Below are 227,904 nucleotides of genomic sequence, written 5' to 3'. Positions count from 1 at the left end.
CTTTTCAGGCATCTAGAACTCTGAAGCAAACTGCCTTTTAGGCTAGAGAGGAAGAGACTAGATTCATCGAGTGCAAGGCCAGAAGGGACCAGTGTGATCATCTAGTCTGACCTCTAGAGCACAAGCCATGGAACGTTCCAAAATAAGTCCTGGAGCAGAACTTCTAGGGAAAAACCTGTCTCTATTTTAAAACTGCCAGTGATGAAGACTCCACCATGATCCAGGTAAATTGTTCCAGTGGTTAATTACCTTGACTGTTAATTTACACCTTATTTCCAGTCTGAATTTGTCTAGCTTCCGCTTCGAGCCATTAGACTTGTAACTGGGTCTTGGGCAAGTCACTCTGGTCCTCAATCCCCGTCAGTGAAATGGGGATAATAGCACTTCCCCAGCTCTGAGTAGATGACAGAACAAGGAGCAATGGTTTCAAGTTGCAGTGGAGGAAGTCTAGGTTGGATATTAGGAAACACTATTTCACTAGGAGGGTGGTGAAGCACTGGAATGGGTTCCCTGGGGAGGTAGTGGAATCTCCATCCTTAGAGGTTTTTAAGGCCCGGCTTGACAAAGCCCTGGCTGGGATGATTTAGTTGGGTTTGGTCCTGCTTTGAGCAGGGGGTGGGACTAGATGACCTCCTGAGGTCCCTTCCAACCCTGATATTCTCTGATACATGAAAGAATGTGAGTTTCTCAGATACTCTCATGTCTGTACAAGTGCAATAGGCTGCAACTCTTTGCGTCCCCACCCCCAAAGTGAACTTTCTGGGGAGTTTGCAGTATCATTTGGCTGGTACTTTGAACAAAACGTCCTCGCTGGTTTCATTGAATGCTTGTCTGGCTCTCATGAGGGGGGAGGGGTAGCTCAGTGGTTTGAGCATTGGCCTGCTAAACCCAGGGTTATGAGTTCAATCCTTGAAGGGGCCACTTAGGGATCTGGGGCAAAAATCAGTACTTGGTCCTGCTAGTGAAGGCAGGGGGCTGGACTCCATGACCTTTCAAGGTCCCTTCCAGTTCTAGGAGATTGGTATATCTCCAATTTATTATATGATCCCAACAGCTTCATTTTCAGTGTTATTGAGGACATGTCCCTCTGGCATGTCTGAAGAAATGTGACATCCAGATAATGAAGATAGCCACTGAGAACCCTAGCTTTTGCTAGGAAAGATTTGCAAATGTAGCGGTGCCGGTGTATCTTCCAAGCACAGATGCAGCTTATACTATCCATAAAAAAAGTTTATATGAGAATAGCTTATACCTGTTCTCAAGTAAAATAAGCTGTGCTGGCAAAAGCACTTTTATGCTGGTCTGTGTCTACATGAGAACTTTTGCCAGTGTAGAAATGCTGCCTCCCCACACCCCCAACAAAAATAATCACACCCTGAACTGATAGTATAAACACCAGCAAAAATTTCCAGTGTAGACCTGGCCCAAGATTTTAGTTTCTTCTGTTTATTCAAATGGGCAATTAATCACAGAGATAAGCATCGTAACCCATCATTTCTCAGTCTGCATGGCTTCCATGTAGATCTGCAGCATGACTCCTCAGTGTGAAATGTCCTGCTCACAGAATACATGTTTTTCCTGATGCTGTCTTGTATTTAAAGGCAAAACCCTAAATAAATGCAAATCTAGTTTTTGTAGCAACTGTGCCTTGGAACTTGCAATGACATGCATTGAGACTAAACATGACACATTTACAAGGAGTCTGAGTTGCATGGCTGCGAAGGAACTGAATTTCCTGGCTTGCTGTAGTTTAAAATCTCGGAGTGGGGCTCTGGCTTGTGCTGTATGATGGAAGCCTGGCAGTCTGTTCCAGTAGATCTCTGGGTGGCATGGGGAGGTGTGAATGCTTTCTCCAGCAGAGATGCTGGACTCATCTGAGGCTCCTCTAGAACCTAATTTTTAGCTCCTGGAAAGAACAGTAGAACCTGCGTGCATGAAAATGTGTGACTCAAACTGCTCTCTCTCCAGCCTTTAGCAGAGACCTCACCGTGTCCTCTGCAGTGTCTACACACAAACCACCTATAACTCCAAAGAACAGTATGTTTTGTGATGTATATGCCTCTGTGTATGGAACACACTTGCTAGTTGCAGTGCGGGTTGGGGTGTGGGGCTGGGATCTGGCATGGGGATGAGGGGTTTGGGGTGCAGGAGGGGGATCTGGGCTAGGGTTTGGGGCGTGGGGGGGTGCAGGGTCCTGGCAGTGCTTAAGCACATGGGCGGCTCCATGTGCTGCCCTTGCACCTGCATGCGCTGCCCCCGCAGCTCCCATTGGTCACAGTTCCCAGCCGTGGGAGCTGCAGAACCAGCACTCAGGTGGGAGCAATGCACAGAGCCTTCCTGGCCACTCATCCACCTAGGGGCCACAAGGACCTGGAGGCCACACGGAGCCAGGGCAGGCAGGGAGCCTGTCTTAGCCGTGGCCCCCCCCGCTGCGCTGCCGACCGGACTTTTAATGGCCCAGACGGCAGTGCTGACCGGAGCCGCTAGGGTCCCTTTTTGACTGGGCATTTCAATCAAAAACTGGCTGCCTTGGCAACCCGGCTGAGCCCAATGTCTACATTGCAATTTCATAGCCCTGGAGCTGAAGTCAGCTGACCTAGCCCAGCCGCAGGTGCTTCATCGCAATGTAGACATAGCCTCGGGCTTCACCAGGAGCTCTGTAATGAGCTGGAAATCAAAAGGCTTCTGCCAAAAACTGGAGCCATGGATGCATTGCTAAGACGAAGTACAAAAGAACCTGATTTCCTGCTTTGATAGTGTTACTGGCCTGGTGGAGAAGGACAGAAGCAGTAGATGTGATATCTTGATTTTGACACAGCCCCATGTAACTTTCTCAAAGCAGCTATGGAAAGGTGGGTGGGTGGACAACTGTGTGAAAGACCGTACTCCAAGAGTGGTTCTCAACGGCTCATTGCCAAGCTGGGGTGGGTGGAGTTCGGTGTTTTCATTAATGACTTGGACTCAGGAAGTAATTGCCCTGCTATGCTCGGTGCTGGAGCCTGTCCAGTTCCGCGTGCTGCACTTCAGGAAAGATGTGGACAAAGTGGAGAGAGTCCAGAGGAGAGCAACAAAAATGATCAGCGCTTTAGAAAACTTGCCCTACGAAAACTAGGCAGGTTAAGTCTTTAACAAAGACTGAAGGGGATTTAATTGCAGTCTTCAAATATCTTAAGGGCTGTTATAGCGGACCGTGATCAGTTGTTCTCCATGTCCACTGGAGGTAGGACAAGAAGTAATGGGCTTAATCTGCAGCAAGGGAGACCTGAGAACTGCCCTATGCAAGTGCTTCGCCCACGTTCCTCTTCTGGGAACAGAAGGTGGGGCTCCCGCGGCCAGAAATAGTACAACTGTGGGCAGGGATTTCAGCCACTGGGTCTTCTGCCGAAGTCAAGCCTGGTTTCCCTTTTCCCTTTCCAATGAATTGATTGTCAGACATTCGGAATAAATTGACTGATCACTGGGGGAGGAAGGTGTGAGCAAGAGGGGCAGACAGTTTGGATAGTTTGAAAGCTTTCTGGAAGGTCTAATTCACAGCAGCTTCTGCTTCTGGTAAATAGTTTATGCCACCGCTTCTGAAAAATGTTACCCCTTCCTCATCTCTCCTTGCCCCCACATCTAAACTCTCCAGTGCAACTGTCCCTGGGGAAATGCCTGCTTGGCTCCTGGGTTGGCAGAAAGGCCATGCACAAAAGAGAGCTGCGTGAACTCGCATGAAAGGGGGGAGAAGCCACGCTAGGGCCTGTGGTGTTTGCCTGTTTCTCAAGGGCTGCTGAGGCCAGGGCAAGTAATGCCCCACTGGTGAGCACCACGCTGCCCGCTGAGCTGCGGAGGAGAGGCCCCGAATGGTGAGGAGCGAAGGCGGTTGGATGGCGTATACAAGCTGGAGTGGATTTCTGGTGCTGGGCCAGCTTTGTTGTCTGTAATCACTAGTGCGTGGGAGGGGAACAAGGCCCCTCGGGGAATGTGACGTTGGGCTTCCAGGTGACTCCTGTAAGTGCAGCAAAGTGCACAGTCAGTGTCCGCACCAGCACGGGAGCCGCCAATTGGCCTTAGTGCATGCTCTGAAAGGGCCCAGAGGAAGAGCAAACATAGGTGCTGGAACTAGGGGTGCTGGGGGTAAAGCAGCACCCCCTGGCTTCAAGTGATTTCCATCATATACAGGATTTATAGTTTGGGTCAATGGCTCTCAGCACCCCTTGAAGGGGGCTTGAGGGGTGAGAATAAAGGGGAATGGGGTAGGAGGGCTGGCTGTAGGGTGTGGTCCTAGGGGCGGGGCGTTATAGAGAAGGTACAGGAGGGCTGCCCGTGGGGGGCGCTATAGGGAATGGTGCAGGAGTGCTGGCTGTGGGGTGTGGTCCCAGTGGGGGGCACTATAGGGAACGGTGGAGGAGGGCTGGCTGGGGGGCGCTGGAGGGAACGTGATGCAGCAGTTACCAGAGCTGGACCCTGCTGACGTAGGTGCTGGAGGGGGGAGTATGTGCTCTCGCACCCCCTGGCTTGAAGTGGTTTCCGTCACACACAGGGTTTCCAGTGTGGGTTAGTGGCTCTCAGCACCCCCCCCCCATACACATTGCTCCAGTGCCCCGGCTGCTGAGGCCCCCCCAGGGCTGTAGCTGCAGCTGAAGTGGGTCAGTCCCTGGGCTGCCCGAGCCTGGGCCCCAGGAGCGCTGTCGAGGGCGGCTGTTCTGAGCTCAGGTCCCCCACTCCCCTCTCCCGAGTCTGCTGGGGTGACCTCCAGCCAGGCACTGGGCGCTCGCCTTGGCGGAGGAGCCAGCGCCCCTGCCCCGGGGGGTTGAGCAGCGGGGGGCACATGGTTGATAAGGGAGGGCTGCTCCCCGCTGGCCCGAGGTGTTAGAATGCGAAGCAGCCTCGGCTGGAGCCGGGAGCGCCGCGCTCTCTGCCCCTCGCGCCCCGGCCCACGGGACCCGCTTATCTCGGGATACTTGAGGTGAGGAGTTACTGCGTTAGTGCAGCGGCTCGTCAAGGGCAGGCTGCCCCTTCCCGCCAACTGAGGGGTTTCCTGGCGGGGACCCAGCTGCTCCAGGCCAGGGAGCTGCTCTGAGTCCCCAGCTCAGGCTATAACTGGCCTGGGCCAGGCGGTGAGTATATCCTCCTCGCGTTCCCCACCCGTGGGCTCTCCAAGGCGCAGGCTGGGCTCTGGGACACACGGAGGGGCCTGCCTGCAGTTGGGGTGCCAGCTCTGGGGAACCCCCTTGTCTGAAGAGCAGGCGGACTCCGAAAGGGGCTGTGGGGGTCAGACGCTGCTTCCTCTCTTCACCCAGCCTCCATGGGACAGCAGGTCCACCACCCCTGCTGCTGGGGGTGAAATCTGCCTTCCCTTCCACTGCATGGAGCCCGAGCCAGCGGCCCAGGCCCTGCAGCTCTCAGCCCAGTTCCCCCTTCACCCTCAGGCCTGCCAGTCACTCCTGCCACTTGGCCGTGTCTCAGAGCAGGGCCTGCCGCCTGCGCTGCTCCTTCCCTGGGAGAGGGCTGGCACTGCGGCATCTTCCTCAGCGGTGGGGGGAGGCCCTGCCATGGGCAGCTGGGGGAGGGAGGGTGGCCCTGTCCTGGGGAGCTGGGGGGGGTCTGCCATGGAAGAGTTTGGCTGTCGGCAAGGACAAGGTTTTACTTTCCCAGCCTCTCTGCATTGGTCAGGGAGGTCTGAGGAGAACAAGGGTGCTGAGGGACGGGGAGTTTGCAAGGGGGGGGTAGAGAAGCCCCCATGTTCTCCATCCTCAAGCTGGGCTGGGGGTGGTGACAGCAGCTTTCCTGGCCAAAGGCTGGGCACTGCCCTGCAGAGGGGGTGGACAGCACCTGGGGGCTACAATCTCCTGGCTCCCTGCCCAGCCAGGGTAGCCCCCGCCCCAAGGGGGCCATGATCTCCCAGCTCTGCCCTTGCCTCTGCCGGCTTCATGGTCCCAAGGGCCGTGGCTGCCTTGGGGGGCCGATTCCTTGTAAAGAGGCAGGCGCCCCCCTCTCAGTGCAGAGCCAGGGCAGTGAGGCAGCCTGGAGCTGAGGCCCCCTAGCTCCTCTCCACGCCCGCTTGCCTCGTCCTGCGGTACGCAGAGCCGCAGTGAGATCGTGGGCCCTGGGGAGTGGCACCGGGGAGCTGTCTGCCAGGATGTGGCACGGTCTCAGGAAGCTTCCTGTCCAGCTGCAGCTTTGAGAGACCCCAGCCGCAGCGTGGATCCCGGGAGCACCATTGGGTGATGTGGGGCAGGCCCCCTTTGGGTGGGAATGAGCTCTCTGAAGGGTTTCCCTCTGCCCATGAACCTTGCCTCCCTTGTGCCCTCATGAGGGGAGTCATGCTCAGCCCCAGGGATCTAAGGGGACCGGGGGCGTATCTCCACGGGCCTGGGGCTCTGGCTGTGGCGGCCCCTGGGCATGCCCACACCTCGTCTTCGTGGGCACTCTGTGGAGGGCAGGCCTTGGCAATCCAGCTCCGTGTGTTCCAGGAATGGCTGGGGGGGTAGGGTTGAGTTTCTCTCTGGATCACAGCAGGAGCCATGCGCGTGGGGGCTCTGGAAGAGGGTGGCATTGACACCTCAGCCCTGCGCAGCTGCTCCAAAATTGGACCATCTGAACCATGGGAAATTCTGCCATTGGGGAATTGGGTCGTTCCGAACCAGACTGAAAAGCTGAGGTTTCCTGCAGCCCAGCCACTGACCCACTGAATTCACTCCACTCTGCAGCAGCAGCAGGCGTAATGGGGCTTGGGTCTGCTGCAGATTGTCCCTCTTCTGCCCAGCTGCCGCCAGTCACACCAGGGCCGGTATTCGGCTCTTCCCACGCGCTGGCAGGGCCCAGGGAGCTGCGGGCTGCAGCGTGGGTGGGAAGAGGCAGGGCATCCAGCACTTCTAGGAGCATGGGGCTCTGCCCCCCACATGGCAGTGCCCGCTGCCCCAGGCACCGGCAGGGGCTGCTTGCTATCCCCAGCAGCCTGAGGCAGGCAAGTGCACTGGCATCACCTGGAGGTGCCTATATTCCCAGCGGCGCCTCCCCATCCCCTTGGCATTGCCAGGCTCGGGCTGGCACAGGTTGCCCACGGGGGACGGGTGGGAGCAGTGGGGAAACCTGCCCAGCTCAGCACACTCAGCTCCAGACAGGATGTCTTTGGAGAGGCTTTTCTAGCCCTTCTGCTCGGCAATAAGAGCTGCAATCCCAGCCTCTCCCAGCAGGGGACGCTATGGGTCTGGGGCGGGTGACAGCCTGGGCTAGTTCCCCGAGTAACGGTCAGGAACAAGCAGCTCCTGCCCCTGGCAGCCCCGAGGCAGCGCCCCCTGCTGGGCCCGTCCCTGCTCACGTGGCAGCAAGAGGAACCGGTGTCCAGGAGAATGACATGAATCACGGCCCCTGCCCTGCCACAGCTGCCTCCCCCAGGCGCTACCTGCCTCCTTTCCCCTCCCCCATCCCCTACCAGCCTCCTGTGCCTGATCACCCCTCTTCTATAGCCCTCCCCCCACCCCATCATCCCCCACCCGCATCCTACACCCCATCTCCTCCTGCGGCCTCTCCCCCGCACCATCCCCCACCCACGTCCTACACCCCATCGCCTCCTGCGGCCTCTCCCTCCATCATCCCCCACCCGCGTCCCACACCCCATCTCCTCCGCAGCCCGTCCCCATCATCACCCACCCACATCCTACACCCCCTCTCCTCCTGCGGCCTCTCCCCCGCACCATCCCCCACCTGCGTCCCACACCCCATCTCCTCCTGCGGCCTCTCCCCCGCACCATCCCCCACCCGCGTCCCACACCCCATCTCCTCCTGCGGCCTGTCCCTCCATCATCCCCCACCCGCGTCCCACACCCCATCTCCTCCCGCGGCCTGTCCCCCCCATAGGGTGACCAGACAGCAAGTGTGAAAAATCAGGACAGGGGGTGTAGGGTAATAGGAGCCTATATAGGAAAAAGCCCCAACTATCGGGACTGTCCCTATAAAATTGGGACATCTGGTCACCCTACCCCCCCATCATCCCTCACCCGCGTCCCACACCCCATCTCCTCCCACAGCCTGTCCCCCCCATTATCCTCCACCTGCATCCCACACCCCATCTCCTCCTGTGGCCTGTCCCCCCCCCATCATCCTCCACCCATGTCCCACACCCCATCTCCTCCTGCGGCCTGTCTCCCCATCATCCTCCACCCATGTCCCACACCCCATCTCCTCCTGCGGCCTGTCCCCATCATCCCCACCTGCATCCCACACCCCATCTCCTCCTGCGGCCTGTCCCCCCCCCATCATCCTCCACCCATGTCCTACACCCCATCTCCTCCTGCGGCCTGTCCCCCCTAACATTCCCCACCCGCCCTACACCCCATCTCCTCCTGCGGCCTGTCCCCATCATCCCCACCCACGTCCTACACCCCCTCTCCTCCTGCGGCCTGTCCCCCCATCATCCTCCACCCATGTCCCACACCCCATCTCCTCCTGCGGCCTGTCCCCCCTAACATTCCCCACCCGTGTCCTACACCCCAGCTCCTCCTGCGGCCTGTCCCCCCCATCATCCCCCACCCACGTCCGACACCCCATCTCCGCCTGCGGCCTGTCCCCCCATCATCCCCCACCCGCGTCCTACACCCCATCTCCTCCTGCGGCCTGTCCCCCCATCATCCCCCACCTGCATCCCACACCCCATCTCCTCCCGCGGCCTGTTCCCCATCATCCCCACCTGCATCCCACACCCCCTCTCCTCCCGCGGCCTGTCCCCCATCATCCCCACCTGCATCCCACACCCCATCTCCTCCGCTGCCTGTCCCCATAGGGTGACCAGACAGCAAGCGAGACAAATCAGCACAGGGGGTGTAGGGTAATAGGAGCCTAGATAGGAAAAAGCCCCACCTATCGGGACTGTCCCTATAACATTGGGACATCTGGTCACCCTACCCCCCATCATCCCTCACCCGCGTCCCACACCCCATCTCCTCCCACAGCCTGTCCCCCATTATCCTCCACCTGCGTCCCACACCCCATCTCCTCCTGCGGCCTGTCTCCCCATCCTCCCACACCCGTCCCACACCCCATCTCCTCCTGCGGCCTGTCCCCCCATCATCCCCACCCGTGTCCTGCACCCCATCTCCTCCCACAGCCTGTCCCCCATTATCCTCCACCTGCGTCCCACACCCCATCTCCTCCTGCGGCCTGTCTCCCCATCATCCCCCACCCGCGTACAACACCCCCTCTCCTACTGCGGGCTGTCCCCCCCCCATCATCCTCCACCCATGTCCCACACCCCATCTCCTCCTGCGGCCTGTCCCCCCTAACATTCCCCACCCACGTCCGACACCCCATCTCCTCCCACAGCCTGTCCCCCCATCATCCCCACCCGCGTCCTACACCCCATCTCCTCCTGCGGCCTGTCCCCCCATCATCCCCACCCGTGTCCTGCACCCCATCTCCTCCTGCAGCCTGTCCCCCCCATCATCCCCCACCCGCATCCCACACCCCATCTCCTCCTGCGGCCTGTCCCCCTGTGATGTTATTGTTATAATCTGGAACCATATAGAACATGGGTTGCAACCAAGGTCCTGTAGTGGTACCAAATCTTATGTAAAGGGGGTCATATAAGGTGTCTAAGACCAGGTTATGGGTTGCTGGTTATGATTATGCTGTCTGTATGTCTGTATCATTTTGTAGTTGAAGTTATGAGTATTGGCTCTATACTGTCTGTATTTCAAATTTGTGCTGTATTTCTGGGAAACATCCCAGACAAGTTGGTGTTAGCTCTGCCTAGCCTGTTTGATGGCCCATTAAGGACCATCAGCTACACAACTGACCCATGGAGAGAAGGCAGACACGCCTTGTGACTCAGCAAAGTATGCAGGGACTGGCCCATGTGACTCCAGACTCCATTTTGCTGTAATTTTCCACAGTAAGGTCAAAGAAGTTCTTATACCTGGGAAAACTATAAAAGGCTGATGCCTCATCTCCATCTGGTCTTCAATCCTGCTTCTTACCTCTGGAGGGACTTTGCTACAAGCTGAAGCTCTGCACAAAGGACTGATGACCCATCCCAGCGGGGGATGTTCCAGAGACTTGATTTGAACCTGCAGTTTACTCCATCACTGCTACAAGCCTGAACTAAGAACTTTGCCATTATTGTATGGAATTGATTCCATTTAACCAATTCTAGCTCTCATCTCTATTTCCTTTTATGAATAAACCTTTAGATTTTAGACTCTAAAGGATTGGCAACAGCGTGATTTGTGGGTAAGATCTGATTTGTATATTGACCTAGGTCTGGGGCTTGATTCTTTGGGATCGAGAGAACCTTTTTCTTTTATTGGGGTGTTGGTTTTCATAACCATTCATCCCCAGGGCGAGTGCACTGGTGGTGATACTGGGAGACTGGAGTGTCTAAGGGAATTGCTTGTGTGACTTGTGGTTAGCCAGTGGGGTGAGACCGAAGTCCTTTTTGTCTGGCTGGTTTGGTTTGCCTTAGAGGTGGAAAAACCCCAGCCTAGGGCTGTAATTGGTCCTGAATTGGCACTCTCAGCTGGGTCCCGCCAGAACTGCATTGTCACCCCCCCAACCCCTCTCCTCCTGTGCCCCCACAGTGCCCACTTGCCTCCCACACCCCGTCACTCCTGCACCCTCCTCCCCTGTCACTCCACAGACCCCCCTGGCCTGCTGCCCTGGCTCCCTCCTACACATGCCAGCCCCTCCCCCAAGTCCCTCTCTGCTCTAGCAATGCCCCCTCCTCCCCCCGGCTCGCTCACCTGCCTGACTAGCAGCACTGCCTCACTGTGCCCCACTGCCCACAACCACAGGCGCTCACCGCGCCCCATCAGCACCCACCTCACACCTCTCCTGCAGCCATGTGCCTTGCCAGATCCCCCTGCCCCAATGCCCTATGTCCCCTCTCGGCCTCGTCCCTACGTCCCTATCCCCGTCCCTGCGTTCCCAGCTCTGCCCGGTCCCCGTGTCTCCAGCTCTGCCTCGTCCCTACGTCCCTATCCGTTCCCAGCTCTGCCCGGTTCCGTGTCCCCAGCTCCGTCTCTATCCCCATCCCCGGGTCCCCAGCTCTGCCTCGACCCTACGTCCCTATCCCCGTCCCTGCGTTCCCAGCTCTGCCCGGTCCCCGTGTCCCCAGCTCTGCCTCGTCCCTACGTCTCTATCCCCATCCCCGTGTCCCCAGCTCTGCCTCGTCCCTACGTCCCTATCCCCGTCCCTGCGTTCCCAGCTCTGCCCGGTCCCCGTGTCTCCAGCTCTGCCTCGTCCCTACGTCCCTATCCCCGTCCCTGCGTTCCCAGCTCTGCCCGGTTCCCGTGTCCCCAGCTCTGCCTCGTCCCTACGTCTCTATCCCCATCCCCGTGTCCCCAGCTCTGCCTCGACCCTACGTCCCTATCCCCGTCCCTGCGTTCCCAGCTCTGCCTTGACCCTACGTCCCTATCCCCATCCCTGCATTCCCAGCTCTGCCCGGTCCCCGTGTCCCCAGCTCTGCCTCGTCCCTACGTCTCTATCCCCATCCCCGTGTCCCCAGCTCTGCCTCGACCCTACGTCCCTATCCCCGTCCCTGCGTTCCCAGCTCTGCCCGGTCCCCGTGTCACCATCCCCACATCCAGCCCTGCCCCATCTCTATGCCCCCTCATCCCTACATCCCAATCCCCGTGCCCGTGTCCCCATCCCCAGCTCTGCCTTGTCCCCGTCCCTGGCTCTGTGCTGTCCTGGGCACGTTTCCATGTGGGCCCAGCCTGGCGCCTTTGGGAGGCAGCCATGAGGGGCGGAGGCGTCACGGGGCCCAGTGCTGTGCTGAAATCTCCTAAAAAGGCGGCAGAGCCAGAGGGGCGAGCGCAGTGCAGGGGCTGGGGGGCAGGGAACTCGGTCATAGCGGCATTGCCCAAAACAGCCGTGGCCGGAATCCCATTGGAGCAGCCAAGCTGCCTATTAATGAGTTATAAATATGGCTTCGGGCGGATGCCATCAGTGCCCCCGCCCCACAGCACTGTCCTCTGGGGTGACCTTCTCCCTGGCCCAGCACAAACCCCGGCCTCTGGGTGACCTGCCCCCCATACCCCCCAGAGCAGCCCCCTGAGCCGCGCTCTCTGGACGACCTTCCCCCGGTTCTGAACTTTGGATTCTTTCCCCGGAGCCAATATTGACTCTCGCTGCCCAGGGGTCGGGGCTGCTGCTTTCATCTTCCCCAAACAAACAGCCGAGCACAACAGCTGCTGGGAATCCCATCCAGGGAGCCAGCCTGGGCCGCCTCCCGCCGAGCCCCACCTGAGCAGGGCCAGGCTGGCAGCATGCTGGGGGGCCCTGCCTCCCCTCCCCTGAGCCGCGGGAACTTTCCTGAGCAGCAGGGCGGGGAGGGGAGTGCCCCTCTCGCCGCTGAGCCCCCCAGGAAGAGCAGGCCCTGCTGTGGAGCTCTCCCAGGCACCAGCGGGAGGGAATGCCACTTGGCCAGCCAGAGAACTCCTTGGCCCCCCTCTTGTGTTCTCCACCTGGCCTCTCAGGCGTCCCCAGCCAGAGGAGGTGGTGGAAGTGACCCAGCCCCGGCTCCTGTTGTTGGGTGCTGGCCTCTCTGGGAGCCTCCCGGGGGTCGGCGGCAGTTCTTCAACCCAGGGTGAGCCCCGGCCCGGCAGCACCAGCCAGCTGGGTTCGAGCCCCTGCTCCCACTCAGGCAGGGCAGGGGCGTGAAGCCAGGGCTGCCCCCACCATGGGCTCTCACGCGAGAAAGCTCGGGGTTTCGGGTCCCCATGCAGCAGCCCTGGCCTAGGCACCTAATGCCAGGAGACGGGTCACAGCTGAGACTCCAGCCTAGCGACCCAGCTCAAGGGGAGTTAGGTGCCCAGATAGCCTGGAGGGGATGGGGCTTGGCCCCACCCGTTTCCTCTGTGTTGCCCTCCTGGGCTGTGCTGGCTGCTAGCTCCCTTCCCCCACACGCTGTGGGGAGCCTGGGCCACAGGGCATCTCCGCTCCTTGGTGGATTTAAGCCCAAGGGAAGCAGGGTCTCCTCAGGCCCAGCTCCTCGGGGCCCCTGGCACCAGCGCTATCCCCATCCCCCCCCACACACACCCTGCCAGCGCCTCGGGGCCCCTGGCACCAGCGCTATCCCCATCCCCCCCCACACACCCTGCCAGCGCCTCGGGGCCCGTGGCACCAGCGCTATCCCCATCCCCACACCCTGCCAGCGCCTCGGGGCCCTGGCACCAGCGCTATCCCCATCCCCCCACACACCCTGCCAGCGCCTCGGGCCCCTGGCACCAGCGCTATCCCCATCCCCACACACCCTGCCAGCGCCTCGGGGCCCCTGGCACCAGCGCTATCCCCATCCCCACACACCCTGCCAGCGCCTCGGGCCCTGGCACCAGCGCTATCCCCATCCCCACACACACCCTGCCAGCGCCTCGGGGCCCCTGGCACCACCCCTATCCCCATCCCCACACCCTGCCAGCGCCTCGTGGCCCCGGGCACCCGCGCTATCCCCAGCACCGCCCCCCCACACCCTGCCAGCGCCTCGGGCCCCTGGCACCAGCGCTATCCCCATCCCCACACACCCTGCCAGCGCCTCGGGGCCCTGGCACCAGCGCTATCCCCATCCCCCACACACCCTGCCAGCGCCTCGGGGCCCCTGGCACCAGCGCTATCCCCATCCCCCCCACACCCTGCCAGCGCCTCGGGCCCTGGCACCAGCGCTATCCCCATCCCCCACACACCCTGCCAGCGCCTCGGGGCCCCTGGCACCAGCGCTATCCCCATCCCCACACACACCCTGCCAGCGCCTCGGGGCCCCTGGCACCAGCGCTATCCCCATCCCCCCCACACACCCTGCCAGCGCCTCGGGGCCCCTGGCACCAGCGCTATCCCCATCCCCCCACACACACACCCTGCCAGCGCCTCGGGGCCCCTGGCACCAGCGCTATCCCCATCCCCCCACACACCCTGCCAGCGCCTCGGGGCCCTGGCACCAGCGCTATCCCCACCTCCCCACACACACACCCCGCTAGGTCCTCGGAGACCCTGGCACCAGCGCTATCCCCCTCCCCCCACACACCCGGCCAGCGCCTCGGGGCCCTGGCACCAGCGCTATCCCCAGCCCCCCCCACACACACCCTGCCAGCGCCTCGGGGCCCCTGGCACCAGCGCTATCCCCATCCCCCCCACACACCCTGCCAGCGCCTCGGGGCCCTGGCACCAGCGCTATCCCCATCCCCACACACACACCCTGCCAGCGCCTCGGGCCCCTGGCACCAGCGCTATCCCCATCCCCACACACCCTGCCAGCGCCTCGGGGCCCTGGCACCAGCGCTATCCCCATCCCCACACACCCTGCCAGCGCCTCGGGGCCCTGGCACCAGCGCTATCCCCATCCCCACACACCCTGCCAGCGCCTCGGGGCCCTGGCACCAGCGCTATCCCCATCCCCCCACACACACACCCTGCCAGCGCCTCGGGGCCCCTGGCACCAGCGCTATCCCCATCCCCCCCCACACACCCTGCCAGCGCCTCGGGGACCCTGGCACCAGCGCTATCCCCATCCCCCCCCACACACACCCTGCCAGTGCCTCGGGGCCCCTGGCACCAGCGCTATCCCCATCCTGCCAGTGCCTCGGGGCCCCTGGCACCAGCGCTATCCCCATCCCCCCACACACCCTGCCAGCGCCTCGGGCCCCGGGCACCAGCGCTATCCCCATCCCCCCACACACACACCCTGCCAGCGCCTCGGGGCCCCTGGCACCACCCCTATCCCCATCCCCACACACCCTGCCAGCGCCTCGGGGCCCTGGCACCAGCGCTATCCCCATCCCCACACACCCTGCCAGCGCCTCGGGCCCCTGGCACCAGCGCTATCCCCATCCCCACACACACACCCTGCCAGCGCCTCGGGCTCCTGGCACCAGCGCTATCCCCATCCCCACACACCCTGCCAGCGCCTCGGGGCTCCTGGCACCAGCGCTATCCCCATCCCCCCACACACACACCCTGCCAGCTCCTCGGGGCCCCTGGCACCAGCGCTATCCCCATCCCCCCCCACACCCTGCCAGCGCCTCGGGGCCCCTGGCACCAGCGCTATCCCCATCCTGCCAGTGCCTCAGGGCCCCTGGCACCCCTGCCACAATCCAAACCGCCCCCTCCCGGGCTGCAATTCTCCATCTTGTACATGCAAATCCACAAGCTGCCACCAGCCCAGCCACGTCCCCTCCTCCGGCGCAGCACCAGGCTCGCCGCTGAGCCGCAGCCTGCAGGGACTGAGCGTCGCGGCCCGACGGACGTGTGGCTCCTGGGCCAGCGCGATCGGGTGCCAGCTGTATCCAGGGCAGCACACGGACCTCGGCGAGCGCCCCTCCTGCCCCCCCGGCTGGTGGCTGTGCCGCACGGCCTTGCCCTGGGGAGGGGGCGGCAGCAGGGCTGGGAGGCTGACGCCAGCTGGAGGAATTACCTTGGCCATGGCCTTCACATGCTGCTGTCTCTGGGGCTCTGGGTGGGGAGGCGGCTGCCTGGGGAGGAGGAGTGGGCCAGGCGGGGAGCGTTTGGAGCCCTGGGCCCCGCTGGAGTGGGGAGACAGGCAGGAGTGGGGCCTCAATGCACTGAGCACTGCCCACGAGCTGCACACTCCTGCCCCACCCCCAGCTGTGGCCAATACCTGATGCTGCCTCCAGGCTGGGGGAGCAAAGCCCCTAACACCGCTACTGGGGGGCAGGAGGGGGGGCTGTCCTGACCTCGAGGCCACTGGCTCATGCTGTAGCCGGAGTCCCTGGGCCTGCCAGCTCGTGAGCCCCAGGGGGCACCACTCGGAGCATTGCCTTGTGGCACCGCAGAGGGCACAGCCGCGGGAGGCGGGGAAGGAGGCGCTCAGCAGGCAGCGGCCCCAGAACAAAGGGCCGGATGGGGGGCAGAGCCGGACGGCGCGACCCAGCTGGGGGCAGGTTCGGGGCTGGAGCCCAAGGGGCGTGGGTCGGTCTGGCACTCAGAGCAGATCTCCGGTGAGAGCTGGGGCGGGGGCAGCAATCCAGGCCCGACGCTTGGCTGAGCAGGTGCCGTCTGCTGCCACTTCTGCCCACAGCCAGCGGCTGGCCAGAGAGCGCCACGCCCCACTGGTTAGCGCCAGGGGATCCCCCCCGCAGCCAACGGCTGGCCAGAGAGCGCCACGCCCCACTGGTTAGCGCCAGGGGTTCCTCCCGCAGCCAGGAGCTGCTGCTGCTGTAGGGAGCAGGGCCAGAAGGAGCCGCACAGGGGCTGGTGGGGGGAGGGGACGGGCGCACACTTGTGGGGAGAGCACAAATGGGCCATTCATGAGCACAGCAGATGTTTTCTGTAGGAAGGTCGTTAAACCAGGACATTGCTCCTATTGCAGAGCCCACCCACTGCCCGGCCTGGGCACCGGCCCCAGAACCCACCCCCTGCCCGGCCTGGGCACCGGCCCCAGAACCCACCCCCTGCCCGGCCTGGGCACAGACACCAGAACCCACCGGCCACCCAGCCTGGGCACTGGACCCAGAACCCACCCCCTGCTCGGCCTGGGCAACGGCCCCAGAACCCACCCCCTGCCCGGCCTGGGCACAGACACCAGAACCCACCGGCCACCCAGCATGGGCACCAGACCCAGAACCCACCCACCGCCCGGCCTGGGCACCGGCCCCAGAACCCACCGGCCGCCCGGCCTGGGCACCAGCCCCAGAACCCATATTTGGGGCCAGGAAGGAATTTTCCTCCAGGGCAGATTGGCAGAGGCCCTGGCGGTTTTTCGCCTTCCTCTGCAGCATGGGGCACGGGTCACTTGCTGGAGGATTCTCACGATTTGAGGACTTCAGTAACTCAGACATAGGTTAGGGGCTTGTTACAGGAGTGGGTGGGTGAGATTCTGTGGCCTGCGTTGTGCAGGAGGTCAGACTAGATCATTATGGCCCCTTCTGACCTTAAAGTCTATGAGTCTATAACCCACCCCCCGCCTGGCCTGGGCACCGGCCCTGCAGGGTAGGGAAGGCTGGGCCCTGCCCCTCACCTGACAGCCAGTGACCTCCTGCAGTGAGCTGGGTGAGGACGAAAACTGCTGTGGTTCTGACCCAAGGAGCTGGGGGTTGGGGAGTTACCTGGCCTCCTCCGGGACCCTCTGCACAGTGACCTCCCCACTCCTCCTGCCCAGAGCTGGGTGGGACTCAGCTCCACTGCCTGTGCTTCCGCCGTCAGAGTGTGACAACGACCTGCTGGGAGCAGCCTTGGAGACCCCTCCTCACTCCCTTTCATCGCCTGCAGCAACGTCCTGCTGGGGGCAGGGGGCGGGACACACCCACTGCAGCTGCTCCCACCCCGGCTGCAGGGACCCCGTAGGGAAAGGCTACGGCACCTAGCGGAACGGAAACGATTAAATGCCCTGCCCATCAGGATCGCTCCCAGCAGCCTGCTCTCCAGGGCCCCCGGGCTTATTATTACAGCAGCTCCTGGAGGTCCCAGCTGAGATCTGGGACACGTGCTGGGTGCTTGACATGTACAGAGCGAGAGACGGCCCCTGCCCCAAGGACCTCACAGTCTACATAGACCAGACAGGGTGGAAGAGGAAACTGAGGCACGGAGAGGGGCAATAATTTGCCCAAGGCCTCACAGCAGTTGAGTGATAGAGCCAGGAATAGAACTCAGGCTCCCCCCGAGTCCCTAGCCTGCGTTTTAGCCCAGCACGCCCTGTGATATGGATCTGCTAATCGGGACATTTCCCAGGATAGTCCACTTAATTCCGAGTTATGTGACCCTGGAGCCCCTCCCCAAAATGATCCATCCTCCTGCACAGAGTGTTGACCTTCCAGGTACCTGTCACTTGCCCGCCACTCATGGGTGTTTAGCTCTTTATATTGCACTCGCTGAATTTCTCCAGCCCCTCAAGCATGAAGGCTGCTCTGCTCTGTGTTTCTTTCTGTTTTCCAGCATCTATGGCATATAGAGAGGCTGGACCCCAGCTCCCAGTTGCTTGCTGAAGACAACGGCGTATTTCCTTCTGGGAAGACTGGCTGCATGAGTCCAGCCTGGCACTGTTGACGTAATCACAGTCAGTCTTAAACAGGAAACATTTACTAAGGAGAATGGCTACATACCATAGACGCAAACACAGGTTGAGTTCCAGCTCTGTCTCCCTTGTTTACCAGGGATCACAAGCTGTCAGGAATGGCTGAATACTATCCAGCAGGGGAACATATTACAGCCCCAGCTTTGGAGTTTGAACTAACTCAAGGCAACCTCAGGGACTAGCCTGCTCTGCTTGGGGGGTACCAGTCACAGCTGCCTCACAATCCTTGCATGGGGAGCTTCCACAGCGGGCTCAGACGCTGCAGAAACAAGGGCGGCTGGGACTCCTCTGTGCTGGATGTGGGTACTGGAATGACAGGCTCCTGTGCTCTAATTTCTCTACTACCCCGGGCCCAACATGGCTCCACCACCACAGCACAAGGCTCACTGGCTGCCTGTTACAGGCTCAGTAGGTGAACTCTCAGTGCTGCGTCTCTTGGATGAAGGAACCGCAGATGTCTGGTTTCTCTTGGCAGGCTGGTGGTGGAACCGATCCTGCTGAGCTCCCGTCCTGTCTGTCCACCTCACACGACGCTGAGCATCTCCTGGCGGGAGCTCCACCAGGGCGCGCACTGAACTGGCTTTGTCCAGGTGCCCTGCCGATTGTGAGGTGGATTCAGAGCTTCCTAGTGTTTAGGGCCAGAGGGGACCATCCCAGCAGCTAGCCTGGCCTCCTGCGGAGCACGTCCCCCGCAGCTCCCCCCAGAGCAAGCGCAATAATGTGCATTTAGCTGCCATGTCTTCCTGAACCGCCTCCGGCCCAGAACTGCACACACCAGGCCCTGGAGACTCCACCTTTCCCAGGGGTGACTTGCTGCAGTTCCTGAGTGGAATTTGCCTGGGGTTGGTTCTGCTTTTCTCCACTAGGTTTCAGGGATTCATGGATCTCAAGGCTAGAAGGGACCACTGGGATCATCTGGTCCAACCTCCTGCATGACCCAGGCCAGAGCCCTGTCCTGAACTAGAGCAGATCTCTTGTGAGGCTGGCAGAGCCCGCTCGGAGTCCCCACTCTGGGGAGTTGTTACTGGCCCCCACGTCCTCCTGCTTCTCCCCTGCACTCGCTAACACCCCCCAGGCACCCTCGTTGCCTGCTCCTCCCTTAGGTCTGACGTATTATCCTAGTGCTGTGGGGTAATGGGCCCTGAACTCTGCTCAGCAGCTCCTCTGTGCACAGCACACTGCCATGCCCAGCCTACTGCCATGCCCATCCCTGATGCCCTCCAGGCTCAGCTGGAGCTCCCTGCTGCCGCTTGGCTGATGGCTGTTTGTCATGGGAGACAGGCTCATTGGCTCCTACGGCTCCGACCCAGGCCTCGTTGTGACAGGATCCCGCCAAGGTGCAGCCCGTGGGGGTCGCTGTGCCCCCTTAACTCTCCCCAGCGGGGCTGTCTCTCACAACCCCATCCAGGTGCTGTGATCCCTCAGCACAACTGCGTGTGGAGTCCCACACCCAGCTGGGTTGCATGAATGCTCCCAGAGCCACTCATGGATCACACACAGAAAGGCACCAGCCACATCCCCCCAGCTCCCAGCTCTGTACCCAGCAATATCCCATCTTGCACTGCTCAAGCTGGGCAATGCACATTTATTAATTGGTTCCCCACTTCAGCAATGGAAAGTGGACAGACACCAGCCTTTGCAAACCTGAGCAGAGCCTTTGCCCCACACTTCCTACAACCTCACTGGTAAAGAGAAACAAGTAAACAAATGTATTGACTATAAAAGGGAGATTTTAAGTGATCGGCAAAAAGTCAGAGTCAGTTACCAAAAGAAATACAATATAAGCGCAGTCAAAATCCTCAACCCCATTAGTCTGGGCAGCAACTAGCTGAAGTTTTTCTCACCCCACTAGCTATTGCAGTGCTTAATATACAGGTTTGTTCCTTACACCTGGGCCAGTCTCCTCTGTTGGAGCCTTGTCTTCTTCTCAGTGTCTTGGTTGCTTGCAGTAGACATGGGGGCAGGAGAAGGGCCCAGTGTGTGTCCGCTCTGCCTGTTTTATACCCTCAGTCCATGTGCTTGGGGAGCACACGTCCAGGCATGTCTGGGGGGCATTGCTGAGTCTCTCCCAGCAAGGTCGAGCAATTCCCCTGGTGTGGCCTCATGCAGGTGAGTCATCGCATTGTAGCTCCCTTGCTGGACAATGGCTGGTGATGGTTTGTTTGACACATTGCCCGGGCGTTGGTTATTTTCCTTGCTGTTGCCTCTGGGGAGCTAATATCTGGCTGATTCCCCAACTTACAGCATGTTTTAGTGACAACCACACCACACAATTCCCATAACTCCATATGCATTAATGATACACATCTATGGATAGAGAAATGACCATCAGCAGATCTTGACCTTTCCCCTGATACCCTGCAAGGCTGCTTTATACGTAAGATCCCGATGATATGAAAATGAGGACTATGGGGGTTACGGTACAGGCCCCCAAGGTATAGAATGTCACACTCCTTCCCTTCCGCACTGCGGGCCAGGCCCCCGGCTGCTGCAGGGCTGCAATGGAACAGCTGGGGAACCTGCAGTCCACCCGCCACACGCACATTAAACCTCTGCAGCCAGGCTGGCCTTGGGCCAGTCAGCCAGTCTCTGTGCCCCAGTCCCCAGCTGTACACTTCGGTGACAGCCCTGCCATGCCCTGCCTTAGTGTGTGTGGGGGGGTGAGGATAACAACCTTGAAGAGTGTGAGGTGCTCCGGTCCTGTGGTGATGGGGGACATGTGACAGATAGATAGATAGATAGATAGATCGAGGGGGTGGATAGATTGATCGATCGATCGAGGGGGTGGATGGGGATGGATCGATCGATCGATCGATCGAGGGGGTGGATGGGGATGGATAGATCGATCGATCGAGGGGGTGGATGGGGATGGATCGATAGATGGATCGAGGGGGTGGATGGGGATGGACAGCTTGACAGATCTATGGCTGGGTGGGACTGGGGATGGACAGATCTCTCTGGGCTACCCAGGAGCACATTGGTCAGGTTCAGTTCAGGCTGATAACAGCATTTGCTCAGGGGGCGTTTTGAACCCAACTGGATTGTGAGGACGTTGCTGTCCCCTTCTGCCCTTCCCAGCTCTCTGGCTCTGCGGTGCTGTTCCCTGTGACCCAGCGCGGGGGGGTCTGTTCATCCAGAAACTGGTGCCAAGCGGCTGCAAAGGGGCCCTGCTGCCCTCCTCAGGAATTGTCCCAGCACAGAGTCCCCTCCCCATGCAGCACAGAGCCCCCCCTGCCCAGTGCCAAGCTCACCTGCCCAGCACAGAGCTCCCCTGCCCAGCGCAGCCCCACGCTGCCCAGAGCCCCCGCCCCACCCAGCGCAGATCCCCTGCCCAGCACAGGCTCCCTGCCCAGCTCAGAACCCCCTGCCCAGTGCAGAGCCCCCACCCACCCAGCGCAGAACCCCCTGCCCAGCTCAGAGCCCCCCTGCCCAGCGCAGCCCCCCCACGCTGCCCAGCGCAGAGCTCCCACCCAGCGCAGATCCCCTGCCCAGCGCAGGCTCCCCGCTGCCCAGCTCAGAACCCCCTGCCCAGTGCAGAGCCCCCACCCACCCAGCGCAGAACCCTGCCCAGCACAGAGCCCCCTGCCCAGTGCAGCCCCCTGCCCAGCTCAGAGCCCCCTGCCCAGCGCAGGCCCCTGCCCACACCCAGCGCAGATCCCCCTGCCCAGCGCAGATCCCCCCTGCCCAGCGCAGGCCCCCGCTGCCCAGCGCAGAGCTCCCCCTGCCCAGTGCAGATCCCTCCTGCCCAGCTCAGAGCCCCCCCCGCTGCCCAGCGCAGCCCCCCCCGCTGCCCAGCGCACAGCCAGTGCGGGGCTGCCTGCACTGAGGCCTGTGCAGGGAGTGCTCTCGGGGACAAGGGAGGGGGATGACCTGGGCCAGTCCTGCCCCCCAGTGATTCCCCTTGGCCAGAGGCCCCAAGGGGCTGTAGCAGCAGGAGCACAAGTTCGGGCAGCCCCCAAGCTGCCTGCCTGCACCCTGCCCCAGCAGCTGTAGGACTCAGGGGTGGGGGTGGAGCCTGGCCAGGGACGGGGGCAGCACTGGCTCCCCATCCTGTCCCGCTGGGGTCAGCCCTGCTCCTGGGCACCAGCCGCTCGCACCCACCTCCCGGGCCCTGCAGGGCCTGGATTCATTGCCAGGGTGGGTCCGTAGCACCCAGAGACGGGCCGGGGTGGGGGCGGGGTACGGCTGGCCCCACAGGGACGCCTCTGAGTGCTTCCCTGCAGGGTGGGCCCTGACTCGCCTCTTGTCGGCATCGTGGGAGCACGTTTCGGCATGGGCACCAACTTATGGCTAAAGCCCCAGGAATATTCAAAGTCAGGGGCTCTGCTCCACCAATATTTGGAGCCGCGGGGAGCCCAGAGCCCTTTAAATCTCAGCCGGGCCGGGAGTCAGAGGGCTCTGCGCTGCCCGCAGCCGTGGGGAGCCCGGAGCCCTTTAAATCTCAGCCGGGCCGGGAGTCAGAGGGCTCTGCGCTGCCCGCAGCCGTGGGGAGCCCGGAGCCCTTTAAATCTCAGCCGGGCCGGGAGTCAGAGGGCTCTGGGCTGCCCGCAGAGATTCCGAGCCCTGGCTGGGATTTAAAGGGCTCATGGCTCCCCGCGGCCGCCGGCAGCCCAGGGCTGTTTCAATCCCGGCATGCAGCCGCTGTTTGCCCCCTCCCCAGACCTCTGCCCCAACTGCCCCCCAGGACCCCCACCCCCTATCTAACACTGCTGGTGGTCCTTATTCCCTGATACCCCTCTCCTGGGACTCCTGCCCCTAACTGCCCCCCAGGACCCCACCCCCTATCTAAATGCTGCTGCTCCTTGTCCCCTGATTGTTCCCTCCCAAGACCCCTGCTCCAACTGCCCCTTGGGACCCCATCCCCTATCTAAGCCTCCCTTCTCCTTGTCCCCAACTGCCCCTTCCTGAGACCCCCCCAAGCTTTCCCGCAGGACCCCACCCCCTACCTGTCCCCTGACACACCCCTGGGACTCCCATGCCTATCCAACTGCTGACTGTCCCCTGATTGCCCCCTGAACCTCTGACCCATCTAACTCCCCCCTGCTCCCTGTCCCTTGACTGCCCTCCCGGAACTCCCGACCCCGTCTCCAACCCCGCCCCCAGCCTCCTTATCGTGCCACTCAGACCAGCGTGTCTGGCTCCATGCAGCTCCAGACATGCTGCTGCATACATCCTGCCGTGCTCCCCCGCGGAGCCCACAGCCCCACCCCCACCCCCACCCCAGGACCTGCCTTCCAGATTTGAACACCTCAAAATTCAGGAGTGCTCCCGCTCAGTTTGGGCAGCTCTTATTTCATTTCTCCCAAATCAAATATACTGATCCACTGTAACTTGCTGTAGAAAAAGCAGGATAAAATTGAGCAAGAAATGCTTCCCAGTGGTTATCAGGACTGGAATTGCTATTTTCAACAGCCACTGCCTTTTTGTTTGTTTAAGGAAGACAGTGATATTGCATTGGCAAATTCCCCATAGAAAGAAAGAATGGAACAAAAGAATAATAAAGGCAGCTCAACTTTTCCTCATTTATGGAGGACAGTCTTATAATATGCATCCAGATATCCTCCAATCACACCAGCTGAAAATTGTTCCACTTTACTGCAGCTCTGTAACCATATGGGAACCAATCCTGTCAGTGTTTTGTGCACATACAAAATTCCTGCTGAATGACCTGCCCTGGGAGTGTTACCAGTGACCCAGGGCTGGGGAGGCAGGAGGTGTGTGTGTGGGGGGGAGGCACTGGTGTGGGAGAGCCCAGGGCTGGGATGGGGAGGAAAGGGGGAAGCCCAGTGCTGGGGCGGCAGGGGGTGTGGGTCAGTGGGGGGAGAGCCCAGGATGGGGGCAACAGGGGGGTACAGGGGGGAGCCCAGGGCTGGAATGGGGGGCAGACAAAATTTTTTTTGCTTGGGGCAGCAAAAAACCTAGAGCTGACACTGCCGGGTTCCCCCGGCCGCCGGAGCCCCGAGCCCTTTAATTTGACCCTGAGGGCTCCCAGCCACCTCTTCAGCTGGGAGCACCCGGTTGATTAAAATAAGGTATCACCTCCCCACCCCCAACCTTCCTCTCTCTGAGCAGACTGTCTCCAGGGGAAGAAGCTTACACCTTCCTGGGTCTGACCTCGGCGCATTCAGCATGCCCTTCCACACCATGCACTTTCCAAAGTGAGTCCACCCAGGCTGGTCCTGGGGCAACCAGAGGTCCCTGCACCCCAACTCCGCAGTCAGATGTGACTCTCAGCCAGACAGTAAAACAGAAGGTTTATTAGATGACGGGAACACAGTTTAAACAGAGCTTGTTGGTACAGAAAACAGAACCCCTCTGTCAGGTCCATCTTGGGGGGTGGGGAGCCCAGAACCAAGTTCTGGGTCTCTCCCCATTTCCCCAGCCAGCTCCAAACTGACACTCCCTCCTCTGGCCTCTGTGTCTCTTCCGGATAAGGAGGCCACCTGATCTCTTTGTCCCCAACACCTTCAGTTGGCACCTTGCAGGGGAAACTGAGGCACCCACACAGTATTCAGAGAAAATATTAAGAACATTCCCACTTCATCACAACAGGTGCAACAAAATATAATACTGTATATTGAAGCAGGCAAGTGCTGCTTCTGACTTTCCACTTTTAATTGACCCTTGTAATCTTGTGGCGCTGACGCGTTGTAGCTTCATTTTATATCGGCTTACAGGGCGGGAGCGGGGGGGGACACCACCATTTTGGGCCCCACCAAAAATTATACAAACCTGCCGCCTATGCATTTCGGAGGTCGTGGGTGCCGGGCCCGAGGAGCTGCTGTGGGACGCGCAGCGGAGGGGGGACGGGGGCAGCGCGGTGGGAGATGAGGCTGCGTAAGGAGGGAGACGCAGAGCCTTGACTTGGAGCGGGGAGGGGGGAGCCAGTGGGGACACTCGGCGATGGGTGCGGGGCCAGAATGGGGCGCTGTTTCTTGTAATTTTGCACAACTCTGGTGTCTTCTTGTGTGTCCGGCACTGCCAGTCCTTCAGGACACGCTCACGGTCAGGCAGGAGGCAACTCCTTTCAGAACACAAAATCCTATTCAATGAGGAAAAAGCATTCGACTGTAGCTGTTGTGGCTGGGAGTAGCAAGAGCTGAATTCCCACTTCTTTCATCCCAGGAAACGTAGCACGTGGATCGGGTCGAACCAGGAGTGAGGATCAAGAAGAAGAAGTTGAAGTTAAATCATCATTCGTTCATCGTATGATATTCCACTGTTCAAATTTCTCTATTCTGTCCTGATCACGTAGCTGGGAGTGCCTCGCTCTGCTCTTCTGCGGGTGTTTTGTAAGACAGGCAGCTGTAAAAACCAAGTGGCCGTTAAGTAAAATCCAGAGATCACTATTGGGGGGGGAAGGATAGCTCAGTGGTTTGATCTGTAACCCAACACCAGCCAAAATTGATCACTTGAGCAGCACGGCTCTGGCTGCTGGATACCTGGGCAGAGTAGGTGAGTTCATGTAAATACAGTCAGGTCCTGAAGCCTTTTGGGGAGCGCTCCTTCAGCCCTTGCTTACAAATCAGAATCTGAAGTTATTACGTAGGCCGTTACAGCTGAAACAAACGTCCCGGCATTGTCACAAATACCAGCTGTATGAGGAAGCTAGTCTTTGTTCAGACTTTTCAGACCCATTATTGTTTTCTCAGGCACAAGTATTTTCTCACCCACTGTCTGCTTTTAAAGTGTGTGTTAATGTTTCAATTTCAGTTCAAATTTCCAAAGGACGACTAAATTGGCAACACTGCATGTAACTGGGAGGGAGTGTTGGGGAAATTCAGGGGAGGTGTACAACCAGCCCCCGCCCCGGGGGGTCATCTAGGGAAATCCCTGCCCGCTGCTGAGTGACAGGCCCCCCTCCACCTGAGGGGAGGGTCCAATGGGGGGGATTCCATACTGCATGGGGGGTTCTCATCGGTGGCAGATGACAGAACAAGGAGCAATGGTCTTAAGTTGCAGTGAGGGAGGTCTAGGTTGGATATTAGGAAACACTATTTCACTAGGAGGGTGGTGAAGCACTGGAATGGGTTACCTAGGGAGGTGGTGGAATCTCCTTCCTTAGAGGTTTTTAAGGTCAGGCTTGACAAAGCCCTGGCTGGGATGATTTAGTTGGGTTTGGTCCTGCTTTGAGCAGGGGGTTGGACTAGATACCTCCTGAGGTCCCTTCCAACCCTGAGATTCTGTGATTCTAGTCTATGATCCAGGGCCCACAAACACAGGCTCTCAGCGCTCCCAGGGCTGGCCACTCATGTGGGAAGAAGGAGCCCAGCTGGAGTAGCCAGCACCTTCCACTAAGGCCAGCTGCAATGGATGCAAATTAGCTCATTTGGTGATTTGCATAAGGCCCTCTCTGCCACCCAGTGCAGTCAGGTCAGGTCAGGTGAAAGGCTCAGGCCATGGCCAGCATGGCAGGAGCTCTCTGGGGGGTCAAAAATCCAGGGCAGTTGGGCCCTCGCTGGTTCCCTGGAGGTGCCCCAGCCTCTGCACTGGGCTGGCCTGAGAACGGACGCAGACGGTGCCACAGGCAGGGCACACAGCCGCACACACACACACCAGGCCAGCGTACAGCAACATGAAACGGCGTGTCCCTCTCGCCGAGACGCGCTCTCACCGCCCAGGGAGCCGGAGCCGGGGATGGTATTTCTCAACAGCTTCGCACCGCGGGGCAGAAATTGCTAGGAAGGTTCAACTGTGAATAGAAACACGCGCACGCTGAGTCTTCCCCTCCCACCAAGATACATATTCAAGCTAGTGCACCCTGCTAGGCAAGCACACACCTCCCCACCCACACCTGTGCACCCGGAGCTGCACTCACCCTGAGACAGACACACACATGCTCCGGGATATGTGCACACGCACACCCCTACCAGCATATACCCTGACAGACCCACAAACACACACAATCTTACTCTCCCCCCAAGCCAGACACACACCACACCTGCCAAGATACACCCATGCAGTTGACACAAAACCGCACAGCTACACACCCACATACAGATGCACACCAACCCGTGCAGCACTGGGTGCGTGCACACACACACACACACACGCACACCCCGAGCTGGGCTCTAAACCTTGCTGAGTAGCTGCCTCCTCTCTCCCGCACCTTCAAAGCAGAGCCCCGAGCACAGCAGTGGCGCTGGGCCGGATTCATGTTGCAAGTGAAGAGCTCCCGGGAGCGCGGCTCCCCGCTTGGGCCGGAACGCGCCAGCTCCCGGCGGAGGGGGAGGCAGATGTTTTAGCACGTCGCTCTCTCAACTTCTCCTGAAGACAGGGAGCCCCCAAGGGGGTGGGGGGCGGATTAAAGGCTCTCACAACATCAATCACGTCACATTGAAGCGAGTGCGCAAAGCAGCCTCCACGCTCAGATCTGCGGGGCCGGGGCTGCGGTGTCAGGCGAGCAGCAGAGACGCTTAACTCTTTGACTGCTGCAGCTGCCAAAGCAGCTTCCATGGGGGCTTGACCACCCACGAGAATCAGGCCTCCGCCAAGCATCAGCCTCGAACCCCCACAGCCCACACAGACGACCCTGAGCAGCACCCAACATAACCGCTGTCCCCATGCGGAGCCAGCAAAAGCAGCAGCATTGCATGGCTCCGTGCCCCGCTAGGGTCCCTCTGGGGGGCTCGGGGCACAGGCCCTGGTCCTGCAGGGGTGTGGGGGACCCGATCCCTCATGCTGATGGAGGCTGAGCATGGATCCCAGCACTCTGGGTGTTGGGCATGAGCCCCACTGCTACTGGAGCCCGTCCCTCTAGTCAGGCATGGATCATGGGGCTCTGGGGGACTGGAGAGGCCAGGGGCTGTTCACTTCAAAGCCCCCCGTGCAAACCCACTCCCGCGAGCGGCCCCTTGCACGCAGAGAGGTGCTAGCTGCTGGAGTCCCAGTGAGCAGCCTTGTCTGAGGCTCTCATGTCTGGTCTCCTCAAAGATGGGCCCTCGCCCTGGCTCGCTCAGCAGGCTGGCTTTCCCCAGTGCTCAGTGAGAGGCAGAGATCGCAGCCCCTCGGCCAGCGTCAGCCCGGCTACGGCCCACGGGGCCCGAGGCAGTAACTAGCATCGCTGGAGGGGGCGGGCGGAGTGGGCCGGAAGAGGGTCTGGCCTTGCTGCGCTGATCTGTGTTCTGAGGGGAACTCGCAGTCCTGGAGCATGGGGCTGCACTTCCTAGCAAAGGCTACGAACCACCAGCTGGGATGCGGCCCTGGGCTGGTGCAGGCAGGGGGCTGCTTTATCTGACACCCTCCTTGGGGTGGTTTTCCTGCTTGCCCTGACTGCAGCCTGCTGAGCATGTCAGTGACACGCGTGTCACTCCCCAGGGGGAGGCTCCCCATGTTAATCTGCCAGCGGGACCCGTTTCAGTAACCACGTAGCTCGAGCAAGGCGCCTGCACGGCCAGGCCCGACTCCCCTGAGCACGGCCCCCGGCTGCCCTCGGCACTTCTGCCCCTACCCCCAGCGGGATCTGGTTCTGGTGTGGCAGCGTGAAATCAGGTCAGTTTCAAACACTGAGGGAAAAGGAGTTTTATTTACTGCTCCCCCAAAGCCCCCACCCACTGCCTGGGCTTTAACAACAGCATTGGCCTGTTATCAGAGCAACTTCTCTCTCCTCGCTGCCTCTGTGTGAGACACCCCCCGCAACCAGCAGAGCAGAGCGCTCCCCGTCTGACCTGCGCCAGCCCGCGGAATCCCAGCCGGCTGCAGCGTTCAGACACAGGTGTGATTTGCACATTCATCGCGTCCAGCTCCGTTCCTGCATGGCCGCCGGGACCGTGGTGTCTGCCACCGAGAACCTTGCTGAGGATGTGTCTGTACCACAGCACTGCACCAATTTGCCCTTAAATTGGTTTTTGACCCAGCTTAAGTAAATCGGTGCCAACCCGAGCGGACACTCGCCTTTCGGTTGAAGAGTGGCATGTTTGGGGTTCGCTTCAATAGACTCGGGCTAAACGCACCTAACTTGCTCTTAAACCAAACTAAGGGCGTCCGCACGGGGGTGGCACTGGTTTAACGAAAGTGGTTTAAATTCACACTGTGTGTTAAACTGGTGTGGTGGCTTCCTCCTCTCCCCAAGGGCTCCCCCCAGCAGCCGTGCAGGAGAGCAAAGTGCTGAGTGTGGTGAGGGGGAGTCTGCTTCACTGCGCCCATGTGGCTCTGCAGGAACTTCCAAGGACTCACCTTGCCTTTACGTGGGAGCAGCTTATGGCCCTTCTAGGTGCGTTGAAAGATGTGGCAAAAAGCTCATCCATCCAGACCCCTCCACGGCTCGCCGAATCTACTAGCACCTTCTGGCGAGCATTCCCCAGCTCAGGGAGACACAGCCCCATGGGGAGCTGGTGGGTGTGGACGAAGGCTGCAGGATCATCTTAGCAGCAGCCGGGTGGAGATCTCTCTGTGACAGAAGCACTGAGTCCCCCACTCCTGCTCAGGACCCCAGCCCTCACGTGTGACAGACTGCAGGGATGGGGCACTCGGACCTGGCTGTGGGCTCCTGCAGGTCAGCGACGAGCGAGGTCCACGGCTGCAGAGAGATGGAGAAGGCGAGGCACGTGCCTATCTGCCCACCCATCGAACCCCCCGCCCATGGCTACCGTGCACGCAGCATCGCGATACCCAAGCATGTACCTGGATCTGACAGGCCTCATTGCAAACTGACTCTCCCAGACATGCAGGTCTGGGATAAACTGATGAAGGCAACCAACTTGGCTGAATGGCTAGGGAGTTGCCACAGCACCTCTCTATTAAGGCAATAAAATTCCTCAGCAGCTCAGCAAACAGCCTGCCTAGCAGCTGGCATTGGCTGTGTGCCTCTTCCTGGAGCGGGCAGAGTGAAGACTGCCCAGGATGCCGCAGCAACCCTGCTCCTTGGGGAGACACACGCTTGCCAGGTGTTGCTGGAGGTGCCTGGGGAGTTGGTCTTGCTGGAGTTTAACTGGGACTAGCCAGATGGGGAACGCCCGGTGCTTTCCAGCCCCTGCGCTCTGATCCTGCTCCGTGTGGGAGGGCTGAGGATTGTGCCTTTGAAATCCAGTGGCAGCAGCTCAGATTCCCAAGTGGAGAACCCAGCTGCAGAGGACAGGGGGAGGTGCCCCGCGAGGGTGATGCAGCAGGAGCACCTGGAAAGCGTGGGCAGCCTCCAGGCCTCCTTCCAAGCTGGTGGCAGGGGAGGGCCGGAGGGGCTCTGTTGTCAGCTAATGCAGCACATTTAGAAGATACCAGAGACAGCCCTGCCCTGGCGCGGCCTGCAGCTCCCAGCAGGGCACCATCGCCTCTCTGCCGACAGGCTGGTGGGAGTGGGATCCTGGCGGGATCCAGATCTGTTCGAAGCCCCAGGTGCTCCAGGGCATCCCAGGCTGCTATTGCTCAGCCCTGCGGGGCTGAAAGCCCCTGGCGCTCAGAAGATGGACTTTGACCACTAGGGGACATAACTTAGCCCATGCCCCAGCTCATGGTATTCTTCACCTGTCCCCCACCTGGCGATTCTGCAGGTGTCCTCTCCCTGGCCCACCCCTTTCCGACACGCAGACTGCGTCATTCCTCATATTCCCCACGCCCCTCCATCATCCCATCCCCTCCATCATCCCATCCCCACCATCATCCCCCATCCTCCCATCCCCCTCCATCCTTCCATCCCCCCATCATCCCCCATCCTCCCATCTCCCTCCAGCATGCCCCACGCCCCTCCATCATCCCATCCCCTCCATCATCCCCCATCCTCCTCCATCATCCTCATCCCCCATCCTCCCATCCCCCTCCCTCGTCCCCATCATCCCCCATCCTCCCATCCCCCTCCAGCATGCCCCACGCCCCTCCAGCATCCCCCATCCTCCTCCATCATCCCATCCCCACCATCAGCCCCCATCCTCCCATCCCCTCCATCCTTCCATCCCCAATCCTTCCATCTCCCTCCAGCATGCCCCCTCCATCATCCCATCCTCCATCATCCCCCAACCTCCTCCATCAACCCATCCCCACCATCAACCCCATCCTCCCATCCCCTCCATCCTTCCATCCCCATCATCCCCATCCTCCCATCCCCTCCAGCATGCCCCACGCCCTCCATCATCCCATCCTCCATCATCCCCATCCTCCCATCCCCTCCATCCTTCCATCCCCATCATCCCCATCCTCCCATCCCCTCCAGCATGCCCCACGCCCCTCCATCATCCCCCATCCTCCTCCATCATCCCATCCCCACCATCATCCCCATCCTCCTCCATCCTTACATCCCCATCATCCCCATCATCCCACCCCATCATCCCCATCCTCCCATCCCCTCCAGCATGCCTCACGCCCCTCCATCATCCCCATTGTCCCCATCCCCGCCATCGTCCCCATCCTCCCATCCCCTCCATCATCCCACCCCATCATCCGCCATCCTCCCATCCCCTCCATCATCCCATCCCCACCATCATCCCCATCCCCTCCATCCTTCCATCCCCCATCATCCCCATCCTCCCATCCCCCCATCGTCCCCATCCTCCCATCCCCTCCAGCATGCCTCACGCCCCTCCATCATCCCCATCCCCCATCGCCCCATCCTCCATCCCCATCATCCCACCCCCATCATCCGCCATCCTCCCAACCCCCTCCATCATCCCCCACGCTTCCCACGCCCGCACTCCCTTGTGGGAAGGAATGAGATTCTGCAGGGCTGAGGCAGGAACCCCTTGGCCAAGCCAGACAGCCGGGCACTGGCCCCAACAGAGCGCCTGCTGGGCATGCCAGAAGCACGCCACTGCCCCGAGTCAGCAGGCCCTGCAGACCAGCCTGTGCCCCAGCTCAGGGCTACCAGGGCACAGGGGGTGAAAGGCCCATCTTGGGCTCAGCACTCGTGCAGCGGGTCCCATTTGTCAGGGTTGGGATGGCCAGGAGAGGCAGCCACACAATGGCAGGGGGGGGGTCGAGACTAGTAGCGGGCCCTTCTCCTTTGTGCCAGGAGCCCTCCCTTTGCCCGCGTGGCCTGCTGCAGGCAACCTGCCAGGTCCCCGCAGGAGGAGGCCACCTGCCCCATGGAACAGGAACCGGCCTGTCTGCAGCCTCCCAGCATGGGTCCGGCCTGCAGAAGCTACATGGGCTGAGCTGCAGCGCTGCAGGTGAGGCTCCGCAGTGAACCCAGCACCCAGTACAGCCACCTCCCCATCGCCGTCTCTCACCTGGGGACCTGCACCACCAACCCTGAGCCCTCCTGCCTTATCCCTCCTCCGCCAGTTCAGAGCAGGAGAAACCTTCCCCTTTCCAGGGCCCCAAAGCGAGGGCCGGGCCCCAGGGGCGCTGCCAGCGCAGGAGGCAGGGCGGCTCCGGCATCTTTTAGCCCCCCTATGTGCAGCTCCATTCAGCCCTAGATTAGGCTGGCTGCTCAGGGCACTGCCCCACAGGCCCCCAGCAGCTCCTGCCTGTGGGGCTCCCAGGGAGGGGCCAAAGTGAATCCCCCTCTGGGGTGCAGCTATCCCAGCCTGTGCCAGGGGGTGGGTCGGAGCTACTGTTCAATGCCGCGGGGGTGCCCGGGGTGGTCAGGGAGGGCCCCTGGCAGTGCTGGCACCGAGCAGAGGACACCCCCCATTGATGGGCTAGGGCCTGTGCAGTGCAGTGAACCAGAGCTGGGAGATAAACACTGGCATGGCTGCTTGTTCCCGTGCTCCTGGGCCTTCACCACCTGCGGGTACATTAGCACCAGCTGCCCAGGGAGCCCTTCCCCCCTCCAGGGGAGCCTGCCCCAGGCCGGCCCTGCCAGTGAGGGCGTGGGTAGCGCCTCGCCCATGGCAGGACCCCCCGCTGGCCTGCAGCTGCTCTGGGTAGCAGGGCAGGGAGGAGCCCAGTGCAGCGGGGGCTGGAGGGGAAGCTCTCCAGGTGAGCCTGGGGGAGATCGCAGGAGCTGGTGGATGTTCAGGGGCCGACTCCAGGCCAGCTTCCTCCCCCCCGAGTGAGGCAGAGTGGGACACCCACAGAGCTGGTTCTCCACTGCCAGAGCTCCTGGCGTCCTGCCCCATGCCCCCTGGGGGGGGGGGCAGAGATGGCAGGTGGAAATGCCAACTGGTTGCACTGACCTGTGCACGGAGACCCCAAAGCTAGGGGCTGCAGGCACAGAATCTGCTCCAGGTCCTTTTCCTCCTCAGGGCAGCAGCTGGCAGGAGCGCCTGGGAGCATGGCCCTCCTGCCCCCACCCCAGGGCCGGTCTGAGCCAGCCCCGCAGGCCCTAAGGCAGGTTCCGGTAGCTGGGGCTCCCCACTCATGCCCTGAAACAGGCCCCACCTCCGCACGTAGCTCCCTGCCCCTGGGTGCATCCCGCAGGCCTTGCTACCCCCTACCCCTGCCCAGGGCTGTGCGACTCCCTGCTGACAGCACCTGCCCTCCCTGCCCCAAACACTGCACCACGAGGCCCTGCTCCGGGCCCGGCCGGCCGCCCTGCAGCCTCGAGAACAGGGCTGTGACCCAGGAGCCTCGGGCCTCTTTCCCAAGGGCACTGCTCTGCGGCAGGAGCCGCAGGACCAGTTCCTCCCGCAGCCTCCCTGCCCCCCGCGGCACGTGTCCTGCCCCCGCAGCCGAGCAGCCTCTGGGCAATGGCACAGGAGGGTGAGGAGCGGAGCCCGGGCCCTTTCTGGCTCCTTTATAAAGGGACCTGGGAGCTTTGTTCTAAATCACAGGCGCCTGCCCTCCTCCGCCAGCCAGGTGGGTCTGGTCCTGCTGGAGGGCTGCCTGCAGTGCCTCCCCCCCCGTGGGCTTTCGACTCTAGGCCCAAGAGCTCCCCCCCACACACCCACCTGCCCACATTTTAACACACTTGGCTCTCTGCAGGGAAACTGCTCGCTGGGACAAACCCTCGCAGCTTCTTCTCTACGCCAGGCAGAGTCTCCTGGCGGGTTTAACTCTGGCGCTCGCCGGAGCACGGGGCGCCGCTGAGCCCTGAGACCGCGCCAACCTGGGCCCAGGGTAGGAATAACGGCACCTTTTGTGCCCTGTGGCCCCGTCTGAGAGCAACCCAAATTCCTTCCTGGAACAAACGTGATGGCCTCAGCGTAGGGCCCGATCCTGCTCCTGCACGGAGAGTCCTGCACACCGGGGCAGAGGATCCAGCCCTTTAACGAGCGCGTCCCCGCTAGCGAGCGACCTAGTGCCAGGACTGCGGTTCAGCCCCAGGCCCAGCCCCACACTAACACACACAGGCAGGCCCAGTGACCCATAGCGTCAGGACACAGTCAGCCAGCACAGCCGCACACACCAAGACACAGCAATGCGTGCGCGTGCACCCACGGGGACAGTCCCGTGCACCCAGCTACGTACACATGCGTGTGCAAACCGCACGCCAGAGGCACACAGGTGCACCCGGAGCTACGTGGTGTTTGGGCAGCAAATTCCTCACTTGCGGCGAGAAGCCGGCTCCCCTCCCCGCGCCCCATGGCTCGCTCCCCCCCTCCCCCTTCCCCTTCCCCCAGGAAGCTCATTCCACCAGCTGAGCGCCGAGTGTCTCTCCGGACAATGGGGAAGCCGAGATGGGACTGTAACCAGATCAGAGGATAAATTAAGCCGCACAAGTTTCCATTCTCCGCACCTCAAAGCCAAGCTGAGCCCCTCCCCCCTCGGCCTGGAGCCCACCTCTCCACTCAGACCCCAACATTCCCCATTCGGGCTAGGGACACCCCTCCATCCTCCCCATCCAGTCAGCCCCCAAATGCCCATGTCCCCTTTCTCCCTCCCCCTCACACAACCCTCACCCCTTTTCCAGGCACTGAATACCCCACCTCCCCGGTCCAGCCCCAGAGCTTCCCCAGGGAGCTAAATCCCCCTTCCCATGCTGGCCCGGGGTGTGTGCTCAGGACTTTCCTGGGGGAGAAGCAGACAGTGATGTGTTTCCCCTCCACTGTCGAAGGCCTGGGGCTCCCCCCGCACGGTTATTCGCCTGGCATTGAGCTCTGGCGGCGTGAGGTACCAGCACAAATCACCTACGGGGAGCCGAGTGGAAAACATTATTCATGAGCCTGACATTCGGCATGAAAACCGGTCTCCTGCGGCGGGAGGGGGGCGGGCGGAGCAGGGTGCCAAAACTAGCACCGGGGAGCCATGCAGCTACCCCGGCCAAGGGGAGGGGGAAGGGAGCCTCCCCGGGGGGCAGGGGGGTGAGTAACCCAGGCCAGCTCCAACAGCGCAGCAAAACAAACAGTCCTGGAGTCAGACTGGCCCCATGTCCCCCCCCACACGCACACACGCCTCCCAAATCGACCCGTTTACAAAACAGCCGCCCACTGCTCATTGGCTGGCAGCTGCAGCATCTCCCCGGGGAGCACATGCTCCAGAACCCAGCGAGGAGTCGCAGGGCCAGGCTGCTGCAGGGGCTGCTGCCGAGGGAGCTGCCATGGGCCCTGCCTTTCGCCCAGGGGAGCTGGCCGGGCAGTAGCCATGGCAAAGCAGAGGACCGGAGTGGGGGGAGCTGTGGCCTGAATGATCCCTGGCCTCCAGGCTGTCCATGCAGGAGGGAGCCTGGGGTTCTCCTCTGAGCAAACAGCACAGACAGCTGGTGTGTAAGCCCCAGGGCCAGCCTCCGAGGGGAGCTGTGCTAGGACACTGGGGGCTAGGGCTGGCCGGGGCTGGGAGGGCAGGGCAAAGGGGGCAAGGACTGAGCTGTGTGGGGAGCCCCGAACTAGACTATGGGGCGGGTGGGCTGCAGGTCAGAGCATCAGTGGAGCTGTGGGGGGCTCAGGTGTGGGACAGAAGGGGAGCCCCCACTCCCCCCACTCAGCAGCACCACTGTCCCCTCTGGCAGAAGCGACGCTCCCCTCTGCAGCTCACCACCCCACGCCACTCGTCCAGGGGACAGAGCTGAGGGCAGCCCGGCCCCTCGTCCTGACCCCCACGCCCCTGGAGTCCCTCTGCTAACTACCAGCCCCACTGCTAGCGCTCGGCTAGCACAGCCTGATCCCTTCCCCAGCCCGGTTCCATTCAGGTCGGGGGGGTCACCCCCCCAGCCCTCAGCCCCCCCAAACAGCGCGAGGCTCAGTTGAAGTAACACATCAGGGTTTATTGTTTCCATTCCTTGCAGCTAATGATTAAAAAAAGTTCTAAAATAAATTACAGAATTAAATAACCTCAGGTTGGATTATTCCCTCCCCCCCCAAACCAAGGGTTAAACCAGTCACTGGGTTTGGCAATAGCAACAAAACAAAACAAAACACTCTAGGAAAAGCAGCTACCGGTTTAGCAGGTATCCCGGGCCAAGGAGCTCCCTCCGGGTCCCTCGGCTCTAGTACCCACATGCCAGGGTGCATTCGCCCCCTCCCAACTCAACCTCCTCTTCCCCCCACTCCGCCGGTCAGCTGGGCGCGAGCTCCGTGCTGTTGGCCAGCCCTGGCCCCCCAAACAGCTGGGCTCGCACTCAGCAGGCCCATTCCCTTCCCTCCTAGCCCCTTACCCGTGAGAGATTCTCTGTGCTGCGTCCGCAGTCAAAGGGAGACCCCCTGCTAGACGTGGGTGGGATGGTCCAGGTAAGGGTCTGGTTTGGTCATGTGTAACATGACCATAGGGGCTTTGTAGTGGCAATGCGCCCCCGTGCAAGTGACCCCGCTGCAAGGCTTTCCCCTAGTCCTCATGCCCAGTTTTCTGTTGCACAGGCTCTGCCAGGTCTGCAGCGTCTTGGAGCTCCACACCCACACGCCACTGGTGATGCCCACCACCAGCGACATGAAAATCTTTAGCATAAAGACAGCCACGGTGGGTACCGAGGCTTCCAAGGAGCAGTGGGTGCTGCGCCTGCCGGGGAAGGCCATGCAGCCGTGCTCCAACGCCCTGAGGTTCCAGTAATCCATATTGAGCCGCTCGTAGAAGTAGCAGACAATGACGCATGTGGCCGGGACCGTGTAGAGGATGGAGAAGACCCCGATCTTCACCATCAGCTTCTCCAGCTTCTCTGTGTTGGTGCCTCCCGTCTTCATGATCTTCCGGATGTGGAAGAGGGCGACGAAGCCCGTGAGGATGAAGGAGGTGCCGATCACCAGGTAGCAGGACAGCGGGATGAGCACGAACCCCGTCAAGGCACCGACGTCCATGCTTCCCACGTAACAGAGCCCGGTGAGCTCATCTCCTGCCACCTTCCGCATGGTGAGGATGACGATGGTTTTCATGGCTGGGATGCCCCACGCAGCCATGTGGAAGTAGCTGCTGTGGGCTTCGATGGCCTCGTGTCCCCATTTCTTCCCAGCTGCCAGGAACCAAGTCAAGGTCAGGACGACCCACCAGAGCGAACTGGCCATGCCGAAGTAGTAGAGGATGAGGAAGACAATGGTGCAGCCGGTGCTTTCTAGCCCTTCCTGGATGATGTACAGCTCCCCGTTCTCCCGGTCGCAGGCTATGTTCTCGGCCCCGGCCACCGAGCGAATGATGAAGGCCACCGAGTAGACGTTGTAGCACATGGAGAGGAAGATGATGGGTCTCTCCGGGTACTGGAACCGGTGCGGGTCCAGCAGGAAGGTGAGCACCGTAAAGGCCGTGGAGACGAAACACAGTGTTGACCAAACTGCCATCCATATGAAGGCAAAATCTTTGTCCTCCCGGGACCAGTACACATCCACCCCAGGGGAGCACTTGGGGGCACAGGAGAGGCTCTTCTCCACATACTGGAACTTCTCGGGGTTTTCACATGACCCCAAGCTGTTCGGCCCCCTGCCCTCTCCAGCCCCGGAGGGCCTGGGGCGCGGCGCCACCGGGAGCATGCCCTGCCCCTTCGGCGCGTCCCCGGGGGTGGCGTTCTCGGGCGCCTCCATGCACAGGGCATTGGGATCGTTCTTGGTGGGCAGCTTGCCGCAGTCCAGGGACTCTGGCCAACCAAAGTTGAACTGCTCCATGATAGGGGCGCACTTGTGCCGGGCCTGCTCACACATGGGCTTGCAGGCCGGGATGCTGGTGCTCACCTGGTCCGTGCACATGGGGGCGTAGAGGGAGCAGAGGAAGAAGCGCAGGTGGACGTGGCAGCCGTACTCCACCAGGGGGGCAAACTCGTGCAGCTTGATGGCCGCCTCCCGCTGGTTCTCGTGCCCCATGTAGTTGGGCATGCGCGTCATGTTGTAGCCGATGCCCTGGCACATGGGGATCTCGATGGGCTGGCACCTGGCCTCGCGGCCCCGCTCCATGTCGTACGAGCCGATCTCCAAGCTGCAGGCCAGCCCCAGCTGGCACAGGAAGGACAGGAGGGTTTTCAGGCGCAGGGCTGCCATGGCCGGCTCCGGGCACGTCCCCGGCCCCCCGCTGCCGCCAGGGCTGGGCGCTGCCAGGGCGCTACAGAACCGCCCGCATCTTGCGCCGGGCATGGAGGGCACCGGCCAGGCCCCCCCCCGGGCGCGCCGCCTCGCCTAGCCCCGGGCCGGGCCGCGCCCCCCGGCCAGCCCCATGGCAGGGGCCGGCTCGCTCGCCGCTCCGCAGCCCGGCTCCCTCCCGCGGCACCGAGCCCCGGCCGGCGCCGAGGGGCGGCTCAGAGCGGCGCCCAGGGGCAGGGACCCCCGCGGGGCGCCCGGCCGCGCCGGGGCTCCATGCGCCGGGCACAGGCGGACGCGCCGGTCCGGGATCTCGGAGCCGCCGCCGCTGCCGCTGCCGCTCCTGCTCCGCAGCCGCTGAGCCGCCGCCAGCCCCCGGAGCCGGCTACACCCCCGGGGGGGCGGGCCCGGCCGCCGGGACCTCCCCCAGGGCGGGGGCGGCGTTAAAGGCGCAGGGGCTGCGGCGCTGCCCGCCCGGGGTTCGGGGCTCCGCGCCCCGGCTGCGCCTCTGCGCTCCGGCGGGGGCGCGGCTGGGGACGGAGCGAGAGCCCGATCGGCGGGGGCAGCGCCAGAGACACCCCCCGGCCACGCCTTACACTGTACCCCGGCCCCCTTTCCTGGCCCCTTACACCCACTCCTGCACCCCTTACACCCCCGTGCCCCTTACATCCTGCACCCCTTAAACTTCTCCTGTCCCCTGCACCCCTTACACCCACCCCTGTCCCCCTTACATCCTGCACCCCCTTACACCCCACCTGCCCCCTGCACCCCCTTACATCCACCCCTGGCCCCCCTTACATCCTGAACCCCCCTTACACCCCTCCTGTCCCCTGCACCCCTTACATCCACCCCTGGCCCCCTTACATCCTGAACCCCTTACACCCCTCCTGCCCCTGCACCCCTTACATCCACCCCTGGCCCCCTTACATCCTGAACCCCCTTACACCTCCTGTCCCCTGCACCCCTTACACCCACCCCTGTCCCCTTACATCCTGAACCCCTTACACCCCTCCTGTCCCCTGCACCCTTACACCCCGTGCCCCCTTACATCCTGCACCCCCTTACACCCTCCTGCCCCTGCACCCCCTTACACCCCGTGCCCCCTTACATCCTGCACCCCCTTACACCCCTCCTGTCCCCTGCACCCCTTACACCCACCCCTGTCCCCCTTACATCCTGCACCCCTTACACCCCTCCTGTCCCCTGCACCCCTTACACACACCCCTGGCCCCCTTACATCCTGAACCCCCTTACACCCCTCCTGTCCCCTGCACCCCTTACATCTTACACCCACCCCTGCCCCCTTACATCCTGCACCCCTTACACCCTCCTGTTCCCTGCACCCTTAAATGCCCTTAGCCCCCTTACACCCACCCCTTGGCCCCCTCACATCCTGGCCCCCTTACACCCCTCCTGCCCCCTTAAACTCCCTTGGACCCCTTACATCCTGCACCCCTACCCCCTTAAACCCTCTGCACCCCCTTATACCTACCCCTGCCCCCATAACCTCCTTGGCCCCCTTACACCCACCCCTGCAGCCCCCTTATACCCCTCCTGCCCCTGCCCCCACTTAAACCCTCTTGGGCCTGCCTTACACCCACCCCCGGACCCGCTTATATCTTGCACCCCCCTTATGCCCCTCCTGGCACCCCCGCCCGTACACACACACCCTGCACACCCTGAGAAACACACAGACACACACCCTTACACAAGTCTGAGCCACATACTCTTACCCGTACTCATACAGCCCAGCATTCAGAGAGGGAGACCCTTACACGCACAAACACACACTTTCTGAGACACACACAGACCCATTCACTTACACACTCACATACAACTACATCTAGTGACACGCACACTCATTTACACACAGATGCCCACACACATTTCCACACTTGTTTGCACACAGACACACACATGGAGACTCCCACCCACTCACAGATAAGTGGACACACATGTATACGCAAACACGCACACATCCCCTTTCCTCTCACTGAAGGCATTAATGATGTTTCAATAAATCCCAGGGAATTCTGTACCAGGTAACAGCTGAGGGCTACTGGTGGGTGAAAGGGACCCACCTCTGAACCCCATCCCCAGCCATGGTGCTAGCAGTGATCTCCGGGCTGAGATGATGGAAAATCCTATGCTAAAAAAGCAGGCCCTGTCCCCTGGTAAACAGGGCGGGGTGGGGGCAGGGGAGATGTTTAATTCATTAGGGAATGTTTGTAAAGTGCTTTGAAGATGAAACGCGCCCGAGAAGCGCACAGGATGATTATGTATGTGGCACACGCGGCCAAGAGAGACGGAGGTGCTGGGATTTCATCCTCCAGAGCGTGCAATAAACAGAATATTTAACAGGCAGGCTGTCGTTAAAAGTGCCCCGTTCTCCTCCCCGCAAGTGTTCCTGCGCTTCCCCCCAGGGCTGCTGGGACTGATGGAAATGGGGGAACAGTCCTGCGCACCCAACCACAGCTCTGTGTTCCCAGTGCCTCTGAGAGACCTGGGGGGTGGGGGGGGAGAGAGACACTGGGTGCTGGGAACGTCCAGCCACTGCCCCAGCCCCAGCCGGGCCGTGGGCCAGACTCCCTGTGGGGAGGAACTTTTGATCTGTTCAATCTGTGTTGCCAGTTGGGCGCAAGGCGCTGGGCTGACAGCCAGGGACCAAACTCCCCTTTATGGGTACAGCAGCAGGGCTCTCCCCTGTGCATGGGCAAAGGTTGGCCCTGCTGGAAGGCAGGAGGTCAGTCGTCCCCCCCCCAAGTGCTGGCCCTGCAGGGCCTGGGCACAAGCTGGCAGCCCCAGACACTGACAGGCTCTAGATTCAGCTAGACACCGTCATGGGTTGCTCTTTGCAGGGCAGCCAGTCTCCCCCTGAGGATTGTATTTAGCACAAGGGAAGAGATCATAGAATCTCAGGGCTGGAAGGGACCTCAGGAGGGATCTAGTCCAACCCCCTGCTCAAAGCAGGACCAATCCCCAGATTTTTACCCCAGTTCCCCACATGGCCCCCACAAGGATTGAACTCACAACCCTGGGTTTAGCAGGCCAATGCTCAAACCACTGAGCTATCCCTCCCTCCGTGGAGTCCAGTAGGCACTTGGCTATTGCTAATCGATTTTATGTACCAGGTGCTCAGATACTACTGGGCTGGGCGGCCAGAGAAAACAGAGAGGGAGAGAAGGTATTTGGTGAGGCTTTAATTGCCATTCGTTATTGCTAATTCTTTGGGTGAGCGGGAGAGGATGCTTTATAAATGACGTTATTTTTGGACAGTTGGAATGATCAGGTGTATTGGACACAAATCTGGGAGCTGGGAATGCCTGGCTTCTCAGCCCAGTCTCGCCGTGTTCCTGGCGTGCACGCTTAGCTTAAAGCATTTAAACCAACCCACCGATTTCAAGGGGGCAACGCAGATACTTAGAGCTGAACCGACGCTTTGCTGGGCCGGGGCCGTTAGCTGTCACTAGCTGAGCACCTAAAGACTCACAGGGGGAGCCGTGTGAGTCTGGATCTGTAAAAAGCAGCAGAGAGTCCTGTGGCGCCTTATAGACTAACAGACGTTTTGGAGCATGAGCTTTCATGGGTGAATCCCCACTTCGTCAGACGCATGAAGCTCCATCATTTGGAGCCACTCTTGTTAACGAAGGTTTTAGCCTCGCCAGGTCTCGGTTTCCCCATCTGTAACTTGGGGATAATGCGCCTCTGGCTCAGGTGGCAGGGAGCGTGTTCGTACAGCCCTTCACAGATGCAAAGTGCCTTCGCTGAATTCTGTACCAGGGCTGAGCCCTGGTACCTCTAGGCTTGGCAGTTCATAGCCCCGGCAACTTTCATTACACATTAAGCACTGGAAAGTGCTACATCAGCATTGGCACTAATTAGTATTATTAGCGCCTCTTGATCAAAGCTGAGAACTGGAAAATTCACTTATCTCAGCAGCAAAAGCCAGCGGGTGTTAAGTGACTCTCCAAAACATGTGCAGGCCACCCCCAAGCAGCCCAGCACAGAGCCCCATTGTGCGTGCGAAGGCAGCTCCTCTTTCCTTTCCCTTCACTTCTTCCCTTGTCCCCCGAGGGAGAAGAGATTTTGATGACAGGGCAGCTGACAGTGTAATTAAAGAGCGTACTTTCCACGCAGGTAGCGTGTTTGTGAACCAAGCGGGAGAGCGGCAGAGAAAGCAGCAGTGGGAGCTGGCAGGAGAGCTGGTGAATTTCCAGGGGGGTGAGGTTAACAAAAACTGCTCCTGTCTTTCCAGAGAGGTGCCCCCTGCTCAGGGCACGGCCCACTCTGGGCTGTCCCCAGGAGGGGGCGGGCTCCGGTCCTGCAGAGGAAGGCAGCTGGAGAGATGCCCCAAGCCCATGAGGGCAGAGGAGCAGACGGATGGACGGGGAAGGGTCATTTCTGTGTCCAGACTTTTAGCAGAGCCTTGACCTAGCTGCTAATTCTGCAGGCGCCGCCCTGTGCCTGCAATGAATTGCTGGGGAAACTGGCGGGACACAGACACCTCCCTGCCCCTTTGTATCCACAGACCAGGTTAGGGGGCGGGGCAGCTAGGTGGCAGCAGCTGCTCCCCATGGGTCTCATAGGCCAGGGCAGCCTGCCCTGCCCATGTTGCATCCCGAGGCCCTGCCCTCTCTCAGCTCCAGCCAGGGTGGCCCAGAGCAGCGCTGAGGCCGTGCGGGGGGCAGGGCTCCTCTGGCAGGGGCGGGCTAGCACTCAGGGCTCCAGCGGGCAGAGGGGACGAGGCCCTGGGTGGAAGGGGCGGGGGGCAGGCTAACCTCCCCGAAGTGGGGGTTCACCCATCACCCAAACTGCTGCCCCAGAATGTGGTAATCACGGGAAGCTGGGCTCACAAAGGCAAGGGTGGGAGAGGGCTCCCCAAACATCAGCTGCACGTTTGGCACAAACCCTCGTTCGCACATACGGCCTCGTTAGCACAGGTGGAGAAGCCCGCCTGTGCATGTGCAAAGAGGCAAGTGCACCTTGGCCCACTGCAAGCCCAGCAGTGCTAGTACGGGACACAGGGCCTGACAAATGCACCCACCCCCCTTCCGGTTTCCCAGCCCCGTTGCATTGCAAAGGTGCAAAATCTCTTCTCCTCGCTGAGGGCTGTAAAGACGGGTGCGGACACAGAGGGCCTGTCTCTGCTGCCTGGCTCCCTTGGCACCACCATCCAGTAGCAGCGCCCCCGGGGCACGGAGCTTCCGCAGCAGGAACAAGTTGGAGCAAGGCTTGGAAACGAGCGTTTATCTCCAACGAGGAGCACGAGGCCGCAAGACAGAGACAGCTGCAGCCGGCTCCAGTGGCAGAGGGAAACAACCCGGCTCAGCCCCCTGGCTCCTCCGGAGCAGGCTGGGGGCTTGGAGGAGGGTGCGACAGCTGTCTGTGCGGGGGGCTGCCGATCGGGCTGGGATGGGGTTTATGGCCAGGGCTGAGTGTCTCCCTTGGCATCCACCCGCTCGCTGACATCGCCAAGCGGCTGGCATCAAAGGGAGCGAACCCTGCTGGCTTTCCTCTGCCTCGCAGGCAGGGGCATGAGATGCCACCTGCCGCCCAGGCCCCACACCATGCCCACTGCCAAAGCACGGAGACGAAGCAGCCCCCTCCCTTGGCAGATTGTCCAGCAGGGCAGGGACCCTCACGGGCTCTGGTTATGGCACCAACACAAGGGGAAAGGGACATGTCCCTGCTGTTCCCACTTCAGGGCTACTGGTTGGCCCAGATGCTCCTGTGCCAGGTACCTCCCTGGCCTGGTATTAGGAGCTCACATGTGATCTGATCTCTAGGTGGGTCTGGTGAGGTCGTCATCAAAGCTGAGCGAAATCTTTCAGCTGACGTTTGGTGGAGGATGCAGATTCGGGGACCCCACAAGGTTTGGTGAATTCACTTGGTTTTGCCAACTTGTTAATTTAAGCAGCAGAGAGTCCTGTGGCACCTTATAGACTAACAGACATTTTGGAGCATGAGCTTTCGTGGGTGAATACCCACTTCTTCGGATGCCCACGTATTCACCCACCAAAGCTCGTGCTCCAAAACGTCTGTTAGTCTATAAGGCGCCACAGGACTCTTTGCTGCTTTTACAGATCCAGACTAACACAGCTCCCCCTCTGATACTTGTTAATTTAAGAAACAAACAAACAAAAAATTCCAAAACATTAAAAAAATTTAGTTTTGGGGAGGTTCAATTTCAAAAGCCCTGTATGTAAAAACACTCAACATTGAACTGAAATGTTTCATTTGAAATGAATTTTTTCCAAATTTTCGATTGGCCACAAAATTCAAAGCATTTAGTTTTTGATTTGATGTAAAACTCCCACCCCCCTCCCCAGGTTTTTGGAACGGCCCATGGACTGAAACATCCATCATTCGCTCGGCTCTAGTTGCCATGTCACCTCCATCCTAAGTCACCTCTAAACACGGAAACAGGAGCTGAGTGTCACGTAAACGGGCATTGTGCAAATTACACTCCTGAATCTTTGTTCCCAACCCACATGGGGAGCAATAACAGGTCCCTCCAGCAGCCTCTGGTGGGTGCTCCCCTCATACCCTTGAACCCCAGTTACATGTCCACGCACACCCCAAACTCCAGGAACACATACAACTGAGAAAGAAGACCACAGTGGTTTAAAAAAAAACTGGCTTAGAGGGGAAGTGAAAGCAACTATTTTTAAAAGCATGTGTAACAGATGGAAGAGCGAGAAAGATGATAGCAATGAATATAAATAAGAAGCTAGGAATAATAGAAAATTGATAAGGGAAGCAAAAGGACACAAGGAGACTTCTATGATCAGCAAAGTTAAGGACAATAAGAAGGTGTCTTTAAAAGTGTATTAGGAACAAAATGAATCCTAACAATGATCTTGGTCTATTGCTAAATGGAAAGGACAGAACAGGCAGCAGCATTCAATAAATATTCTGTTCTGTATTTGGGAAAAAGTCAGATGCTGTATTCATATCATATGATATTGATGAAATACTTTCCATCCCAACAGTAACTAAGGAGGATGTTAAATCAGCAGGTCTGAGTAACTTGCATCCAAGAGCTTTAAAACAGCTGGCCGAGGAGCTCTCTGGACCATTAAGTTTGATTTTCAATAGCTCTTGGAACACTGGGGAAGTTCCAGAGGACTGGAAGAAAATCAGTGTTGTGCCAATACTTTAAAAGGGTGAACGGGATGACCCAGATAATTATGGGCTGTCAGCCTGACAGCGATCCTGGACAGACTAATGGAACCGCTGACACTGGACTTGATCCAGAGAGAATTAGAAGCGGATAATATAATTCATGTCAATCAGCATATATTTATGGAAAATAGAGCTTGTCAAATTGACTCGATAACTTTTCTTGGTGAGATTACTGGTAAAGTTTGGCTGGTAAAAGGAGCAAGTTGATGGAATACCAGAAACGTCTATGAGGTGTTGGGCTTGGTACCACGTGGCATTTTGATTAACGCTGTTGATTACGGTAGTGCCTAAGGACCTACCACGAACGGGCCCATTGAGTGAGACCCGACACAAACACAGAGCAGCAGATGGTCCCTGCCCTGAACAGCTGACAATCAAAATAGACAAGACAGACACAGGGAGGGAGAATCTTCGAATCATAGAACTGCAGGGCTGGAAGGGACCTCGAGATGTTGTCCAGCGCCCTGCGCCGAGGCAGGACCAAGTAAACCTGACAGCTGTTTGTGCAACCTGGCCTTGCAAACCTCCAGTGACAGGGATTCCACAACCTCCCTTGGAAGCCAATTCCTGTATGTAACTGTCCTGATAGAAAGTTTTTCCTAATATGTAACCTACATCTCCCCGGCTGCAGATTAAGCCCATTGCTTCTTGTGCTCCCTTCAGTGGACATGGAGAACAAGTGATGCCCATTTCCTTACAACAGCTGTTAACATATTTGAAGACTTATCAGCACAGCCTTTCCAAAGTGCCGGGGGTGCTCGACCCCGGCTCTCCCCAGGCCCCGCCCCAACTGTACCCCTTCCCCCAAAGCTCCTCCCCCACCCTGCCTCTTCCTGCTCCCGCTCCATCCCTGTCCCACCTCTTCCCACCCAGTTCTGCCCCCTCCCCTGAGTGCATGCTGCAACCCCGCTCCTCCCCACTCCCCCCCCCAGAGCCTCCTGAATGCCGCAAAACAGCTGATTGTGGTGGGCAGGAGGCATGGGGAGGGAGGAGGAGGTGCTGATTGGCAGGGCCCGCTGGTGGGTGGGAGGCACTGGGGGTGTGTGGGGCCCTGGGGGAGCTAACGGGGGGCTGCTGGTGGGTGCTCAGCACCACCATTCTTTTCCCGTGGGTGCTCCAGCCCCAGAACACCCATGGAGTTGGTACCTATGGTTATCAGGTCCCCACTCAGGCTTCTTTTTTCATGACTAAACATTCCAGTTTTTTTAACCTTAGGTCAGATTCTCTAAATGTTTTACAATTATTGTTACTCTATTTGGGACTCTCTCCAATTTGTTCAGATTGTTCTTAATTGTGACGTCCGAAACTGGACCCAGAACTCCAGCGGAGGCCTCACCAGAGCTGAGCAGAGCAGGACAAGTATCTCTTGTGCCTTCCATGCAGCACTCCTGTTCATACACCCCGGAACGAGATTAAACTTTTTTGCAATTGCATCACATTGCTGGCACATGCTCAGTTCATGATCCACTCTAACCCTCGGACCCGTTTCAGCAGCGCTGCTGCCTAGCCAGTTATTCCCCAGTTGGGAGTTGTGCATTTGATTTTTCCTTCCTAAATGTAGCCCTTTGCACTTGTCTTTACTGAATTTCATCTTGCTGATTTCAGACCAATTCTCCTATTTGTCAAAATCATTCTGATTTCTGATCCTGTCCCTCCAAAGTGCTTGCAACCCCTCCCAACATGGGGTCAGCTGCAAATTGTCTTGCAGCCTCTCCAGCCATTATCCACGTGGTTGGTGAGAAGGGACAGAACGCACCAGCAGAGGGCGCAGTGTGATGGCAGCCAATAACACACTGTTTATTTCCACTATTTTTGGGGGGTGGGCTCAGTTAGGAGGTGTTCGGGGACGTGCCTGCCTTGTAGCACCTCCTGCTGGCCGAGTGTGGCTTTGCGGAGTCCTGTGTCAGTTTCCCCTTCTCCCCTTAGGGCTGGCTAATGCCATCCCTGCCTGGGCTGGTGCAATCACACAGCTCAGAGGTGTGTAAAGTACTAAACAGTGAGCCCGTAAGCATTAGTCTTACCGGCTAACCGACCCTACCGGGTAGCCCCCAGCCCCGGGCCGCACCAGCCCCGCTCCCTTTAATTTGTTAACCCTTTAAATCACATACTTTTGATGGTTTAAACAGTTAACTTTCTAAACAGATATTTACATCCCTAAGTCTGAAGCAACCCTCACAGTCCCCAGGCAAAGTCCATCACAACAGCCCCAGCTCAGCTCTGGCATTTTCAGCCGGTGGTGGAGCCGTTCTCCTGGCCCCCTCTGCTCTTCGCCAAGCACCCAGTTCCGGCCCTGCCTGCCTGGAGCTCAGCCTTCTCCTCCCTGGCTCAGAGAGGTCGGCAGGCAACCCCTGGGCTGCTCCCCTGGGCTCCTCAGGGTGTCCTGCTCTCTGCAGCCTCCGCCGCAGCTTCCACCAGCGCTCTGACCTCCCTGGCTGGAGAGAGTCAGTGCGTAGCCCACCTGCCCTGCTGATGTCCCCCCCTTCCTCAGGCCCAGTACCTGCCCTTAAGCCCAGCTGAGCAGCAGGCCATCAGTCACAGGTGCGCTGGACTCCCCCACTCACTCTTAAAGGGCCAGTCACCCTGTGGCATAGGAGCTGAGCTATATGGAAAGAAAAGGGAAGGGAAAGGGGACATTGAGAGGACGGGGGATAAAGGGGGACAGGGCCGGGGAGAAGGGGTAGGGGCAGCCAGTGCGGAGTGAAGAAACTAGAATGATACAAGGTCAGCATGGCCCAGATGAAATGAATGAACGTCTGGCTAACTAACAGGGCTCAAAACGTATAAACGGGGAATCATCACTGAGCAGGAGTGTTTCCAGGGGGGTGCGGCAGGGATCGGTTCTCGGCCCAGTGCTATTCACCATTGATATCAGCGACAAACTCTTCGCTGATACAGTCTGCAGATGACATCAAAATTGGGGGAGGGGTAAACGATGGATTCAGAGCGGTCTGAAGCGGCGCATTTAAATACGGCCAAGTGTAAAGTCACAGGCGTGGGAACAAAGACCGCCGGCCGCATTTACAGGGTGCGGGGCTCTGGCCCGGGAAGCAGGACTCTGAAAAGGACGGGGGGGTCCTGGTGGATAATCGACTGAACATTGGCTCCCAGTGTGACGCCATGATCCTGAGATGCATAAACAGGGGAATCCTGAGTAGCAGCAGAGAGGTGATTTCACCTCTGCTATTTGGCACTGGTGCGACGGCTGCTGGAATCCTGTGTCCAATTCCGGTGCCCACAATTCAAGAAGGATGTTGATAAACTGGAGAGGGCTCAGAAAAGAGCTCTGGGAATGACTAAAGGCTTGGAAAACCCACCTTACAGTGATAGACTCAAGGAGCTCAATCTATTTAGCTTAAGGGGTGAGTTGTGGGACAGACATTACGGACACATGGAATTCCCAAAGGCTGTAGTACCAACTGCACTCAGGCCAGGCCGAGGGATTGTATCCTCGCTCCATGGGGGAGTTACAGGAACTCAGATCACTGGGGTAATGGACACAGGCCAGTCATCAGTCTGGAGCACCTCACCCTGGGAAACTGGCGCACGCTATGTGCCCTATAGCTCAGTGGTTTGAGCACTGGCCTGCTAAACCCAGGGTTATGAGTTCAATCCTTGAGGGGGCCATTTAGGGTTCTGAGGCAAAAATCTGTCTGGGGATTGGTCCTTCTCTGAGCAGGCGGTTGGACTAAAACCTCCCAAGGTGCTTCCAACCTTGATACTCTAGGAGTCTAGTGTAAGAGGCTGTCAAACAAAGAATTAAACACCCTCCTGAAGTGACTGTCCTTGGCAGGACATCACACCTCCCCTTCCCAAGACCTGCCTGACATGAGAGGGACAGACCCTGCAGAATGGTCTGGAGTGGCTTTGAAGCCCTCCATGCAGAAGATGGCTGAGGCCTGCATGTGTCATTCAGATATGTTTCCTCTGCCGTGTTTTTGTTCTTTGCTTCCTGGGCGCTGGCTGGTCCTGCTGCTGCCCCTGCGAGAACAGGACTCAGGTGCTGAACTAAAACCAGATCGGCGGAGGGGAGCACAGTGAATTGCAGCGTAAATCACAGGGCTCCTCCCCAGGAAAGGCCATGTCTGGAGAGCTGAGACCCAAGCAGAGTGTCTACATGGCACAGACAGGGCACATCTACATGGCACAGACAGGATACGTTTATGTCTACACTGCAGTGTAAGCCCGGGCCGAGACTCAGGATCAAGCCCAACCCCTAATTCCATCTACACACAATTCTGTCTGGCTCAGGCCCGGGCTCAGGCCGCAGGACCCCAGAGTGGGTGGCTTTGAGTCCAGGTCTCACTGGGAATGGGGCCTAAACTCCATCATTCTGCAGTATGGATGCAGCTTGAGCCCTGAAAGTCCACCAACACTATCCCACAATGCCCTGGGCTGGCCGGTGTTCTTCGTTCCCTCTATTCCAAGAGTAGCCAATTGGCTCCCAGGAAATGGAGGCCTCCTCCCCATGCTGAAGTACAGCACCTCTGCACTGAACTCGTCCATTTCCTTCTAGCCACCGAGCTGCAGACACAGTGACCCTTCTCCTGCGCTTGCAGTGGCCACCAGCCAGAAGAAACCCTTTGCCAAGCGCGCTGCTTCCTGCTCACAGGAGCATGGCCAGGTATTGGTGAAACTCCAGTGTGAGGCGAGGAATGACCACGCGCTCCAGGAGACAGCGGAGCTGGCAGTGTGGGGGATTCGCCGGGCTGGGGACCAGTGCAGGGAGTAGAGTGAGCAGCGCCAGACAGTACCGGAAAGCCGGGGAGGAGAACCGCACCTCTGGGAACCCACCATCATCCTGCCTCTTTTACGAGGATCTTGACTGGGTGCTGGGTGCTGTGCTGAGCCCGGAGCCACCACCGCTTCACAATGACCTGGTCAGCTGAGGGCGACCTTCTGACCCCCAAATCCAATACCAGACCAGGGGTAGCCAGCAGGCACCGGATCAGCTAGCCAAGTGACCGTGGGGCTGGAACTCGTCCCTGATGAGGCTTTACTGCTGGCGCCCGGGTCCTTACTCGGAGGAGGGTTTTGATGCCGCCATGGAGCAGCCTGCCACAGAACCGGCAGCAGAAACAGCAGAGACCGAACCCGCCTCGGAGCTTGGTAAGTTTCTTTCTCCATGTTTGTTCGGATTACTATAGGAATGGCAGGGATTTCCGGGATACGAACCAATGCAAACGCTATTACAAGCCCGGGGCAGGAGTGTGTATCCACGCCTGGTGGGTTGCATGCAGAATTCGGAATGGAGACTGGGAAGCACAAACAGTGAACCATGCATTTAAAAAATGAAGTTTTACAGGAAATTTGCATATTCTAGCTAAGATGTGCCAGGGTGTTAAAAATAAGACCCTGATGTTGTCTTCTCTGTTAGTAAACCTCCCTGTACCACACCAAGGGGGTACCACGCCCCCTGCAAACAGTGAACTGCCTGGGGATGGAGAGATTGAAATGGGCTCCATTTACAAATATAGGCTAAACGTGGTCCATGGGTGGCAAATCATTAGTCTGAATCACGGCTGGGGGTTGTAAGTGGGTGGGGTGGGGGAGGAAACGGCTGGGGAGTGCTTTGTGAGTCCGGATCAGCGTGCGCGTTTGCAGCCAATCAGAGAAGGCTGCATCGGCAGCTACAGGGAGATGCTACCACAGCATCCTGTCTATTGCCCCGTGGTGCTGAGAGCTGCCCACTTTTCCAGAGCAGGCGCTCCAGATAGGCAGTCCCATTTTGGAGAGGGCCGGATTTTCCAGGGCCTCCTGTGTAGCTGACCAGCCCACTCCACTTGTGGATGTGCTGTTCGGTCACCATAAGTTTGAACACTTCGGTAGCATACATGGCTGGCTTGCCACTGGATTAAACCTCTCTTTGCCAGTCAGGAACCACCAGACCTGCTGTGTCCTCCAAAACATGGACTCCCTGCAATGCTAGAGAAAGCTGACGCAGTACAATACAGCCACACGCGCCCCTCCCCTCAAAACCCAAGGTGGCCGGCAATTTTTAAATGAAATTGTGATTTGTAACTGGCTGTTCTCCGTGCACTGTGATTAACCCGCTTGGGTCCATGGAGCCTCTGGGATCTGAACGTCTCTCTAGCGATATATGTAAGTTCAGTTTTACAGAGTTTCATTTTTTATCCCTGAGATTCCACATGGATTTTTCCTGGGCTCACATTCACTGAGCCCGTAACACTAGGTTTTGTATCTGCTAGCAAACGCCTCTGCTGGCTGTTGTACCTCGGCAGCTGGCTCACGCTCCAGCAGAAGCCTGGGTCTCCGAACCGTCCCAGCCTGTGATGAACTGATGGGGGACTTTCTGAACAGGGCCAAGAGGCAGGTGCAATCCAAACGAGGGAAGGATTCCCGTCCCGTGGCGGCTGCAGAGTGGGAGGACAGAGCAGCCGTGCAGGAGCCGACACAGACACTGGAACGTCGGCTGAGGGAGGACGACAGCGCAGCAGAAAGACCCGTGTGCGCGGCTGCTTTGGCTAACGAGCAGGCTCCTGCAGTCCCACCCCAGACTTTGGACAGTTCCAGGGTTGGGTGGGCCATGTAGCCAGGACTTAGCAGCAGCAGAACAGGGCAAATCTACCCCCTGCGTACTTCCAGCCCCATGCTGACCCCTTCCCCGCAGCATGTGTCTACCCAATCCAGGTCCCTTCCCGCTTCCAGTCCCCCACCCCCTGCAGGCCTCCGTGCCCGGACAGCAGCACTCAGTGGGTGCTAAATGCACAAGAAAGGGGGAGCAGAACACGCCAGGGGGACGCACGGTTTGGGTTTGGTGGGGCCTGTTTGCACTGTCCCATGTTTGATTTACGCCCTTTGTTTTATTACTGGCGGTGGTGTTAGTTTATTACTGCTGTTCGGTGCTGTAATGGCAGCTGGCCTGCCTGACGAGGCTCTAAGCTTGTTCTCTTTGTAATACAAATAAAGGAATTGATCTGATCCCAGACATTTATTGCCAGCCCCCGTCACATCTTATGCTGTGTGTTTTGAGTAATTAAGATAAACACACGGCAATGCACAATGGGCAAGTTGTATCCAAATGCAATTTCTCAATACATCTGTGTACATCAATCCATAATGTAAACGCAGAGAGCCCCACCCAGCCCAGTACGTGGACAGTCTTCTGGCAGAGGCTAGTGCTTGATGCTTCAGAGGGAATGAACAGAACAGGGCAATTATCAAGTGATCCATCCCCTGTCATCCAGTCCCAGTTTCTAACAGTCAGGAGCTTACGGGCACCCAGAGCATGGGGTTGCATCCCTGGCTCATCTTGGCTAGTAGCGATTGATGGACCTATCCTCCATGAATGTATCTATTTCCTTGTTGCACCCAGTTATACTTTTGGTCTTCACAACATCCCCTGGCAATGAGTTCCACAGGTTGACGCTGTGTTGTGTGAAGAATTACTTCCTTGTGTTTGTTTTAAACCTGCTGCCTATTCATTTCATTGGGTGAGCCCTGGTTCGTGTGTGATGTGAAGGGGTAAATAACACTTCCTGATTCACTTTCTCCACATCGCTAATGATTGTACTCTGTCATATCCCCCCTTAGTCAGCAGTCTTTTTAATGTCTCCTCATACAGACGCTGTTCCACACTCCTAATAATTTTTATTGCCCTTCTTTGTACTTTTTCCAATTCCAATATATCTTTTTTGAGATGGGGCAACCAGAACTGCACTCATTATTCCAGCTGTGGGTGTACCATGGATTTATATAGCGGCATAATGATAGTTTTGATTTTATTATCTATCCCTTTCCAAATGATTCCCAACAGTCTGTTTTCTTTTTTGACTGCCGCTGCACATCGAGTGGATGTTTTCAGGGAACTACCCACAGTGACTCCAAGATCTCTCTCTTGAGTGGTAACAGCTAATTTAGATGCCATCGTTTTCTATGTGTGGTTGGGAGGGACAGGCACGGCCTTTCCCAGACCAACACTGACACACATGCAAGGACATATCTGTACACATACAAAGCCACACGGGCACTCACACAAACACACACACACACACACACACACACACTGCCAATACAAGTTTTCTATGCACGCTAGGGAAGGGAAGCTCTCAGGCTTGGGAAGAAGGGGGATATTCTCTCTTGGTGTACATGTGTAGTTACAGGCGCTAACCCAGAGACAGAGTCATCTGCCCCTTTGCTCCTGCCGCTGCGTGTGAGGATAGGTGCTGGGCATGTCACAAGCCTGGGACATGTGGGAACAGCAGGCCCTGATCCCTGTCACACTGAGCGAGGGAGAGACGTTGTCATTACTGAAATCCTCTAAGTGTGGGCTCAAGAGGGGAAACGTCCCAGGGGGATCTGGCCATGTGCCCGGCGTGGTGTGCATAGCAGCGTGTGTACGCTAGTGCACACATGAGCTCGTGTGTGTGCACGGCAGTGTGCATGTGTATTAGTGCGTGGGCGTACTAGTGCATTTATTGTGTGTGAACATGTAGATGATTGTGCAGTATTAGTGAGTGGATGTGTGGGTGAGAACGCATTATGAGTGTGTTTTCGCTGGGGCGTGGATGTGCACAATATAGTGCCGGAGCAGTCCCCTGTACACTACAAATGCCTATTTATTTAGTAGCGACATAACAGACTCTTGTGAAACTGGCAGATCCAGTGCCAGCTCTTGGAAAAGTCTCCCAGGCTCGACAGCCCACTGAGCGATATACAGCTGGCATCAGCCTGGCTCCCCTGTGTGTGAGAGTTGTTATAATGGGCATTAGCCTTATGAGTTTAGTGTTCAGTCTTTATTGAATGCTGGGGAGCTGCTGCCTCATTACACTCACTTACAACATCTGTATCCCACAGTGTAAGGTAATATTTGAGCAGTTATATGCTGAGCCTCTGTAACTGTACGAATCACCCACCCCGATCTCCAACAGAAAGTGTTATGTCCTGCCCAACAGGAAAGGTCCATTACACCAGATGGACTATTGTGGGATGTTAATGAGAACAAAAGATATTGGTTGTTCTGCCCTCTCCCCCCCCCCCCCCCGCCGCCATGAAGATGAGTCATGCAAGTGCATTCCTCCCATCAACTGATTTTGCAGCTCAGAACACATGGTATAAAGGGAATAAAAAACAAACTAACAGAAGGATCTGATTATCTCTTGCTTCTTGGATTCTGAGCAGCAAAGCATAAGCAAGAGATCCCCAGCTGCTTAGCCCGGGTTAGCCCTAAAGTATAGATAGTACTTGCTTATTATAGAAGCTTCTATTCTCTTTTGAAACTTAAGATTGTCAGTAATTTGCGTGTATGTTTACCTGCTTTAAGATGATAAATAACTCTTGTTTCCTGTTCCTATTAATAAATCTGTATATCCAGCTGGCCTCCTCCAGCGCCCTGCTGCAGGTATCCCCCGCTCCTCTGCTGGGCGCTCCCCACTCCCGCAGGGTCCCCCTTCAGAGCAGGCAGACGCGGAAGGAGGGAATCTTCTCTCCGGTGTAAGAGCGAACTCCTCCGAGTGTAGGATACCGCTCCGCGTAGGAATGTGCTACTGGTAGCGCTTATTGATACAGGTAGATTGTAAGAAACTGCTATTGTATTAAACTGCTACCTGCTGTAGCAAATGCCTACAGATAGCAGGTTCTTGCACTATAATGTATGTGAAATTGCTACGTGTAGGAATGTGCTATCTGTAGCAGTTAGTGATATGTACAGATTGTAAGAAACAGCTTTTGTAAAAAGATGCTTCTTTATTTGTACATGCTTGAAAACTGTTATGTTTTAGTCTTCCCTCATAGGTCGTGTTTTCTATGGACCTTAAATTTTCACAAACTTTATAAGTGTACTCTCTATGCCATCTCAATCATTAAGATTTTGAATAGAAACATATCCAGAACTGATCCTCGGAGAACCCCACTTGTTATGCCCATCTTATTTATTGTTATGTCCATCTAGGTTTCCTTTCTGTAGTTTGTTTATGAGAAGGTCATGGGAGACAGTATCAGAAGCCTTACCAAAGGCAAGATATACCACATCTACCACCTGTAGGCTTGTTACACTGTTAAAGAAAGCTACCAAGTTGGTTTTACATGTGAGACTGCTTGAAATACCTTTTTTTTAGCAAAGTAGGACCTGTCCCTGCTGCAGGTAGCACGGTCCTACAGAAAGCATTTTCACACACACAAGTTCCTGAGAGCTGCGAAGGGCCGTACCTGTTAGCCTTGTGGTGTTCTGAACAACAATTATTAGCTATTATGCTAACAGAAAGTGAGATGGATTGGGTACGAGCAGCTTCTCAAGTCTGGGGGAGTGGTGGGTAAGGGGCATCCCTTCGGATCAGCCAGGGGAAGGCAGTGTTGCCAACTCTCCCAAACTGATTGCGAAGAGGAATTGTCTTGACGGTATGGAGAAGCTCCTCTGATCCTGTGATTTTTTTTCCCCCAGGGCTTGGCATCTGGGCAGATGCCTGGCCACTGAGCCCTGCCATCATGTATGGCCATATATTAGACAGAGGGTCCTGAGGCAAGGGAGGGAGGAGTTGGGGAAGTGCTGCTGTTTGGACCCATGCGTAGGAGAAGCCTGGGGGAGGGTGGAAGGGAGTGGTTCTAGTAGGGCTGCGGTAGAGAAGTCCCAGGGCACAGAAACTAGAGATGTGGATCAAATGGGAGGGGAACTGCCATCCATTTATCTTAGCTGTGAGGAGAGGGTAAGTAGAGGCTCCATCTAAGCAGCCAGGGAGAGGTGTGCATTAAGAACTCTTTAACCTGAAGTTCTCTCTTTGCCTCCATCGTCTCTCACACAGGCAGAGGAACAGAGGGAAGTTAAAAAGTCAAGACATGAAAAAAACATGATTTTAAAAAACCCTCATGATTTTGGGAGCCAATCTCATGATTGTTGGAGGGTCTTAGCCATGATTTTTGATCTCTTGAGGTTGGCGATATTAGGGCATATTATGACAATTTTGATCGTCCATTCATACCAACCCAGACATGTCTGTGTGACTCTCTCCCAGTCCCTTCATCACTTATTCTCTTGCCTCGGGAATAAGATTGATCCCTTCATACCAAGTGGGTAACAAAACACAAGTGAGTGGGGAAACTGAGTCACACATACTTGTCATAAAAATAATCCAGAAATTCCTCATGTCCTCCACACTTGTTTATACTTGTCCTTCTTAAGTGTTGTTCTGATGATGCATCTGTTCTTTTAGAGGACAGCTGTACAGTAGGTATAAAGAATATTTTAAAACTATAATGCACATAATTCTCTGTAGAAGACACAGCACCTTTGTATTACTTGCCATCTGCCGCAATGAGAAGTGGATTTGGAGTGAGACAGAAAAGAGCCAGAACCTCTCTGGGAATTCTTTATTTTCATGCATGAAGGGCACCCAACAGAATAAGGACCATGCTTTTGAAACCAGCACCATTTTAAAAGGTTTTTTGTTTTTGCAGGAGCTGAAGTGGATTCTCTGCAGCTTGAGGTCTTCAAACCACAATCTGAGGACTTCAATAACTCAGACATAGGTTAGGGGTTTGTTACAGGAGTGGGTGGGTGAGATTCTGTGGCCTGCGTTGTGCAGGAGGTCAGACTAGATGATCATAATGGTTCCTTCTGACCTTAAAGTCTATGAGTCTATTATAGGATTGGCTACAAGCATTGTCTTTGGTGTGAGATCTAAGATGCAAGTGACCTGGGGTAAGTGACTGATCCTTTGGGACTGGGAGTAACCTGAATATTGACAGAGCCAGAAGTCACCTACTCCAGGACAGGCCCAACTAAAACCTCTCCAGCACATTATCAAGGATTTACAACCTATCCTGAAGGACGATCCCTCACTCTCCCAGATCTTGGGAGACAGGCCAGTCCTCGCTTACAGACAGCCCCCAAACCTGAAGCAAATACTCCGATCCGTCTCGCCACCCAGGGGAGCCTGCCCCAGTGATAGATGGTCCCTTACACCAAGGATCACAGCAATATTCAGGTTTCAGAGGAGCAGCTGGGTTAGTCTGTATCCGCAAAAAGATCAGGAGTCCTTGTGGCACCTTAGTGACTAAAAAATTTATTTGAGCATAAGCTTTCGTGGGCTAAAACCTACTTCATTGGATGCATGCAGTGGAAAATACAGTAGGAAGATACATATACACCGAGAGCGTGAAACGATGGGTGTCACCATACACACTATAACGAGAATGATCAGTTAAGGTGAGCTTCGTGCACAAACTCACAGCCACGCCCTCACACTCAGCTCGCCACGGGGCCTGGGGGGCATGCGCCAGGCAGAGATGAAGAGATGCGCCTGCAGAACTGCCTCTGGCCAGCCCTGCACTAGGACACCCGCGGTCCCTCCTGCACCTGCTCACACCTGCACCCTCGCCCAGGCGCGCACACCCCTATATGTGGGTGCACACATGCGTGCAAACACACTCAGATGCACACCCAGGCCTGCCCTTTCCTCCCCAGAGACCTGCCCCACCCCCACTCCTCACAGGCACTCACTATCATAGGGGAGCACTCCACTGCCAAGCCCTGATGTGTGTGGGGTGGGGGGAGATGGCAGCAGAGAGCAGGGCTGGGGGGAGACAAGCAGGGCCGATGGGGCGGGCGGGGAGCCGGTACAAATTACCGGGGCCCAGCTTCCCCGGCCCTGTTTAGCCGATCTGCCCTTGCTGGGGGGCCCGAACCGGCTCTCATCGGCCCTGAGACAGTGAGGCCTGGTGGGAGGGGAGCCGGCCGGTGGAGGGGATTCCTGGAGAGCTCTTCACACACATGCAGGGCCTGGGCCCATGGCAACCAGCTCCTTGCAGCGAGGGAGAGCCCTAGAGATCGGGGGGGGAGGGGGCGCTGCCTTTCTCAGTCATGCAAATCCGGGGGGAAGGAGCGATGAGCCTTTCCCACTGCGGGGGGCATCTCCATAGTGAGCAGCGGGGAGGCCTGGTCAGCCCGCAGCCCCCACCCGGCCCCTCTTTGTGGTGCTGGCCCTGCCTTTACAATGGGGGAACAATAGCAGCCTCGCCACGAGCGGCTTCTTCCCCCACCGAAGGGGCTGGGGGTGGGCAGGAGCAGGAGCAGGGGAAGGGGGAGCCGGGATGGGGTGGAGCGGGGAGCTGGGGCAGGCGCTGGCAATGGTTGGGTGGTGTGTAGCTCGGAGGAGATTCCCTCTCATTTCCCCTGAACAGGTCTGTTCCCCGCCCCCCGCCCCCCCCCCCCCGGGTCGGCTGATGGCGGCCAGGCACAGACACCAGTTACGGGGCTACCCAAGGGGCCCGCTCTGCCCGGTGTCGGGGCAGCGAAAGGGCTGGGGGCAGCAAGGGGACCCAGCCGTTGGAAGGGCCTGGGCACGCCACGGGGTGTCCCAGGGCAGCGAGGGAAAGCCCTATCCCCAGCCCCGGGGAGCCAGCGCTGATTCGCCTCTGGGCACCTGGGTCCCTGCACCATGGGGGGCCGGGCCTGTCTGTGGGAAGACCTCACCTGGGCACCCCTTGGCAGAACAGGGAGCCCTGCGAGGCGGGAAGGTGGCAGCTCCTGGAGAGCCTTGCAGTGTGGCCAGGCCATGGCAGGGCGGGGCGCAGGCAGGAGCAGTGGGATGAAATCAAAAGGAAAAATGCAGGCTCAGGACCCAGAGGAGAGGCAGCGCGGCCTAGCAGATGGAGCCCTCGAGTTAGACCCAGGAGACTCGGCTCCCGTTCTTAGTGCTGCCAGGACCAGCTGGGGCAAGTCCCGTCCCCTGGCTGGGCGGTGCAGGCTGGCAGCTCACTGGCTGTGGAATCGGCTGCCCCAGGGAGTTACCTGAGCCGAGTATTCGGGGTTTTCCCACCCGACAGAGGATGTGGCAGGGCTCCAGCAACTGGCCCCAGGGCAGGGAGGTGCAGCACATTTACACCTCCAGTCTCTGAGTGAAGACTCTCAGCAATCGACATGCCCACGCCATGCCACCCACTGCTGGAACGCAGCCACCTCTGGGGTGGAATGCAACTACTGTGTGCCAGTGCACAGCAACCCTAGGGAGCAGAAGATGAATGAAAGAGCAGGGTGGGTCCAGGAGGGCAGAATGGAGTGACCGGAGCTGGAATTACACCGGAGCCACAAGGCTACCACCACAGCTCCTGTGCAAGGCGCAGTGAGACTGCGCGCTGTGTCCTGGCCCCTTCCAACCCAGCACCCCCCTTCCAAGCACTGCCCCAGCCCTGCCCTGCTCAGTACAGGATCCAGGAGAAGAGACACCCTCAGGCTCATGGCTGGCAGGCTGGACGCAACCCTCAGAGAAGCCCCTGACAACCCAGGCCTGGTGCCCCCTCCCGCCCCGAGGATATTTCAGAGCCTGGCCTTCCCACACAGCTCAGGAACGCAGGTCTGTGGATGGCCTGTGTGTGGGATTCATGCTCCTCTGGTCCCTTGGTGGCTCATAAAAGCACTAGAAACAACAGCAAAGAGTGGCTGGCACAGTGCGGGCAGGCGCTGCGCCCATGCAGCCAGTTGCAATGCTCCGCCAGCCCATCGCGCGCGCCGGCCGCGGCACGCCCTGCTCCGCCAGCCCATCGCACGCGCCGGCCACAGCCTGCCCTGCTCCGCCAGCCCATCGCGCGCCGGTCACAGCCTGCCCTGCCCCGCCAGCCCATCGCGCGCGCCCGCCCCAGCCTGCCCTGCCCCGCCCGCCCATCGCGGGCGCCAGCCACAGCCTGCCCTGCCCCACCAGCCCATCGCGCGCCGGTCACAGCACACCCTGCTCCGCCAGCCCATCGCGCGCACCAGCCACAGCCTGCCCTGCCCCGCCAGCCCATCGCGCGCACCAGCCACAGCCTGCCCTGCCCCGCCAGCCCATCGCGCGCCCCAGCCCCAGCCTGCCCGGCGCCGCCAGCCCATCGCGCACCAGCCACAGCCTGCCCTGCTCCGCCAGCCCATCGCGCGCACCAGCCACAGCCAGCCACAGCCTGCCCTGCTCCGCCAGCCCATCGCGGGCACCAGCCACAGCCTGCCCTGCTCCGCCAGCCCATCACACGCGCACCAGCCTCAGCCTGCCCTGCTCCGCCAGCCCATCGCGCTCACCAGCCACGGCCTGCCCTGCCCCGCCAGCCCATCGCGCTCACCAGCCACAGCCTGCCCTGCCCCGCCAGCCCATCGCGCTCACCAGCCACGGCCTGCCCTGCTCCGCCAGCCCATCGCGCTCACCAGCCACAGCCTGCCCTGCTCCGCCAGCCCATCGCGCTCACCAGCCACAGCCTGCCCTGCCCCGCCAGCCCATCGCGCGCGCCGGCCACAGCCTGCCCTGCCCCGCCAGCCCATCGCGCTCACCCGCCACAGCCTGCCCTGCTCCGCCAGCCCATCACACGCACCAGCCGCAGCCTGCCCTGCCCCGCCAGCCCATCGCGGGCGCCAGCCGCAGCCTGCCCTGCCCCGCCAGCCCATCGCGCGCCCCAGCCACAGCCTGCCCTGCCCCGCCAGCCCATCGCGGGCGCCAGCCACAGCCTGCCCTGCCCCGCCAGCCCATCGCGCGCGCCAGCCACAGCCTGCCCTGCTCCGCCAGCCCATCGCGCGCGCCGGCCACAGCCTGCCCTGCCCCGCCAGCCCATCGAGCTCACCAGCCACGGCCTGCCCTGCACCGCCAGCCCATCGCGCGCGCCCGCCACAGCGAGCCCGGCACCGCCAGCCCAGCGCGCGCCAGCCACAGCCTGCCCTGCTCCGCTAGCCCATCGCGCGCACCAGCCACAGCCTGCCCTGCCCCGCCAGCCCATCGCGCGCACCAGCCACAGCCTGCCCTGCTCCGCCAGCCCATCGCGCGCACCAGCCACAGCCTGCCCTGCTCCACCAGCCCATCGCGGGTGCCAGCCGCAGCCTGCCCTGCCCCGCCAGCCCATCGCGGGCGCCAGCCGCAGCCTGCCCTGCTCCGCCAGCCCATCGCACGCACCAGCAACAGCCTGCCCTGCCCCGCCAGCCCATCGCGCGCGCCGGCCACAGCCTGCCCTGCTCCGCCAGCCCATCGCGCGCGCCAGCCACAGCCTGCCCTGCCCCGCCAGCCCATCGCGCGCACCAGCCACAGCCTGCCCTGCCCCGCCAGCCCATCGCGCTCACCAGCCACGGCGCACCCTGCCCCGCCAGCCCATCGCGGGCGCCAGCCACAGCCTGCCCTGCTCCGCCAGCCCATCACACGCGCGCCGGCCGCAGCCTGCCCTGCTCCGCCAGCCCATCGCGGGCGCCAGCCACAGCCTGCCCTGCTCCGCCAGCCTTTGGTCCACACCCAGCCGCAATCCCAGCACGGAGCTCCCTGGGCTACACACACACACACAGTGCCCCTCAGTGCCAGCACCAGCCCCCTGCTACCCCAGCCCACGCTGCTCTGCCAAGGCCCATCCCCCCTCCTGGACGGTACCTAGCTATTTGAAATGGGCATCACTGAGACATCTGTCCAGGCAGGTGTCCCCACCTGCTCTGAAACCAGGAGCTGGTTATTGTCTCTTCTCCCCCCCCACCCCAAACTGGCACCTTCTCACCCTGCCATGTGCTAGCAGGGCTGCCCAGAGGGGGGGGCAAGAGGGGCAATTTGCCCCAGGCCCCGAGCCCCACAGGGGCCCCCACCAGAGTTTTTCGGGGCCCCTGGAGCGGGGTCCTTCACTCGCTCCGGGGGGCCCGGAAAACTCTTGCGGGGCCAGGTGCAGGAGCTTCTTCTGCTTCCGGTCTTTGCCGGCGGGGGGTCCTTCCGCTCCGGAACGACCCCCCACTGGCGAATTACCGCCGAAGACGGAGCGGGATCCGCCGCCGAGTTCAGCCCGGTCTTCGGTGGTAATTCGGCGGCGGGGGGCACTTCCCTTCTGGGACCTGCCGCCGAAGTGCCCCGAAGAGCCGCGGCGGGGGCCCCTCTCCGCCGAATTACCACCGAAGACCGGGCTGCACTTCGGCGGTGGGTCCCGCTTCAGCGGTAATTCGGCGGCGGGGGAGGACCCCCGCCCACTTCCTGGATGCCAAATAGGACTACTCTGCTGTTCCCAACTGGCCTGAGTGTTCCCCAGGTGGGGAGGGGCTGCTGGTAATAGAATAATAGATTATTAGGGTTGGAAGGGACCTCAGGAGATCGTCTAGTCCAACCCCCTGATCAAAGCAGGACCAATCCCCAAATCCCTAAATGGCCCCCTCAAGGATTGAACTCACAATCCTGGGTTTAGCAGGCCAATGCTCAAACCACTGAGCTATCCCTCCCCGCAATGTGTGCCCCCCTGGTCTCCCTGTCTAGGGGTGATGGGGGCACACGAGCCATCATGCAGCGTGAAAAGAGCTGGCTCTGTCCTGGGGGCAGGTGAAAGCAGCAGCTGATCAGGATCTCCCAGGTGTCTGAGAGGGACTAGCATGCTGGGCAGCTGCGGAGGGTGGCAGATTGCTGGGCAGCAGCTCCTAGGGCCATAGATTTGGCCTGGCCTGGCTGCCATCGTGATGGAAGCGTGGCTGGGCCAAGCTTCAGTGGTGCTACGAACCAGCTCGTAGCGCCAGCTCGTAACACCACTCGCTCAGATTCGGCCCAGCCACCCCTCCACCGTGGGGTTGGGTGGCTCGTGAGGCCCACACAACACGGGATCCATGCAGTGTTGCAAACTCTTATGATTTTGTCATGCATCTCAGGCTCATGGTTGTTTTCCTTAAAGCCCCAGCTCCTGGAGTCAAGTGGATCTGGGATGATTTCAGCCTTCATTCTTAAAGAAAAAGTAAGTGGCTGTGGAGAAAGCTTCAAGATGTGACCCCAGTGCACCCTAAAGGCTCAAAAGGCAGAAGGCAAATAAAAAGAAGCCCACAGCTGTTCTTTGTACAGAATCTCATGGTTTTTGAACATTTGGGGCTGGCAATACTGGCCATGCTGCATTCCAGGTGCTGGATGGTGAGAATGGCACAAGACACTCAGCCCCCTCCCCAGACCTGCTGCCTGCCTCCCCCACCAGCCCTGGGAGAGACATCCCAGCCCCATTACCTGGGCCCCTGGGGTGACACGTCCCCCCAGAAGCCTAAACCCAGCCCCTAACCCTGCTGTGATCTCTGGTCTAGTGGAGCCTCTGAATGGGGCTTGTCCCCTGCCTGTCCTGGTGCCCGTTCCCTGGGGGGGGGTGGGGGGGAGTGCCTGAGTCGCTGGGCTCTGCTTTGGCTGGATTATCCCCTGGGCCGGCAGCACTTGTGGGACGGGGAGGCAGGACACATTTTCCATGCCCCTCTTTGGCAGTGAACAATAGGGCCTGACCCCAGGGGCTAATCCCTCTGATCTGTGCTACTGATCGCAGGGTCTCCGGCAGCCATGGAAACCGCAGCCTATGCAGGAGGGAGGCTGGGCCCTGGAGAGAGATCCCTGCGCCCCAGCCCTGCTCCCCAGCACCCCCGGACATCCCAGGCGCAGCACAGCCCTTGGGAACGGCCCGCCCGGCCTGCCGATGGGGAGGGTCTCGGTCCCGCTCCGGCTCCTGCCCAGCGTGGAAAGCCAGCCAAACCCTCCGCCCTCCCTAAAGCAAAGCAGACCTAGGTCTGACCGCAGCCAATGCCCCCACTGGGGCTTCTCCTCAAAGCCTGGCCTGATGCTGAGGCCACACATCCCCTGCGGGAGGGCTCATCCCAGGGGGAGGCAGTGCCAGAGACACCCCAGCAAAGGCAAAAGCTGGAACAGGCTGGAGCCTGGTTAGGTGCCCTGGCAGCCCCCAAGCGACACCTCCGGCGATGGGAGAATCCCCACAGCTGGCATCCCACGATTCCTGCAGCGGTTGGGGCAGGAGGTTTATTTCTCACCTGGGAGAGGGGAGAAGGGAATGACTCGAGCTGCTGGAGCCCCAGGGCTCACGTGGGACAGGCTCTGCTGCGATATGAGGCTCTGGGGTGGGGGTGGGGGAGAAGGAACCTCCCTGGGATCTGCCTGACTTTTCCTGTTTAGTCTCCAGCTATAGCTTTGCTTTAACCGAGTGCTTGGCTCTGGAGTCAGGGGATCTGGGCAGAAGCGCAGCTCCTGGAGTCTGGGGATCTGGGCAGAATCGCAGCTCCAGGAGTCAGGGGATCTGGGGCAGAATTGCTGCTCCAGGAGTCAGGGGATCTGGGGCAGAAACGCAGCTCCTGGAGTCAGGGGATCTGGGGCAGAATCGCAGCTCCTGGAGTCAGGGGATCTGGGCAGAATCGCAGCTCCTGGAGTCAGGGGATCTGGGCAGAAGCGCAGCTCCTGGAGTCAGGGGATCTGGGGCAGAAACGCAGCTCTTGGAGTCAGGGGATCTGGGGCAGAATCGCAGCTCTTGGAGTCAGGGGATCTGGGGCAGAAGCACAGCTCCTGGAGTCAGGGGATCTGGGCAGAAGCGCAAATCCTGGAGTCAGGGGATCTGGGCAGAAACGCAGCTCCTGGAGTCAGGGGATCTGGGGCAGAAACGCAGCTCCTGGAGTCAGGGGATCTGGGGCAGAAGCGCAGCTCCTGGAGTCAGGGGATCTGGGCAGAAACGCAGCTTTGGGTTGCTTTTAAGAAGTCAGTTGGTAGCCAGAGTGGTGGAGGAGTAAAGCTTGAAAACTTGGCTCTCAGGCACCCTGAGGATGCTGAAAAAACATGGCCCAGGGACACCCTGACGGCTCCGAAAGCAGAAGGCAAAGGCACAGCCCTGGCATTGATTTTTTTTTAAAAAGTCTCCTGATTTTTAAACCAATCTTGTGATTTTGTGAGGCCTGACTCGCAGCCTGGGAATATCTGAGGTTGGCAAAACCAGCCAAGCACTTTCCTCTGCCCCCCTCCCCGCCACCGCCTCGCACACTGAGATCCGTGTCTGGCAAGCGCGATGTCAGAGCCGGGGGTGGCATTAATCCCAGGGTGCTCAGTGAGGACTCGCAAGCTGGTCCCAAAGACTGCGGTGCCAGCAGGGTCTCTTTTGTAAACATTGGCTGCTCTTGCCTTGGACTGTGCCTCGGTTTCCCCAGCTGCACCACAGCGATTGAGACTTGCCCACCTGGGCCACAGTTGTTGCCGTACGAGGCTGGAGTGCTAGGGAAATGAGCAGAGGGGTGTAGCTGTGTCATATGAGTCCTGGGCACATCAGGGCAGAGCCCTCGGGGGTAGCTAGATCCCCCCCGCATACGGGCAGGGCCCCGGGGGGTAGCTATGTCCCCCCTGCATACGGGCAGGGCCCCGGGGGGTAGCTATGTCCCTCCTCCTGCATGGGGGCAGGGCCCCGGGGGGTAGCTATGTCCCCCCCTGCATACGGGCAGGGCCCCGGGGGGTAGCTATGTCCCTCCTCCTGCATGGGGGCAGGGCCCCAGGGGGTAGCTATGTCCCACCCTGCATAGGGGCAGGGCCCCGGGGGGTAGCTATGTCCCCCCCTGCATGGGGGCAGGGCCCCAGGGGGTAGCTATGTCCCCCCTTGCATGGGGGCAGGGCCCTGGGGGGTAACTATGTCCCCCCCTGCATAGGTGCTGGGCCCCTTGGGGTAGATCTGTCCCCCCCTGCATGGGGGCAGGGCCCCAGGGGGTAGCTATGTCCCCCCCTGCATATGGGCAGGGCCTCTGGGGGTAGCTATGTCCCCCCCCGCATATGGGCAGGGCCTCTGGGAGTAGCTATGTCCCACCCTGCATAGGGGCAGGGCCCCGGGGGTAGCTATGTCCCCCCCTGCATACGGGCAGGGCCCCAAGGGGTAGCTATGTCCCCCCCTGCATGGGGGCAGGGCCTCTGGGGGTAGCTATGTCCCCCCCTGCATGGGGGCAGGGCCCCAGGGGTAGCTATGTCCCCCCCTGCATGGGGGCAGGGCCCCAAGGGGTAGCTATGTCCCCCCCCTGCATGGGGGCAGGGCCCCAGGGGGTAGCTATGTCCCCCCCTGCATGGGGGCAGGGCCCCGGGGGGTAGCTATGTCCCCCCCTGCATGGGGGCAGGGCCCCGGGGGGTAGCTATGTCCCCCCCTGCATACACGCGGGGACCCAGGGGGTAGCTATGTCCCCCCTTGCATGGGGGCAGGGCCCTGGGGGGTAACTATGTCCCCCCCTGCATGGGGGCAGGGCCCCAGGGGGTAGCTATGTCCCCCCCGCATACACGCGGGGACCCAGGGGGTAGCTATGTCCCCCCCTGCATACGGGCAGGGCCCCGGGGGGCAGCTATGTCCCCCCCTGCATGGGGGCAGGGCCCCGGGGGGTAGCTATGTCCCCCCCACATACACGCGGGGACCCAGGGGGTAGCTATGTCCCCCCCTGCATACGGGCAGGGCCCCGGGGGGTAGCTATGTCCCCCCGCATACAGGCAGGGACCCAGGGGGTAGCTATGTCCCCCCCTGCATGGGGGCAGGGCCCTGGGGGGTAGCCATGTCCCCCCCCTGCATACACGCGGGGCCCCGGGGGGTGGCTATGTCCCCCCCCTGCATGGGGGCAGGGCTCTGGGGGGTAGCTATGTCCCCCCCTGCATGGGGGCAGGGCCCCGGGGGTAGCTATGTCCCCCCCTGCATGGGGGCAGGGCCCCGGGGGGTAGCTATGTCCCCCCCTGCATACACACGGGGCCCCGGGGGGTAGCTATGTCCCCCCCCTGCATACGGGCAGGGCCCCGGGGGGTAGCTATGTCCCCCCCCGCATACGGGCAGGGCCCCGGGGGTAGCTATGTCCCCCCCTGCATACGGGCAGGGCCCCGGGGGGTAGCTATGTCCCCCCCCGCATACGGGCAGGGCCCTGGGGGGTAGCTATGTCCCCCCCTGCATGGGGGCAGGGCCCCGGGGGTAGCTATGTCCCCCCCGCATACGGGCAGGGCCCCGGGGGGATCTAGCCCCTCGCCCGCAGTTCACCATGAGTGGGGGGTGTTGAAGCAGCCAGTGAGTGAGCAGTGGGCACGAGGCTCCCGCCTGGGGCATGGGGACACCCTTGTGCCTTTGGTCAGCCTGGCCGGGGAGCAGATGCCCCCGCAGAGGCCGTTTGCAGTGAGGTGCTGGGCAGTAACCCAGATACACCCCCACTCCCGTTTCCCCCGCCAGCCTGCGGCAGAAGCTCAGTGCTGTGGTCAGAGCTGGGGGCGGGGGGAAGGGAAGTGGAGGGCGTCACCTGAGAGCCCCCCAGCTCCTGTCAGCCGGGGGGGGCAGGGGGGGACCTGCTCTGAAAGATGCTTTTGTCCCGGCTGAGCCGCGGCTCCTGTTTCATTGACGTTGGAACCTCCTGCTTGTTTATACAGCCCAGCTCCACAAAGGGAAAATTCAGCAGGAAAAACCCCAAGAGCCTTGCAAAAGTGGGGCAACGTGAGCAGGGCAGCATCTCCTGCCGCACCGCGGGACACGCCCCGTCCCCCCGGCTGGCGCCTGGGCACAGCCACAGCAACAGCCGCGTGGGCCTGACAACACAGAGCCTCACCCGACGCAAAGCCACAAGCTGAGCCACCTTGACAGCCCCCCCCACCCCCGAGCGGGGCTGGGCCTGGGACAGCCGGGAGCTCCCTCTGCAGCCGAGGTACCTGCCCCGCTCCCTAAGCGCCCCCTGCTGGGCGAGGCTGGGACAGCCGGGAGCTCCCCCTGCAGTCACTGTACCTGCCCCGGTCCCCACAGTGCCCCCTGCTGGGCCAGGCTGGGATAGCCGGGAGCTCCCCCGGCAGCCGCTGCACCTGCCCCACTCCCCATAGTGCCCCCTGCTGGGCCAGGCTGGGATAGCCGGGAGCTCCCCCCACAGCCGCTGCACCTGCCCCGCTCCCCATAGTGCCCCCTGCTGGGCCAGGCTGGGATAGCCGGGAGCTCCCCCTGCAGCCGAGGCACCTGCCCCGCTCCCTAAGCGCCCCCTGCTGGGCCAGGCTGGGATAGCCGCTGCACCTGCCCCGCTCCCCATAGTGCCCCCTGCTGGGCCAGGCTGGGATAGCCGGGAGCTCCCCCGGCAGCCGCTGCACCTGCCCCGCTCCCTAAGCGCCCCCTGCTGGGCCAGGCTGGGATAGCCGGGAGCTCCCCCTGCAGCCGAGGCACCTGCCCCGCTCCCTAAGCGCCCCCTGCTGGGCCAGGCTGGGCCTGGGATAGCTGAGAGCTCCCGCCGCAGCTGCTGCACCTGCCCCGCTCCCCACAGTGCCCCCTGCTGGGAGAGGCAAGAGCTGTGTAGCCAGGAGCTCTCCATAGCTGCCGCCCCACAGGACTGGAGCCAAGGCAGCGACTCTCTCCTTGCAGGAAGCTCTAACCCCGCCGGGTGCTGACGGCGCGCAGGGTGCTCCGGCCTGGGCAGGGAAGCGTTAACAGCCCAGCGGAGGGAGGGGGAAACTAAAAAATCAGGCTTTTAATTTAATTTTGCTTTAATATGTAAAACTGTTGCTCTTGGCAGGACATGCCCGGGCCCAGCCAAGAGCAATACGTGGATTTTCAAAGTCAAGGGGCTCTTTTTAGCACCGAGGCTCCGCTGTCAATCACCTCCTTCCCCTGCGGGAGGGTGGCTGACACCTCTGCCTGGCCCTGCTTCACACACCCGCGCCCCCCGGTGCCCAGGGGGCTGCCCGCCGCGTCTCCCAGCCCTCTCGTCACACTCCAAGGGGTAATTTTCTGTGGGCTCATTTAAACTGGCGCGAGAAAACCAGGCGCCACCACCTGCTGGCCACCTCCACGGGCCTCCGCGGGGCTGCGCCCAGCCCTGTGCAGAATGGGCTCTGGCGGCGTCCCTGCTGCCTTCTCCTGGGCCCGAATGAAACTACCGGCTGTCGCCGTGTGCCACCGTTACCAGTACTGCCTTCCCCAGCCAGCCCCCTGGAGCTGGGAGACAACATTCCTCCATAGGCCAGGAATGACCTGCCCTCACGGGAGCATCCCGCAGCGCCAGCCGACCCTGCTCTGCCACGGCATAGCACCCAAGCTGCAGCCTGACACTCAGGGTGGGGGTGGGAGAGAGGCACCACAGGGTGCTGGTTAGTGCATGGGTCAACACCCCCCCCCAGCTCTGACACAGACAGGCTGTGTGCCCTTGGCCAAGTCCTTGCTCCTTCTTTTCCTAGGGGTTCTGGGGATCAGTGAGGTAACTAAGATCCCCCTGCCGGCCGGTCGTGTTGCCCATGTGTGTACAGCACTTTGATTCCCTGTGTAATTACCCATCCTGTGGTTGTGCCCAGTGCCTGCCTCCTCCCCTGGGATGAAGACCAGCTCCCCTCCGGTTGGCGCTGGAGCCACGACTGCCCGCTCTGAGCGGCATAGCAGGGGTGGGTGTCTGTGCTGGAGGGTGCTGTGGCCAAAGCATTGCCCGTTCGGCTCCCTGTCCTGTCGGTGGGGTGTTTGTGAGCAGGGCTGGGAGAGGGAGGTACCAGCAGAGGCCTCTGCCACCCGGGCTATAGCAGTCCTGTAAGGTGTGGGAGGAGATATTTAGGGAGGAAGTTACAGCTCTCTCTGGAGAGCGGCATGACCCACACAAAGCCAGCTCTGTGCATAGTCCTGTGGCCCCTTAGACAGTCACAGAATTCAAACCTAATGCCCGTGTGCCCGCCCGTGCCTTTCCTTCCCAAGCCTCCCTGGGACCATGACATCAGGGCTGTCCTGTCCACGAGCGCCGCCCCACCAACCCCCTTGATACCCACAGCACCAGCCTTGTCATGCTTGGACTCTTTGGTGGAACAGGGTCAGGTCTCCATGGGCAATTCATAGGCCTGAGTCTGTCGGCTGACCTGGCACCACTGGCACAGCACCGTCATGTGGTGAGCTCCGCCATCGGCCATGGACATCAGCGGTTGTGTCTCTTCTACACGCTGTAAGCCAGCCTCTGCCACCTCTCCTGGCATCAGTGTCCAGCCCTCCTGAAACCTCCATCCTGCAGCCTTTCTAAGGGGGCTTTGTTCACTGCCTGCCTGCTGCCCACAGGCCTGAACACAACCACAAAGTGCTGAACAGCAGCAGCCCCGGACTATGCAATGACAGGCGATGCCCCCGGGCTGCTCCCACCAGCAGTTCAGCCTCTGTCTGCGAGGGTAGGTGGGTGAAGTGGCTGCGCAGTGGGAGGGGAGTGGGCGCAGAGCTAGGAAGGCAGATGCTCACACACAAGTAGCTCTCTCAAGCAGATCTTGCAGAGAAAACAAGCACACCAGGTAGCGAAACGAAGCCGATTTATGGCTCTGGAAGCATCCCCAGGCTGGGAATCCAATCTCAACAGCTGGAATAAAGAAATCATAGACGCCATGCCGAAGGAGCCAGACTAAAGCTGTATCTCAGGAGGCTGGAGACTGTGGTGCCTGGCAATCCCTTTGCGCCTCATTTCCTTTCTTCCCGTCAACAGAGCTCACAAACCTGCGCGGGAGCCTTGGAACAGGAGGAGAACGCAGCTGGGGAAGGGCAAGGGTTTGAAAAACACCCAGCCCGATGCTGGAGGGTGGGAAGTGGCCCTCAGCCCAGAGCAGCGTGAGAGGAAGCCGTACTAGACAAGGAGGGCGGGGAGATAGGAAGGACCTGAGCAGGCTGCAGAGGTTTGCAAGGCTGCGGTCGTTTTCTGTCACGATGCTGCGCGCATCACTCCAGGGGCTGTAAAGTGAAGTGAGCTGTCCGGGGGTAAGAGGGAAGGTCCTCTCCTGGCTCAGTAACTGGTTAACAGCCCGGAGACAAAGGGTGGGGAACAGTGGTCAGGTTTGTAGTCTATAGGTATAGGGTCTACATTAGCTGTACCCACTCAGGAACGAGAGCCTGGAGTCACTGTGGGTAGTTCTTTGAAAACAGCCACTCAGTGGGCAGTGGCTGTCAAAAAAGCAAACAGAATGTTGGGAATCATTCGAAAAGGGATAGATAATAAGACAGAAAATATCATAATGTCACTATATAAATCCATGGTACGTCCACCTCTTGAATACTGTGTGCAGTTCTGGTCGTCCCATCTCAAAAACATATACTAGAACTGGAAAAAAGTACAGAGAAGGGCAACAGAAATGATTAGGGGCATGGAACAGGTTCCATATGAGGAGAGATTAAAAAGACTGGGACAGTTCAGCTTAGAAGAGGGACGGCTAAGGGGGAATATGACAGAGGTCTATAAAATCATGACTGCTGTGGAGAAAGTGACCAGGGAAGTGTTATTTACCCCTTCACATCACACAAAAACCCAAGGCAATTAACAGGCAGCAGGTTTAAAACAAACAAAAGCAAGTATTTCGTCACACAACACACAGTCAACCTGTGGAACTCCTTGCCAGGGGATGTTGTGAAGGCCAAAAGTATAACTGGGTTAAAAAAAGAATTAGATCAGTTCCTGGTGGACAGGTTCATCCATGGCTATTGGCCAAGATGATCAGGGATGCAACTCCAGGTGTCCCTAAACCTCCAACTACCAGAAGCTGGGACTGGATGATAGGGATGGATCACTTGAAATGACTGTTCTGTTTGTTCTCTCTAAGCATCTGGCACTGGCCACTGTCAGAGACAGGATACTGGGCTAGATGGACCATTGGTCGGCTCCACTATGGCTGGTCTCATGGTGTCTCCTAGCCCGTAGGTTCAGTGTCTCATCTCGGGGCTTTGCTGCCCGGCTTCAGAGAGCAGAGGGCTGGGTTTGGCACTGGGATGGTTAAGGTTTCTGTGGAGAGGGACAGAGGCTCCTGTCGCACAGTCACTACGGCCCCCAGAGGACATCTCAGCCGGCAGTGATCATGGGAAGCTGTCGGAGCCCCTGGCATCTCACAGTATGGGGGGGAGTTGGGCTGGGGCCTCCGTTCCACCTCCCAGAAATATCAGCCCGTTACAGCTCCAGGCCGGCCCAGTGATGCCCATGCAAGGGGGCCAGACTCCTCCTCCCCCCAGAGTGAAGCCCTGAAGAAGGCAAAGGAACCAATTAAAATTGATCCAGGAAGAGAATTTTCCCATCCTCAAGAATATCACCAGACTAGCTGGAGGGAAAGGACTCCTGGCTCAGGTTTCAAAGGGATCAGCCGGCGTCAGCGCTGGGGCTGGAGCCGGGGCCAGATGGGCTGGGGGGCTGAAGGCTTGAGTCAGTCCCCCGGGGAGGGGAGTTCCCCTGAGCTGAGAAAGGTCAGAGCAGCACGACTGGGCCGTGAACCCAGCGCTCTGCCTGCAGAGCAACCCCTGAGCCACGAGTCCTGCCGGGGGGGCGGCGGCTGCCCCGTCCCCCCGTGTGGCCCAGGCAGGGACTGGGTCCTTTTAGCCTCTTGCTTTTCATGCCCAGCTCCCCCTCCCCCAGCACCTGGTGGTGTCATTCCCGAGCGGCCCCTTCTGGATCCACCACTGGCTGCACAGAGGGGCGATGGCCTGGGCACAGCAGGGTCCCTTGGGGCAATTGGCACGCAGGGCAATTTCCTGCTAGTTTGACTGGCCCCTTACCTGAGGCAGGAGCTGAGGGGAGGGGCAGGCAGGGCAAAGAATGTGGCTTATGCCAAGGGACCCATCTATCCCGTTTCCTCTCAGCGGGGGATGGGATGACTCATGCCAGGGATAGCATTGCCTTTCCTGCCAAGACGGCTATGGCTCACCCCCCCACCCCCAGCCGGCCCCACCGGGACACCTGGCACCCAGCTCACCCCCCCACCCCCAGCCGGCCCCACCGGGACATCAGGCACCCAGCTCACCCCACCCCAGCCAGCCCCACCGGGACACCTGGCACCCAGCTCACCCCACCCCAGCCGGCTCCACCAGGACATCAGGCACACAGCTCACCCCACCCCCAGCCGGTCCCCACCGGGACACCTGGCACCCAGCTCACCCCCCCACCCCCAGCCGGCCCCACCGGGACACCTGGCACCCAGCTCACCCCCCCACCCCCAGCCGGTCGCACCAGGACACCGGGCACACAGCTCATCCCCCAGCCAGCCCCACCAGGACACCGGGCACCCAGCTCATCCCCCAGCCAGTCACACCGGGACACCGGGCACCCAGCTCATCCCCCAGCCTGCCCCACCGGGACACCGGGCACCCAGCTCATCCCCCAGCCTGCCCCACCGGGACACCGGGCACCCAGCTCACCCCCCACCCCCAGAGGGCCCCACCGGGACACCTGGCACCCAGCTCACGCCCAAACCGGCCCATACACACTCACACTGCAGGGGAGGGGCCAGACCGAGTGAATCTGCACTGAGCAGATGGACCAAGGGCAGCAGGACCACAGCAGGGCTCCAAGCCCCATGGATTCAGTGGGGCTCCAGGCCAAGGAGGGCACACGCGGCTCAGCATCAGTCTGTGCTGGGCGCTGGGAGCCGGCACCGGGCAGACTCAGCGCAAGGGAAGCTGGCCTGATGCCATGGCGAAGGCTGAAGGGAGGCGGGTGAGGGGGAGCTGCCAGAAGATTCGAGGGGCGGGCAGGGGCGAGACGGGGAGGGGGCGCTCCACTGACCCATCCTCAACCCCAGGACAGCGGGCAGAGCAAACGGAAAGGCCAAAAGGAACGAAGCGTTTCGCTCCTGAGCCAGGCGCTGAGACGGCAGCACAATTAGCCCAATCCCCAGCGAGAGGGGGAATTAACAGCCACGCTAATTATAAACTGAAGCTGTGGCTATTTTTACGCCAGCAGCCGAGGTTAAGCTCACTGGCATTTCCTCTGCTGGCCTGGCTGCACCGTGTGTCATCCGGCTGGGCCCTCGTGCCCGGAAGGGCTGCGTTTGGATGCCATTCCAGCGTGGCCAGCACACGGTCACTCTGCAGCCAGGGAGGGCAGGGACCGGCTCAGCTTCCCGAGCGGGGGGCCCTGCCGGCAGCACAGTGTGGTAACGAGCTCTGCTTAGGGGGCGTGGAGCTGCCTCCCGCAGGGGATGGGCCCACGGGGATGTTCCTGGAGCCCATCGGGCCCAACCCCCTTCTCTTCGAAGCCAGCGGGCACGTTTCCCCTGGGCCTGACGCTGCCCCCCGTGCCCATGCGGAGCAGCATCCCACCGCCCTGTCAGCCCCCGGGAATCCAGCAGGAGATGGGCCGCCAGTGGGGGGGCCTTTGCCGGGAGCTGGCTCATGCCCTGGATGGAGCCAGTGGGAGCTACGTGCCCACGGCCCGTGGAGGACCTGGACCGCACAGTCTATTTTCACTGCTGCTGCTCCTGTGACTTTCCATGTGCTTGTAGCTCTGGCCTGGGTGAATGCTGGGAAAGGTGGGGGTGAGCCCACAGAGGAAGGGCCCGGCCAGCCCCCTGAGACGAGGGAGCGGCCACAGAGCACGGTACGGAGGGCAACAAATGAAAGACCCGGGCTGGGCATGAGGTCATGGGTCTGAGGGAAGGGAACTGGATAGGGACCCCGAGCACAGAGCCCCGACAGCGCCCACGGGTCCGCTAGGGTGGCCAATTTTCTAATCGCACAAAACCGAACCCCCCTGCCCCGCCCCTGCCCTGAGGCCCCGCCCCTTCTACGAGGTCCCGGATCCCTGCTCGCTCCATTCCCCCTCCCTATGTCGCTCGCTCTCCCTCCCCACTCACTCTCACCAAGCTGGGCAGGGGGTTGGGGGTGCAGGGGGAGGTGAGGGCTCTGGCTGGGGGTGCAGGCTCTGGGGTGGGGTCAGGGATAAGGGGGTTGGGGTGCAGGAGGAGGCTCTGGGCTGGGGCAGGGGGTTGGGTGCAGGGTCTCGGTGGCACTTACCGTGGCTCCCAGGAAGCAGCCGCCAGGTCCCTGCAGCCCCTAGGTGCAGGGGCGGCCAGGGAGGCTCCGCGCACTGCCCTTGCACCTGCAAGTGCCGCCCCTGCAGCTCCCATTGGTTGCAGTTCCCAGCCAATGGGAGCTGTGGAGCCAGCTCTTGGGGCGTGGGCAGCATAGGAAGCCTCCCTGGCCATGCACCTAAGGGGCCGCAAGGACCCGGTGGATGCTTCTAGGATCTGCGTGGAGCTGGGGCAGGCATGGAGCCTGCCTTAGCCATGGGGCCTCGCTGCGCCGCCGACCAGACCCGCCAGGGTCCCTTTTCGACCGGGCGTTCCACTGGAAAACCGGACGCCCGGCAACCCTAGGCTCCAGCAGGAGTCCAGGGAGCCAGCGAACACTGTGCAGAGGAACGCTGCCCGGACGCGAGCAGACGGGGGACTGGGAAAAGGTCCCACAGTGACAGGGACCCCCCCCCGCCAACTCCACGACTCTGTGGGGCCTTGGAGGGGAGCCCTGTGCATCCACCCTGCAGGTGCAGCGTGGGGCCGAGGCAGCGCCATCTCCCTGCCCCACAGGGCTCCGCTGGGGCCGAGGGGGATTCACTCTCCGGGGCTCGGTCCGTTCTGGGCCTCCAGGGAGGAGGCTGGGGGGAGCCAGGTTCTGTGGTGAGGACACCTGCCAGCTGAGAAAGCCTATGACCCCCCCTTCCCACACTTCATTGCAGGCAGGCCCCCAAGCAAACATCAGATGGTGACAGGCCCCCCCCACTCCCACGCCAGGCTGGGACTGGAACCAATAGGGGGACCAGACATCCCAATACAGTATTATCAGGACCATCCCCATATTAGGGCTTTGTCTTATACAGGGCCCTGTGCCCTCACCCCCAAACACACACACCCCCCGTCCCGATCTCTCACACTTCAGAGCCAGTCACCTAAGTGTCCAGGTGTGGCAGACGGGCCTCCCCGCTGCAGCGCCCCCCTGTGGCTGGGCACGGCAGAGCAGCTCCTTCCTCACCTAGCGCCCCTGCTGATGGCTGCCCCAGCCCTGCGGGGGCCACCTCTCCGTCTGTGGCAGCCCATGATGGCTGGGGCGCAAAGCCCCTGCTGGCGTGGGTAGCACAGACAGCGGCAGCTGAGGCCATGCCAGGTACGTACCCACCAGTTCCAGACTCGGCCCTGCCTTCCCCTTTCGACTGTCCGTACGCAGGGTTCCCCTCCCGCCAGGGGCCGTCCCTGTCACCCTCAGCTTCCCAGGTGCCCGTCCTTCTCCCGCACGCTTCCTGCTGGGGCTCAGCTCATGACAGCAAAGTTCTTCCTTGCTCTTATTTCAGAGCGCTGCCCCCCAGGGCTTCCCCCTGGGATCTCCCCTTTGGGGTCCCTCCCTGCAGCGCCTCTCCATTGTCCCCCAAACTTCAGGCCAAATGTCCCTTCGGCTTTACTGTCACCGCCTCTTGGGCTCCACTGCCTCCGGCCCCCTCCCGGCTCAGGGTAACCCACCTCTGGCCTCGGCTTCATTTACCCAGCCTCCCTCCTGGCTCAGACCCTTCTGGTTCTGGCTTCAGGCCTCCCAGGCTCCTCTCAGCTTTTAGCCCAAGAGAGGAAATGTCCAGCTCCCTCCCACCTGGGCCTCCTCCCTGGGCTTCTCCCACTGCCCTGCGCGCCTTCCGCTGTGAAGACCCAGCTCCTCCCCAGCTGGGTTTGATCACTGTTCTCAGGGCGCCCAGGCCTGCGAGTCACCTTGTTACCCCCGGCTTCCAGCAAGCGGGAGTCTTGCCTGTAGGAGCTGGGTGCCAGCTCGCTACCACCACCTCAGCCACTCAAACCCGCTCCTCTGGGCTGGGCCAGCCAGGGCTTTGCCTTGCAGGTTAACAAGAGACGCACCCCAGGCCCCGAGTTCCCCTGTGCTATCCAGCTCCTGACACTGGCTCCTCACAGAAAGCCCAGCTCTCCTGCCCCTCAGGAGCAGTGTGCCCCGTTTTACCCTAAACCGTTGCTCCTGTAATACCCACAGCACTAGGAAGGGATCTAAAGAAGGTGAATTTAAGAAAGAACAGAGATTCCACTAGGAATAAGACAGAGGGTGGGAACAAATGGTTGCAACACAAAACAAAATCACAAAACACGAACGAGGGCCTACGCATGAATAGTTACCGTTCCTATCTACCAAGCAGGTTCTGCCCCCCACCGCACCCACCAAGTTCAGTCTGTTGCAGGGCTGGCTGGCTTCACAGGCACCAGGAGCCAAACTTTTATGAAAAACATCCCTGCTCCCCCAGATGTTTTCTCAGTGATTGAACACAGAGGGCCTCTCCCCACGCGGTGGTATATTGAAATAATCTTTTGCCTCTGTTCATAGACCGGGGGAGTCCCTGCCTGTCTGTTCTACGGTTCCTTTTTCACCTCCACGTGATTTCAGTGTTTTGCAATTGTCTCTGATGGATTTCCATGGACAGTCTTGGGATGGAGCAAGGCTGGACAACTGGGCCTTGCCTTACACCGGCTAACCCTGGAGGGGTGACAACTCCTGCTGGAATGGCCCCTCACCGAGACATCTTCTCCCCTGGTGACTGACTTTTACTCTAAGAGCACAAAGCAGACGGTCACTATAGTTACGTTATGCCTTAATAGGTTACCCGCACATACAGCTCACAGTGATCATGAGTCTTGATAAGTTATTCCCTGCCTGTAGATACCTGACATGATACCCCTTATGGATAAATACCCTGAAAGACATATTTGGTGTCGTGAATTTGTCAAGTCTGAGGTGAGAGTTGTTTGCGAAGAACTGGGGACCCTTTGCCAAGAGGTCTCTGTGTCACAATCACCAGTGCTGCCTTTCACCCTTCAGGTGCCACCCACTGTCCTCATTAGGCCCAGACTCCAGTTAACCCATGATTAACCAGTGATGGGTTTATACATCCTAGCACCTGTACATACCCCACTAGCCATGCTCTGAGTCAGCACGTGCGCCAGAGATGGAATTTCTGTCCTCCACCTAAAGAGAGGGATGGGTCCCACCAAATGACAGATGTTGTCCTTTTGTTGGAGGAGCACACAGGAAGTCCAGGAGTGACTCAATATGGAGAGGGATTTCCCCATCTCTCTCTCTCTGTAGTGCCCATCCCCAGAGTATCTCAGAAGGACCAATGTGATGAAGCCAAGGAATGAATTCCCATCTCCCCAGCAGAGAAGAGCATGCAGATGTTTTTTCCAGGTCTGGGTTGAGGTCATGGCTCATGTCTGGGTGGACAGGACTGAGCTCCAGGTGTCTGCACTGGACACAACCTGCAGAGGTACAGGGCCTCAGATTCAGTGGCTCTGTACAGTGCTGCTGAGAGTTTGTGTTGAGGACTCCTTTTGTGAGTGGGTGGTTTTGGTAATTCTAGCAGCTGTAAGAGCTGGATATTAGAGGAAGGTGAACATGAGCCATTCCCCTGTCCACATCTCTGTGTGCCTGTGGGTCCCCCGGAACTTGGACCCTGAGAATATAGCTTAGGAAACGCTGCACATTGGAAAGTTTTGCTCCTAGGAAAAAGGAAACAAACCCGGAGCAAAGCCTGAACTTTAACCTAAAATCGCCCCACGCGTGTGCTGCTGGCTGCACTTCTCCAGCCACCCGGGCCCTGGCTGGCTTCTCAGGGCTTTCCCTCCTTGGAGAATGTGGTCTTTTCCCCTGCTGGATGACCGCCTTGCATTTTCAGCTGCGCCACCTGAAAGGCCGATTGTGCAGCTTGGCCAGGAAACGGCTCGGCAGGAGCTTTGGTTGTGAGTTGTGTCTTTTCCAGTCCAAATGGAAGAGAATGGGGCCTCTGTGCAGTGCTGCCCACACCAGCCGCAGGGCTCCGAATCCAGGGGAAAAGTGCTCGCAGCCTCCAAGTTGGGAGAGAGAGGGAGTGAAGCTTGGTGCTTGGTGGCCTGAGATGATCGTCATCACCTTCACGAGCGTTACTGGACGGTCCCCTCGCAGCCTGCAGGGGGAAAGGACATAGGATCATAGAAATGTCGGGCTGCAAGGGCCCTCGAGACGTCAGCCAGTCCAGCCCCTGCGCTGAGGCAGGACCAAGTGAACCTAGAGCGTCCCTGACAGGGGTTTGTCCAACCTCCAGTGACGGGGATTCCACGACCTCCCTGGGAAGCCTGTGCCAGAGCTTAACCACCCGGAGAGGTAGAAAGTTTTCCCTAATATTGAACCTAAGTCTCCCTTGCCGCAGATTTAGCCCGTTGCTTCATGTCCTGCTTTCAGTGGACATGGAGAACAACTGATCACCGTCCTCTTCCTAGCAGCCCTTCACATATTTGAAGACTATCAGTCCCCCCTTTTCTCCAGACTAAACACGCCCAGTTTTCTAACCTCTCCTCACACGTCAGGTTTTCTAAACCTTTGAGGATTAGTGTTGCTGTCCTCCGGACTCGCAGTCCTCCTAAAACGCGGGGCCCAGAACCGGACACAACGCTTCACCTGTGCTGGGTACAACAGGCCAATGAGCTCCCATGTCTTACATACAACACTCCTGTTCATACACGCAGCGTGAGCGTAGCCTTTTCCACACCTGGATCACGTTAACTCGTATTCAATTTGTGAGCCACTCTACCCTCCAGCGGTGCTACCAGTCGTTCCCCAGTTTGCAGTTGGGCATTTGACTTTTTCCTCCCCGCTAGAGCACTTTGCACTTGATTGAATTTCATCTTGTGGCTTTCAGACCAGTTCTCCAATTTGTCACAGTCACCCTGAGCTCTACGGCGCATGCCAAGGGGCACGTTGAACAGCTGTGGCATGTCACACTGAGGACACCAGGCATCGCCACGTTCTTTCCTTTGAGTGCTAATTCTGTTTTACAGGGCGGCACAGTCGGGGTCCTGGGGTGGGGCAGAGTGGATCGGTCCATCCAGGCTCCATCTCCTGCCTCTGCCAGATGTTGTGTCTGATGTGGCAGAAGACGGCAAAAGGCCCTGGTAATGCAGCTGGCTGATTGAGCACATGGGGTGAAGATCAGCCCAGGTGCAGGAGCGCCGATTAGCCCCATGTTGGCATGTGCAGCACCAAGTGTTATGATGGTTAGTAGGGGACGGATGGCCCAGTGGCTTGGGCACTAGTCTAGGACTCTGGAGACCTGGGGACAATTCACTGCTCTGTATAGACTCCCCTGCGACCTCAGGCAAGTTACGAAGGGCCTGAGCCTCAATTGTTTTAGGCTCCTAACTTGCACTGGCGTTTGAGGCTCTGGCCCTCGTCACTCTGTGCCTTTACTCCCCACCTGTCCCATGGAGATAACAGCCCTGCCCTCCTCGCAGGGCGGTGAGGTGCTCAGATGTGCCAATCATGGGACCAGATAAGTCCTAGCCCCCGGCTCGCTAAGAATAAGGCAGGGTGGGCATGGTGGATGTAACCCTTACTGGCCATGTGGAATTGGGAAGAATGGCCCCTCCAAGATTCAGGACACCTCGATGGACCGGCTGGCTTCTAAAGGAGGCCTCAGGACACGCAAGCAGCTGTTTGACTGTTTATCAGGGTTCGGAGCAGGGTTTGGAGAACCAAAGGGATTTCCTAACTCCTCGGCTCTCTTGTCACGCGTGTGCCTGGCATGTCACTCCTTCCCGGCACAGGGATCTCCCCTATGGATTTACTAGGGCGACACACTGGGACTCTCTTTCTAGCTGGGGTGGTTGCTTAATCAGGGCCTGGGCATGCTGACAATGGCAGCATCCCGGCTAAGATTTTACACGCGCCAAAGTCAGGAAATTCAGGGTTCTGGCAAAGCAGCCGCGGTGCACAGACTGGGCCAGTGGAGCTGGGCATGCACGGCTTGGGGCGCTGCTCGTTCCTGGAGGGCAGCACGTATCCCTGGGCATGACTCTGCCACCCCGTGCAATGGGAGCTCCTGCGGGCGCTGCTACAGGGAGGCTGGCAGGATCCACCTTCCCGCCGTGGCACGGCGGAGTCCCAGGAGTGAGCCAAGGGGGCGCCCAGGGGACGGGGCTGCTGGAGCCATTTGGTTGCGTCCTGTGCTCAGAGAAATTAGACCCTTAGCACTGCAAGGCTCTGAGCGCAGAGGGGAGCTGGCGGGGGGGCTGGAGAGAACGGGGGGGGGAGGGGCTGGGAGCTGGGAGCCCCTGGAGGGGGCGGGCAGGAGTGCTGGGCATGGTGCTTCCCTCCAGTCCGGCTCCCTTCCCCAGCCAGCCCCACAGTATTGTTAGCTGTGGGAGGCTCAGGGGCCCAGCTGATAACCCTGCGGGGCAGCACCATGACAGACTTGTTACAGCCTCCATGACGGCCTTGGCATGCGCGTCGCCCTGGAGCTGCAGGGGACATGGAGGGAGCCTCCCTAATTCATCAAAGGGCTCCCCCCTGTGTCCCAGGGACCTGCACCCCCAGGGCACTCACACCCCCTGTGTCCCAGGGACCTGCACCCCCCGGGCACTTACACCCCCTGTGTCCCAGGGACCTGCACGCACTCCCTGGCACTCCCCCCCCGCCCGCCCCCCGTGTCCCAGGGTCATCCCCCCTCCAGACACTCACACCCCCTGTGTCCCAGGGACCTGCCCCGGGGAGTGACTCGGGGCTGTGAAATCGCAGGCAGGGTGGGGGCATGTGCAGGGCAGAGCGTGGGCTGAGCCGTGGGGCCTGGCTGCTCCTCACTGGGCCTCACATCCGCCACGAGCCCATTTGGGTTCTTGCAAACAGCAACATCACCCAGCCGGGACCCCAGCCTCTGCCTCCTAGCACCCAACACCCCTGGCTGGAGCCATGTGCTCTGGCCACCGCTCCTGCCCAGGGCTCTGCAAGCAGTAACCAGGCACAGCGGCCTTTGCTCCGCAGCTGGGGTGAACGGCCTAGCCAGAGCATCCCACAGCTGCTGGCAGGATGCAGCCAGCCCTGGGCTAGGAGGAGCCACCAGAGTTTCCAGGACAGCAGCCCAGGTGGTGGCAGAGCTGGCCCGGAAGAGAGGATTCCTGCCTGCTGACAGCACGGTTTGTATATTTACTCTGGGAGCCAGAGAGACCCACCAGCTCTGTCTGTGCCCAGCACCCTCAGCAAAGACTCCAGCAGCGTCCTGTCACACAGCTGCCCTGTCGGCATGTGCACGGCCCAAACTTCCTGGCGCAGGAAAAGATTCTGGCCCTTTTGGTTTCAACCTTCCTCCTGAGCCCCAGGGCCATGCTGTCTGGCTGAGCCAGCCAATAGCATGAATGGCCCTCCCATGCCCCTTGGTGGGGTGTTGACTCTGAACCCTAATGATGCCAGTTTAAGTGGCAGCCTTGTTACTGGTGTAACCCCTTTGGGGTTTAGAGAGCATAGCCCCTTTAAATCTTTTTCCTTGGAGGGGGGGAGCGGGAGAGTGAGAAAAAAGGAGGGACACTCCAGGGGGTGGCTCTGCAGCTCGGAGGGGGAGCGAGGGGCAGCAGCCCGCAGGACCTCGCAAAGGAAGCCACAGGGAACCCGCCTGGAGCCTGGGAAGGACGGGGCAGCCGATCGGGGACCCCCCAGGCCAGGAGCCAGGAGCAGCACTGTGCCAGGGAGGAATCGCCCGAGAAGGACAGGCTGGACCCAGTGTCACTGCTGCCAGAGCTGTGTGGGGCTGTGAGTACTGGGGCCTGGGACTCTGCACTGGGAACACAGAGGGAGGCTGTAGCCAGTTCAGTGGGGAGGGGGTCGCTCTGTGGGGCTTTGCAGAGAGCGGCAGCAGAGGCACCGGAGGGGTTTGCTGGGGAAAGTTCACAGGCGCTAAAGACGACCAGGAGCCCCCAAGACTCACCACCGGACTGGAACTTGGCCCAGGACCCCTGAACTCTGTGTGCAGATCCATTGCTCGGTGTCTGCCCCTCCAGCCTGTGCGCCCACTGGGCCCGTGGGGCCTTGGCTGGGGGGCAGCCCTGTTTTACTGCTCCCCTTATATTTCCCCTTGTTCTATTTCTCCTCTCATCCCTCTGTAAATAAATCTCTCCCTTTGTTATCTCGGTTGTACTTTTCCTGTGTGTGTGGGGTGGGGTTGGAACAGGTGCCCCTAGGGTGGAAGGGACTTTCCCTGCTGCCTTCCTGCACATGTCCTCCCTTGGCCAGAGCTGCCTGCAGAGCAGACTCCATCTTGGCCACGAGGGCGCTAAAGTTACACTGGTTTCAGGAGACCCCTTCAGCTGCTCAGGGATTGTGGCCGGAGTCTGAGTACAGGCATCCCCCGCCGTCCGAGTGTACCAGAGCCAGCCGGCCATGCAGAGTGCCTGGCTCCGGTGTGACAGCCCTGAGGCCACCCCTGGGTGTGGCTGCTGCGCCACTCCTCACCTGGCGCCACTCCTCAACCTGCCCCCCCACCTCCCCTCACACCTCCCCCCAGCCTGCCAGCCCAGCCATCCTCAGGAGCCTAACGAAGGGCTGAAGAAGGTCAGCTCATTAGCGGCGGGTTCCGTGGTGCCAGCCTCCGCCATGCCACAGCCGGGTGACGTCGGGCGCCCCGGCCCCGCAGCCTGGGGGCTGCCTCTCCCCGCCCCCGGCACAGAAGCCCTTTCATTCCCTGCCCTGCTGCCTGTCACCCGCTGTGTTTTGCTTGGACGGAGAAGCTGGACTGGTGCTGAGCTGCCCTCCCCTTCCTGGCCCCCCTCCCTGCTCCTGCTGCTGACACACGCTCCAGCTCTCGCCCCGCCGTGGTGCACCAGGCCCCGTGCGTGCACAGATTGCTCTTTCTTCGCCTGCTCCCCCCCCCCAGCCCCCAGCCTGGCCCAGCTCACGGGCCCAGGGCTGGCAGGCCGGCCTTCTGCTGCACAATGCGCCTCCTTGTTCGCCCCGTCACCGGGCTGGCTTTCGGGGAATGGCAGGGAATCGCCTCCATTTCCTGCTGGAGTTTTATTACATTCTCCATAGAAATAAATAAATACCATAAAGAAAAGCCCAGGCCAGCTCCGAGTCTCTGGGACGGACGCTGGAGCCGAGCCTCCCGCAGCAGCATCGAACCTCGACTCACACCGAGGGGCTCCCAGGCCCAGGCGCCTCCTGGGGACCCCACCATCTTCATGGCAGTGGGGCACTGGGCATGCCAACGCCTGGCCCTGCTGGTGGGTCCTAGACCCCACACACACCCTGCTCCTGAGGGCCGGATCCACCCCCTCGCCCCAGCCTCTGAGCGCAGGAGCCACCCAGATGGGGCGCAGGATTCACACCCCTGCTGGGGTGCAGAATCCATGCAAATCCAGCTCCACATTCATCCACCTATAGCGCATGATCCACCCCAACCCATCCCCTCCTGCCCCAGGGTGCAGGATCCACCTCTGGTCCCAGCCCCAGCCTGAATACAGGATCCTTGCTCATCCCTATCCCTCTGCCCCAGGGTGTAGGAGCCACCCCTACCACATTCACACCCTCTCCGGGGGAAGCAGAATCCACCCCCACCCTCCTGATCCAGACCCATCCCTCACCTCAGGATGCTGGATCCCCCTCTGCCCCACTCACCCAGCTCAGGGTGCAGCAGTCACCCCTTCCCCGCAGCAGGGGATCAGCCCCCGCCCCGGAGTGGGGGGGGGACAGAATACATTCGCCCAGTGTCTTGTTTTAAAAATCAGTTGATTTAATTCACACACAAAAGAAAGCTCCTGAAAAACAGGGTTCATGGCAACAAACGCAGTCTGGTGTGCCAAGCAGCAAAGCCCCCGCGTCCCCCACCGGCCATTTATGGCTGAGATTGCCGGGGGGGGGGGGCGGCAGGCACAGGTGTGACACACAGTGCTGGGCTCAGCTCTGCCTCCCAGGGAACAGCGCCCCCCCCCCGAGTCACTGGTGCCACTCCCTCGGTGGGCCTGGAGACCCCCCGCCCAGCCCTGTGCTCAGTGTGGGACATCTGGATGCCCAGCACAGTGGGCAGGGGCTGCAGGCGAAGTGTTCTGACCAGCCAGTGCCCAGCTTGGCGTGTGTGCCCGGGGCTCTGCGTGCCCTCCCCTGCGGCTCTGCATCCTGGAGCATCTTTCTGCAGGAAGGACTCACCCCAGCCGGGCCAGGAGAGCGAGGGTGGTGCAGAGCAGTTGCTCCGAGAGGGGAGAGCATTGGTGCCGTGGGCACGGAGAGATGCTGGGTCCCCAGAGTCCTCTCCCCTCACCCCGCACTCTGCCAGCTGGGGATGCCCTGGCTCTGGGTACAGCAGGGGCAGCTGGATGGTGTGGCCAAAGCCTGGGGCTGGCACCGCACGGGCCAGCTCTGAGCAGAGACCGTTGGCACTTGACAGGCTGCAGCTCTCAGCAGAGCTGGAGCAGCCACCTAAAAACCACAAAAAAAAATAAAGAAACAAACCCGTTGACTTTCCAGTGAAGCGAACAAGGCAAAGATTTTTGTGTCGTTTGAAGTTTTTTAATGTTTTTAACAATAAAATTGAGTGAAATTCTCCAACAAACCCTCTGTCTGAAAGGCAACGTGGAAATGACTCACCAAACACCAAAACCAACCCTGCCTCTCCGGAAGGGGCGGGGCTTCCTGTCACTCCAAGGGGGTGGGGCCATAGCATGGGGCGGGGCTGCAGAGAGGTCCCATGCCATGGCATGCCTGGGTTGCGCTGCTGGGCCCCTGACACACAGACCGTCTGGGCCGCAAGCCCCTGGAGCTGAGTCCCTGCAGCCAGGGAAGCCAGGGCCAGAAAAGCCCTCCGAGACCTGGTCTGGCTGAGAGGCCCACACGCAACATGCAAACCCTGGCCTGCCTGTGGGGCTGAGACCTGCTGAGTGCCCTGGGTCATTGGCACAGGGTGGCCAGGGTGGAAGAACTCTGCAGTCTGGATTCAGGTGATGGGGCTTCCACCATGTCCCCTGGGAAATGCCCCACAGCCTGGGCGAGCTCCTGCCTGAAGCCCGGACTTCCCTTTGCTCAGCAGCGTCTTGCTGCGTCCTCAGCAGCTGTCAATCATCCTGGTATGGAAACATGAAGCCTTTCCCCACGGCTCCTTGCCTCCTATGTTAACCTAACTAGCACAGACACCACGGTCTTGAAGACGCTCCATGGGGTTATTTACGGGATGCACTGAACAGTGCGCCGAAGCTTCAGGAATATCATCCCTTAACAAGGGCAGCTCAGCCTGGGAGCACGGTGCACAGCTCTGCTTTCCCATCCAGCGGCAGAGATCCCATCCCATCCGAGAGATGAGCTGTGCCATTGCTCTTCCTGACAGGGTGTGCCGTCATTACAGGGGCCCAGCGAAGGATGTACCCGTGACAGCCAACTAAATCAGTCACTACCAACATAGCCAAATTGGGGTGCGGGGTGGATACGTTACCATGGGCTCTTGGGCCCACGGATTCACAAGTGTCACGAATTTTTGGGAGCCTCCAGTAACTGCACAGACACCACGGGTGTCATTGGACATTGAACCTGGGAGCTTCAGCACCAAAAGGACAGGCCTCTCCCGCTTGCGCTGCAGCAGAACTGTAACACTGGGGGACTCGGCAGCTGTTATAGCTGCTGTGACCAGCCACGAGAAGCAGACATGGGCACATGCAAAAGGCCAGTGGGTTACATGCTCCCCCATTAGACAAGCTCGTCCCAAGGGTCTGAGGTCTACAGTAGTTCAAGTGCTACCTGCAATCACTTGTATACAGATGGCACCGTCCTGGCCGAGCTCTGCCACTTGAGCTCCACGCACATGCATTGCCCCCACGGAAGAGCCTGCGGTGATGTCAATCCACCACGAGGCCACATGCCCAGGAAACTAAGTAGTGAGGCTCGGCACTCTCTTGTGAATCTACCCTCAGATACCTGCTCACCCCAGCCTGTTTGCTTTCTCAGCACCTAGCCTGTGGCCAAGCCAATTCACATGTGCTAAAACATGCTTGGGCGCTGGGCTGGCTAGACGGAACTCAGCTGGCCTGCCTGCTGTGACCTGCCATTTTGACAAGATGATCCATGACAGAGTCTCTTTCACAAACACAGGCTGGGGATGGACAGCTGGAGCCTCGGTTTTAAACACTAGAAAGGCAGGCAGGAGCCCAGGGCTATGTTCCACCACCACATTCTAGCCTCTTCCCATTCTAAGCTCAGTCTCTGACCTTTGGGTTTGGGGTCAGACACGCTGGTTCCATCATGGAAAGGTCCCGTGGCATCTCTGCGCAGGTTTTGATCCGTGTGCACTTTGTTGTTGATTTACCCAGCATCAGCACAGGGTCGGTCATTTCTTGTGTTTGTCCACCCACCCTGCATGAAATGCCAACACTGGGTCTTCTATCTCTCCCTTTCATCTTTTCCTCTGTTTCTTCTGCAGCATCTAGTAATGGGCCTGTGAGCTAAAATCTGTCTGGAGGAGCATGTCCTAGAATAAAGTGCTTCAGTTCTTTCTATAAATTGCTTATCTGGTGCTACGCAGAAGGTGACATTGCAACTTCCTTTTCAAGCTGAAGTCGTTGCCTTGGGGTTGTTTTGCTGGCATAAACAGCAGTTAATCTTTGCCATTTTGGGAGTGTGGAGGTCAGGGACAGCTCCTGACTGAAGCTGATGCCAGAGAGGCCTAGAACAAGGACATAAGTGATCACAGCAGCTTTGTTTTGATGGGGACAATGACAAGGAGGGCATGTCAACATGACAAAATCAAGTTTGCTTAATTAATTTGCGTTGGCATTCAGCCACCGCAGTAATTCCATCACTCGTGGGTGCCTACATTTTGCTCCTTGTCTCCGCAGTGCGCGTCCTCACCAGCAGTGCTTGTGTCGATTGTACTGGCAGCGTGGGACATTGTGGGATGGCTTCTGAAAGCCAGTAACAGTCGATATACGCAATGCAGCGTCTACACTACATCAACTACATCAACCTGGACTCTACCCCGCTCATGGAGGTGGAGTTATTAAGTCCACATAGCAGGGCAGTTACATCAGTGGGACAGAAGTTTTAGTGTAGACACTTCCATAGTTAGGTCGATGTGAGCTGCCTTGCATCAATCTAACTCCTAGTATAGACCCCAGATCTGAGAAAATGTCCTTTAAGCTCCTCAGTGTTCTTCTTTCCCACTTCACTAGCCAGCGTTTCAGGCAGCGGCACATTGGATCCTGAAGAATCTGAAGCACTAGATTTTCCACCCCTTTTGAGATGAGCATGAATCTTTTCTGTCTTGCTGTCCAACAGCTCCTGATGTTTGTATTTTCCTTTCCAAGTATTATGGTTTCATTACTTCAGTCCCTCCAGTCACCCGTTTCTTATCACTTTCTGCAAGTTTAGGTGAGTCAGATCAGCTCAGACAATCATGCCTGGTAACCTCTAAACACTGATCCCCGGTTACTGTATTGAGCAGCAGCTTTCACCGTTCCAGAGAGAAATAATCATCCCCCAGGATATCCTTACCCCACTGAAATCAACAGCAAAATTCCCACTGACTCCAGCGGAGCTAGGATTTTATCCTTAGTGAAGACTTAAAAACAAGATGACCGGCCAGTTTTACACCAAACCAAATTATCAGTCTGTCCAGCCACTTCCTAGAAGCTTCTAGATTTTATTAATCCAACTCCCCTTTAACAATTCACCGCTCCACCAACTCCCCTCTCCTCAACACCCAGTCAGCACTGATCCCACTCACAAGCCACACCCCTCTCTCCAGTGGCTCCACCCATTCCTCTAGGCTTCTAGAGAGTTCTATAATGTTCTTGTAGCTTCCTAACGGGCATACCAGGAACCTGTTTTCATTACGCCCTGTTAGCACTGTCGAATGGTTAAAAGCTTTTGTGCATGATGACATTGGCCCTTAATGTTTCCAGCATAAAGAAATTCAAATATGGTAAATTTCATGGAAACACTTCAAAGTGTCACAGCAATTAAAAAAAAAAACCTGGAAAAAAAATCAACCCTCCTTTTCTTTCTTTTTCCCTGGGGAAAATAAAAGTCTTTTGACAGATCTAGGCACCGTCTCTTTAGGGACATCCCCACACACTCTGCAGGCCGTACCAAGCGCTCAAAAGGAGGAAAACTTGGAGTGGAAACCCTCAGGTATGTTAAACCAAAATATTATTTACCGTTCACTTACTAATCCCGTTCTCCTGTAGAAAAAACAATATTTATTTAGCAGAACTCAGCAGTTTTGGGTTCTGCCGATGCTACCTAAATATAGTTCATGAAAAATAAATCGCCTTCTGCAGGCGGGCGGGGGTGGACCCCGCTCCCATTCGTCTCTGCACCCATCCCGCTCTGCAGATTACAGCAGGAGAGAGGCGAGTGTCGCTCCTGAACTGGGGGCAATTGTTATATATCAGCAAGGAAGAACTAGCAGAACCGTAATAAAATAATCATTGTTCTGAATAAAATTAACAGTGGAAGCTCAGATCTTTGGAAGGCGACAGTAATTGCAACCAGACGACCCAGCTGGTGCCAGACGAGCGCTTTTCGCTGCTCTCTCACAATGGCCTTCCAAAAAGCACAGCTCTCCAATGTTTGCAGAGCAAAGGGCTGTGGCCCGTGAACCGTTTCCACTCCCCCCTGGGGGCAGGACGTGGGTCTTTGTTTTGCACTTGCCATGCAGACGCTGAGTGTTTGTTGGCAGCAGGGTGGCCGGACTCTGCCCTTTGGGGACGGGGTGAGCCATTGTTTATTCTGGAACAGAAAGCACAAACCTCAGCAGCTCTGCAGGGATGGGACAGGTGACAGGGACCTGCTGGGAGGGCATGAGCACATGCTTGCTCTGTGTGTGTGTGTGTGTTGGGGTGGGGTTCTCCTGGAGGGTCACTCGGGTAGGACAGCGGGGGGCTGGCTGGGCTGCACAGACGGTGGCAGTTAAGGCGTCTGTGGCATTTCTGTCTTTGAGCCTTTCATTGCTGGGCTGCCCTGCCCGGCGATCTCTGCCAGGTTCCGAGACTCTGATACAACAGCAGCACAACGGGTGCTGATCCATTACCCCTCCCCTCTGGCGCTGAGACACGTGCATTGTACAAGGTGGGGAGGGCGCCTAGCGTACAAGCTGTAAACTGACACAGAGTCCCATGGGGAGGATCCCTTACTGGCTCCCTCCTCTCCTGGGAAGGTCAATCTGGCACTTCCAGACGCTTGGCACAGGGGATTGGCAAGGAAGCCAAGAGGCAACACACTCAGATCTGCTAAGAAAGAAATACTGTTTACACAACGCCCCGTCGGCCTGTGGAACTCACTGCCACAAGATCTCACTGCCACCAGCAGCGCATCAGGAGTCCAAGCCAAGGCCCAGTGCTTTTGTATGGCCATTGAGGCTCTCCAGTGATACATGAAACAGGATACAAATGGAAGGGATGGAAACCCTCCGACTTCAGGACATAAACCAGCCTCTGACTGGGTGATCTGGGAAGAAACTTCCTCCATGGGCAGATTATTCCGCTCTGCATGGGGTTGTTGCACCTTCTTCTGGGTTGGTTCTGGCCACTGTGGACCAGACGGGCCCTGCTCTGATGCAGTCTGGCCAGGCCTAAGTCCCCTTCCCCCCTTCCTTTGGGGCCCTCACTATCTCCCCCCATCTCCCCATGGCTCTTTGCCCTTCTGTTAAACCCCTCCCCAGGCCACACCGCACTGTCACTGAGCAGAGCTGGGCAGTGACGTGAGCAGCCGTCTCCCACAGGGGCTGCAGGAGCTGAGAGCACTGGCCTGGGATCTCTTCGGGGGGGCAGTCTGAGGCACTGTCTGTGCCCTCGTTCAGAGGATGCTGTGATTTGGCCCAAAATACAAACAAAAGGCGCTTCAGCGATTACTATGGTGTATGTTCAAACAGCCGTGGTGTTCCAGTGCAGATGAACTTCCGTCCTTTACCATTCGTATGGAGCTCTTCTTGCTGTGTGGAGAATGGAAGGCCACTTTCATGAAGGATTTTGAGAGTTTGAGATCTGGCTTAGTGCCGAATGGAACTGAAAGCAGAACAGTTCAGAATTCCCCATGAAAGAAAATTCCAACGGATAGTTTGTTTCAGTTTTGACTCTGTAGAGCTTTGTATTGTAATGTATAGGAACACAACATTTAAAAAATTCAAAATGTTCTGAAAATATTGACATTCTGAAATTTGACATTGTCAGAATTTTTTTTTGGTTTTCTTCCAAAATTAAATTCCAAAAAGCAGAGGCTGCTGGGGCAGGACTCTCTGTCGCTGCGGAGAGGCCCCTGCCCGTCAGCAGGCCACGTTCCAGGGCGACTGGGCTCAACGGAGCCTGACTGGCGGGGAGGGGCAGAGTGCTGCTCTCAGGAAGGTTAGCAGCAGCCCACGGGGCAGGTGGCTGGGATGGCGCAGCCACCCTGAGAGGAGCCCAGGCTCCCACGCCGAGGGATAGAGCTTTACCAGCTGCGCATCCCTCTGCCTCACTGCAGCTCCAGCCAGCCACCCGCAGCTTGTCACTGAGAGGAAGTGAGGGCTGGGGGGTCGGAGCAGGGCGCACCGTGCCCGGACTCCTGGGTGCTGCTCCCACCTCTGCCGCTGACTCACTGGGTCAAGGCTCTTCCCCTCCCTGGGGTCTCAGCCCGTAAATGGGGGGTGTAGGGCTCAGTCAATGGCTGCCCAGGTGAAAGGAGACCTAGAAGGGTATCGAGACTAGTGGGGGAACTCCCTGATGTTCATGCATTACCCCAGGGAAGTGCTGGGCCCAGCGAACACCGGTCGCTTCGTGGCCAGGGCCGTGAGTTCCCCGAGCTGGGCCAGAGCCCACCGCCTGCCGGGCACAGGGTGGGCACAGGTTGGGGGATCTGTCCCAGGGACCATAGTGGCAGCTGCAGGAGGAAAGAGACTCCAGGAGGGAACTCAGGCCGAGGGCCTGATGGGAATCGGGGTGACGGTCTCTGACCTGTGCTATGCAGGAGGTCAGACTCGGATCAGAACGGTCCTTCCTGGCCCTAAACTCCAGGGGTGGCACCCTTCAAAAGGGCATGCATTGCCCACACTCCATCCCCATGATGCTGGTAGCTCAGGCCAACCCTAGGATCACCTGTGAGTCTGTCAGGCTCACGGCTGGGGGAACGTTACTAAAATTGTGCAAATGGTGATAAATTACAGTGTTGGGACTTTCCTAACGGCTGGTGGACGGACGGCTGTAATACTCCCACGCTAACTTCTGCAGTTGTCATGTTCAGAGTAATATTTGCACGCAAGTGTTATGTAACTCTCACATGGCTGGGACGGATCCCAGGACAACAAAAGCCATTAATCACAGCTGAGTTTCACCCCCAGCACCAGCTACACCTCTTGGAGGAGAGAGTGGTCACTGGATATCCATTAAAAAGCAACGTATCCAGAGGAAATACCTCGACTCTCAATACAGTAGGTAGAAACCTATTTATGGGACGGGGAGAAGGGGAAACTCCCATCCAGGGATGAGTCACACGGGATGACTTCACCAGCAAACTCCCTCATGGAGTCCGCTCGTCACCTTTTGCATCCAGGGCCGGCTTTAAGCTGATTCCCCTGATTCCCCGGAATTGGGTTCCGCACCTAAGAGGGCCCCACGCCTTAGGCGTCTTTTAATTTTAATTTTTTAAACTCACCTGGCGGCAGCGGGGGGGGGGGCTGTCCGCTCTGGGGCTTTGGCGGCATTTCAGCAGCGGGGGGGTGTCCGCTCTGGGGCTTTGGCAACATTTCGGTGACGGGGTGGGGTGTCCACTCTGGGGCTTTGACGGCCCTGTTTGCATCCATGAGCTCGGAGGCTGGAACAGGCAGAGGGCAGGGTTTTCGGATGAAAGCTGCCTAGTGGGAAACTGGGTTCTTTTCACCCAACTGGACCCCAAGAGGTAAGGACTTTGTTTGCCAGGCAAAGGGCCCCCAGCTGCCTCAACTGAACCTGCCAGACTTGGGTTACTTTGAACAGAAGTTTTGTAAGATAAAAACCTGCACTTGTCTGTGTCTTTAGCATTCTTAGCACTGTGCAAATATCTCCATTTAATTAATAAAGCCTAAATCAGTTTATTACAGTATCAGACTGAGCGTTTGTCACAGACTCGCAGATCGTGCCCACTCTTGGCCCCGTGCGGTCCGTGGGGGGGGTGCCCCTTTCAGTGCGACAGCCCTTCTCGGGGGTCCACACTCTCTCGGGGTCAGGCCCCTCCACCTCCTGGAGCCGCACCGCTCTGAGCCTCCGCACGTCTGTCTCTGCCGTGGGCCCCCTCAGGGAGTCCCTGCGCTCTGGACCCCCCGGGCCTCCTCACTCCCGAAGGGGTTGATGTAACCCTGTTCTCTAGCCCGGAGCGACTCTCAGCCAGCATAAAACAGGAGGGTTTATTGAGAGTTGAACACAGCACAGGAAACTCTCAGGGCCTCAGGCCTGGCCTTTCTCAGCACAGCACATCCCAGTCCCCCTGCATCCAGGTGGGCTCTGCCTGCTCCCCCTCTCCAGCCCAGAGCTCCCTGCTTCCCAGCTGGGCCTCCAATTTCCCTGGCCCCAAGCCCTGCCTCTGTCCATTGTCTTCTCTCCAGGGAAACAGGCTCGTAAACAGGAAGGCCTGGGTCTCCTCTCCTCTCAGCCTCCTTCTGGCCCCTCTGGCTGGAACCGGCTGGTCAGGTCACCTGGGTCCTCTCTTCGCAGCCCATTGTCCTCCCACTGGCCAGAACTGGCTGTGTCTCCTGAGCTGGGTCTCAGGGTCACCAGTTGCTGGGGTCTCCATCCTCCAGGCCATTGGCCGGGGTCCCGAGTTTCTCTCCGGTCCTCTGTAACAACAAACTCCCTCTCCCCTCCCCTCGTTAAACCAGTAACACCCAGGGACACTGAGTCCTACCCTCTGTGCATGCAAAGCACTGGAAAACACAGAAAACCCCAAGAAAACCCCCCACTTCATCACAGCATTGCCTTAGAATCATAGAAGACTAAGGTTGGAAGAGACCTCAGGAAGTCATCTAGTCCAATTCCCTGCTCAAAGCAGGACCAAACCCCAACTAAATCATCCCAGCCAGGGCTTTGTCAAGCCTGACCTTAAAAACCTCTAAGGAAGGAGATTCCACCACCTCCCTAGGGAACCCATTCCAGTGCTTCACCACCCTCCTAGTGAAATAGTGTTTCCTAATATCCAACCTAGACCTCCCCCACTGCAACTTGAGACCATTGCTCCTTGTTCTGTCATCTGCCACCACTGAGAACAGCCGAGCTCCATCCTCTTTGGAACCCCCCTTCAGGTAGTTGAAGGCTGCTATCAAATCTCCCCTCACTCTTCTCTTCTGCAGGCTAAACAAGCCCAATTCCCTCAGCCTCTCCTCATAAGTCATGTTCTCCAGCCACCTAAACATTTTCGTTGCCCTCCATTGGACTCTCTCCAATTTGTCCACATCCCTTCTGTAGTGGGGGACCCAAAACTGGACGCAATACTCCAGGTGTGGCCTCACCAGTGCTGAGTAGAGGGGAATGATCACGTCCCTCAATCTGCTGGCAATGCCCCTACTTATACAACCCAAAATGCCATTAACCTTCTTGGCAACAAGGGCACACTGCTGACTCATATCCAGCTTCTCGTCCACTGTAACCCCCAGGTCCTTTTCTGCAGAACTGCTGCTTAGCCAGTTGGTCCCCAGCCTGTAGCAGTGCATGGGATTCTTCTGTCCTAAGTGCAGGACTCTTTGTTGGATAAAGAAGGGAGATCTAAGGAGGAGCTAACTGTGTCTGGGCCCTTGGGAACAGAGGAACTTGGGTTTTCTGTGATATTACAGTGAAAAGGGCCTAATAGCCCAGGGGTCTGCTTATGTGCTATCAAAAGAGATTGAGTTTCCCAGGGGACTGTTTAAATTCTATACTAAGGCTGGCAAAAGCCTAGGGCGCTCCTAAGCTGTGCAGGTAGCTGGTGTGTCACAGCTGGCACTGGGCTCCCCTCCCTGCTACTGAACACTCTGCCCTGAGGTGGACCTCACTGTCTTGGATGTGACAGCGGCATTACTCTGGGAGTTGGCCCTTGCTTGTTTTACTCTGTTTCTTTCTGGACCCTAAACTGTTTTACCCTACAGGTGCCAAACATGCGCCAACAATGAGAACAGTGAGAACTAGGTCATTGCCCGGGGTATCAAACGGGCAGAGTGACACCCTGTCAGAAGGGAACCATCATTACCTCGGCCAGGACAAGGTCCCTCTAGGGACCTTCTTCAACTGAACAATCGTTCTGTCGATTCTCACGAACAAGCCACAGCCCAGCAATGTTGTTAATAATATTTAACAAACATGTTAAATGGGAAGGGATCTTTGCTGTCATTTGCAAAAATGGCAACCAACTCTCTAAGTATCTCTTTGCCCTCTGTCTATTTTGCCGTGTATATAACTGTGGTAATTTTCCCCTAACACTGATCCCCTGTCTACAACAGAACCTTTCCTCCAGCTGGGAGAATTTTCCCCTCTTCCAATAAGAAGCTCCCAACAGTCTAGCATCAACTACCAGATGAGAGATTCATTTTTCGGTTCTTTGAGTGAGACCATTTCTGCTGGGAAGACACAGGAGGAGCATTTGGTGATAAATATCCAACCACTGGTAATTGTGAGCGGGGTCCTAGTGGGGAGCCAGCTGTGGTCACTCAATTAGGGTGCACTGCACAGAATGGAGTAGACAATCCCCATAAAGCTGGTGGCTGTTCCAATACTTTGATTCACCAAACCAGCACAAACAGCTTCTTTGTTACCTCACTGGTTACTCAGAAATCCAAACAACACAGTTCCCTTCAAGTGATCCAGCCTCAGGCCTCCATCCAGGTACCCACATCAAATATGATGAAAATTTCTGTAAATCTTATTTCATCATATAAAAGAAAAGGTTCTACCAATCCCGAAGGATCGGACACATTTCCTCCCAGGTTAATGAATATTCCAGATCTTACCCAAATACACGCTGCAGCCAATTCTTATTAACTAAACTAAAATTTATTAAAAAGAAAAGAGAACGAGTATGGTTAAAAGATCAATATACATCTAGACATGAGTTCAGTTCTTAAGATTCAGATTCATAGCAGAGCTTTGTAGTTACAAAGAGTTCTTTCAGAAATAGTTCATAGATCATAGTCCAATGTCCATAGCTCATATTCAGGGTGTACCAGCATAACTGGGACCTCAGTCTTGCAACTCAAACTTCCCCTGATGAAGCCTAAGCAGATCTGAAATGACAGAATCAGGACCCAAGGATCTTTTATCCAATTTCATGCCCTTTTTGACAAGTTGGCGTTCAAGGGGTAATTAGCATGACTTTGAAGGATGTCCCTCACTGGTACTTAGCTATAGATTTAACATAAGGCAATTTGCTTGTTCCTCCACCCAGGGGCGGCTCTAGACACCAGCAAAGCAAGTACATGCTTGGGGCAGCCCATTTGCAGGGACGGCAGGGATCCAGCATGGGAGCTGAGAACCAACAGGGGGCCCTGGGAGCTGTAGTTCCTTGGTTAGCTCCCTGCCTATAAAGCCAGCCCTGGAGCAGGGAAAGAACTACAATTCCCAGCGTTCTCTTGGCCACTACCAACTGGAAAGGAAGGGGGAGGGAGTGAGGTAGCTGAGACTTCATGCTGCAGCTTTCTGTGAGTGGAGAGCTGCACTGTGGATGGCAGGGAGACCATATTTTAACATTCAAAAAATAAGACACTCCACAGGGAGGGAGGGAAGCCCCACCCTGCCACCATCCACTCCTTCTGACTGCCCCCCACAGAAACCCCAACCCATCCAACTCCCCCCCCCGCTCCCTGATCACCCCCTCCCAGGACCCCTGCCCCTAACTGCCCCCCAGCACCCCACCCCCTATCTAAGCGCCGCTGGTCCTTGTCCCCGATTGCCCCCTCCCGGGACCCCTGCCCCTGTCTAAGCCTCCCTTCTCCTTGTCCCTAACTGCCCCCTCCTGAGACCCCCCCCCAACTTCCTCCCTAGGACCCCACCCCCATCTGTCCCCTGACAAACCCCTGGGACTCTCATGCCTGTCCAACCGCTGCCTGTCCCCTGACTGCTCCCCCGCACCCTGACCCATCTAACCCCCCTTCTCCCTGCCCCTGACTGTCCCCCTGAACCTCCACCCCATCCAACCCCCCCCCCGCTCCCTGTCCCTTGACTGCCCCCCTGGAACTCCCTACCCCTTCTCCAACCCCCCCAACCCCCTTACGGTGCCACTCAGACCAGCGTGTCTGGCTCCGCGCAGCACCAGACACACTGCTGCACACATCCTGCCGTGCTCCCCCACGGCGCCCACAGCCCCGCCCCCCACGCCAGCACCTGCCTTCCAGATTTGAACACCTCAAAATTCAGGAGTGCTCAAGCTCAGTTTGGGCGGCTGTTACTTCATTTCTCCCAAATCAAATACACGGATCCACTGTAACTTGCTGTAGAAAAAGTAGGATAAAATTGAGCAAGAAATGCTTCCCAGTGGTTATCAGGACTGGAATTGCTATTTTCAACAGCCATTGCCTTTTGTTTGTTTGTTTAAAAGGAAGACAGTGATATTGCATTGGCAAATTCCCCAAAAGAGTGGAACAAAAGAATAATAAAGGCACCTCAACTTTTCCTCATTTATGGAGGACAGTCTTATAATATGCATCCAGATATCCTCCAATCACACCAGCTGAAAATTGTTCCACTTTACTGCAGCTCTGTAATCATATGGGAACCAATCCTGTCAGTGTTTTGTGCACATCCAAAATTCCTGCTGAATGACCTGCCCTGGGAGCGAGTTACCAGTGACCCAGGGCTGGGGAAGAAGGAGAGTGCAGGTGTGTGTGGGGGGAAAAGAGCCCAGGGCTGGGGCGGCAGGAGGTGTGGGGGGGCAATGGTGGAGGAAGGGAGAGCCCAGAGCTGGGGCGGCAGGGGGTGCAAGTGGGGGAGGAGAGCCCAGGGCTGGGGCAGCAGGGGGGGTGTGGCGAGGAGCCCAGGGCTGGGACGGGGGGGGCAGCCAAAAAATTTTTTTGCTTGGGGCGGCAAAAAGCCTAGCGCCGGCCTTGCCTCCACCATTCACAGATTATTTGCTGTACATTTCAAAGAGAGATGAATACCAAGATATCCCGTGTTTACAATTCATTTAAATGCTAGGATGTTCTTTTGACCTCTGAATTCTCAGAATACAGCCTAGACAGGGACTGTTGATTACCTCGATGACCCTACTCATACATATGTAAATACACAAACATTATCCCTCCACATGTCTTTTGAGGGTTATTTATTTTGCAAGATGTTTAACCCTTTCTGGCCATGTGTCACAGTAATAATGGGCTACAAATCGCATCCTAATACTCTTAAATAGTCAGACACATCCACCCTGAAATCACCTTTCCCCCGCACAGTTTCTGCATTATCTGTCCCCTCCCCATACCATCGTTACTGCATGTTCACACTACGCTCCCTCCATCACGCTGAGCGCAGCCACACTTGGTGCTCTAGCATCCACAGCGAGAGCGGTGTCCCGGATGGCAGTGCAGTTAATCATAAAGCTCCTAACTGAACAGGAGTCAGACCTGCCTGACCTGCGGGGTGACATGGATCAGGGTGACATATGATGACTTTTGGCATTCACGGAGCAGCTGCACACAGTGGACTGTCGCTTTTGGGCTCAGGAACCAAGCACTGAGTGGTGGGATTGTATCATTATGCAGGTCTGGGATGATTAGCAGTGGCTCCAGAATTTTCCAAAGAGGAAAATTCTTCCTGGAACTGTGTGCAGAATTCAGCTGAACGCTGGGGCACAAGGAGAGCCGCCCTCTTGGTGGCGAAGCACACGGCGGTTGCAGTGTGGATGCTGGTGACTCCGGACTGCTACCTGTTGGTTGCTAGTCACGCTGGAGTGCGGACGTTGACTGTTGAGGCTGCATTAACGGAAGTGTGCAGAGCCATGAATTGCATCCTGCTGCAAAGGACCGGGACTCTTGGCAGCGTGCGTGAAATAGTGGATGGCTCTGCGGAAATGGGTTTCCCTAACTGCGGAGGGGTGATGGATGGCACACATAGCCCAATTTTGGCCCCAGATCATTTTGCAATGGAACACATCAATAGAAAGGATGTGGCAGGTACTTGTGAATCACCACAGGCATTTCACTGACATAAAGACTGGTTGATCCAGGAAGGTGCGTGATGTACGTATTTTCAGGAACACTGGCCTGTACAGAAAGCTGCAGATGGGGACTTTCTTTCCGGACCAGAATTCCGGTGGGGGCTGTTGAAATGCCTACAGTGATGCTGGGAGACCCAGTATACCCCCCTTATTCTCGTGGCTCATGAAGTTGTACACAGGAAACCTGGATAGCAGTAAGGAGCGCTTCACCAATAGGCTGAGTAGGTGCAGGTTGACAGATTAAAGGCGTGGTGATAATGCCTTTACGACAGACATAGTAGCTGCCACCACTGCGCATGCACAGAATTCATGCCCCCCGCAGATTTCATTGCTTCTAAGCAGAAGAATGACTTTCTGGCACAGAACCAAAGGGAAGCTGCAAGAGCAGTCATGCCCCACTCCCTAGCTATACAGGTACATTGTTTCAGGCACCCGGAGCAGCCGGCGAAGAGGTAAATCACCGCAGGACTGGGGACACCCCAGCCAGTGGCTCCTACCCTGAGCCGCAATCAGCTGCTAGTCCTGGCTTGCCTGGAGGCAGGAGAGGATGGGACTTCCTCTTCCCCTGCAAGGAGTGGCTGGGGCCGTATCAGACCCACCCCCAGAAACTTCCCCCAGCTGCAGGAAGCTCAGCATCCTCCCCTGCTTCTTGCCCCCATCACTCCTCAGCTACAGGGTCAGGGGTTACTGTACTGGGAGCTGCTCTCCCATCCACTCAACCCCCATGCAGCTGGACCTCCCATACCCAGACACCCCTGCCAAACCTCACCCCATATACCCAGAACCCCCCTAGCCCTCCATATTCAAACCCTCCCCCACTGAACCTCAATCCCTGCATCTGGAGCCCCCCTGCACCCAGATCCCCTGCCTCCAGACCCCCACCTCTGCACCCAGACCACCCCCACTGAGCTCCCTACTCTCAAACCCCCACCCTGACAAGCCCCAGCCCCCTGCACTACCCTGAGCCCCCACATCCAGACCCCTCTGCTGAGCTGCAACCACTTTCACCTGGAAGCCCCTGCAGAGACCCATTTCCCCTGCACCTGGAATGCCCACCCCCCCTCCACAAGCCTCTGTGCATCCAGATCCCCCCACACCTAGACTCCCCACTGAGCTGCCTGCACCCCGATTGTCCCACACATAATCCTCCTCACCCCACACCTGGATCTCCCACACTGAGCCCCTCCACACTAGGATCCTGCCTGGTTGAGCCTGCCTGCCCCAGACTTGGTGCGCCTGGCGCAGCGGGGCAGGGCCCCAGGGTGTTTCCAGGGCAGGCTCAGGCCTTGTGCTGTGTCAGGGTTGGATGCAGCCTCACCACGGAGTCCGTGTCCCCGGGGTGGAGAGGCTGTTGGGTGATCTCCCACCTGCATGCAGTGGCCTGTGCTCCCCACTGCCAAGCTGGAGCCGCTGCATTTATTTATTGACAAACAAAACTAGCAGAATTTTGGAATATTGTGTGCAGGATTTGAGTTTGTTTGGGCACAGAATGCCCTCAGGCGTATAGTAGGGAGAGAGCCTGAGATCTAAGCCCTTGTATTAGGCTAGGTCTACACTGAGAGGAGGGCGGAGTTGACCTAAGATACACAACTGCTGCTATGAGAATAGCTTAGCTGAAGTCGGCGTATCTTAGGTCGATTTACCTGGCCATGAGGACGGCAGCGAGTCGACCGCTGCCGCTCCCCTGTCGACTCCGCTTCCGCCTCTCACGCGCGGTGGAGTTCCGAAGTTGACGGCAGAGCGATCAGGGATCGATTTTATTGCGGCTACACGAGACATGATAAATCGATCCCCAATAGATCAATCACTACCCACCAATCCGGTGGGTAGTGTAGAGACACCCTTAGAAGCCTGGTATGAGGCCTGAGCTAAAGTAGTGGGCAAGCTTTGCTTATATAAAGCAAAGTTAGGAAAAGTTAGGCTGAGAGCAAACATCACGCTTTGCCTGCTTGCAAGTTCTCAGAAGCCAGCTGGAACAGGGCTGATATTCCTAAGAAGCGCTAGGCACAGAGCATCCAGACCCACCAGAAGAAGAGTGTATCAAATCATCCCGGTATTAAAGGTTAAAAAAAAACTTTTCCCAAGGATAAACACACACACCCCTCTAAAAAAAAAAAATGACAGGATGATGATGTGTGATGAATCGAACCACCATGTACAAGTCATAATGGGTCCAAGTGATGCAACTAACTGCTGTCAGAGGGCAGAGTGTGTGTGTGTTTGTGTGTAATAGGAAGGATCTATCTGGAGGATCTTTGTCCAGTCAAGGGGAGAATGGAAAGTCCTGCCATTCAGTGAGCTGCGTCCATTGTCACGGGCATCCATGTCTTAGTATCCTTGTAGAGTCTGCCGGGGTTATCACCGTGCTTTGCTGACAGTAACCCTGTCCTGGTGCCTTCATACTCGAAGGTCATTGGGTGGTTCGCTCGAGGTCTGCTTGGTGACTGTCTGCACACAGCAGTACACAGACAGAACACACACATGCAGCCGAACATCTAACAACAGCAGGTTAGACCTGAATGAGGTGACTATTCCCACGGCCATAGCCACCCGTTGTACATTGCATCATCTTTGTGAAGCTAAGGGCGAAAGATTTATTCAGGGGTGGACTGCTGACGCCCTGTGCCCGACAGCTGTGTTTGAGCAGCCTGATTCCACGGCTGCCAGAGGGACACAATGGGGGACAAGTGGAATCAGGGAAGCTTTGGGGCAACACTATGAGAATGAGACCCACTAACGTGTAGTTCTGTGCTACAAACCGCAATGCTTCATTAAATCCAATCTTCCTCGGAAACACTGGTGATGAGTCCTGGTCTAGGATTTCAGTAAGCAAAGGAATAAACTGCCTGTGTATGTCTTACTGCTGCCTGCTGCTATCTCAATTTGCAGAACATAAATAAAATCAAGTATCAGAGGGGGAGCCATGTGAGTCTGGATCTGTAAAAGCAGCAGAGTCCTGTGGCACCTTACAGACATTTCTGGAAATTTCCACTACATGCATTCAACGAAGTGAGTATTCACCCACGAAAGCTCATGCTGCAAAATGTCTGTTAGTCTATACCAGGGGTCGGCAACCTTTCAGCAGTGCTGTGCCGAGTCTTCATTTAGTCACTCTAATTTAAGGTTTCATGTGCCGGTGATACATTTTAATGTTTTTTAGAAGATCTCTCTCTACAAGTCTATATATTATATAACTAACCTAGTGTTGTATTGTAAAACAAACAAGGTTTTCAAAATGTTTAAGAAGCTTCATTTAAAATTAAATTAAAATGTTGATCTTACGCCGCCGGCCCCTCAGCCCACTGCTGGTCTGGGGTTCTGTTCACCTAGGCTGGCAGTGGGCTGAGTGGGGCCTGCGGCCGGGACCCCCGCTGGGAAGGGTCTGGCAGCCAGAACCCCAGACGGGCAGCGGGCTGTGCAGGGCCGGCAGCCAGAACCCCAGACTGGCAGCGGGCTGAAAGGGGCCGGCGACTGGCAGTGGGTTGTGCCGCTCAGCCCACGGCCGCTCAGGGGTTCCATCCGCCAGCTCCTGCCAGCCGGGATCCCGGCCGCCGGACCCGCTCAGCCCGCTGCCGGTCTGGGGTCCCGGCCCTGCCCACATACAGTGGGTACCTACCTTCTCCCTAGTTCTGGCCCATTCTCTTCTGCTCTCTGCACTGAGCTGAGGGTGGGAGTGGACCGAGCACAGGGCTGGGGGTGAAGGGTCTGGCCAGGAGCTAGAATGAGGGAGGGGGCTCAGGGTTGGGGCAGGAGGTTTGGGTGTGGGGACACTTACCTGGGCAGCTCCCATTTGGTGTGAGGGGTGCAGGAGGGAATGTGACTTCCGTTTGGTGCTCAGGGTTGGGTTGGGGTGGGGATGTGCGGGGTGCATGGGATGTGGGGGGGCTGGAGATGTGGGGGGTGCAAGGGTCAGAGCAGAGGGCTAGGCACATGTGAGGGGGGGTGCAGGTATCAGGAGGGCTGGGTATGTGTGAGGGTGCCAGAGTCAGGGCTGGGGTCATGTGAGGGGGTGAAGGAGTCAGCAGAGGGTGAGGTGGTACAGGGCTCAGAGCAGAGGGCTGGGTGTGTGGGGGGGGTGCAGGGCTCAGGGCAGAGGGCTGGGTGTGTGTGTGTGGGGGGGAGAGGGGTCAGGGCTCAGGGCAGAGAGCTGGGTGACTGCCCCCCCAGAACCCTCAACCCTCCTTGCTCCTTGTCCCGACTACCCCCTCCTGGGAGCCCACTCCCTATCTAAGCTTCCCTGCCCCTTGTCCCCTGACTGCCCCCCTAGGACCCTACCCCTTATCTGTCCCCTGACTGCCCCAACCCTTATCCACACCCCCGCACCCAGACAGACCCCCTGGACTCCCATGCCCCCTGACAGGACCCCCAGAACTCTGGACCCATACAACCCCCCCTGCTGCCTGCCTGCCCCAACCCCTCTCTACACCCCTGCCTCCTGACAGCCCCCCCCGAACTCCCAACCCCTCCAGCTCCTTGTCCCTTGACCATCCCCTCCAGAGACCCCCCCAACTGCCTCCCCAGGGCCCTCCTTGCTCCCTGTCCCCTGACCCCTATCCACCTCCCCACCCCTAACAGACCCCAGGGACTCCCATGCCCCATCCAACCCCACTGCTCCCTGACTGCCCCCTCCAGAGACCCCCCCGCCCCTAACCACCCCCCCGGGATCCCACTCCCCCATCCAACCCACCCTGCTCCGTCCCCTGACTGCCCCCACCCCTTATCCAACCCCTCCTCGGACCCGGACCCCTTACCATGAGGTTCCCCGCTGATCTGGAGCCCTGCCACTCTGAGGGGCGGGGCGGGGTGGGGCGGGGCAGCAGGGCTCCGGATGAGCGGGGAGCATCTTTCCCTCCCCATGGATCCAAATGCTGCCCCGTGGGAGCGCACAGCCCTGGCCGCCAGAGCGCTGTACGCGGTGGCATGGCTCATGGGGGAGAGGCCGGCGGCTTGCTGCGCTCCAGCCCTGGAGCACGGACCCTGCAGCTTGCTGCGTCGGCAGGATTTTTAATGGCACACTGGGGTCCCGGCAGGCCCCAGCGTGCCATTAAAAATTGGCACGCGTGCCATAGGTTGCCGACCCCTGGTCTATAAGGTGCCACAGGACTCTGTGCTGCTTTTATAAATAAAATCAGTTATCTTTCATATTCTTTTTTTAATTAAACGAACACACACACGCACACGGTGAGACAAGAAGGGGGCAGGGAAGGGCAGACCGTCAGAGCTGGGCAGAGGTCCAGCTATCATTTTGAAAGCTGCCCGAAGGAGTGGAGTGAATGGGAAGCCGAGAAGTTCCAGAAAGTGTCCGGGAATGTGCGAGTGGAGTTTGGGGAGACCTGGAAACGGTTCTGAATTTGCTGCGGGGGAGGGTGGGCACGCATCTGTTCTGACTGCAGCGTTACAAGGGACTTGAGCATCGCTGTTTGCTGCTCCATTACTTTTATCATTCACTCAGTGGCATCCTTAATGATGTCCTGATTTCCTTTGCTGACACGCCTTTCAATTTCTCTCCACTCCCTGCGTTCCCTTTTTCCTGCCTCAGCGTACTGCAGGACCTCCCGCCCGGAGCATGTCCTCCTTGCTCCATCTTGGCCGTATCTGGCGGAGGCACTCCGCTGGTGTGTAGAGGATTCCCCTGAAGGCCACATCTGCAAAAGCACTAGAAACAATACACAGACACGATTGTTAGTTCACACACAGCATTGAATCACAGTTTAATCCACCTCCTGTAACATACCAAGCACACATCTCGGCGAACACCCCAGGCATGGTGAGTTTAGCCCGAGGGGATGGGGGTGGGAGGGTGTTCTACCTGGGATAAACAGCAATGGTGCTTATGAAATAGTTGTGGTGCTGGTGATCAGGGACAATATTGTAAATTCTCCCACCCTTTTCCACAGGCGGGGGTGTTTGAAGCAGATCTCTCACTCCTGAGGGTAACCAGGGAAGCAAGGCTGCATCTACTGCACGCTTGCGGCTTCTGACCTGGTCCCCATGCTGCTCGCCTGTGTGCCACTCTGGCCCCTGAACAAGTGATTGCAGAGTGGGGTGGGAAAGTTTCATTCAATGCGAGAAGGAACAAAGCAGCTCTGCCAAGGAACCTCTGGCAGAGAATAGCCGGGTACCTCCAGGATCTCTCTGTAGGATTCCCATGAGATCTTGATTCCGCTGTACTGTTCCGCTGCACTGCGGAGCTGCACTTGGAAATGTCCAGCACACACAAACACAGCTAGCCTTGTCCATTTCTATGCCTTCACCCATCATGTAACCAAGCACCAATGACTCACAAAAAACCAACCACTTACCAGGAGTCTCCTCTCCTGCTTCTTGGTCGCTAGAGTAGGAGTGCCGGGACCAGCTAAACCACTCTAGAGTGGAGAACAGTTCTTGATTGACCTGGACCCCGCCACGGGCTCCACAGCATCCTCTAACTCCACCTCCTTGTCCATGACCTCGTCCTCTAGGTTAGGTCCACTTTCCACCACCTCAAGCCCCACGGAAGTGTCCACGGGGCTCTTGGAGGTGGGGTCGCTGCAGAGCATAGCGTCCAACTCCTTATAGGCCTTCAGCGCAGCACCCGAGTGACAGTTTGCCTTCTGGTACGCCTGTCTCAGCTCCTTTATCTTCGCTCGGCACAGCACCGTGTCCCGATTCTACCCCTTTTCACACCAGCCATCAGACATTTGCCCATAGGGATCAAAATTCCTATGGCTGGAGCACAGCGGGGACTGCACAGCCGTCTCTCCCCAAGTACCGAGCAGCTCCGGCAGCTCCGCAGTGCTCCAAGTGGGAGAGCGTTTGCCCCTGGAGCTGCCACGGTCAGCTGGGACGATGTGACGTGAGCTCTCCACCCCGAGCAAACAGGAAGCGGAATTTCAAAAATTCACAGGGCTTGAAAGGGGGAGCGGCGGAAGGTTGTTTACCCGCCCGCAGGGCAGCGGAGTTCGGACTGCTGACCAGAGCGGTCAGGCTGGGCATTGTGGGACACTTCCTGGAGGACATTTACAGCGGCAAAACCAAACGTGGTGTGTACACTGGCACTGGGCTGCTAAAACTTTGGCACAAAAAGCCCCATGTCTCTCATCGAGGTGATTTTATTTTGTCACCAAAACAGGGCAGTTTCGTCGCCAAAAGTGGCACTGCTGTGCGCACACCCCTGCTGTTTTGTTACCAAAAGCTGCCTTTTGCCGACAAAACTCTGTAGTGGAGACAAGGCCTCGGAGTCTCTTCTTTTCCTCTGTACATTCTGCCAGCGCTCTCTCTCGAACTACCACTGCTTGGTCTGCAACGTCTGCCAGAAGAGTTTGAAATGAGAAAGAGCCTGGAAGAGATGTTTGTTTTGACAGTAGCTGTTCGCCCTGGGCAGGAGTTTGCACAATTCCCCCAGAATTCTGCATCTCCGTTGCTTTGCTGCTCTCTTTGTTGTTTAATGTTGTGCGTATCACAGGGAAGTGCTACAGCACATGGGAGCAATGGTTTATAAACTGATGCCTAACAACACTGAGTGATCCACCGATCCTCAGGCAGAATCCCAGCTGCTGCATTTTGTACCAGTTGCTCACAGCAGGGTCCCTCAGCCTTTCACTCACTGAATCACTCATAACCCCGGGTGTGCAGGACATATGTGCTGGCCTCATCCCAGAAGAGCCCCTGGGGTGAAGAAACAGAGCGGGCCAGGGAGGTAGGAATAGAGAGTAGAGGGGTGATAGAAGGGAGAGGCAGAGACAACAGCGACGGTAAAAGGGATGGGTGGAAAAGGGGTAACGAACACCCTAAAGAGAAGAACTTTAGAGTGAAAAGTTAATGGAAATATTTATACGGGGTGAAAAACGTACGTATTCTATATAAACAGAGGTTTTCCCTGACATTCAAACTAAACATTTCTTTCCTTAATTTTGTCCCATCAGTCTTAGGTAAAACCTAAACATCTCACCCCAAATCATGGCATTTTTGGAGGGCAAACTGGCTAGCTACTTCCACTCTGGGTGGTCAGGCTGGATTTCCAAGCCAGGCACGTGGCCAGCCAGTCATACGTCTGCTGCTATGATGCCTGCTTCCTTTTATGCCTGGAGAGCTCTCCCTAGGGTAAGCAACTGACCCTGAGGTGTCAAAGCAAAGTCAGGACATTGGCTCTAGATTATTCTTGTGATTCCCCTCAGAGTTCACATTCTAGCAGTTTCTATTGGGGCGTAGGGATAAACGTCCTGCTCATGAAAGCTGACGGCTGGAGAGCTCTGGAGATGGAGCTGACAGAGCTGGTCCAGTAGCCAGGGCAGTGTTGCCAACTCTCACAATTTTACTGTGAGTCTCGAGATATTTGGTGGGTTTTTAAATCTAAGAGAAAAGCATGACAAGGTGACACAAGGCCACCCGAAAGACCCACAAACCTGATGCAAATAGAAGAACCCAACAGTTATATTTTTAATCTCATGAATTCTTGGGACCCAACTCCTGTCTCTGGAGCTTGTGGGGTTGGGAATACTGCTCACCAGTCTGCTCGGCCGAGGCGGCTGAGTCACCTCTGACCTGGGAGCCTTTGAGAGGCAAGCTGGCAGCTCAACCCGCACGGCCCATTCAATCCTGCAGAGGCTACCAAGAGGGGGCCCAATTAGTGCCAGGATCAGTAGGAACAAGCCTGACACCAAACATCCATGAGAGGTGGCCCGGGCTGGATATGAACCATCAAGATGAAAGGCTCTATACACCATTGTTAATCCTGAGACAGGCCAACCCTCCATAATACCCACTTCTCCCCATCTCCTCCACACACACGTGCAGGAACATCAAAGCCAAACCAGCTCTGTCTTCGGTGCAGCCAGGGCAGGAGGGCTCTGGTCTCCCGGGCAAGCCCACCCCGCAGCACTGGGGGAGCTTCATGAGACAATAGAAGGGCTCCAGAAGGGTGGATTGCTGATTGATGGGGGAGGGGGAACAGGCTATAAGTACACACACCCGGAGGGCTGCTGTATTTAGGTGGAGGTGAATGGGGAGGGGGGTATTTCTATCGCATTCACAGAGGGTCCGTGCATGGCTCACGCCGTTTCCTGGGGATGGGTATAAATAGCACAAAAGGCACGTGCGGCTTATGCCCAAACAGACCTTTCCCCTTTTCCTTCCTTCCTTTCTGGGCCCACAACGCGCACATCTAATATTTCCCATCTCACAGCGGCACAGCTCAGCAAAACAGACCCAGCGATGTGTTAAACTAACACATTGTCGCTGCCTGAGCGTCGGGCGTGTGGAGCAACGGGGGCGGGGGCTCCCCGCTCGGACACCTGCCCCAAGAGCAGAGATCAACCAGCTCCCTCAGGACGGGCTGGAGCCTCTCCCCAGAGCTCTCCGTGTGTCCCGACAAGACCTGGTTGCAGGGCTACTTTACCTCTGGCACCTCTCCGGTCTCTCTGACACTTTGGGGTCAGGCTGCATGCCTTTACTTATCCCGGGGTGGAATTCCACCATCCCCCCACTCCTAGACCAGGCCCCAGGCTCCAGCACCCCATGGATCTCCCGTTCTTACCCTGCAGGCCCGACGGGGATCTGGCACCTGCAATTCTTTCCTTTGGGAGTCTGCACCAGGGGATAAAGTGATCGAACAGCCTTACACCAAACGCTCTCCCTACACTAACCCAGGAACAAATCAACACACCCTTAGAGCCCTGACTGGGGTTATTCTATCTTCTCCCCAAGATCCACAAACCCGGAAATCCTGGACGCCCCATCATCTCGGGCATTGGAACTCTCACTGAAGGACTGTCCGGATATGTGGACTCTCTGCTCAGACCCTACGCTATCAGCCCTCCCAGCTATCTCCGTGACACCACTGATTTCCTGAGAAAACTACAATGCATTGGTGACCTTCCAGAAAACACCATCCTAGCCACCATGGATGTGGAGGCTTTCTTCACAAACATCCCATTCACAGATGGAATACAAGCTGTCAGGAACAGTATCCCTGATGATGCCACAGTACAACTGGTTGCTGAGCTCTGTGCCTTTATCCTCACACACAACTATTTCAAATTTGATGACAATATATACCTCCAGATAAGTGGCACCACTATGGGCATCCGCATGGCCCCACAATATGCCAACATTTTTATGGCTGACCTGGAACAACGCTTCCTCAGCTCTCGTCCACTCACGCCCCTTCTCCACCTATGCTACATTGATGACATCTTCATCATCTGGACCCATGGGAAGGAGAGCCTGGAAGAATTCCACCATGATTTCAATAGCTTCCACCCCACCATCAACCTCAGCCTGGACCAATCGACACGCAAGGCCCACTTCCTAGACACCACAGTGCAAATAAGTGATGGTCACATTACCACCATCCTATACCGAAAACCTACTGACCGCTATGCCTACCTTCATGCCTCCAGCTTCCATCCCAGACACACCACACAATCCATTGTCTACAACCAAGCGCTGAGGTACAACCACATTTGCTCCAACTCCTCAGACAGAGACCAACACCTAGAAAATCTCCACCAAGCATTCTCAAAACTACAGTACCCGCACGAGGAAATAAGGAAACAGATCAACAGAGCCAGACATGTACCCAGAAGCCTCCTACTGCAAGACAAACCCAAGAAAGAAACCAACAGGACTCCACTGGCCATCACATACAGTCCCCAGCTAAAGCCCCTCCAACGCATCATCAGGGATCTACAACCCATCCTGGACAATGATCCCTCACTTTCACAGGCCTTGGGTGGCAGGCCAGTCCTCGCCCACAGACAACCTGCCAACCTGAAGCATATTCTCACCAGTAACTGCACACCACACCATAGTAACTCTAGCTCAGGAACCAACCCATGCAACAAACCTCGATGCCAACTCTGCCCACATATCTACACCAGCAACACCATCACAGGACCTAACCAGATCAGCCACACCATCACCGGTTCATTCACCTGCACGTCCACCAATGTAATATATGCCATCATATGCCAGCAATGCCCCTCTGCTATGTACATCGGCCAAACTGGACAGTCCCTACATAAAAGGATAAATGGACACAAGTCAGATATTAGGAATGGCAATATACAAAAACCTGTAGGAGAACATTTCAACCTCCCTGGGCACACAATAGCAGATCTAAAGGTAGCCATCCTGCAGCAAAAAAACTTCAGGACCAGACTCCAAAGAGAAACTGCTGAGCTTCAGTTCATCTGCAAATCTGACACTATCAGCTCAGGATTAAACAAAGACTGTGAATGGCTTGCCCACTACAGAACCAGTTTCTCCTCCCTTGGTTTTCACACCTCAACTGCTAGAACAGGGCCTTATCCTCCCTGATTGAACTAACCTCGTTATCTCTAGCCTGCTTCTTGCTTGCATATATATACCTGCCCCTGGAAATTTCCACCACTTGTGTCTGACGAAGTGGGTATTCACCCACGAAAGCTCATGCTCCAGTATGTCTGTTAGTCTGTAAGGTGCCACAGGACCCTTTGTTGCTTTTTACCAAATACATTGTTCAATTTCAACAGTAGGAGCAACATGATTAGAGAAAAGGCTTTTAAAACAACAGTCTCTACCCACGTCTATCTTGTCCAGAGCGCTCCCCCACCCCCGTGTCAGCCTAGGGCGGCTGAGCGTCTTCAGACACCCTGGAAGGTGCCCGTGTCAGTCTGAACAGCAGCCCTCTTCTGGAAACGGGCAGTTTTTTGAACAAGCCGAGTTCCTTTCTATTTCTCCAAGTCCCGCCTTTTGGCCCTGCTTGTCCAGAGCCGGTCGGCGGCTCTGCCGGGGACTGAGCCAGCATCTCGGGAGGCAACAGCAACGTTGTCCGGTAACAACCCCCAAGTGTTTACCGGGCAGTGGCTCTTCTTGAGCCATTGTTTCTCTTTCCTGCTCGCCCTGTTGACCTAACCAATATCCACATACTGCAAACAGCCCAATGACCAGGCCAACACTCAGCACCATAAATTATTCCAGAGCCACTCCCATCCACCACACAGCGCACAGACACACGGTGCAGCAGCACTCCCCACGCAGCTCTCCGAACACCTCTTCTCAGGAGGCTGCTTGTTCATTGGCTCTGCATTACTCAACAAGCTGTGCTCTGGCTAAGGGAGCTCTCTGGTTAGTCCTGAAAACACCTGGCTCCCCAGAGACATGGGGCCTGACTTGCAGACGTGCCGGAACCGAACGACACCAGCTGAAGTCCATGGAAGCTGCCAGCGCTCAGTGCTTATTGAGTAAGCAGTGCAGTGTTGCAGCAAGAGATCGGGAGGCTGGACTCCAGGCTTCCGCTCCCTGCCCAACTTGCCACCTGCAAGATGGTCTCATGTACCTGCCCCTGTCCGGGCCTCGTCTGGGCGAGGACAGAAGTGTTGGTTAGGGCGTGTTCGCTGCCACGTTCCCATCACCCCCTGTGGAAAGACAAGGGTGGAGAAGGGCATGTTGTCTTCAACGTCGGCTAAGTTGGCTGTGTGAAGGCCTGGACTCCTCCCTACGGTGACGCTGCAGCTGGCAGAGAGAATCCCAGCTCAGGCAGACACCCCCGTGCTGGCTTTGATTGTGGGCACAGTGGTGCCGGCGGCAGTTCGGGTTGGCCATGAGGGCATGGACCAGGGACCTCTGATGGGCCTGCACTCGGGTCACTGGCCCAAGTCGCCACCCGCGGCCATGCTATTTCTAGCACGCTAGCTCAGTCAAAGCTAGCGTGTGTCCGTCTACGCCAGCTGGAAGTTACGCCTCCCACTGCAGAGGCACCCTAAGGGTTAACGCGACCAGCCGGGCACACACGAACAAGGTCGTGTGAGCCTTGTCTGCATTAGCTAAGATCACGAGCGATTCGAGCAGCCCAGATACCAGGCATGCACCTCGGGGGGCTGGGAAGCACACGGCCACCCTCTGAGCAGAATGCTGGGTAGAAGCCGTTCTGCCCCCAGGCTCCCGTTCACACAGTTATGGTAAAGCCAAAACAGCACAGCAGAGGGGAAAACAACGAGAAGCCAAAGCCAGAGGCCTGAGTAGGGATTTTGGTGCCTAAAGCAGGGATTTTGGGGGTTAGGTCTAAGCATTCAATCAGGCTGGGCCCAAGGAGACTTCTCCTGCCACAGATACCCACATCCAGGGATGCTAATCACCTTGCGTCCCAGGACTGGGCCTGCATGGGTGGTGCCCATGCCTCCTGGGCCCCAGTCCAGTTCCCACCGACTCCAGGAGGGGCAGGACCATAAGGAAGGAGATTCTCCCCCTGCTTTTGACACCCACAACCGAATTCATCCCTGGGGGGGGGCTCCATGGGAGGCAGCAGACAAATCTGGCCCTCTAGTTGCCGAGCCAGGAAGTTCTCGTCGCACTGCCAAGCCCCTCCGCTGCGGTTGCTGCTGAGGACACCTGGCTGGCTGGTCGGCATCAGTCAGCGGCACATCTGTAGCAGCTGGCACTCCCGATGTCAGTGCAGCACGTGCCACTGCAGTGTCAGTGCAGTGCAGTGTCAGTGCAGTGTGCCCTCTTGAGTTCACCATCTAAATAGACAAGACAGGGCATGGGGAACCCAAGACCCGAGGGCGGGGGGTGGGTGACTTGCCCACGGTCACCCAGCAGGTGATGAGCAGAGCGAGGAAGGGAGCACACGTCTCCTGGCTCACAGGCCAGAGTCCTGCTCACTGGCCCATGCTACCCCCAGGGAACCCCGGGAGAGAGAGAAGAAAGAGCTCCCAGCTCCAACCCAATGTCTGCAGGGCGCAGGGACAGAGGCAGACCCTGCACGTGTAGGGAGAGGCCACACTGCTGCCAGTGAGTCCTTCAGGGTAAAATCAGCCTGGCTGGACATTGTGGGTCTAATTCCCCTGGGGCTACAGGACAGAGGTTCCCAGCCCACTGTCTGCAGGCTCAGGTCTCTCTTTCAGGCCTATTCCTCTAGTTCTTGAGCAGCCCACACCACACGTGGCTCCCCAGCCATTCAGCAGGCCCAGATTATACAGCTGCACATCGGGCCCCACAGCAGCCTCGCCCGTCCCTTCCAAGGCTGGGTGGAGCTCTGGGCAAGGCTGGGGAGAAGGTGGGACTTCACACTCACACGTGATTTACTACAAGAAAGGCTCAGGCCAAAGGCCCGGGGGGGGCAACATCCAGCTGCCTTGTGCTACACGCGACGGCTGGGCTGACCATGTTCTCCGTGAGTCTGACAGGCTAGTCGCTATTGCCCTGAGCATCCTCCACAAGCAAAAAGTTTCTTTCTCACTCCCTGCTCCACCCTGCTCTGGCAGCCACATTTTTCACCATCACTGCATCTGCTTCAACCACGGAGGGAAAAGCGACAGCATGGAAAGCCAGCCTATTCCAGGAGCAGCCGTGCCACCTCCTTCCCCAGCCCCTTCCGATTCACAGCTCACAAACCGTCATGTTCCGACTAGGTCCCGGTCATTCCTGATCTCCAGACGCTAGGTGCAATGTGATGGGCATCCTAGTGGCTCCTGGGCGCTCATGAAAGCTGGGTGCCGAGTGCCAACAGATCGAGGGACGTGATCATTCCCCTCTATTCGACATTGGTGAGGCCTCATCTGGAGTACTGTGTCCAGTTTTGGGCCCCACACTACAAGAAGGATGTGGATAAATTGGAGAGAGTCCAGCGGAGGGCAACAAAAATGATTCGGTGGCTGGAGCACATGACTTATGAGGAGAGGCTGAGGGAACTGGGATTGTTTAGTCTGCAGAAAAGAAGAGTGAAGGGGGATTTGATAGCTGCTTTCAACTACCTGAAAGGGGGTTCCAAAGAGGATGGAGCTCGGCTGTTCTCAGTGATGGCAGATGACAGAACAAGGAGCAATGGTCTCAAGTTGCAGTGGGGGAAGTTTAGGTTGGATATTAGGAAACACTATTTCACTAGGAGGGTGGTGAAGCACTGGAATGGGTTCCCTAGGGAGGTGGTGGAATCTCCTTCCTTGGAGGTTTTTAAGGTCAGGCTTGACAAAGCCCTGGCTGGGATGATTTAGTTGGGGTTGGTCCTGCTTTGAGCAGGGGGGTGGGACTAGATGACTTCCTGAGGTCCCTTCCAGCCCTGAGATTCTATGATTCTATGACAGCGCTGGACCAGGAAGGGAGCAATATCTTTGAGCCATCACTCTGTTCCAGTCTCTTGTCATCCTGCTCTGCTGCTGGGATTCTCCCCCTCCCCCCGAGCATGCCCCCACGTGGCAGAGCTGACCCCACGGGCTGGAATGGGTTTTGAGGGAAACACTAACAGCAGCAGGACCTGAGGCGAGTAAGTGACCGTGCTGCCACGTACGGGACCATCACAGCCTTTTGGGGAAATAACGAGGAGCGAAGTCACAAGCATCTGGAAAAGTCCCTGCAATTTGCCCTGATATTACTCCTCACATTCTGCGCTTCTCCACCACTTCCAGCAAGGAAAGAGCCTCTTGGCTCCCACACCAGCCCTGCCACGTGCTGCTTCCCACCAAGCCCTGGGCAGAAACATGGTGTCCAGCCTTAACTGCCTCTGCATTATTGGCTAAAGCGAGCAATTCCCAGAGAACCACCAATCCCTCGCTATGAATGGGGAACCATCTGAACCCTAACCCAGCTGGTTAGCTCTGAGCCACTGAATACTTGGGAAGTTCTCTTCCTCCCTTCCCCCCTCCCACTTACAATCCCACTGCTGGGAATCACCACTGTAACCTCTCTCCTCCCCTTAGACTGACTGAGTCAAACACTCACTCACTCCAGGGCCATGGCAGGGACGTCAGTCTTAAGCTTGGACCTCATTTTCCATTTTAAGCCCAATTCTCAGCCCCCTGCCCCCTCTTCTTCACTGCCTGCTCACAGAAAAGCTCCGTTCTGCCTGAAGCTTTCATGTGTGGTCTCCTGCCAGAGGAGAATTTTTGGGGGAAAAGTTTGAGGTTAATTGGACAAGGCGTTTTTGAGATGTGGGGCTTTGGAAAACACAGATTGATTTCCACTCCTGGAAAAATCCAATCTTTACACACACACAGAAAGTCATGTTTCAAAGGAAAAAAAAATCCAGCTCTGTCTAGAAACTTCAAATGTGTCTTATCCTTCCACAAGACCTAGTGCAGAGGGCTATTTTGAATAAGAGTGGGTAGATAATTGGAGTTATTCCCTATGCAGATGCAAAGCCCAAGGCTACATGAGGTCTCGGTGGATGTTACAGAGCATATTGTTTGGTCTTGAAGAGCTCTCACGCTTCAGAGACAGCCAGAAGAACTGGCCAGGTCAATGAGTCAGATTGCTCGTGTCAGGGAGCTTACAAGCCCCAAAGCTCTTCAGTTCCATGAGTCCTCCCACTAGTTCAAGGAGTTTTCAATCTCTGCTGGCAAATGTGGTGGAACTTGTAAATCATCACTCACCATCACAGCAAATGCCGAAGGGACTGGCTCCTTGCAAATCAAGGGCCACCCAGACGGATCTCTGGCAAGGTGCTTAAGGGGGTCTGATCGTATATTTGGTTTATGACCATTACTGGCAATCTTATCGCTCCACCAAAGCTTTTGGTGCCTACATGATCCCCGGCCACGTGGCAGCACGCCATGGGACACACGCTTCAAATTTAGCTGGTCTTCCATTCCCATCATACGTCACGCCAAGCTGCTGAAACCAAACCAGTGCTGATTGAGGCAGCTGCTGGGTTTGGCTTTGAACATCCTCATTGCTGATCTTGTCCTGCCACGTGATGCAGGTGATGAAGACAAGACTCAAAAACATCAATCCAGTGTTCTTCACCCTTGCCGAGCACCCAGGCTTCACTTCCATACAGCAGAGCTGGTACAACTGTGGTTCTGTAGATCCACAGCTTTGTAGCAAGCTTGACAGCATGACGTCCCCACAAACGCCACCCAAGTAGTGCTGCTATGTGAGCGTTCACATCACGTCCTCCAGCACCATCTGTGATGCTGCCCAATATTTGCCAGCCGCTCGATGTCCTGTCTGGACATTAGTTAACATGAGTCGAGCTGGTTGTAAATCTGCAACTGGAGACTGCTTGATGGTAATGGCGAGGGACTTCGTTTTCTCCAGATTAATAACTAGACTTACGCACACCGCTTCTTGTCTGGCCAAATCGGCCATCAGCTTGTACCTCAGCCCAATAACTATCCATGTGCCACAGACTGCACAGCCCAGGGACCGTTGTATACAACAGTCATTCTGCAGAGAACAACGGAGACGTTGAAAGGTCTGCAGAGAAGTGTCAAGCACGAGGGACTCAGCTGGCAAAGGAGTATTGGAGCATTTAACTTAGGGGTAACTGTGTAGGCAAGGGGAGGCTACTAACCCTCATTAACTTTTCTATTACACAGCCAGCATTTAATAAAATTCCCTCAAGTGTCAGCAGGCAGAATGCTCCCAAGCAGGAGAGTCAGGCTGGAGTGGAGGCTGGAGATAGAGACACCTTGTAAAGGAGGGTCCCACTAGAACTGTGTTCTGCTGGAGCACAAGAAAACAAAATATGTGAAAGGCAGGAAGTTCCAGGCTAGGGCTTCACACCCTTCCTTACCGCTGAGCCCCTGAGCCTGCTCAGACTCCACCTGAGAATAGAAACCCACCTACCAAGCCCAGCCTGCACAGCTACATTTCCAGACTGTGCTACCTCAGACCAGTCACCACAGACCTGACCCGTTTACACCTTCCACACACTGGCTGGAGCCCAGATCCTCTCAAAGGTTCTTCTCATAGTATGGGCCAGATATCACCATATCTTCCTTTACCCTCCACACTGCTCCCAGTGACACCCCGTCCCAGCCCCACCGCACTAGGAGCCAGAGAAGCCAACGAACAGATGAGAAACCCCCTGGATCGACTTCACTCACCCTCCTGATATTACTCTTAGGGTCTGTCTTCGGGCAGGGTTACTCCTCTCCAGTTAGCCTGGTTCGAGTGAGCGCGCCCACACGGCAGAAGCATATCGAGCTGCTGCGTTCAGACGGAGGCTGCACTCACTCACAGGTGGCACTCAGCCGTGTGGGGAAATCCCAGGGTTCTCAGCACTGCAGGAGGCTGAGCTGTTCTGGGAACTCCTGCCAAGTGAACTGTGGGAGAACTCGCCCGTCCGTTCTGGGCACCTGGGGAATTGTGGGAAGGAAGCGGAGAACCGGCAGGACTTGGGTGGCGCCAACCTGCACACACACTACCGAGTGGTCGTGCTAGCAGCTGATGAGTTGCGCTTCACTTGGGTTTTAGCTTATCTCCTCTCTCAGGCCAGCCATTAAACACGCCATTGCACTCACGTGAAGGGTTGTGTGCCCAGCCAGGCCTCAAGTGAGGGGCAGCACTGGAGTTATAACTTGTGTTAACTGTCACGTGGAGTAACCCCTTTGTGGTCTAACTCACACCGCAGCGAAGACAAGCCCTCAAGACGCTATTCTTCAGCCACAGGCCGCACAGGTGCATTTCCAGCCATGCCCCTTTCAACACACGGGGCCAAGTTCAACCCAGTGTAATGCCAAGGACCCCGAGTTTGTGAGCTGCTCTAGTACTTCATATATGCCCATCGGGGGGACAGTAGGCCAGGGTATGAATATGGATCTGCCCAGACTGGCTGGGCAAGTTAACTCCGTTTTCTGAGTTTTAGATGCTAAAGCTCTTTGTAAACCATAACATTCTGAGGAGGTTCTTTCTGTTCCCGGCCTATAAAAAACTAGCTTTAACTCTACCCTTAAAGAGCATTTGGACAAGAGAGGTACACGCAAGAGGGTTTTCGCAGCATGGGGAGGGAGACGACCATGTCATCTGTGCCACAGAAATCGGCATCAGTAGCAAAAGCAAACAGATGTTCACTGAAACAACTGCTAATTTTTACCAATTACGCCTCATTCTTGAATGATCATAATTACATGGGACCGTCCCTAATGCATTTCACGGGATTGTAAAGAATGATCATAGCTGACCACAGGGAAAAGAAACACTTTCACTTGGCTTCTGCATTTTTGAAGCCAGGCACAATGAGGGGGTTTGTATGTTTACATTCCTTTAAAAGAAGAAGAAATATGTGCTTGTAAAATACTACCACTATACGCTGCTCCATGCCTTTCATTTGAGGAGTTCAAAGCACGTATAAAACATTCATTGTATCTCAGCATGGTTATGAAATAGATAATGAAGATTTAGGGGGACGCTTTACCCACTACTGAAATGCAGCCACTTCTCAAATGGAACATGGCAGCTGATTTAACAGCACACAGCAACACTGCACAATACTTGAGGACAGAAAGTGAAGGAAAAGCCCAGCCAAGGTAGTTGTGTCATAAAGGCCCTGGAGGACACCTAGGGTCAATTCCCTGCTCTGCCACAGGCTTTCTGCATGACGGTGGGAGAGTCATTAGGCCCAGATCCTGCAATCAGTGGAAGTTCAGAGCCTGGAGGATCTGGGCAGCAGTCTCTCTGTGCCTCACTCTGTCGGTCTGTAAAATGGGACTACTCTGTCCCTGCCTCACAGGGAGGTTGTGAGGGGACGTTTGTGCAGTGCTCAGAAGGTACAGGGATGAAAACGAGCTAGAACTCAGACTGCAGGGGGACTAGAAGTCGGTCACGGCCTGAGTGTTAAAACCACCCTCACTCAGCTTGTGGAAAGTGCCACGGGAGCTTTAACCGGCATAAACCTTCAGACCCGGTTTTTTATTTGTGTTTAGTTGTTTGTTTATTTAGAGATTCGTTGATCTCCAGCAGCACCATGGCATGCCCAGGTAGTGCTCCGTACAGACTCGGGGAGGAGGCCATATTCTAATGGGGCACCTGGGCGCTCCTGGAAAGCCTGCCATCCAAGTACTGGTCTGGATCAACCCTGCTGAGCTTGCGAGACCTGACAGGATGAGAGCGGAACGAGTCACGGATGCAGGAACAGTCCGATACTTGATACGGGTTAGAGCAAACACCAGTTGCTGCACAGGCCGACTGCACTAGGACCCATTGAGAGCCCGACCTCCCAGGGAAGGGGTTTGAGAACACAAAATAAACAGGCATATCATGCAGGGTGAGGTGGGGCCGGCAGACACGGCCCCCCAGAGGCCGCTCCGGCCCAAGGCAGAGGGAAGAACGCAGGAATTCCAGAGCCGGCTCAGAACAGTGGGTCAGGGCTGGACTCGTCTTAGAGTGGCCAAAACTAGATGCTGCCGCCAAATTCTACAATAACGTGTCCCCAGGAGACATTTCTTCCTAAGGCCGGAGTCAATGCTTGGTTTGGGTCCTGAATCACGAGAGCCGACGTCCTTCACGCATCCAATCCCAGCGGTTGTAACGAAAGCTGTACCTACTAGTCACACTGATTGAGCTCTCGATAGGCACAGGGGCCTTGTACTCACTCCTGTCCGTGTGCAGTAACCATCTTTCAAAGACAAATGTCTTGGAGGCTTTACGGGGGGGGGGGAAGGGGGGGTGTTAGCCCAAAGTACTAAAAAAAAAAAAATAGTTGAATCATTTAATTTCTTAAATCACAGCAGGTGTGAGTTCTACTGATCCAAAGGCATCTTCAATTTGTTCACTCTCATAATTTAAAATAGACCAAGCCATTTTCTTTTTTGAACATTTAAAGGAAGACTAGTTCTGTGTAGCTTCCTCTTCGCTGGATCCTGTGCGGCTGGTGGCAGCCGGCAGCACAATTTTATTTGGGGCCAAGTTCTAAACATCCTTGGAAAGCAAAGCTCTGAATGATTAACTCCGACCCGAGTTCACAGCCCCCTGGTGAGCTGCCCCAGCGTAACCCCTCTGGCAGAAGGCCTGTCAGAGGAGCTGCGCCCCAACAACTGTGTCTCTCAGCCTTTGATTCCTTTTTGCAGCGTCTGCTTTTGTTTGAGAGTCTAGTCTATGAAGGGCTTTGTGAAAAATCTCTCGCCGTGGTATTTCTAATGCACTTCTCACCGGAGCATTGAGAAGCCAATCCCAGATCCTTCTCTAAGGTTACAGTATCCTACTCAATGTACAGTTCACAGTATATTCAATCCTGTTTGTGTCAGACGTGTACAGAGAGACCTTCAAGCTGAGACAAGCTCACGAGCTCTTCCTGGGGGGAGGGAGACTTCTCTCTGGGCTCAACAGCTGGAGCAGCTGCACATGGCCAAGGCCAGATCACCTGCACGCATGAGAAATGGGGTCAGGTCCATGTCCCGTTCACTCCTCAGCCATGTCCATCTACGAGGAAAGTTTCTGAGAAAAGCCGCCTGGAGACCAGTGAAGGATCACTACCTGCTCAGCATTTCGTTCGTTACTGCCACGGGCTGGATTTGAACACTGAGCAGGAAGTGACATCACTCTGACTTCCGGCTGGTGGCCAAACTCCACATCAGACATGTAGCCCCCCTGGTTAGCCACATCCACTGTCTGCACTCCCTGCCCATTCCCAAAGCCAACACAAAACCAGGAACCTCCCTGGGCCACAGAGAACAGGGCTTTCCAGGAAGCCAGGTCTCCCCTCAGTCACACCTTGTGCTGAGCTGTCTTGGCCAGTTTCCACTGGTGGCACATTTTACATTCAACCTGTCCAGACCCAGCCCTGTACTGACATCAGCGTCTCCATGCAAATGGCATGAGTGACATGGCAGTGCCCAGCAGGAAGCTGCTGATAAGCATGATGCAGTCAAGGAGTTCCCACCCCTCCGAAGGTGAACTGCCAGCTGTTGTGTATCATTTACAGCAAACACACAAAGGTTTGCTCAGCGTTAGCCTGCTGCTCTCAGGGCCACGACCAAGAGCCCGGCTCCCTTTCCACGTGGCCTGGTTGAGGAGGCATTTCTGAGGCTGGAGCCTCAAGTTTATCAGACCATGCAAAACGACCTGAATGTGTCAAGCACTGTGACTAACTCAACAAACAAAACCGGCTCAGGATGTGAGAGCTCTCTCCTCCCCCCACTGGCCTGCACTTCAGCAAGAACATGAGATGAAAACAAACCCGTTAACCCCTGGACTAAGCAAGGCCTCCAGCCTGTGTGTGTGCCTGAGACCTCGATGTTTCTCTTGGGCTGCGCAAGACTGGATGCTCTGCAGACAATGAACCACCCGAGGCCCCACAGCACACGTGAAGGGTTCTCCAGCCCTTTTCACCCCCCACCCACGGGCTTTGTGGCTGTCCCAGGGAATGGGTTGGAACTAGCTACTGAGCTGGAAACGCCACCTTGCATAGCCTTGCCGTTGCATTCTTCAAGACAAGAAAGCCCTCGCTGCATCAGTCTCTTTTAAAAGGAGAATGGATTTAAATAAAATACATGTCACGAAGCTCCATCCCCCTCAACCCTGCTGATGCAGGAAATGTCTTTACCACCTAGTCAAGGAATGAGCTGAGTAACCCTGTGAAGTGCACACGGTATTTCCTGAGGTTGAGCCCCAACGATGCGTGATCAAGTCGTGTCAGGAAATGCCAGATTTCAGTCCAATGGACAATGCCGGCAGCCGAAAACCACATGCATCCCTGCTCCAAAGAGAAAAATCCCCCTTAAACCAACATACAACAACAGGGAAAACCGGTGACAGAAAAAAGCAAGTGAACCCCCAAACCGAACTGCACAGATGTCCTCTGAATTTGCCCTCAGAGAACCTCATTCCTCACATACTAAAAAAACCCGCTCCATTGCCATTTGGGAGAAGGCACAAGGGTGCAGCTGATTTTGCAGCCAGTAGCAGTACCAGCACAGTGGAGCAGTGTTCCACCACCCTGGGAAAGAAAGGAATTTCTGTCTAAATCACAGATACCATCAGGTTTCTCACTTCCCTTCCACCCGAAAAGCCCAGCCCTCAGAATACTGCTGCATGAAGAAACTTTTATATATATTTTTGGAAGAGGGACTTTTTTCTGCAAAAGAACCTCTTTCAGCTAATAATGAAGTGAATATTATATTAAGAATGAAAACACAGTCAGTGTAACTTACAGAGAGAGACAGAAAACCTTTTCATAACACCCTGGCCACAAACACAACTGCCAATTAAATCAGCTTCATTCTCCAGCAACTGCCAACACAAACGAGGGGAGAGGGAGAACAGAACATGCAAAAATAGTAGCGCTCAAGGTGCCAGTTCTGGGGTTCACAGCAGTGAGTCAGCTGGCGCCAGCGAGCAGTTTCCGCTCTGCTGAGTTTCAGAAACGGCAGCCGAGAGTAAAAGGCCCGGCTTCTCAATCAGCCTGTGCTACAGCCCGGCCGCCGCGCAGGCGGCCTGAGAAATCCCGGCAGTGACAGAGATTTGACCAGCTCCGAGAAGAGGAAGCAGTGAGAGGCGACTACAACGAATCTGGGAAAGAGACACGTCGCATCAAGGGAGAAGTGACTGAATTCCCCTGTCCCTCCAGCTCTGGATGCAAGTGAGCAGAGAGGGGAGATGCACTGGGATAACCGCCTGAGATACCCACCTCGCTTTCTGAGGGCCCCATGGGGCACTGGGCTGTTACTCCTGGGCTCCTGCTCTAGTGTAAAATTATACTGGAAAACTGCTTTAAAGGCAAAACAAAACACCTTTGGTTCACTTCCTCTCTCTCCAGCAGAGCCCGTGGCCTGGCTCCTGTGACACTGAGCACTCCAGCACTGGCCACGGCCACAGCGGAGGATGTTCACTAGGTATTAAGAGTTCCTACAGTCATACGCGAACAGGCACAGAGCAGCGTTATTTCCATTACGGCCGTGCCGAGAGGTCTCCGCATGCAAGGTGCTGCAGAGACAATTCTACTCCAAATAAACACAACGGATGAAGGGTGGAGGGGAAAAGAACCTCAGAGAGGCCTCGTCACTTGTGCACGGTCATGCAGGACACCAGTGGCAGAGCCAGGACTAGAACTGAGGGCTTCAGATTGCCACACCAGTGCCCTAGCCACTAGCTGACACTGTCTCCCCAGATGGTCAAAGGCTTCATCGAGTGGAGCAACTTAGATTAGAATATTAAACAAATAAAATGGACAATTCAGAGTTCTTAGCTAGGTGTCTGCACCTCCTGACAGTCTCTGCTAGTAGAGATCTAAGCTCAGATTCTGGGTGCTATAGTCAAAGATGAATGGGTGCTGGGGAAACTTTCATGGTTTTCCAGCCCCTACTGAGTATGTTCAAACCAAGCTTAGACCGTCACCCACTTGAGAATTCCGCGTCTTTGACCCGCTGTTTGGAAAGGAATGAGTTCTCACCCTCAGCAACCACGTAGTTACAGTGCTGGTAGTCAACCAACGTGTGTTGGTGCCTAGATCTTCCATGGCCAAGCAGTCACAGGGGTGGTGAGCTAGGAAGAATGCAACCTTCTAAGTATGGAAGGCCGTGGGGTCATTGCCATGCCAAATCTTTTGCTTACAGTGACTCCATCTAGAAGAGAGAGCCTGCTGACCCCACCCCAGAAATGGAAGACAATGTGAGGGATCATGTAGCTAGTACATTAGCTTACCCTGGATGCCAGCTGTTGAAAACCAAGACACCCTTACTCTAGTAATTTCAGTTGTATTTACATTTGCATTATATTTCTTGTGTGGTTACTAGCAAAGAAGCAATTTGCAAGAGCTGGCAATAACCAGGAAATACTGACTCATCCCTCAGGCACATAAGAACCAACGTGTTAGTTTATTTTTTAGAATTAATGTTTCACAGACTGCAGGGTAGAAGTGGGAGCAGACTGTGTCCTGGTCTTTTGGCTAAGTTCAAGTAGCTGCACAGGGAAAATATAGCTGATATTATGTCTCTCTTAATTTAGCAGACAAAGGCATAACCAGATACCAGGGCCAGATGTTGACATTAGAAAAATCCAAACTAGAACTAAGACAACTTTTGACTGGTGAAGGTAACAAACTCTTGGAACAGTATACCAAGGGATGTGGTTAGTTCTACAGCTGGTTGAAGTTTTTCATCAAAAACATTTTCTTTTAATGAAAGACAGCTTTTTGATCAAAATTAAATTTTCATGGAAATCTTTCATTTTGGTCAGAGTTTTCTGGGTTCATGACAAAAAAAAACCAAAAACCTAAAATTCTCAGTAAAATTGTTTGGATTTTGGTAAAAATTTTCATTTTTCTTCATTTTTTGTTTTCTTTTTTGTGGGGAAACTGAAAAGAAATATGGTAAATTTCAGAAGAGAAATTATCCACATTTCCTGCAGGAAATAGCTGGTATTTTTGGGCTAGCTCTAGTTAAATCACATGGAGGTCTTTAAATCCATAGATTAACTGTCTCCCTAGGGATGTGCTCTAGGTAATCCACTGGTAGAGACGGGAGAACAACTCTTTCATTAGTTCCCTGGCAGTTTTTTTTTTGTTTTTGTTTTTTTAACTTTTTTGTTTTGTTTCAGGTGAACTGAAAACTGAAATTTTTCCACTATTTTTGATTAACTGAAAATTCAGACACAAAACAGTTTGGAGTCAAAAAGTGTTTCACTGAGCAGAAAACAGCAATTCACCCCCTAACCCAAAATCCTAGTAGTTAGAGCCCTCCCCTGGCACTTAGAAGACCCAAGTTTAAACCCCACCCCTCTTCCTAACCACCAGGCTCTTTGCTGTTCTGGGACGAGTCTCCAGAAGCTGCTCCCCTTTGTATAAATATTCACTGAGCCACCGAGCGAGAATGAGTCTAGTCTGGTAGTTACGGCAATCACCTGGGTCAGGAGACACTTGGGTTCCAGGTCCTGTTCCGATGAATGTTTAATTGGTACCAAGTGGAACAGCTCCTGCAGGAGAGACGGGGACCCTCACCCCAAAATAAGCAATAGCTAGTGCCCAGAGCACTCAGCTGTGATAGGGAGACCTGGGTTCAAGTCTGTGCTCCAGGTGGGTGCCCTAATCACTGGATGTAAGGGGGAAGGGATACCTCTGCCTCGTCCTCCGATTTGTGAATGGTGCCTAAATCCCCTTGTGAACCTCCCTCCTTCTCCCCCTCCCCCCGCATTAAAAGGATAATTCCTTTCACTGCAGGAATTAGTGTGTGAAATTCTATGGCCTGTGCCAGGCAGCAAACGATCACAGGGGTCCCCTCCTGGACCTAGGCCCAATCCTGAGGCCTGAGATCACTGCTTCACTTTATACACGCTGAGCAGGCCCATTGAACAAGACTATTCACGTGCATAATGCTAAGCATCGGCTTGAGATTTCTGCAGGATCCAGGCCTTAGACTCTGTGAATCACACCATACAAGTTTAGTAGTCGGCAGATTCAACCTTTGCATAAGATGGAGTCAAATACTGACATAAATTCAGTAGGTTTTCATCCCCAGCTTTATAGCACCTGTGTTCATTAACCACAACCGCCGGCATGCTAGCTTCCCTACAGTGACAATGCTGGACGGAGCTGGCTGCTGGGATAAGGTCTGAAAGCTCCTGCTGCTGAAGACATAGGCAGCTATGTAGTGGAACTCCATTATACATGTGCCTTCTTCAAGAATGTCTCTTGTCCTCATGTGGAGTCATGAAATACGCAAGCTCTCTGATTCTGGCAGGGAACGGCCACCAGCTTCTCATCAAGGAAGTGATCAGAACAATTTGTAGAAAAGATTATTAATATTCAGCAATATAAAGTCTGTTATACACTCACCCATAAAAGCTGCTTGTATTTATGAAGAGGAGGGATATATTGCCACCTAGTGTCTAGTCAATAAAATCTACAAGACTCATTTTAACATCTTTGGTATCAACCTGTTTCTTCAAACCTATCAGTGCCTAAAAGAGACATGACCCCCTAATATTTATCATCCTGAAAGAAAATGGCAAATAGAGCTAAAATAGAACTTCCTTGAGAAGCTGGCTGCACAATACATCTGACAAAAGAACAGTTAGGACAAGGAGTAAGATTAAGTCTCAGTCGTTACTGGGCCCTTTAGAAAAATCTGTCAAGTGAAGCAAGATCAGATACACACACAAAACAGAAATGACAATTCACGTTTACAATTTTATCTACATTTGTGTTGGCTTCATAACTCACAACTAAATGACCCAGCTAAGCCTTCCTGGCGTGCGTCGTACAGAGTTCAGTTGTGGTTTCCTGCTATGTGTTATTAATCAAGACCTAACATGAGCCAAGTCCCTAAATCTATTACAAATTAGGACAGTTATTAGCCCAAACTACTGTATACATGCATTTTCCTTCTCCCCAAAGAGAGAGAGTTTTAAGCTCCTCTGATCCTTTAAAAGGAGCAGATATGAACGTCTGAACTGTTCTGCTTAGTTTAACTTTTTCCTAATGAGCTAATATCCACCAAGTCCATACACACTTTCATTTTGGGCCCAGTTTTACGCTGAGTGAGACAGGTACAACTGTCACTGGAGGTCAATGGGAGAATTACATCATGACACGGGGGAGAATTTGACCCTCTGTCTAGCCAAATAGGATTGAGGGACGTACTTTCTCCATAAGCAATGAAGTCTACCATAAGTTAAATCATGCTATAAATTAAATATTTAGTACTGTGCTTACAAGACCCGGACAGATGAAGTCTTTTGGCACCCTAACTTACCAGCGTACTGTCTTTGCTTGCTGATTTTTAAGTCAGTCAATAACAGTTACGTTTGTTGTTCATGTGGAATACAAGAGCCAGAAGGTGCTCGTGAAGATGGAGAAAAACAGGTTGAGAAAGCTCAAGAGGTTTCTTTCTTGGCAAGCAGTCTCTGGAATGTGCATTCACCAGGAGCAATTCTCCTTCACACCCTGCTCATTGCCTTACCATTGATGTGCAACGTCCAGAGGGCATGAGCTGGGACGTACAGGGTGGGAGCAGTACGTTCTGCTAGCCAGTTTCCCCTTCCATGAAACCTTTGTAAGGTTTCTTACTGATTTTGTACTGGCTGTATGTTGTTTATTAGCATGCATTCAAATCTACATTTAACAACTGGTTTTGGTTGCAGCAGCGCTGGTAGCTTGCAGCGGCTGCACAAGCTGCAACCGCTGCAGGTACACACCCACATCTGCAAGCTGGCCTGCTCTGCTGCTGCTGCCTGGCTGGCTTGGGCCCTGTTGGGGTGTGGTGATGCGACAGCGATCCCAAGATGCAGTGCACAGTGTCACACACACCAGCGCTTTTATTGGCCTCCATCTCCAGGAAGGAGATTAAGAAAGCTTTTTTTTTTTTAATTATTTTTTTTGTTGTTTTGTTACTCAGCTCTTTTGCTTTTGTGAACCTCCGAGCCTCGCTTTCCTGCTCAGCTCTTTATGCTGCCCTGTTCTCAAATCATCATCTCAGAACAATCAAATGAGATCCTCCTCTGTGACTGAGTGGAGCTCCTGCCCTGCTGCTGCTGCTTATCTAAAAACAAACAGAGCTCCTGTTTGCTGCTGTCATCTCTGGCTGGCTGTAAAAACAAAAAAGGCAGAGGAGGCAGGGAAACAGCGTCGTGTTGCCTGCCTGCTGTTGTTAATTATTAAGAAAGAAAGATTAAGGGGAAAAAAAAAATGTTTTTTTTTTTAGGAAGCTACACACAAACACACTCCAAAATCCCCCTCTCTCTCTCTCTCCCCCTCCCACTAGACCCCCCCCCCCCCCCCTTGAAAAGAAAAGCAAGGCCACCACTTGAATGCTGCTGCTGCCCATAATGCACCACTCCCAACAGTGCTGCAAATGTGGCCACACACCAGCGCTGGCCCTGCACAGCTGGACGACCAGCGCTGCAAACTACCAGCGCTGCAAACTGTAAGTGTAGCCAAGCCCTCAGTCACTCTGCAAGGCAGAACCATTCCAAAACAATTCAAGGAAATCTACATGAGCTACGTGGGGAGAGCTGATATTTGGGGCAAGGGGAATAGGTAAGGGGTATATTCTGAAGTAATTTGGGATTTAGCATCAGTATGCACGAGAATGTTCATAAAGCATAACATGCTGTATTGCCTAACAAGTGAAGCAGCAAGTTGGCAAGACAAACCAAATCATGTTTTCAAATTCTGATTCCTCACTTTAGCTTCTTTAAAAAAAATCACCCTTGGACAATAAACTGGGACCAGTCCTGCTCAGATTATTTTCCAGAGATCCGTTTATTTTTTCAAAACAAAACCAAATTTTAAACATAATTATTCTAAGAACAAGCTGCGTAAATACAAATTCCCTGGCATCCTACTTTTATTTACATATTTCCTCTGAGCATCCCAAACCTTGGAAGAGGTCGGAGAAGACTGAGAAAAAGTCTGTTTCAAAATAAAGTCAATATCAGTTTCTGTGAATAATCCAGGGTTCCATTAATGAGAGAGCGTAAAGCCCGAGGGGCGGTCTCTCCTTTCCTACAGCAGAGTTTCATCTTATTTTCAAAGACGGAGACTCAAGATTTCACAAACAGGAATTAATATCTGGAAAAACATGTTGTACAAATAAAACTGAGAACAGGTTTGCAGCCTCCTCAATTCTGAGCTCTCCAATGAGACAAGGTTCCGTCCCCCTTCCTCCCAAAGCCCGGATGCCATGTTTGCGGGCTAGAGGTAGCTTCCTTCCAGTTATGGAACCGTTCCTTTCATCTGCAGAGGATTCTAGAACGAAAGCCACAATCAGCAACATTCAAACACTCATCATAAATGTCGTTTGACTAGATTGATTGGCTGTATCTGCTTAAAGCCTGGTTGATTCTCAGACATCAGTCGTGAGTTATGACTGACGTTACTGGCTCTGAAATAATTCTGTATTTATTCACAGCTCAATACACAGGGCACAGTAAGAGTGAAGTTCCCATAATATTCCTTCACCAGCCTCACCGTGGCCTGAAAGGGGATCCCATCTCTAACTGTTATGGACTCCACTCTAGCCTTTATTTACCCTTGCAGTCCACCGAGTAACTTCCCCTTCACTAGCATTTACACCCACCATATACTTGTAGATAGTTCCCACCTTAGTTTGCCAAGACACAAGTGATTCAACTCTATTCAAAAACCGTCAATACTCCCAGACCCATGATCATTTCTGTTCCTCTTTGTTTACTCCCTTCTAAATTGGTCAATAGCTTTTTGGGATCGAGGTGCCCAGAAATGAACGCAGGTACACCTGAATGTCACCCCCTTACTCTGTGACATATTTGTACAAGAAGCCACCACAATGCACTACAAACCCCTACCTAATTTGCTGTCCCCCATCACACCCAGGTCTCTTCAGCATGACGGCTTCTCTGCTTTCTTCTGCTCGCTGAATTTTTGGGTTTAAAGCATTAGCTGGCATTTTTCTAATCCGTTTGTTATTTTTTGTATGTTTTTCCAATCTGAGTCCTTTTGTGATGTTTATTGATCCTCACATCACCTAGGTTTTCACCTTATTCTAGATTAACATGGTTCAGTACTCATCATCATATCCAAACTCTGCACCAGTCATTGGATTCTTCCTTCAGCTCTACATTCTCATTTAACAAGACTCGAAGAACAGCTCTGTGTAGCTCGAACGCTTGTCTCTCTCCAAAAGACGATCCAATAAAGGATTTTACCTCCCCCCACCTTGGCTCTCATTTGTAGTCTTTCAGCTAGTTTTCACTCCAGATGATACTGTTCTTCTCCAAGTCTATTTGAATTATTTTTGTACATTTTGGACAGACGTTAAAAATGTGCCACTTAAATTCAGTTATAATCACATGTACGACGCCACTTTTATTCTCTAGTTTTATAATTCTACCTAAAAAGCCATCAAGTGTGTCAGGCAGGATTTGTTCTTTAGATCAACAAGCAGCATGGGTTACTCATGATTCTATGAAGCCCTGCCCCCCACTTCAATATCCTACTGCTCATGACGCCACAACATACGGAACTGTTTGCAGTTACAAGTGGTAGCGTTGGAAACGTTCAGGAAGATGCACTGAGGACCAAGATGATGTTCTACCCATTTGCCACACGCTGTGTCTCAGATAGAACTAACCCAGATTTAGAAGTACTCAGGCCCTAATCCCATTTAGGGTACATCTACACCAGGGGTAGGCAACCTATGGCACGGGTGCTGAAGGCGGCACGCGAGCTGATTTTCAGTGGCACTCTGACTGCCCAGGTCCTGACCACCAGTCCGGGGGGCTCTGCATTTTAATTTAAATTTTAAATGAAGCTTCTTAAACATTTTAAAAACCTTATTTACTTTACATACAACAATAGCTTAGTTATATATTATAGACATTGAAAGAGACCTTCTAAAAACGTTAACATGTATTACTGGCACGCGAGACCTTAAATTAGAGTGAATAAATGAAACTCAGCACACCACTTCCGAAAGGTTGCCGACCCCTGATCTACACAACAAAAAACCCACATGGCAGTGAGTCTCCAAGCCCCGCTCAACATACTCCCCCTCATTGGGCTTACGGTACTGGGCTAAAAATAGCCGTGTAGGCATTCTGGAGGCCAGCTCTAGCCTGACTCTCCCCCACAGCTGGGTTTCTGAGCTTGGGCTCCAACCCGATCCTGAATGTCTATTTTTAACACTGCAGTGCAAACCTGAGTCAGTCGACCCAGGCTCTGAGACTTGCTGCCGGGGGTGGGGTGGGGGTGTCTCTTTCTGCTGTGTATATGTACCCTTACACTGAAAGTCAGGCTTAAAAGAAAAGCCATTGCCAAGTTCACTAGGAGTTAATCCAAATCTGATCATGTAGTTCATGCAGAGTGAACGGTAATCAAAAAACAAAAGTAACGCAGATGCAATGGCTGTTTTATCTTCTCTTAGTTCATAGCAGCCACGTTTCACGTGTTACAGTTCCAGCAGCTATATCCACTTCAGTCTGTTTATCAAGCCAATTACATAGCTCTTGGGTCACCACCCCACTCTGCAAGCTTTTAAAAATTAACTTCCCAGTATTTATTTATCTGAAACGATATGAAGGAGAACAGGTCACAATTTCCAACTCTAACCAACCAAAACACAAAGCCCAAGAATTGGGAGCAAAACAGATACCTCACAAAAACCACGCGGAGTCCTTGTGGCACCTCAGAGACTAACACATTTATTTGGGCATAAGCTTTCGTGGGCTAAAGCTTATGCTGAAATAAATGTGTTCATCTCTAAGGTGCCACAAGAACTTCTCGTTGTTTTTGCTGATACAGACTAACCCAGCTACCACTCTGAAACCAGATACCTCACAGGCAGACGGAGGGAAAAGGCCAAGTTACAGCAGGAGGCGTCTTTTTTGCAATATTCTATCAGAACACAAAATATTTTGCATTTTTAAACCCTCTTCTGTCAAATGGCCATAAAGCACTTTACAAATGTTTCACTTGTAAGCCAAGTTCCATTTCAAGGTTATGCAAGGCAATCAGGGCCTGCTGTGACGCCAAACGACTTCAGCCGGAGCAGGATGAGGCCATTCGTTAACTCAGACGGTCTGCGCGGTCGCTACCCCCATTTTGCAGGTCAGAAAGTGAAATCCCGGAAAGATCACACAAGCCAGTAGCTGGACTGGGAGTTTCCAGACTTCTATTCTGGCACTTTACATCACTAGCCCACCCTCTCTTCAAACCAGTGTACGTCCCTCACTACTGCTAACATTGTCTAGCTCAGACTGAACCATCAGGGGGGTTGATATGAGATTGATATGCAACGTTTTGAAGCCAAACTTAAAACCACTTGTGGGTTCAGGAAGGTGGTCCAGCTCTCAGCTGCATTGGAAATCCAGCACAGGGTTGATGATATGTCATACCACTGCCAAGGGTTTGTCCTGAAAGGAGGTGGCAAGAACAAGGAATTAGGATGAGAAGGAGAAAAATCTTTATATATCAATCACTCTCTCAACTGCTAATCCACTGGCTCCAAATGCCAGTCAGTCATTTACCGAACCTGCAGCACAAATTCCTATCGGCTATGACAAAGGTACGACAGATGTTTTTAGATAAGGTATTCTGCAGTAGTCCGTACTGTATTAGAGCAAAGCATCTCTTGACCATGCTACTGCTGTTCTATGCCTTCTACGTTATGGACATACATTGCTCTTTTCATAGGTCTCTGATAGGCGTATTCAAAGATAATCACTTGATGTTTCCACTGGCTGTTAGCTGTGGCTTGGGGTGTCTAGCTGGGTGTAAAAACTGCATCTACTGAGGCTTCTTGTGCACCATAAGGGGAAAAAAAGGATCAAACTGAGAATCTTCTGTGATCATGGTTATTTGAAGTAATAAAGTCTTTACATGGAGCTAATTAAAAATATTCAAGCTGAACCCCTGAAGGCATTTCAGGGAGTGTTTGATCAGTTCATCTCTTTCATTTCCACCTAATGGCTCCACAATCCCCAAGGAAGCGGAGGGGGACTCTCTGACCTTGAAGATGAGAAGACCTGGACTGTGTTCAAGGGGCTGCTGCTCCAGCAGGTAGGAGAACTACATGCGCCAGCTAGGCCATCCCTCCAGTGTTTCTCTCCTTCCTTTAAAAGCCGTTTGGCAAGAACTACACAAAAATCAAACACAAACATACGCTTTCAAGCTCAGAGAGAAGTCGGTTATCGCTGGCTAGTTTAACTCACAGGCTTCAGGAAGACAAGAGTCAGCCATGAATTTATAGCTAGAAAAATGACATTTCACAGGTCATTTAAAAATCACAATTGCCTTTATTCTGCATTTAAAACAACAGTTAACAGGTAGCATTTAACTAATACTTTCAATGATCTTAAGCAGCCTGGCCACTGGTGCTGCAGAGTCAGATCAGCAGCAACGCAGCAGGGCTGCTAAGAGAGAACAGAGGTTGCTCCTCTAGCTCTGCTTCCCTAAGGCAGCGGGAAGAGCAGGGCTGAACAGACATCGCTTACACCAGAGCTGGGGCTCTTCCAAAAAATACGCAGGCATGGAACCTGGAAAATAAGCGCTGCACACTTCTTGACAAGGGACCAACCCAATGAGGAGAGTCCCTGCTCTTTAACCCTCATTAAATCAAGGCTCTACACGGGCCGCTCTCAAGGGACTCACTGAAACGCGTCCATCTGCTTGGCATCAAACCCATCCATCCACATGGAAACATCCCATAGTGTCAAAAAGTCCTGGATATCGTTAAATAAAAACCAGGCATGGAATTTGTGACTTCTGCGAATAAGACGCAGCCTTAAACATAAGACGAGCTTGAGCTTTTAAACTGAAGAAAAGCACTTCTCCAGGAGGGTAAGACTAAAGCTACTTTTACAAAGAGAACGAGCCAGCACGTGCTCTCTGTTTGAGGCAGAACGCATCCAATTTCAACAGGGACTTCAGCTGAAAATCTGATGATATAATATAGCCTAGGATTGTTAGGGCAGTGTTTGTACTGGGGATCCCTTTCACATAGCAAGCTTCTGAGTGCGACCCCCCCCCTTTATAAATTAAAAACACTTTTATATATTTAACACCATTATAGATGCTGGATGCAAAGCAGAGTTTGGGGTGCAGGCTGACAGCTCACGACCCCCCATATAATAACCTCTTGACCCCCAAGAGGTCCCGACCCCCAGTTTGAGAACCCGTGTTAGGGTGTGTGTTGGTTTGCCATCCTCTTCCCAGCCTTTTCAAGGCTGACATTCAGGTCAACATGGCACCTTTCATGCTCAAGCTCTAGAGAAGCACTCCATACGGCACAACCAAAGCTTGGTAACTGTATGCGCACCAGTCAAGGAGTTCATGCCCCAGATCGCCAGACCAGCCAGATTTAAAAGGAACACAGCTGGCTTGTCTAAAGTTAGCAGGAGTTTTCTTCGCCGCTTCTCACTCCTTTTGAATTCCACTGTCTAGATACACAAACTGAGGAGCTCAAAGTAGCCACTTTTGGAAAATCAGTAGGCTTGAGAGTAGGAAACAAAGTATCTGGTAGGAACGCGCAATAGCTCAGTCTAAAAATTAGAAGCTGCTTGTCCAATTGCCATGTGGCTTAAGGCTCTTATTGATTACATCTGACTGAGTAATTTAATCGGCTGGGAGTCCTGTTCTAGACACAGAAAAAGCACTCACAGCTGGGGGCCTGGGATGCAAGACGCCTGCAGTTACTGGCCTGAGGTAGTGACGGTTGCCAGGGCTGCAGCTGCTTTACGTTTCAGACCTGTCCTTTAGGATGGACCCTCAGGAAATACACTGCACATGGTTCAAGGCGTGAATTTAGATTTTTGCTACCATTTGCTGTTTGTACACAAAGTTATTTTTTTCTGATCAAGTCTGTTTAAGCTGAAGATTTTCCCCTTGAGAAAGAACTAACAATTTATATGCTCACCGCCCCAAACCCCACTCACTCCAGGAATGTGCAATTCTGGCATGGCTTCCTCATATATATTCCAACACAGTAGGAGCAGGATATTAGAAACGGAAGAAAGCGGTTTAACAAATTTGTCTCTTCCTGGTGAAGTGTCACCATCAATCTAAAAATCACATCAGCTAAAAACACGTACTTTGCTATTACCAGAACGTATCGTATCAGGAAGGGTTAAGGCAGAAGGAAAGGAATGGAACATGGATTTCACATGGTACCTTATGGCCGGACCTGAAATGCCCACTCACCTGCTTGCCATTGGCTCAAGCTCGCATTAAAAATTAAGTTTCTAGTTCTTATGGTTGTAAGGTCAGCTGCCCCCACATAAAACTGAATGCTAACCAGCCCAAGTCTGGCATTCCAGAGTCTGCAGCCAGCAGAGCGAAACTGAAGAGACAAACAACTTTTCCACTACTGCCAAATAATTCTTAGCAGCAGTGCTGCTAGACAGAGCCCCGAGCCCCAAAGGCAGGCTTTGTTCACGGAGTCCCCCCTCACTCCCATCTCCTCCAAAACAGAGGTTGAGATCAGAGCAGGGTAAGAGAGAGCCCTTCACAGCAGCCAAGCAGGAGGGTGGGGAGAAGTGTAGTAGGCAGAGACCCCCCTCCCACCTCCATCAGGAGTGCTGGGTAGGGAGGCCTCATGCTGAGAGACCAAACTCAAAGAGTAGTTATCGACGGCTCTCTGGCCAGCTGGAAGGTCCTATCTAATGGAGTTCTGCAGGGGTCAGTCCCAGGTCTGGTACTATTGAATGCTTTCATTAATGACTTGGACAATGGATGGAGAGTGTGCTGCTAAAATTTGCAGATGACGCCAAGCTGGGTGGGGTTGCAAGCACTCTGGAGGACAGGATCAGAATTCAAAATGACTTTGACAAATTGGAGAATTAGTCTGAAATGAACTAGATGAAATTCAATGAAGACAAGTGCGAAGTACTGCTCTGAGGATGGAAAATCCAAATGCACAGTTATAAAATGGGGAATTAACTGGCTAGGTGGTAGCCCTGCTGAAAAGGATCTGGGGCTTCTAGTGGATCACAAATTGAAGATGAGCCAAAAATGTGATTGATGCATGGGCAAAAAAGGCCAATATTCTGGGGGTGTATAAACAGGAGCGTCACACGTAAGACACAGGAGGTCGCCGTCCTGCGCTCCTTGGCACTGGTGAGGCCTCAGCTGGAGCACTGTGCCCAATTCTGGCCGACGTGCTTTAGGAAAGATGTGAATAAATTCAAGAGCGTCCAGAGGTGAGCAAAAGTGATAAAGGTTTAGAGAACCTGACCTATGAGGGAGGATTTAAAAAACTGGGCATGTCTAGTCTCGAGAAAAGCAGACTGAGGTGGGGACCTGATAATAGTCTTCAAATATGTTAAGGGCTGTTCTAAAGAGGACGGTGATCAATTGTTCTCCATGTCCACTGAAGGTAGGACAAGAAGTAATGGGCTTAAACTGTGGCAAGGGAGACTTAGGTTTGATATTAGCAAAAACTTTCTAACTCTTAAGGGTAGCTGAGCTCTGGAATAGGCTTCCAAGGGAGGTTGTGGAATCCCTATCATGGGAGATTTTAAGAAGAGATTGGACAAACAGCTGTCAGGTCTGGTCTAGGTTCACTTGGTCCTGCCTCAGCAGGAGGGGCTGGACATGAGGACATCTCGAGGTCCCTTCCAAACAGTATAGTTCTATGACTATGTTTCAGGCACCTACTAGCTAGATGTCTGTATTAAAGATGGTAGCCCTGAGCATGGTCCAGGGCCAGTATCCTGATAGAAATCGCAGAACCTCCTCCTTACCACAATCCCTTTTTGGAGGGAGAGAGAGCAAGGAAGATGAAGTGGGCTGGGACCTTTCACCGGGACACTGTATTTGAATTTCTCTGGTGCTACAAGCCCATCGTTTGTACCATTCCATGGGGACAAGACCTGAAGATTACCAACTCATCTCCTTATACAAATATTGATGTGAAGCAGCGTAACACAAACTTGTACCTTTTTTTTTGGCAACAAAAGTTATCACATTCCAATAGAGCAAAACACCAAAATGTACCCAGAGCAGTAATGTTACTGGAGCACACACTAGTGCCTAATGCTCTTATTCACGTCCTTGTTAGACACCATCTCCTCTATGCCTTCTTCCACATGGCCCCCTATGCATGCTCTCTCCCTGAACTGATCCACAAGGCCCCTGCCTCATCCTCGTTCTTCAAGACTCTAGATCACTTATCTAAAAAACACCCCTAATTTGGTGATCTCCTTCCCCTAATTTCGGTCTGTCCATTTGTTGTATACTGAGAGTGCCTCAGGAGACGGACTGACCCGCCTTGAAGATCTGTGAAGTGCCCATTAGAGACACTGCCATCGCTACAGCACTGCTCTGCAAACCAGAGGGAAGGGCTGGGATCTGAAGAGACAGGAGTTGCAAAACAACCCTAATAAATCTTTTTTCCTTCCTCTCCTTATGGAGGCTTTTCCCAGCAGGGGTGATTCCTAGTTAAGTTACGCCTGAAGCCTTCTTGTTATTTATAGCAGCACTCAGCCACTTCACAGAACTTCCTTCTTTATCTGGGAAACCCCCGCGGGTGGGTATTTTGCACCTGCTAAAGGAACATGCACAAATGTGTGTGAACTTGGTAGTGGCTTAGATGTGCAGCTCTGTACCATGAGTCCACATAACACGGGCATGAGGCATCTTTAAAGTCTAAACCTCAGCTACAATCGGGGGTGGGGTGGGGTGGGAGCAGCAAGTCACTGTTTGCTCAAAGCCTGGAGTTATCCCAAGTCAGGAGTTTTGACTGTATTATGCTCATACTTCTCTGTTTATTCGCAAGTCTTTTAGCTCATTAGGTCAGTTTAATTGGCAGCAGCCACTGATTCTAAGCCCAGTTATAGTCATTTCTACCTGGCAACCCCAATCCCATTGCGGCAGCCAAGTCTCGCCAATTAATAGCAGGCCTAGCAATCTGGAGCCATTCCTAAAATCTAGCTGTTTGACCTCAGGAGTCACAGTTTCCTGCTGTAATTTCAGCGGAGCTTGTTGTCATTGGAACAGCTCTAAGTGCTGAGCCTGTTTCTCGCTGGTGTACGACAATTAGAGCGTATATTAGAGGCAAGCTTTCAACTTTGGCCCAGGAGAGTCATCCTTCCGGAATGAAACTATCCTCCCCCCACCCCCCGAGCACGCAGATATTTCTAGGGAGCCTGCTCCACACTTCACAGATCAGCACATGAAACAAGGATTTCGCTAGTTCCCTGTTGGCTCTGCAAGGCTCCGTAGGACAATGCACGGATACAAAATTCCATCCCAGCCTTGTGAAGGAGCAGAAATCTTTCCATACTAACAGTCCAGGCTTCACAATACAGCAGTGAACTCTGGCAACCCAGCATTCCCCCCTGCACACACACACTTTTACCTGCCTCAAGTTTACAGATAATGGCCCCTCACACACCATGCATGTGCACTGATCATATGCACACAATAAATCCCCTCACCTGAAGTATGCAGGTGATGGGGGGGGGTGGCTGTAAAAGAGACAGTTATCTCTTCCGTTACTAGTGTCCTTTGAGATGTGCTGCTCATGTCTATTCCACAGTAGGTGTGCGTGCTCACCTGTGCACCGGTGCTGGATGTTTTTCCCCTAGCAGTACCTGTAAGGGGGAGTGCCCCCTGCAACCCCTGGAGTGGCACCTGCCTTGCGTGGTATAAGGGGAGCAGTGCGCTCCCCCCCACCTTCAGTTCCTTCTTGCCAGACAACTCCGACAGAGGGGAAGGAGGGTGGGATATGGAATAGACATGAGCAACACATCTCGAAGAACACCAGTTACGGAAAAGGTAACTGTCTTTTCTTCTTCAAGTGATTGCTCATGTATTCCACAGTAGTTGATTCCAAGCTACATCTACTGGAGGTGGGTAGGCGTTCACAAGTTCCCAGGATGGAGGACGGCTCTGCCGAAACCGGCGTCATCCCTGGTTTGAGGAATGATCACAGTGTGAGGTGAACGATTGAACTGAAGACCGTGTGTCCTGGATGGGAACATGGGCCACGAAGGCAGCCGAGGCCTGCGCCCGAGTTGAGTGCGCCTTCACAATGGGTGGCGGGGGAACACCCGCCAGTTCATAACAGGAACAGATGCACGAAGTGATCCAATTCGACAGCCTCTGAGTGGAAATCGGCTGGCCCCTCACACGCTCAGCTGAGGCGACAAACAGTAGCAAGCACTTTCTGAACGGCTTAGTCCGCTCGAGGTAGAAAGTCAGAGACCGCCGCACATTGAGTGTGTGGAGACGGCGCTCCTCACTCGACGCGTGGGGCTTGGGGCAGAGGACCAGTAGAAAAATGTCCTGACCCATGTGGTAGGCGGAGACCACCTTCAGGAGGAACACAGGGCGTGGGTGGAGCTGGACCTTGTCCTTATGAAAGGCCCTGTACGGCAGCTCGCAAGTCAGGGCTCTGAGCTCTGTGACTTGCCTGGCTGACGTGACTGCAAACAGGAAGGCCACCTTCCACGAGAGGTGAGACCAGGAGCACGTGGCCAGTGGTTCAAACGGGGGCCCCGTGAGACGCGCCAACACCAGGTTTAGGTCCCACTGTGGGACTGGGGGCCAAGAATACGGAAAAAGACTGTCCAAAGTCTTAAGGAACTGGCCAGTCATAGCATGGGAAAATACCAGGTGCCCTTGCCGATATGGCTGCCAGGTGCACCCTGACCGATGAGGGGGCCAGGCCCTGGGTCCTCAGGTGGAGCAGGTAATCAAGTATAAGCTGGATTAGGACTGTCACCAGGGAGATCCCCTGGTCCACCACCCACCTAGAAAATCGGGACCACTTCGCCAAAGGTAATAAAGGTAAAAATAATGGATATACCATAATCTAGAAGAACTGGGGACCTGAAAAGGTCATCTAGTCCAGCCCCCTGCCTTCACTAGCAGGACCAATTTTTGCCCCAGATCCCTAAGTGGTCCCCTCAAGGATTGAACTCACAACCCTGAGTTTAGCAAGCCAATGCTCAAACCACTGAGCTATCCCTCGCCCTGCCAAATAGGAGCAGCAAGTGGAGGGCCATCTACTTTCGAGGAGAACAGGCCGAACCTGGTCCGAGCATGTCTGTTCCTCTCCACCTAACCACTGAGCAGCCATGCTGTGAGGTGAAGAGCCGCTAGGATGGGGTGTAGGAGGCAGTCCTGGTCATGAGAGAGCAGGTCCAGGTGGAGCAGCAATGCCCACAGTGGAGGGTCCCGTACTAATGTTGCCTGGGCCATGCTGGGGCAATCAGGAGGACCCAGGCCTTGTCCGACCTTATCTTCTCCAGGACCCTGATGATTAGGAGGAATGGGGGAAAAGGCATAGAGAAGCCAGTCTGACCACGACAGGAGAAAGGCATCAGAGATAGCACCCCTCCCTAGCCTCCCCCCCGGAGCAGAACCGGGGGCATCGCCGGTTCTGCCGAGTCGCGAATAGGTCCACCTGGGGAGTTCCCTACCTCTGGGAGAGCCAGTGGGCCACTTCCAGGTGGAGAGACCACTCGTGTTGTGAGGGAAGTCCCTGCTCAAGCGATCCACCCTCTCGTTCTGGGCGCCTGGCAGGTGGAAGGCCTTCAGGTGGATGTCATGGGCTATACAGACGTCCCACAGTCTGAGGGCTTCGCAGCAGAGGATCGGGACCCGGCTTGCCTGTTGATATAGAACATTGAGTCTATGTTGTGCGTGAGGACCCTGACTACCTTGCCCTCTAGGTGCGAGCAGAAGGCCATAGATGCCAGCTGCACAGTCCTGAGCAACTTGACGTTTATATGTAGGGTCAGGTCTTGAGCCGACCACAGACCTTGGGTCTGAAAGTTCCCTACATGGGCCCCCCAACCCAGTTCCAACGCATCGGACACCAGCTCCAATGACGGGGCCCTGTCACTGAATGGGACCCCTTGGAGCATGCTGTTTGGGGCGGACCACAGAATCCAGCACAGTGAGGACCCTGCTCATCTTGTCCATGGCCTGGGAGAACTTCAAGGCCAACCAAAGCTGGCGGGGCATCATCCTGAGTCTGGCGTGACAGCCCACGTACATGCACGCCGACATGTGATCCAAGAGTTCCAGGTAAACCCTGGCTGTCGTCACCAGGAACCTTGTGACTGAGTCTATGAGACCTTTCAGTCTTGAACCTGTCTGGTGGGAGAGAGGCCCTGGCCGATTCTACGTCCAGAAGTGCCCTGATAAACTCTATGTGTTGGACTGGGACTAACATGGACTTGGTGTAGTTTACCAACAGGCCCAAGGAGGTGCATGTGGCAGGAAGAGCACCACGTGATCCCTCACCTGCGACTGGGAGGTGCCCTTGACAAGCCAATCGTCCAGATATCCCCTATCTGGATCCCCTCACCATCTGAGGTAGGCCGCTACCGCCGACATGCATTTTGTAAGCACCCTGGAGACAGTGGACAGAGCAAATGGAAGGACCGTGAATTGGTAACGATTCTGTCCTACCACGAAACAGAGGAAGCGACTGTGCCCCTCCAATATGTGGATGTGGAAGTATGCGTCCTGTAGATCAAGGGCAGCGTACCAGTCCCCGGGATCCAGGGAGACCATGCAGAACTTGAGCTTCACCTCAGGCCTCGGAGGTCCAGGATGGACCTGAGCCTTCCTTTCGCCTTTGGGATAAGGAAACAACAGGAGTAATACCCCTTGCCCATGAATTCCTCGGGCACCATCTCTATTGCTCCTAGCCCTAGGAGCCGCCCCACCTCCTGCTCGAGCAGAGCTTTGTGCGAGGGGTCCCCCAAGAAGAACGGGGGTGGGGGTGGATGGGCAGAGAGGAAGTAAACTGAAGGGTGTAGCCCCAGGAAATGGTATTGAGGACCCATCGGTCTGAGGCTAGCCACGACCATTCTGGGAGGAAAGCACACAAAGGGAAGCTTTATTGGGGGTGGATCCCTGATGAAGACTGGCCGGGTGCCCCCGAGCATCCCGTCAAAAAGGCCTTTTCCCTGCCTGCTTGCCCTTGGAGGACCCAGGCTGCTGCAGGTTGAGACTGCCTCTGAGGGCATCTCTTATAGTCCTGCTGCTTCTTATGGGAGGCCGTGGTGGGAGTCTGCTGTGGCTTGAATTTAGGTTTTGCCAGAGCCGGGACATAGAGGCCCAGAGTCTGGAGGGTCGTGCGGGAGTCTTTCATGCCATGCAACCTCATCTCTGTTTCCTCTGCAAACAGAGCTTTCCCATCAAACGGAAGATCCTGCATGAAAGACTGTGCCTCGCTGGACAGCCCAGAGAGGAGGAGCCAAGATGCCTATCTTGTGGACACTGCAGAGGCCATTGATCGTGTGGCCGTATCTGTGGCATCCGAGGCTGCCTGCAGGGATGCCCTAGCAGCCGCTATCCCTTCCTCCACTAGCGCCTTAAACTCCTTCCTACTGCGCTCGTGGAGGGAGTCCTCAAACTTAGGCACGGAGCCCCACAGATTGAATTTGTACAGGCCCAGGAGAGCCTGATGGTTCACCACTCATAATTGGAAGCTCAAAGATGAATTAATTTTCCTTCCAAAAGAGTCCAGTCTCTGAGAGTCTTTGTTCTTTGGGGTTGGTCTGGCTGACGCTGCCGTTCCCTACGGTTGACCGACTTGTCCACCAAGGAGTTGGGCGCCAGGTGAGTATACAAGTACAGTGGGTACAAAGTACTTATGTTCCGCCTTTTTAGAGATGGAGGCCAACGAGGCCGGTGTTTGCCACAGGGCATTTGAAATCTTAGCCACCCCTTCAAGGAGAGGCAAGGTCACCATACCCAGTGCCGATGGGGACAACAGGTTAAACAGGGAGTCCGAGGGCTCCTCCATCTACTCTGCCTGGAGGTGTAGGCTTGCTGCCACCCTCATTAAGAATTCTTGGTGGGTCCTAGAGTCCTCCTGAGGGACATAGAGGGGTGCGGCCACAATCGCCTCCTCCAGGCAGGGCGAAGAGGCCAGCGCGGTGCTCTGGATGTCAGCCAGCAGCGGAGGGTCCACCACCTGGTTGGACTCTGGGCATGGTGCCACTGGTACCATTCGGCTGGCCATGCCACTGCACCTGCTATGGCACGGGCGGGGCCAGCTGTCCGGGCTGGCGTAAGATCTCCTACTGTCCCTGGACTGGGAGGAGCGGTGGTGCCGGGCTCTATGACAGCCACAGGACTGCGATCTCAACATGGAGGACTGGTACCAACAGTAATAGCTGCTTCGCGAACAGCCTCGACGGGCGGACCTACAATTGCGAGACGCCAGCGATCGACGCCTGAGGCTGCAATGTCTTGGCGGAGATTTGAAGCAGTTGTTTGAGCGGGAACTGCGTCGACGATTGTGCCGTGATCGACTGCGGTACCCTCTCAGAGACGAGGACCGAGGGCGATGCCCGCCGTGGTCCTGTCGATATTCACTCCTTGAGGATGAGCGGTGCTGAAAGTCCCAGCCGGATGGAACCCAGCCAGACAGTCTGGCTGGCGTCAAGGGTGATCCACCTGGATTCTGCCCCAAGTGGCGACTGGCATCGGGAACATTCCCTCGACCAAGAACGGTACTGGGCCAGAGGCAATTGCGGGGATCCCAGTGGTGGCTAGTGTCTGGAGCGCAGGGCCGACACTGGCGGCGCTCCAGGCATTGGCATGGACTTGGACACCCTGGGCTGCCTGGAAGGCTTCAGGCATGGAAGGCATCCAGACACCCGGAGAGGCCTGTGCCGAAGGGGTCAGACTACTCCGCTGTACTTGAGTTGGAGGCCTGGGGCCTGGTGGTAATCAAGGACTGCCCGACATGGGCCTAGCCTCTGTCCCAGATTTCCCTTAGTGCTGCTAAGAAGATGGAGTCGTCCTGGCCTTCTCGGCTTGCCCCATGGACAGGGAACGGTGCCGACTGGTCAATGGTACCAGGGGGTCTCCGTTGGCTCACGCCGCGGTGCCAGGTACCGGTTCCGAGTGGCATGCCGGGGTCGGGGCCAGAGACAACTCCATGATGATGGCCCGGAGCCTAGTGTCCCTTTCTCTTTTGGTCCGAGGATTAAACGACTTGCAAATCTTGCACCTTTCGCGGATATGGGTTTCTCCCAAGCAGCGCAAACAGCCTGCGTGCGAGTTGCTCCTTGGCACAGAACGTCTGCAAGAGCTGCACGACTTAAATCCGGGGTGGGGGGCACGCTCCGGCCCAGGCTCACTGACTAACTAAACTAAACAGCTGACTGACTACAGGTACTAACGTTGAACGAACGAACAGTTCTGGGGACAAGCTTCAGCAAAGCTGGAGCGGAGCAGTTCCGACGCACCTCCACTGGCAGCAAGAAGGAGGTGACGGTGGGGGGGTGCAGCTCCCCTTATACCGCACCAGGCAGCCACCACTCCAGGAGTCGCAGGGGGCACTCCCCCCTACGGGTACTGCTAGGGGAAAAACTTCCGGCACCGGTGCACATGCCAAGCATGCACACCTACTGTGGAATAGACATGAGCAATCACTCGAAAAAGAAGTTCTGATTGTACAACAGTCGTGCCCTGAACTGGGATAAGGCAAACAATTGGAGGCACCTACTTTTAATGGGCAAAGAGTCAGGCCCTGTCTGTCTTTGCCAGAAGTTAACCCACTATGGAAAACAGGCACCCCACTTAACAAGTCGTGCTCTCTTAAATCTTGTTCAGTCTCCTCCCTGTCTCCCAGTGTGGAATTCAAGGTTGTGCTGGGAAGAGGCGGTAGACACGAGCACACATGTTCAGTTTCTCTGCTTTCCCTGCAACCCTCAAAAAATCCTTGAGACGGGCAAATCCCACCACCATTTGCAATTCAAGAAGCAAGTCCCACAAAATCAGTTTTACAGCTTTTATTTTCCACTCCGTACACTTATTTGCGCTTTGCCTGAGCTGCAAGACGCATGTGGGATGAACAAGAATTTTAAAACGCTATTTAAAGAGCCTAGGAGTCTTGGTGTTGACTAACTGAACTGAAGATGGTGCCCAGAATTTGGCTGATCCCAGCTGCTGCTCCTATCAGAATTCTAGAGGTGAGACTGTACTGAATTTTCAGCGCCCATGAGTAGCTGTTGATGAGGTCTGAGCTACCTGCATCACAGGTTACAGCTGCAACACGGTTCAGCCTGTATCTTTTTATGTCCAGAAGTCAGGTACTGAATACTCTGGCCATGCTAAATAAACTTAAATGCTCACTTCTGAAGCATTCTTCACACCTTGGGACACAAGTCTGGATGGGGGAGGGGGGCTGGAAGGAGAGAGAGGAGAGATTTATGCCAACCAGAATCTCCACAAAGAGTCTATTTGGAGCAAGACACTGCTTGTGGCAGCTAAAAGCACGTGGATCAATCTGCAGACTTGATCTGTGGCAACAGCATGTAAACAGGCTTGCTGTTAGAGACCGATATTCCAAAACACTTCCCTGAGGAGTTGGAGATGCCAAGTAGCATGTACTGAGTATTCCAGAGAGGCTGGGTATGCTTAAATCACGTCTAGCTTGACTTGTCACTAGGCAAGGATCAGGCAACAGTCCTGGACCAATGCAGAGTTGTTACAAAAACAAATGGAGGTAAAAAGTCAAATAAGCACTTCAGTAACTGGTCAGTGTTAAATGACTATTGTCAGCGAACATCCACACAGAGGTTCTCCATGTGAATCAGACCGATTGAGAGAAAAATCTAACAAAATGGTAAAACTGTAGGTTTGAGTGCTGAATTTAGCTAGAGATTAGTCCAGTTTCTCACTGGTGATAACAAAATTGACCGTTAGTAACCTAAAAGGCTTTAATTCACCTGTGTGCAGTTCATTAAAGTTGGCTATATGGGAAAGGCTTGAGAGTAATTTTATTAGACTATGTTGTAAGGAGTAACTGTGGTTTCTTTTTAATGCATCAGTTGACTCCAAATGTTCACAGGCAGGAGACCTGAGATAAAATGATGAGACAGGCCCAATTACAGATTGGCTTAACATAAACTTCAGACTGCAACCCCAAATTAAGGCAGATCTTACCTAATTTCTGCATTAGTTCTGGATAACCACAGTTTCCTTTTGATAGTGTTTGAGCTAATTACAGCTGCAAGAGTTTTGGTTTGATCTCTCTGTGGACTTATTTAACCAAAGCTTTCTGGTTTGCTGCCATGGCATGCTGAAGTGGCCTCGTGGTAGAGTGAGCTGATACCCTTCAAGAAGCTTGGCAGCAGCATGTACAATAGATTCTGTTCCAACGTCTCAATGGACTGCGTTCAGTGTAAAGCTGTCGGGCGGAGGGGGTTAGCAGGCAGTCTAGAATGGCAAAGGGATGGTACAAGTCCTAGGAACTTCACAGAACAAGAACTAGAGGATTTATGGGCTCTCATAACTTTCACAGTTTAAGCCTCGATGAATGACAAAGAGCTCCAGTGGCTGTAATAGAAGAAAAGCAGCCACTGCAACCTATTGCACGAGTCTGATTCAATATACACTTACCAATGACTTGGCACCTACTGGTCAACACTCCTTGGGGAAAATGCTCTTCGCATTAACTGACAGAGTCAGACTGGAAACAGGGGTGAAAGTAACTTACAGGACTTACTGGTACTGCCGGAGTCCTGAGGGGGCGTGGCCTCATCTGGAAGAGATGTGGCCTCTCAAGATTTAAAGGCCCTGGGGCACCAGCTGTGATGGGAGACCCAGGGCCTTTAAATCAACCAGGGCTCCCAGCTGAAGAGGTGGCTGGGAGCCCCCCGGGGCTCAGGATCAAATTAAAGGGCCTGGGCTCCGGCTGCCGGGGGGAATCCCGAGCTTTGCGGGGCTGGGGCAGGGATTTAAAGGGCCCAGAGCTCCTGCCCCTGAGGGGAGCCCCGAGCCCTTTAAATCCTGGCCCCAGCCCAGCCGCCAGAGCCGCAGCTGGGATTCAATGGACTCTGGGCTGCCCGCAGCGTGGAAGCTGGTGCGGTCCAGCACGGTGCACTGGCTCTTGCCGGTACACCGTACCAGACCGGCTTACTTTCACCGCTGACTGGAAATAAGGCGTAAAATTAACAGTGAGAGTAATTAGCCATTGGAACAACTTACCAAGGGTCGTAGCGGATTATGCCATCACTGACCATTTTTAAATCAAGTCTGGATGTTTTTAAGAGTTCTGCTCTAGGCATTATGATGGGGCAGTTCTCTGGCCTGTGCTATATAGGGGATCAGACCAGATGATCACACTGGCCCCTCCTGGCCACGGAACCGATGAATCTACTAGTAGTAATTTCTCCCCTTGGGCATTCTCAATTAAAGGTTTACGTCACTCTTCAGCCTCTACTGATCTTTTCAGAATGCTGTTTTAGAGCTGCTCTTTCCCTGACACATTAACGGTGCACCTAATTAACAAACCCCACTGAAACAGGGACCTTTCATTTTTCCAACCCAGAGTCAGGAAGAACTATTTTAAAAAGGAGCACGTAAGCTTACAGCCAAGTGGAAAGGTAACCTTCCCCTACTGCTGCTTCTAGGGCAGAGCCAGTTGAGGAAGGAACACAGTTCTCCTCGCCATTCTATTACTCAGGAAATTACCCATTAATAGCTCGATCACAACAGCAAAAATAATTTTTCCCCCAGCTTCATACTCCTCCTCCAACACCTAGGCTGCAGTCACTCGGGGGAACCAGAGCCAAGGCTGACCACCACTTGCCGTAAGAATGCGGTTCTTGGTATACGTTACAGGAGCTGAACGCACTGCTATAAGTACCAGTGTGTTAACATCCCTTCACGATTTTCTATTGTGGCACTAACATGTTATAGGAGGCAAACGTGTAAGGACAAACAGGAATGGGCCCAAAGTGCAACAGAACAGTTGGACTGACCACTTAAGCGTGCACACTAAAGCTGCCAAAAGCTAATTCTATTTTCTTACCAACCGTCGTTAGGACCCAGGACATGGACTATGAAGTTTTGTAGATTCTGGGAATGTTGGAGGTGGAGGGTCCCTTCCACGGTAACAGTTTTTCACTGCCTGGTATCCAAAGACAGACAGATGGGTTTAGATATCTGGTATCGCTGATGTATACATGGATTAGCGATAGTGAAATCTGTCCAGAAATGACTGACCTCCATCAGATTCTTGATTTAGCCATTTACTTCTGCCAACGAGAATGCTACCAAGTTCTAGCCAGCTTCAATTCTTTGGAATATACTTCAGCAAAGAGGAGTGTTCTGCCACAGGACTTATGAACAAGATTTGAACTCTTTGGGGAAGGGAGCTGTAGGCCAATGGGCCTGTGGTTGAAAAGACTGCCTCCTTTTCTCTAAAATTTATGAATGGCCAATCACAGCATCGCACAGTTGCCATGGTGGTTCCAAAAAAAGGAGAGGCGTGGACCTACTGCTTTAAAGCAGCAGCGTCAAACTCATTCTGCAGCGAGGGCAGGACGGCCATTTTGGTTACAGTCCAGGAGTAAAAACATTCACAAGCAAGAGGCAAGTTTGGCAGACTTGCCTGAGTGCAGAATAAGCCTCTTCAAGTAAAGATAAATTGTAAGTAAATCCAAAATAAATGCACTGATGAAATCCCGCTCTGCCCATGAACTTTCCTCCTATTTATTTCCCTCTAGAATCAGTTCCTCACCCCACCAAATCATCATTTTGGGATTTTGGGGATTTTTCCCTTTCCCCCCTTTGGGCATTCACCCCAAGTGAATTCTCCCCTAACTGCTTTTGTCCCAGCTTTGGGGTGGGGTCGGGAGGAGGATAGGGGAAGGAGAATCCCAGTGTTTCTTTGAGGATTCACTCTCTTCACTTTTTTCTCCTGCCCCTTCCCTCCCCTCTGTTCCCTGGAGGTGGAGGCAACGGGACGGAGCGGAGCTGCTTCCTTGGTCCTGGTGACGCTCAGCAGCAGCTGGAAGTGAGGAGCAGCAGGGAGATGCAGCTTTTGCCCTGAGCTGAAATTGTGGGGAGATGAAGCGCTGTGCAAAGAGTTCTGTGTCTCCTGGTGCCCCTCAGCAGACAGGCAGCTGCAGGCTGGATTCCTCTGAAGTGCAAGGAGGGGCCTGTGGGCTAGGCAGGGTCAGCAGGCTGGATCTGGCCCGTGGGCTGTATGTTTAACAGCCCGGCTTCCAAGAGCTGTGTAAGTGGCTACTGCATGGAACGGGGAACTAAGACAACGCTCTGACTCGTCCTACTGAGGAGACGAGCCACCACACGATACACCAGGTGCAGCTTCTCCCTCGGTCTCTGGTAAAGCAAGTAACAGTAGGGCAGGCTGGAGGTGCTGAAGGCATGGATCACGCTAAGTCAGTTACTCATAAGGAGCAAATGGAATCTCACTAGCAGCAAATGAAGGCAGTATTTCCTGTGACTGTTGTTAGCTGGGTGTCCAGATCAGCAATTAGCCTACAACAACCCCAAGACCTGACATTGTCCTGATTACTGATGGCCACATGCCATGATTAAGGGTTAGATGGTGGCATTTATCAATCAGCTCCCACAAGATGCTTTCCTCTTCCAACTGGCATCAGTTCAGCCTTTCCCAGAGTTCACCAATACTCCGGTTTCTTCAATGCACCAAGAGAACCGGGGTCACTGCTGTCTGGGCTGCTGGAAGTGTAGTCTGCATCATCTCATAATGTACCACCAGTGACTGTATGTAGACACTAAATAATCATGACAGGATTGAACCCTGTAGGTCTCCACATCAAACAGCAATTCAGCAGCTGCTCCTCTCCCTCCCTGTCCAGCAGTGTGGGAAACAAGAAGAAATCCCAAGAAGGTGGCTGTTCACCCCACAGGTGAATCTACTGGCTGAAAAACAGGCATAAGTTAGCCCGGCTGCCAGATGACCTTTGACTGCGCTTAAAGCCAAACCAGACTTTAATAAGAAGATAATAAATAGTCTAGGATAGCAGAGACAGATGAGCAATCTTTTCAGACCACACACTTTGCTACATATGTTTGTCTCGTGGATGCTTGGAAGTACAGCAATATTATTGTTGTTAGGAAAAAGTTACAAAGAACAATGAGACACAGTCTGCTAGGGTTCCATGGTCCAGACAACCACCCTGTGTGTCCAGATGGAAGATCTGACCCTGTTTCTCTGAGAGATGATGGGGAAGTGTGGGGAGTTGAACTACTGGTGCTTTTGCCAAGGCTAGGTGGGCTCCCAGTACCTGTCTTAACCTGCCCTGTGGGGAGCCCTCCAAAATGCTGGACACGGTGTTTTATCTTCCTGGATACTTTACTTCCCAAAGTGCTGAAGTGCACAGAAGAGCCCTTCTTGCTACAGTCCAGTAAAAAGCCACCTGTCCGGAAAAAACAAAAACAAAAAACACCTTTTCCTCTCCACTGTGTAAAAGGAGTGTTGACACCCCACTGCAAATAGATCTTTGAGTTCTCTCTCTCTCCACAAAGGCATACAGAATACAGAATTCTTAAATACGGTGTTTTCACACAGCAAACCTCACTTGGAATCAATCCACCAAGACATTCTTCCTGCCCAGATCAACACCACCAACACGGAAGACATAGTGATGGATGCACCAACAGATGGAAGTTGTTTTCTAACAGTGGCCATTAGAATGAGCAAACTGATGCAACACATAGTAGAACCTGGATCACTCTCCCCTTTGCGTCAGGCAGAAAGGCCCTGAAAGCCAGCCAGACATATTTAAAATTATATGGTAGACCTCAATACTCATGGCCCCATTCTGCCACCCTGGCTTACTTTGGATAACACTTGTGACATATTACGGATGCATGGAATATCCAAGGACTATAGCATCAACTTTATAAATGTTACACGTACCTGCATGGCCGAAGTATTGTATTCTAGCTCGACTGGGGATTTACAGGACTTTCCTGTGGGAAACTAAAATCACTGCAGGGTAATTAACACAAATCCCCAGGCTGGAGAAGCCTTGCAACTTGTGGAAAGTGGCACAGACTGGTTTGACCAGGTTAAAGAGATCCTGGTAAACAAGGAACTGAAAATTGTATGAAGTGTCCACCCTAGCATAAGGGGAGAGATCACTCTCACAGAAGCCGAGCTCTTTACTGTTGTTAAGAACTGGTTTTGTAATGTTTTTTGTTCTAAATAACTACTACTCTGTTTTATGGAGGCTGGCTGGCCCTTGGTTAACCTGTCATTGCTCCGTGAGAACAGGACTGCAGGTGCTGAACTAAAGGGGGATTGCCCCAGCCACCACTTTCCAAAAGGTTCCAACCTCAGCGTCCAAGGCACAAAGGTGGGGATCAGTAACTACAGTACTTGAAGTACTGGCACGTATTTTATCTGTGGGTTGCTCTGAGCTCGTCCTTTGCTACCCGCAGCACTGTGTGTGCCAGGAGCTGGCTTGAACCCTGAGTGGGAAGGGAGGGATTGAGGGGATCAGCAAGAGTCATATGCTACTGAAGCGGCTTCGCCACTGCGCCTCATAATGAAGCTTGTTGGCATAAAGCACTTAGAGAGTCAGACTATAGCATGTCTCAAGGCAAGTGCTAGACAGGGATGATCTCTCAGCACTAGGCAGACGTGCTCCCTAACAGCTTTCACCAGCTAGCAGGGGCACACAGCCAAACTGCGGGTGGGTGGTTTGCAGGGGTCTGTACTCTATGCTATTCAAGGTAACAAACGCAACTTAGCCAGTGATATAAATCTGTTTATAAAAACAAGCCACAGCTAGAGACCAAGGCTGGTACAAACTGGATTGTTAACGTTAAAGGACGAGCTTCAGGTTCAGTCACAGGTCGACAGGAGGACAGTCGGAAAGATTCTCTAAACGGGAGGAGGTGGTTAGGTTGAAATCAAAACACTTTGATTGGTTAATCACAATGGGAAGAGGCTGCCTCCCCTTTCTGGGCACTGTCTATCTGGAGATCAGGGAAAGACCCTGGGAGGCAACAGGACAGGAAGGAGGAAGTGTCACCAAACCATGGCTGCTGCTGCCCCTTCCATCTCCTGGGATCCACCAGGGAACCAGTGGGCTCCCAGTGCCCTGAGCAAAGCAAGCCAGGGAGGGAACCAGATGACATCCCCACCTGTTTGGCAAGATCCCAAACATCTGAAATGTGAACCTAAGGTTCTGCTGTTAAACCCTCCCTATAGGTGAGAAAGGAAAAGGATGTCTCTCTTTTTGCCCTGTCTAACAAGAGCCTGGCTTAACTGGCCAAGACAACTCCACCAGAAAGCAGTACCTCCAACAGCGCAATGTTGGTTGTTTGCCAGATCTCAGAATAGCTAACAGCAGCATGTATTGGGCCTGTTTCTCTCCAGCAGCTAGGTTGTAAGTGAAAATACGCAGAGACAGGAGACAGATAATGTATCTTTTGTTAACCTTTCTTTCTCCCTGTGTTTGTCTCAACAGAAACAGGATTGGACTTCAACAGCAACATTTAAAATAACTTTCTTCCACCTCCAAAAAAAGAACAGATCAAATCATTTAGAGAGACCATCAAGCAGTGACTCCCCCCGCCCCCCGACAGAGATTCTGTACAGCGAAAGTGCACACAGAAAACAGTTAAAATAAATGCCTTAATTCTTTAAGTTTTAAAGCATTTAACTGTTTTCCTTTTTCTGTGTGCTTAGTAAGGGGTTGAGAAGATTTAGGATGATTACAATGGGAATAACGCCAGTGCAGACACAAAATGCCAGACCACACTTCATTGCTTAAATATTATAGAAGCATGCCAGGTTTTTTATCAACATATTTTCCCTTGCTGGGCCTGAGATGCCCCCTAACCACCATAGCAGTGGCATGGACTTGTCAGTCCCACATGTGGAATAAAGCTCAGTTCTCAAAGCAGACGGTGGAATGCTGTTTTCTGCTCCAATATGTTTCTCTCACGACCCAATGGTTATCAGATTCTGTCAGCAAAAGAGGAGAGCTCCTGTGCTTATCAGTAGGCAGTCTGGGTTTATTAGGCATATAAATCAGAACGGTTCCTTTGGTTGGGCTCTAGCAGAGAAGGAGATCTGTAGCATTCACTACCTGCATAGAGAGTCTTCATACTGACACTTCAGCCTCAGCAGAATTGATCACAGAACCACGGTGACCTGTGCAGGCAGTGAAATGGAACAGGGCCATTGATCCTGAGGGGGGATGACCTCCCTGCTGTGCAGTTTTGGAAGCCTATGAGGTCAATCAGGCTTTGTTGACAGGTTTATTTGTTTAGCTGCTAATAGACAGGATTGGGAGTGGGGCTGGAGAAGTTTCTAAATTAAACCTGGAGTTGATTATGGATTAGGATAAGAAGGCGACTGCTACATCTCTACTCACTGCAGACGAGATGCAGTGTGTAACTGTCAGACGTGACTAGTGTGGACGTAAGGCATGACTGCTCCTGGGAAGCTGAGATTATTGGCCAGCTGATTCACCCAGCTTTATAAAGGTGGAGCTGGTTATTCTGAGTGCAGTGGACTCCACTCTCGAGTTTGACTTAAGCTCCTTCAATTCCAGGTGGGAGTTGGTAGTTAGGAGATGTGCCCATCGAGAGTGTTGCCATTTGGGAATGATTCTCCAGCATGTACACTCAGAAGGATTTTGATTTAAGAGTGTGGCTCTCCTGCATGGCCTCAGATGCAAACCTAGAGACATGCCTTATTTACCAGCCTTGCAGTATATCTGAGCTGAGAGCATAGGGCTGGCAGAGTTCTCCAGCCACGTTTTGGAGATATGCAGGTCAGGGTATCTCAGCCAAGATCAGACCATATATGAAGGTTTCTGCTTTTATGACGTTCATATAGTCATTTGACTGATATACCCCTTTACTTCCTGCAGGCCAATCTTTCCGTGGCCTTAGCGCAGAAGCACCTGTGACTGGAAGAAGTTTATGGATTTGCTCACAGGAAAGATTTACTGGTATCAAAAAAGCCCTGTTCCAAGTTCTTAGCGCCAGTTCAAATATTGCAATTGGGATACATGTCCAACTCAAAGAGCAGAATTTCTCACCTACGCCGCAAAAGCCCAATCTCAGGATTCTGAAAGCACATATCATTAATGCCCCACGGCCTAGGGAGAGCCAATCCCAGTATTCTGAAGCCACGTCCCTGCCAACATACTCCTGCATCCTCAGCCACTGTGGTAAGCCATATGGCCACCGTCCCAATGCCATGAAGACTGACCCTCTGAAGCGATTTGCTCTTAAGGCAGGCCACACGCAGCTCTCTCTGGCACTTGCGCTGCTGTGGTGACCAGGCAGGAAGTGGGGGTGGGGGGATTGTAAGGGGAAGAGTGAGTCGCTGAAGGTATTCTTGTTGCCAGTTTCGGGATTTCCTGACCTGCTGCTAGAGACTGCCCACCTGATCAGCCCTCCTGAAGGCATCCCCACTTTGTCTTTAAATACACAACACGAGCAAATTGCCCCATCTTTTCTGTCTCCCACCCCCATCAGGACTGGCGGGTCCTGCTGGCCGGATCCCTGCTAGTCAGATGCCCGCCCGCCTGCCAGTGCGGCGTGGGGAGGGGGGTCCAAGGTGGGTGTGAAAGGCTGGGGGCGGGACGAAGATGGAGCATGCGGGGCCGGCCACTCCCCTGGCTGGTCCATTAGCACAGCCCCCGCTGCATGCCGGCTCTCACCAGCAGGGCCCCACCCCTCGTCTCATCTCCAGCTGGCCCTGGCTGGTGAGTGTGGACAGGCCCCAGGTGGCCGGTTACGTGTCGCCTCTGCTGCCCACCCATCAGCCCTTTGTGTGCTCCCACTCTTGCTGTCCCCTCCCTGCTTTGCCCCCTTCTCCTCCATATCTCCCCCGGCGGGGCACGTCCCACTCCCAGCGTTGTGCGGAGAACCAGCCCCTGGTTGGAGTGCTCAGCTCACCAGCAGCCTGGCTGGGCTGGCGCCCCAGGAAAGCCCAATACCCTCTGGCCTGGGGCATTAGCCGGGAGGAGCCGAGCCCTGCATGTACCAAAGCCCCACCCAGCACTGGCATGGGGCAGCTTCTCAGCTAAGCTTTGGACTGGCTCTGGGGGGGGAGGGAGCGATTTCCAGCCTGTTCATGCCCTGAAGCTGCAGGCTCTACAGCAGCCCCCAGGGCATGGGCTTAGCACCCTCTTTGCCCTCCTCCCCCACTCTGGATCCTGCCCCCAGGGAGCGTGGAGCTGCTCCGCCCCCTAGGCACCCTCCCCTACTGAGCCACCTCTCTGGCCCGGTTCACTGAAGCCTCTGCAGTCGGCTTGTCCCTTTCTGCCCGCGCTGCAGCCAGGGTTATGTCAGTGGCCAGAAGCAGCCTGGAGGTGTTAGCTGCCTTGACACTGTGCGGGCAGGAAGGGACAAGCTGCTTCCAGCCACATGGGAGGAGGAAAAGAGATGAGCTCTGCAAAGACACAGGCCATGTCATCCCTTCCCCCGTCCTCCCCTGTGGCTGGAAGCAGCTCCCGTCCCTCCTGCACAGCGCTGAAAGGCTGCTGCTGGCCACATTCTGGTGTGAACCCTAGCAGAAATCTTGGGGTGGGGGGAATGTGACCCTGCACCTCCCCCCACCCTACCTCATGTGTTGCCTCGGGAAGATGCAGCACCAGGTACCAGGAGAGGTGGGTCTGTCGGGGCCAGTCAGGCAGGGAGGGCTGGGTCGGTCGGTCAGCCCCCGTGTGAGAGGGGTGTACAGGAGTGTCTGTGTGACCTTTCCCTGGGGGGGGAGAGGGGTATATGTGTCACCCCTCCTTATGTGAACCCTAAAGCCCTAAAGAGAAGAAGGGAAATAAAAAGAATCCAACTAGACAATATTTCTTTTTAACAGGGGCTCAGTCAACTTGATGTTAATTTCAACGTTTGTACAGCCTAGTTCTGACTGATGACTGTTGAACTCGCTTGAATACGAGTAATTTTACCAGGTGTCCTGTATTCAGCACAGGGAAATATGGTCACAATACAAAGTGTAGACAACATTTCACAGGTCCAGAAGTTAGTGCTGGACAGTATCTTACTGCCACACTCCACTACAAACACTCCTGTGTTAGGTTCTTCCTCTGCAGCTTTCAGGCAGAGGAGAGAGATTATGTTCAGCAGTTTTGTGGTTGCCAGTGAATACAAGCCCAGGCATGACATGAAGATCTGAAAAGAAACAAACCCGTTTCCACCCACATGCTCCTCTTGACTATTTGTTACCTTTATTTCTGGTTCCACAGGAGAAAAGCTGAGAGGAGCAAACATTCGGCAGCACATTTCCTTCTCCTTATCCATGTAGTCCCTGTAACAGCTACAAAATCGGGCACATTGTTACGGGATGGCTATTTCTACAGCTAAACCAATATAGACACCGATACTGAGGGAAGAACTGCTCTGAACAGGGCTATACCAGGACAAGATCACAGGTGTAAATGGCTCAACACAGACAGACTTGTTACCTTTTCGACTGTACTAAAAACATCATTTTTGATCCTATACAAACACAATTATGTTGCAGAGCTGGAGGTGTCCAAGACCAAGTCTTTTTTGAGCCATAACTACCACCAAGTCAAATACACCAATATGCTCCAGACACAAATCTCACCATAAGAAACCACCTTATTCTGTCAGTTTTGGAAACATAGGTAAAACAGGGAGGATACATCTAGGTGGCGTAGCAGGTTCAAACATTTTCATCTTTGGAGATCCAAGTAGAGTCCACGTGAAAGCAAAAGTCAGCCTAGATGACACTTGTTCACATCGCGAAAGCCATCACAACCCAACAAAATGGGGAACCTACCACAGCTAACAAAAGCTGAGCTCATAAGCACCAAATGCGTTTGGCAGCATTTCTAATGGCTCTGTAACCTCCCAAAAAAACCTCAGTACTAATGTGGACACGAGAACAAATGGATATAAATTGGCAGTCGGGAAGTTTAGGCTTGAAATTAGACGAAGGATTCTAACCATCAGGTGAGTGAAATTCTGGAACAGCCTACCGAGGGAAACAGTGGGGGCGAAGGACCTCTCTGGCTTTAAGATTAAGCTTGATAAGTTTATGGAGGGAATGGTTTGATAGGATAACCTGATTTAGTCAATAGGTCAATAACGTGCCACCACTGGTAATTAGTACCGAGGGTCAATGTTGGGATATTGAAAGTCTTTTTCCTGAGTGTCTGGCTGGAGAGTCTTGCCCGCATGCTCGGGGTTCAGCTGATCGCCATATTTGGGGTCGGGAAGGAATTTTCCTCCAGGGTAGATTGGCAGTGGCCCTGGAGGTTTTTCGCCTTCCTCCGCAGCATGGGGCAGGGGTCGCTTGCTGAAGGATTAACTGCTACTTGAAGTCTTTAAATCAGGATTTGGGGATTTCAACAGCTGAGTCAAGGGAGAGAATTATTTCAGGAGTGGGTGGGTCAGCTTTTGTGGCTTGCATCTTGCGGGAGGTCAGACTAGATTATCATAATGGTCCCTTCTGATCTTAAGTTCTATGATTCTATGAAAAAAAATCATGCTTTGGTGGGATCTTGCCTACATTAGCCCCACTGAGAACAAGCTTGGATTTTCCATCACAATTTGACTTCTGACACACAGCTGTATTATGGTTTTAGCTGTGGTTTTTCAATACTCAGTTAAACAATGAAATCCAGTTATTGAATGAGCTCTATTGATTAAAAGAACTATGTAAGAGCTGGGTATTATTACTAATCAATATACTCTGTTTTTCAAAAAGAACTTACATAGGCAAGTAGAAAGCCTTTTGAGAGCTAGGTATTATTTTAAGAAGTGCTGGAGAACAGAGCTCCACCAAATGATGGATGATTTAGTTTGGGACTGGTCCTGCTTTGAGCAGGGCATTGGAGTAGATACCTCCCGAGGTCTCTTCCAACCCTGACATTCTAGGATTCTAAATACACAAAGTCTCCTTCAGCTGGTATGGATCGTTTTGGATTCATAAAATCATGAGTGATGTGGAGAAAGTGAATAAGGAAAAGTTATTTACTTGTTCCCATAATATAAGAACTTGGGGTCACCGAATGAAATTAATGGGCAGCAGGTTTAAAACAAATAAAAGGACGTTCTTCACACAGCGCACAGTCAACCTGTGGAACTCCTTGCCTGAGGAGGTTGTGAAACCCTGTTATAGTCCTAGCCTTAAAAGAGAACTGGATAAATTCATGGAGGTTAAGTCCATTAATGGCTATTAGCCAGGATAGGTAAGGAATGGTGTCCCTCGCCTCTGTTTGTCAGAGGGTGGAGATGAATGGCAGGAGAGAGATCACTTATACTCCATCTTTTGTAGTTTTTCCCAGATCACATCAAGGAGCCCTAAAGGTGTGACAAAGCTTAACAAAGCTGAACAGATTTAGCCAGTTACCTCACAGTTCAGCCTGAAAACAGTGTTTTCTTCTCTTTTACATTACTAATCTAAAATTTTTTTTTTTAAAGTGCAAAAAAAAAACAAAAAAACACACAACCAAAAAACCAACGATAACGCTAATTTTAACTTCTGACACCAACCCACAGAAGCAGAAACTCCAAGCTGACGTTCCCTTAGCCAGCTCCTCCATTGTGTTCAAGTTCCAGGGTGTATGCTTTAAGCTGCACATGCTGCAGCACCCAAAGACAAAAGGGGGAGAAGACGACAAACCTGAATTCAACCTGGACCTTGTTAGTTGTCTGTGGTTTAGAAATATTTTAAATCTGATGGGTTTTATTTTGCTCAGCTCACACCTAAGAAAAAGATTAGGATTAGCCCATAAAAGTCAAGAGAGCTACACACACCTTGTATTGGTCAAAATGAGACCCTATTTCTATCTATCAAGAGTCTTGACAAAAAACTTAGATGGTCTAAACTGTACATAAGATCTTGCGTGAAGCTACCCAGAATCAATTACTTCTTGGGCATCTTAGTACAGTGCAGGTCAGTCCACAAGCTGCAAGACTGGATCCAATAGGCTACCTACCTAGTCATCCAGAATCATTTTATAATGACTGCTTGTTTAGCTGTGTTTGTAATGCACTTAGTGCCTTGGGATTTAAATATGTAACTGACAGATTACGATGCTGAACATCATATTTCATAATATCTCATCAGCATCCACTGCCCTCTGTAAAGCAGGCTTCTACTTACAACTTGATTACAACTTACAAACAGATGAACAGCACAAAACAGAGGGCTGAGACAGAGCCTTTCACCCACACTGGCAATGCAACTTTCCACAAATGGAGAAAGGAACCGACAAGCACGTGCCTCAATCGGGGGCATCATTTTCCATCCCTTTTCTTCTGCCTTCTCGCTAAGGGCACGGAAATAACGCTCCTCGTCTCTCATACCACCAGGTCCACTTCACTTCCTTTGCTCTGTATTTTCTCTAGTCTAATTCACGGGCAGGGCAAAGAACTAGAGGATTGCAAAAGGGCCAGGCAATACCCACACTGCAAGCACTTCAACCAAGGCAAGACGTTGTCATGCCAGACAGCTGAGGAGTGGAATGTCCTGACACAGGCAGGACAGCGGAGAGGGAAGCTTTCACCTCTTCCGTTACAGGCGTGGCCTGGCGTTTACCAGAATGAAACTGGTCAGTTCCACCCAACAGCTGTTCTGATGCCTATCTAAGGTGGGCTGGTGACCTTCCTGAGCTCTGAGGCCCTCACTGCATAGTTCCCAAAGGTGTCTGCAACATAACTGGCACTAATAGCTCCTTTGTTGGTATTTTTCCAAGATGACAAGAACAGAGTAAGATGGGGACACTAGAGTCAGTCCCATGAAAACGTGACCAAGCACACTGGTAGGGGAGACTGTGCTGCAACTGCTCGTGTTAAACTCTGTTTGCCCCCAGAATAAGTTCATTTCTCCAAGACTGTTGATTTATCATCACCAAGGCAGCATGAAATTCACTTTGCAAAAACACTAATTTGTGGGGAGATTCTGACAGTGCTGTAAGTGGTAAGTATCATCCTCAATAGTGGAAAAGCAGGGGAAGTCAAGCAACACATCTTAAAGGAAACAGGATCTTATCGCAGTGAACTCTAACGTACAATATTTTACTGATGTCAAGATATTTCAGCGCTCCCAGTCTAGCCTGTCATCAACAGCCTGCCCTACCCACTCGAGTGAAGTGTATAGCAGCTGCAATAGAGATATCCCCCCAGAGCAATTGTATGGAAACAGTGGATCTCTGTCATCTACTCACGAGTCACTCTGAAGTACTACATCTGCAAATTAATCAAACTAACCACCACCCTCCCTTTTTTTTTTTAAAAAAAGACTTGTGTTTCCAGAGCTCAACCATTTGCTGATTTAATCTTTACAAAAGCTAGTCTGCTGGCTCTTTCTTTTAACACATTCTAGAGAGAATTTCTAGACAGTTCTTTATCTTGTGGAAGGTACTCAAGTGTGTATTTTTTTGTCCACCTAAGCATTCTCTCCCCCACCTCTCACAATAGCTAAAAGGAGTTCTCTCACCTGGCCAGCTTTTTCAGCTCATTGTTAATATCATGGTTAAAGGGCTGTTCTTTTTGAGCTCTGACAAGGAAATCCCGAGCTTTTCCATATTCTGTCAGAGAGAGACAAGCCTGTCATTGAAAGAAGGACAAGAATTAGAGAATAAATATCTACTCACAGTAGCTCTTCAGGATTACTTTATGGGAATATACGTTTCAAGTTTTGGAAATAAGCAATTCCTAAACAACTGCTTGGATCCATGAAAAAACAGAGCTCTGCAATGTATTTGCAAAGGGCCAGGTTTTTAGACATGAGCATTCAGCATAACTCCCACCAACTATTATGGTAGCTGCGGGCACACCGCACATCTGAAAGCCTAGCCCAGTATTTAACAGATTTTCTGAGTGGCTCATTTTATTCTGTGGCATGTCTTCTCCACAAACTAGCAAGGCTGGGGTTTAGCTTGATGCAACCTCTTAACCCACACACACTCCATGCATCCGAAGTGGGTTTTTTACCCACAAAAGCTCATGCCCAAATAAATCTGTTACTCTTTAAGGTACCACCAGACTCCTTGTTGTTTTTAACCCAACAGAGGAATCTAATTTTGCTCACCTGGCCACACCTGAATAATGCTTTGGCATTTCTCTCGTCAATCTCCAGTGCCTTTTCTCCATATGTCAGAGCTCGGACAGGACGCTCCAGCTTCAGGTAAGTAAATGACAGATTCAGAAACACCAGCAGTTTGGCAGCATCAATCTGGCACTGCTCATCCCCACCAGAAGGCCTGCGACACAGGATCAAGGAGGCCTGGGCAGATGGGGTTAAAAAAAACAACCACACAGAAATAATGCATGGTGCATATGTTTGTGGAAAACTGAGGACTTTATCTGACCACTGATCTAGAGAGAGACATCAACTTAACCACCTTTGAAACATGTTTCAGATAAAAAGCAAAAAAATAGACTGGCATTTGTAGGCTGCATCCTAAACATGACCAGTCAGCTCAGTCATTGGCAGTTGTGGCACAGCACACCTCTTCCGCTCCTTGCTGACTGAGATTAGACCAGGGACCTTGTTTCTGTTTTTGATTTTGAAGTGCCTAGCGCACTGTGAATGCTACACAGGTTGTGCAGTGTTTATTTGGAATTCCTGTTTTTTCTGATATATACACTGCAGAAAGGAAAAATCTCACAAATTTTAGAAGTGTGGGTGGAGGAGGAAACCATCCACAGAAATTTCACTTAAGTACATCCCCGCACAGGCAAAAGTGGCGGTAGAGAAGGTATCCTCAAAACAGGAACAAAATTTCTGTAAGACACAAACACTCATGTCCTAGCTAAAAAGACTAGGAGTGTGGAGTGCATCTTGTGGCATTAGAAACAAAAAGATAAAGCCTCCCAGCAACAGGTGATGGGGTAACATTTCCTTGTTGAGAGACTAAGAGTAAAATTTTCAAAAGCATTTCAGTGATTTAGAGGGATTAGACTTTTAATAAATCTGAGTGCCTAAGTCACTTCTGAAAATTTTATCTCAGCGCTCCCTCATTGCCCAAGGCCATGCTCTAGGGACAGGCTCTCCTCTTTCTGCTGAAAGCTCTGCTGGAAGAGTTCCAGCAATTGAAGGAAATATGTTCAAAGCCATTTCTAGAACTTGAGATGTATTCCAAGTACACCAACCCCTCTGTACATTTCCTTGCCTGCACTAACTGGGACCAGCAAGGTGTAAATGTGGGGGAAGCAGGTTCACATACTAGTACCAACCTGTATTTCCTTTCATTGCTGCTCAGCACACACCTTGGCAGAGCATACAAAGACAGCTGCTTAATACGGTCCTTAAATTATCAACTTCTAACAGAATTTAAAACTGTAGCTTAATTGTGTTTCCCAGGTGTATTATGCTAGAGGGTAATTGTTCTCTAAACTGTTTTCCACTGTGCTCTTCCAGCTAATGCTTAGTTGTCACTTACTATCTTCTACAGACTGCATAACCCTGTCATCCTGGTTTTATTACCCGCTTGTATCTCTCTCTGGCATCCATGAAGCGCTTCTGGCGGAAGAGGTAATTGCCAAACTCCTTCTCTGTGTTTGCCACTTTCAACATCTTCTGTAGTGGGAACGTATCCTGCTGCTCCTGTGTACAGAAGCCAAAATTCAGCTGATTAGTAGACACAAAATAGGAATGCTGAGACAAGTACCTATTGCACTTCCAAGTGGTCAGACAAGGGAGTAACATTCCAAAGTCTAACACATACAGAGTTGGTATAGGAACGGCTGCACAAAGGACACAGGAGGACTGTAGCGACAAAGGCCTATCTTTAGGAGTGGAAGCCATCCTTGTAAAGGTCAGCTCAGGAGCAAAGAAAATATCCTCCCCAACCTAACAAACATTGATAAGAATTTCCTACGTGGGCTGCGAGTTACATCCTTGAGCTGTTCTACTTAAATTCAGTTTCACTAGAGGGAGCTACACTCCAAGGTTCTTGTAGGACTCACTAGAAACAACGAAATCCCACGCTGACTGGCTTCTCCCCGGGGTTACACTCTGAGTTATGGTACGAACAGCCAAACGTTTATTTGAGAACATGCAAAGCACTTTTAAGAACTACAGCTTCGGTTTGTTTTAATGCTTCTCCCAAGAATCTCTTTTCTTTAATTTACACTTTGAAATGTTCTTGACACAGGCTGGGAAGGAGGGAAGTTTCAACTGTGAGGGAAAATCTGGAAGATTTTAGGGCCAAACCTTCAACTAGTTGTAAACAGATGTAGCCCCACTGACTTCACTGGGCTGGAACAGCATTTTTTAAGTCACATTAAGCATCTCTGCTGCTTTATTTTCTTTGCAAGCTACACGGCCTGGAACATGGGGCACTGCAAGGAGTGAGATGTGGACAGCGTGGTGGCAGCATAACTGTGCTGGCCTTTTACAAGTATGTAGGTAGAGGCATGAACAAGGACATCGAGCCCCTTCACACAAATGTACTACAGGTGCTATTAGCTGGAAGCTATTTTGAACAAGAGTATCTGACAATATCCTAATACTGCAGCAACCGGCATACGTAACAGGGAAGACAGTAAAGAACAAAGACTTAAAATTCGGTGTTTATGGCTCAAAGCTACTTGTGTAACTAACTCACAGGAGTCAAATCAAAGAATCTGTCACACTCGGCCGAGTCTAGAAAGTCCAGAAGCTCCATCTCAAACAAGACTGTGGCATTAGGGGGAATCAAAGGAGGACAGCCCAATGCCCCATAGGCATAACTTGGTGTGAAGAGAAATCTTGCCAACTCTCCCTTCTTCATGGTCAGCAGGCCAACCTCCATGCCCTGAAGTGTAATCTCTGGCAAAACAAGAAGTGGAACTTTTAAGAAGTGGGCCTCAAAAACCTTAACCTGAAGGACCAATGTCTCTTAAAACCTGGTTTGCAACCTTTAGCTTTTCCAATTTTCAGCATTTATGACTGCCAATTCTTAACCAGCAATGGCAATTTTATACACATCCAGCAGCACAGCATGCACCATGGATCACAAAAATGAACCACCCGTATTCCGGTAGCCTGGCAGATGCCGGTATTCAGTCTCAATGGTGATAAATGCAAAGTAATGCACATCAGAAAACATAATCCCAACTATACATATAAAATGATGGCATCTAAATTAGCTGTTACCACTCAAGAGAGATCTTGGAGTCATTGTGGATAGTTCTCTGAAAACATCCACTCAATGTGCAGCAGCTGTCAAAAAAAGCTAACAGAATGTTGGGAATCATTAAGAAAGGGGTAGATAAGACAGAAAAATCGCATTTTCTCTATATAAATCAGTGGTACGCCCACATCTTGAATACTACATACAGATGTGGTCACCTCATCTCAAAAAAAGATATATTGGAATTGGAAAAGGTGCAGAAAAGGTCAACAAAAATTATTAGGGGTTTGGGAATGGCTTCCATATGAGGAGCAATTAATAAGACTGAGACTTTTCAGCTTGGAAAAGAGACAACTAAGGGAGGATATGATAGAGGTCTATAAAATCATGACTGGAATGGAGAAAGTAAATAAGGAAGTGTTATTTACTCCTTCTCACAATACAAGAACTAGGGGTCACCAAATGAAATTAACAGGCAGCAGGTTTAACACAAACAAAAGGAAGTATTTCTTCACACAACACAGAGTCAGCCTGTGGAACCCCTTGCCAGAGGATGTTGTGAAGGAAAAGATTCTAACAGGGTTCAAAAAAGAACTAGATAAGTTCATGGAGGATCGGTCCATCAATGGCTATTAGCCAGGATGGGCAAGAATGGTGTTCCCAGCCTTTGTTTGCCAGAAATTGGGAATGGGCGACAGGGGATGGATCACTTGATGATCACCTGTTCTGTTCATTCCCGAAAGCTCTGGGGCACCTGGCATTGGCTGCTGTCAACAGACAGGATATTGGGATAGATGGACCTTGGGTCTGACTCAATATGGCCGTTCTTATGTTCTCTGCCTCCAGCTTTGGAATGTAAGGGGTGTTTAAAATATTGCATAAGCTGCAAGGCTCATGTGTTAAGAAATCAAAGTATCCACTTTGAGCCACAAAATACAGCCAAATTCTACAACTCGCAGGTAGTTTACACTGTCCCTTCTGGATCCATAGCCAGGAGGGGAAAACAGCTCTGGGTCATCCCTGGAAGCAGGAGGCAAAGGCGCAGTGGTAGCTTGTAATCCCAACCCTTAGAACATATGACATTATGAAAGCACACAACCTATACCAGGCTTTAAGGTATTAACACAGCCAGAGCCAGAGCGCTGTAGAAGGGGCAGGGTCCTTACAACCTTGTACCTTCAGTACTAGTTCTTCTGTCTGGATTTACCTTCTCCAAGTTTCATCAGCCGAGGATTCCTCCTGTACCAGTTTGTGTCAAAGGGCTTATCCATGTATTCCAGGTACCCAGAATATTTCACTGCAAGAGTTCCAATACAAAGAGAGAAGGGCAGGAGATGTTAGAAAACTTCAGTTACAAAATATTCAAGAAAACTGTCACTTCTTCGGTGATACAACTGCTAACCACTCACACTCGGTGTAGCTCTTTTGTTCTGCTTTTCCATGGGCTGCCAAACAGCAGAGGGAGCACAGACTACTCACTCCAGGATCTCCCTGCCATCAAATCAGTGCAGCGTCAATGTTACTCAACACTGCCTACAACTTTTTACAACACAACTCTGTCTACCAGTTTGTCATTTTCTATCTAGCAAATGTGTGTGTGAATTTAGTACTGGGAAAAGATGGGCAGATGGAAAGCTCTAGAAACAAAAATCCTTGGTCTATTGGCAGAATAGATACAGCACATACAGCAACAGCTGACACAAAGGAACCAACTCTCAGGGGTGGGCCCCTTACTCAGAGCTCTGCTGAGATTGTCTGCTGGGAACGCTAATACATACCACAAAGACCATCACCACAATTGGCATAGGACTAAAGCCAATCTCATGTCTGGTCTCCCATGTTTAAGAGACACGAACTCAAACTGGAACAAGTGCAGAGAAGGGCTACTGGGATGACCAGAGGAATGGAAAACCTACCTTACAAGAGGAGACTCAAAGAGCTTGGCTTGTTTAGCCTATCCAAACTAAGGCTGAGGAAAGATGTGATCGCTCTCTATAAATACATCAGAGAGATAAATACCAGGGAGAGAGAGGAGTTAAGCACAGCACCAGTGGGGACGCAAGAACAAAGCACAGGACTTGGTGCTGATCGGGGACTTCAACTACTCAGACATCTGCTGGGAAAAAATGCAGCAGTGCACAGATTATTGGAATGCACTGGAGTCAATTTTTTATTTAGGAAGGCGGAGAAAGCTACTAGGGGAGAGGCTGTTCTAGATTTGACTTTGACAAATGTGGGGGAACTGGTTGAGAATTTGAAAGTGGAAGGCAGCTTAAGTGAAAGTAATTATGAAATGATAGAGTTCATGATTCTAAGGAACAGTAGAAGGGAAAACAGCAGAAAATAATGGATTTCAAGAAGGCTGACTAGCAAGCTCAGGAAGTTCATAGGTAAGATCCCATGGGAAGCAAGTCTAAGGAGAAAAGCAGTTGGAGAGAGTTGGCAGTTTTTCAAAGAGATGTTAAGGACACAAGAGCAAACTATCCCACTGCATAGGAAAAATAGAAAGCATGTCAAGAGCCTACCCTGCCTTAACCAGGTGATCTGAAACTCAAAAAAAGAGTCCTGCACCAGCACTGGTAGCTACTTCACTCGTGGAGGTGGGGTTTTTATAGCGCTGGGAGCGCCATGACTACACAGCCACATTAAAGCGCTGCCGTGAAGACATGCCCTTGGTTTAATAAACGTACGGAGTGGATGGTCTGATGGGACTGCCTACAATGGCACACAGCTGATCAGTGACTGCTAGTAGCAAATATCTCCAATGTCCGGTGATGGGACACTAGATGGGTTGGGATCTGAGTTACTCCAGAGAATCTTTCCCAGGTGTCTGGCTGGTGGATCTCGCCCACATGCTCAGGGTCTAACTGATCGCCATATTTGGGGTCTGGAAGGAATTTTCCCATGGGTCAGATTGGCAGAGACCCAGGGAGGATTTTGCCTTCCTCTGCAGCCTGGGGTACAGCTCACTTGCAGGTTTAAACTAGTGCAAATGGTGGGTTCTCTGTAACCTGAAGTCTTTAGTCATGATTTGAGGACTTCAGTGACTCAGACAGAGTTTAGGGGTCTATTACAGGGGCGGGTGCAGGGCCGGTGCAACCATTTAGGCGACCTAGGCGGTCGCCTAGGACACTAGGATTTGGGGGGCACCATTTTCTTTGGCAGCCTAAGCTGACTGGCGCCGCAAGCCTGGGAGGTGGGAGAAGTGAAGCAGCGACAGCGTGCTCGGAGTGCTCATGCGCAGAGCAGGGGTCAGGGGGGAGTGCCTCAGGGCAGAGGGTGGGGGATGGGGAGCTGCCGTGGGGGGCACCTCAGGGCAGAGGGGGGGAGCTGCTACGGAGGGGAGGGCACTTCAGGGCGGAGAGGGGGAGCTGCCGCGGGGGTGGGGAGGCACCTCAGGGCAGGGGCTCGGGGATGGCGCAAGGTGGAAGTTTCGCCTAGGGCACGAAACATCCTTGCACCGCGGTGTCCTGGGCGGGTGGGTGAGGTTCTGTGGCCTGCGATGTGCACAAGGTCAGACCTGATGATCAGGATGGCCCCCTCTGGTTTTCAATCTATGAGTCATGTCACAAAAGGCAAACCACCATCAAACTGAATCAGCTTTCAGCCAATACTGACCTAGGCTCAATCTACTGGTGAAATGCTTCCTGCGTTCTTAAAAATCAACCTCTCTTCATTTCATCTACTGTACACCGCATTTTGATGACAGCACTTGGAACAGAATTTGTTAACTTGTAACTCCCTCTGATTGCCAGCTTCTGGGACAGCAAACAAAGACACTATAAAGGTATGTTAGTGTGTTTACGATGCCAAGAAAGAAAAGCTCTACAAGCCACTGCAACACTAGAAGATACTCTGCAGCCAATAAACATTTCAGCTTTCAGTCAAATTTGAGCCTAAACTCTTCCACAATGTACGTTATAAAGAGCAGTCACCTCATGTTCACAAGTGGTGTACTTCTGGACAGCCACAAATAGTCACCAAAAGTACAGATCCTGCAATGAAAGTGAGACCAACTTGTGCAGATCTCATTATAGGGCTGGGATCATCTGACTGAACATGAACCCAATTGAAACCTACAGCTTTCACAAAAGAGGTGAGACTCCTTTTACAGATTTCCTTAAGCAATACAATCCATATTTTACTGAGACTGATTTTTTTTTTGAAGTAAGCAGCTTAAGAACAGCCTAAACCAGCAATCCTGAACAAGACATTCTTAAATAAAAATCAAGCACATATGGCAGGGCATATTGCTCTCAATAGCAAATTACAGTTAAAGCTCTTTCTTGTAACATCTTTGGCATCTCCTGGGAGTCTGCGATAAAACTGAATTCAGATTGGTATATTGTAAGTGTTCAGAGATACGAAGGGGCCTAGAGAATCCTAGAACAAACCTGATGCATCACCAACTACCTCCATTTATTCACATGTGCGGCAGAGCAGCACAGTCACCGAGGGCTAAGACAAGATTTCTCAACCCCATGGGCTGCAACCCAAACTTGGATCACCAGAACATTTCAAAGAGTCATGTGGCAACTCTTGCGGCTTTGGTCTCCTGGAGCTGCTCAGCTCCCCGCCCTGGGCATTGCGAACTCTGGGGTTGCAGTGCCACTCCGGTTTGATCCATCATAATAGGAGACTAGCCGGGACAAGTTTGAGTGGCGCTACAACCCCATGTACCAGGTTGCAACACCACTCTCACAAACGCGGCCTAGCCAGCCAGGGCCACGCCTGAGTGGCACTGCAACCCTGGAGGTTGCAACGTCCAAAGCAGGGAGTCCCGTGAGACCAGAGCTGCAGGAGCCACCACTGGAGGATGAATGTGGGGTGGGCTCTGGAACCCACCCCCAGGGCTTCCCCTTGGGGCAGGATCCAACACCCCCCACCAGCCTATTTACTGGATTGCGACAGGACAGTAACAATTACAAATGGCTGAGAACCAGTGGTCTACAACAGTGGTTTTCAACCTTTTTTCCATTTGTGGAGCCCTAAAAAATTTCAAATGGAGGTGCAGACCCCTTTGGGAATCTTAGGCACAGCCTGCAGACCTGGGGTCTGTACACCACAGGCTGAAAACCACTGGCCTAGAATACCAGCCACTAAGCAAAAGTCAAAATTGTAAAGTGGATGTGGGCAGAAACATTCACTTAGTATAAAAACAAAAAAACACCCAGACATGCTCTTTGGTAGATAAGCCCAGCAAAAGGCCTCCAACAATGAGAGCGGTTTTACCTAACACAGAAGCATCCTGGGGCACAACTTCTCCTGCGCCGGCACGGATAACCTCCTTTAACACCCCTCTGTCACCAGTAACATCCTGCATGCGTTGGCCCAGCCGCTGGTAAGGAGACTGCGAACGGTGGAAAAAGAACGAGGCCACTTAGCCGTCAGGTTTTAACAAGGCACGTCTACGTTATTAAATGAAGATGTCGCAGCTGTAATTAGAGGGTTTCTGCTCAGAAGCGCTGCGCTGAAATACTGCAGGATAGGCACAATCCTGCCTCAAAGCTGTACTGCGCCAGGCCCATCGCATGCTCCAGACCAGGCGCAGAGGTTACACAGCCGGGAGGCTCTTGCATTTCTCACACCAACAAACTTTATTCGCTGCCTAAAATGTATGGCAACCCCCAGCTAGTGACCGTCTGGCGCGCGGGGCGTGCGATGCCCGGAGCTGAATCTGCAGCATTAAAGACCCTCTTACCCCCCCTCCCCCACGGCCACCCGCCTCCCTGGGGCTGGCGGCGCCCCGGGGGCTCTGCCCCAGCACGGGGCGGCCCCGACAAGCCCGCCAGGCTGCCACACCTGCGCCGCGGTTATTAACGGGCTTGGCCCGGGCCCAGCGCGCACAGCCCGGCCTGGGGCTCGGGGCCGGGAACCGGCGTCACTCCGGATCCCTCCGGCCCCGCCTCACCGCGCCGCCCCCGGCCCGCGCCTGCAGCCCGTTGAGCTGCTCCCGCGGCCACCCGCGACCGCGCCCCGCCATCTCGCGCTGGCTCAGCCCGCCCGGCTCGCGCCAGCCAATCGCGCTCCGAGAACCCTTCCCGGCCCAAGCACGTGCCCGCTCTTCTGAGCCTCAGGCCACCCCGGCTCCCCAGCAGCCAATCAAAGCTCGGCGCATCACCAGTCTCAACCAATCACACAGACGAAGCGTTGAGACGCGCCCGCCCCACCCATGTACCGCCCACCGGTGAAGTGAGGCATGCTGGGACATGTAGTTTCCTTGGCGCCCCTCCACCCCCAGCCAGAGAGGTACCGGCCGAGGGTGCAGGAGTTGCCCTGCCCGGTGCTGCGGGCGTGGGCGGCCCTGGGGTCTCCTGCACCCACCCGTGTCCTGCCCTGCGGGGGAGGCGCCCCAGTGGGGCAGGCGGTGGCGCTGGGGGACGTGGCTGCCAGTGCGTGTTAAGCACCTGCTAATTTTTCCCCTGGGTTCTCTAGCCACAGGGGCCAACTTTCCCATGTGCCGGGTGGTGCTCGACCCCCGTCCTCACTCCGGCCCCTGCTTCCTCCCCGCAGCCTCCTGCAGGCTGGGAAACAACCAAACGCGTCTCAACGTGATGCTGTAGGAAGGGAAAACCTAGCCCTGCCCCGCCAGACTGCAGCAGAGGTGTTGGTGGCGAGCCCTAGCTCTGTTCGGTCTCTATAGCCCCCCACTGTTGTATCCGAGCACTTCACAAACATTAACAAACTCTGTCCTTATAACAGCCCCGTGGAAGGGAAATATCAACCCCATTTTACAGAGACCCAAATGATTCGCTGAAGGTCACACACAAACCTAGCAATTGCAAGACCGGATGAGAACAAAGCAGTCCCCCTCCTCTGACAGTGGCTAGAGCTATCTGCTTCAGAGGATGTTGGAAGAACTACTCAGTATCAGATATGGGATAATCTGACCCACACATTGGGTCTCCTAATCTCTTTTTGTTTGAAATTGGTTTAAAACCTGAGGCATGAGGTTTAATATGCCATCCAAATATTATCATTAACTACCATAAAAGCCCCCCCCCCAAAAAAAAATCCCATGAAAATGTTTAGGTTTTCTAAACTGTTTTCAGTAAAAGTTTCAATTTTTAAATATGTGACCAAAAATTGAAATAAAAAAAAAAGATTTCTGTTTTTGTAGGGAAAAAAAACAGAAAATTTCAACCCAAGTGAAAATGTTTTTTTCATTGAAAAAATGTTTCCATCAACTCTGCCAGTTGGACTGGATCCATGTAAAAGTCCGAAACCAATGGTACTCAACTGTTCCAGACTACTGTATCTCTTTCAGGAGGCTGATTTGTCTTGCGTACCCCAAGTTTCACCTCACTTAAAAACTACTTGCTTACAAAATCAGACATAAAAGTACAAAAGTGTCACAACCATACTAGTACTGAAAAATTGCCGACTTTCTCATTTTTACCATATGATTATGAAATAAATCGTGACCCCCAAGTTGAGAAACACTGATATAAAGCAGTATAAACAAGCCATTGTCTGTATGAAATTTTAGTTTGTACTGACTTCGCTAGTGCTTTTTATGTAGCCTGTTGTAAAACTAGGTGACTCTCTAGAAGAGTTGACTGACATACCCCCGGGAACACCTCTGTGTACCCCCAGAGGTAGGCGTACCCCTGGCTGAAAACCACTGTTCTAAAGGACTTTCTTGGAAGCCATACGCTGACTAAAGTAACCATCTGAATCTCTCTTATCAAGTGTGGAGCTTTCCGTGCCTGGCTATTCAGTCATATGATGTGTGTGTTTACACCTGATTTTCAGTGAGCTCAGGGGGAGTGGAACATGGGGTGTGGTAGGGTGTTAGCATGAGGTAAGCACCGTGGATTGGTATGCGGGAAGATAGCTAGGCTCTTGTTCTTAGTACATGTCTGTGGGCTGTGGTGGGTCCCAGCTTTCTGTACGATTGCGGGCCAGGTTTAAGAAAACAAGGGGGAAAGCTCTCGGTGGGACTTAAAGAAAAGGGAAAGAAGTAGGGGTGACAGGGCGCTCTTGCTTTGCTGCTGTGGAAGCTGTGTCCATCATTCGTCACACTTAGCTGGATTCTGCCTGCCTGAGGGGACTGAACCTCTCTGTCAGTCACAGGCTGAATAAGACCCCTCAAGGTTTGATCTCTTGCCGAGCACCCTGCAGCTCTGAAGGGGTGAGCAGGGGAAGGAAAGAAAGGCTGAGCAGTGGAAGGTGAGTAGTGCTGGCTCTGGGGCTCCCTGAGGGCTGTAAGGTTTATTTAGGGGAGTTTATTTTGAAAACCCTCCCCAATCTATGCAGTGTGGAGCCATCAGGTATTGAACTTGCTTCATCTGAATTGTCTTCTCCAGCCTCTCTCACCATGTCAATAAATCAGCCAAGACTGGTCCTTTTTATCTGTGTTTTCAGTCATTTACTATCTTGTAATTATGTGTTTAGTTTTTGGTTTTGGCTGTGATTATATTTTAATTCTTTGGGCACTGTCTCCAGCACAATCTCTCTGGCCATTTGTCCTGCGCTCTTTGCACTGGGGTTTGAGTCACGTTGCACGTCTGAAAAGCCAGTGCAGGGAAAGGTTTCTGTATATTTCTCCCCATTTCCCCTTTGGTCTGCAGGACTTGTTGTGGGAAGATGAGATCATGGAAATGAGTCTGACAGTCCCACTTAGATCTGAAGGAGGGTGGTGGTCCCCCTGGTTTCTTTAGGCAATGACCTTCCTTAGTGAGCCTGCCCGCAATGAGAATGACTTCACGGTAGTGGCTAGTCCTTTGCAAAGCTCCCATCTCCTTTCCAACATTACCTACAGCTTGGCTGGGTTTGGCTTGAGCCCGCTGCTTTTTGTCTAAGTGCTGAGGTTCTCCAAGCTCTGAGAGATCTGGGAGAGGGGGCTGTTCACATTAGCTAGAAAGCTCCGTGCTTCATGTTGTGTGTGTAGTGCCGGCATTTGAGCCCATGTGATTCACAAGCCCCAGTTCCTGTGCCCAGGAGCACAACAGAGAAAGCTAATTGACATAATCTTCCCTAGCTGCCTCCTACAGGATGGGAGAGAGGATGGATCACTGTGGAGCTTTACAGGGGAGGCGGAGAAGCTGGTGCCCATCACAGCTCTCTGGCTCTGGTCCAAGAGGAATGATTGTAGCTACCTCAGTGCCTTCCCGCAAACGTCAGCTTATGCCCCTAAGGCAGGACATCAGCCTTTCACTGATTGACGCTGAATGACATGGAGAGATCCTGCACTATGAGAATGGATATAGAGCTCGTGTTCATGGCCATTTCTGTTCTTTCTCCTAACCTGAAGCCTGGTTGGGAAGGCCCAGAATACTGGAAGTATCCAGGTGACATTAACCAAGAGCCTTGATGAGCTTCTCACATAGCTTGCTCAGAAGGGAAAGCATCGCTAGTGGGCGGCGCAGGAGACGCTGTCAGCATGGAGTGTTTCCCAAGTTCTGGCTGCTAGGACATGCTTAAAGGTGGTGCTGCCGGTCTCAGCTGGAAGGGGCCCCAGGAGCTCTCCATCCTTTCACTAGACAAGGAGAAGGATCAATCATAGGTGGCGCATGGATTTTCTGCAGTGTTTCTAGGACTTCCAGCTGAGGGATGGTCCAAACTCGGAGGGAGGATATGTTATTGCTCCAATGTCTGTGTCTGGAGAGATCATCCCAGATGTGGGGGAATCTTTTCTGAAAACAGGTCTAACAGATCTGCGCTAGGAACGATTGTGGGGCAGGTCTCTGGCCTGTGCTCTACAGGAGGTCAGACTAGATGATCACAAGGGTCTCTTGTGGCTGTAGAAGCTACGAATCAATGAGTTTTTTCTCAGAGGATTTCTGTGGGTGGTTGTTCTATAGTCCTGTCTCTTGAGCGTCGACTCTTTATTTGATTTATTCCTTCATTCATTTTGATATTTCAATATGCATTAACTCCAGGCCTCCTAACCATGGGCAGCGGGTACCATAGGCTGGGGGAGGCTGAGCCTCCCCAAAGCAGCATCGTGTGGCCCCACCCACACTCCACCCCCAGAAATGCCTGTGAGTTTCTGCTCTTTCGTGGCCCAGGCTGGGGCTGGGCTCGACGGCCTCCTGCCGGGACTTGGGGAGGCTAGGGCTGGTGCCCGCCTGGTGCTCCGTGGCAGGGGGCCCTGCGGCTGTGCTGCCCACTCCACGCTTCAGTGTGGGGGTTGGGGGCCCTGTAGCCGCGCCACCCGCCCGGTGCTGGGGGTTGGGGTCGGGGCAGGGGACGGGGGTGCTGGCCTGGGTTGGGGGGCAGCGGCTGCGGTGGGGCTCTGATGCTCTGGGCTCCAGCGGGGGAGGGGGAGGAAGGAGAGGGGCAGGGCCTGGGGCAGAAAGGGAGGGGGAGGGGCTAGCCTCCCCCTACTGCCGTTCACCCGCCACCCATGCTCCTAACGCATGTTACTCTAGTCCTGCCATGAGCGCAGGGGACTGGACTAGGCGACCTGTCCAGGTCCCTTCCAGTCCTACCCTGCTACGATTCAATGATTCTATGTACAGTATTTGAGACAAGGATTCAACAGAAACATAGAAACGAGCCCAGTGCCAGCGACAACGTGTCCCCGCCGTCAGGGGACACCCCACTCCACTCCCCCTCTCTCCCGGGGAAACCCATCGGCCTTGCAGCCGCTCATCAAAAGTGGGCTCTGGCCAGCCCAGAGGGGAACTAAGCTCGGTCTATGCCCTCTTACCAAGAACAGCCCTATTCTGTGCCAATGGGACAGCCATGGACTGGAGCCGAGCCCAGCTCCCTGCGATCACACCAGCAGCGGGGCAGGGTCTCAAAGGCCAGCAGGGCCCAAGCCATTCCCAGGTTCATAGGCTGACCCAACACCTCGCACCTCACACAGACCCTAGTGGGCACAAGCACCGCTGGAATGTGCGCCCGGTGGAGGGATCTCCCATCCCAGGTGGATGGATAGTTGTGTTTGGAGGTTGATTCAGTGAAACACCCCAGAGGGATGTGCTCCTCCTCAGCTCCTCAGCCAGTGGGTGACAGATTTCCATTAGGAACTGTTCTCATTAACTCCCTGTTTTCCAGCCCAGGCGCTCTTCCTCCAAGCCTGGAGCAAGCCACCGTGCTGGGACAGACGCCTGCTGCAGGATGGCTCGGAAGATGAGTGTCTGTGAGCTGGAGGACCAGTTGCTCTGCCCCATCTGCCTGGAGCTCTTAAAGGAGCCCCTGATGCTGCAGTGCGGGCACTCCTTCTGCAAGTCCTGCGTGGGGTCCCTCGTGTGCAACCTGGACCAGCAGCTCCTGTGCCCCGTGTGCCGCCAGGCTGTGGACTGCGGCACCTTGCTGCCCAACGTCACGCTGGCCTGCGTCATCGAGGCGCTGCGGACCATGGGCAATTCAGATCCCAACCAGGAGTCCTGCCCTGTCCACCACAACCCCCTCAGCCTCTTCTGTGAGCAGGACCAAGAGGTGATCTGTGGGCTGTGCGGCATCATCGGGGCTCACCGTCAGCATAAGATCATGCCTGTCTCTACCGTATACAGCCGGATGAAGGTGAGTGCCTGGGCAGCTAACATGGCACCTGCTGGGGAAAGACACAGGTGATAAAAGCACAACCAATGGAGCATCCCTGATTGGACTTCCAGACCTGCTGAGGGTGTGAGAGAGGGACAAGAGTTCTGGCCCAGCCTGGTAGTTGGCACAGGCTGGTAGCTGAAATAAATCCTGGATCCCGGTGGATCGGGCTTGCTGGGGTTTGTCCCGCAGCCACAGTAACCCACGGGGTCTGTACACTGCCGTCAGGAGGTGTGATTGCAGCACGCGTAGGTGTGATCAAAGCTAGCTCGGATCACAATAGTAACGAAGCTGCTGCAACACAGAGAGTTGCATGGGCTAAGCCCTGCCCATACAGGACCCAGCTGTGCTGCCAGGGTTTCACGGCTATTCTTACTCAGCCTAGCTTTGACCTGGCTAGATCTGAGCTGGCTCGGCTGTGCCTCAATGTGCCACAGTCCCACACGCGCCCTTGGCGCGAGGCCTCAGATCCCAGCATCCGTGTGTCACTGGACCCATCCTGCTTTGAGGCTCAAGTGAGCTTTGACCCAGTAGCATCAGAGCAGAGATTCCAGCCACTGACACTACTGATTGGAAGGATCAATAGGCCGGGGAAAAGCTTCTGCAAACCAACTGCTTAAGTAATGAACCGAATCTCTGTGCAGCCCTGAGCTGGACTAGAACCTACCATCCCCATGACCCAGCTCCCCGGGGCTGCAAGGGTTAATGTTTGCCTGTGGAGGGAGTGCAGGAGGCATGGCAGGCGGGTGCTGGAGGGAGAGGCCGTCTTGGTCCCTGTTTACTCCAGGGTCCTTTCATCTCCAGTGTTCAAACAGCTTTGGGAAAGTGGGCTGATAAGAGCTGAGATAGGCAGCAGGGGAGCTGGGCAGAGCACTCTGCTAGGCTAGGCTGCAGCCGCAAACAATGGAAAAGCCCAGCCTGGGCCCTGCTCCCTCCCGCTCCTGACACCAGATAGGGTGTGGGAGGCAGGAGAAGTGTGTCCTGCCCCGAGTTTGGTCCTTGGGGAGCCGGGGCCCTGTTCAGAAGCCGGGTATGTCTGGGCTGCGACAGAACTCGAACCTCTAGGACCAACTCTCCTCTCTCTTACTCTGGTAGCGGCTCCAGTTCAGGAACCTGAATGTGCTTAACTGCTGTCCTGAACTGGAATACATGCTCCAAGGCTGCTTTTCTGGATCCTGGCTACTCCCCCAGTGACAATGAGGAATAATAATGCCACTGAGGCAGCATCGGTGCAGAGCACAGGGGAGGAGTTACTGCAAAAGAACCCACCCACTGGTGGCATTTGAATCAATGTCACACTGTTCAGTCTGGCTACACCTCCGAATCTTTCTCCACCAGGTCACGCCGAAAGGGCAGTGAGCAGTGGCCACAGATCAGGTTAGAGGAAGGACACGGTGATTCATGCTCTGCTTGTTTTTAACATTATTAATAGTCCGGAACTGGGATTAACACTCACACTAAACAAAGTCACAGACTGTAAATTGCCAGTCAGAGTGAGACAATGGGCCTGCCTCCATTGACACAATCATAAAACTGTAGGACTGGAAGCGGCCTCAGGAGGTCCTCTAGTCCTTCCCCCTGCTCTGAGGCAGGACCAAGTAAACCGAGACGAGCCCTGACAGCTGTTTGCCAGACTTCTCCAAAACCTCCAATGAGGGGGATTCCACAACCTCCTTTGGAAGCCAAGTCCAGCGCTAAGTATCCTGAGAGCTAGGAAGTTTTTCCCAATAGCTAACCTAAGTCTCCCTTGCTGCAGATTAAGCCCATTGCTTCTTGTCCTACCTTCAGTGGACACAGAGAATAATTGATCACTGTCCTCTAGAACAGCACTTAACATGTTTGAGGACTGTTGTCAGGTCCCCTCCCTGTCACTCTGCTTTTCTCAAGACTGAACACACCCAACCTTTTTAACCCTTCCTCGTAGGTCAGGTTTTCTAAATCTCTAATCAGTTTTGTTGCTCTCCTCTGGACTTTGTCCACATCTTTCCTAAAGTGCGGCTCCCACGCCTGGACACAGGACTCCAGCTGAGGACTCAGCGGTGCCGAGCAGAGCAGAACCATTCCCGTCAATGTTTTACGTAGGACATTTTTCTTAATACACCCCAGACTTATTTTAGCCTTTTTCTCAACTGCATCCCATTGGCTTATATTCAATTTGTGGCCCACTCTAACCCCCCATCCTTTTCGGCAGTGCTACCACCTCGCCAGTTATTCCCCGTTAGCGTGCTAGACAGAACACTTGCCACCTAAACCAATGTTAAATGTTCAGGGTTTGTCTTGGCCAGGAAAAAAGGAGCTTTTAAAATTGAGTTGGGTAACATGATTTGAAACACCACTTACCACCAAGTGTAGACACAGGTTATTAATATCTTACTATCATGTTAGCTGGTTGTATTGTAACCTAGAATCTTTTCCTAGTCTAGACAGACTCTGTGTAGATAAGTACTGTCGCATTTCACAGCATGTCAGTTGGTCGTGATTAACTCTGGTGTCCACCCAAAAAACAAAAAAAGGAATTTGCAAAATAGGGAAATGTGATTGTTCAACCACAACCATTGGCTGGGAGACTCGGGAGCAGGTGTCATACCTGAAACTGCTTCTAACTCATTTTTTTAAACTGATGAGGTTTCAAGCTGCTGATATCCTTTTAAAATGTAGCTTTATGTTGTAAATTGTATCCCATATAACATACAGAACATGCTAAATAGCCCAATGAATGTAGCCCTTAGAACCTAAACTTTTGCATTTCCAGACTTATCGAGGGCAGTGGAATCTCCTTCCTTAGAGGTTTTTAAGGTCAGGCTTGACAAAGCCCTGGCTGGGATGATTTAGTTGGGGTTGGTCCTGCTTTGAGCAGGGGGTTGGACTAGATACCTCCTGAGGTCCCTTCCAACCCTGAGATTCTATGATTCTATGATTGTGCAAGCTTAACCTTGCAAGAGTCCTGTACTTTTTGCATTTGCTGTACAACACCAGTTCGCTCACCACTCAAATGCAGCCACCTGTAGGGTGGAATTCAGCAACTGTTTCACAGTGCATAGCAATTTAGATATCAAATGAGCCCACAGGGAGAATCTTAGATGGACAGAACATAATTACCCAGTTCTGAATTTGGCCCAGCTGCTAGAGTTAACAATATCGAGGTAACACAACATTAAAGAGGCCTAGAGGTGAGCTCAGGCAGGATGGAAAAAGAATGATAAATGAATTCCCCACGGAGCCTAGGAGAACGTGGTCTCATCGTGCCCTGTATTCCATGGGGGGAAGCCAGTGATCAAGGGAACATGAAGCATGACCAACCCCAGGAGAGCTGGTTCCCTTCAGGCCAGGCTGGCCTGCACAGATGGGGGGGTGTGGGGCCCAGAGCCAAACCCCTGTCAGGTGACTGCAACCTGGCTTCTCCCTTGGGTACAATAGAGACTCCAGTCTAACAGGACTATGTTCTGCCTTCACAGGAGGAGCTTTCAGTGCTAATAACGGAGGTCCAGCAACACAAGAGGAAGCTGGATGAGCACATCAGCAAGCTGGTTAACAATAAAACCCGGATCACAGTGAGTGCAGGGAGCTGTGAGAGGAGCCCGTGCCTGGGAATCTCCTGGGTGCCACCCCGGGAGCAGCCCCAGTTTGATTACTGCTCCCGATTGGCTAAGGATTGCACCCATCCTATTCGTTGTCTTACCCCGTCTTTCCCACCCCGGCCAGCTTGTTTCTCATCCCCCTGTAATGGCTTGTTTTCGCCTGTAAGCGCCTCAGGGCAGGGACTGTCACTGCTATCTGTAAAAGGCGACAGAGTCCTGTGGCACCTTAAAGACGAACAGACGTATTGGAGCATGAGCTTTCGTGGGTGAATGCCCACGAAACATGCGTCTGAGGAAGTGGGCTACCCCTCGGACACTTCACTGCTATCTGTTTGTACAGCGCCCTGCGCGGTGGCCCCTGACCTGATTGGCCATTAGGCTCTCCAGCCATGTCAGTGTTAAATAATAACAATAATAACCATCAAACCCCAGAGTGCTCCATGCCGGGACCGCTTCCCCCATCCCTCCCAGAGTCCCAGCCTACCAATCCACACCATGCCAGAGCTCCTTGGTCCCATGTCCTCTGCCTGCCGGGCGAGAGGCAAGGGAATAAGTGTCCTGCTTCCCAGGGCTGGGCTAGGGTTGCCTGGGCCTGCCCCAGCCAGGGGGAAGGAGCGGATGACCTCCTGAGATCCCTTCCAGCCCTACGGTTTTACGCTTGCTTTCTGCTGCTAGCAGAGGAGGGGGGTTGTTGTTCTTCCCAACGTGTGGACTAAAAATAGCCCTGCTTTTCAAAGGGGTGGGGGGGCCTCCTCTTGCGGCTCTCAACCTCCTGGCAGGCGTACAGACAGGCTGGGCAGTTCATTGTTCAGAGCTGGTTTGAACCAGTGTCCTTGAAAGTGAGATAACCAGTGTCAAATATCCTGGCCTGAACTAGCTCTCCAACAAGATCAATACTGATAGCTTCCGGGCCTGTTTGCCCTGCCAGGGGAATTCAGCTTCGGGCATTTTTCCACGTGCTAAGCAGTCGGAGTGGCCACAAAACAAGAGCTCCATTTTGTGAAAAAATAAATGGCAGTTTCTGCATTTGGTTTCATTCTGTTTCGGGACAAAACCAAGGCAAGGAACTTTCTGACCCCAGAATAGCCAATAGCCATTCGCCTGGATCTCCCAGGTGCAGGTGAGAGATCTAACCACTGGGCTATTCTGGAGGGCGTGTGCCCTGCTGTAGAAGGTGGGCTGCAGGTGGGCCATGGTCTGCACCAGGCATAACACCCTGGAAGCCGGTGGAATGACGGAGTTGTGCTAAGCAGGGAGCGGGCAAGGCCACCCCATGCCTTGTCCTGGTATTTTCCTCTGGCTCCTAGAACATGCTGTCCCCCTGCAGAATGAGTCGGATGTCTTCAAGTGGGTGATCCGGAAGGAGTTCCAGGAGCTGCACCGATACATTGACGAGGAGAAGGCCAGCTTCCTGGGGAGCATTGAGAGGAAGGCTGGCCACCTCATTGCCTCCATCGAGTCCCAGGTCACGCAGACGTCAGACGCCCTGCACAAGCTGCAGGAGATGGAGAGCTCGCTGGAGAAACTCAACAATGAAACTCAGCTGGATTTCATCCGGGTGAGTCTGTCTGCCAGGGGAACGACCATGGGAACTCTGGAGAGGAGGCTGCCCTATATCCCGCAAGGCAACCGCTAGATGCACCCCATGCACCCTGTGGGGAGAGCAGCCAGCTAGATCTCCCCCAGGAGAGGAGAGAGCCAGGTACCTCCATGCAGCCGCCTTGGAGAGCCAAGAGACGGGCACTGTGCCATGCCTGCCCGGGTGGAGTAGCCTAGACAAACTCTGGTTCTGTTGCACCCTCTCCAGCCTCTCTCCACCTGGCAGTAGATTCCTCCCATCCCTGGGTCCCTCAGCCCCATCCTGGCTGCCAGAGACCCCCTACTCCCAGTCTGTGCGGCTTCTATTGACTCTCCCTGCCCGGGCAGGAAGCGGTGGTGGCAGTGCCAGGGGCAGCTGGAGAGTGGGGGAGAGTGCTGGCCAGGAATCCTTCGCAGCGTTCCCCAGGGCCGAGGCTGTCAGCGCTAACTCTGCCTTTGTGTGTGTTGTGTTTTACAGAACTATGGCTCATTCCCCTCCAGGTGAGCACTTACCTTCCACCCTTGGGACCTTCCTTCGAGCTACTGGGCAGCCAGGATGGTAGAGCCCACGACGGGGAAATGTTTCCTAGGAGTGGTGACGGCGAGGGCTTTTTCATGGGGGTAGCAGGAGGCACTGAGGGGTTGGCCCCAACTCTAGTGGTGAGCAAGGGCTGTGCCCATGCCAGCTGCGGTTTGCACCCCTTCTCCATGCCAGTGGTGCGGCAGCATCTCCAGTGCTGCTGGGAGCAGCCTGGCAGCGAGGCACCAGGCTTTCTGCTCCCAGGGTTTCCACTTTCCTAGAGAGGAGTGACGTGGTGCCCACACCCCCTCCACCTGGCACGGCTTAATCCCCATGGCACCCACTGCCCGGCGTCCAGCTCACAGATGGAGGCTAGTGCAGCCAGGGAGACCTGTGAGTTCTGCCAGTTGTGGGCAATGGGGAGAGAAGCAGGGCCCGTGAATGTTCTCACTAAACCCCACTGCATGGGGGTGTCTTTCCCTCCAGGTCAGAGTTTCTCCCCCAGCACCCAGCTGAAGGGACCTTCAGCGCCATCTCCTTTAAGCCAGGTTTCCACCAAGATGACATCAAGATGACAGTATGGAAACGTCTGCTCCGCAGAGTCCTGCCAGGTACTGCACCGCCCACAGTAAGTCCCCTGCAGCAGTCAAGTGCACACGCTCCCTCTGGCATGCACCGCGCTGTCCGACACACGCGGGGCTGCTCAGGCATGTGCCACGCGAAGCTTGGCATGGGTCACTCTCCTGGCTATGCAAGAGCCTAGCTGGGGTGCTGCCTGTGGACAAGAGCAGCTCCACTGGGTCTGGCCCATTAGGCTGCTCGGGGCTCTCCCAGGGTTCCTTGCCCCTGGCCAGGCCTGCGTCCGTGTTCAGGGCTCTCCTGGTCCTGGTCCAACCCACACAGCTGCTCAGGGTTCACCTGGGCCCAGCCGCTTGGGTCTCCCATCCTGTAGGTCTGATTGCCACGTGTTTCCTCAGCCCCAGAGACCCTGAAGCTGGACCCGGTGACAGGACACCCTCTGCTGGAGCTGACCAAGGACAACACCGTGGTGCAGAGCAGGCTCCTCTACCAGCGCCGGGGCAGCATCCCTGAGCGCTTTGAGGCCAGCAACTGCATCCTCGCCAACAAGGGCTTCTCCTGGGGCAAGCACTACTGGGAGGTGATCGTCGGCACCAAGAGCCACTGGCGCCTGGGCATCATCAAGGGCACAGCCAGCCGCAAGGGCAAGCTGAACAAGTCTCCCGAGCACGGCGTGTGGCTCATCGGCCTGAAGGAAGGCAAGATCTACGAGGCCTTCAACACCCCCCGCACCACGCTGCCGCTCACGGCCCGGCCCCAGCGCATCGGCGTCTACCTGCACTACGAGAAGGGCGAGCTGACCTTCTACAACGCCGACAGCCCCGACGAGCTCGTCCCCATCTACACCTTCCAGGCGGAGTTCCAGGGCAAGCTCTATCCCATCCTAGACATGTGCTGGCACGAGCGGGGCACCAGCGCTCTGCCCATCGTGCTGCCCACGCCCGCCATGATTCAACACACACACGCTCCCGACAGCAGCCTGGACCCACCGGAGCCCACAAAGCTATAGATCCCCACCCAGGGCCCCCCACCCTACCCACTGTTGGGGGATGGTCAGAGCTCTCTGATGCCCAGCTGGGGAGGGCTGATAGCTGGTGTCGGTCTCTGCCAGTCAAGCCTCGGGGTTGGGGAAACAGGATCTTTATCCCTTAAGAGCAGAGATGGGCATGAACCAAATCAGCCCCCCAGCCCCACTCTCGGGGGAACTTGGACCCATCCCCACTGCTGTGTTCGACCTGTCTCTGCCGCCTGTTCTCCACCCAGACTCCTGTGTGGGGCACCATAACGACTGCTGGGGACTGATGACTGCGTCTCAGGCGGAGGATCCTGTCGGAGCAGTAGGCAGAGGGAGACGTAGCCTGCCCCCGTGCACATGGCCCCAGCTGTGCGGAATCAGAGAGGATGAAGACAGAATCCAACCAGCCAAGACACAATCGTCTCAGTCAGTGGTCAGCTGCTCCTTAAACAAACCTGTTCTCCCTCCCCAACCCGACTGTTCCCCTTAACACAATGTACCAAGGCCCACATGCGTATGTCCTTGTATAGCCCCTAGGATCTCCACTACTCAGCCCTGGCGCCCGTTAGCTCATGCTTTCAAATCAAGAGTCCAGAGTTCCTTCCGCCCCAGGTGACCTGGCGTGGGGCATCACTGCACACCGTTTAGCAGCTGGCTGGAATTAAACAGCCACCCAGCATTAGTATGGTTGCTTTTGTGCCCTTGCTAAGGAGGCTTTCCCCAAACATCAGAAATCCACAGTGGGGCAGATCCTCCACACACACCCCTCCCCGTGTCTGCAGGGAGTGAACCCAGTGTGATGGATTAGTTAAGTCTGTACATGTCTAAATCAAACTACAAACACCATTTGATGAATGCCATGTTGAGTGGAAACTGCACTATATCTTCACCGTTGTCTTTTTATCTGCATCTTGGGCTGGGATTCCTGGAAGTGTTAGCACATGGCTAACACAGAGCAACAAGAGTGGTTTACCGGGTGGTTCTCCCATCAAATGGAAGCACCCTAGGACAGCGAGCGGCCTATTCCTAGGGGAACCAGAGCTCCCAGGTGGGCTTGTAATCAAGTAATGTATCAACTGACAGGGACTCGAAGCCACTGAGGAGAGTCACCTGATGGGGGGGCACTGGGACATTACAAAAGGAAGCCTCTCCCATCAGCAATTTCTGAGAGAGGCTATCAGGCCCAGAAGCAGGGGCAGCTCTAGACATTTCGCCGCCCCAAGCAGGGCAGCATGCTGCGGGAGGCGCTCTGCCGGTCGCCGGTCCCGCAGCTCCGGTGGACCTCCCGCAGGCGTGGAGCCGCCTGCCGCCCTCCCGGCGACCAGCAGAGCGCCCCCCACGGCATGCGTCCCCAAGCACGCGCTTGGCATGCTGGGGTCTGGAGCCGCCCCTGCCCAGAAGGCGAGGCTGTACACAGGGTGGCAGGTAGGGGCGTGAAGGAAAGGAGGGTCCTGGGACCCTGAAAGGAATGATCAAAACCCAAAGGGCTCTGTGAGTGGTGTGAACACTGGGGAAAAAAATTCTGCTTGCAGGTTTTTGTTAGTTTCCATAGCTCTGTAGATGCCTAGTGCTTTAGCTGTGAGTAAAAGGTGATTGATTTAGAAATTCCTTTGTGTCCCTTGTGTTCACTGTCATATCGTCCCTGAAGGGGGAAACGGTCATCCACAGGGTCCCCAACTTCAGAGGAACTCGGGGAACATGCAACATCAGTGGGACAAATGGAAGATGCAAGGGCATAGCGAGTGACATAATCAGCAGTGTGCCACTGCTCAGACAGGATGAAATATGTCACAAGTTTGTCATAGAAATCAGGTGGTGGTGATGGGAATATCCCAGCCTAGTCCTCCCTCCACACACAGGCTCTGATTTCTATGGTAACAAGCTTGTCATGTGTTTCAGTCCCAGCCCTAGGCCTGACACGGAATTGCTTTTACAGAACATTCACAAGTGCGTTTACCCCAATCAGTGGGTAAATGACGGGGTGCCACAACGTCCCTGGAGGAAGCTGTCCCATGCTAGACACAGCTCACTGTCAGGAAGCTTTTTGTGATATTAAGCCTCAATTTTCCTTTCCTTCGTTTGGTCCCAACCTTTCTACATGCAGGGCCTTGTGCCACTCTCCATCTTTGGTGTTTGGATTTCAAATCCTCGCAGAGGACGATGCTATTTCTCATTTGCGACGTAGCCAAGCTATAAGCATTTAGTCTCTCTGACACAGTGTGTGCCACCAGCTGAGGCTGAGGGGCGAGGCAGCGACCAGCCTTGAGACTGAGACGTGCAGGTTAGTGGGTTAACTGGGCCCAGCACAGCTGTCAGTTTGTTGGGAGAGCTGAGGGAGAGCCAAAGGGGATTAGTGTTTGGAGAGAAACTAATTAACCCCTCTGTCCTCTTTGCCTCTTCCCTCCTTGCGAAGGTGGCTTTGGAGGTGGGGACCTCTGCCTGCTGTTCCAACAGCCACCGTCACCCCTCAGGTGTTGCGGGGGAACAGCATTAGCCCCCATTTCCGCTGTCTAAATTGAGGCCACTAGTGCGTGTGAAGCATGTTCGCAGCAGGGCTGGTGGAATGAAATCTGACCCCATCCCACACGCTCCTCCCGGTACCTGAGGGCCTGCCCAGCACTGAGGAATACCAACCCCCCCGCCCCCTGGGTACCAAACCCCAACCAGCGCCCCGGGCACCTGGGCCTGCCCAGCACTGAGGAATACCAACCCCCCCGCCCCCTGGGTACCAAACCCCAACCAGCACCCCGGGCACCTGGGCCTGCCCAGCACTGAGGAATACCCCCCCCCGGGTACCAAACCCCAACCAGCACCCCGGGCACCTGGGCCTGCCCAGCACTGAGGGGTCCTGACTGACCCAGCCCTTCCCTCTCAGGCCAGTGACTGCTCCCAAGATCTTACCCCCACCCCAACCCCGAGCATGGGGACGGGGCACTGCCTCCAGGGGGCGCTAATCTCCCTCCCTGCCTGGGAGCTTAGAAAACCCCATTTCCCCCTCCCCGGCTGCAGCCTCCTGCCCCCTTCCCGTGGCTCTGGGCACTGGGTGTGGGGGGGGGCGGGGGGTGACTGCCCCTCACACAGCAACAGCCCCCAGCACAGCTTCCCTCCGCTTTCCCGCCTCCCATTGGAGGAGGCTCCTGTCATTCACTCAGGGAAGCTTGTGGGTTGAAGTGTCCCAACCTGGGACTCATTCCCTCCCATCTCTCCCAGCCCCCACATCAGTGGTTCCCCCCATTCCCTGCTTCCCCCCAGCGCTGACACCTCCCCTGCTGCTCCCCTTCTCCCCTCCCCTCCCTCTTCCATTCCCCGCTTGTGAGCCCCCCCGGGCCCCTGCCCCATTCACACCCCCACTAGCCACCAGCCGCTCCAGCCCAGCCAGCAGCTCCCCCTCCCCCTCCCCTTGGCCCCCCTCCCCGCACTCCCCTCCGGTTCTCCCTGGGCACACACTGCAGGGCTTCCTGCTCACACCTGGTTTCATGGTCACAAGGGTATTTGCAGACACCTTGTTAACTTCACCCCCTTTCTCATGTTTCCCAAGGGAGCGGGGGCTTTGCTCTACTGAATTACATGCTGGGGGGGGAGGTAATTTCCCCTGGTGACCTTCCCCTTCTGCCCCTGCCCCTAGCTGAGGCCAGGCTTCCCCTTCTGCCCTCTGCAGCACAACAGTCCCGCTCCTTCCCCCCAGCGAAACATCAGCCCCCAGCAGCTCCCCAGCCCCCTCGCAGACCCTAGCAGCAGGCCCTCCAGCGCTCTCCTTCTAGCCCAGGAAGTCCCATCCTCTGCACCCTAGTGCCTGCCCCCTCCACCTCTCCTACCCCTTCCCCAGGCAAATCCTGCCTCCCTTCCCACGTCCCTGGGGACTGCCTGGGTTGTAGACCCCACCCCCCTTATCACACTGATGCTTCTGCAGGGAGGGGGGTTTCACTTCGGTCCAGGGGCTGGAACTGCCAACAGCTGAGCCAGAGTAACTGAGCTTCTCACCTCATCATAAGGAGCCTGGAAAAAATGGCCCCAAATCACCACCCAAGAACAGTGCAAATACCGGCAGCGCTGCTCAGAGTTAACGGGTGCAGCGTGAGCCGATCCTTCCCTCAGAGCCCTGCTGATGCCTCGTGCCCCAGCCCTTTGGTGTGGCAAGACCCCTGCACTCTCGCCTTCATGGGGCATCAGTGACCCAGCCTCGCAGGTGCCCTCTTGTGGCTCGTTTAGTTCCCTTATTTCCTGCTTTCCTGGCTCCCAGACTCGTTCCTGACAAACCCAGGCACAGAATAGCCAGGGGATGGATCAACCCAAGATTTCGCTGCTCCTGCAGCTGCTGCCACAGATACACGGGGAGCTGGAAGGCCAGGCCCAGCCAGCTGGATTCGGGTCAGCATTATACTCACAAGCTCTACGGGGAAGAGCTGGGGCACCCCTGCTTCAGTCCCAGGGTGATACAAATGCGATCCCCAAAACAGCTTCATGTGGCAGCGTCAAACTATTGCTGTGATGCCCCGAGTTGAAACGTCCTTGAACCCAGCGCGATGGCGCATGGGGGATGGCATGATGTCATCACATAGTGGGGAGGAAGTGGCATCAAAATTCCACACCAATAAGGCAGCAAGACCAGGTGCCAAAAGGTCACTCCGCCCCGGTGGGATCAACACAGCAATGTGGAGTCAATACCGTAAACAGGGCTCTGAGACCCAGCCGGCACATGCCACCCTGCCTCAGAGCCCGTGAGACTAGAGCCAGGGCAAAGGGGGACAGCATCGCGACAACGGGAGCTCACAGTATCAAGGCTCACAGCCTTGATTCCAAACCTGACCAAGGCGGAGAGCAAGGGAACTGGAAAAGGAACAAGCCCCAATTTAGACCCCAGCCCCAGCCCTGCACACAGGCCTGGAACATGGGTCTGCAGGGCCAGCCTGACTCAGTGGCTCAAGTGCTCGATTGCTTTGGCCTAAATCCCAGATGTAGTAGGCAGAGAGCCTGAGACATAAGCCCTTGTATCAGAGGCCTGGTATGAGGCAGGGCCTGCTCACAGACTCTGGCAAGAACAGGGCTGATACTACAGAAACACACATTCCTAAGAAGTGCTGGTCACAGAGCGCTCACGCAAACACATCCCGACACCCAGTGGGACCAGAACTCCCCATATCAAGGATGGTACAAAACCATTCCCCAAGGTTAACAAGAAGACACTGACCCCTCCTAAAGATCAGGTCAGGATGACAGTACGTAATAAAGATGTTTGATTGAACCAACATGTACAAGGTGATGGATAAGAACTAGTCACATCGGGGGCGGTAAAAACTATGTCAGAGGGGCAGTGCTAATTTATTTGTATTGGGGTATAAAGACGTATCTCAGAGGGAGGATCTTTGTCTCGCCTTAGAGAGGAACAGAAAGTCCCACCGTTCACTGAGCCGGTCCATTGTTACAGGCATACATGTATTACTGGTCCAGTAGACTCTGTGGGATACTAGTACCAGGCTTTGTCAACAATAAACCTGGCTGGATGCCTTCGTCCCTTAACGGACCTTGTGGTTGATTCGCTCGAGGTCTGCCAGGCCAGCTGTCTGCGCAGGGCTGGGGCAACACACAGAGGGAACGCACACACGCAGCCAAACATCTATCACTGGAGAACAGCTTACATCTGTTTGCTTTGCAGTAAATTGTTTTCTCAACAGGTGGAGCATCCGATCCATATTGTTCCCGAGTGCAGGGATTGTGGCACTGCCTGTTCCCCCCTACCCCCTCAGCAGAGTAACTGCATGTAGCTTTATTTTTAACCAGACTTTTGTGTAGCCTTGGATGGCAGGCTGGGGCTCAGGGCACGTCTCGGAGCGCATATATTATCAGTCTGCAGGAAGGTCCTTCCCAGTCCCACCTCCCAAACACCTGCAATAAACTCCCCACAGGGCTGCCGCCCCAGTGCTTGGCTGAACCACCGATTGTGCTGGTAACACATGGTAAGGGGAAAGCACTGTCTGCCAAAGCTCTGAACCTGAGCAGAGCCCAGTCTCATGTGGGGAGTGACTACTCACATCCTACAGCCTCGCTCCATGATCCAGCTGCAATATTCAGGTGTGGTTCCTTTTCCAAGCTGCCGCCTCTGTCTATGATATGTCATGCCTCAGGGTACAGTCTGGACTGTTGAACAGCTGCGGCTCCTTAATTCTCTAGCCTGGGGTGCCTTTTATACTGCTGTGCTGTCAGAATAGCTGTTCCTGTTTACATCTTCCCCGTCACATATTTCATCAGGACACTAATGTTCAGCAGATTATGAGTTTTCAAATGATACCTCACAAGGCTTACTTTGCACAACATTTATTAGTCTTGTAAACGTGGTGACCATAATAGTACAGACCATCACACAGTCCCGTGAGCCCATTACAGAGGCACCATACAATGGCTTTTTAGCTTATTGTTTTTAAAGTTAAAGGTCACCAAAGTCCTGCTGTTGGGGCAAACCAAGGCCAGACTCTCGTGTGCTCTCGGAAGTTTAATGTCTCTGCAGAAGAATAACATGACAGACCGCCCCAGGCTGGGACCTAGACTACAAGGGCTCCCAGGAAGTGACTGCCTAGGAAGGAGCACTGAGGAAAGGGATCTGGGGGTCATAGCAGATCACAAGGTAAATATGAGTCAACTGTGTAACAGTGTCGCAAAAAAACCCAAACCTCATTCTGGGCTGTATTAGCAGGAATGTTGTAAGCAAGACACGAGAAGTAATTCTTCGCTCTACTTGGAGCTGATACAGCCTCAGCTGGAGTATTGTGTCCAGTTCTGGGCACCACATTTCGGGAAAGATTTGGCTGAACTGGAGAAAGTCCAGAGGAGAGCAACAAAAATGATTAAAGTGCTAGTTGTGACGAACTGGGAATGTTCTTAATGTTTGCTCTGAATACTGTGTTGGTGCCTCAGTGTCCCCTATTCAGTTCTTAAGTATCTAGGTGGTGGGATAAGGGTGTGTGATTGCTACAGAGCAAAGGGCCAGTGCACCTAAATGCCTGGCACTCTGCCTCCTAGCAACTGATGGCCTGGGCCCCTCCTCTGCAAAGGTGCCAACTGAAGGTGTTGGAGACAAAGAGGTCAGGTGGCCTCCTGGCCCAGGGAAAGGAACTCAGCAGAGGAGGAGGGGCTGAAGGGGGTTGTTAGTCTGGAGCTGGCTGGGGATGAGGAGTGAAGTGCAGACGTGGGGGTCTGGCTCACTGCCCCCAGAATGGACCCGGCTGAGGGGTTCTGTTCTCTGTACCTACAAGCTCTGTTTTAGCCCATGTTCCTGTCATCAAATAAACCTCTGTTTTACTGGCTGGCTGAGAGTCACGTCTGACTGCGAAGTGGGGGTGCAGGACCCTGTGGCTTCCCCAGGACCCCGCCCGGGCGGACTCGCTGTGGGAAGCGCATGGAGGGGCAGAGGATGCTGAATGCTCCAAGGAGAGACCCAGGAGGTGAAGCCCTGTGAGCTTCTTGCCCTGCAGACAGTCTGCTCCAAGGGAGAGGAGGCTCCCCAAAGTCCCGCCTGGCTTTGTGGGGAGCAGTTCTAGAGCATCACCCGGGGGCTCCGTGACACTAGTAAACATGATCTATGAGGGAAGATTGAAAAATTGGGTTTGTTTAGTCTGGAGAAGAGAAGACTGAGAAGTATCAGAGGGGTAGCCGTGCTAGTCTGGTTCTGTAAAAGCAGCAAAGAATCCTGTGGCACCTTATAGACTAAGAGACTTTTCCGACGAAGTGGGTATTCACCCATGAAAGCTCATGCTGCAAAAGACTGAGAAGGGACATGATAACAGTTTTCAAGTACATAAAAGTTGTTACAAGGAGGAGGGAGAAAAATTGTTCTTGTTAAATTTTGAGGATAGGACAAGAAGCAATGGGCTTAACTTGCGGCAAGGGAAGTTTAGGTTGGACACTAGGAAAAACTTCCTTTCTGGGTAGTTAAGCACTGGAACAAATGGCCAAGGTTGGTTGTGGAATCTCGACACTGGAGATTTTGACAGCAGGTTAGACAAACACCTGTCAGGGATGGTCTAGATAATACTTAGTCCTGCCTTGAGTGCAGGGGACTGGACTAGATGGTCTCTCGAGGTCCGTTCCAGTCCTACCCTTCTGTAGCTGGAAGAAGCAGGCTGCTGCTCTCGCTGTGAGCCAGCCACAGGAACAGACGTGCATGGAGAGCCAGCAGTACGTGCAGCACCTAACACGAGCCTTTTCCAGGTCAAAATGTCCCCTAGGCCCTAAGGGCCATGAAGCTCACTTCTCTCTCCACCACAGCACAGCAAGGCAGTGCTGGGGGCCATTTCGTGAGCCTCTGCTAACCTCTGGTAGCCTGACAGGGTGGGAGTAGCCTGGGAGACGATGTGGGGGAGGGGAGGCTGAGAGAGTCTTTTTAGAGGAGTTTGGGGTTTAAAAGAACAGCCCCACAGGAGCTTTTATCAGGTCAAATAAGCAAACTCTGGAGCCTGGAAGTAGCAGAGAATCCCCCTATGGAATTCCATCCCGCTCCCCCACGCAACCCGGAGCAGCATTTCAGAGGCCCTGGCAGGAGCTGGACTTCACCCAGGGGAGCAGGGAAAGGTAAGGGAGGAGGGAAACTCTCTAGATAAAAAGCCTGGGCCAAATCACAACCGGCTCTCCTGGCACAGGCCAGTCTGTGACTCACCTGGCCGCCCTCTCACCCCATGGGCATTCAATTGTGCCAGGGGGCGTTCCCCATGGTTCCCATATTTATGGCCCCTGCACCGTCAGTGCCCAGTCTGTGAGCTGCCTGTGCTCCCAGCTCCTGCCGACTCAGGGCTGGGACTGACTGGGGCCCTGGACTCAGACGCTGAGATAGCAAAGCCCAGATCACGGCTGGAAAGGCACAGAATATATCCACACATATTTACGCATCAATGTCCAGCGCCCCTGGAGGGAGGGGAACGTGGCTCCAAAGGCCCCGATCGTCTGCTCTGACAGCAGCACCCGTCTCCTTCCAACACCAGCTGCTGGAGACGCTCTCCGACTCTGCAGTGTCGAGGGGCCTTGCCGGGGGTCTCCCCTTCCCCTTGAAGAGCTTCCTCACAAAGAGCAGCCTCCCTTAGCCTCTGGGGGCTGTGTGCTTGGGACCTGTCTCCTGCAGGGCCTCCTGCTGCTTCTGGCTCATGGTGCTGATGGATTCTGCGGCAGCGATCTTGACAGCAGTGCTGGGGTCACCATGCAGCGCTCGGAGAGCTGGGGGGAGGAAGAGAGGCCCCTTTGGGATGAGATCCCTAGCAAGGGCCACACTGGCCAAGTCCTACAATGACCATGGGCCGAGCCCCCAGCACGCGGACCAGGCACTCACAGCCCCAGGTGCATTTCCCTCAGTCCTGGGTTTGTTTGTGCGCGCAAGGGCGGCGCCTGCCCTGCTCACTGGTGTCGCCTGCTGAGGCTGGACCTGCTGTCCCACTGGGAGGGGTGTCTGGCTCCCACTGTCCAGCCCGTGTGCTTCCAGCCACGCTCACCTGCCAGCTGCCCCCTTAACCCACCGGCAGCTCCCCATTCCCTCTGCTGCAACCAAGAGCAGAGCGTGGCCTCGGCAGCAGCAGTTCTCTGTGCCAGCTGGAGGGGCCCTGGTGGGTGGCTCCTGGGGCAGGAGCTGGCTGGGGGCGGCCTGGGGAACTTACACCACAGAAGCTTTCCCAGATCCAGCTGCTGGACATGCTGGGCCTCCATGTTCTCTGCAAGGATCCCTGGAGACACAAGAGGAATATGTTGTCCCAGGGCGCTGCAGGGCAGGGTGGGGTCCTGACACCTTGCACCCAGGCTTTGGCCCAGGGGCCCACGAGAAGGGCTGTTCTCATGAGATTCTGGCCCTGTCTGAACCAGAACCACAACATGGCACCTCCTGGGCCCAAGCCACAGGGGCCGATTCAGAGCCAGGGGTTCAAATCAGACCCTCCCCCAGCATTCAAAAGGGGTCAGAGTAATGGCTCTGTCTTGGGCTCATCTCCCGGCTTTCCCTGGAGTCACGCCACCGCCCTCGTGGGGCTGGCCCCGGAGCTGCAATCTGGCCACGAGGGCAGGCTCACTCCACCCTGTTCCCCATCACTGGGCACCGTCTCACCTGCCAGCTTGGCTGCTGCCAGCCTGATCCCCTCCCAGCAGCTGTGGAGGTGCAGGCTGGTCTCAGTGACGAGACTCTCCAGCAGCGCAGGGGCCTTGTGGGCCTAGGAGGGGCCAGCGACAGAGGCGTGAGTTCCTCCTGACCGGCAGCCATGTCAGCCCCCCCCCCACCCTGGGAGTGAGGGGGAAAGGCGGGGGATGGGGAAATCAGACCAAACCCTGCCTGGGGCTGGGGAGGCTAAATCCTCCCTGAGCTCCCCTGACACAGGTGCCTTGGGCACAGGGATGCGCCCAGAGCCTGCCTCTCAGAGCTGCTCCTGGGGCCATCGGCAAGGGAATGAGGAGGAGGGAGGACGGGCTCAGGGCTACCCCGCTCTGAGGTCTAAGCAGTCACAGAATGGCCCAGCCTCAGCAGCTCTCTCACCAGCTGTTTGCAGACGTGTCCCATCAAGTGTCGGTGCCTCTCCCCGGAGGCGCCTGTCAGGAGCCCACTGTCAAAGGCTCCCTCGAGCCCCGTGAGGCCTAGCAATGGGGCGCACGCCTGGAATGCAGCGCAGCAGGCCTGGAAGCAGAGAGGTGGTGAGTGAGGGCCCCAGCCACTGCCCAGCCGATTCCAGACGGGTGGGTGGGGACCCTGCTGGGACGGGGATCAGGTACACAAGGGGGGGTCTGTCACACAGTGACCCCTGCACAGCCCCTCGTGAGGGGTCACTCACCCCGCCTGAGCATGGAAGGGGCTAAGGAGCTGCCCTGGGCTGGAGAGGCCCAGCCCCCGCACTGGCACATCATGGGTGGAGTAACTGGACTCCCGCGTGTGCACCCCCATGTAGCCTAAAGGGGGTGCCCCACCATGGCCAGATTTGTGACACCCCTCGAATGGGATACACCCAGGTACCCCCAAAGCCCCACCCAGCCCCTGCCAGTGGGTTACACCCTCTCAATGCACCCTCAGTTCTGCTCCCAATGACCCCCAGCTCACTGGGGTTACTCTGAGGGCAGCACGTGGCCCAGGATCGCCCATCGCTTTTCAGCCTCCCTCACTGGCAAAACTGTGCGAGCAGGTTGTGATGGGGCTCAGTCCCTGTCTGCACCCACGTCTCAGGATCAGGCCCGGCGGGTGGGGGGCTCTGCCCTGTCGGTGACTCTGTGCCGGTGGCTCAGGATCAGGCCCGGCGGGGGTGGGGGGCTCTGCCCTGTCGGTGACTCTGTGCCGGTGTCTCAGGATCAGGCCCGGCGGGGGTGGGGGGCTCTGTCCCTGTCGGTGACTCTTTGCCGGTGGCTCAGGATCAGGCCCGGCGGGGGTGGGGGCCTCTGTCCCTGTCGGTGACTCTGTGCCGGTGTCTCAGGATCAGGCCCGGCAGAGGGGGGGGCTCAGGCCCGGCATGGGGGGCTCTGTCCCTGTCAGTGACTGTGCGCCCACGTCTCAGGATCAGGCCCGGCGGGGGCTCTCCCTGCATCTCACCGTGGCTGCCTCGGGGCTCGGGTCCCGCACATGGAGCATCAGAGCGGCCCAGCTGCTCCTCACCTCCCCTGCGAAGCGCTGCCGGTGCGTCCGCCGGGCCGGGCCGAGCCGAGCCAGCCAGAGCCCTGAACAGGCTGAACGCTGCCGCGTGCACGGCACCGTCCTCCTGCCGCAGGGAGCAGAGGCCGGGTCAGTGCAGCCCCAGGGGAGGGCAGCGAGCACCCAGCCCATCTCCCTCCTGCTCCCAGCCCTGTGCCTGGCGAGCTGGAGCCGGCCGGGGGAACCCGGCAGTGGGGGTGCCCCGCGCCCCGGTTCCTGAGCCCCTGCTGCCGGGGTGACTCACGTGTGGGAAGTGAGCCCGGGCCTGCGTGGCCATGGGCTGGGAGAGGCGGCCCACGTCGCTCAGCTGCCCCAGCGTTTTGGTCAGCGCCCGCAGGCTCTCGCCCACCACCTGGGGGCTGCTGGGCTCAGCCAGGGGGTGGCGCAGGGTGTCCAGCAGGAGCTGCCTGTGCGTCTTCACCTGCTGGGACCCAACAAGCAGACACCCCCCGTGCCCCCGGGGCCAGGTGAGTGGAGCGCAGCATGTGATGGGGGGCTAGGTGAGTGGGGGGGCTGGCTGGAGGCGGGTGACTGGAAGATGATATGTGATGGGCAGGGGCTGGCTGGGGGGCTGGGTGAGATGGGGGGTGCAGTCAGGAGGGTCGGCTGGGGGCTGGGTGAGGGAGGGTCGGCTGGGGGGCGGGTGAGTGAAGGGTGATATGTAATGGGGAGGGGTCGGCTGGGGGGCGGGTGAGAGAAGGGTGATATGTAATGGGGAGCGGCTGGCTGGGGGTCTCTGCCCCAGGTGCAGGAGAGGTGGCACCCCCCCACCTGACTGCCTCTAGCATTAGAGCCCAGGGCAAGGGGGGTTGCTGTAAACCAAAAATGCAGCCCCTGGACTCGCTCCCTGCCCCCGCCCGGCCGCGCTGCTCCCCTTGCCCCACCCCCAGCCACACTGCCCTCTGCCCACCTTCTGCGGCACCCCCTGGGCCATGTTCCCCAGCCGGCGGATGGTGTCACTCTCATCGCCGGCCCCTGCCACCAGGTGCTTCAGGACGGGTTTCAGCAGCTTCCTCTGCTGCAGCATGGGGTGACTCATGAGCTGAGGGACAAGGGACCACGATCAGGGCCAGGGACGGGGTCACTCGTCAGGCAGAGCAGAGCCCCAGCTCCCAGCTCTGCCAGGCACCGCAGCGCCTCTCAACGCTCTCATGGGGCGGGGTGACTCTCCCTGGGCTCAGCGCACTGCACACGGGGTGCTTGGGTCTCGCTGTCCCCTTAGCGGCTGGGGAAACTGAGGCAGCAAGCGGGGAAGTGACTCAGTGAGGGGTCAGTGGCAGAGGGGGCACAGGACCCAGCCCAGCCTGGCTGGAGAGCAGATGGGCGTGGCTGGGCTGGCTCTCCAGGGAGTTTCTCCAGAGCCTGCTGCACAGGGCCAGACCCTGCCTCTGCTGCTGCCTGGGCACGGCCAAGGCCTGGCCCGGCCTGATGGGAGGGGCGGAATGCACTGAATGGGCCAGTCCCAGGGCTGGGCTCCTCCTTGCCCACAGTCCGTGGGGCTCTGGCTCAGGGCAGCCATTTTGGCCCATGGCCAGTGCCAGCCTGTGATCTCAAGGTGCTGTCTGGCTGCTCGTCTGCCCAGTGAGGAGGGCGAGCTGGGCAGCCTGGGCTGGACTCTGATCTCCCCAAGGGGGTGTCAAGCGGGGTGGAGCAGGGAAGGGAGAGCAGGGCCTGCCCTGGTGTCGGTTCTGATTCCCAGCACAATGAACAGGGGCTACTTCCAGCCGGAAGGAAGCAGAGGTGCAGCAAGGGACCCTGGGGTGGAAGGGAGCGGGGTTGCTCAGCCTCTGCCCAGCCTCCCAAAATCCTGTCCCCCATGTGAAGGGCAGCGGGCCCTGCTCCCCTGAAAGGAGGGGCAGAACGTGCCCTCCGTGTGCCACTGTTGGCCAGGAAAACGAGGGGTGCAGCAGAAGTGCTGGGGGTGATGGCTCTCAGGGGGCTCTATGTAAAATGGGGGGGAGCCCATCCCACTGCCTGCCCAGCTGCCCCCCCCCATGCCCAGTCCATCACCTGCCTGTCTGGGGCCCGTCTCACCTCGGCGTAGAAGGCCGTGCCAGTGACTCTCCAGTCCTCACATGGGGAGCTCAGGGATGGGGACAGGAGCTGCAGGATCCTATCCAGTGGTGCCTCACCCACCTGCACCAGAGCCCTGGGGGAGGCAAGGACAGTGTACAGAGCAGAGGGGGGGAGTCTGGGCAGTGTCTGGGCGGGCAGAGCTAAGCAACAGCTGCCTGCAGATGCTCTGAGCACCCCGGGGTGGGGGAGGGGGGAGTGGGCCCAGACCAGCTCCTCCGCCCAAGGGCCCCAGAGTCACTGTGGAGGAGGCAGTAAGGTTTGGAATATTTTTCTGTGACTCAGTTTCCCCGCTCACTCTGGATTGCTACCCACTGGTGTGAAGGGGTTCCTCTCCCCCTGGACTGGGTAAACGGCCTGTCGACTGCAGCCTGTCTGGGCTGCTCGGAATGAACTCTCAGGAAAAGTCCCCGTCAGAAAGACACTGCCTGGGAGATGCAGTGGAAGACCCACCATAAGGCCTGGCAGCCAGAGGGAGCAGTGATCACAGCGGGACGGTGCTGGGAGACGGGGGGCTGCCATGCAGCGGACTGGGGTGGGAGAGCTCACTAGCCAGGCAGGGACAGATGGAGTCCAGGAGTCTTGGCACCAGAGAGGGAGCTGCTGGCCAGCACAGACCCCAGAGGAGCTCTGCTTCGCCACGCAGCCCCGTATCCCCGGCCACTAGTCACTGGCTTGCCTGCGTCGCTGCCTCACTTCACAGGGGTGGAGGCCCAGGGTCTAGCACACCACTGGGCACTCTGCAGAGACAGCGGAAGGGCTGGAGGCTGACAGACACCCACTCCAGGCTGTACCCCCCTCCCCACATCGCCCCCACTCCTCACCTCGCCAGCAGGGAGACACCCTCGGGGAAGCTGCGGGGATCCTCCAGGAGGCTGGTGATGCTCAGGATGGCCTGGACCTGGCCGTGACAGAGAGGTTACCCTGACCCACTCCTTGGGACTGCCAGCAGGGGAGAAGCCTCCCCACCACATCTCTCCCTCCTCTCACCCGGCCCCCCAGCCGGCCCCTCCCCACCACATCTCTCCCTCCACTCACCCGGCCCCCCAGCCGGCCCCTCCCCACCACATCTCTCCCTCCACTCACCCAGCCCCCGACCCTGTGCCGGGGGAAGGGGCTGCTGCCTCCCTGCAGCTCTCAATCAGAGCCCCTGGCAGAGAGTCTCAGGGAGTCCTGCTGCCCACAAACCCAGCCCCACCCCAACACCCACGGCCAGCCCAGCTTTACTGTGTCCTTCAGGTCACTGGCGCGGTCTGTCAGGAGCCTGTGAAACCACAGGGCACTGGCCTGGTCACAGGCCTGGCTCACGGCCCCCAGGCTCTCCAGCAGGGTCTGGGTGAAGGGCAGGATCTCCGCCTTGGGCAGGGCCCTGATGACCATCTGCAGAGAGAAGGGCACAGCCCCGGCCTGGGGTCAGCCCGACGCCTCACTGCTCACTCCTCAGCCAGGCAGGGCCCCAGGAAGAGTTTGGCCATGAGCAGGGAGCGGGGTTGTCCCTGGCTGCGCTCCCCTGCAGGCTCCGGGCCCCTCTGGGGAGAATCCCTGCCCCGGAGATCCAGGCAGAGCCACTGGGTGCTGGGAGGGGCGTGGGAAGTCTGCACGGTGCTGGGGCATCCCGCATCCAGGTAGTGGAGTTCCTGGGGCTGCCCATGGGAGATCCACACTGTCACCCAGCGCCCCTGTGGCCCTATGAACCCCTCCTGATTACTGACAAGGAGCCTCCCAGCTGCCAGCTCATTGCCCCAGCCCCTGAGGCCTCCCCCAAGCAGCTCAGCTCAACAGCCCCCTCCCCAGGTGGCCCAGCCCGGTAACGCTTGGAGTCCTTACTTTGGCCAGTTTGACAGACGCGTCCCACACCTCCTCAGGAGCTGCACTCTGCAGCTCCTGACACACGCGCCTCAGTGCCCGCTGCTTATCTTGGCCCCACAGGGTCCAAGGCTGCTCGACAACTGCAGGAATCAACCAGGGGAAGATGCTTAGCCTGGCCTGTGGGCCAGAGCCACTGCCCCCTGGGTGCCATTATTAGTGCACCCAGAGCTGCTGAGACTGAGGGCCCAGCTTACTGGCCCTCTATTCACCCCAAGGCATCTGCAATGCCGTACCCTGAATGGGCCCTCCAGTCACGCCGCGCCTCCCCGGGCCAGGCCCTCCAGTCACGCCGCGCCTCCCCGGGCAGGGCCCTCCAGTCACGCCGCGCCACCCCCGGGCCAGGCCCTCCAGTCACGCCGTGCCTCCCCGGGCCAGGACCTCCAATCACGCCGTGCCACCCCCGGGCCAGGACCTCCAATCACGCCGTGCCACCCCCGGGCCAGGCCCTCCAGTCACGCCGCGCCACCCCCGGGCCAGGCCCTCCAGTCACACCGCGCCACCCCCGGGCAGGGCCCTCCAGTCACGCCGCGCCACCCCTGGGCCAGGACCTCCAGTCACGCCGCACCTCCCTGGGCCAGGCCCTCTACTCACGCCGTGCCACCCCTGGGCCAGGCCCTCCAGTCACGCCGCGCCACCCCCGGGCCAGGCCCTCCAATCACGCCGCGCCACCACGGGCCAAGACCTCCAGTCACGCCATGCCACCCCTGGGCCAGGCCCTCCAATCACGCCGCGCCACCATGGGCCAGGCCTTCTACTACTCCATATTCACCCCTGGGCACTTGTTGCCCCGAGGCCTCCGCACCTTGTATGTCTAGCAGGCACCCAACGGCGTCCCCTGCGCCCTGGCGGATGCTGCCCAGTGAGTCACAGGTGTAGGGGCCCAGCGTCCCAGCCAGAGAGCTGAACTGGCCAGGAGGGAACTGTGTCTGGTTGGGAAAAGAAAGAAAACAAGTGGGCTTGGCCTGGATGCAACCAGCCTCTCGCCTCGCCTCGCCTCGGCCCAGGATCTGGTCCATAGCAGGCAGCGACCTCACTCTGCCGACAGCTGCCTGACTGCCCTGAGAGCAGGCCCTTTCCCCGCAGGGACTGAGGGCCAGGCGGGTGGGGCAGTACTCACGGTGATGGTGACCGTCTGGAGATATGCCTTCAGCAGCTGGGTGCTGACCCGCATGGCGCGTGCATGCTCCCACACCTGCTCTGACACCAGCCATCTCTGCAGGAGCTGCAGGCAGAGCAGGACAATGAGCAAGCCCCCACCAACTGTACCTGGGGGAGCAGGGGCCCAGCGGGGGGAGGGGGGAATGGAACCTGGAGAGGCCTCCGCATGGCACCTCCTGGGCCATGCCCACAGCAGTGCTCGGCTCCCAGCCCCCTGAAGGGGGAGGGGCTGGACGAACAGCCTGTGGCTCCTCTCCGCCCGTGGGGCAGGTCTTCAAAGGGACGGAGCCCAGGGAAGTGGGGCCAGTCCAACCGCCCTCCCCTCTGGGGTGCAGCGCTCCAGGGAGTGTTTCTGCTCAGACAAGGAGGTTCTTCCCCCTCTAGCTTCTGTCTGAAATGAGCCCCATGATGGGCAAAGGCTGAGCCTGACCCTCCCAGGCCCCAGGACACACGCAGCCCAGCAGTGTTGGGCCAAGACGTGAGGAAGTGGGACTGTTCTTAATGTTCCCTCTGAATACTGGGGGGGGGCTCAGTTCCTGGCCGACCCTCTGTCGCCTGGCAACTGATGGCCAGGCCCTTGCTCCCTGGGAGAACAAAGAGGTCAGGTGACCTCCAGGCCTGGGAAAGTTACTCGGCAGAGGAGGAGGGGCTGGAGGGGGTTTCAGTCTGGAGCTGGCTGGGGACTAGGAGTGAAGTGCAGACGTGGGGGTCTGGCTCACTGGGCCCCAGAATGGACCCGGCCGAGGGGTCCTGTTCTCTGTACCTACAAGCTCTGTGTTAGACCATGTTCCTGTCATCGAATAAACCTCTGTTTTACTGGCTGGCTGAGAGTCACGTCTGACTGTGAAGTGGGGGTGCAGGATCCTCTGGCTTCCCCAGGACCCCGCCTGGGCGGACTCGCTGTGGGAAGCGCACGGAGGGGCATATGCTGAATGCTCCAAGGAGGGACCCAGGAGGTGAAGCCGTGTGAGCTTCTTGCCCTGCAGACAGTCTGCTCCAAGGGAGAGGAGGCTCCCCAAAGTCCTGTCTGGCTATGTGGGGAGCAGTCCCAGAGCATCACCCGGGGACTCCGTGACACAAGGCCTCAGGTCAGACCCACCCCTGGAGTGACTCCTGATTGCAGGGGGCTCTGACAGCCCTCCTGATGAGAAATCACTCCTCCTCCTTCCGGGGGATTCCTGAGCCCTGAAACACTAGACTGGACCCCCACACACACACTTCCTGGAGTCTGGGACTTCGCTCTCCCATAGTGCATCTCCAGACCCACAACACTCCCCCTCCACAGCCCCACTCCTCACTCCTGCTCTCCACATCACAGGGCTCATACCCCGGGGTGGGCAGGAGTCTGGGAGGTGGGTCTTGTCCCTGAGGTGACAGGGGCCGTCGAGGAGTCTGGACAGGAGACCTCTCTGCCCAGCCCCCACTCACCCAGAAGGTTCCCTGGAGTCGCTCTGGCATCTCATCCCCCTCCAGTAACGTCTGCATCAGCCCCTCCAGGGTGGCCATGGTGCTGGCATAGAGAGTCTGCAACCCAGAGGGAGGAGTGAGGCCCTGAAGGGGCTGGCAAGAGGCAGAGGGGGCTGGTCCCTAGGCCCAGCCCTGCAGGGAATGATGCCTGTGGGGGTACCCGGTCAGGGGCAGGGTTCATACCTGGATGGGCCCCACGTCCTCAGTGAACTCCTGGGGAGGCAGGGAGAAGACACTATCAAGACACTGCTCCATCAACTCCTGATTCTTCTCGCAGCTCAGTGGCTGCTTCGCTTTACTGGCAGGAGAGAGCATGGTGGGAGGCGTTAGAGGCTCGACATTCCCCTGCCGGTGAGCATGGAGAGACCCAGAGACCTCTCCAGGCCAACCCCTTCCCCTGCTTCCTTCCCTGCCTCCCTCCTCCTCCTGGAGCTCTCCTGGTGCCCCCATCCCTGCCCCCTCTCCCCTTGCTCCCTGGGGTGTGCAGGGGTTGCTCTGCCAGCAGGCAGGTCTCTGTGCCCAGCAGGGCTCTCCTGCGGAGATCAGGAGCAACCTGCAGTGGTCTGAGTCCCAGGGAGCTCAAAGCATCACCAGGGCTGAGCTGACGGGACTGTTTCAGCTCTGGGGGCCATGCCACCCTGGGAACTGACCCCTGGCTCTAGGAAGGCTGGGAGCTCTCCCCACACTAGTGCCACCCTGGGGGTCACACTCCTGCCTCGTACACTGCCCTGCACAGCCCACGTCAGGGCTTGCCCATGCTGGCCCAGGATGGCCAAAGTGCCAGCTGGCGTGGAGGGGGCCAGGGGCAGAGCAATACCCACCTCAGGTGCCCGATGGTCACCATTGCCTTCTGGTGAACTGGGGAGAGCAGGGAGCTCGGTGGCTCGGCCTTAATGATCTCCTGAAGTATACACAGAGAGACCAAGAACATGAGGGGAGGCCATGGTATCCCTGGGGGCGACAATGGGACCTCCCACCCACCTCCAGGGGGTCTGACATAATGCCCAGAAATGCTGGGGGTGGGGAAGCTGATGGAACCTCCCCGTGCCCAAGGGGCTGGGTCCCCGACCCCAAGCCAGCCCCTGCGTCCTGCCAGCAGCCTCAGGGCAGGTTTGGAGAGCATGGGGATGACCTCCTAAGACCAGCCCACTCCCCAGTTACTCCCAAGGCCACAGTTATCCAGTTCTATCCCAGTGCCCCAGCCTGCTGGAGCCAGGGCAATGCAACCCCAGCTCAGGGCAACAATGAGGCCATGAGGCCGCTCCCCCAGGACTGGGGATCCCCCCACTCACCAGCAGCTGGCTGAGCAGCACCTGTTTGTGAGGAAGCTGGTGGGGTTGGGATTCCCCGCTCCTCTGGACGGCCAGGCTGACTGCAGAGATGCTCTCAATGAAGTGCAGAGTAAGGGCCGTGTCCTACATGCCCGCAGAGAGGAGAGTGGGAATGACAGTTGCATGCAGCCTTCCCAGCCCTTTGGGGTGAGTACAGGCTCCCACTCTGGCCACCCCACCACCCCACCCCGGAGAGGCCCCTGGCCGCTGCCCCACTCCCCTCATAGGAAGGGCCCAAAGTCGTATGGCACCCTTATGGGGATGGGCCCAGAAGCTTAGGAATACCCCCACCCCACAGGAGAGAACCAGGTTCATGGAACAGCAGCATAAACTAGTCCCATGCACCAGCATCCCCAGGGCTGAGACTGAGCCTGGATGCCTGCAGCCACAGCCTGGCCCAGCCCCAGCCTTCCCGCAATGCTCCAACCCGAGCTGCATGGGCCAGAAAAACAAAATGGGAGCAGCTGTCAAACATCAGCACTGAAGCCTCCTGGGATATGCCAGGGCCCCCAGAGCCACCTCCCTTTGCAGGAGGCAGCATGGAGCCATGCTCATTGTTCCAGGGGGCCCTCGGACCCACCTCCCTCCAGTCCCTGTGCAGGTTCAAAGCTCTATGGCCCAGGGAAAGAAGCAGGACTGGGCTGGGAGTCACAGGGCCCTAAGAGGTGAGCAGAGCCCCAGCTGACTGCTTCCATCCCCGCTATCCTCCCATCAATCCATCCATCCATCACAGAATCATAGAATATAAGGGTTGGAAGGGACCTCAGGAGCTCATCTAGTCCAATGCCCTGCTCACAGCAGGACCAATCCCATCTAAATCATCCCAGCCAGGGCTTTGTCAAGCCTGACCTTAAAAACCTCTAAGGATAGAGATTCTACCACCTCCCTAGGGAACCCATTCCAGTGCTTCACCACCCTCCTAGTGAAATAGTGTTTCCTAATATCCAACCTAGACCTCCCCCACTGCAACTTGAGACCATTGCTCCTTGTTCTGTCATCTGCCACCACTGAGAACAGCCGAGCTCCATCCTCTTTGGAACCCCCCTTCAGGTAGTTGAAGGCTGCTATCAAATCTCCCCTCACTCTTCTCTTCTGCAGACTAAACAAGCCCAGTTCCCTCAGCCTCTCCTCATAAGTCATGTGCTCCAGCCCCCTAATCATTTTTGTTGCCCTCCGCTGGACTCTCTCCAATTTGTCCACATCCCTTCTGTAGTGGGGGGACCAAAACTGAATGAAGTACTCCAGGTGTGGCCTCACCAATGTTGAGTAGAGGGGAATAATCTTGATCTGTGGCAAGGCTCCTACTAATACAGCCCAATATGCCGTTGGCCTTCTTGGCAACAAGGGCACACTGCTGACTCATATCCAGCTTCTTGTCCACTGTAATCCCCAGGTCATAGAATCATAGAATATCAGGGTTGGAAGGGACCTCAGGAAGTCATCTACTCCAACCCCCTGCTCACAGCAAGACCAATCCCCAGACAGATTTTTGCCCCAGATCCCTAAATGGCCCCCTCAAGGATTGACCTCACAATCCTGGGTTTAGCAGACCAATGCTCAAACCACTGAGCTATCTCTGCCCCCGAACTGCTGCTTAGCCAGTCGGTCCCTAGCCTGTAGCAGTGCATGGGATTCTTTCTTCCTAAGTGCAGGACTCTGCACTTGTCCTTGTTGAACCTCATCAGATCTCTTTTGGCCCAATCCTCCAATTTGTCTAGGTCACGCCGGACCCTATCCCTACCCTCCAGCTTATCTACCTCTTCCCCCAGCTTAGTGTCATCTGCAAACTTACTGAGGGTGCAATCCATCCCATTATCCAGATCATTAATAAAGATGTTGAACAAAACCGGCTCCAGGACCGACCCTTGGGGCACTCAAGCACTGATCACTACCCACTGAGCCTGACAATCTATCCAGCTTTCTATCCACCTTACAGTCCATTCATCCAGTCCATACTTTTTTAACTTGCTGGCAAGAATAGTGTAACAAAACCTTTCTAAAAGTATTCTCTCTCCTCCCCGCCCCGGCTGTCCTGGACTCATCAGTGACCCCTTCAATCCATGGTGCCCTCTCCCCATGGCCTGAGGCCCAATCCTGTGAGGCCCTGGGAGCCCAATCTCAGAGGGCAGAAGGGATGGCAGGGAGATCGGGACCAACTTCTGCAGGCAGATACCTGGGAGCCGGTGCTGTAATGGTGCAGGATTTTGGGTACGATCTTGTCCGCCAGCTGAGGGAGCAGCTGCTGGGGGGGCGCCTGGGCTGCTGCACTGCTGTAGAACAGCAGGAGGGCGCTCTTCACTCTGTCCCTGTCCCGTGGGGTCAGGTCCTGGGGCAATGAAGAGAAGAGCAGGGATGTCACTGGGGAAAGGCCTTTCCCTCCCCAACTCCTGACCGCCCACGGCAAGCACTTCCTTGGGGCTCACGGGCTGAGAAGATTGTTCCCTAGATTCTATAAACATTCACCCTGTCCAGCTCCAACCCCCACCTCCAAGAACAAACTTCTGGCTCTCCATGCCCTCCCCCAGGTAGAACCAGCCCCAGACCTGTGCTCCCCACATGCCCTGGGGGTGATCCCCCAGCCTCACCCCTGCCTAGTTAACCAGTTCCCTCAGGTGATCACCCCATGTGGCTACAGAGCGGCTCCATCTCCAAATCCAGACAGGGCCCACTTGGATCAGAACCATGGTTCTGCCTGGGCCAGCTTTGGGCTCTGATAACCCAGCCCAGCCCCTCTGCACTGCCAGCCTGTGCCTTGCTGGCCCGGACCCATGAAGCCAACAGCCCCATACAGACAGGGACGGGGGCTGGGACAAGCAGGGTGCTGTACCTTCCTGAGATGCCAGGAATCCTCCCCCTCCACCATTTCCTCCTCAAAGTCGCTCAGAGCTCTCAGGGTGGCATCCAGCTGGTCCCTGGCACAGAGCTGCAGGCAGGAGCCAAGGCACTGGGAGCAGAGAGCTCGGGGTCAGTCGAGGGCCATCAGCAACTCCAGAACAGCCTGGAGCCTCCCCGATCCCAGCACTTCCAGCCACAGCCAGTCTCCCCAGTCCCCGGTCCCAGAACTTCCAGCCACAGCCAGTCTCCCCAGTCCCCGGTCCCAGCACTCCCAGTCACAGCCAGTCTCCCCAGTCCCCGGTCCCAGCACTCCCAGTCACAGCCAGTCTCCCCAGTCCCCGGTCCCAGCACTTCCAGCCACAGCCAGTCTCCCCAGTCCCCGGCACTCCCAGTCACAGCCAGTCTCCCCAGTCCCCGGTCCCAGCACTTCCAGTCACAGCCAGTCTCCCCAGTCCCCGGCACTCCCAGTCACAGCCAATCTCCCCAGTCCCCGGCACTCCCAGTCACAGCCAGTCTCCCCAGTCCCCGGCACTCCCAGTCACAGCCAGTCTCCCCAGTCCCCGGCACTCCCAGTCACAGCCAGTCTCCCCAGTCCCCAGTCCCCGGCACTCCCAGTCACAGCCAATCTCCCCAGTCCCCGGTCCCAGCACTCCCAGTCACAGCCATTCTCCCCAGTCCCCGGCACTCCCAGTCACAGCCATTCTCCCCAGTCCCCGGTCCCAGCACTCCCAGTCACAGCCATTCTCCCCAGTCCCCGGCACTCCCAGTCACAGCCAGTCTCCGCAGTCCCCGGTCCCAGCACTTCCAGTCACAGCCAGTCTCTCCAGGCTGCAGGCCCAACGCTCCCAGTCACAACCAGTCTCCAGGCCCAACACTCCCAGTCACAACCAGTCTCCCCAGTCCCTGGGCCCAGTGCTCCAGTCCCTCCTTAGTCACCCCCGGGAGCTCCAATCACACACAAAGGCCACAGGCCTCTGCCTGGGGGAAGGGCCCTCCAGAGCTGCTGGGTGCCCTGGGGTGCAGGCGGGTTCAGCCCCTCACCTCTCTCTCTGCACCAGTCAGACAGTCGGCCATGCGCAGCAGCTTCCGGAGCTGTCCTGGCACTGAAGCCACATCCTTGCTCATGGCCAGGGCTGTGCCCAGAGCCTTGTAGAGGAAAGCCTGAAAGCGAGTGCAAGGGAGGGGTTAGCCCAGCCTCGGGGAGGGCGGTCTGGGCCAGCCTGGACCAGGATCAGGGTCCCTAGCTTCAGGCAGGGCCTGGCCCCACCTGCACAGGGGGAACCGCAGGGCTTGGTTTCACTGGCGTGGGACTGCCCCAGCGCCCCCTGCCCCTCCCCAGAGCCCCCAGTACCAGAGAGGCCTTCTCTGGGAACTGACCTTCTCCACAGAGGCGTTGGCATAGCTGCCCATCTGCCGGCCCAGCTCCTGGCTCACATCCTGGCTCCAGCCGCTCTCTTTGCTCCTCCCCAAGGTATTTTGGAGGAACTGTGTGGAAAGGAGCCGGAGGCAGGTGTGACGTTGCACAACGTATGTTTTATGGAAATATGCTTATGAACGTGAATATGATGCAACTGAAATATGCTTTATGCAAAAGGTCTCTTGTAAGGTATCATAATAAAGGTTATAACCTAAGGAATATGTTCCTCCTATTTCTATGTATGTATCATTCTTGTATCTCAACCTAGAAATATGAAGTATAACTCTGAGGTCTTCTTGTAATGATGCAAAGTGTGGGCCATTAATGGTGGTTTAGAATCTTGATGGCTCCTATTGACTAGGACAACTGGTTGTAAATGGTTTATTTACCTGCAAACCTTCCTGTGTACCTGTGGGCCAACCCGGGAAGAATGGAGACTAGGGGCCTTACAGTGACACGTAACCATGTCACCAGATAACGAAATCCATCTTAAATCTGGTACTTTTCCATTTAGAAGGAGGGGTGGGGACCCAGAGAGACAAACGATTCCCGCCTTGTGCCAAAGCTATAACAGGGGGTGGAGCAGGACAAAGGGGGCTGCCAGTCATGAGAAAACCCCTGGTTACCGCCTGAGATGTCTGAGGGAACTAACAAGGGCTGTACCGGGGAAAGGATTGGACCCTGACTAGGAAGGAGTCTAGTCTGTAAAAGAAGCTTATTGGACCATCTCTGAGGTGTGATATTACCTGTAATCAGTTTCTTAATGTATTGAGCTTAGACCTGCGCGTTTTTGCTTTATTTTACTTAGTGACTAATTTTGTTCTGGCTGTTATTACTTGAAACCACTTAAATCCTACTCTTCATACTTAATAAAATCACTTTTATTTATTAATAAACGCAGAGGAAGTGATTAACACCTGGGGGAGCAAACAGCTGCGCATTTCTCTCTATCAGCGTTATAGAGGGCAAACAATTTATGAGTTTACCCTGCATAAGCTTTACACAGAGTAAAATGGATTTATTTGGGGTTTGGATCCCATTGGGAACTGGGTGTCTGGGTGCTGCAGATAGGCAACCTGCTGAGCTCTCTCCAGTTAAGTCTGCAGCTTTGGGGGCGTGGACCAGACTCTGGGTCTGTGTTGCAGCAGGCTAGCGTGTCTGGCTCAGCAAGGCAGGGTTCTGGAGTCCCAGGCTGGCAGGGAAAATGGGCTCAGAGGTAATTTCAGCACATCAGGTGACAGTCCCAAGGGGATCTCTGTGACCAAACCCATCACAGGGGGTCATTTAGGGGCAGAATCCCCTCCCCTGCTCTCATCCCCATGAGGGATCCTGACTTCCAGGCTCCCCAGAGCCCTCCTGGCCTGCGGTCCTAGACGGAGGACACTGGGGCCAGCATTGAGTGAGCCCAGCCCAGGGGCTTCCAGCTGCCACTCCCAGTGCAGGGGCTCCCCCCACAGAGAAATGCAAGGGGGGTGAGTGAGGAGGGGGCTCTCACTGCTGAGTACCGAGGAGCTGAGCATTTTAGAACTGGCAAAGGAAGTGTGCTAAATCACCTGCTAGGGCAACTCTCCTGACTGCCAGCAGGGACGGCCCTGGCCCAGGATCTAACGCTTTCATTTCCATAGCACTGCTCGTCCCAACGCTCTTTCCAGCCACACACAGGAACCCCCTTTTCAGTGAAATGCAACCCTCTCTGGGGTGGAGCGTGGCAGCTGCTTAACAGCCCAACAGTGGGGGCAACAGGAAATTCTGGCCCAGGACACCAAGCCAAACTCTGATTCTCTAACCCAGGTCCCTCCATGAGGAACTAGCCCAGGGCTGCTCCACTCTGGGGCTGGGAGAATGAACAGAAGCCCTCATGTTACCTCCAACAGCTTGTGCTCCCACGTGGTCTGGTCTAGAGAGAACTTGCTATGTCCTAGAGAGAGTGGTACAGAGCTGGCCATTAACCAAGTGCCCCAGGGAGGCCCTTCTGGATCCCCTTGACTACACTGGGGTCCCATCTGCATTGGCATCCTGCCCTTCCCAGGGGACCCTACACCAGGGTCCCATCCACACTGAAGTTCCTGCCCTTCCCACTGTGCAGGTCCCTACATAGGGATCCCATCCGCACTGGAGTTCCTGCCCTTCCTCCCATGCCAGGGGTACCCTATTCCAATGTGGCACGGCCTCGTAGGGAATACGTGTCTCATCTGGGTTTCCCAGGAGCCAACTCTAGCCAGTCTGGCTGCAGGGTGCTGGCTGTGCCCTCAGCAGCTCTCTCTCCCACAGCTCAGCTCTGATCGCACCTCATTCTCCCTGCTCCGTTCCTCACTCTGCTTTCTTGACTCCACTCCACAGATCCATCCCAACCCCTCCCATGGGACATCCGGGGACCTAACCACGCAGCATCAGGCTGCAGGTGTGACAATCCAAGAGGCCTTGTGCTCTCCCTGGCTCCATTGCTGCAGATAGGAACGGGCACTGGCAGGATGGCACTGGTACTCCTTTTGCCCCATCCCAGCTGCTCCCACCCCCACCCCTTACCATCAAGATACTGGACCATGGCTGGAATCTCCATCCACCACTGCTCAGCCCCGTCCCCATACATCTCCGGGCGCAGGGCGTTCAGCGGGAGCAGCGCAGCCACTCCGCGCCCTTCTCCCTCGAAGGGGGATGCTGACAGCACCTGAGAAGGAAAAGGAGGTGATTTGCACCAGCTGAGCCTCTTCCATACTGGGGAGGGGAGAGAACGGGCCCTGTTCAGCATGGGGACTGTGCACGAAACATGAGCTAAGCATCTTCCTCCTGAACACAGGGCCCTGTAGGGGGGAGTCAGGGAGTCCCCCTATGGGCAGCTCTGGATAAGGGACCCCATCATGGCCGCCCCTCGCTCCAGGGCGATGAGGACCTGAACTTCACAGGGGCTACTCCCCAGCAGTGGGGCCCTCCCTCGGTGTGAGTCACTCACCAGGAGCCGGGCCAGCAGCTGCTGGGGAGTCGCAGATGCCGCTGGGAAAAGAGCAGAAAAAAGGCTGTGAGCAGTCAGGTTTGGGGCTCTGCTGCATCAGTGGGACAGGGCTTTGCATCTCCCCCACTGCCCAGGCTGCTCCATGACCCCCACGCCACACAGGGGGATTGCCCGGAACCTGGGCAGGGGCAGAGCTGTGCCGGAGGCAGGGGTGGGCACGTCTGACCAGCATCAGCGCTGCAGAGCACATGCAGAGGTGCAGACATGTGGCCTTCTGCCCCAGGGATCCCCTCATGACCCCCATGCCGCCCCTGCCTCTGCTCCCCGGGTACATCCCACGGAGAACAGCTCCCGCTGTGCTGTGGGAGAGGCTCCTCTAGGGGCTTCCTGGGGCCTGCCCTCCCCTAGCAGATCCCCGCTGGTACCCCAGGGCCCCCATGCTGTGATCCCCGGGGCTGAGCACTGCTGCACTGACCTGGCTCCCTGCACTCGGGGGCTGCTTGTCTGTATTGCTGCCGCTTCCTGGCCAGGATCCTCAGGCAGCGGCACAGGGGGGTCATGGAATCAGTGTAAGGGGTGCGGGTAACACAGCCCAGGAGCCGTTCCCAGAGCTCCTGCAGAGACCAGGGTGAGAGCGCCCAGGGCTGGTGAATCCTGTCCCCACAGTCTCAGCCTGTGTCCCTGCTGGTGGGCTGACTCGTCACCCCATTCAGAGCCCCGCACCCTCCCCCTCCGAGCCCCGCTCTGCCCTCTCCCTTCACCCCCTCAGAGCCCCGCTCTGCCCCTCCCCCTCCGAGCCCCACTCTGCCCTCCCTGCTCTGCCCCTCCCCCTCCAAGCCCTGCTCTGCCCCTCCCCTCACACCCCTCAGAGCCCCGCTCTACCCTCCCCTCTCCCCTCCGAGCCCCGCTCTGCCCTCCCCGTCAGCCCTGCTCTGCCTCCCCTCCCCTCCGAGCCCCGCTCTGCCCTCCCCCTTCACCCCCTCCGAGCCCTGCTCTGCCCTCCCCGTCAGAGCCCTGCTCTGCCCTCCCCTCCGAGCCCTGCTCTGCCCTCCCCTTCACCCCTCCGAGCCCTGCTCTGCCTCCCCATCAGAGCCCCGCTCTGCCTCCCCCCCTTCACCCCTCAGAGCCCCGCTCTGCCCCTCCCCTCCGAGCCCCACTCTGCCTCCCCCGTCAGAGCCCAGCTCTGCCCTCCAAGCCCTGCTCTGCCCCTCCCCTCACACCCCTCAGAGCCCCGCTCTGCCTCCCCCCTCTGCCCCTGCTCTGCCCCTCCCCTCACCCCTCCGAGCCCTTGCTCTGTCCTCCCCACTCAGAGCCCCACTCTGCCCCTCCCCTCCCCTCCGAGCCCAGCTCTACCCTCCCCACTCCCAGCCCTGCTCCTCTCCCCCCAGCGCCCTGCTCTGGGGTTCCCTCATCACTCCCCAGAGCCCTGCTCTGCCTGTCCTCCCCCTCCCCTCAGAGCCCTACTCTGCCCCTCCCCCTCAGAATCCAGCTCTGCCCCTCCCCCATCACCTCCTCAGAGCCCTGCTCCCTCCCCCGCAACACCCATATGCTATCACTGTTCAATTATGGGCCAAGGCCCAATTCTGCTTCCAGTAAGATCAACAGAATGTCCCCCGGGCTCTGATTCTGCCCTTGCACTGGTGTAAATCAGCAGTGACCACTGAAATCAATCGCCCTGGTTTCCCAGGCCTGGTCCTGCTCTCACTCAGCCTGCTGTAAATCAGGGGTCACTGCACTGAAGCCAATGGAGCCCCTCACCTGGCTGATCCCCCTGCCCGAGGCAACGATTATTTCTAAGGTGGCCAGGCTGGTTTTCTGGACCGTTTTTTCCAGCAGCCCCCGCAGGGGAAGGCTCCGCATTGGACGCTCCTGGAAAAGATGAGCACAGGGTCACTCTGTGTGGAGGAGCAGCTCCCATGCCTGGGAGGTGGGGGGGAGGGTGACAGTCGGCATGGAGTGCGGGGAGGGTCCTGCAGGCATCTCTGGGGTGAACCCATTAGCCAGGGATCTGGGGGCGAGTGTGTTCCCTGCTGGGGACGAGCTGGCCGGAAACCAGCTGTAAGTGGCAAAGTGCAATTTGCACCAATTTGGCACTGGGGGGAGGGGTGACTCACATGCCATGGGCACGGAGGTGAGTGGCAGGAAGAGCAACTAGTGGGAGGGGAGAGGGGGGGGGGATCCAGGTCTGCTGGGTAGGGAGCTGACCTTGCCCCTTACCAGCGAGTTGGCTGACACAGCAAGCTGCAGGGCAATGTAATTGAGAGGCCATCCCTCCACCTTATCCAGGTACCCTGCTGAGACCAGGGTGCCAATGGCCTGTAGGACAGCCACCCTCCCCCGCAGGGCCAGGAGGGACACTGGCACAGGTGGTGGTGAGATACAGGGTGAGCCGGCCGGCAGCAGCACAGGCACCAGCATGTCCCTCCACACACCAGCACTAGGCCCCGCTGGACCCGAGAGGGATCCTGATCTCATGATAGCGGGTGACTGGCAAATCAACAGGCAAACCCAGCCACCCTGGAACATTGCATCCCCTCACAACACCACAGTAAAAACGTTCTGGTCACCGTGGGAAAGCATGGCGTTTACAGATGAAATATTGTATGGAACATGGGGAAACCAGTGGGTGATGGGTACAGGTATCAGCTGCTTGTACCAGATAAACTGAAAAAGGAGGTGCTGAGGTTATGTTACGGTCTCAAAATGGTTGGACATTCTGGGGTTGCAAAAACCTTAGCCAAGGGAAGAGAGACTTTCTGTTGGGTAAAATGCAGGCAGATGGGAGATAATTGGTGCAGGAAATCATAGAAATCACCATGGAAATCTCAGGTTGGAAGGGACCTCAAGAAGGCATCAAATCCAGCCCCTGAGCTGTGACAGGACCAATGTGCATAGCAAAGAAGGGTCCCTCTAAAACTGGGAAAGCCCCTTTGCTGCAGTATCTCGAGGTGGCACGAATTGCCACTGCTTGTGCTGGGCCCTGGCCGGAGACAGTGGCAGGCAGGCCGTCTCTGCTGGGAGCGAAGGATTGTTTCACCACATGGCCTGAGGCTTACCCAATAAGAACCCAACAAGCTGGGACAGTAGTAGGGGTCCTAGTGACTGGATTCTTTACTGGGTTTGAGCCCGGGTGAGCTACACGGAGATCGAGAGAGAAACTTGGAATCCAGCTCGGTGACATTCTAGGGTTGCACAGACTCCCCCCAGCCCAGCCCCAGGCTGACAGAACGGTGGAAAGGTTCAGTGGGACTCTGGGGATCAGCTGGCTCCCGCTGCAGAACAGCACCAAAGGAACCGGGACCAGCCCATTCCTTGTGACAGCTTATAGAACAGCAGTCGATTGGGGAGACTCCTGCGCCTCCGGGGCCAGACCCTGCCTCACTGAGCCACTGGGAGTCCAGAGAGAGTCCCTGCCCCAGGGGGCTAGAGCAGGATTTCCCCTTGGAACCCAACTGAGAGCCTGAGCCACAGCCCACTAGCGTCAATGGACATCTTTCCATGGGATCAGGGCCTGGACCTTCTGCCCAGATCCAAGCCCCTCCTGGTCCCCGCACATGGTGAGGGAGCTGCCTTCAGCACCACAGACAGCTCACCATCAGCGTGAGCCTGCCAGCCCCTCTCCCGGGGCTCATGTGAATAGAGAGAAAGCCAAATTTCCCACGATCAGAAAAGAACCAGCATACAACCCTGCCTGGGGCTTGGCTCCCCTCCCCTTGGGTCCCTGTACCTGTGGCCTGTCCCCAGGCCTCCTGCCCCCCTGCCTCCCAGAAGCCAGTTTATAGCCCCACCGTGACATCTGTGCATGGGGAGGGGGAACTGAGCTGGAGTTAACCCCTCAGTGACTGGGCACTAAGGACCCTGCACTAGGCCCACAGAGCCAGACTCTCACTCACCCCAGTGAGAATCAAGAGTAACCCACTGAGTCAATGGAGAGATGCTGGCGTGGTTGGGAGGGGAATGGGGCCGGTGAGGTTTATGCTGGGTCAGAGGATCTCAGCCTGAGCTGCCCACTCTCTGCCAGCCTCTCCTGCACCCGGCACTGCCCGCCTCACCCACGCCCGGCACTGCCCGCCTCACCCACGCCCGGCACTGCCCGCCTCACCCACGCCCGGCACTGTTGTTCTCTCACCTTGGGACTCCCGTCGGTAAGAGCTGATCTCACTGATTTGATGCACAGGTGTTTCTGGCTGGCCAGCCCCGGAACTGGAAGAGACGGGCACACAGCGTCACTAAGCCAGAGCCACAGACTAGCTCCGCATGGCCTGGGGCAGGATCACAAAGTCCCCCCACCTCATTGTAACAATGTACCCGTGTGTCACCAACAAGGCCACCTGGTGAGGGCTCCCATGCTCATCCTCACTCCCCTCCTCCCCATCTCTGAGTGCCCCTTGCAGGCTGGGCCCAGGCAGGGGCACCACACCCACACCTGTCCCCAGCCATGGCTGGTGCAGGCAGGCTCACCCTCAGTGTCCGAGTGTGCAGAGCTTTGGGGTGTGTCTGCCCAGCACAGCATGGGAGCACGGGGGGGACTGTCCATTGCTACAGGGAGCAGGTCACACCCAGGGCCCTGCAGCCAGACCCACGGGCCCTGAAGCTGCAAAGCGGGCCCTGTGCTGCACCAGGCGCTCGCACTGACGTGATATACGGGGAAGTCTCTGAGCTCTTGCTCCCCTGCTCCTACCTTCAGCACCAATAACATATGACATCAGGGCCAGGATCCCCACACGGGTATCTCCCCTGCCCATTAACAGTTTTCAATGGAAAATCCCCAACAGCTGCGATGGATGGGAACGGGCTACAGGGAATAGGAAACAGAATGATGGGCAGTGAGGAGTGAGCTCTCCTCTCCTGTGCTGAATCAGGGATCTGGACCCAGCAGCGGGAGCTTCGAGGCACCCCATGCACCGCTCCTCTGGGCTGCAGCCTCTCACCACCACCCCCTTACCGAGTTGCAGGAAGACGTGGGGAATCTCTGTGTGGTTCTCCCTGCAGAGCTGATAGGGCCGCTGAGCTTTGGAAGTGACCTGCAGGGAGATGGGAACAGGTCAGAGGAGCCTGCTCGCTCAAACAGGAACCTCCCAAAGGGACCAGGGCCCGATTCTGCAACTCCTCAGACTCCAGTGCAGATTCACACTGATGGGGCTAGGAGCAGGATTCAGAACCGGATTGGGCCATGTGACCATCCCAGACCCTGCGGTACGGACTGTGTATGACATAGCCAGAGCCCTGAGAAGGGACTAAAGGGCCTGATCCTGCTCTCACTTATACCAGAGTAAATCAGGAGAAACGCCCCTGGACTCCACACAAGAGAGGAGAACTGGGCCCACAGACACTGCGCGGTGCTGAGCACTGGTGACTCCCACTGTATGGGATGCTGAGGGCACAGGGAGGTCTCCAGTACAGGGGGTGGGGAGCACTGTGCACGCTACGGATGCCTGCTGGCATCCCCGAGATCTACTGGCCCCAGCACACCCATGCCAGCCCCACTTCCCCATACCTGGTAGCTCAGCGTGTGGGAGATGGCCGCCACATACACCTCTGGGGTCGGGTTCTTGGAGGAAGAGGCCTGCAAGATCTGTCCCAGAACCTGCAACAGACAGGGAGAGATGTCGGGCAGAGCCGGCACAGGGGAGCAGCAGGTCCCAGCTGCACTGACATCAACTCATCAGCCACAGAGGTGTCTGCTTCACCCCTGGCTGAAGGCTCTGGGGAGAAAGAGGTTCTCGTCACCCTGGAAGGGTGGTGAAGGGGGGAATTCTGCTTAGTGCAGAGGTCCAGATTCTGCTCTGACCCTGGGGCAGCAGCTCACCGGCCATGATGGAGTCACTCCTGCCTGACATGGGTGGGATTGGGAATTGGAGCCCCAGATCTGAGCAACCCTGACACGTGGACTGTTGGAGTTCTGGATCCTGGTCCAGAGTCGGCCTCTCAGGCAGCCCTCCTCCACACAGTGAGAGCCATGAGCGCTCTGCAGCCTGGGTGCTGCCTGGGTGTATGCTCTGCACCCCAGCTACTCTGCACAAACCTGACTGGCTGGGGGGAGTGCCACTCAAACACACAGACTTAACTCGGACCCTGGGGGTGGGGGGGTTGAACGAATGGTGTGGGGCATGCTGGGAAATTTGGAAAGAAAACAAAGACGCTGCCGGACAGGAGCCCTGAGCTGGGGCAGGGCGGGTGCTGCTGGCAGGAGAGCCGGCTGCTGGTAAAAGGAGATTTGTGTAAATTCTCAGCCTTCAGCAGACAGGAGCTGAGACCACTAACCAGCCCACCATGCTGAGCTCACCCAGCCCGCCAGCACCACCCAGAGCACGGTCCGGCTGGACTGACCCCAGGGCACGGGGCAGAGAGTCTGTGTGTGTCGAGCCAGGCGTGCGGGGGGGGAGGGGGAACACAGCTGTTTTGCTGTAAGCTGTGCTGTGTAACCCCTACTGGGGATCCTGGCCTGGGTCTGCTCCGGCCTTTGTCGGAGTCACAGAACAGTGTTGTGCTGTTGTTATGTGTGATGGTTGTTCCAGGAGTTAACTCTGACCCCCTAGGAGGGGGGTTGGTGTTGGGACCCCTTCCCAGCCCTGGGAACCCCCATCCAACATCCTGCAGCTGATCTGACAGCTCACTTGCTGGCCCATGGAGCCTGCAGGGAACGCCCCCCACCTCCTCACCTTGGTGATGTAAAAGGCCTCGATGTTCTTCCCATACTGAGCCAGGAGCAGGGGGATGTCCCCAACGATCTGGTTTTGCAGATCCTTCCTGGGCAGCAGGATGCTCAGCACTGGCCCCAGGGCCTTGAGGACAGCCAGTTTGACCTGTCGAGAGATGGGTACGGGGTGACTGCTGGCTTGGTCCCCTGCGGCTCAGTCACTGGATCCAGTACTTCTCCTTCCAGCACTGGCTCAGGCACCCAGAGCAGTAGGGACCAGCCTGAGATGCAGGGAGACCAGTTTGGCCTCTATGCTGCAGGAGGACATTGGCCAAGGAATCCTGGCTCTTAGCCCTCCACCTCCACAGCCCCCAGCATCCGGTGACATTATCCACCCCAAGACAGGAGAGATTTCCACCCGGGTCTGCTCCTTACAAAGGGGCCAGGGGCGAAAGGGCTTGTGGGGAGATGCAGAGCGAGCGCCCCGTGGCCACAGTGCCTGTGCGAGCCCCTCACCTCTGTGTCCTCGCTGGGCAGCCAGGCGCTGAGGAGGTACCGGTACGTGGGGAGCAGGTGTGCAGAGAAGCGCTGGAGCGTGATTTGTGGATGGGTGCTCCTCTCCCAGCTCCTCAGGTAAGTGCTGATTGCCCCACACGTGCACTCCAGGGCTGTTGGCGGGGGGCAAAGGGCATCTCAGTCCAGGGCTGAGACATGGTTCATTACAGAGCAGCTCAAACTCTGCCACTCTCAGGAACTTCAGTCTCTGCAGGGGTCTCCTCCCACCTAGCCCCCTGTGCTCCAGGGTTCATGCTGCAGACTCTGCCCCCTGCCCTCTGGGGTTCATGCTGCAGACTCTGCCCCCTGGGGTTCATGCTGCACTCTCCGGCCCCTCCTTCCCAGGGTTCATGCCGCAGCCTCCAGCGGGCAGACAGTGATGTAGGATTGCCAACCCTCCAGGATTGCCCCGGATCTCCAGGAATCAAAGCTTAATCTTTCATTAAAGATTATGTCATGTGATGAAACCTCCAGGAATACATTCAACCAAACTGGCAACCCTAAGTGAGGGTCCTCGGGGCATGACATGAGTCCCTGCAGTCAGCAGGCGTGACAGAGACAAGGCCGGGCCCTGATGCCATGGAGCCAATGATGACACACCTGTCAGTGTGCCGAGATCCAGCACCTACACACCCTTTCCCCAAGACATGGAGGGAACCAAGACCTCCGCTAAAAAGTGCCTTCCATGTACAGGTGTTTCTACGGCTCCCACCATCAGAGTAACTGGAGCGCATCCCTGCCCAATGAATTAACCTGCCAGCCCCAACTTCCCCCGGCAGGGAGAAGAACCCAGGGGTCCAGACCATACTGTCCCTCCCCTTCCTCCACCTCTACAGACTAGAGACGGGGCCAAGAGGCAACGCTGGGGTCTGGATCAGGGTTACACACTCAGAGTCCAGGGCTGTTCAGATCCCAGGGTCATGGGGTGCCGGGATCTGGGGCCGAACCAGCTCCATCTCTACCCACCATCTAGAACAAAGGCTTGGCCCAAGTGGTCCCCTCACCGGTGCAGAAGGCCCCTCGTCTCCTGCTGTCATCTATCCCTCGCATCACGGTCTGCATGGTGGTCAGGGTGATGCCCAGGAAAGGGACGCACCTGTACACTGCACAGAGAGATGGACGGGACCGGCTCTCAGGCAACTGCAGGCCCAGGGACACTGCACGGTGCAAGCATCCCCGAAGCAATGGGCCCACGCGGGGGATGGGGTGGTACCGTACCGCTGGCCGCCATGACCTTGCCCAGGGTGAGGAGGGTGAACTCCGCTGGCAGCACAAAGGGCCTCAGGTGTTTCTGGAGTTCCCGCATCACTGGCCCGAAGTAGCTGCCAGCGAGGGCGGCCAAGGTATCACTGGCAGCCGCCTGGAGCTCGCTCGAGGCCTCCTGCAGAAGGAACGGCAGAGCCCATTAGTGATCCAGAGCCGGGGGCATGGGCACCAGCCCCAAGGGGGTAACATGCCCGGCTGAGGGGGCAGGGATTCAGGTACTAGAGGGGGCACTCACCGAACACTGACCCCGCAAGGCAGAGAATATTTGGCCTGGCCCCTGCCTAGGATGGGTCTCCTTCTCTTCCTGGGTGACCTCCCACCTTGCCTTCTCCCTTCAGTGAAGCTGGCCCACCAGGCCAGAGCACCCCGACATGCAGCCCTGTAAGTGCCCCTCTTCCAGCCTGACTGAAGCCACCCTTGGGATCTGCGCACCGTCTCAGGCCAAGACTCTCAGAGCCACCAAGGGGATTTACATACAGCTCCTCTGAACCCAGTGGGACTTCTGTGTCTAAAACCCCTAGGGGGCTTTGAAAATCTCAGCTCCAGGCCAGAGAGTGCCCTGGAGAGGCCCCACCCCAGACTGTATCCCACGCGAGGCCTGGGGCTCAGCTCCCCCAGACCCACGGAGGGAAGGTTTCACCGCGGGCGTCCCCTGTAGCTGCCCTGGGAGAGTCACTCACCTCTGGAGCCGCCCTCATCTGCTGGGAGGCCACAGCAATGAGGCTGCCGATAAGTCCTGCCTCCATCCCCTGCTCCAGCGGCACAGTCCTGAGGCCCTCGTATGCCGCCACCTTCTGCCCAACAGACACCTGGGGCGGAGAGCCGAGGGGCGGGGGGAGCTCAGTGGAAAGTGGCCTGTGGCTTGGGACACGGAGCCAGCTCCCAGGGACGCCCGCAGGACTCCAGTCAGGCCAGGAAATGGTGGCATGTGTGAAGCTGGGCTGGATTCAGCTCCCACTTACTCCAGGGACCTCTGGGGACTCCCTGCGGACACCCCTGAATTACGGGGATCAGGGTCGGGCCCTGACTGCCCAACACCTGGCTCTGGGCCATGAGGAGCTCGGGGATAATGCACCCACATTCAAATCAACCCCTTTGGCCACTGCCTGCTGCCTGTGCCGCTGGTGTGAATCCGGAGTAGCCCCACTGGAGTGCATGGAGTCACTCCAGATTGAGCGGCTGGAACCCGGAGCAGGATGTGGCCTTTTGTTTCTAAAGCTCCTTCCATGGGGGAGACTCGAAGTGATTTACAAACACAGGGACAATCCCGACTCTTCTGACACCAGCAGCCCACTGGCTCCAACTGCACGGCTGTCAGCAGGGCGGGGAGCAGCGTTTGGTCCTCCTCTGTAGGGGTCACTTCACCCGCCACTGAAGTGCGGCCACCTCTGGGGAGGACAAGCACTGTTTAACTGCTCACAACAACACAAGGCAGAACAGGAAGTGTCCTGGCGAGACACAGTGCTTGGGGGCATTATCCTTTGATGTAGGTCAGCTGACCGGCCACCTGGAGACAGACAGGCCGGTGTGTGACTAAAGGAGCTGCCTTATCTCATCCTGCTGGAGGATCTGGACTAGGCGGGAGGCCACAGCAGCTGGCTGGACCCTGGCTGCCTGCATGATGCCTGCCACGATGTCCTTGTGGCCTCCCTCATCTGCCAGCCGCAGGAGGTTGGAGATCTGATGGGGCACACCTGCAGAGCATTGACATGAGGCATGCAGCTGGTTATTACCCCCCACCCTGGAGCTGCCTGGGGCTGGGAAGGGGCCAGCATTCCCCTGGTAACTAAGGGGCAGGACCTGAGTGAGATCTCAGCTCAGCATCACTCAGGCTCTCAGCTAGAGATAGGCCTGGACAGTGACCTGCCCTCAGACACGCCCAGCTCTGGGTGAAATGGAACCTCAATCCAAATTGACCCTGCACTAGGAATGGGCTCGGTTCCCCCCAAACAGCTAAAGCCCAGGGGTGAGTCTGACCCGATTCCTCCCTCACTCCTCATCCCAACCGGACACCCAGGGCCAGATCCCGCTGCTTTGGGCAGTTGGAAATTCTCCTGCCCTGGTCGCTGGGTGTCCCTGGGCTGGGCAGAGGCCACTCCGTGGGGTTGGGGACCAGGGCCTGCAGTGCACACGATGCCCTCGGCAAGGGCAAGAGAGGACAGATGGTTCCAAGATTCCTTTGCACCCATAAGTGCTAGAAACCAAGTTTCTAGCCAAGCAAAAGCCAAGGCTTGGGGCAACTATTGCAAAGTAGGGGCCCCAATTCCTGGCACACGCAGGGCCCTGCCTCTGAGATGGGATCCAGAGGGTATCCCTAAACCAGCTGGGGAGCAAAGCAGGAGAGACCCTGCCTCCTGCCCTGACCCCTCCTGATGTCACTTCTTGGAGTGGTTCCTCTTACCTCCACGGGGCTGTCCCACTGCATCAGCCATTCCTCCTCCTCCACTCCACACTTCGTACATATAGATACTTGGTCAGTATCACTGGCTAGTGGTGAGTTCAGAGAGTTTCTCTGCGTATCACAAGGGGGAATAATTACAGATGGGCTTGAGCCAGTGCCCCTGACCCGAGCACCTGAATGGTGGAGACGTTTGGGATCCAAACTGGGATCTGGCTCCAAGTTTCATGGTTCTCCCTTTTCTCTGTAATGGATCAAATCAAAACCCCAGATCCAGACACCCCCAAATGCATTATGGGCTCAGTCCAGTCTGGAGTGGGCAAGAGCTCATCACACAAGAACCATGATCACAACTGACACAGATTGACTCCCCTCAAGTCAGCACAGAGGCAGAACACCCCTCTTGCCCCTAGAGGGTCCATCCAGGGTGGGGCTGAGGCACACTGACAGGGCATCAGGGCAAGACTAGACTTCCCCTGCTGCTTCCCACTGAGTCACCCACATGGATCCTCAGCACTGAGACGAAACAGGCAAGCAACAGCTCCTGTCTCTCCTTGGAGACCTGCCCTGACCCTGCTGTGAACATGGGAGGGGATACTGGCTGTACACCAAGCCTAGGAATCACTTCCATTCCTACCCAGCCATCTCTCTGATCTAACCTATCCAATCACCCCATCCATCCAATCAACCCATCCAATTCACCCAGCAGTTATAAGGCAATAGAATTGATTTTTGTGCGTCTGGAGTGGTGGACCAGGAATACTTGATCTTGAAGGGTGAGTATGTGCAGGGAGAGGGAAATGTTCTTTGCTTTAGGTTGTAACACAGTTTTCAATGCCCTCCTCATGACCCTCCTGATTGCCTTTTGTGACTCTTCCTGGGGACTGGACCCACCCATTGAGAAATTCTGCTCTAAATTAACATCAGGTAAGACCTTGTTAGGTCCACCCACCTCAGAGCTGCTCAGATGGGGAATCTCATTCAATTCATAAAGTAAACTGGACAGATCAAAGACTCCAACTTTTCAATAAGATCTTTTAGATCTCACCTTTATGCTCCTAATCAAGAGTCCCAGCAATATGGACTCAGGCTGCCAACCTGAGAAACTTCAGACCTGAGTGGAGACACCCACCTCAACTCAGGGGCAGGAAACCCAGTAGTTTGGAGAGCAGGACTTAACGGATATTAAGATTGTGCCCTGGATATTGAATGACAAATCTGCCACTCTCCGACCATGGCCACTGACAGCAACTTGTGACCACACTGACCAGTATTCAAAAGCCTTCAACAGAGTCAGAGGAAACAGAGAGAAGTTCCCGCCTTGCTGCCTGAAACGCAAAGCAAGAGTGATGCCAGGTCTGGCCTGTCCTCGGATCAGAACCCTAGACTGGCAGGTGAGCCCTGCGGGGAAATGACTTAACTAACCGGTGTTTCCCCCGCTCACTGACAGTAACACAGACAAGACAAGATGGAGCCTTTGACGGACCAGGTGCCCGTTGTTACCCACAATGCGCCAGGCCAGGCCCCAGCGCGCGGTGCCCGCGGTTACCCACAATGCACCGGCTCGCGCGCATGTCCTCGCCGATCACGCCCCTGTCGCACGGTTCGCGGGGGCGGAGCGGGGCGGGGCCTCGCGGAGCGGCCGTGCCGGAAGTCGGTCCCGCTGGCTGTGGCGCGTGGGTCGCGCTGCCGGGTACGGGGGCCGGGCCGGGCCATGGCGCTCTACAGCGCGGCCGCCTCTGTCCTGGCCGGGCTGCAGCGCCGGGACGGCGCCCTCAAGACCCTGGTGTACAAGAGCCGCTTCCAGGTAGCGGGGCTGGGCCCAGCCCCCTACGCCGCCCCGCTCTGGCGTGGGGTGACTGGGGGGCCGGGCCCGGCTGACAGGGCTAGGGGCAGGTGTTGGCGGCAGAGCCGGGCAGGGGGGGCTGGGCCCCCTGGCTCAGAGGGCTGGGGGGCAGAGCTAGGCGGGAGTTGGGGATATTGGGGGCAGAGCCAGGTTGGGGGGCTGGGCTCACAGGGCTGGGGGCAGGTGTTGGGGATATTGGCGGCAGAGCTGGGCAGGGGGGGCGGGCCCCCTGGCTCATAGGGCTGGGGGCAGGTGTTGGGAGTATTGGGGGCAGAACCAGGTTGTGGGGCTGGGCCCCCTGGCTCAGAGGGCTGAGGGGTAGAGCTAGGCGGGAGTTGGGGATATTGGGGGCAGAGCCAGGTTGGGGGGCTGGGCTCACAGGGCTGGGGGCAGGTGTTGGGGATATTGGCGGCAGAGCTGGGCAGGGGGGCCGGGCCCCCTGGCTCACAGGGCTGGGGGGCAGAGCCAGGCGGGAGTTGGGGATATTGGGGGGCACAGCCAGGGACACTCACCGGGCCTGTCCCCCACAGAACGTGAAGCAGCTCTATGCCCTGGTGTCAGAGACCCTGCGCTACTCACCTGTGCTGGACTCCATCATGGACGGGGCTGCCCTGCTGAAGGCTGAGAAGAAGCTGCCCCCACACCTGGCCAAGGTAAGGCCTGGCCCTGGCCAGGCTGTCTCGGGGGGGATGCTCTGGGCTGGTGGCACTGGGCTGGCCTGACCCACTCTGTCTTGCTGCAGGTGCTGGTGTATGACCTGCTCTTTGGCAAGGGTCTGAAGTGCGGGGGCCGCTGGAAGGTGCTGGTGCTGAAGCACCGGGCCCGGCTGCAGGCGGAGCTTGCCCGTCTCAAGGTGCGCAGGAAGGTGAGCTGCAACGAGGATCTGCTGGCAGCCACAGAGGGGGTGATCCAAGGTGAGTGTGGGGGCTCTCTCCAGCAGGTGGGACTCTAGATTGGGAATCCCATTGTGGGGTGAGACCCTGCAGGATTCCTATGCTCACCTCTGCCTGGATGGTGGGTTGTGACTGCTTCTGCAGTGGTCGGGTGTGCTGTAGTTCTTGGCTTCTTCAAGGCTATTCTCTGTACTTGTGCCATCATTTCACTAGGGATAAAGGTCATGTATGGGGCAGTGATTTCCAGGTTCATTCTTTAGGGCATTGGGTCTGTTTGCGCTGGGCTTCTGGTTAACCTGTGACTTAGTAAATGGACCTGCAGACTGGGCTAGGTCTGACCTGATCTGTCTCTTCCATCTCTATCGGATGCTTGGAACCAGCTGGAGTATTCTTGTATCTCAGGTGATTTGGGAAAAGGGATTGTGTGTGTGTCTAACCTGTTTGTTTTTGCTTCCCCAGCCCCTCAAGTGCCACGCTACGTCCGAGTGAACACCCTGAAAACTTGCAAGGATGATGTGGTTGACTACTTCAAACGCCAGGGCTACTCCTACCTGGGCAGGGCAGCCAGGTAAAAGCCATTCCTGGCCTGTCCCTGGACCCTGCGCTCTGGTCTTCACTGACCTGCCAAGCTGATAGCCCAGATTGGGGAGGCCTTGCACCTACTGTAGTGACCTTCCAGACAATCAGGGGTTGGCACCACAGGAAGCCATAAGCTTTGTGAAGGGGAGCAGCAGAGCCTTGTGTGCGGAAGAGAATGAGAGGGGTAGGGACACTCTCTTCAGTATTGGCAGTGGATGGTTTGGAGGTTCTAGAGTGATGCTGTCTGCCCTGGAGTCTGCTCAGCTACTCACTGGCCTTGAGATGGGTTGGGGGATGGGCTTTAGTTGGCTCATGAGAAAGGGGGGAAACTGTAGCTGGGCTCTGAAGGACTTTTGAGCTTGGGGGAACCAGGATGTGTGTTCTACTAACCCCGTCTTCTCCTTCCCCACCCCTTGCTGTCTCTGGGTAGAATGGAGGAGCTGGGCTCCCTCTCGGGGAAGCAATTCTTCCTGGATCCCCACCTGCCAGAGCTGCTTGTCTTCCCGCCGCAGACAGACTTCCACGAGAACCGGCTGTACGTCGCAGGGCATATCATACTGCAGGACAAGGTGTGGGGCGCTGGGGCGAGAGGAGACACTGCTGGGGATGGAAGACTCAGGCTAAGAGAGAAGTGCCAGGGGGTGGTTCTGCTGTGGAATGGAGTGGGGTGAGGGGATGGGTGTCACAAGGCTATACAGGAAAGATGAATGTTGGTTTTAGGCCAGAACTCCCACGTACTTTGTAGCAAACTAAAGCAAAATTCTGTGGCTTTCTGGTGCAACAACTTAAGGTAGATCTAAGAAGTGGTGACCTTTAATGCGGCAGAATGGCCTAGATATGACCCTGAAAGATCAGGCAGTTCCCATAGTTCTCAACATGTTGCAGATTTTTGTACTGATGGCTCCTAACTGCACTGTAGAAATTGCCTGGGGCAAACTGGGAGATGCAGGAGGCAGTTCGGGGTTGTGGGATAAGGACTCCAGCTGGGTGTTTCTGCTAAAGAGCAATGAAATAATTAAGCTTATCAACTGTGAAACCTAATGATGCTAGTTAAATGTCAACATCCCGTCAAGACACATGGGAGCAATTTGTGCCAGTCTGAGGCAGCTGGCACTGCATTGGTTACTCTGGGGTGGAAGACTATCTCCATAACCACGAGGATGACAAAGTGGTATTTTTATGGAAGTTTTGATTGCCCAGGCAGGGGTGGATTCTGTGGCTGTGCAGTGACTTAGCCTCATCTCTTCAGACCACTCCCCTAAGTGTCTGTTGGGGAGGTAGGTACTGCAGGAGCAGCGCTGTGACCGGTGGTGTGTCTTCCAGGCCAGCTGCCTTCCTGCCTTCCTTCTGAGTCCCCCCTCAGGGTCCCATGTAATCGATGCCTGCGCTGCCCCCGGGAACAAGACCAGCCACATGGCCGCCATCCTGAAGAACAAGGGGTGAGTATGAGCTGCAGGACGGAGCTGGGTGGGTGAGGGCTGCCTGCTGGTGTGACAAGCCGTTTTCCCAGGGCAGGGCACTGAAGCTCTGGCCTAGCAGCTGTTCGATGAGGAAAGGAGCCTTGGGAGGGAGAGACACATGCTGTCTGTGGCCTCAGTTCTGCTCAGAGGCCTCTGGGTCCTGCGCCAACCTAGGTGTTGATTCTGCAGCTCAGCCTGATTTCTCTGGCAGGGAACATGAGTAGGAACTGCATCCACCATGGGGTTAAAAGCAGGACTACACACAGGAAAGCCTGGGGAGCGGGCATTTTGCCTCTCACATGTGGGAACTGGAAGTTGATGTCAGCTTGTCTTGTTAGCTCTGGCCTTGTCTGAAATCTGTCCGGAACTGGGCAGCGTCTGCGGGGACTGGTGGCAGAGCACCAGCTGGTGAGTGAGGCTTGGGCAACCAAAGACTCAGATTGGCAGCCATTAATATAGAGTCATAGGCCAGAAGGGACCATCAGATCATCTACTCTGGCTTCCTGTACGTCACAGGCCACCAGCACCTGCACACCAACACAACAGCCAGAATGAGACTCGACTGTTCTGTCACGGGGAGAGGATAGGAGGGACCGAGGCGCAGCAGTGCCCAAGGCCCCTGCAATGGCAGGGAAACTGTTAAGATATACCCAGGTGTTCCTGGCAAGTGACCTGTACCCACCCACTGCAGAGAGAGGTGAACCCCCTCCTCCCCAGCATGCTGCCGGCTGTGCTCCGGCTCCTCCGGCAGTGGTGGGAAGGACGTGCTGTACTCCGGGGGGGGAAGTGGGTTAACCGACTTAGGGATGCACTCGGCCAAAACAGGCTTTTGGTTGTCGGAGGTTTTGTGCGTGTCGGGGTGGTGGGCCTGGCAGTGAAGGCAGGGCCCGGTCTGCTGGGTAACGATTCCTGTATTCCTCTTTGGGGCATTACCTTCAGGCAGATCTTCGCCTTTGACCTGGACCCCAACCGCTTGGCCACCATGAGCACCATGCTGGTGCGGGCTGGGGCCAGCTGCTGTGACCTGGCCAATCAGGACTTCCTGACCGTTGACCCCAGTGACCCAAAGTACAGCCATGTGACCTACATCCTCCTGGACCCCTCGTGCAGCGGCTCAGGTGAGGGGTGGGGGCAGGCCAGGCCTGTGCAGTACAAACGGGGATGGTTATACACACCTGGGCTCCCGGTCTGTGAGTCTCTCCAAAGGATACACTGAAGCCAGGGGGGTTGGTGGGGAATAGACCTCCTGCTGCAGAGCCTGGAGCGGGGGGAGCCCAGCAGCTGGGTGATACGGGTGCCTGAATTGGAGCCCAGCTTGTCCATGCTTCTCTGATAGTCTCTTCCCCCCCAGGAATGGTGAACCGGCTGCCAGCTGAGGAGAGTGCCCCCAGCTCGGAGCGGCTGCGGGCGCTGGCTAGGTTCCAGCGCAAGGCTCTGAGCCATGCTCTGCGCTTCCCTGCCCTCCAGCGCCTGGCGTACTCCACGTGCTCGGTGCAGCAGGAGGAGAACGAGGACGTGGTGTGGGATGTGCTCCAGGAGCACGGCACAGCGTTCAGGTACAGACACTTGGGCTCAGTAACCAGTCAGTGTGCGTGGGTGCCCGTGGCGAGATGGAAGTGGAACTGTCCACTGGGTGTGGGATGAGCCAGGCAGCACTGTTAGTATCTGCTCCGTGCGTTTCCTGTTTGAGGGGATGCGGGGGATTGAAGGCATCGTTTGGGGCAGCTCCGAGGCCCAGGGACTTTGGCCAGTGGTTCCTGTGGCAGAGCACAGTGAGAAGAGGCAGGTTCCCCCCTCGCTGTCACAGCCAGCTGGCCAGCCGGGTGCTTAGGCCTCTGGGCTGGTGCCCTGCAGCGGAGCGGGCCATGGCTGGCTGGGTCACTGAGCTTTGTTGTGATCTTGTCCCTGTTCACAGGTTGGTAAACGTACTGCCTTCCTGGCCCCAGCGAGGCCTCGCCACCTTCCCAGGTGCGGAGTGCTGCCTCCGAGCCTGCCCCACAGCGACGCTGACAAACGGCTTCTTTGTTGCCGTGCTGGAGAGACAGCAGGAATGCAACAGCCAGGACTCCTCCAGGTGAGACCTCTGCAGCAAGGGGCTGGGGCTTGCCCTGGTTAGAAATCCTCCGTTCGATGTGGTGTGGGGGGGCTGGCAGCACCATGCCCTGGGCATGCTGCATCTCGCGAGTCATTTCCGGTGTGCAGGCTGTCAGACAAGGCCCCTGTCCTGCAGCGCCTGGGCTGGGGGGAATGGCAGGGGGCAGGATTCCGGAAGAAGTGGGTTTGAAGGGGCTCATTGACCCTGAGGTGAGGTTACTATCTAGCTGTGGGGAGGGGCAGCAGGAGGCATGAGCTGTAGGGCCTTAGGGAAGGACATAGATTGGAGGTGATGGAGAGACAGTAGCTTGGGGTGGGGTTGGGGGGAGATGGGAACAGCAGCAAGGCCTGGCTCAGATTGTGCGGACTCCGAGGGTGGAGCCGGGCAGGAGTCAGGTGCCAGACGAGTGGAGTTGTCGGTGTCGACAGAAGCGAGGCTGGGGAGTGAAGTCTAGTGGCGGGATGGCCAGTCTGCTGGCGGAGCAGCGGGGGCACTGCTGGGTTGGGAAGGTGACTTTGGCCTGCCAGTAACTCATGCTGCTTTGGGCTTTCCTCCGGCTGTTGCTTCCAGCTCCCTTCCTGCCGAGGCTGAGGTGGACAGTGGAGCAGAGAGATCCCAGGATGGAGAGGGAAGGGGCCCTCGTGCTGCTTGCAAGAAGAGGCGGAAGAAGAGCCGGTGTGTGAAATAAGGACTCTTGACGGGAGCTGTGGTGGCAGCCAGGCTTCTGCCAGCTCTGCCTATCCTGTTGCCAGAGCTCGAGGCCCTTGGCTCATTGGGCCTATGCTGCTGACAAGCTTTCCCGTCACGTGGCCGGTCAGAGCAGCACATGGTGCTGTCGAAGGGCGACTCTAACCCGCTGCCAGCCCAGCTGCTGGGGGGCTCTGGCCCAGCAGTGCACCCAGCCTGGGTCAGGGTGGAAGTAAAGCTTTCCAACCTGTTCAGGTTTTGTCTTGAGTGAGTTTCTCTGAGCCCCAGCCTGTGCTGCAGTGCGGGCCCCGGGGACACCACCTGAGCATGGGCTCAGACTCCTACCTGCTCTCTCAGATTGGCTTCTTCATGGGCGTAGCGTACAAACCGGGGACTCTCCGAGCGATCCTTCCGCTCCCCTGGGCCGGTAGACAGGCCTGGGCCGGGCCACGTCGTTTGGGCCTTCCTGTCTCTCAGTCAGGAACTGCTTTCTGGCCACCCTGACATCCGTTCCTGTGAGGGGTTGTCAGCTTTGCCTGACTTACTGGTCTTTTCTGTGGCTGGAGGCCAGCAAAGCCTGTAGGCGAGAGCTGGGCAGCATTGGAGGGGGAGAAGAGACACTACCAGTACCTGGGAAGCAGCACGGCAGCGGGTTGGGGTGAGGAATTACAGCTGTGTCTAGAGAAGCTGGACTCAAAGGGGGCAGCTCTGTGGCTGCTGTGAGAGACTTCTGAAAGCACCACCCCTTTCTCTGCAAGCCCTGAGCAGCCAGCCCCAGGGCAGCCTTGGGAGGAGCAGTTTCAGCTGCCAGCTGACCACCCTCAATGCTTCCCTGCCCCATGCCTGTGTCGAGTTCTGGCAGTGCTGTGCACTGGGCTACCTCCTGCAGCCACCGCCAGCTTCGCTACATGTGAGCACAACGCAGCCCTCCCTCGCTCCAGCAGGGCAGTGCCCGGAGAGAGACGCAGGTTACACTGATGGAAACGGAGAAGGCTACTGCCTAAGCCCCGGCCCACCGGAACCCAGGGAGAGAAACTTTGCTGGGGTGTGGATGTGGGTGTGTTTAGCTTGAACAGCGACATCTGCTCCCTCACAGGGGCTGCCGCGGTTCCAGTGCAGAGGATTCTAGGCTCTCCACAGCCAGCTATTATTTGTGTGCTTATTCCATGGGACGGGAGCTTGCTCCCCTGGCTAAAACGAGCTCCGGGAGGAATTTGCCTGTGGCCGTCTGGCCAGCGGAGTTAAAGGGTTTCCAGAGTTCTGCACAGACAAGACACTTCAAGCCCTGGTTTTTCATTTGATGCCTTGGAGGAGCCTGATTTTCAGCATG

The 227,904-nt window shown here is 55.9% G+C and overlaps 6 protein-coding genes across 15 annotated transcripts; 2 read left to right on the top strand and 4 right to left on the bottom strand.

Annotated features, from left to right (window-relative positions):
* Window positions 1-35,987: 35,987 nt before the first annotated feature.
* FZD9 (frizzled class receptor 9) lies at window positions 35,988-38,570 on the bottom strand. Its single transcript, XM_039508533.1, has one exon. The coding sequence runs from the start codon at window positions 38,287-38,289 to the stop codon at window positions 36,448-36,450; it is 1,842 nt and encodes a 613-aa protein (XP_039364467.1). The 5' UTR covers window positions 38,290-38,570; the 3' UTR covers window positions 35,988-36,447.
* A 65,357-nt stretch (window positions 38,571-103,927) lies between these two features.
* FKBP6 (FKBP prolyl isomerase family member 6 (inactive)) lies at window positions 103,928-168,723 on the bottom strand. 5 transcript variants are annotated; one of them, XM_039507338.1, is made up of 10 exons: window positions 168,569-168,723; window positions 167,890-168,007; window positions 163,865-163,954; window positions 162,151-162,353; window positions 161,028-161,147; window positions 159,630-159,824; window positions 159,036-159,145; window positions 154,790-154,880; window positions 139,246-139,435; window positions 103,928-104,392 (listed from the first exon to the last, which is right to left on the bottom strand). In XM_039507338.1, exons 1-10 carry the CDS (start codon window positions 168,638-168,640, stop codon window positions 104,181-104,183), a joined length of 1,401 nt encoding a protein of 466 aa, XP_039363272.1. In that variant the 5' UTR covers window positions 168,641-168,723; the 3' UTR covers window positions 103,928-104,180. The 5 variants fall into 5 exon arrangements, with proteins under 5 accessions (XP_039363272.1, XP_039363273.1, XP_039363274.1 ...); XM_039507339.1 differs by having other exon boundaries at window positions 168,460-168,583; XM_039507340.1 differs by lacking the exon at window positions 139,246-139,435.
* A 2,065-nt stretch (window positions 168,724-170,788) lies between these two features.
* TRIM50 (tripartite motif containing 50) lies at window positions 170,789-181,417 on the top strand. Its single transcript, XM_039508317.1, has 7 exons — window positions 170,789-170,829; window positions 173,665-174,132; window positions 177,609-177,704; window positions 179,059-179,289; window positions 179,788-179,810; window positions 180,316-180,440; window positions 180,807-181,417. Exons 2-7 carry the CDS (start codon window positions 173,728-173,730, stop codon window positions 181,415-181,417), a joined length of 1,491 nt encoding a protein of 496 aa, XP_039364251.1. The 5' UTR covers window positions 170,789-170,829; window positions 173,665-173,727.
* Window positions 181,418-189,278: 7,861 nt separating this feature from the next.
* LOC120387540 (maestro heat-like repeat-containing protein family member 2A) lies at window positions 189,279-208,715 on the bottom strand. The gene is made up of 24 exons (XM_039508454.1): window positions 208,631-208,715; window positions 208,156-208,196; window positions 207,732-207,873; window positions 207,071-207,123; window positions 205,166-205,273; window positions 204,830-204,949; window positions 203,781-203,897; window positions 203,127-203,279; window positions 200,915-201,037; window positions 200,444-200,523; window positions 199,806-199,920; window positions 199,584-199,679; window positions 198,115-198,219; window positions 197,800-197,923; window positions 196,956-197,077; window positions 196,356-196,508; window positions 195,953-196,029; window positions 195,090-195,204; window positions 193,966-194,097; window positions 193,300-193,476; window positions 191,919-192,056; window positions 191,496-191,598; window positions 191,056-191,121; window positions 189,279-190,621 (listed from the first exon to the last, which is right to left on the bottom strand). The coding sequence occupies exons 1-24, from the start codon at window positions 208,713-208,715 to the stop codon at window positions 190,488-190,490; spliced, it is 2,679 nt and encodes an 892-aa protein (XP_039364388.1). The 3' UTR covers window positions 189,279-190,487.
* LOC120387549 (maestro heat-like repeat-containing protein family member 2A) lies at window positions 208,634-216,638 on the bottom strand. Of its 4 annotated transcripts, XR_005590219.1 has the most exons (9): window positions 216,569-216,638; window positions 216,355-216,453; window positions 215,312-215,463; window positions 214,818-214,961; window positions 213,653-213,742; window positions 213,101-213,179; window positions 212,837-212,950; window positions 209,914-210,024; window positions 208,746-208,769 (listed from the first exon to the last, which is right to left on the bottom strand). XR_005590219.1 is itself a non-coding variant. In XM_039508467.1 (8 exons), exons 1-8 carry the CDS (start codon window positions 216,579-216,581, stop codon window positions 208,720-208,722), a joined length of 738 nt encoding a protein of 245 aa, XP_039364401.1. In that variant the 5' UTR covers window positions 216,582-216,638; the 3' UTR covers window positions 208,634-208,719. The 4 variants fall into 4 exon arrangements, 1 of the variants encoding a protein (XP_039364401.1); XM_039508467.1 differs by lacking the exon at window positions 212,837-212,950 and having other exon boundaries at window positions 208,634-208,769; XR_005590221.1 differs by lacking the exon at window positions 209,914-210,024 and having other exon boundaries at window positions 208,650-208,769.
* Window positions 216,639-220,291: 3,653 nt separating this feature from the next.
* Window positions 220,292-226,826, top strand: NSUN5 (NOP2/Sun RNA methyltransferase 5). Of its 3 annotated transcripts, none has more exons than XM_039508465.1 (10): window positions 220,292-220,408; window positions 221,391-221,513; window positions 221,603-221,774; window positions 222,213-222,321; window positions 222,763-222,901; window positions 223,656-223,771; window positions 224,732-224,910; window positions 225,144-225,348; window positions 225,708-225,866; window positions 226,458-226,826. In XM_039508465.1, exons 1-10 carry the CDS (start codon window positions 220,364-220,366, stop codon window positions 226,573-226,575), a joined length of 1,365 nt encoding a protein of 454 aa, XP_039364399.1. In that variant the 5' UTR covers window positions 220,292-220,363; the 3' UTR covers window positions 226,576-226,826. The 3 variants fall into 3 exon arrangements, with proteins under 3 accessions (XP_039364399.1, XP_039364400.1, XP_039364398.1); XM_039508466.1 differs by lacking the exon at window positions 220,292-220,408 and adding an exon at window positions 220,636-220,707; XM_039508464.1 differs by lacking the exon at window positions 220,292-220,408 and adding an exon at window positions 220,636-220,821.
* Window positions 226,827-227,904: the final 1,078 nt, after the last annotated feature.

This window comes from Mauremys reevesii, linkage group 20 (assembly GCF_016161935.1).
Source record: "Mauremys reevesii isolate NIE-2019 linkage group 20, ASM1616193v1, whole genome shotgun sequence".
NCBI classification, from domain to species: Eukaryota; Metazoa; Chordata; order Testudines; family Geoemydidae; genus Mauremys; species Mauremys reevesii.
Note: the sequence above shows the minus strand (reverse complement) of the source record. Positions and strands in the feature narration are given on the sequence as shown.

Excerpts from the sequence above, each read along its gene's own strand:
- FZD9 (XM_039508533.1), bottom strand. The coding sequence starts at position 38,289 with ATGCCCGGCGCAAGATGCGGGCGGTTCTGTAGCGCCCTGGCAGCGCCC.
- FKBP6 (XM_039507338.1), bottom strand. The coding sequence starts at position 168,640 with ATGGCGGGGCGCGGTCGCGGGTGGCCGCGGGAGCAGCTCAACGGGCTG. Across the intron at positions 159,825-161,027 it reads CCAGAGAGAGATACAAGCGG|GCCTCCTTGATCCTGTGTCG; the intron begins GTAATAAAACCA and ends CCATCTGCCCAG. Across the intron at positions 154,881-159,035 it reads GAGCTGAAAAAGCTGGCCAG|CTGTTACAGGGACTACATGG; the intron begins GTGAGAGAACTC and ends CCGATTTTGTAG.
- TRIM50 (XM_039508317.1), top strand. The coding sequence starts at position 173,728 with ATGGCTCGGAAGATGAGTGTCTGTGAGCTGGAGGACCAGTTGCTCTGC. Across the intron at positions 179,811-180,315 it reads TATGGCTCATTCCCCTCCAG|GTCAGAGTTTCTCCCCCAGC; the intron begins GTGAGCACTTAC and ends CTTTCCCTCCAG. Across the intron at positions 180,441-180,806 it reads GCTCCGCAGAGTCCTGCCAG|CCCCAGAGACCCTGAAGCTG; the intron begins GTACTGCACCGC and ends GTGTTTCCTCAG.
- LOC120387540 (XM_039508454.1), bottom strand. The coding sequence starts at position 208,715 with ATGACCCCCCTGTGCCGCTGCCTGAGGATCCTGGCCAGGAAGCGGCAG. Across the intron at positions 203,280-203,780 it reads ATTCCTGGCATCTCAGGAAG|GACCTGACCCCACGGGACAG; the intron begins GTACAGCACCCT and ends TCATTGCCCCAG. Across the intron at positions 199,680-199,805 it reads AGGACGTGGGGCCCATCCAG|ACTCTCTATGCCAGCACCAT; the intron begins GTATGAACCCTG and ends TCTGGGTTGCAG.
- LOC120387549 (XM_039508467.1), bottom strand. Across the intron at positions 213,743-214,817 it reads AGGCCTTTTACATCACCAAG|GTTCTGGGACAGATCTTGCA; the intron begins GTGAGGAGGTGG and ends TGTCTGTTGCAG. Across the intron at positions 208,770-209,913 it reads CGGGCAGGGGGATCAGCCAG|GAGCTCTGGGAACGGCTCCT; the intron begins GTGAGGGGCTCC and ends TGGTCTCTGCAG.
- NSUN5 (XM_039508464.1), top strand. The coding sequence starts at position 220,729 with ATGGCGCTCTACAGCGCGGCCGCCTCTGTCCTGGCCGGGCTGCAGCGC. Across the intron at positions 222,322-222,762 it reads TACCTGGGCAGGGCAGCCAG|AATGGAGGAGCTGGGCTCCC; the intron begins GTAAAAGCCATT and ends GTCTCTGGGTAG. Across the intron at positions 225,349-225,707 it reads GAGCACGGCACAGCGTTCAG|GTTGGTAAACGTACTGCCTT; the intron begins GTACAGACACTT and ends CCCTGTTCACAG.